Consider the following 288358-nt stretch of genomic DNA (forward strand, 5'->3'; position numbering starts at 1 on the left):
GCCTAATCATTATAAAAAAAAGTTTATATGGTGATCATAATTATAGATAAGACTTTCCTAACACTTTTCATGGACCAGGTACTATTCTAAGTCATTTATTTACATTAACACGTTAAAATTCCCACAAGATCTTGTGTTATTGGCACAATTATCTTCAAACACATTATATGGATGAGGAAACAGGTTCAATAACTTGTCCAAGATTACATACCTTGAAGTTGATATACCCAAAATTCAAAAAAATTGGCACTCTAATGTCAGAGTCTAGGCTCTTAACTACTATACTTCTTTTTGAAAAATGATTTAATAGCAAAAGATGGAGGAGAAAGCCAACTGCCCATCAGTAAACTAGTTGCTGTTGAGCTGATTCTGAGTCACAGCGTCCCCATGCATGTGAGAGTAGAGCTCTGCTCCATGCTAGTCACAAGTAGATCATCAGGACTTTCTTCTGCGGTGCTCTGGGTGGACTTGAACCTCTAGCCAAGCACGTTCACCGTATGTACCGCCCAGAGACTCTTGACCCATCAGTAGGGGACTGGCTAAAGAAATTTCGATCTCTCAAACTATGAAATGCAGCTGTGAAAAAGAATGAAGACGCTCCCACTGAACTGAAAGGCAAGGTGTAGAATGTGTATAAGATGTCGCCTTTATGATTTTTTAAAAATCTTTTTTTAATTGATTTTTAGAAAGTGTGTATTGGGAGTCTGTTTTGTTTTGTTTGTAATATAAGTTACAATTTTTTCCTAATTCATCATTTGGACTTTTTATGTGCTTATGGTATAATTTGCCATGCAAAAGCTATTATTTTGATGTTCTTGAATTAATCGTTTATTTTATGGTTTCTGGATTTTATGTCATCATCAGAAAGACCTTCCCTACTTCAAAGATACAAGGAATTCTTCCAGTTTTTTTTTTTTTTTTTTTTTGTGCTTTTAGGCTTTTTTTTTTTTAACGTGGAACTTTAAGTGTATTTGAAGCTTACTATGGTATACAGTGAGAGATATGAACAAGCTCACTGTTAGTCACAATACCCATTACTATATTTTTATCTTTATCCCGTTGATTTGAGATGCCCCCTCCCCTTTTCATGAAGTTTTCTCACAGATTTTGCATTATTTCTGGACTTTTTTCTGTAGGGATCATGTGTTTGATTTACAAGGCAGCCAGAGGCCTTTGCGCTTGTACTTAAATATTATTTCAGTCCTGGAACTACATATATGGCCTGTTGAACATACCATGTTACTGGCAGCACCCCCATAGACCTGGGGAAGTTACAGAAGTAACAAACAGGTTTTCCAGTGATGGCTTCAGAAGAGCACAGATCAGAGAAACCTTGTTCCTGTTGATAATGGTATTGTACCGCTCACCTGATAAGATTTTCAAATTCATACTCTCTGCGCCACCACAGAGGGGCCTCGTACCTTTCCCTTCAGAAAATGGAGGCAAAAATTATGTTCACATTGAGGTTCAAAAATTATACTACCACTATCAGTCGGAATTGACTCAACAGCAATGTGTTTGGTTTTTTTAGTTAGGTCAATGTGTATGTTGACTACTGGCTCCTGAGGTCTGCTCACAATTCCCAGAAACCACATCAAAATGGCAGCTTTAAACCTAAATGCTCATCAAGAGATGAATGGATAAACAAAATGGGGTACACAGACAATGGAATACTACTCAGCCAGCAGGAAAAATGAAGTCTTGATACATCTTGCAGTATGGATGGAGCCTGAAGACATTGTGCTGAGCTAAATAAGCCAATCACAAAAGGACAAATATTGTAAGACTTCACTTACATAAAAAGACAAGAAAAGACAAATATATAGAGGCCAAAGTTTATTAGTGGCTACCAGGGGTAGGAGAGGGGGGGAAGGGGGAGATAACAGTGACAGAAAAATCACACTGATTAAGGGTGGGGTTGCACAGTTGTACCCCTGTAAAAAGTTGAATTGGCAAAAGTTGTGTGATAGATATATTTATAACAACGGCAGGAAAAAAAAAAAAAGAGTAGCTGCTGAGGCTGCTTATGTACAAGCAAACACCTCATGGAATTTGGATCCTCTGTTTGGGGGTTCAGGGTTGTGGTTTCATGGGACATCCTAGTTAACTAGCCTAATAACATGTTTAGTGCTTCTGTTCTACCTCCTAGTTCATTGCGTAGTGCCTGGAGTCTTAAAAGCTTGCAAGCAGCCAACCAAGGCACAATTGGTCTCTATTCACCTGGAGCAGCAGAGGAAGAAGGAGAGTCAGGAATAGGAGGAGGATATGGAATGCATGCTAATTGCCTCCATGAACAACTGCCTCCTTTGCCATGAGACCAGAAGAACTGGATGGTGCCTGGCTACCATTACTGAACATTTTGATCGAAGATACCATAGCAGAATCCTTATCAAAAGGGGGAAAAACGCAGAAGAGAATTTCAAATTCTCATGGACTCCAGACTTTCTAGAGCCATGCAGGGCAGATGAACCCCTGAAACTACTGCCCTGAGATAATCTTTAAACCTTAAACCGAAAATATCCCCTGAAGTCTTCTTAAAATGAAACAGTTTAGCTAAACTATTAAAAAAGGTCTGCTTTGAGTATTACACTTTTTTAAGAACTATCTATATGGGATCGAATACACTACAGCAACTCAAAAGCTTAGATAGGAACTTTAGGGGCAGTGAGTTTATCTTAATGAGGGAGGAACACCTCAAAAAAGGAGAGTGAGAACTGCTGCACAACTCAAGAATGTAATTATCAGCGTCACTAAATTGTACGTGTAGAAACTAGATGAATTGGTGTATGTTTTGCTGTATATATTCTGAACAACAAATGAAATAAAATTTAGCGGAAAAAAATGGCAGCTTTACTTAGAAGCGTGGAGACAATGCCACAGGAGCTACGCCAGCCAGTCACTTTTCATAGTGCAAAGCTCCTATATGGACCCATCTGTGACCTAAACTCCCTTTAAGTCCCCAGACAACTCTGGATGGGGTAGACTTTCTGGCTGTGTTTGGAATTGAGACTCCATGTCACACTATCGGACTTAATTTACCACCCCATAGTGAGAGAAGGTAGCAGGAGCACTGGGCTCAAGGCCTATGTATGATTGGCCAGTGTCCTTGGCTCAATCCTAGCCACATGTTAAGTTCGTATAACCCCAGTTGGAATGTGTGTGCGCTCTAGGCCTTGACAACTGAGAGAAAAGGAGGCCAGTCACAAATTAAATTAGGAGGTGTAAAGTGCTGTGGGAAGACAAAGAAAGGGAGGTGGCAAAAACAGGTGCCAAAAGGCATTTATGCACAACTCCATCACAGATTCATTTCTTTGCGTATGATTAGCAGGTAAATTGAGTTAAGGTAAATTTCATGCTTCTTTGACCTTTTGGTATCCTGAAGAGAAAAAGGAATAGCACCTGTCCCAGAAAGATTTTCCAAGAGAGACGCAGGCCCTGTTCCCCAGGTCTCTCAAGTGCTCAGCTCCTCCACACCACGTACAGATTTAAGATCATATCTTTTGGAAACCAGCCTCTCAAGGACTAGCTAAATTGTACAAAGCTGTTCCTTTATAAGTCACTGGAGGGGACAAGAATTGATAAGACCAAGGAAATGATCTGCATCTGTGTTTGTCACATCACAGGGACAGGGCCACTAATAGATATGTAGTGTTAAAAATGTCTTACACATCCTATGCCCAGCCCAGTTTTCAAAGAGTCGCCCCCTTTGCAGTACTGTGTATTAAGGGCTCCCAGATCCGTGAATCAGTCAACAGCTTATGCTCATACCTCATTGGCCACAGGTCTTACTGTCTTCCTGGTCTTTTGTCACCACCGTGAGTCACAATCTAGTCTCTTTGTTTCCAAGCTTGGATTTCCAGCTGGTAGCATTTTCCTCACTATTTCGGAGGCAGGATTGCACAGTGATTGGGAGGAGATCTGAATTCTGGTTTCACTAAGCCTTGATGGCATGACGTTGTGCAGATGATGTACCCTGCCCCTGTGACTGAGCTTCTTCAGCTACAGTCTCTTCAACCATAGAATGGGGATAATAATAGTGATGATGATGATGATACTTAACCTCATGGTTAATCCTAACACTAAATGAGTGCTTGACATTTGAAGTGCTTTACTTGTTTTGTCTCCCGTAATCCTAAAAAAAAAAAAAAAAAAAAGGAGCCCTGGTGGCACAGTGGTTAAGTGCTTGGCTGCTAACGGAGATGTCAGCAGTTCAAACCCATCAGCTGCTCTGCAGAAGAAAAGACCTGGCAATCTGTTTCTGTAAAGATTACAGCCTTTGAAAGCCTATGGGGCAGTTCTACCTTGCCCTATAGGGTTGCTATAAACCAGAATTAACTCGATGGCAATGGGTTTGATTTTTTTTGTTGTTAATCTTAAAAAAACCCCATGAGATAAGTCATTAGCCATCAATAAAGAGCAGCTTCATGAATCAAGCTTTGAAGGCCCACTCTCAAGACAGTGTTAGAGAATGTAGTGTGAAAGTACCTGATTATTCTTCCCCTTAGAAGTTGTAAACAGACTCCCAGTAAACTTATCTCCATGACTACAGCTCAGTGGAAATAAATGACTCCAGAAGTTGCATCCCTCACAGCACCAAGACCAGAAGGTGGGCTCTAAGCACCAGCTGGCAGATAGACTGAGGGAACAGAATCTTTCATTTCTTTACTACTTGTAATTCAACGCTGTTTTATCCACATTAGCAAATCACCCAAATTCGTAATCTTAGCAATAATTCAAGAAATTGAAATAGCTCTGCAAAAGCATGTGTGGCTATCACTCAGAAAGCCTAACTCCTAGCTGGTAAAACATCTTACAACAAATATCCTAGTCTAGCAGGAAAGTAAGCCCGAAAAGGAATGAGCACAGGGAGAAGAGACAGAGCCGGGACCCTGCTTGGGCTCACGTCCACCTGAGCTGCACTTGCCCATGGTTCACAAGTGCCGAGGTGCACTTTACCTTCTGGAGCCCTAGGTGCACCAAAGCTGTTCTGCTCAAGCAGCAGAATTCATCTCGACCTCTTCTCTGGTCTACATCTTGCTTACACAGGTCCTAAGTAACTGCCCTGTGACTCCAAGGTTTTGCCAGGATTTTGGAAAAGCCCCTCTTTTTAGGCACTGCCATTTACATTATTCCTTTCTGATGACCAGGGCAATGCTATTTGGTGAGTTTCTATCCCAGACTCCCTCTCACTTCCTTTAGGACACATTCTCTTCCAGAGGCTCGGTAGGGTCTGTCTATATGTGCCCAAAGCATCTGAATTCCTGAACGAGCAAAGCTGAGGCTCAAGGTAGCCTCTGCCCCAGAATGATTTCATCAGTGACCAGAGTCACAAAGCCAGTGAATTATAGAGTTCTTCCTATTTTAGCCGTGAGAATCTTATTCCAAGGCCCCTTTTCTTTGCTTCCCCTCACTGCATGCTAGCTCACTCCCTGAAATAGCTTGAGTCAATTACAAGTAGGAGCGGTAATCAAGAAGGGACAGGATCTCACTACAGCTAATAAAGGATTATTTTTCTCCACAATTACCTTCAGCAGAGGGGATTAATTAGTAAATTCTTTAAAAGCTGTTTTCTATGTACCAAACTCAGACAAATGTAGTCAGTGGAACCCAGACCTGATATCTAATCTTAAGTATATCATTAACTGCACGATTGTAGTGATCATTTAAACTTCCCACTGCCTTCTCAGTGGTAACTGTCTCCTACTCTGCCTCATATCTATTCTGGGTAAAACGGAAGTAACTATCTCCTATGCCCTCATATAGATACCCGAAGGATTGATGATCTTCTGTGTTTTGGGGCAGGAGTATGAAAATTAGCTTGATTTCTCACTCCCAAAGGATAACATTTCTTTTCCTGCTTTGTCCTCGCTTGTAACCTGTATTGGCTAGAGGTCTGTCATACTTGGGGTGCTGGCCTTACCTATGACACCTCTGTGTCTGAAATCTGCATGTGAGATGCCCTGCTGAGAAAAGCAGCTGCAGGCATAACATAAAGCATTGCAAGAGCTGATTGGAAAAAGAATGGCTCCTGGCCAAAGGCTGACTTCTGAGGTGGGCAGTCCTGAAATCCCTACCCAACAGGAGTGCCCTAAACAGGATATTGACTGAATGAATCTATCAAATTCTCTCTCTGGGGAAGTCTAAACACATAGAGAATGTGTGTGTTTACCCTAAGCACAAGGCGACAGCAGCCCACCACTAGAAGAACACAAAGCCTGTGTGGGGTGAACTGAAAGCATCAAGAACAATAAAACCCAAACCCAACTCAGCTCTTGATCAGACTGACAGAAGAGGCATGTCCATTTTCAGGTATAAATACTATTTGCCCCAGTCCCTCCTGTTCTACATCCAGTGTCAGGATTCAATCAAAAATCAAAAGACACATGAACCAAAAAAACAAGGTAAAAAGACACCACTGAGAGAGGAAAGCAATAAATAGAATGAGACTCAGAAATGATCCAGATGTTAGAACCATTAGACAGGAACTTTTCCAGGATGTACTGGAAAAGGTAGAAAACATGCATGAACACGTGAGGAATTTCAGCAAAGAGAAACTGACTCAGATAGAAGAGCTAGAGAAAAGAAAAAAAAAATTATACCAGAGGGAAAGAATTCCCTTGATGAGCTCATTGGCAGACAGATGAGAAATGAATCAGTGAATCTGAAGATAGATCAATAGAATTACCCAAATTGAAAGCAAGGAGAATGGGGGGGGGAATCCCCCAAACGGGAACACATCAACTGAACTATTACATGTATAAGTAGAGTCTACAAATAAGAGAGAATAAGAAACAAGAAATACATGGATAATTTCCAAAAATAATGAAAGAAACTAAACTACATATCCAAAAAGCTCACAGAACCCCTAGCAAGATGAAAGCAAGTCACGTGGTGCAGGCATGCACATACACACAAACCTAGGCTCATCGTGGTCAAACAGCTACAAACCAAAGATAAAGAAAAATCTTGAATGCAGCTACCACAAAATAATAATACATACATACAAAGAAACAAGGAATTACAGCCAACTTCTCATCCAAAACTATGCAAGGCAGGCAATGGAGTGGCATATTAAAAAAAAAAAAATAGTTAATAGATTTTTTTAGTATAATTTAAGACTTACAGAATTGAGTAGATAGTGCATAGAGTTTCATATACCCACCTGTCTTCTTAGTCATCTAGTGCTGCTATAACAGAAATACCACATGTGGATGGTTTTTAACAAAGAGAAACTTATTTGTTCACAGTAAAATAGGCTAAAAGTCCAAATTCAGGGCGTCAGCTCCAGGAGAAGACTCTCTCTGTCGGTCTTCTCGTCAATCTTCCCCCAGACTACGAGCTTCTCAGGAACCCCAGGTCCAAAGGACGTGCTCTGCTCCTGGCACTGTTTTCTTGGTGGTATGAGGTCCCCCCATCTCTCTGCTTGCTTCTCTCTTTTTATCTCAAGAGACTGCCTCAAGACACAATCCAATCTTGTAGATTGAGTCCTGCCTCACTAACACAACTGCCTCCCAGCCCCCCTCGTTAACATCATAGAGGCAGGATTTACAACATACAGGAAAATCACACAATACTGGGAATCAAGGCCCAGCCAAACTGATGATAAACACATTTTTTGTGGGACGTAATTCAATCCATGACATCGCCCTACTACCACCTCCCCACCCCCTGTACTCAACTTCCCCTATTACCATCTTGAATTAAATGTGGTACATCTATTACAATTGATGCACCAATATTGATACAGTATTATTAACTGGAAACCCTGGTGATGTAGTGGCCAAGTGCTACGGCTGCTAACCAAAGGGTTGGCAGTTCAAGTCCGCCAGGCGCTCCTTGGAAACTCTATGGGGCAGTTCTACTCTGTCCTATAGGGTTGCTATGAGTCGGAATTGACTCGACAGCACTGGTTTTTTTAAATTTATTCATTTATTAACTATAATTCATAGCTTAGATTACGGTTCACTCTTTGTATTGTGCAGTTCTACGAGTTTCAGCAAATGCATATGACTTTTATTCACCATTACACTTTCATACAGAATAGTTTCATCATCCTAAAAATCTCCTATACTTCACCTGTTTATCCCTCCCCTTCCTCTTGCCAAGCACCTGGCAATCATTGATTTTTTTACCGTCATGGAATGGCATATTTAAGGTACTGAAATAGAAGCACTTTCAAACAAGAATTCTACGCACAGTGAAGATACAATTCAAAAGCGATGGTGAAACAAAAACTTTTGTGGACAACAAAAACAGAATTCAATGCCAGCAGATGTGTACCACAAGGCATGTTAAATTTTTTATGAAGGAGTGTATTACCAGATGGAAACTTGGATCTACACAAGGAAATGAACGCACTGGGAATGGCAAAAACGAAGGTAAATGTAAAAGCTATGTTGTTCTTATTTTTAATCACTTTTAAGAGGTAACTGACAATTCACCATAAAATAAATAACAGTTTACTGTAGGGCTGATAATACAGGTAACAATAAAATGTATGTAATGGGAAACACACTGCTGTAAGATTCTTACATAAAGTAATATTATTTTAAGTCAACTGTGATGCTAAAGTCGTATATTTCAAACCTTATGGAAACCCTGCTGGTGTAGTGGTTAAGAGCTACGGCTGCTAACCAAAACGTCACCAGTTTGTATCCACCGGTTGCTCCTTGGAAGCCCTATGGGGCAGTTCTGTCCTACAGGGTCGCTGTTGAGTTGGAATTGACTCGACAGCAACAAGTTTTTTTTTTTTAATGGCAACCACTAAGTTTTTTTTTTTTTTAATTAACTTTTATTAAGCTTCTAGTGAACATTTACAATTCCAATCAGTCTGTCACATGTAAGTTTACATACATCTTACTCCCTTCTCCCACTTGCTCTGCCCCTATTGAGTCAGCCCTTTCAGTCTCTCGTTTCGTGCCAATTTTGCCAGCTTCCCTCTCTCTCTATCTTCCCATCCCCCCTCCAGTCAAGAGTTGCCAACACACTCTCAAGTGTCCACCTGATTTAATTAGCTCACTCTTTATCAGCATCTCTCTCCCCCCCGCTGACCAGTTCCTTTCATGTCTGATGAGTTGTCTTCGGGGATGGTTCCTGTCCTGTGCCAACAGAAGGTCTGGGGAGCATTGCCGCCGGGATTCCTCAAGTCGCAGTCAGACCATTAAGTATGGTCTTTTTATGAGAATTTGGGGTCTGCATCCCACTGATCTCCTGCTCCCCTAGGAGTTCTCTGTTGTGCTCCCTGACAGGGCAGACATCGATTGTGGCCGGGCACCAACTAGTTCTTCTGGTCTCAGGATGATGCAGGTCTCTGGTTCATGTGGCCCTTTCTGTCTCTTGGGTTCTTAGTTGTTGTGCGACCTTGGTGTTCTTCATTTTCCTTTGCTCCAGGTGGGTTGAGACCAATTGATGCATCTTAGATGGCCGCTTGTTAGCATTTAGGACCCCAGACGCCACATTTCGAAGTGGGATGGAGAATGTTTTCATAATAGAATTATTTTGCCAATTGACTTAGAAGTCCCCTCGAACCATGTTCCCCAGATCCCAGCCCCTGCTCCGCTGACCTTTGAAGCATTCATTTTATCCCGGAAACCTCTTTGCTTTTAGTCCAGTCCAATTGGGCTGACCTTCCTTGTATTGAGTGTTGTCTTTCCCTTCACCCAAAGCAGTTCTTATCTACTGATTGATCAACAAAAAACCCTCTCCCTCCCTCCCTCCCTCCCCCCCTCGTAACCACAAAAGTATGTGTTCTTCTCAGTTTTTTCTATTTCTCAAGATCTTATAATAGTGGTCTTATACAATATTTGTCCTTTTGCCTCTGACTCATTTCGCTCAGCATAATGCCTTCCAGGTTCCTCCATGTTATGAAACGTTTCAGAGATTCGTCACTGTTCTTTATCGATGCGTAGTATTCCATTGTGTGAATATACCACAATTTATTTACCCATTCATCCGTTGATGGACACCTTGGTTGCTTCCAGCTTTTTGCTATTGTAAACAGAGCTGCAATAAACATAGGTGTGCATATATCTGTTTGTGTGAAGGCTCTTGTATCTCTAGGGTACATTCCGAGGATTGGGATTTCTGGGTTGTATGGTAGTTCTAACTGTTTAAGATAACGCCAGATGGATTTCCAAAGTGTATGTACCATTTTACATTCCCACCAGCAGTGTATGAGAGTTCCAATCTCTCCGCAGCCTCTCCAACATTTATTATTTTGTGTTTTTTGGATTAATGCCAGTCTAGTTGGTGTGAGATGGAATCTCATCGTAGTTTTAATTTGCATTTCTCTAATGGCTAATGATCGGGAGCATTTTCTCATGTATCTGTTGGCTGCCTGAATATCTTCTTTAGTGAAATGTGTGTTCATATCCTTTGCCCACTTCTTGATTGGGTTGTTTGTCTTTTTGTGGTTGAGTTTTGACAGAATCATGTAGATTTTAGAGATCAGGCGCTGGTCGGAGATGTCATAGCTGAATATTCTTTCCCAATTTTCTGTAGGTGGTCTTTTTACTCTTTTGGTGAAGTCTTTAGATGAGCATAGGTGTTTGATTTTTAGGAGCTCCCAGTTATCTGGTTTCTCTTCATCATTTTTGGTAATGTTTTGTATTCTGTTTATGCCCTGTATTAGGGCTCCTAGGGTTGTCCCAATTTTTTCTTCCATGATCTTTATCGTTTTAGTCTTTATGTTTAGGTCTTTGATCCACTTGGAGTTAGTTTTTGTGCATGGTGTGAGGTATGGGTCCTGTTTCATTCTTTTGCAAATGGATATCCAGTTATGCCAGCACCATTTGTTAAAAAGACTATCTTTTCCCCAATGAACTGACACTGGTCCTTTGTCAAATATCAGCTGCTCATATGTGGATGGATTTATATGTGGGTTCTCAATTCTGTTCCATTGGTCTATGTGCCTGTTGTTGTACCAGTACCAGGCTGTTTTGACTACTGTAGCTGTATAATAGCTTCTGAAATCAAGTAGAGTGAGGCCTCCCACTTTCTTCTTCTTTTTCAGTAATGCTTAGCTTATCCAGGGGTTCTTTCCCTTCCATATGAAATTGGTGATTTGTTTCTCTATCCCCTTAAAACATGACATTGGAGTTTGGATTGGAAGTGCGTTATATGTATAGATGGCTTTTGGTAGAATAGACATTTTTACTACGTTAAGTCTTCCTGTCCATGAGCAGGGTATGTTTTTCCACTTAAGTATGTCCTTTTGAATTTCTTGTAGTAGAGCTTTGTAGTTTTCTTTGTATAGGTCTTTTACATCCTTGGTAAGATTTATTCCTAAGTATTTTATCTTCTTGGGGGCTACTGTGAATGGTATTGATTTGGTTATTTCCTCTTCGGTATTCTTTTTGTTGATGTAGAGGAATCCAAGTGATTTTTGTATGTTTATTTTATAACCTGAGACTCTGCCAAACTCTTCTATTAGTTTCAGTAGTTTTCTGGAGGATTCCTTAGGGTTTTCCGTGTATACGATCATGTCATCTGCAAATAGTGATAGCTTTACTTCCTCCTTGCCAATCCGGATACCCTTTATTTCTTTGTCTAGCCTAATTGCCCTGGCTAGGACTTCAAGTACGATGTTGAACAAGAGCGGTGATAAAGGGCATCCTTGTCTGGCTCCCGTTCTCAAGGGAAATGCTTTCAGGTTCTCTCCATTTAGAGTGATATTGGCTGTTGGCTTTGCATAGATGCCCTTTATTATGTTGAGGAATTTTCCTTCAATTCCTATTTTGGTAAGAGTTTTTATCATAAATGGGTGTTGAACTTTGTCAAATGCCTTTTCTGCATCTATTGATAAGATCATGTGGTTTTTATCTTTTGTTTCATTTATGTGATGGATTACATTAATGGTTTTTCTGATATTAAACCAGCCTTGCATACCTGGTATAAATCCCACTTGATCAGGGTGAATTATTTTTTTGATGTGTTGTTGGATTCTATTGGCTAGAATTTTGTTGAGGATTTTTGCATCTATGTTCATGAGGGATATAGGTCTGTAATTTTCTTTTTTTGTAATGTCTTTACCTGGTTTTGGTATCAGGGAGATGGTAGCTTCATAGAATGAGTTGGGTAGTATTCCGTCTTTTTCTATGCTTTGAAATACCTTCAGTAGTAGTGGTGTTAACTCTTCTCTGAAGGTTTGGTAGAACTCTGCAGTGAAGCCGTCCGGGCCAGGACTTTTTTTTGTTGGAAGGTTTTTGATTACCGTTTCAATCTCTTTTTTTGTTATGGGTCTATTTAGTTGTTCTACTTCTGAATGTGTTAGTTTAGGTAGGTAGTGTTTTTCCAAGAATTTATCCATTTCTTCTAGGTTTTCAAATTTGTTAGAGTACAATTTTTCGTAGTAATCTGAAATGATTCTTTTAATTTCATTTGGTTCTGTTGTGATGTGGTCCTTCTCATTTCTTATTCGGGTTGTTTCCTTTCCTGTTTTTCTTTAGTCAGTCTAGCCAATGGTTTATCAATTTTGTTAATTTTTTCAAAGAACCAGCTTTTGGCTTTGTTAATTCTTTCAATTGTTTTTCTGTTCTCTAATTCATTTAGTTCAGCTCTAATTTTTATTATTTGTTTTCTTCTGGTGCCTGATGGGTTCTTTTGTTGCTCACTTTCTATTTGTTCAAGTTGTCGGGACAGTTCTCTGATTTTGGCTCTTTCTTCTTTTTGTATGTGTGCATTTATCGATATAAATTGGCCTCGGAGCACTGCTTTTGCTGTGTCCCAGAGGTTTTGATAGGAAGTATTTTCATTCTCGTTGCTTTCTAAGAATTTCCTTATTCCCTCCTTGATGTCTTCTATAACCCAGTCTTTTTTCAGGAGGGTATTGTTCATTTTCCAAGTATTTGATTTCTTTTCCCTAGTTTTTCTGTTATTGATCTCTAGTTTCATTGCCTTGTGGTCTGAGAAGATGCTTTGTAATATTTCGATGATTTGGACTCTGCAAAGATTTGTTTTATGACCTAATATGTGGTCTATTCTAGAGAATGTTCCATGTGCACTAGAAAAAAAAGTATATTTTGCAGCAGTTGGGTGGAGAGTTCTGTGTAAGTCAATGAGGTCAAGTTGGTTGATTGTTGTAAGTAGGTCTTCCGTGTCTCTATTGAGCTTCTTACTGGATGTCCTGTCCTTCTCCGAAAGTGGTGTGTTGAAGTCTCCTACTATAAATGTGGAGATGTCTATCTCACTTTTCAATTCTGTTAAAATTTGATTTATGTATCTTGCAGCCCTGTCATTGAGTGCATAAATATTTAATATGGTTATGTCTTCCTGATCAATTGTCCCTTTTATCATTATATAGTGTCCTTCTTTATCCTTTGTGGTGGATTTAAGTCTAAAGCCTATTTTGTCAGAAATTAATATTGCTACTCTTCTTCTTTTTTGCTTATTGTTTGCTTGATATATTTTTTTCCATCCTTTGAGTTTTAGTTTGTTTGTGTCTCTAAGTCTAAGGTGTGTCTCTTGTAGGCAGCATATAGATGGATCGTGTTTCTTTATCCAGTCTGTGACTCTCTGTCTCTTTATTGGTGCATTTAGTCCATTTACATTCAGCGTAATTATAGATAAATAAGTTTTTAGTGCTGTCATTTTGATGCCTTTTCATGTGTGTTGTTGGCCATTTCATTTTTCCACATACTTTTTTCTGCTGAGACATTTTTCTTAGTAGATTGTGAGATCCTCATTTTCATAATGTTTAACTTTATGTTAGTTGAGTCGTTAAGTTTTTCTTGGCTTTTTTCTTGAGTTATGGAGTTGATATTCCTTTTTGTGGTTACCTTATTATTTACCCCTATTTTTCTAAGTAAAAACCTAACTTGTATCATTCTATATCGCCTTGTATCACTCTCCATCTGGCAGTTCAATGCCTCCTATATTTAGTCCCTCTTTTTGATTATTGTGATCTTTTATCTATTGATTTCCATGATTCCCTGTTATGTGTATTATTTTGTTTATTTATTTATTTTTTAGAATTAATCTTAATTTGTTTGTTTTTGTGCTTTCCCTATTTGAGTTGATATCAGGACATTCTGTTTTGTGACCTTGTATTGTGCTGGTATCTGATATTATTGGTCATCTGACCAAACAATCTCTTTTAGCATTTCTTGTAGCCTTGGTTTCGTTTTTGCAAATTCTCTAAACTTGTGTTTATCTGTAAATATCTTAATTTCTTCTTCATATTTCAGAGAGTTTTGCTGGGTATATGATCCTTGGTTGGCAGTTTTTCTCGTTCAGTGCTCTGTATACGTTGTCCCATTCCCTTCTTGCCTGCATGGTTTCTGTTGAGTAGTCTGAACTTATTCTTATTGATTCTCCCTTGAAGGAAACCTTTCTTTTCTCCCTGGCTGCTTTTAAAATTTTCTGTTTATCTTTTGTTTTGGCAAGTTTGATGATAATATGTCTTGGTGTTTTTCTTTTTGGATCAATCTTAAATGGGGTTCGATGAGCATCTTGGATAGATATCCTCTCATCTTTCATGATGTCAGGGAAGTTTTGTGTCAGGAGTTCTTCAACTATTTTCTCTGTGTTTTCTGTCCCCTCTCCCTGTTCTGGGACTCCAATCACTCGCAAGTTATCCTTCTTGATAGAGTCCCACATGATTCTTAGGGTTTCTTCATTTTTTTTAATTCTTTTATCTGATTTTTTTTCAGCTATGTTGGTGTTGATTCCCTGGTCCTCCAGATGTCCTAGTCTACATTCTAATTGCTCGAGTCTGCTCCTCTGACTTCCTATTGAGTTGTCTAATTCTGTAATTTTATTGTTAATCTTTTGGATTTCTACATGCTGTCTCTCTACGGATTCTTGCAACTTATTAATTTTTCCAGTATGTTCTTGAATAATCTTTTTGAGTTCTTCAACAGTTTTATCGGTGTGTTCCTTGGCTTTTTCTGCAGTTAGCCTAATTTCATTTGTGATGTCTATAAGCATTCTGTAAATTAGTTTTTTATATTCTGTATCTGATAATTCCAGGATTGCATCTTCATTTGGGAAAGATTTTGATTCTTTTGTTTGGGGGGTTGGAGAAGCTGTCATGGTCTGCTTCTTTATGTGGTTTGATATGGACTGCTGTCTCCGAGCCATCACTGGGAAACTAGTTTTTCCAGAAAATCCGCTAAAAAAAAACTGCAGTCAGATCCCTATCAGAGTTCTCTCTCTGGCTCAGGCTATTCGGATGTTAATGGAGCCGCTTGGGGAGGGTGGGGGAGGGATCAGAGAGCTAGGAGTGTAGCACCTCAGAATATAGCCAGAGTTGTTTGTCTTACTTGGAATGACTCTTATATCTGAGATTTCTGTGGGGCGTGTCGCCTATATGTACTGGCTGTGTGGAGATTGCCCCCCGGGGGTTCTGGCCCGCTGGCGTCACGGTCAGATCCTCCACTGTCAGCCCCACCCCCAAGGTTAAGGCTCCCCTACTGGGACGGTGCACTCCCGTCTCCAAAATCAGTCGCTGCCTCCCAGGGACTCCCCGTCCTGCCAGCCACGTCGCGCGCCGCTCCCGCGAACCGGGTGGGCTCCCCCCCCCGGGATCAGCTCAGGAGAGCGGAGCAGGTCCCCGCGCCTGAGTCGCGACTGCGCGTCCCGGCTGGGGCACCGCTCTCCCTGCTCCAAGACCAGCCACTGCCTCCCGGGGACTTCTCCTACCGGCTGCGCCACCACTCCGCCCGCGCGAACCGGCTGGGTCCACGCGAACCGGTTGGGACCGCCCCGGGGTCAATTCAGGGGAATGTAGCTGATCCCCGCGCTTACGCCTCGCCCGTGCCCGCCAAAATCCCGGCGGGACGGCTCCCCGGCTGGGACGCTGCTCTCCCGGCTCCAAGACCAGTCGCTTCCTCCCGGGGACTTCTCCCTCCGATGCGCCGTGCCGCTGGCGCGAACTGGGTGGGCGCCGCCTGCACGAACAACTGGGCCCCCCCGGGGTCAATTCGGGGAAATGTAGCTGGTCCCTGCGGTCATGCCACGCCCGGTCCCCGCCAAACTCCCGGCGGGACGGTTCCCCAGCTGGGACGCTGCTCTCCCCGCTCCAAGACCAGTCACTGCCTCCCGGGGACTTCTCCTACCGGCTGCGCCGCCACTCCGCCCGTGCCAACCGGCTGGGCTCCCTCCCGGGATGAGTTCGGGGGCTAGGGCTGGGCCCCTTGTCTGTGCCGTCTGCCCCCCTGGGCTCTGCCCCAAATCAGGCTCCGAAGGTCACCTGCCTGGTACGCTGGCTCCTGGCTTTGAAAACAATCGCTGTCTCCCCGTATTTGTTCGTTCTCCGTCTCTAAATCTGTGTTTGTTGTTCAGAGTTCATAGATTGTTATGTATGTGATCGATTCACTTGTTTTTCCGAGTCTTTGTTGCAAGAGGGATCCGCGGTAGCGTCCACCTAGTCCGCCATCTTGGCCCCCCCAGTAAGTATTTTTTAAAGTTGTTAAAATGAGCCACTTTACAAGTTATTGTTGAGTCAAGTCTGACTCCTGGGGACACCACGTGTGTCAGAGTAGAATTGCGTCCCATAGGGCTTCCAATGGCTGATTTTTAAAAAGCATATCACCAGGCCTTTCTTCCTAGGCACCTCTGGGTGGACTCAAACCTTCAACCTTTCAGTTAGCACCACCCAGGAATTCCTAATAAGCCACTAGAGAAGATAAAATGGAATCACAGAAAAATTCAACCCAAAGAAGAGGAAAAACAGACCCAAGAGCAAATAGAAAGCAGCTGGCAAGATGGTAGATTTAAAATGAACCCTATAAATACTTAAATACAAAAGGTCTAAATATGCAAATTTAAAGGCAGAAAGTATCAGATTAGATTTAAAAATAAACAGCAAATTATCTTATCAGCAAAATTTTTTTTTATATTTTATTGTGTTTTTGATGAAAATTTACACAGCAAATTATGTTCTCATTTAACAATTTCTATACATATTGTTGTGACAATGGTTACATTTTCTACACTGTTCTCATTATTTCCATTCCGATTCTTCTGTCTCCACTAATTTAGCTTTCCTGCCTCCCCTCCCCCACACTTTCTCATCTTTGCTTTAGGGTAAATGTTGACCGTTTGGTGTCATATAGATGATATATATTTTTTTAAGGAGCACAGTACTCAGTGATATTGTTTATCTGATGAGTCAATTTGTTATTTAGGTGAAAAGCCAGCTCCAGGAGCAGTTTCGGTTCAAAACTCAGAATATCTCAGGGTGAGAATCTCAGGGGTTCTATTCTCTACCAGTCCAGTAAGCCTTTTTTTTTTTTTTTTTTTTTAATTAGAGTTTTGTTCTACAATTTTTTCCCATTCTATCTGGGACCATCTTCCGTGCCCCTGGTCAGAATGGTCAGTAGTGGTAGCTGGGCACCATCTCATTCTTCTGGTCTCAGGACAGATGAGGCCGTGATTCAATGCAACTGTTTTAAAATAGGCGTTGACACACTACAGCCCACAGGCTAAATCCAGCCTTCTGTTTTTTGGTAAAATCTTCACACTACGAATGGTTTTTACAATTTGAAAGTGTTTTAAAAAAAGAAAATAAGACTATGTGACAGAGATCATATTAGTCATCAGGGAAATGTATTTTAAGGCCACACTGAGAGACAACTACACACCCATTAGAACGACTAAACTTAAAAACAAAAACACAATTTGTAATACCAAGGGCTGGTGAGGATGCAGAGCAACGGAACCTCTCATTAATGTCTTGTGAGAATGCAAAATGCTACAGCCACTTTGGAAAATAGTTTGGCAGTTACTTATGAAGTTAAATGTATACTCACCGCATTCTTGTTAGGTGCCATCAAGTTGGCTCCAACTCACAGCAACCTACGTACAACACAGCAAAATGTTGCCCAGTCCTGTGTCATCCTCACAGTAGTAGGTATGTTTGAGTCCATTGCTGCAACCACTGTGTCAAGCCATCCCATTGGAGGGTCTTCCTCTTTTCCACTGACCCTCTACTTTAACAATCATGATGTCCTTCTCTAGGGATTGGTCCCTCATAATAACATATCCAAAGTAAGCAAGACAAAGTCTCACCATCCTTGCTTCTAAGAAGCATTCTGGCTATACTTCCTCCAAGACAGATTTGTTTGTTCTTCTGGCAGTCCATGGAATATTCAATATCCTTTGTCAACACCACAATTCAAATGTGTCAATTCCTCGGTCTTCCTTTTACATTTTCCAGCTTTCGCATGCATATGAGACAACTGAAAACCCCATGGCTTGGGTCAAGTGCATCATACGACCCAGCAATCTCACCCCTAAGAATTCACTCAAGAGAATGAAAACATATGCCCACACATACACTTGTATATGAATGTTTAGAGCAACTTTATTCATAATCGCCAAAACCTTCACATAACTCAAATATTTTTTCAGCTCCTGAATGTATAAAGCTATTGTGCTATAGCTATACAGTGGAATTTTATTCAACAATAAAAAGGAATGAGCTATTGATACATGCATCATAGGTGATACACAACATAGATACATAGACACTATAAATTATCTATATAGCATTTAATGATCTGTAATATCATAGTAATAATTCCTTCTTTATAAAGCCATAATAATTTAGTTCAGAGTTTCACAACTTTGGCACTATTGACACTTTGGGCCAGATAGTTCTTTGGGGTGCTGTCCTATGTATTATCGCATGTTTAGCAGCACTCCTGGCCTGTATCCATTAGCTGCCAGTAGCAGCCTCCCCAGTCATGACAATCAAAAACGTCTCCAGACATTGACAAATGCTCCCTGAGGGGTAGAATCACCCCAATGAGACAAGCATTGATACAGTTGAAAACATGATTTTTATATTTTCATAATTTTAAATGTCTGCGGAGACAAAGGTAACTTACTTGATATATAAAATTGCTGCAGAAAATTTATGACATTCAAATTAGGCTTTCCACAGAAAACATGCGAGTTTTCCATAAATGACAGACTTTAGAGAAATATTACTTTTCATACAAGATTGAAGAAATATAGTTGTTTTAAATCACAATTATTAAACCAGGCTATTAACTTTGGTTAGTATTGTCCAACTATTAACTTTGGTTAGTATTATTATCTAAACTTTTTATATATTCACATACCAATTATAATTTTTTCATATTTTATTTAAGAATACTGAACTTTTTGGCATATTTCTTCTTGTTACTTGATAACATAGGTATGATCTTGTTTCTTACCTTGTAACCTAGCAGTTGGAAACCGTGGTGGTGTAGTGGTTAAGTGCTACAGCTGCTAATCAAAGGGTTGGCAGTTCAAATTCGCCAGGAGCTCCTTGGAAACTCTATGGGGCAGTTCTACTCTGTCCTATAGGGTCGCTATGAGTCGGAATCGACTTGACGGCACCAGGTTTGGTTTTGGTTTTGTTCAACCTAGCAATCAAGGCCATTAATTTACATCATGGCCAACTTCTTCCACCCTTCTCCTTCACCAAGTATTTAAGTTTCCTTTAAGAGCCAGCAAACTTACCACTGCATTTTTTTTTTCCTTTCTGAAAATTCTTTGGTTCTCTAATTTTAAATTTATATACCAATCAGTTGCCATCAATTCCAACTCATAGAGCCCCTATAGGGCAGCGTAGAAGTGCTCCATAGGGTTTCCAAGGCTATAATCTTGGAAACCTTGGTGGTGTAGTGGTTAAGTTCTCTGGCTGCTAACCAAAAGGTCGGCAGTTCAAATCCACCAGGCACTCCTCAGAAACTCTATGGGGCAGTTTTACTCTGTCCTATAGGGTCACTATGAGGCCGAATTAACTTGACAGCAATGGATAATCTTTATGAGAGCAGAATGCAACGTCTTTCTCCCTTGAAGCAGCTGGTGGGTTTGAACTGCTATCTTCTGGTTAGCAGCCAAGTGCTGAACCAGGGCTCCTTTGAATTATGTAAGTCCTAATTATTTATGCCAATCAATGTAGGAGCTCCATTAGATTTGAGACTTTATAATCTAATTTATTAATTACATTCGGACATAAGCTAAGGGATACAAATCAACACACTTAGAAAATATTTCATATTCATGCAATATAAAATTCAACCAACTGTTGGGCAAGCTAGGGAATTTTGGAGTTTAATGGTAGATTTCTCCCTATTTCGGCGTATGTGTACATTTTGTTTAACACAAGGTTCTTTTTCACTCCTACACCTGGTTCAGCTTATTTCTTTAATGGGACTTTCTTGTGGATTAAATTGTGTCCCCCAAAATATGTGTCAACTTGGTTAGGCCATGATTGCCAGTATTGTGTTATTCTCCTACATTTTGTGATTGTAATTTTATGTTAAAGAGGACTAGGGTGGGATGTAACACCCTTACTAATGTAAGGGGAGCTTCCTTGGAGTGTGGCCTGAACCACCTTTTATCTTACAAGAGATAAAAGGAAAGGGAAGCAAGCAAAGAGTGGGGACCTCATGCCACCAAGAAAGCAGTGCCAGGAGCAGAGCATGTCCTTTGGACCTAGGCTGCCTGCATAGAGAAGTTCCTAGTCCAGGGGAAGACTGATGACAAGGACCTTCTTCCAGAGCCAACAAGGAGAGAAAAAGCCTTCCTCTGGAGCTGATGCCCTGAATTTGGACTTGTAGTCTACTAGACTGTAAAAAAACAAGTTTCTCTTTGTTAAAGCCATCCACTTAGCATGAGATGACTAAGACAGACTTCCTTTTTTTTTTTTTTGAGAGGAGAGAGAAAAACCAAAGTACTCAGCACCCTTCAGACTGCTTAGAAAGTCATGAAGCTACAGGTAAGCTAGAAGTTATCTTTCCCATTCAACCTACAGTCCCATTCCATCACACATACATACTCATTGATATAACTGTTATAAAAATCAAGAAAAATTCTAAGTCTCAATGCCTTACTCTAAAACCATAAGAAACTCATTTCAATTTTTTTCCCATTTGATGGTTAATTTTTTTTTTCTTTAAATCAGAAATCCCTATAAAAAACCCACCCATATAAATGACCATTTTACGGTCAATTAATTTCCAGAAGTCAAGAAACAGTGAGTGAATGCCAGGTGAAAATACAAAAAGGATTACAATTATAAACAAATTACTTATAAAAGGCTACTTTCTTTTCTTTTTACAAGGAAAAAAAAAAGCACTTCTCCCCCACAACCTTCCCCTCCTCGCCCCCACCCCCGCCATGCACACAGAAGAGAACTAGCAGCCTCACTTTTACTACTTCATTCATGAATCAAAAAAAAAAAACCAAAAACCAATTTGTTGTAAAAGCTTTAAAAGGAGAGCGTGAGAGACACAAAGGATCTCAGAAGGCTGTTTTCTTCAATAGGCATGAAAAGTTTTTTTTTTTTTTTTTTAGCTCATAACCAAAGCCAAAACCAAACCTGTTGCCATCGACTAGATTCTGACTCCTGGAGATTCTACAGGACAGAGTAGAACTGCCCCATAGGGTTTCCGAGAAGCGGCTGGTAGATTTGAGCTGCCAACCTTTTGGTTAGCAGCCTTAATACTTAACCACTGTGCCACCAGGGCTCCTTTTAGCTAATACTGTGTAAATGAGACAACTAATGTGGAGGAGTCTACCACTGGCAGAAGAGATACCATTTCCAATATAGTCTGTGACATGAACAACTTCTTAATCCCACAGGTGAGACCAGCTAGTGACCTGCCTAATCTATGTCTGAAATGCCAGCAGAATCCTGAAGACAGGCAGACAAAAAAGACAAATGGCTGCTTGACAGAGAACCAGAAGGTCAGACCACAAAAATCAGCTTCCCAACATTGCTTCCACCAACCGAGAAATAAAGCAGTTGTGTACTGATCCAAACCAGAACTAGACTGGACCAAAACCCAGAAAAAGAAATCAGGGGGAAAAAATAGAAAACAGAGGAAGCAAGGGTGAAAGCTTTAAGTGCTGAACGAGATTCATCTTGTAGGCAAGGGCCTGCAAACAGCCATGAGGCGCATCTCACAGGCAAAAGTCAGCTCAGTAGCTGAGTCATCTAGACACCCAGTGGAGCATCCGCCTGTCAAAGGAAGACTCAGAGACAAGAGCACTTAGAAAAACTTATTTGCAAAGAAGACTGCAAGGGGATTTTCAAGCTTTGGAAGAAATGGCTCACAAATAAAAAAAGAAAAGAGAACAGCTATTTTAAAGAAAAACATCCCACAAGTACCAAGGTTACTGAGTTTATAGTTAGCTTAGTCATGGGACTAAAACAGCAATTTTCTCATATCATCATGCCATCTCACATCTTTGACATTAACATTGAGAAAGTCATGGATAAAGTAATTTTTGTTAGGGAGTCAGCAAATTACAAGACAGATTCAAGATTTCATTAATTTTGTAGACTAGAACCAGACAAGGTAATTCTGTTTTTCTTGCTTATCTCAGGCTACAAAGTTACTCCAACCCCAAACTATGGGTTGCTTACTTAAATGAAAACAAAGTAAAATACTTGGTTTTGCTGTTCCTTCCCATAAGGCAGAGTTAGGCATCCCATTTCCATTCTCCCTACAAGACAAGCCACAGATCTGTCAGGCATTTGCTTATAGAAGAGACACTCCAATATCCAGAGTTGCAGTCTTCAGTCTCTACTGTCTTTGTGACTGAGAGCAGATGTTATTTGGCAATGTCTGGAGACACTTTTGGTTGTCACAACTAGGGAGGAGGGGAAGGATGTTAATGGCATCCACTAGTTAGAACCCAGGATGCTGCAGAACATCCTGCAGTGCACAGGACAGGCGTCACAACAAAGAAGTATGCAGCCCAAAACGTCAACAGCACCGCTGTTTGGAAACTCTAAAGCCAGACCACCTGGGTTGAGATACCATCTTGAACACTTACCGGCTGTGAAGTTTTGGACAACTGAGTCTTTAGTTTTCCATCTATTAAATGGAGAATAGTTCCTACACCTCATAGGTTGTTGTAAAGATTAAATCAGTTAAGTGCTGTGTAACTACTTGCTATGATAATCTTTATTGGAAATGTACGAACTATTTCTCCAACTTCTCAGATTATATATTCATATCAATATCTTTCATGCTTACTTTTTTTCCCTTTAATCTACATCTAAATTCTGCCATGTTTCTACCTCTAGGTGTGGAGGCTCCCTATTGATGCTCAGCGTGACTCCTTATCACTATTAGCCATGTCTTTGGATCAAGTAGTACAGAAAGAGTTAACATAGCAGGCCTGAGACTGTTCTCCCTTGAAAGGCATGATTACAAGGCCAGCCCTTGACTGGCATCTGGGAACTTATATTTCAGGGGAGTTCCCATCTTTCCCAAAAACCATTAAGAGTGGTTCACTATGCCTAGAGAAACCCTGGTGGCATAGTGGTTACATGCTACCCTGCTAACCAAAAGGTCATCAGTTCGACCAGGCGCTCCTTGGAAACCCTGTGGGGCAGTTCTACTCTGTCCTCTAGGGTCGCTATGAGTCAGAATGGACTCGACAACGACAGGTTTGGTTTTTCAGTTTTACTATGCGTAAACTGAACAAAATAAATGGTTTATGTTGAAAATCTGCTTTCCTTCTAAGAGTCTGGAATTCTGGTATGTGCCACGCAGAAGGTGCCTATTTGACCAGTCCACGATAAAAACCCTAGGCAATGCATTTCAAATAAGTTTCCTTGTTAACATTTCACACATGTCACAACTTGTTGCTGGAGGAATTAAGTGTGTCCCGTGTGAATTCGCCAGGAAAGGACCCTTGGGAGCTTGCGCCTGGTTTCCCCAGACTTTATCCCATGTGTCTTTTCTCTTTGATCTTGCTCTATATCTTCTTGCTGTAATAGATCTTTGCCGTGAGTTCTCCTAATTAATCATCAAACCTGGTGGTGATTTTGGGGGCCTCCAACATACAGTCTTATTGTTTTATTCTACTCTCAACAATATAAAATATTACATTTACCAATTTAAATTAAAAATATCACACTTAATGCATTTCTCATACATTGTGCATTGGTAGGTAGACAGGAGCTGATTAAGCATAGTTTTCATGCTGTTCTTTTTTTCTTGTGAAGTACTAGGTTCTTACCTACTGCAGTTTTTTCCTACACCAAGCATATCTGCCATTAATACAGTTCAATGCCTGGTACACCATGTTTTTAAAATTTTCCCCTCGATATTCTTTTTGATCATATTAGCAAGATGACCCTGGATAAATATCTTTCCCACTTTTCATGAAATGCATTTTATATCCTTCACTGAATTCATTATTCCTGTACCCAGAGCCAAGTTCAATTCTTTAACACCTGTGATTTAACCAACTAAATTAACTTTCCATATTCTTTTTCTTACAATGATTGAACTGTCCCTGGGAATGTTAGGTTAGAAAAATCTTTGTGCCCCAAATTCATTGGTTTTTCTGTTCAGAACACCGTATTTCCTAGCTAAAGCTACTTCTTTACCTTTTTTTTTTTTTTTTTGCCCCTCTTTTAAAGATTTTTCCAGAGTCCTTGTGTGGTGCCAACAGTTAACATGCTCGGCTGCTAACCAAAAGGTTGGAGGTCTGAGTACACCCAGACGCATCTCAGAAGAAAGGCCTGGCAATCTACTTCCAAAAAATCCAGCCATTGAAAACCCTATGGAGCATGGTTTTACTCTGACATACATGGGGTTACCTTGAGTGGGAATTCATTCAACAGCAACTGGTTGGTTAAAGATTTTCAAAACTATGTTCCTTGGGGACACTCTTCAGGCTGTTACTAATAGGTGCTTATGACAGAAGATTCAGTGGTTAACTAAGTTCGAGAAATTAAGTAAGCAAAGTTAAACAGGCTGCTTTATTACACAACTTTTCAGAGTCTTTAGGTGATTATTTGAATTGTGAAGAGACATTTTGGGCTTTGAATCGTATATAGTTTTGTATAAGTTACATAAAACCTTTTCCCCAAAACATCTTGAAGGGACCAGTATTTTACAGTAGATATTTTGAGAGATACTATGCCAATCCATGGTGGGATACCAACAATCAGATCGAATCTCTGAGAAGTCTTTGGATACAGTTCCAGGGAAGCTGCAAAATATGATGACCAACCATGCATAACTACATTGCTGAGTACTAAATCTATTGTGTTCTAGAACTGAAAACATCTAAAGTATTGAGTAAAATAGGAATTAAAAATGAGATCAAATAAAATTTTTTCATGATTATTAATTTTAGATCTTCCTCTCTATGGGAAAATTACTTTATAATTTTATATGATAGAAGAGTATGCAGTTTCTTTAACATTGTGGCAGTAAATTACTTGCCCATAAAAGGAAAATAAAAATTCAGTTCGTTATAAGTCAGTAATCACTCAATAATAGCTCATCTATCAACCTGAAACTTGAACTGCTTGATTTCTAAAATGAAAATACACAGATACTAAAAATAAGACTACTGGGCAAGAATTTCTTAAAAAAACAAATATACATTACTACTAACTCAACAAAAACGTTTGTTAATACTTTATTAGTAATGTCTAGTGGACAGAACATAACGCAAACCAAATAAAATGTTTAATCTTTGTCTTAGTCCAATAAAAATAACTGACATTCTGATTGTTGTTTCTTCTTTGTTAAAGAAGGAAAGTATTGATAGAACAATTAGGCACACAGTTGACACTTACTGTACAATGATATGCACAAGTTATTTTTTTTTTTAACAATTATAATCCTAAAATGTGCTCTTTATATTTTTCCCTTGTAATACAGGAGCCATGCTCCTATAAGCAAAATTTATTAATAACAAAAGAATTTTATACAAGGAGTGACAAAAAGACTTCTAAAACAAGTCCTTAAATAAAAGGATGCAGCAACAACGGAATGTAAGTTGTTGGGTTAAGAAGACAGTTTAAACTAGATCTCAAAACATTAAAAATTCATTTATTTTACAATTACTCAAATACACATGCATTAAATGAAAATATTGCACAAAATTAAAATTATAGATTGTGAAATTTATATTGTTCTTAATTTCTTAAAAATTGGTACAATTTATGATAGCACTTAACTGTTGGATTTTTTCCAAATACCAGCAGCACAAACTTAAAATGACTCAACTGAAATATTCAAGAAAGTTTTCTAAAAAAAATTAAGGCTAACCAAGTGCATCCATTGGTCAATGGCACAATTGTTTTCAGCAACTATTCAGAACACCCTAACTGTAGGAAATGCCCACCTAAGTGCTATATGTAATTATACAATCAATTTTTTAGGTGAATGAACTGTAAGTTAGTAGTAATGGTTTTTAAACAGTTTATATGCTACCTGAAAAATTAGAAAACCCAAAGAGTGATTAATTTTGAAGTTTTTTGCCTAAATGCACCACCGACTTAAAAACACATTCGAAAATCAAATATCATAAGACATAAAGCCTCTTTATGTATATATTCATATATGCAATAAATGCATTAAATGTAATAACTTTATTAAACATAGTACACTGTACTTGACTTACGGGTTAAATATTTTACACACAGCTCAACCAAGTCATTTTCAAATATATGTCTAACTTTAGCACAACCACGACTCTCTCTGATGTAGAAACATAGATGTGCACAGAGAAGATGCACTGCCATTTACATAGACTACCATTTGACATTTCTGCTTTTGAAATATAAACTCTTTTAAACAAAAAAAAATTTTTTTTTTAATCTCATTTAATCAAATAGTTTTTGGTATGATTGTGGTTATCTTGCAGGGTTCTGTTATGAAAATTTGGAATCTTGCATGACCTTCCTTTCCCTGGTTGATAGCCAGTGTTCCTCACATTACATGGAAACGGTTTTTCACATGTACACACTAGGCTCCTATGTGAATTCTTCTGTACAGACCTAGATTTATTCATGTCAAAAATATACTCGAAATGGGTAGGGGTACATATGAAAGTCATTGCACTTATGGCCATGCTGATGCTTTCCACAGACATGTTCCACGTATTCTCACTTTTTAAAGCCTGAGGCATGGGGAACGGGTGGGACGGGGAGACACACTGAGCAGAAGAAATACTTCTTCCACCGGAGCCACTAAAGATCTTTCTCACTTGCAAGCTGCAATGAAAGGGATTTCATGTATGTATTTCTGAATACATGCAACACATGTTGAATACGTGCATACTACAAGTACGCACAACAGCATTATTAATAAATATGATTACTATTATAAAGCTTTATAGGAAGGCTTTATGCTGTTAATAGGCTTTACTTTGTAAGTAGGATCTAACCAAAAACAAGAAGGTAATATCTTGTTCCAATCTTAAAGCTCCCAAATAACTGGGATACCAATACTCCATCCCTTTATCTTAAGCACCTAGACATTCTTTTAATACCAGGATCTTGGCTCAGTGGTCTGATAAGTAGCTTCACTATTTTAAGGTTTTAGTGTTAAATATTTTTAAAACTACAACAACAACAAAAAAGCTGACACAACCAAACCCTTAGTCAGTGGAAGTATTTAAAACTATACAGAAATCCTGCATACAAGGGATATGAAGATTTCTAAGAAGGGCAAAATGGAAATGAGCAAACTACAGGAAATGCAGAGGCTCCAAAATTTGAGAAGTATTTTTCCTTGTTGTTGTTGGCATAGAATTATTTTAGGGACTTAAATGGATACACTGAGAAATTTTGCCAACTTGCTTTATTTAGAATTTTACATTATGCAAAATATAAATAAAAGCATATTTTAAAAAATATTATAATTCTGTTTTCATTATTTTCATATATGTACAATTTAATAGAATTAGGTATTTGTATATTTCATATGACTAATAAGTTCACTTAATCCTTTGATCTGCTATTTTTTTAATTACCTAAGATATATCTAGATCACAAGTTAAAATTAGCATATGGTAACTTCAGTGGAGTACTGTTTTTATAATTTCCATATTTTTTAGAAGGACAGAATGAATTTGGCAGTTCTTTCAACAAATTATACTCTTCCCTGTATAATCAGTAATCTATTAAAGATAAAGAAAACTGTAATAACTTCAGAACTAAAATAAAGCCACCACAAACTTCTTTTTTGCACACAGAATGCAGAAAGAAAACGTATGATTGAGTACCATAAGGGCAAAACAGAGCCCTTAAAGCACATAAGACTCAATGAAAATTTGTTTTATATCACTGAATGACAAATCCAATCAAATTCTGGTTTTGATTGGTTTTGTTTTATATCATAGAACTTTAATTCGGTATAAGGGTACTTCATAGTTTAAGGACATTCTGTCACTTTTCCCAAATCTGAAACAGATGTTCCAAAGATCATTCGCCTGGCTATCATCCACAGTATATCAAAATGCTGACATAAACCTACAAAATCATTATGTGAGATCAATCCCCCAAAATCATACATTGCACAGTCTCCCACCGTTAAATCAATGTATCTGTGACCATTGTTTTGTGCTTTTCTCTGCTCTCATATCTACACTCTGGCACTTCGTCATTGCTGGAGAGAACGCTGATTAGTTTGAAATGGAAGAAACAAACATCATTCTTGCTCGAGATGGGAGCAGTATCCTCTCAATGTTGCAAAAATATGCACCAAATCATTTAAGACACGGAAACCTCTTGGTAGTGGCTGGATTACAGACGAGGATGAGAAGAACCACAGTCTTAGGGATGTATTAATAATCTATTTTGAGACGCTAAAAGACTGGTGCAGATACAACAGTATATGAGTTAAGCCCCAGAAGACCTGTCCATACCATTAGTCCTGGACAAAACGAACGCCAGCTTCATAGATTGGAGTGTCACCTTTTCTGTAAAGAAGGCGCTTGAGTAGTCTGAAGTTTCTGTTTATATTTCTGCATCTGCTTTGACCGTGAATGCAGTTTGTTGAAAAGGTCACGGAATTTATATTGTGGAAATAAGGTTTCCAAAAAGCCTTCCAAGAAAACATAAACCATTCTCCTATTTAACTGGTTGTGCTGAAACATTTCAAAAACACGAAGTATACCTTTCCGTGTTGTCTCAGCCCCAATAATGTGCTTCAGTTCATCTAAATGAGGAGGGAAAAAAAAATACCACAACTCAGCATTCAAATTAAGGAAACATAAGGCCTAAATTATACTCTTAAATAAATCAGAGGAACTGATAAAGAGTACATATTCAATTAGTATGTTCAGTTATCCAGTATAACTGAGAGCTTAAAATTTATGCATGTCTGCATGCATGCATCCACTTATGGTCCTGGAGACAATGAGGCACAGGAGAAAGAGGTGGAATCCAAACTCAGCAATCCCACATTAGAGCTACAATCCTGTTCCTTAATACTCACGTGATACTAAACCACCCTGAGTAGGTGTCCACAATGAGATAATGTAAACTCCAAAGCACTATATAAATATTCTTACTCTGTCTAGCACACAGTGAGAAATGGGATAAGGAAAGAAGATGTGTGAAAGCTGATCCATAATCTCAAAAAGTGTGTGGTAGAGTAACACACTGAAAGCATAACTATGTTTGCTGAGATAATAAGGAAACATTTCCTTCAAGACAGCAAAGTCTACTTCAGTGACAAGTAGACTTTGCTATCTGGGCAGGACTGTGATAGCTGAAAACAGATGAAGGATTTGCCTTGGTGAAGAGAACATCGATGAGCAAAGGAGAAAAACTAAACCCAGTGCCGTCGAGTCGATTCCGACTCACAGCAACCCTATAGGACAGAGTAGAACTGCCCTATAGAGTTTCCAAGGAGCACCTGGCGGATTCCAACTGCTGACCCTTTGGTTAGCAGCCATAGCACATAACCACTACACCACCAGGGTTTCCGAGCAAAGGAGCTGTGGGAAAATAACAAGGAATGTTCAAAAACTGGGAGTGGTTCAGTTTGGTAGAATTTTATGATTTCTAAGAAAAAGTAGAGAAAAGATGAGAAAACTGACAATCTGTGAATGTCAGAGTGAGCAAGTTTGGAGTTTACTCATAGGCAACATGAAGTTACTAGAGATATTTGAGTATAGAAATAATGTATGATTATTCTTAATAATTCATAATCAGGACTCCAATAGCAGTAAATACTATTTGTTGCTTTAGAAAGAAACATGCAACATCCAAAAGGTAACTAGGGTTACAGTGTAGTTTGAAACAAACTGTTGTTTTTGTGCGCTGTCTATAGTCAATTCCTACTCATAGTGACCCTATAGGACATAGTAAAACTGCTCAATAGGGTTTCCTAGGCTTAAGAAGCAGATTACCAGGTCTTTTCCCCCGTGGAGCTGCTAGCCTTTGGTTAGCAACCAAGGGCTTTTACCATTGTGCCACCAGGGTTCCTTTTTTTCAAACAGTTTGTAAATTTTTTAAAAATCAGGCATGGGATTATGCATACATAAAAACATATTTTCTCTCACTTCCTTCAGGTCTTCACACAAGTATTATCAGCGAGGCCTTCCTTGATCACCCTATCTAAAAGTACAGGTCACCTAACAGTTCCTATTTCCTTTGCTTGCATTATTTTTCTCCTTAACACTTATCACTCTCTAACATGCTCTGTGTTGTATTTATTTGTTTTGTTTTCTGTCTCCCCCAGTAGAATGTAAGTTCCAAGAAAGCAAAGATTTGTGCAAAGAACAGTGTCTGGCACGTTATAAGTGCTCAGTAAATACTGACTGAATGAATAAGGTTTCTTCCAGCTGCAGAAGTAACTCTGTCTTTATAGCACAACCTGGTTTATTTTAATAGTATATTAAATATTATTCTAAGTTACTGTTTTCTTTGTTTTTCTAAAATGTAAAAATAATATTTTTATAATTTTCTTTTTACCACCAAATGCAATAGGATATGGACCAGAATTAATAGCCATGTTGTAAATTTCCAATTTAATTATATGTCTGACAGAAGAGAAGGGTGATCATTAAAATTTTATGAAAAAAAAAATTAAGTCATAAGAAAAACAGGTACTGTGTGATTTTAAAGAATGTAAAAATATTTCTTTTTTATTCTCTATATCTATAATTAAAATGTACAGAAGTATTTCTAGATATTTTCAAAGATAATAACAAGAAAGGGACCAAACCATCACCATTACCACCCAGCCACATAAAACCTCTTTCCATATTATATAGCTTCTCTCAGTGAGAGAAGACAAATGGAGGCAAAGTGAATCTAAATCAGTGATACAGGTGTATCCTAATGAAATAACTCAAATTAGTCCAACAAAATGCTGCTATATATACTTTCTCTGGGATATTTTAATAAAGATTAATAATGGATCAATCAGTTGGTTCTATATAAAGCATTCTTGGAAAGAATTTATTTGTCCTCTTAAGTAGAACAACTGTTCTTCCTGAGAACATCATACATCATACTCTTTTTATTAGCCCTTTCATTTATCATATATTTTATTTATTTTATAATCTTATTCCTAAAGGAATCAGAGCTGCAGAGTGAAATGGCTAAAACCACAGGCTTTTAAGTCATTCAGAGCTGAGTCAGAATCCCAAACTTGCTAGCTTGGATAGGTTACTTAAGTTCTTCAAGCTTCTCTTTCCTCACATGTAAAGCTTGACATTAACAGTGCCTAGTTTTTTTTTTTTTTTAGTTTCATAGGAGAAACCCTGGTGGCATGGTGGTTAAGAGTTATAGCTGCGAACCAAAAGGTTGGCACTTCAAAACCACCAGGCACTCCTTGGAAACTCTATAGGGCAGTTTTACTCTGTCCTATAGGGTCGCTATGAGTCAGAATCGACTTGACAGCAACGGGTAGTTTCACAGGACTGTTCTGAGAATTACCTAAGAATATATGAGAAATGCTTAACATTGCCTGGTATATAGTCAACAAACAAATGGTAATTATTATAATAAAAAGACAGCTAAACTATCATGTTCAATGCCAAAAATTCAGGAGAACTACAAATTAATGAGATTTTTACCAAAGGTGCTCACTCACCTGGCATAATTGCAAATAATTTTGTTTTTCCAGCAATTCTTGTTCTCATTCGAATAGCTTTATCTCTGCATGGAACAGTCTCTGCTAAAATGCCATTGGGCCAAAGTGCATCTCTATTTAAGAAGATCAAATAAACTTTGTAAGCATTTTCATTTTCTAAACACAAGTTCGTAAAATTATGCTGGTTTTCTACAGAAAACAAACACGAACAGAAAGAGGGAAAGCTTCTGACATTTATATAGGTAGAATGATATTCAATACACAGTGACTAAGTGTAGGGGGTTCAGTTTTTTGGTGTAAAGGAATATACACAAAAAAATTAACAGATGAATTCTGCCCTGCAGTAATGTATAAAAAAAGTATAAACACTAACAAATAATAAAGATAACAAAATGGAATACAAAGATGACTATATCACAGCCATTTAAACTCAAAGCAAGCCTCTGCTGGTTAAATATCTTCTCCAAAATACAACCCTGCGGTATCTTGAATTCAGATACCTTAGTGCTCAACAGCCAATTTTTCTCAGTTATGCCGCTCCACACCCTCTTAGAACTAAGCCAACATAAAACCAAATTCAGTGCCCAGGCCTCCCATAGCTGGATTAATTACAATGTTCCTTTCATAAATAATAACAACCCATTCTCCTTCACTTTCACGATGAGCTTGATTACTGCTCCCTAGTTCTTGGGCAAAAGGCAGGAACTGTACACAATGATGAAACTTCCATCTGGGAATTTGGTCTGAAGAAGAGATTCCCCAGAGCCATGGTTTTCAACTCTGCACATCAGAATCACCTGGAAACGTTAAGAAAATCTTAATGTCCACGCCATATCCCAGATTAATTAACTCAGAATCTCTGGGGACGGGACCCAGGCATCTGTACTTTTTAAAGCTCTCCAAGTGATTCCAATACACAGCCAAGGTTGAGAACCACCGCTCCAAAGGAACATCGTTCACCTACACTGACACTGAACAAACATGCCAGGGCAGGTAGTTCCCCTTTAGAAGCAGCATGGTTTAGTGAGGAGAAACTTAGCTTCCACATTAGAGAAACCTGGTTTCTCCATTTTTTGGCATATGAGCACCAGCATGTGAGCATTTTCTCATAATGGAGATTAAAAACACCTATACCTCATAAAACAGGATAAAATCAGAAAGCTTACACAAAGTATGTGGCAGTGCCAAGTACACAGTTAGTGTTCAATACTGATAGTTCCCTTTTGCTTGCTTTCCTTTTCTTCAAAGTATATGATGACATGAAATTTTTATTCCTTGCTTATCTTTTACATTTATAAAGAAAAAAAGGTTTATTTCTCTAGCATGCTATTATTTCTTCAAAGGGACTGCATCTCATTTTTCACTCCTCAGAGACTGGCAGTGTTAGGCACAGAAGAAGGGTTCAGTATATTTTTGCAGAATGAACATATTAATTGCAATATTAATGCTGTTTGATTTGCATTCTTTTTGAAGGTCAAATATTTAATAGACAATTAGGCCATATTCAAATCAAGGTCAGCAAACACAATAGAAAAACTAATCCCCAAAACTAGGCATTTGATTATATAACCCATGCCATTTCTACACTAATATCTAAATTATCTTAAAGCCACAGTAATATGAGAAAAAAAAGTACCCTATAATTGTAAAGATTTTTCTTTCACCCTTTTCCTATTCTGGTTTTAAAGCAACAATGATCAATATGTTCATGGAACAAATGTTTACTCATTTTTATAAATCTTTTTGTATGTTTGCCAGTGACTGACTAAAACAAACTTTATGGACAGGAAGGAAATAAAAGCAATGGAAGTTAATTAGTGATAACAATGCTAAACTCTGTACTACCTGAAAGAAGTGACTTGTGTCTTAAGATATACCTGAAACGTTTCACTGAGTCAGCTACTTGCTCTGGTGAGGTCATCCAATCAACATAGTCAACTATTTTTCTGAAAGTAAAGTAATTTAAATGAGTCAGCTCAAATTTTTAGAAGATGAATAAAATTAAAAACACTACTTTCATGAAGCAAGCAGCTTAATTTGGAAGTATTTTATCTCTAAGACCACAGACTAATGATCTTCTTAAAAGGTTCAGACAAGGAAATTCTCCTATAAAGGTCGAGCACTCCCAAAAGCAAAGGTTTAAAAGTTAAGTATGATTAGAGTCTATGTTTAAAAAAACAAAAATGTGGTACCTATTAATAGTGTCACCATATGTGGCTCTTATAAGCTGCTGAAGTAGGTTTTTGATATTCCTTCGCAACCACTGATTTCTCTCTTTTAAGTCGAATACTTCATCCATGAGAAGCAGCATTACCCTAAGTGGAATATTGTCATCCACCTACCAAAATATGGGGAGAAATAAGGATAAATTTATTTGAGGTAGTGATCTACTATGAATGGCCATTTTTGGTGCTCCTCCAAAAACGATTGGTTCTATTTCTCAAGTACGAGAACCATTTATACTAGAGCCCTCGCAACTTGAAATTTCATTCTAATTAGAGAAAAATCTTTTAAAGCCATCTTGACAAAATAGAGAACTTTCCATCCATACAATGGTGAGTAAATTCTAAGGCTGTCATAAAAACATTTCTCCAAACGGATTCACGATAATCTTAGGAAAAGATTTGTCTCTCTTACATTCAGTAGGGGCTGTATCTGTTTGGGAAATCCCAGTGATGTAGTGGTTAAGAGCTACAGCTGCTAACCAAAAGGTCAGCAGTTTGAATCTACCAGGACCTCCTTCGAAACTCTACGGGGAAGTTCTACTCTGTCCTATAGGGTTCCTATGAGTCAGAATCAACTCAATGGCAATGGGTTTGGTTTGGTTTTTGGTATTTGTTTGATAAGTCAAATGCTAGCTCCACTGTCTATGTTCTGGTGCATCTCTTTTATAAGAATAAAATATTCTCAATATGTCTCTGTATTTAACAGAATAAAATACAATCTACACAGAATGAGTTTTGCTTGGTTAGTGAGTTGTATGTAATTAGGTATTTTTAAGAAAAAGAATGTGAAATTCAACACAGCATGTAGCTAAGTTAACAGTACAAAAGGCATATTAGAGTCTTCTTTTAACAACTAAAACTTGGTATAGTTTTATTATGGAAATATTCAATGAATGATATAGAAAGTAAAGAAGCTTAAGATTTCAAAATACTTGTCATGATTATTTCAGAGAATCCTAATTACTTATAGTAAGACAATCTGGAATGCTTCAACGTGACAAAAATATATAAAGCAAAAAAGAAGTAGAGATTTCAGACTTTAACAAAACTGCATATAATTACCAGTAACTTATAATTCACCACTAAGATACACTCTAATTATTACCTCATAAATGTTAAAATTTAAATGTTGACAAAATAGCATGAGCTGTAAACATTTTCTTAGTCACCCTCCATTTCACATATTGAACCTTAACCAAATTGGGGGGGAGAGGAAGACCTGTTTTATTACTAAAAATACTAAGGCAGAGTAAATACTGGTCTAATATCTGATCAAGTATATTCATGGGTTTACTGCCACATGACAATTCTAATAAACGGACTGTAAAAACCACATAACAACAGAAGGAATAATGTTATGGGTATTATACCAGCAAAACGCATAATAAAACATTCTAAAATAATCTTGAAAAAGCAAATTAAAAAATCTCTTTAAGATAGCTTAGTATATATTCAGTTGGAAACAGAATGGAAATAATTCTAATTTTAAAATAAACCTGTCTAACAGAACAGAATACAGAGACCAGAGAGAGACCCAAACATATACAATAACCTGATTTATAACAACGGGGAAACTGAGTACACTGGGGAGAAAATGACCTTTTCAATAAATGTTGCCTGGGTGAACTGGACCCCTGCTTCGTTCCATACAGAAGAATCAAATTCAGATAGATTACAAATCAAAATGTTGGAATGATAAAATACTAAAGGTTTTTAAAGAAAAACATAAAAGAACATCTTTATGACCTTGCAGTAAGCACAATCACATATGTAGCACACACAGCAATACGGACGGTAAAAGATATTCATAACACATAAATATCTGACAAAGAGCTCAGATTGTATAAAGCATGCCTATTAATAAGACAAAGCCAATCAAGTCAATAGAAAAGCAGATAAAAGATCTACACAGATACATAAGACACCCAAATGGTCAATAAACAGAGGAAAAAAGGTTTAGCATTTCAACAGTCATCAGAGAAATGCCAATCCACACAATATACAACAATCATAATGGCCAAAAATCAAAAAGACACAAAATCTTGAGTACTGGCAGGCCGTGGAAGGAGCCTCGGTGGCACAGTGGTAAAGCACCTGGCTGCTAACGGAAAGGTTGGTAGTTTGAACCCACCAGCGGCTCTATGGAAGAGAGATATGGCAATCTGCTTCCATAAAGAAGCAGATTAGAAACCCTATGGGGTAATCTACTCTGTCCTATAGGGTCTCTATGAGTCAGAATCAGTGTGATGCTAACGGATATGGGGCAGGATGTAGAGCATCTGAACGCCCATGCCCTGCCAATGAGAGGTATAAGTGGAACACTTTGGAAACTTTGGCAGTTATCTACTAAAGCTGAACTTATGTATGCCCTCTCACCCCGCAATTCATTTCTAGGTATAGACCCTTCAGAAACACATGCTTTTTTTTTTTTTTTTTAAATCAAAAGACATGTACTAGAATGTTCACAGGAGAACTATTCACAATACAAAAAATAAATTTTGCTATATTTACAAAATAGAATAGTACACAGCCACAAGACTGAACAAACTACAATCACACAAAACAACACGAAGAAAACCACAATGTTGAGCAAAAAAAGCCAGACTTAAAGGAGTACACATTGTATAGCTTCATTTATATAACATATAAAAGCAGAGAAGAAGCAGCCAGGATGGTGATTAGCCTCAATAGGGGAAGGGCAGTGACAGGAAGGAAGCATGAATAGGTTTCTGGCGTGCTGGTCGGAAAGCTTACTATATGGGGGCATGTTCAGTTTGTTGTGAGAATTCATCAAGCTTCAAAATATAATGTCAGCATTATACATGTGTGTGTGTGTGTATATATACCTATACATACATTACAAAACACTTCACTAAAAAGTTAAAAAGATCATCCAACTATAATTTAAATTACAATTGAATATTACGAAGAATAAAATTAACTCACATTATCATCAAGCTGAGCTGAGACTCGACAATGTTCAGGATCTGAATCAGTCTTCGGAAGTAAAGGAGGCACCTAACAGTAAAACAAAAAGCAAAAAATACATAATAAAATAAACACAGTAAAGCAGAGAAAGAAAAAAAACATAATACAATAACAAACCAAAATGAGCATCGAACATAATAAATAGCTTTGATTTGATTTTTGGTGCAATATATAAGCAAAGTTTAACAATCTAAAACAAGAAACCAAATATAAAGAGGTGATTATTATCCTTTGGTAATTACCAAAGGATTTTTTTCCTTTAAAAAAGGATTGACTTTTGAGTTGGAAGGAGAGGTTACTTAGTCAAACTCCTATATTTTTTAGAAGAATTTAAAACTAAGAAAGGTCAAGCGACTTGAAGATTAAATAGTAGCACAGCCAGGAAAGAGAACTCCAATCTTCTTTCGCCTTAAAGGGCTTGACAGTATGTTAATAGGTTTAAGGAATTAATTAACCCATTGTTAAATAATAAATAAAGAGGCTATGGGGAGATAAGGACAGAAAGACCAGTGTTAGCTGACAATCCTTTGTCTACACTGGAAGTACTACCAAGATGAGCTACCATAATAACCCCTTCGTGTTACTGGTGAGGAAAAAGAAGCCAAGAGAAGTTCAGTGGCTTTTGTAGGAAGTCACATAGGTAGAGCGGCAGAAGCGCTACTGGGCAAAAGTTATTTCAGTGTTAGTGTACTTCTCCACAATTAGAAATAAAGATGAAACATTAGAAGAAGTATGAGAACAGAAAAGTATGATTAATACACACTATTTTAGGAGCCATCTGTCTTAAAGAAAATTTATCTGTGTTTATGTGTATTTCCCCTTCATTCAAACGTAATCTAACAAATAGAAAATTCTAACAGCTATTTGCTTTCTTTTATAGTCTTGATTACAATCTTAAATAACCACACTAAAATTCTAAAAAATGTAAAATCAGGAATGTAGCAAAGTCCTTGGTCCCCTGTCTTTATCTGTCAATGTAATGTAAACAGCTTCTGAGGAAACTCCTCCATGCAACTCTCCGGTACGTAATGTAAGGACCCAGAGCCTGATGGCAATAAAAGACGTTTCCTCCTTTTGATCTAGGGTTCGCTTAACCACGGGAATCAGGAGGAATAAGACTTCATGCTTCCCAAGTAAATACTCGTATAACACATTTGCACGATAGCACCTACTTGTTATTGAATTTAATATCATTGTATGACAAAAATGGCATAAAGGAATAAAACAGTACAAGGAATGTTAACTTTGCTAATTTTAAATATTCTTTTAAAATGCATTTTAAAATCCTACCATAGAAGAGAATGAGACATGAACAGATGATAATATCCATTCTGGTAAGAGTTAATTCTCTTTGGTTTTTCATTGTTTATGAGACTAGGTGTCAAGACAACCTTGGACTTTTGAAAAGAAATAAGGTAAATCTAGGCAAGAGCTCAATAAATCTCAGGTGACTTAAATCTGTTTTAGATATTACTGAAAATGTCTTCTTACCTTGAAAAATGATTGCTTTATGTCTTGACCTAATCTTTCTGACATTCTGCCCATGTTGTCTGACATTTTAGTCATTCCCTCTGCCAAGCTATCAGGAAGGGATTTAACTGCATTTGAAACATTCCTCATGGAATTGCGAAGTGGATTAACAAAAGTGTCCATCTAAAGGGGAAAAGATATTATACCATGATTTCATTGTATCAGATTTGCTATTCAGTTGAGAAGCCTGGGAAAGTACAGAGTGCAACACATGAAAGATATAATAGTTTTCCAGTTACAATATCTCATTTCATTTTTAAAGAATAGAACTGTTGCCTTCAGTGTTTTAAATATTTATACTCACACACACTTACTTATAAAATTAAAAAATTGGAGTGATGAGGTTATTGTCATAAAATGAATATAAGCTTTGGTTACCTTATTATTAAAAGATATTTGGAAAAAAATTGAAAAGTTTCACAAAACAGAAATTGATGCAAGTGGAATTAACCAATATATACTTCTGCCACAATTCAAGGCAACAACTGATAGAGATATTGAAAAGTAAACAAGCAGATAAAATAAAAAGGAAGCTCAAATTAATTAACGTGTAAATCTTTAAGATTTATTTTTTTTAAATAATTTTTAGATATATTACTTGCTGAATTAGAATCTATGGAGGGAATCTGGAGTCTAATACAAAGGAGGAAAAGGGAAGCTGAAAATGAGACATGTAAACTGTATTTTAGTAATGGAGAATATAGAAACTATAGAAGAAAATATGACCAGAGATATTTAAAGAAATGAAAATCTCTAGATTTAAAATTGATATTCTGACTGTAGAGATGTCAAACAGTTCAATTAAGAAATGAGGGACATCTAAAGAAATCAAAGTTAACTGTACATGGAATTCTCTGAAAGGATTTTTAACAGACAAGAACAAAAACATGAGAAAAGGAATACAACACCAAAGTCATACAAGACTGTAAGAATATTCTCCACAAAATGCTGAGTCTCACAAAAACTCTCAAAGAAAAATTACGAACCATCCAAGAAACAAAAACACAATTGCAACAAAAAAGAACCCCACTCTTGGGGAACATAGCACAATGTTACCAACACGACACAACTCCTTCACTCTGATATGTTTTCATGGTTTTCACCAAAAGAAATTAGAAAAAGTGAAATAAGTATTGTAATAAACACACAAAAAGTGAATTTCAAGATAATGTAAAAAGGTTGGGAGCTTTAGTTACTCCCTGGCTTAAGCTGAGCCAACAGATCAGTAGAAATGCTTGATGATAAGCAACCTTTAGAAGGGACACTGTCAGAGTAAAACAACTCACAGTAGAACCAAAACACAGAAACCAGAATGAAGAAGGATCTGAAAAACACTACCATTGATGAAGGATAACATGTGGATAAAAAAGATGAAGCTAACTATTGTGCTCTTGTGTGTGTACATTCACATATAAACCAAAACCAAACCCGTTGCCATCGAGTTGATTCTAATTTTATATACTGTAGTTTCTGGTTAACCAGAAAAGTGTTCAAATCTACCGGGACATTATCTCCAACACTGTGTTTTTTTTTTTTTTTAACTGAAATAACATGAATAAGCTAAGTCATGAGAACACTAGTAAAGAATAGAGATAAACATGAGAATAAACACATTTAAAAGGTACAGCTTAAGAGAAAATTGTTGTTATTAATTGCCATCCAGTCAGCTCCCAGTCATGGTAACATTATGTATAACAGAATGAAATGTTGCTGGGTCCTGTGCCATCTTCATGATCTTTGACATATGCTTGAGTTCACTGTTACGATCACTGTGTAAATCCATCCCATTGAAAGTTGCCCTCGTTTTCACTAACTCTCTACTCCACCAAACATGATATCCTTTTCTAGGGACTGGTCTTTCCTGATGACATGTACAAAGTAAACAAGCCAAAGTTTCATCAACCTCGCTTCTAAAGAGCGTTCCCATTTTATTTTTTCTGAAACAGATCTGTTCACTCTCCTGGCAGTCTATGATATATTCAATATTTCTTGCCAACACCACAACTGAAATACGTCAATTCTTTTTCTATTTCTTTCTTTCTTTCTTTTTTTTTCAATTTTTGCATGCATTTGAGGTGAACGAAAAGGCCACTGCTTGGGTCAGGTGCACCTTAGTCATCAAAGTGACATTTTTGATTTCTAAAACTAGAGAGAAGGGCGGAGCCAACATGGCTCTAAGTAACATAGAAACAAATGTCAATCCTGGAACCCTACGTGTCAAATGAAGAGAGAAAGAGCTCAATCAAGCACCAAACGGAGTAAGAAACTGAGAGAGAAAAGAGAGCGAGGAGAGATGCGAGCAGAGGTCTCCTGTAAGTTAATGCAGCGCAAATTCACCATCTTGGACCCCTGTCAGAAATTGGTGGGCAGGGAGTGCAGGAAAGCAGCTTCATGGAGCTCCCAGCAGGAGAGAGAGCACCTGGTAACCAGCAATACATGCTTTCCCACCCCCCACTATTCATCCCCTTGCTTGGCCTCCAGTGCTTTTCAGTAGGCTCAGATTGCTAGACCGGCCAGGTGGCAACAGCCACATGCCACCTGAATTCATCCTGCCCACGCTGGCCCGCTCCTTCAGTGCCATTTCTTTGTTACTGGGGTTGCTTTTTTCAGCTTCTTTTGGTTTCTTCCCTACCTCTCACCTCCTCCCTCTCCTTTCTTTAGAACACCTGGCTTCATGTGCCATCTTTGCTTCTTCTTGACAGGTGTGAAGTGCTGCTCACGTGGGGAACTGCTTCCCCACTCTGCACTACCACGCTGGTGGGACCCCCGGGGCCTTTTTTTTGTTTGTTTTTCTTTTTCTTTTTCCTTTTGCAGCTTGGGAGCCCCATCTAGCCAGGCTGTACTGCACAGCTTGGGAGCCACATCCCCAGTCTGCACAGCCAGGCCGCTGGGATCCCTGGGGGCATTTTTTTTTTTCCTTTTTATCTTTCTTCATTTTCTCAGTTTCTCGTCTCTCTCTACTTACCATCTTTTCCTGTCTCCTGAATACCTGGCACTGTGTGCTGTCTCTGTCCCCTTCTAGCCAGGCTGTACTGCATGGCTTAGGAGCAACTTCCCTGGTCTGCACAGCCATGCCAGTGGATCCCGGGGGCCTTTCTTTTTTCCTTTTGGTCTCTCTTCATTTCTCAGTTTCTTGTCTCTCTCTACTTACTCTCTTTTCCTGTCTCCTAAATACCTGGCGCCTTGTGCCACCTCTGCCCTTTCGAGATGGGCTATGCCCTGAAGCCTGAGAGCCACTTCTCTGGTTGTGAGTAGAATCCCTGGGGTCATTTTTTTTTTTCTAATTTTTATTTATTTATTTCCTCTTTTTCATTTTTGTTTTCCTTCATGAATTGGTTTCTCGTCAGTTCTCTCAGCACTTTTCTATTTGTCTTTTTGGCTCCCGTTTCACTCTCCTATTTCCCATATCCATCTTACCTCCACATATCACAACCTCCCCCCTTCCTTCCTGCTTACTTGCAGCATTCACTAAACACCATTCCTCTGAACAGCACAGGCATGACCTACCAGAACCAACCCTGCACTGACCCCTGGCCTGCCCTGTCGGCCCTAGTACATGCCACCAACAGCTCATCCCAACCCCTCCCCTTTACCTGGACAAGCTCTGCTGCACCACAGCTGAGTGACTGGGCCTACTTATTGGACAAGGAGGTGAAAAGTATCATGCCCACAGACAAGCAAACAACAAAAAACGCAAATCCCACCTGCTCAGACATAACCAAATAAAACAGGAAGACACATAAATCTACAATCAATAAGCAAAGACAATAACTACTGAATGTCCTGAAGACAGTAGACAATATAAAGACAAAAAAAAAAAAGAACAGGATGGTTTCAGTAGGCATCCAAAATAAAATATGAGGTGAGTTTCCAGTAGAAGAACAGGCACTAGACCTACCTGATAGGGAATTCAAATCTCTAATATTCAGAACTATCCAAGAGATGCAAAAACAAAAATGAGGAAAAAATAGACAAATTCATGGATATACAGACAAAAAAAAAAAAAAACAGAAGAATTCAGGAAAGTAATACAGGAACTGTAAAAATAAATTCACAACTAGAAATTGTACAAAAAGAAAAATATAAACACAAAAGATAAACAAGATTTCAGAAACGGACAGTGTCAAAGAAGGTCTGAGGAGCAGATCTGAAATAATGGAAGACAGGATTGGCAAAACTGAAGACAAATTGTTGGATACAACTTTGAGGAAAAATCAGAAAAAAAGAACAAAGAAAAATGAAGAAACCCTGAGAATTATATAGGATAAAATAAAAAGCAAAAATGTGCAAGTGATCAGAGTTCCAGAAACAGGGGGAGAAAACAGAAAACACACAGAGGATCACTGAAGAACTGCTGACAGAAAACTTCCCAAACATCACAAAAGATGAAAAGCTGACCATCCAAGAAGCTCAACGAACCCTATATAGGATAGACCCCAAAAGAATATCACCAAGGCATATCATAATCACACTCATTGAAACCAAAGACAAAGAAAGAATCCTGAGAGCAGTTAAGAAAAACAAAAAGTCACATATAGTGGGGAAACAATAAGACTAAACTCTGATTACTCAGCAGAAACCATGCAGGCAAGAAGGCAATGGGATGGCATATACACAACCCTGAAAGAAAAAAGTTGCTAAAGAAGAATAATTTATTCTGCAAAACTCCCGTTCAAATATGATGGTGAAATTAGGACATTTCTAGATAAAGAGACTTCAAGGGAATATGTAAAAACCAAATCAAACTTACATGAATTACTAGAGAAATCCCTTCGGCTTGAAAACAAACAACATCAGACCACAGCCTAAATCTAAGACACAAAATTGCACCAGCCAGATACCAATCTAGGAAATAAACTCTCAAGGACTATTCAAAACTAGAAGACTTACAACAGCGAACCAAAGAGGTTAAATTAATCTGTAAATAACAATGATGGCAAAACAATAAAAGAGAATGAACAGTATAGATACATAACTTTCTAATGGAGAGGAACCCAAGGTGATACCAAGTAATGATAGACTGGTTCAAACCTAGGAAGATAAGCGTAAATTTCAAGTTAACCACAAAAAAAGTTAACAAACCTACTCATCAAAATGAAGAAAAACATAAAGTCTCAGTAAAAACAAAAGAAATGAAAAAAAGAATCCACAAACAAAAGGAATTCAGCACAGGAGAGTAAGAGGAACAAACAAAACATCTGCACCACAAAAAAAGCACTAAATGACAGCAATAAACACATACCTATCATAATTACACTGAATGTAAATGGCCTAATTGCACCCATAAAGAGGCAGAGTAACAGAATGGATTAAAAAACAGGATCCATCAATACGCTGTCTATAAGAGACTCACCTTAGAAACAAAGACATAAATTTATTTAAAATCAAAAGATAGAAAAAAATTATATCAAGTAACACCTACCAAAAAAAGAGCAAGAATGACAATACTAATTTCAGATAAAAGAGACTTTAAAACAAAACCCACCATAAAAGACAAAGAACGGCATTATGTAACAATTAAAGGGATGATCCATCGTGAAGACATAACCATAATAAATAAATACACATCCAATGACAGGGCTCCAAAATACATAAAACAAACTCTAACAGCACTGAAAAGAGAAAATGACAGTTCAACAATAATAGTAGGAGACTTCAACATACCACTCTCAGTAAAGGACAGAACATCTAGAATGGAACTGAACAAAGATACAGAAGATCTAAAGGACACAATCAGCCATCTTGACCTCACAGACATATACAGAACACTCCACCCAACGGCTATAAAGCAGACATTCTTTTCCAACACACATGGAACGTTCTCCAGAACAGACCACATCTTAAGCCACAGAGCAACTCTCAACAAAATCCAAAGCACTAAGACAATACAAAGTATCTTCTCTAACCAAAAAGCCACCAAAGTAGAAATGAACAATAGGAAGAGCAAGGGAAAAAAATCAATTACATGGAAATGGAATAACAAACTACTTAAAAGACACTGGGTAATAAAGAAATCAGAGGTGGAATCAAAAAACTCCTAGAAACAAACAAGAATGAAAACACATCATACCAAAACCTTTGGGACACAGCAAATGCAGTCTTCAGAGGTCAATTGACAGCAATAGATGCACGCATCAAAAAAGGGGCAAAGTCAAAACATTAGCTATACAACTTGAACAAACAGAAAGAGAACAGCAAAAGAAGCCCACAGCCACCAGCAGAAAGGAAATAATAAAGATTACAGCAGAAATAAATGAAATAGAGAATAAAAAACAATGGAAAAGAATCAACAAAACCAGAAGTTTGTTCTCTGAAAGAATCAACAAAATTGACAAATCACTGGTCAAACTGACAAAAGAAAAACAGGAAAAACAGGAGAGGACACAATGAACCAAAATAAGAAATGAAATGGGGGACATTACAACAGACCTAACTGAAAGAAAAAGGATCATAACAGAGTATTATGAAAACTGTACTCCAAGAAATTTGACAACTTAGAGGAAATTGACAAATTTCTAGAAACACACTACCTTCCCAGACTAACACAAAATGATGTGGAAAATCTGAACAGATCCATAACAAGAGTTTGAAAAGGTAATAATTAAAAAAAAAACTCCCCCCCCCCAAAAAATCTCCCAAAAAAAAAAAAACCCTGGCCCAGATGGCTTCACTGGTAAAGTCTATCAAACATTCAGAGAAGAGCTTACACCAGTACTACTCAAGCTATTTCAGAACAAAGAAAAGGAAGTGATACTTCCAAATTCATTCTATGAAGCCAGCATAACCCTGATACCAAAACCAAAAATACCAGACGAAAAAAAAGACTAATATCTCTCATGAATATAGATGCAAAAGTTCTCAACAAAATTTAAGCCAATATAATTCAACATTCTATCAAAAAAATAATACACCATGACCAAGTAGGATTCATACCGGTTATGCAAGGATGGTTCAACATGAGAAAATCAATCATCTTCATCTACCACATCATCTCAAGCAATGCAGAAAAGGCATTCGACAAAGTCCAACACCTATTTCTGACAAAAACTCTCAATAAAATAGGTATAGAAGGCAAATTTCCCAATAAAAAAAATTTTTTTTTTTATGCAAAACCAACAGCCAACATCATTCTTAATGGAGAGAGGCTGAAAGCATTCCCCTTGAGAACAGGAACAAGACAAGGATGCCCTTTATCACTACTCCTATTTAACAGTGTGCTGGAAGTACTAGCTAGAGTGATAAGGCAAGAAAAAGAAATAAAGGGTATCCAAATTGGTAATGAACAAGTAGAACTGTCCTTATCTGTAGATGATATGATACTATACACAGAAAACCCAAAACACTCCACGAGACAACTACTGGAACTAATAGAAAGATTCAGCAGACTAGCAGGATACAAGATAAACATACAAAAATCAGCTGGATTCCTCTACATCAACAAAGAGAACGACAAAAAGGAAAACAATGTCATTTATAATAGCCCCTAAAAAACAGAATACTTAAAAATAAATCTAAGAAGGGATGTAAAAGACCAATACAAAGAAAACTACAAAACACTACCGCAAGAAACCAGAAGAGATCTACCTAAATGGAAAAACATACCATGCTCATGGATAGGTAGACTCAACATTGTGAAAGTGACAATTCTAGCCAAAACAATTTACAAATACAATGCAATCGCAATCCAAATACCAACAACATTTTTTAAAGAGATGGAAAAACTTATCATTAACTTTATACAGAAAGTGAAGAAGCCCCAGATAAGTAAAGCACTACTGAAGAAGAATAAAGTAGGAGAACTAGCACTACCTAACCTCAGAACCTACTACACAGCTACAGTAGTTAAAAATGCCTGGTACTGGTACAACAACAGATACACTGACCAACGGAACAGAATTGAGAACCAGATGGAAATCCATCCACCTACGGTCACCTGATCTTCAACAAGGGCACAAAGTCCATCAAGTGGGAAAAAGACAGTCTTTTTACAAACGGTGCTGGCAAAACTGGATGTCCATCTGCAAAAAAAATTAAACAGGACCCATACCTCACACCATACACAAAAACTAGTTCAAAATGGATTAAAGACCTAAATATAAAGCCAAAAACTATAAAGATCACAGAAGGAAAAATAGGATCAATGCTACAGGCCCTAATACATGGCATTAATAGAATACAATCCACAAATAACAACACACAAACTCTAGAAGATATACTAGATAACTGGGATCTTCTAAAAATTAAACACTTAGGCTTATCAAAAGACTTCACCAAAAGAATAAAAAGAGAACCTACAAACTGGGAAAAAAATTTTGTCTATTACAAATCTGACAAATATCTAATCTCTAAAATCTACAGGAAAATCCAAGACCTCTACAACAACAAAAAAAATCCAATTAAAAAATGGGCAAAGGAAATGAATAGACACTTCACTAAAGACGACATTCAAGTAGTTAACAGACATGAGGAAATGCTTGTGATCACTAGCCATTAGAGAAATGTAAATCAAAACCACAATGGCACGAATCAAAAAACCAGAAAATAAATGTTCAAGAGGCTGTGGGGAGATTGGCACTCTTATGCATTGCTGGTGGGAATGCAAAATGATATTAACTATTTTGGAAAATGATACAGCGCTTCCTTAGAAAGCTAGAAATAGAAGTACCATATGATCCAGCAATCCCACTCCTAGGAATACATCCTAGAGAAATAACAGTCATTACACAAATAGACATATGCACACCCACGTTCACTGCAGCACTGTTCACAAGAGCAAAAGGATGGAAACAACCTAGATGCCCATCAACAGATGAATGGATAAACTGTGGCACATATGCAGAATGGAGTATTACGCAACAATAAAGAACAACGATAAATCTGTGAAGCATCTCACAACATGGATGAATCTGGAGGGCATCATGCTGAGTGAAGTAAGTCAATTACAAAAGAACAAATGTTGTATGAGACCACTACTATAAAAATTCATAAGGTTTATACACAAAAAGAGACAATCTTTGATGGTTACAAGGGAGGGGAAGGGTAGGGATGGAAAAACACTAAATAGACAATAAAAAAAAATAGACAATAGGTAAGTGGTAACTCTGGTGAAGGGTAAGACAGTACACAACACTGGGGAAGCCAGCATAACTTGTACAAGGCAAGGTCATGGAAGCTCCACAGATATATCCAAACTCCCTGAGGGATCGAATTGCTGGGCTGAGGGCTTTGGGGACCATGGTCTCGGGGAACATCTAGCTCATTTGGCATAACATAGTTTATAAAGAAGATGTTCTACATTCTACTTTGGTGAGTAGCACCTGGGGTCTTAAAAGCCTATTAGCCGCCATCTAAGATAGACCACTGGTCTCACCCCTTCGGGAACAAGGGAGAATGAAGAAAACTAAAGATATAAGGGAAAGAATAGTTCAAAGGACTAATGGACCACAACTACCAAGGCCTCCACCAGAATGAGTCCAGTACAACTAGATGGTGCCTGCCTACCACCAACTGCTCTAACAGGGATCACAATAGAGGGTCTTGGAAAGAGCTGGAGAAAAACGTAGATAAAAAATTATAACTCACAAAATAAGACCAGACTTACTCCTGACAGAGAGTCGAGAAACCCCAAGAGTACTGCCCCCGGAAACCCTGTTAGCTCAGTAATGAAGTCACTCCTGAGGTTTATGCTTCACTCAAAGATTGGACAGGCCCGTAAAACAAAACGAGACTAAAGGGGCACAACAGCCCAAGGGCAGGGACTATAAAGCAGGAGGGGACAGGAAAGCTGGTAATAAAGAACCAAAGGTCAAGAACGGAGAGTGTTGTCACGTCATGGGGTTGTTAACCAATGTCATAAAACGATATGTGTTTAATGTGAAGCTAGTTTGTCTGTAAACCTTCATCTAAAGTACAATTAAAAAAAAACTTTAAAGAAATCTTTTGCAGCAGATTGCTCAATGCAGTATGTCATTTGGTTTCCTGACTTCTGCTTTCACAGGTGTTGATTACTAATCCAAGTAAATGAAATTCTTGACAACTTCAATTTCTTCTTTATTATGATGTTGCTCACTGGTCTAGTTGTGAAGATTTTCGTTTTCTTCATGTTCAGGTGTAATCTATACTGAAGACTGTAGTCTTTTACCTCCATCAGTAAGTGCTTCAAGTTGTCTTCATTTTCAGCAAGCAATTACCATCTGGATATTCCATGTTTTTAATGAGTCTTCCGCCAATTCCAATGCCATTTTCTTTTTCATGTAGTCACATATATATATACACACACACACATATATACATATATATGCACACAGTTTTTTATATATATGATTGTATAGTCATATGTACAGACATATATGCAACCTTGTTGTTTGAACGACTGCCTCCTGATCCATATTCAGAGTCTGCATAAGCACAATTAAGTGTTCTAGAATTTCCATTCTTCATAATGTTATCCATAATTTGTTATGATGAGGAGAAATCCCCACCCTTCTAATAGTTATGTTTGCAGAAGAATTTCAGAATCATAAAAGGCATGAATTCACCTTAATCTACAACCTAAGAAGTGACTGAACATCCTCAAAATTATTACAATTTTACACGTCAAAGCAAAAACTTGGGTTCAGCTAATATAACCTTTAGAGTTGGTTAGATGACTATAACCTCACAGGTTATCCAGGGATAGAGCTAATACTGATACTCTTTCAAAGTAAAAGAACCTAAATCTATATCATAAATTAGATAATTAAAAATAGTTGCCTGTGCACCATGCCAGACCTACAGAATCAATTTCTGAGGGTAAAGCTCAAGCACCTGTATTTGGGGTGAGGGGAGACCAAAAACCATATATGATTTTGATGTCTGCCTTTGAAGGAAGTAGAATTTCAGAAGCAGAAAAGTAGAGATCATCACTATAAGACAGCATTTCCAAAATCAGAATTTGTTTTAAAACAGATGTAGGAAAAAAAAGAGAAAGAAATTTGCAAATCATCAGGCAGAGGAGTAAATTATGGATTGCCAGCACAAGTATACACTTAGCCTGACTTATATGAATGTTACCTATTCATTCAAATATCACCGTAGTTGAGCTATTTGTATTGATGACAACACACACAATGAAATTTTAACTTAAACTGCGCCCTAGGTATAGCTTAGGAGCCCTGGCGCTACAGTGGTTAAGCTCTCGGCTGCTAACCAAAAAGTTAGCAAGCTCCAACCCACCAGCCTCTCTAAGGGAGAAAGATGTGGCAGTTTGCTTCCATAAAGATTTACAGCCTTGGAAATTCTGTGGGGCAGTTCTACTCTATCCTAAAGGGTCACTCTAAGTCAGAATCTACTTGACAGCACACAACAATAACACAACTGTAGCTTAAAATGTTACAACTATAGCTTCACAGCATGATACAAAACTGAATAGAAAGATACTGTGCCCATAGAGAAAGACTCTTTGCCAACTACCTTTTCTAGGAATTGGTCCACAGATTTTTTAAAGTTAGAACAAATTTTGTGCAAATTAACACGTTATAAAGAATTACTGGGAGACCCTGGGTGGCACAAACGGTTAAGTGCTCAACTACTAGCCAAAAGGTTGGCAAATCAAACCCACTCAGAGGCACCTTGGAAGATGGGCCTGGCAAACTGCTTCTGAAAACCCTATGGAGTAGTTCTACTTACGTGGTCGCCATGAGTCTGGGCCAACTCTATAGCAATTAAGAACAAAAACAAAGGATTTTTTTCTCAAGCTTTCTATACCTGCCAACAAAGGGCTTGTAGATGATTGCCTCTAATAGCCACTTAATTTCTAGTGAAATATAATTAAGGAAAACAATATTAACTACAATTTAGTCAAAAAGGAAATGTAGCTGAAAACCCTGAATTCTTGATATCCATAAAAATTATTCTGACAATACAAAAAAGGTCAAGGTGATCTTGATCACTATCAATATGATTTATGAAAAACATGTTAATATGGAGTGCCGGAAATGATTCAAAAGGATCCTTAGACTCCACTGGCAATTAAAAAAGCGGGGAGGGGAAGGGTATGGAGCTTATGGTTGGTTAAAAATATCCATATACATTTAAAAATCTCAAAAAGTTACCAATTTATTCATTTATCTTAAAATCAGTGCAATCTTAAGACAGAAAAAATAAGGTAAATAAACATAAAAAAGATGTAAGACTGCGCTGTATCTCTATTGACAATAAAACGATTTTAAGTTCAAATTTCAATTACATCAGTTCAATCATGAAATACAGAGATAAGATCACCACTTTTTTTTTTTGTTTGTTTGTTACCATTTTAAGGTTTATACTCTAGAACTCAGAAACCCTGGAGGCGTAGTGGTTAAGTGCTATGGCTGCTAACCAAAGGGTCGGCAGTTCGAATCCACCAGGTGCTCCTTGGAAACTCTACGGGGCAGTTCTACTCTGTCCTATAGGGTCGCTATGAGTCGGAATCGACTTGGCAGCATTGGGTTTGGTTTTTTTGGTACTCTAGAACTTGTTACTAAAACATTCCACTTAAAATCTGAAAATCCAACACCTAGAGTAACCATATGCATTTCTTACGCTTACAGTTTTAATTTCTTACTTATTTCATACCAATTCCCTAATTTTTTTAAAAGGATAGTCTTTTTTAGGGAGGAGGAGGAATAGCAGGGGGACTATTTTTTTTGTTTTTGTTTTTTCATTTTGAAATAATTCCAGACTGATAAAAAGTTGCAAAATAATAAAAGTTCCTACATACCCTTCACCCAGTTCCTTCAAATGTTAATACCTTATAGTAGAATTAAAATCTACAGTACAATTATCAAAAATTGGTAAATTAACATTAATACATCATTAATCTATAAATCTCAACCTAATTTTGCCAAACGTGTCACTAATGTCCATTTTCTGTTCCAGAATCCAATCCAGGATCCCAAAGTGCATGTAGTTGTCATGTATCCTCCATCTCCTCTCCAAGCCCGTCTGGGGCAGTTCCTCAGTCTTTTATGACCTTAACACTGGCCAGTTACTTTATAGAATGTCTTTCAATTTGGGTTTGTCTGATACTTCCTCATGACTAACTTCAGGTTATATATTTTAGGCAAAATACCGAAGGAAGCAATGATGTACTTTTTTCAGTGCGTTGTATCAAGAAGTACATGGTATCAATATGTCTCAATACCGAAGCTGTTAAACTTTACTTAGTTCATGTGGTATCTGCCAGGTTTCTCCACTGTAAAATTATTGTTTTCCTTTTGTAATTGTGTCTCGCAGAGAGGTACTCTGAAATTATGCAAATATCCTATCATATTTTTGTCCACAAATTTTAGCACCCTGAAATAATCGCTGTGTTTGCCATATGAAGATTTTTATTTCCATATGAAGATTTTACTCCTACATTGAGATTGTGCTGTAAGGAAGAACTGTTCCTTCTCTCCATTTATATATTTATTCAATTATTTATTTATTTCAGAGTGAATTCATGGGCATTTATTTTATCCTATGGATTATAATCAATTATTACCATTATTTATTTTATTGTTCAAATTGTAAAATTTCTAGTTAATACCTTACATGAAATCATTAACCTAGTCTTATTTCTCCCTTAAGCATATATACCCAGCCCTTACCTTTAAATTCTTACTCTACACCCTTTTCTCAGATTTTTACTGTAAGAACGTCTTAACTATTCTTCTAGCCTCCAATCTTCCTGCCTTTAAATTAATTCTGTAAACTTTTACTGGAATAACTTCCATCTACAGTTTAATCACAACTCCTTGCTCAAAACACTCTTCTCTAATGGCTTTCTTCTATAAACAGGATAAAAGGCAAGAATCCTCTCCTTGGTTTTCAAGATCTTCCACAGGCTAGCACAGCAGTGCTGACTTCAGTTCATTTATATCAGCAAACAATCTGAGGCAGTTTATTCTGTAACTACCTTGTAGAAAAGTTGTTTCTCATTATAGAAGCTAAGTACAACACACTAATCACACAGCCTTCTAACACATTTTGTCTATACTAGCCCTCAACACTGCTTCTACTGCCCCTGCTACTACAGCCTCTGCTACTACTAAGAGTAAACATTTATTCAGAGCTTAATTATGTGCTAGGCACTGTAATACACAGGTATCTCATTTGATTTATACAATGCTTTAAAATCAGGATAAACATCTTCATTTCTTGAGGGAAATGAGGCCAAGATTTAAGTGTTTGCTCAAGACCACAACTAATAAATGGCTGAGCAGGGATTTAAACCTAAGGCTGATTCCAAAGCTGTGTTTTTACTCATTAAGCCATCTCGATCTGCTAATTATTTGTCTCAACCTATCATCTTATCTCAAGTATAGGCCTTAAATGCTCAACAGGATTTTAAATAATAACGGGCTTACTCAAGAGGCATAAATACTTTCAGGGACATAGCCTATTTAATGCTTTCCTTATTTTTATTTCAAGTAAGAGACATTTCCTTCCAATAAGAGACATTTCCTTCTCAAGCTAGTAAAAAACTTGTCAACTGTCTTAGACAAAATTTCCTTAATGTACCACTTCAAAAGTTATTTTTGCTTTTAGCTGGATTGTCATCTACATGTAAAGGCAAGAATTTATACATATTAGATACAGACATCAAAGTATAGAAGGTAAATATGCCAAGGAGCACTTAATAAAATTTCCTAGTTTTAAAACACACACACACAAATCTATTTATTTTTATTAAAAACAAAGTACAAAACAGGCATTTAAAAAACAAAACCCCATGAAATGGTATGCTTACCTTACGAGCAAAATCACCTTTCCCTTTGCTGTAGGCTTTGTTCTCAAGGAAATCATACACATAGTGAGCCAAAGCTGGGGATGCTTTCATCATTTCAGGAGTTAATAATAACTAACAGGAAAAATAAAGATATTTTAAATTGACAGGATACACTAGAAGTTAACTATTGTTCAGAATTTCATTTAGGAAAATGTTAAGAATGTGTACTAAGAATTTTAATTTTATATTAAAAAATTATATACTTCAAATAAAACTATCAATAATTTTACAACCATTAACAATTTGGTGTATTGTATATTAGTCCCATTCTGATTTTTGATTTTCATTGCATCTAATGTCACAGTTCTCCAAATATATTTACTTTTTATTTTCAGATTCTATAGAGCAATGGTTAAGCGTTTGGCTGGTAACCAAAAGGTTGCCATCTGCTCCTTGGAAACCCTATGGGGCAGTTCTACTCTGTCCTATACGGTAGCTATGAGTCAGAATTGACTCAATGGCAATGTTGTTTTTTTTTTTTTAAATAGCTATTGTATACTAAGAAGCTCCACATTAGAAAATTGCTGTGTTACTCACATAATTCTTAAGTTAACATTAATAGAAAGCACATGCAAACAAAATATTTCTGATACAATGTCTCAAAACAAAATACCCTTGCTTTCACAACTGCTAATGATATAACTTAACATTCTAGCTTAGTTGCTTCCATGCAACATGTTTTGGCATATTGAGTTCCATTAGCTAAGAAGTATATGGTACAGCCACATTTAAAAGATATATCATACACCATATTGTAGAGGTGGTCACTTTCTAAATCTTATAAAACACTGATACGGATTTTGATGGAACTGAAGTTCACATATTAAAAAATATCAAAACGCTTGACAAGAATAGTACCGATGATATCAGACTTACCTTTAAAACAAGAGAAAGTGAAAGTGAATAATAATATCAGAGATTTATATGTGTTTCGGTATCCTTTAAATACATAATAATGTGAAAAATTACAATTAGTTATAAACAACCCAATCAGTAGAGAGAGAGAGAGAGAGAAAGTCTCCAGATGAAATATCCAGTATGGTATTAGCTAAATTTCACTAAATTCTAAGGCAGGGATTGACATAATTTGCCGTAAAGGGCCAGATAGTAATTATTTTAGGCTTTGCAATCCAGAGTCTGACGTAACTACTCAACACTGCTGTTGTAGTGCAAAAAGCAGTCAAAACCAACAGTAAATGAATGAGTGTGGCTGTGCTCCAAAAAAACTGTTAATAAAAGAGGTAGGAGACTACATCAGCAGGCTGTAGTTCGCTGATGCCTATTCTAAAGGCTGGAAACCAAAAATCCATTACCGTCGAGTCGATTCTGACTCATAGTGACCCTATAGGATAGGGTAGAACTGCCCCACAGGGTTTCCAAGAAGCAGCTGGTGGATCTGAATGGCTGATCTTTTGGTTAGCAGCTTAGCTCTTAATTACTGCGCTACCAGGGCTCCAAAGAGTGGAGTGGGGCTAACTAATAGAACACTATATACTTGGACTCATGCCTTGTTTCATACATGAGAAAATTTTATAAACCAATAATTAAAAAACAATAAAGTGATATTATTATTATGTCTATTATCTGGGTACTCAGGTCTAAAACAGAGTTATTTCTGGAATTCCTAACAGCTTATGCAACCAGTAACCTGTGAGACATGTTATGTTATTCCACAAAAGAAATCTCATGTCCAGGACAGTACACACTGGAAACAGTCCCTCAGATCTATCCGTTTTTAGAACTGGCTTATAAATTTAGAAGCATTAGAATCATTCTGAGTCATGGGAAATAGCTACAAACATTTCTGGGAATTAAAATCTGCTAGCTTTGGATACGGAGCCTCTGGGGCGCACAAAGAGTTATGTGCTCATCTACTTGCTGAGAGGTTGGCAGTTCAAATCCACCCACAGGCACGTCTGAAGAAAGGCCTGATGATCTACTTCTGAATGATCACAGCCACTGAAAGCCCTATGAAGCACAGGTCTACTCTGAAATATACGGGGTCATCATGAGTCGGAATCCACTCAATGGCAACTAGCTGTTTTCTTTTTAAAGCTTCAGATACACCATGAAGAGCTTCTATCTACTGAATTGGAAACATTTAACTGTTTAGTCTAACATAAAATACCTAGACTTTACAGTAACCTGGAATGGTTATGAATGTATGTGTATGTGTTCATCTAAACATGAAGGAACCAATATTCCTAACACTGAAGTCCAGAAAATTTCTAAGTTAATTAATAAATACAGAAATAATGTTTATAAAATACTAAGCAGACTACATGTGACATCTGACATGCTGCTCAAAATCAGTTGCTATTCCATTATTCCAACAAACACATCGGTTGTTAATGAAATCTGCTGTACCTGTGCACTACCATTTAAAGGAAAATCTAAAGATAATAATAAACACAGACTTACCTGCAAATATGCATTTAGGTCTTTTTTTCTCTTTTCTAAAAAATCTCTATCCATATTATTAAAAGTCTTTTTACCAGGAAGCTTCAATATGCTTGAGAGATTTTCAAACTAGAAGACAAAATTCATTCAATAGTCTTCTTTAGTTTTTCATAAAACGAGAAAAGAATCTTTCAAGTACCAATTTCTCAATATACCAAAAACATCCTGAACAGATAATTTTGCTTTATTACGTTAAGAAAACTCCAAAAATAGAAAAATATTGTCCAATATGTCCAAAACACAGTTTTAATGTTATTCATTATAAAGAAGTATTTCAACCAAGAATGAAAATGGAGATAACTGATGAAGCTGGGTGACAAGCATATGGGGTTTCATTACATTATTCTCTCTTAATTTTGAGATAGCTCAAATTTTTCATAAGAAAAGATTTAAAAAATATTTTCATTAACAACCCTTTGGCTTGTGAATAAAGTCTTGGAAAATAAAAATTTTCATGTTCAAAGTTATGAGTTTCTGGCTTTTTATAAAATTTAATTTAAAAAACCAAACCCAATGCTTTTGAGTCGATTCCGACTCATAGAAACCCTATAGGACAAAGTAGAATTGCCCCACAGAGTTTCCAAGGAGTGGCTGGTAGATTTGAACTGCTGACCTTTTGGTTAACAGCCAAGCTCTTTACCACTGCACCATAAGGGCTCCTAAAAAAAAAAAATCTAATAGAGAAATATTTTTTAATATCAATGACTTTAATCATTATGATAGTTAACTATTAAGAGACAAATATTAAATAATAAATAGCAGTTATATTACAACTCTATATGTAATACAACTGATACTTCTCTCACACCAACCTCATAAAGAAACTCATAGATTATACTAAGAAAAAAAGAGACATTAGCATGTATCTTCATATAAAACTATAAAGTGTATACACAGGTAAGTCTAGCATTTACAGATTTAATATTTGAGTGCACCTTTGAAAGTTCATATTTAGTCATCTGTGCTGCCTTACTGAAGCACAAATGTTAACCATGCTGGCTGCTAAAAATAGTATAAAAGTAGAGTCATTTAGTTAGTGACGGTGGCTGGCCAACAACCTAGTACCTGGAACTTAAAAGACTCATTGCTCTTCCCATATGATATATATCCTGAAGAATACTAATGTTTCTTAAAGAAAGCTAACTCTTGGTACAGAGATTAAAAAGAAGAGGAAATGCCATGGCTTAGGATAATTTCCAGCCAAAAACTGGAGGATTCTGATAAGTTATTAAATTATAAATCTGATGTCTGCTTAGAGCTAAAATGTGAACAAATTTATTATATATTATATGCAAAACGTAAAGCAGCTCTTTCAGCAACTGCTCCAATCATGGCAAGAAAAACAAAAAAGTGTGGGCAATTTACAGGGAAAATGTTATGCTGTAGTGATATTCACAAATTTGGTGACCAACAAAAGTGCTAGAATGGGTCCTCCTTGAACATCAACTGTCCAGCGGAGAGTATGTGGTTCTACGAATTAATTTTTTTTTTTTAAATCACACTTTAAAGAGGTAAATTTACTCTTTCAGTTTCCTAAGAACATTTAATTTCCTGGAATATTGCTTATCTATATCACCTTATATATTTATATCACCTTAAACTACTGACTCAGTTTTACAGAATGTAAAGTTTATTCTTCCATTACCAAGGTAATATGACCAAAGAAAAACCAAACCCACTGCTCTCAAGTCGATTCCAACTCAGAGTGACCCCACTGGACAAAGTAGAACGGTGCCATAGGTTTCCTAGGCTATAATCTTTACGGAAGCAGACTTTCACATCTTCCTCCCTCAGAATGGCTGGTGGACTACAACCACCAACCTTCTGGTTAGCAGCCAAGTGCTTAACCACTGCGTCATCAGGGCTCCTTGGTAATGGGACAAAAAAAATGTTCCCAGAAACTTTAAAATATTGAATCTTATTAATAAAAGAAAAAAATACATATTAAAATCACAATAATACCAGTTATTTTCTTAAAGTCTAAACTCTCAAAGCAAATTCCTTTTTAAATTATCTATCTGAAATAGAAATATAAACAACTAACAGTTTCTCAAATATTGTTATTACAATAGTAAGGAAAATTTTATTCTCTATAGAAACTTATTACATACTTGATATCTGAAAGATTATTTATAATTTCAAGTAAAAGGTGGCCCCTTCCCTGAAAAGTAATATAATTCCTTCTGCCAAAAATTCATGGAAGTATTTTTAAAGGAATGGAAAAGAAGACATTTAACTAAAAGAATTCACATAGATCAAAACCTTAGTTTTAATTATTATTAAAACCTTAGCTTTACGTATTTCAGTGTTTACAAGACTTAAATATTATAAATAAATCATAGATATTCCAAAATCAAAGATTTTCTTTTTCTACCTTAAACCAAAATAAAAAAACCAAACCCACTGCCACCGAGTCAATTCTGACTCATAGCAACCCTATAGGACAGAGTAGAATGGCCCCATAGGGTTTCCAAGGACTACCTGATGGATTCAAACTGCTGACCTTTATGGTTAGCAGCCAAACTCTTAACTACTACACCACCAGGGTTTCCCTTTCCACATTAAACATATGAAATTTAGAGTCATAACATACTACTGAAAGTTAAAAGAGCTTGAAATTTTATATTAGGATTCAAAATTTCTTCTTATCTGGCATATTACCTTATATAAATACTTTTATTCGGTTATCTTAATGAGTATTCAATATTATCATTTAAATAAATGATAATAAGTATAGTATTTCATCTATACTTATACACAATTGGAACCCTGGTTGCTCAATGGTTAAGAGCTCAGTTGCTAACCAAAAGGTCGGCAGTTCAAATCCATCAGCCACTCTTTGGAAACTCTACAGAGCAATTCTACTCTGTCCTATGGTTAGCTATGAGTTGGAATAGACTCGATGGCAACAGGTTTGGTTTTGGTATATCCAACTGATCCAAAAAAACATAAATGTACAATATCTACTGGTATGCAAGCTCCTGGAGAGCAACAACTTGGTCTGTCTTATTCACTGTTACATCTCCAGCACTGAGAACAGTGCCCCCCTTCCCCCGTCCAAACGAAACCACAGGGAGTGTTCAATAAATATTTGTTGAATGAAAGAAGAGCAGCTCAGGCCATTACTAAAGTAATATCACATTTACCACTAAAATATTTTAATATAAATCTTTTTCATAAGATATAAACTGAGACTATTAAAAATAAATAAACAAATAAAACCTGTTTTAAAATAATTTTACTCCTTTAAAAGTTGGAGCCCTGGTGGCACAGTGGTTAAGTGATATGGCTGCTAACCAAAAGGTCAACAGTTCAAATCCACGAGCCACTCCCTGGAAATCCTAAGGGGCAGTTCTACTCTGTCCTCTCGGGTTGCCATGGGTCAGAATTGACTTGACGGCAACAGGTTTGGTTTCTGGTTTGGCTATGGAGTTAACATTTATTTATGCCAACAGAGTGTACTGTTTACCAACTGGTGATTTACGAATTACTGCATTTTTCTTCTGATATTTTGTAGGGTATCTGAGTTTAGAAAATAAAGACAAGGCAGTGTTAAGAGGCAAACACCCCTAGCCTTATATACAAATGCTTACTGTTTTGCTTAAACTTAAATTTTCATTTATAATTTTAGCTTTTAATCTCTTAGGCTCTGTGAGCAATCTGAGCACTTAAGTTTAAGTAATCACATACTACTGTAATTTTATAGGAAATACAGAGTCAAAACATGTCTACTTTACCTGTACTGTCATTTAAAAAATGAACTGTATTATATCAATTCCATTTAATTTTTGGTGCTTTATGGAATAGGGAAATTTCTGTATGATCTGTTTTAGTAATAAAGTTTTAAAGTATGTTCTTCACTTTTATTTGTCAGTATGACAATATAACATTTATAGCCCTAGCCTAGAACATTTAAATTAGGCATCTTAGCAAAAGCAGCCCTCGTGGCACAATGGTTAAGTACTCAACTGCTAACCGAAAGGTCAGAGGTTCAAACCCCCCAGCTACTCCAAGCAAGAAAAGATCTGGCAATCTGCTTCCGTAAAGATTACAGCCTATGAAACCCTATAGAGCAGTTGTATTCTGTCCTCTAAGGTCACTAGGAGTAGGAATTGACTTGATGGCAAAAAGTAATGACAACAATAGTAGAAAAAATTACAATTATTCACACAAAGAAATTTTCATATTAAATCAAATTCCCACTGATTTGCAAGCAAATAAAATAAATTCAAATTATTTTAAAATTATCATGTTTGGTTAACCTGTGGGGAAGGAGAGAAAGATATATGAGCTATGTGCTTTTAAAACAATATCAAACAGGTGATATTTGAAAAGTAAAGCAATTATTTTTTCATGTGGGACAGAAAATTCTTTTTATCTCTGCAAATAAATCAAGTTAAACATGAAGGAAAACATCTATTCAACAAGAATAGAAGCACAGACATATCCAAAACCACTAATTTCCTTATAAATATAATTCAAAATGGTCCTTTAAATACAGGCTTCAGTGATCAATACTAATTTTCTGGTTTTCAGCTATTAGAGGTTTATCTCCCTTTATCCACAAAATATTTTAAAGAGATTATCATGGTGTCAACCATACTTCTTCCCCTCTCTTAAATGAAAAAGCTATTTTCTGATTTATAAAGTTGTGTAATGTTATTTCAAAGCTTTAGCACACCCAATCAGGTGTTGCTTTTAATTATTATTATTTTTATTGGTTTAATACCAGTTGTATACCTAAAAAGCTTGAATGAATCAAAGACAGGAGTTAAAAATAAATTTCACAGATCTTCTGTTTCAATTCCTCTGGTGACAGTTTTTTTTTTTTTAAGAAAATAAAATATTTAATTAAAAATAGGACAGGGAAATAATTTCTTTACATTTTGTTAAGAATGTGAAGGATTTTTAAACAAATTTAATAAGAGTTCTTACAATTGCTTCTATAAAACAAGAGGGCTGTATTTATTAAGAACTAAAGATATTTGGTTAATGTTAAAGTTTTTTTTAGGTTGTGTTTCAAAATAACAGATCAGGGACTTAATGTTAAACTGTTGGATGAGGCTGCCATTTAAAATAACCATAGCTCTGAATATGTCCCCAAAAAGAAAACCATAAAATGTCCTACAGTGATCCCCATCTCAACTTCAAACCCAAATACCTCTGAAAGCACAACACATGCATACGTGAATCTTAAAATTAGAAACGTACACTCATTTTAATCTTCCAACGTATACCATTGATATACTTGACCACAATGGTTTAGACAGGTTAGAGTTCTCAACATTTGATTTACTGTAAGTGCTTAAAATCATTCTAAAATTTATGATTATATTGAAAAAAAAATTATTTTCTTTCATTAGCTTCAGGCAACATTCCAGCATCCTCAACACTATTTAGAACCAAAGGTTGAATCAAGAAACAATGTAAAGTACATAAGATTTAAAAAACTCATTACCTGTTCAGTGATTCTCATGTGGAAGTCATGGAAGTCACTGTAACGACGATAGGTTTTCCACATCTCCTCACTGTTTAGATTGCGCCGGTGGACGGTGATGGCGTACAATGCATAGGTCTTGCCATGATCATTACAAACGCCTGCCACAGCATATGGGTCATAGTCAGCATATACTAGTCATTTAAAACAAAATGAAGAGGAACAAAAAATACAAAAAGGAGGAAAACGAAGAACAAAAACAAACAAACAAAAAGACAACATGAAATGAAGAATCCGAAATGACAGAGACAAAAGGAGGTCAAAGGATAAAACAAATTCCCATCCTCTATACTCACTTGGGAAACCCTGGTGGCGTGGTGGTTAAGTACTACGGCTACTAACCAAAAGGTTGGCAGTTTGAATCCGCCAGGTGCTCCTTGGAAACGCTACGGGGCAGTTCTACTCTGTCCTATAGGATCACTATGAGTCGGAATCAACTTGATGGCACTGGGTTTGGTTTTTTTCTTTTATACTCACTGGGAAACACTAGTGGCGTAGTGGTTAAGCACTATTGCTGCTAACCAAAAGGTCAGCAGTTCGAATCCACCAGGAGCTCCTTGGAAACCCCATGGAGCAGTTCTACTCTGTCCTATAGGGTCGCTATGAGTCAAAATTGACTTGGCAGCAATAAGTTTGTGTTTGGTATACTCAGTTGGGATGGCTAGGAGTCAGAATTGACTTGATGGCAGCTAAGAACAACAACAGGCCCACATCCATCAGGTGTTATATATAATAGCTCTACTACAACATAAACTAAAAGTTTATGACAGTACCAACCACAGAGTGATGCCTATTTTAGACTCTCTTTCCGAAAAGCTTTTAACTATTATTAGTTATGTTACCACAGTACCAACTGATGGTATAGCATTAGAGTCTCTTAAATTTAATGAACCAAACAAAACAATCATCTTTTGCATGAACCTCCATCCAGCTATATTTCAATAAAAATCTTTTCAACTACATAGACGCAAAAGTCACAAGATGACATTTATCTGTTCTGGCAATTCTCTTTCTTTTTTATGTAATATTCCACAACTTGCAAGTGGAGTTTATTCTAGGGGTTTTAAAAAAAAAAAGGTATTTTCTTAGTGATTAGTCACATACCATCCAAGTCAGGTGGTCTTTAAAATCAAAACCAATTGCCAGTTCGCACTAATTTTAAGTAAGGAGATACACTTTGATTCTTATTCCTTTAACTTGTCTATCCTTCCCATTTCTCTCTCTGTCTGTGCTGTATTCTACTCTAGGTCATTTCCTCAAGTCTCTGAGAGTTTACCAAGTCTTCCGTTATCTATATTTGGTCTATTTCCTAATCCATCTATTGACCTTAATATTGATCACTGTAGGAGGCGGGGTCAAGATGGCTGACTAGGTAGAAGCTACCACAGATTCCTCTTGCAAATGAAGACTCGGAAAAACAAGTGAATCAATCATATACATGACAATCTACGAACTCAGACCATCAAACACAGAACTAAAGAGTTGACCTGAGTGACAAGGGAGTGAAAAGCCACGCCCTGAAGCAGTGACCGCTTCTGGAACCGGCATCCTGCGCCACAGCCTCAAGCCTTCGTGGTTCCCTGGTGCCACAGTGGTGGGGCTGATTGCGGCTTACTAAGATGGGCAAGCACGGGACACAGCCCTAACCCCTAACCCACTGGAGTAACCTTGGTAGAGACTCGGCCAGCGCAAGCAGGCTGCACACTGATGCGACTGACAAGAGAGCAAGCAACCACGGGGAAGCAGCAACTGCTTTCGGAGCCTGGAGCCAGCGTCCCAGTCAGAAAACCTTGGCGCCACACTTTGGACAAAGCGCAGAGGAGCTGAGCGCGACTTTCTCAGACGGCACAAGCACGGGACACAGTCCTAGCCTAGCCCCCTGAAGTAACCTCGGGGGAAATCCAGGCTGCACGCAGGCTGCACAATGACGCAGCTGACAGGAGGAGAAATCACCGGGAAGCAGTGACTGGTTGTGGAGCATAGAGTGCAGCATCCCAGATAGAAAACCTTGGCGCTGGACTTTGGACTAGGACCAGAGGAGCTGATCACGGCTTCCTGACAGCACAAACACTCAGGCCTGACCCTTGGGGGCAATCTCAGCCCAGCCAGTGTACACAGGCTACACACCCCTCTGGAATCTCGGATAAAACAGTCATCACCAAGCAAGATAAGTAACTTTGTCTATATTGCCATGCACTACTCTCTCCTATCTATCTGATCTCTCCCCTCCCTGCCCCAGGCGGCTTCATTAACATTGGAATTTTCTGGGCCAGGGAGTGAAGTGTGGGGGGTGGAGGGGGCGGGGGGGGAGGGGGAGGTGGGTTTTTTTTTTCCTAACCCATTCTCCTGGCCAGCAACTAACAACCGAGGGGGCGAAAAATCCTTCCCTGACTTCCCTAAACTGGAATAAAACCAGCTCCAGCCAAGCATAAGAGATCCAAAGTCTTTGGCTTTCATTTCTACAGGGAACAAGGTAGCTATTATAATGCAAAGGCAATTCTGATAGAGATCTGATTGCAATTGTTTTAACAGAGCAGTGGAAAAAGTTTTCCAGGTCTGATACCTCTCTACCCATTAAACAGAGCCCTCACTGATCCACAGCTGGGAATTGAGGGCTGAAGCTCCACCCAAACCACCTAGCCACCTGCTAAAGGGGTCTGAGGATGGTGACGCCTACCAGTCTTTAGAGGTACAAGCATTGGGTGCTTAAGGTACAGCTGCAGAGCCCACCTACCAAAGTGCTCTAGGAATAGAGACACACCTACCTCACTGGCACGTGGGGGTAGGCTGTCAGCATCCTGCCCTCCTTGGAGTGTGACCTCCTGTCACTACTAGAATCTGGTGCACACAATTAGCACCACTACTCCTCTAAGTTAATAGGTGACAGTCTACACCACACACTTGGTGACCCAAAATCAGAACACCTAAGCTGATTCTTTTCAAGAATAGTGAATGGACTCTTAGGCTTATATATATGGTAACAGCTCAAACCAGCTGGTAATAGGACATAAGCGATTCAAAGGCTACAATAATCAAGACAGTGCAATCTAGTAGCCCATCTGGATATATTGAAACAAAACAAAACAAGAAGATAAGACTCAGTGAGCAAATATAAAATAAATCATTACAATATCTTACAGATGGCTTGGAGACAGCAGTCTATATCAAATCACATAAAGAAGCAGACCATGATTGCTTCTACAAATCCCCAAATTAAAGAATCAAAATCTTTCCCAAATGAAGACACGATCCTGGAACTGCCAGGTGCAGAATATAAAAAACTAATATACAGAATGCCTCAAGACATCAGGGATGACATCAGAAATGAAATAAGGCAATCTACACAAAAAATCAAGGAACAAACTGATAAAGGAGCTGAAGAAGTCAAAAAGATTACTCAAGAACATAGTGTAAAAATTAATAAGCTGCAAGGATCCACAGAGAGACAGCATTCAGATATCCAAAAGATTAACAGTAAAACTGCAGAATTAGACAACTCAATAAGAAGTCAGAGGAGGAGAATCAAGGAATTGGAATGCAGACTGGGGGAGCTGGAGGGTGAGCCAATTGATACCAATAGAGTTGAAGAAAAATCAGATAAAAGAATTTTAAAAAATGAAGAAACCCTAAGAATCATGTGGGACTCTATCAAGAAAAATAACTTGCGTGCGATTGGAGTTCCAGAACAGAGAGGGTAACAGAAAATACAGAGGGAATAGTTAAAGATCTGGAGGCAGAAAATGTCCCTGGCATCGTGAAAGACGAAAGGATATCTATCCAAGATGCTCATCGAACCCCATACAAGATTGATCCAAAAAGAAACTCACAAAGGCATATTATCATCAAACTTGCCAAAACCAAAGATAAATAGAAAATTTTAAAAGCAGCCAGGGATAAAACAAAAGTTACCTACAAAGGAGGATCAATAAGAAAAAGTTCAGACTACTCGGCAGAAACCATGAAGGCAAAAAGGCAATGGGATGACTTATATAGAGCACTGAAGGAGAAAAACTGCAAGCCAAAAATCATATATCCAGCAAAACTTTCTCTCAAACATGAAGGTGAAATTAAAACATTTACAGATAAACAGAAGCTTAGAGAATTTGCAAAAAGCAAACCAAAGCTACATGAATTACTAAAGGAAATTCTTCTTTCAGAAAATCAATAACATCAGATGCCAACACAACACAAGGTCACAGAAGAGAACATCCTGGTATCAATTCAAATAGGGAAATCACAAACACAAAATACGATTAATTTAAACAAGAAAAAAATGCTCAAAACAGGGAACCATTGAAGTCATTATGTAGAAGATTATAATAATCAAAAAAGAGGGACTAAATACAGGAGGCGAAGATCTTCCATATGGAGAGGAAAACAAGGCAATATAGCACAATACAAGTTAGGTTTTTACTTAGAAAAATAGGGGTAAATATTAAGGTAACCACAAAGGGGTCTAACAATTCCATACTTCAAAATAAAACGACTCAGCAAAAATTAATTCAACTACTATGAAAATGAGGAACACACAAATTTACAAAGAAAAACTTCTCAGCACAAAAAAGTGGAAAAATGAAATTGTGAACAACACACACAAAAAAGCATCAAAATAACAGCACTAAACTCATACTTATCTATAATTATACTGAATGTAAACGGACTAAATGCACCAATAAAGGGACAGAGAGTCTCAGACTAGATAAAAAAAAAACACAGTCTGTCTCTATACTGCCTACAAGAGACACACCTTAGACTTAGAGACACAAACAAACTAAAACTCAAGGGAAGGAAAAAAAATATATCAAGCAAAAAAACAATCAAAAAAGAGCAGGAGTGGCAGTATTAATTTCTGACAAAATAGACTTTTAAGTTAAATCCACCACAAAGGATAAAGAAGGACACTACATAATGATTAAAGGGACAATTTACCAGGAAGATATATCCATATTAAATACTTATGCACTCAATGACAGGGCTGCAAGATACATAAAACAAACTTTAACGGAATTGAAAAGTGAGATAGACACCGCCACAATTATAGTAGGAGACTTCAACACACCACTTTCGGAGAAGGTCAGGACTTCCAGTAAGAAGCTCAACAGAGACACGGAAGGTCTAATTGTTACAATCAACCAACTTGACCTCACAGACTTATACAGAACACTCCACCCAACAGCTGCAAAGTATACTTTTTTTTCTAGTGCACATGTAACATTTTCTAGACTAGATCACATATTAGGTCATAAAACAAACCTTTGCAGAATCCAAAACATCGAAATATTACAAAGCATCTTCTCAGGCCATAAGGCCATAAAAGTAGAAATCAGTAACAGAAAAATCAGGGAAAAGAGATCAAATACTTGGAAACTGAACAATACCCTGCTCAAAAAAGACTGGGTTATAGAAGACATTAAGGAGGGAATAAAGAAATTCATAGAATGAAACAAGAATGAAAACACTTCCTATCAAAACCTCTGGGACACAGCAAAAGCAGTGCTCAGAGGTCAATTTATATCGATAAATGCACACATGCATAAAGAAGAAAGAGCCAAAATAAGAGAACTGTCCCTACAACTTGAACAAATAGAAAGCGAGAAACGAAAGAATCCGTCAGGCACCAGAAGAAAACAAATAATAAAAATTAGAGCAGAATTAAATGAATTAGAGAATGGAAAAACAACTGAAAGAATTAACAAAGCCAAAAGCTGGTTCCTTGAAAAAATTAACAAAATTGATAAACCATTGGCCAGACTGACTAATACAGGAAACAAATAAACCGAATAAGAAATGACATGGGCCATATCACAACAGACCCAACTGAAATTAAAAGAATCGTATCACGTTACTACAAAAAATTGTACTCTAACAAATTTGAAAACCTAGAAGACATGGATGAATTCCTAGAAACACACTACCTACCTAAACTAACACATTCAGAAGTAGAACAACTAAATAGACCCATAACAAAAAAAGAGATTGAAAAGGTAATCAAAAAACTCCCAACAAAAAAAAAAGCCCTGGTCTGGACAGCTTCAATGCAGAGCTCTACCAAACGTTCAGAGAAGAGCTAACACCACTACTACTAAAGGTATTTCAAAGCATAGAAAATGACGGAATACTACCTAACTCGTTCTATGATGCCAGCATATCCCTGATACCAAAATCAGGTAAAGACAGCACCAAAAAAAAAAAAAATTACAGACCTATATCCCTCATGAACATAGATGCAAAAATACTCAACAAAATTCTAGCCAAGAGAATTCAACAACATATCAAAAAAATAATCCACCACAACCAAGTGGGATTTATACTAGCTATGCAAGGTTGGTTCAATATTAGGAAAACAATTAATGTCATCCACTGTATAAATAAAACAAAAACAAAAACCACATGATCTTATTAATAGATGCAGAAAAGGCATTTGACAAAGCCCAACACCCATTCATGATAAAAACTCTCTGCAAAATAGTAATAGAAGGAAAATTCCTCAACATAATAAAGGGCATTTATACAAAGCCAACAGCCAACATCATCCTAAATGGAGAGAGCCTGAAAGCATTTATTTCCCTTGAGAACGGGAATCAGACAAGGATGCCCTTTATCACCGCTCTTATTCAACATTGTGCTGGAGGTCCTAGCCAGAGCAATTCTGCTAGACAAAGAAATAAAGGGCATCCGGATTGGCAATGAAGAAGTAAAATTATCTCTATTTGCAGATGACATGATCTTATACACAGAAAACCCTAGGGAATCCTCAAGAACACTACTGAAACTAATAGAAGAGTTTGGCAGAGTTTCAGGTTACAAGATAAACATACAAAAATCACTTGGATTCCTCTACATCAACAAAAAGAACATCGAAGAGGAAACCGCCAAATCAATGCCATTTACAGTAGTCCCCAAGAAGATAAAATACTTAGGAATAATTCTTACCAAAGATGTAAAAGACCTATACAAAGAAAACTACAAAGTACTACTGCAAGAAACTAAAAGGGACCTACATAAGTGGAAAAACATACCTTGCTCATGGATAGGAAGACTTAACATAGTAAAAATGTCTATTCTACCAAAAGCCATCTATACATACAATGCACTTCCAATCCAAATTCCAATGGCAGTTTTTAATGTGATGGAGAAACAAATCACCAACTTCATATGGAAGGAAAAGAAGCCCCAGATAAGTAAAGCATTACTGAAAAAGAAGAACAAAGTCGGAGGCCTCACTCTACCTCATTTTAGAACACATCATACAGCCACAGTAGTCAAAACAGCCTGATACTGGTACAACAACAGGCACATAGACCAATGGGACAGAATTGAGAACCCAGATAAACCCATCCACATATGAGCAGTTGATATTTGACAAAGACCCAGTGTCAGTTAACTGGGGAAAAGATAGTCTTTTTAATAAATGGTGTTGGCATAACTGGATATCCACCTGCAAAAAAATGAAACAGGACCCATATCTCACACCATGCACAAAAACTAACTCCATATGGATCAAAACCTAAAGACTAAAACGATAAAGATCATAGAAAAAAAAACAGGGACGTTAGGAGCCCTAATACAAGGCATAAACAGAATACAAAACGTTACTAAAAATGACGAAGAGAAACCAGATAACTGGGAGCTCCTAAAAATCAAACACCTATGCTCATCCAAAGACTTCACCAAAAGAGTAAAAAGACCACCTAGAGACTGGGCAAAAATTTTCAGCTAAGGCATCTCTGACCAGCGCCAGATCTCTAAAATCTATACAATTCTGTTAAAACTCAACCACAAAAAGATAAAGAACCCAATTAAAAATTGGGCAAAGGATATGAACACACACTTCACTAAAGAAGATATTCAGGCGGCTAACAGATACATGAGGAAATGCTCTCGATCATTAGCCATTAGAGAAATGCAAATAAAAACTATGATGAGATTCCATCTCACTCCAACAAGGTTGGCATTAATCCAAAAAACACAAAACAATAAATGTTGGAGAGGCTGTAGAGAGACTGGAACACTTATACACTGCTGGTGGGAATGTAAAATGGTACAACCATTTTGGAAATCGATCTGGTGTTTCCTCAAAAAGCTAGAAATAGAACTACCATACGAGCCAGAAATCCCACTCCTTGGAATATATCCTAGAGAAATAAAAGCCTTTACATGAACAGATATATGCACGCCCATATTTATTGCAGCACTGTTTACAATAGCAAAAAGCTGGAAGCAACCATAGTGTCCATCAACGGAAGAATGGATAAATAAATTATAGTATATTCACACAGTGGAATAGTATGCATCGATAAAGAACAATGATGAATCTGTGAAACATTTCATAACATGGAGGAACCTGGAAGGCATTATGCTAAGTGAAATTAGTCAGAAGCAAAAGGGCATATATTGTATAAGACCACTATTATAAAATCTTGAGAAAGAGTTTAAACTGAGAAGAACACATTCTTTTGTGGTTACAAGAGGAGGGAGGGAGGAATGGTGGGAGAGGGTTATTTACTGATTAGATAGTAGATAAGAACTACTTTAGGTGAAGGGAAGGACAACACTCAATACAGGGGAGGTCAGCACAACTGGACTGGACCAAAAACAAAGAAGTTTCCAGAATAAACTGAATGCTTCGAAGGTCAGCAGAGCAAGGGCGGGGGTTTGGGGACTATGGCTTCAGGGGACATCTAAGTCATTTGGCAAAATAAATTCTATTAAGAAAACATTCCGCATCCCACTTTGAAGTGTGGAGTCTGGGTTCTTAAACGCTAACAAACGACCATCTAAGATGCATCAGTTGGTCTCAACCCACCTGGATCAAAGGAGAATGAAGAACACCAAGGTCACAAGGTAATTATGAGCCCAAGAGACAGAAAGGGCCACATGAACTAGAAACTACATCATCCTGAGACCAGAAGAACTAGATGGTGCCTGGCCACAACCGATGACTGCCCTGACAGGGAACACAACAGAGAATCCCTGAGGGAGCAGAACAGTGGGATGCAGACCCCAAATTCTCATTAAAAAAAAACAGACTTAATGGTCTGACTGAGACTAGAAGAATCCCGGCGGTCAAGGTCCCCAAACCTTCTGTTGGCCCAGGACAGGAACCATTCCCGAAGCCAACTCATCAGACATGGACTGGTCTGGACAATGGGTTGGAGAGAGATGCTGATGAGGAGTAAGCTACTTGCATCAGGTGGACACTTGAGACTACGTTGGCATCTCCTGTCCGGAGGGGAGATGGGAGGGTAAAGGGGGTTAGAAACTGGCAAAATGGTCACAAAACGAGAGACTGGAAGGAGGGAGCGGGCTTACTCATTAGGGGGAGAGTAAGTGGGAGTATGTAGTAAGGTGCATGTAAGTTTATATGTGAGAGACTGACTTGATTTGTAAACTTTCACTTAAAGCACAATAAAAATTATAAAAAAAAATATTGATCACTGTATTTTTTCACTTCTAAAATTCCTATTTGGTTCCTTTTTCATGCTGTTGTATTCTGGCCTTTGCACCATATTCCTTAACTTTATATTTTTAACACACTTATTTTAAAATCTACTGTATTTTACACAAATAACACGCACCTTCTGTTTGTTTGCCAGCTGTGCCCTCACCCCATGAAGTATTTTCGTAGGTGTGCTACACTAATTTTTTCTACATCAACATGTAAAAAAGATCTGGCATAGAAGCGCTTAAGAAAATACCTCATGGGGGAAGGCGCAACTGGCAAACGAATGCAGGAAGCACAAATTACTTGTGTAAAAATACGTTATTTAAGTTCTTAGGGTGCAAATTATTCCATTTGCTGGATCTGCTGACTCCTTTATTGTGGTTCATATTTTCTCTGTGGCTTATAACGCTTCCTATAAGCTCATTTTCAACAGGTTTTGCTTCTCCCCTAGAGTTCTGAGTGCCCAAGACTGTGGAAGCATTCACATTGAGCAGTGTTGCCACTGTAACTACTGGTTTCAGCAGTTCAGAACCAATTTTTAATACTCTGTGGCTTAGAGACCCTGTGGTACACACTCACTTGAGGCCATCTGAATCCTGACACACTCATATTGAGCTATAAGCTAGACTTTAATTTCTTGTGGGCGAGTGGCACCTTTGCCAGCCATGACCTTGATAGTTCTCCTGTTCTTGTCCTTGAAGGTAGGCTAAATTTTCCCAGTTCTCCTCTCACATCCTACTGCCCTTTGAGACTCTGGGCTTTGTGAAAAGGACTTGGTTCCAGCTTCCTATGGCCCTGGCCATCCTGCCTCTTCTCCTCTTGAGGGAATTAAAATGCTATCAAAATCAAGGTAGCAGTTTTTATGTTCCTATGAGCCTCTTGCTTGAACTCATCACTTCCTTTGTTCTTTTTTATGTTCGAGGACACCTGTAGATTTCCCTCTTTGGCTATTTTTATTATAGTGCTTTTAGCCTTTCCATGGGAAGTACAGGACTTTCCAAAGCAGTTCAGACTACCATATTGACCAAAAGTCTAAACTGTTCTCCTAATAATGGAAAGACACATAATAATGGCCATGGTTTGGGAGTGAATTGAAAGTTTTACTATTCTGTATAAAATTAGGCAAAGAAGGATCTGTGCAGCTTCTTAGCAAATTATTTTTATCACATAAAAGCTAGAAATCTACACTGGCAAATAAAGTTGAATAGAAACCTCTCTCGGGTTTTCACCAAAGTTTTTTTTTTCCCTAACATTTATACTTTTTACTCAAAATTGTCATTTATTCTCTTTCTGTCTAGTATCAGTGTTCCTGACTTGACAAAATATAAGAGTAGGAATAGGCTCTGGTCACCTTGCTCTACACAGAGGTTTTAACTGTAGGTGGCACTATTATTCACTGCTCATCTTTTCCAGTCATCATTCACAGACCTATGCAGATCAAACAGCACACTTCTTCACCAAGTTAGAGCACAAACATTTCTTGATAGAGGTAGCGTGACAACAGGGGAATGGCTTTACCTGCTGTGCCTAAGATAAGTTTTGGAGAAGAAAAAGCATTGGCCAATTAGGCATCTAACCATAATCAATTAGGAGTTAACAAAAACAAGGGGAATAACAAGGAACAGAAAAGGAGAGGAGGGAGAGGAATGTATGAAAGCTTTCTAAAAAAGAATAATCAAGATTTGGTGATAAAATGTGTAATTATGCAGACATTTATCAACTGGACTCAAACATAAAGAGGAAAAGATTGGTTTCAGAGTTCATAAGAAATGAAAAATGCTTAAAATTTCAGCATTTTCAAACACTAATAGTGACAAGCTTACACAGTAGATATCTAAATACACAAACAAATGAACACCACAGAATTCAATGAAGAACATGCTGCAGAAAAAAACAGTAACTTAAAAATATAGCTACAGAATGAAAATAAATGGTTTTTAAAAACAAATACAGAAAATCACTTTGGGATAATAATAATTTTTCAGTATTTATACTATAAAGTCTCTTACCAGTATCTGAAATGTAGGCATGGAGTTGTACTGAGTCATCAGAAGATACATTTGAAAGATCATCTAAAGACTGATGGTGAGCAGGGACAACCAGGAAACAAAAATTAAAAATTTTATAGAAAAAAAAAAAAGGTAAAGAATTTTACATCACATATGCATTACTAATCATCATGTAAGCCTTATATTATTTGTTTTTCCCCAATAATCCTTTTCATTTATACTAACAGGAGAGAGAAAAGCCAAGATTAAGAAACAACCAAAGTAATTTAGTAATCAATTTAATACATCAGATTATTTCTTCCCTTCATTGCTTGTCCATATAACTCCCTTCTTCTCAATTGTACTCAATACATGGGAAAAAATTAAAACTGTAGTTAAAAAACACTTCAGACTAAAAACATTCAGAAAACTGCATAATACAACAAATGTTACCTCTTATTATCATGATTTATTAAATGAAGTCAATTCACTGACTAAGACAGTTTTTTTTTTAATAATTCTATAATGGTAAAATACATATAACTAAAATCTACCATTTTCAACATTTTTAAGTGTACATTCAGTGACATTACATCCACCAAGTTGTCAACCATCACCACTATCTACTTCCAAAATTTTTCATCATCTCAAAGAGAAACTCAGTACCCCTTAAGTAATAACTCCCATTTTTCTTTCCCGCAACCCGATAACCACTAATAAACTTCTGTCTCTGCATTTGCCTAATCTAGATATATAAGTGGGCTCATACAATACTTGGCCTCTTGTGTCTGACTTATTTCATTTAGCATAACATCTTTAAGGTTCATCCATGTTATAGGATGTATTAAGAATTTCATTTTACTTTATGACTAAATAATATTCCATTGTATGTATATAACAGTTTATTTATCTATTCATCTCTTGAACACTTGAGTTGTTTCCACTTCTGGGGTATCATGAGTATAGCTGCAATGAACACTGATGTACATGTACCTTTTTGAGTCCCTGCTTTCAAGTCTTTTGAGTATATACCTAGGAGTGGAATTGCTAGGGTACATGGTAATCTGATGTTTAATAAAACAGATTTTAAAAATCATTCATTTTCAAAAAATTCCACAAATAAAAATTATTACTGATGAACCCAGAACAAATCTTTTATAACTATGGCCTTTAGTAAAGCATTTTTTTCCACATATACATACACCCACACATACCTAGAAAGGAATACGATCATATAATGTAAACGGACTATACAGAAAAGAAATAACAGCATGACTGAGACTGGTCCCCTTCAAAAGGCCTGCTTTCAAGGTTAGCCCTTGGTTGGCATCTGAGAACTCAAATTTAGGGAGGACTCCCATCACACTCTAACTGGTAAGAGTGGCTCATTGTGCCTAAACTGTACAAACAATGTAGCTAACGTTGAATCTACTCCCCTTCTGAGAGTCTGGAGTTTTGGTATATGCTAAGCAAAAAAGTGCCTGCATGACCTGTCCCCAATAAAAACTCTGGGCACTGTGTCTCAAATGAGCTTCCTTATTTAGCTACATTTCACAGGTGCTGTTACAACTTGTTCTCAGGGAAATGAAATGCATTCTATGTGAGTTCCCTGGAACACATCCTTTGGAAGCTTGTGGGGTGGTTGCCTCTAGACTCTGCCCCATGCACCTTTCCCTTTACTGATTTTACTTCATAACCTTTTACTGTAGTAAATCACAGTCATAAGTATGACTATACGCTACATCCTGTGAGTACGACTAGCAAATCGACAAAATTGGGGGTGGTCTTGGGGACCCCCAACACACAGATATTGTATGTTGATTCAGACATATGTCACTTTAAAAGCTATATAATCCAAATAAGCTCTGGAGTCCTAACATGGTATCACCAATTATTACTAGAAGAGTCCTCTATATGACTAAAATGTAACCATGCATATGACACAGAGCCATTTAAATTGAGGCAATGGCATTCTAAGAAGAGGGCCAAAAGTTCACCTACTAAAGATTAGTCATTAAGAGAAACAAAACGTGGTAATTTTACACAGATGATCCCCAAGACACTTCTGGTTAAGTGGAGTGAGAGAATCATTAAATTCAATTAGGTCTAGTCCAGGCTCTACCTTAAAAGACTGCAGCTATATCAACTGTCTTTCTTGTCTCTTAGTAGTCCCAGTGATCTAATAATGGTGTCAATCCCTAGTCTACATCTCCATCAGGATATAATGTGAAAGAAAATATTTTGAAAAGAATGTTTTTGTTGTGTGCCACAGAGTCGATTCCAACTCATAGTGACCCTGTAGGACAGACTGGAACTGCACTATAGGGTTTTTAGGCTGTAATCTTTGGGGGAGCAGATTGCCAGGTCTTGTCTCCTGCAGAGGGGCTAGCGGGTTCAAATCACCAACTTTCAGTTAGCAGCTAAGTGCTTTAATCACTGTGCCACCCAGGCTCCTTCTGAAAAGAAACAGGATGCACTTATTTTCAAGTGGCCTATAATAAAACACTTTAAGAGAAACAACTCAACTTTTGCCTTAATATTCTTATGTGAAAGACAGAGACCTCACAAAAAACAGAATTCTCTACCAAATGTAACTATTCTTTACCATGACTTCTTCCAAATAAAAGCTAGCATGGGTAACAAAACAGTAAGCTTTCTAAAAAATATATTATTACTATAATAATCATTAGTACTGGTAACTGCAGTGTGATTGATTACTTTTGTCCAGCCTTTCTGGCCATGGTCTTGTAACTCCCACCCAGGTGGCTGGACGAGACTATGTGATAGGGTTATTGTGGCCCATCAAGGGGACTGGTCAGTTTTGCCTAATAGAAAGCCAATTCCACAGCAGAGAGAGGATCCTACCATCACCACTGAAGAACAGCAGGAGCAGAGAGTGCATCCTTTGGACCTGGGGTCCCTGCACTGGGAGGCCCCTGGGATCAGGAGACAGAGAGAGAGACAGCTGTAACCCCGAAGATGGTGAGATGCAGTGGCAGGAGAGGCCCAGCACGGTGGGCCAGCCCAAGGAGAGAGAAAGCTGAGTGTCTTTGGGCAGAGGCCTAGGACCAGAGAAAGAGGCGTGCCTGCAAGCACAGCTGGGCAGAGGCTGTCCTGATGAAAAACCTGTATCCTTGAGTGTTCCTGAGCCTGAACTGTAACCTGTTACTTCTCTAATAAACCCCATAATCCTGAGTATTGTTCGTTGAGTTCTGTCTGGCCTCTGCAATGAATTATTGAACCCAGCAGAAAAGTAGAGAATGCTGTGAGAGGGACAGTTGGTGTTAGAATTGGTAAAGACGGCAGAAAGAAGAGGCATGTCTGACACCCACCCCCCCAAAACCAAAAGGTCAGCAGTTCAAATCCACCAGCTGCTCCTTGGAAACCCTATGGGGCAGTTCTACTCTGTCCTACAGGGTCGCTATGAGTCAGAATTGACTTGATGGCAACGGGTTTGGTTTTTTTGGTTTTATTACATGTAAATACCAAGCAGACTATAAAATTATAATTGGTAAAATAATAGTAATTACAGAACTACATCTGACTTAGAAATGTAAGTATTGACCAGTAAAAGAAAACTGTGATTTCAAAACAAGTACATTAATGTTCTACTGAAATAAAACACAACTTGCAAAGTAAATGTTAGGTTAATATTCCTGAGCTCCTTGCAAGAAAAAGTGATTTTTTAACATTACACTAAGACAAAATCTGAAAATTCAAATTTAACTATGATAATTTATCCCGTAAGCACAACTACGTTAGAAATGCTTGGAATTTATCTGCCAATTTCAATTGCAAAATGAATAAAGCACCAAGTGCATTAAATATTTTCTTTGCTGGGTATACTGGAATAAACTATTATGATCTAGTTTATAAAATTTTATACCATCTCAAAAATACAGCTATGTACTAAGATTTCTCAATGTATTTTTAAAAAGAATCCAAAAGACTTCAGCTATTTAACAGCTTGAATTTAATAGACTGATGTGAGTTATAAAACACTGCAAGTCACTGCCCTCAAATGTGACCTTTTTTCTATCCAGAGACAGTTCTGGCTTATATCACTATGTGGCAAAGGGATCTCTTTTATTTAAAAAAGCATTTATTCAAGACATATAACAAAGCCAGGAAAAAAAAAAAAAAAACTTACTAGTGTTTAAACACTTGTACAAGCACTGCAAAGGTGAATACTAGAAAATTTCAAACTAAGGAAAAGTTTCTTCATGTTTGCAAGCTTTTCCTATATAATGAACATTATTGCTAACATTGCTTTAATGCTGTAAGAGCTAATCCCTTTTGGGATAAGGCTCTGGAATATAACAACTTAATAGTAAGGATACCAAATGATTTAGAAAAACAATACTTTAAAAGTTACAAAGTATTTGATGTACACTATGGCTGATTTGCTCTAGTGCTCAGTTTTGTACTTTGTAAAGTAACAGTACATTTACTCAATAAGGTTACTTTAGAAATTAGTAATATAAAAAGACCAGTTGCCGTCACGTAGACTCCAACTCGTGGCAGCCCTATTTGCATCAAAGCAGAACTATGCTTCACAGGGTTTTCAATGGCTGATTTTTTGGAATTAGAGGGCCAGACCTTTCTTCCAAAGAGCCTCTGAGTAGACTCAAACCTCCAACCTTACAACCCAAGAACCTTAACTATACCCCACCCAAGGACTCCAGAAGACAAAATAAGATAATGGATCTATAAACCATTCAGCTATTTAAAAAAACAAAATCTACATACAATGGAATACTACTCAGTCAATAGGAGAAATGAGGTCTTGACACATGCTATACAGTATGGATGGAGCCAGAAGACACTACGCTGAGTGAAATAAGCCAATCACAAAAGGAAAAATATTATATGACCTGACTCATTTAAAATGACAAGAAAAGGCAAATGTATAGAGACCAAAGTTTATTAGTGGTTACCAGGGGCGGGAGGAAGGTGAAAATGGGGGGTTAATGGTGGTAATCGGGGGGGGGAAAAACGGTCTAATAGATAAAGTTATGCAAGTGGAAGGAAAAACAAACAAACGCCCCCACAAACTCTGGACCCAAACTTTTAGAGCACACTAATATTTCTTCCTAACAGCATTTTAGGAAATAAGTTATTCATTGGCAATGCTGGATATACACTAAAAGAGTACTAAAATGTTCATTATTTCACACTTCACCTGAATATATGACAGGCCAATGATAGCTTATATGCTAATAACATGTCATTCTTAAACCACTGAATCATTACAGAGGTAGTCAGTTGCTTAATTCACTATAAAAGGCTCTAAGCCAAAAAAAAAAAAAAAATTTTTCATATCAATCTGAATTTTTTTTTAGTGAACTTTAAGAACTATCTACACGTTTTTCCGTTATCCCAACTGGTTTTACAAATCTTTTCTAAATGTAAGGGAAGACAAAATAAATTCCAATGTGAACACTGTCACTGACAGATTTACAATCACAGAACTGTAATGAAAGAATCATTTAAAAATACTGAAGTTATTTTAATATTTAAAGTACCCGTAACAGTACTTACCAAATTTATGCTTCCTGTAGGAGACCCATTAAAAGATTCTGTGGGGGAAAAATTCAACTTAGAATGCAGTAAAAAACTTTTGAAACAGTTTTTTCTTAAGGTTTAAACAACAAGAATCAAAATCAGATAAGTTAAGACAGAACAGAACAGTAAGGAAAACTGTGGCATACGCCTGAACATCTCAGTCCCTAAAGTCCCATGGCTTTCCAAACCAAATATTTTGGTGAAAAATTTACATATGTAGCTATAGCTGCACCCTCCCCCCCCCCAAAAAAGGTCATTATGCACAAGAAGCTAATACTAAATGACTTTTTTATTCTCACAGTATCATATGAAGTCTAATACAGGGTAGGCATGAGGAAACACTCATGTGAAGTCCATTAGGAAAACTCAGTGCTATTTCAGTTTTACCTCTTTGGATTAAGAAATATTACAAATAAAATTCTTCTTTAGTGTGAACGATAAATAGATTGATTTTTAATATATCTAATAGATCCACTTATTCTTGGTAGTAGATTTGGCTCAAGAACATTGGAATCTAGATTCCTAAATCAATACAACTAATATATGTGATAGCATCATTATATATAACATATGTAACTAACAGATCGAAAGATATTTAAAAGTCTACATGCAATGCCATTTAATTAAAAAGCAACTAGGAAAAATAAATGGTAAAAATTAATGTTAGAGTAAGTTACTAAAATTAATACCAAGCAATAATCTTTTCTCTCAGGGTTTTATTGTATATCTGAACAAATTAAGTTACAATTAAGGTATCCCTCTGTTAAAACACAAATGAATATATGGTTAAAGCAATATTCATATACAATTTAAAGTTAATATAAGGTTTCTAGCACTTATGAGGTTATTTATGAATCTGGATCTTTAAGTGGGTCACCAAAGCAATTTCCCATTACTTCTAAAAAGAGGCAGTTAGTATTTGGCTCCTTACTTCAACAGCTCTAAATACCCAAGATTCCTCAGAACTGTGGTCACAAAAACTAACCAGGAAATGTCATCCTAGGAGTACCCCTTGGTCAACAACCAAAAAAAAGAAAAACAAAACCCATTGCCCTCGAGTCAATTCCAACTCACAGGGAGCCCATAGGACAGAGCAGAACCACCCCATAGGGTTTCTAAGAAGCGGTTGGTGAATTCGAACCGCTCACCTTTGGGTAGCAGCCTGAGGCCTTAACCCACTGTACCACCAGGGTTCCCCCAGGGTTAACAGCAAGGTGATAACTAAAATGAGTAAACAAATAACTACTCTTTTTATTCATTTATATACTCCAACAGATGGCAACTGGTATTTTTTTTTTTTTTTTTTTTGGCACATTGTTCTAAGGTCCATTCACCTCTTAAATTTTCTCACCAAAGACAAGTTATGTTAAAACAAACACAAAAAAATCCACTGAAAGGGGGGGGAAAAAATTAAAGCCTCTATAGTTACAGTCTAGTCTGTTGCTACATTTTCAATATTTTATTTTAATATACTAACTACGGAAACCCTGGCGGCAGAGTGGTTAAGTGCTACAGCTGCTAACCAAGAGGTCAGCAGTTCGAATCTGCCAGGCGCTCCTTGGAAACTCTCTCTCTATGGGGCAGTTCTACTCTGTCCTATAGGGTCGCTATGAGTTGGAATCCACTCGACGGCACTGGGTTTGGGTTGGTTTGGTTTTATACTAACTACATGTTGTCATTCACGTATAGATTTTAGATATATAACAGTTTATATTTGGGGTTCAAGAACATTTTGTACCTTGTTTAAAAGGTCACTTTTTTAGTAAGTAGAATATATACAGGAATACACACACATACATGTAAAATGTGCATCGCCTCACCTCCATCACCGTCATCCGATCCTCTGAAACTAGGATCTTTTAACATATCCAGCTCAGCTAGCATGCGCACATAAAGTGCATTCTGCCTGAAGGAAGGGTAAAATCTTTCATCTCGCAGCATCAATTCATATACCTTATTGAAACAAATCAAGATACTTAGTTATCAATACAGGTTAACGTGCTTATTTTCACTAAATAAACATTAACCGAAAGTTATACTGAGGTCTTGCCATAATGCATCACAGGCCCCACAGTTAAGATGTCAGCAGTAAGACTACCATATTTTTCACAAATAACATGCCCACGTAAATAATGTGTACACACATATACCGCATGGAAATGGAGATATTGAGTAAAGCAGTTCTGCCACAGTGCAGTTGGGAAAAAAACGTGTAACAGGCATGTCATATGTGTAAAAACATGGTATGTCACAACTAATAGTTTCCTCTGGTACCTCCAGTAACTAAGTGCTGACAGAGTTCTGCTATAACACACATGACATGACAGCAGGCTATTTATAACGTTCTGAGAAGTAATGTTCTCCAAAAAGTCCACATAAAGAAAGGCTCCAGGTGCATATTATAACGAATTTGACAGACCCTTTATTTATGCATTCATCAATTTATGAAGATCTAAGACTACAATATCAGGTTCTTTAGTCAGATTCGAATAAACAACCTAATATAAATATTTCCCTCCTCTGTTAATTAAATAAATAACAAAAAATTGGTTCTTTTTTTTTTTTGTAATTAAGAGGTATTATTACCATAACTGGAGCCCTGGTAGCATAGTGGTTAGGATCAGCAGTTCAAATTCACCAAATGCTCCTTGGAAACCCTATGGGGACAGTTCTACTCTGTCCTTTAGAGGCGCTATAACTCGTAATCAACTCGATGGCAACGGGTTTTTTGGGTTTTATTATCATAAGTTATCTTTTTAGTTACCACTCCACTTCTTAAATGTTTCAATAACCGTTTTAAAAACTAAATATGTACACATAAAAATGTATTTTTTCAAGAAAGAGAAAATGGTAAATATCATATTTAATACCTTCCTTTGAATGTCATCAAAGATTTCGGGGGTTGGATCTTCATGATTCAAAGTATCTGCTAATTTTGCTACCAAATAGTCATCAACAGTAACCCTTGGAGATGCCTAGCAAACAGAGAAAAAATAACTGTAGCAATGACCTTTGGAATTTCCAAACACAAATTAATCCTTGTTAGTAGAATAAAGTAACAGAATCATATTATTAAAAGTAACTGGCAAATAAGAATCCTGGATTTGTAAAGGAAGCCTTGATGTTTAAGAGGACTGAAATAAGAGCTAGAACCTGCTCTTCATAGTGTACTACGCAGTACACTGGCAGGCAGACAAGCATGGTTTAAACCTTGACTCTTGCCAAGCCCCCACGTGTCTGTCAGAATGTCCAGCTGTGCGGACTTGCATGTTGCTATGATGCTGGAAGCTATGCCACCGGTATTCAATACCAGCAGGATCACCCATGGAGAACAGGTTTCACCTGAGCTTCCAGGCTAAGACAGACTAGGAAAAAGGATGCTGCAGTCTACTTCTGAAAAGCATTAGCCAGTGAAAACCTTATGAATAATAGTGGGACACTGTCTGATATAGCTCTGGAAGATGAGCCCCCCAGGTTGGAAGCCACTCAGTAGATGACTGGGGAAGAGCTTCCTCCTCAAAGTAGAGTCGACCTTAATAACGTGGATGGAGTAAAGCTTTCGGGACCTTCATTTGCTGATGTGGCACGACTCAAAATGAGAAGAAACAGCTGCAAACATCCATTAATAATTGGAACCCAGAATGTATGAAGTGTAAATCTAGGAAAATTGGAAATCATCAAAAATGAAATGGAACACATAAACATCAATATCCTAGGCACTGGTAAGCTGAAATGGACTGGTATTGGCCATTTTGAATTGGACAACCATATAGTCTACTATGCTGAGAATGACAATTTCAAGAGGAATGGTGTTGCGTTCATTGCCAAAAAGAACATTTTAAGATCTATCCTGAAATACAACACTGTCAGTGATAGGACAAGAGCCATACAGCCATACGCCTACGAGGAAGACCAGTTAATACGACTCTTATTCAAATTTATGCACCAAACACTAAGGCCAAAGATGAACAGAAGATTTTTATCAGCTGCAGCACGCTGAAACTGATCGAACATGAAATCAGGATGCATTGATAGTTGCTGGTGATTGGAATATGGAAGTTGGAAACAAAGAAGAACAATCGGTAGCTAGAAAATATGGCCTTGGTGATAGAAACAGTGCTGGAGATCGAATGACAGAATTTTGCAAGACCAAAGACTTCTTCATTGCAAATACCTTCTTTCACCAACATAAACAGTGACTAAAAAAAAAAAAAAAAAAAAACTGGGTTTTTTTTTTTTTTTGGTATACACATGGACCTCGCCAGGTGGAACACACAGGAATCAAACTGACTATATCTGTGGAAAGAGACGATGGAAAAGCTCAATATCACCAGTCAGAACAAGGCCAGGGGCTGACTGTGGAACAGGCCATCAATTGCTCATATGCAAGCTCAAGCTGAAACTTAAGAAAATCAGAGCAAGTCCACGAGAGCCAAAATATGGCGTTGAGTATATCCCACCTGAATTTAGAGACCATCTCAAGAACTGATTTGAGGCACTGAACACTAATGACCGAAGACCAGACAAGTTGCGGAATGACATCAAGGACATCATACATGAAGAAAGCAAGAGGTCATTGAAAAGACAGGAAAGAAAGATCAAGATGGATGTAACAGAAGGCTCCCAAACTTGCTCATAAACATCAAGCAGCTAAAGCAAAAGGAAGAAATGATGAAGCAAAAGAACTGAACAGAAGATTTCAAAGAGCAGCTTGAGAAGACAAAGTATTATAACGACACATGCAAAGAGCTGGAGATGGAAAACCAAAAGGGAAGAACACACTTGGCATTTCTCAAGCTGAAAGAACTGAAGAAAAAATTCAAGTCTCGAGTTGCAATAGTGAAGGATTCTATGGGGAAGATATTAGACAACGCAGGAAGCATCAAAAGATGATGGAAGGAATACAGAGTCATTATACCAAAAAGAATTAGTCGATGTTCAACCATTTCAAGAGGTGGCATATGATCAGGAACCAATGGTACTGAAGGAAGAAGTCCAAGCTGCTCTGAAAGCATTGGCCAAAAATAAGGCTCCAGGAATTGACGGAATATCAAATCAGATGTGTTCAACGAACAGATGCAGTGCTGGAGGTGCTCACACGTCTATGCCAAGAAATATGGAAGACAGCTTCCTGACCAACTGACTGGAAAAGATCCATATTTATGCTTATCCCCAAGAAAGGTGATCCAACCAAATGTGGAAATTATGGAACAATATCATTAATATCACACAGGAGCAAAATTTTGCTGAAGGTCATTCAAAAATGGCTATAGCAATACATTGACAGGGAACTGCCAGAAATTCAGGCTGGTTTCGGAAGAGATGTGGAACCAGGGATATCATTGCTGAAATCAAATCGATCCTGGCTGAAAGCAGAGAACACCAGAAAGATGTTTATCTGTGTTCTATTGACTATGCAAAGGCATTCGACTATGTGGATCATAACAAATTATGGATAACACCGTGCACAACGGGAATTCCAGAACAGTTAAGTGTGCTCATGAGGAACCTTTACATAGATCAAGAGGCAGTTGTTCAGACAAAAGAAGGGGATACTAATTGGTTTAAAGTCAGGAAAGGTGTGCATCAAGGTTGTATCCTTTCACCATACCTATTCAATCTGTATGGTGAGCAAATAATCTGAGAAGCCGGACTATGTGAAGAAGATCAGGGCATCAGGATTGGAGGAAGACTCATTAACAACCTGCATTATGCAGATAACACAACCTTGCTTGCTGAAAGTGAAGAGAACTCGAAGCACTTACTAATGAAGATCAAAGACCACAGCCTTCAGTATGGATTGCACCTCAACTATAAAGAAAACAAAAATCCTCACAACTGGACCAATAAGAAATATCATCATAAACAGAGAAAAGATTGAAGTTGTCAAGGATTTCATTTTACTTGGATCCACAATCAACAGCTATGGAAGCAGCAGTCAAGAAATCAAATGAAGCATTGCACTGAGTAAATCTGCTGCAAAGGACCTCTTTAAAGTGTTGAAAAGCAAAGACGTCACCTTGAAGACTAAGGTGCACCTGACCCAAGCCATGGTATTTTCAATTGCATCATATGCGTGTGAATAAGGAAGACCAAAGAAGAACTGATGCCTTCGAATTATGGTGCTGGCGAAGAATATTGAGTATGCCATGAACTGCCAAAAGAACGAACAAGTCTGTCTTGGAAGAAGTACAACCAGAACACTCCTTAGAAGCAGGATGGCAAGACTGCATATTACATACTTTGGACATGCTGTCAGAGGGATCAGTCCCTGGAGAAGGACATCCTGCTTGGCAAAGTACGGGGTCAGAGGAAAAGAGAAAGACCCTCAATAAGGTAGATTGACACAGTGGCTACAACAATGAGCACAGCAACAATTTTAAGGATGGAGCAGGATAGGACAGTGTTTCTTTCTGTTGTGCATAGGGTCACTATGAATCAGAGCCGAGTCGTCGGCACCTAACAACTACTTGCCAGGCAAATTACTTTACCTCTCAATAAGCTACATTTTCGCAGTCTGTAAAATGAACGAGAGATTATTTATAAGTATTAAAAGATATATATGTAAGATATATACCACAGGGTCTGGCACTTAGGGAACAGTTATTAGGAATTAATTAGTATGAGTAGCCAATACTACTGAATGTGTATTTAAAAAACTGCCAAAAGAATAAGCCATTTGTGACTATCATTTGACACTACAGCAAAAATCCTTCTGAACAGCCTTGAAAACATACTGTCCTATCCTAAAATTTGGAGACCTGGTGGCGCAAGGGTTAAGAGCTACAGCTGCTAAATAAAAGGTTGGCATTCTGAATCCGCCAGCCACTCCTTGGAAACTGAATGAGGCAGTTCTACTGTGTCCTGTTACGGAGCTATGGGTCCGAATCAACCCAACATCAACAGGGGTTTTTATCCTAAATTTGGTTTTATGACCAAAGCTGCAACAAAGTTTCAGTGTGATGTGGGAGGAAGAGGATGTGCAAATTTAACTTGTTCTAAGAATTTCTATTTGAAGATGCATAATATGATAGATACTACACAGAAATATGAAATATGACTTTTCAGTGTGAAAAATTACTTTATAGCCCAGGGAGGGGCTTCCCAGGACATGGAATGTCACTCAGTGCTAAACCCAGGGCAGTTCTGAGTAACCCAGGACAGCTGATCAACCTAAAACATGACACACATCAATAGTTCATCTATAGCCCTCTTTTGGAAACCCTGGTAGCAGAGTGGTTAAGAGCTACGGCTGCTAACCAAAAGGTGGGCAGTTTGAATCTACCAGGCACTCCTTGGAAACCGTATGGGGCAGTTCTACCCTGTCCTATAGGGTCGCTATGAGTTGGAATCAACTCGATGGCAACAGGTTTTTTTTTTTTTTTTATAGCCCTCTTTTATTTATTTATTCTCTTTTATTTATAATTCCATTATTTTTAAGGATGTAAAAAACCAATAAACTCACCATCCATAGCCAATTTAAAAACCTTAACAATATCCTACATCTAACTATACTTTCTCTCCCGCTTCCAACATCTCATATCTTGCCTCTTCCTATTCAAGGGAATCATCAAATCATCAAATTTAGTTGTTTTTACCTTGTAAAAAAAGGAGTATTACACAGTATGAAATCTTTTGGGGCTTACTTAATTCATATGATATCACATCACTAAAATTAATCCAGATTGTGTGTGCCACTATATAAAATTACACTGTATGAATATAGTTATATTTAGCATTTACATTATATTCAGGAGTATATTTCTTTATTTTTAAAACCTAAAATAGTTGAAGCATTATTTATAATGTTTTTAAATCTTAAAATCTTAAACTTGTCATCCTCTACAATGAAGAACAACTGCCTTTTCTGGCAGCTCTCAAAAAAAGTAACTGTCCACAGAAGATAATCTTTTACACAGAGAATGCACTTCTGCTCTGCGCTAAGATGCAACCCACATAAGTTGGCAATGTAATTCAGCATCTATCATATGAATTGCTTAGTAAGCACTGTATCTCAAATTACTACTAACCTCTTTCCTAGTCTCACCTCATGTACTTAACCTTTTGTTTTTTTCAGATATTCACAATCTCATTTCCACTACACATGTTCATTAACCTCCGAAGATTCTAGTTCTTTGCCCCCACCATTTTCTTCCAGTTTGCCAGACCCTCCTAGCCTCACTTTTTTCCCTACCTAGTCCAAGTCACATGGCTAATCTTCTGAAATAGTCTTACTAATACCATAAAAGCTCTTGTTACCCAGTATTTCTTCTGTACGCATTGGGCAAAACACTAACACTAGTTCCAACCTCTGCTCTGAAACACAGAAATCTAAATGATGGATAAATGCAGGAAAGCCATACAACTACACAGACCAGATCCACTAAAACTAACCGTCTCTGGCCTTTGCTGGGCTTTCTAGAAGGCCAGCCAGCTTGCTCTCCCTTCCCCTTCAATGCCTACATCTAGCCTTCGTCATTTTAGGATTACACAAATTTTAAGTTCTCTTATGTCAACAGAAAACCCACCACTTTTGATTTCATAGAGAAAATTAAAGACAAAAAAACAAAAGTCCCACTTCAAGATTTTTTAATTTACATTTGCCCTTACTGGAATTCTCTTCTGACAAATTATTTTATGACTACACTTCTTTAACTTTATGCAATTTTTACTTAAAATATGATCTGCTAAAAAGCAGCTTTCTTTCTCTAAAATCACTGCTTTATCTAAAATTGACACCCCACTCCCTCTCTTTAACATTACCTTACGTATTTTCCACTACTCCTTCACATTCTTAAAAACAGCACCCATGTATATCAAAAATTAGTTTATATTATTGTTTCTACTCCCTCATCTCATATGTGCATCTTAAATACGCTTGTTTTTTTTATTATTTTTTAACTTTCTAGAGAAAATCCCCTTGGTAAGTCTAATGGATAATTTTCAGTAATCATTTTACTACATTTTCCTACTACTTGGCACAGTTAATCATTACCTTTGCCTTTCTATAAAGTCAACATCCCTAGTTTTCCTCCTACTTCTCTGATCATTAATCCTCTCAATCTCCTTATACTTTAATCTTACATGTGATTGTTCCCCAGGACTCAAATTCAGCACACTGTTATTTTTTATTCAATGCTTTATCTACCTTATTAAGTTTCAACTACCAAACATCTGAATTATCATTATCAGGTCATCCTAGTATCTCACTCTTTGGAGGTGACACCCAACTATCAGTTATGTTTTTAAAGGTACCACAGACATATCAAGTTCCAAAATAAACAAAGCTGAATTCACCTTATAATATCACCTTCCTCCATCATCACCCACCCAGTCATCCAAACGGCATATAGAGCTGTATTGTCAAATACAGTAACCTTTAGCCACGTGCATTTATTTAAATCAAGAATTCAGTTCCTTAATCACATTTCAAGCATTCAGAAGTCCTATGGGGTTAATGGCTACAATCATCACAGAAAGGTCTATCAGACGTCACCGACACAGCACATAACCACAATGAAAAACACACGTGGAAACAGTGGAATTCAAAAAATATGAACAGTGGTTACTTCAGGGAAATAGTGAACAGGTGATTTCTGCTGCATTTTCCAAATGTTTGCAATGAGCCTGTATCATTTTAACAATTAGAACAAAATCCATTTTGGATTTTTTTGGAATCACGTCTTAGTAATCACTTTTCCTTAATCCTCAAAGAGTTATAACCACCGAAGTCCTGCTGATTTTATCTCAAATATTTTAGACTATATTCTTCTCTTCCTGTCCTTTACACCATAGCCACTAGAGCACTCTATCCAAAATGCCAACCTTACCATGATCTTCCTCTGCTTAAAACTCTGTGGTGTGGTACAGTGGAGATTCTAATTTTTCTGGGATATAAGACCCCAAATGAGAATTTGTGAAAGTTAAGGATGTAATTCCAAAAATAAAATAAAAAATCCTTATAAGCTCACAAAATTTCAGAGAGTAGATTCCCTACTTTCAAGACAGATTCATTAATCCATCCATTAAAGTTCATTACTAGACTTATTGGTCTATTAACTTTAAAGATAGGTTCATACTGCTTGTGAAATAAAATCCAGGTTTTTATTTGACATCCTTGATTTGGCTTGTCTACCGCTCTGTAGACATCTTTTGACATTCCTTACCTTATACCTTAAAGGTCCAGCAACACCAAAAAGTATATTAAATTCTCTTTACTTTCTGCTTCCAGTATTGAAGTATAAATAAATCAAAATAACCACTCTGTTGAGAATAACCAGAAAAGCTGGACAAAACACGTGTTTTAAAAATCTGTTTGAAAATACTGGAGAGGGTTTCCAGAGAGCTAACTAGGCATTGCAAAATTACAGAACCAAAATCTGAGAAAGGATTTAGCATTTAGACCCATTTTTCCCATGAAGGTATCTGGTAATTCAGGTGGGTGTCTGAAAGGAGAGGCAAAGTGTTTCATGTACTCGAGGGCGAAGGAAAGAAAAGCTAAATTCTTGGACTAGGTGATGAAAAATTAGATCAGTCCTCAAAGGTACTGAAGCCAAGTTTACAATCTACTCAATTTTTAAATGAGATTAAGGTGATCTGGGTTGCTAATAACACCAACCACATGGCAAAAGCAAACGTAAATCCTCTCCGGAGGAAGGTAGTATCATCTCTATAATCATCTCTATGATTTTTCCTGTTCTGCATTTTACATTGAATCACAACTAACCATGCACATGAGGAGACAAGATAAAAATAAAAAAAGCTAGCAAACATGGACATTAAAATAACTATGATTAAAATGCTCAAGGAAATAAAAGATTGAAGATTTAATAATAAAGTAAAAAACACTATAAAAATAATCAAATAGATATTACAAAAACTGAAACAACTGAATAAATAGGTTTAATAGATTAGACACAGGAAAATTTCTGAACAGAAAATATTCAGAATAATGCACAGAAAGGTAAAGGAAAGCATTAGAAACAGAAAATGTGGTGAAAGGTCTAAAATAAGAATAACTGAAACACAAGAGAATAAGAAAAAAAAATTAGGAGCAGAAGCAATATTTGAAGAATTTTGTAATGTCAAGCATTTTCCAAATCTAAGACACAAAGCCATAGATTAGGCAATAAAAACCTCAAGGAGGATACATAAAAGAGAACCACAATTAGGCACATTATATTAAAACAGCTAAAAACCAAAAACAAAATCTTATAAGCAACCAGATTAAAAGAAGATATACCTTAAAAAAAAACCTGACAGATAATTTCTACTTCTCCTTTAAATTCTGTCAGTTTTTATTTCATGTATTTAGGGACTTTGTTGTTAGGTACATATATATTTATAATTATTTTATCATTCTAATGAATTGACCCTTTTCTCCTTATAAAATGTTCCTCTTTCTCACTAATAACAATTTTTGTCTTAAGTCTGTTTTATTTAGTATTAGTAGAGCCACTGCAGTTCTGGTTGGTTACTGTTTGCGTGCATTATCTTTTTCCATCCTTTTACTTCTAACCAATTTGTGTCATTGAATCTAAAGTACAAGTGACAGTGCATCTTGACTCTGTCATTTGTATTTGTATGACCCTTGTCAAGCTAGTTCTGTTTTCTAAAAATCAGTTTCTTCATTTGTAAAATGAGAATACACAGTAAGACTGTCGTCAGGGCTAAAAGGTATGATGTTTGTGAGGTAGTTATAAAAAATAAATAAATAAAGAGGTAGTTATACTCAGCATAAATATGGACATTTGCAAGTTTCACAATTAGTAGTATTAATCATTCTGCCAAAGAGAAGGAAACATTAATCAAAATGTATCCTCACCTTTTCTGATAAATACTGCTCATAAATTCCAACAGCAGCTGCTCTTAAGAGACCTTTGGTTTGGTTGCTTTGATGTTTCCCATCTTTCTGACGACTTAATAAAACCTCTAGCTGCTGTTGGGCTGTAACCCGGTATCCTTCCACTGTCATCCAGAAGAAAAGATGTGCTTGACCTCCAGTTTGCTGCATGTAATCTGCCAAACAAAATCCATAACAGCATAGATATTAAAATCACATTTTGGGTGCATGCAGTTAGAAGCAGGTAGGAAAAATTGCAGTTTGAAGTACTTACAATGCTACATTTTGCAAAAACTGGTTAAGAACAGTTGCATAGGAAACACAAACTGATTAAGAACAGTTGCATAAAATAGGAAACACAAATCAAAGCACATACTAACAACAACAACAACAAGTCATTTTTTACGATACAAACTCTGTTGTTTTAAGAAACTGGCAAGTCGATTCCAACTCATACTTTTGTTCAAAAGAACAAAACATTGCCCAGTCCTGTGCCATCCTCACAATCATTGCTATGTTTGAGCCCACTGTTGCAGCCACTGCGTCAATGCATCTCGTTGGGGATCTTTCTCTTTTCCACTGATCCTCTTCTTAGCCAAGCATGATGCTCTCCTCCAGGGGCTGGTTCCTCCTGATAATATGTCCAAAGTCAGACTAAATCTCGCCATCCTCTGCTTCTAAGGAGCCTTTTAGATTTATTTGCTCTTCTGGCAATTCATGGTGTATTCAGTATTCTGTGACAACACCATAATTCAAAGTCATCAATTCTTTGGCCTTCCTTATTCATTGCCCAGTTTTTGCATGCATATGAGGCCACTGAAAATACCATGGCTTGAGTCAGGTGCACCGTAGTCCTGAAAATGACATCGTAGCTTTTTAACATTTTAAAGAGGTCTCTTGCAGCAGATTTGCCCAATGCAATGTGCCTTTTGATTTCCTGACTGCTGCTTCCATAAGTGTTGACTGTCGATTCAAGTAAAATGAAATCCTTGACAACTTCAATATTTTCTCCATTTATCATCATGTTGTTTATTTGTCCAGTTTTTTCTTTGTTTTCTTTATGTTGAGGTATAATCCATACTGAAGGCTGTAGTCTTTGATCTATATCAGTAAGTACTTCAAATCTCCTTTTTGAGCAAACAAGGTTGTGTCATCTGCCTATCACAGGTTGTTAATGAATCCTCTAATCCCAATGCCACTTTCTTTACATAATCCAGCTTCTCAGATCATTTGCTCCAAACAGATTGAGTAAATAGGGTGAAAGGATACTATCCTGACGCACACGTTTTCTGATATTAAACCATTCACTATCCCCTTGTTCTACTCAAATGACTGCCTCCTGGTCTACAAACAGGATCCACATGAGCACAGTTAAGTGTTCTGGAATTCATATCTGTAATGCATGAGCCGCTCAGTTAAATGCCTTTGCATGGTCAATCAATAAGCCACAGGTTAACATCGTTCTGGAATTCTTTGCTTTCAGGCAAGATCCACCTGACATCAGCAATGAAATCCCTCATTCCACATCGTCTTCTGACCCAGCTTGAATTTCTGACAGTTTCTTGTCGATGTACTATTGCAATCGTTTTTGGATCATCTTTAACAAAGTTTTACTTGGATGGGATATTAATGATATTGTCAGATAATTTCTGCATTCTGTTGAATCACTTTTCTTTGGAATGGGCAGACATATAGATCTCTTCTTGTCGGTTGGCCAGGTAGCTGTCTTCCAAATTTCTCGGCATGGATGAGTGAGTGATTCCAGAGCTGCATCCATTTGTTGACACATCTCAACTGGTATTCTGTCAGTTTCTGGAAACTTGTTTTTCACCATTGTCTTCAGTGCAGCTTGGACTTCCTTCAATATTACCAGTTCTTAATCATATGCTACCTATTGAAATGGCTAAACATCCACCAATTCTTTTTATATAGTGACTCTGTGTATTCCTTCCATCTTCTTTTATGCGTCTTTAATATTTTCCCCATAGAATCCTTCACTATTTCAACTCCAGGCTTGAATTTTTTCTTCAGTTCTTTCAGCTTGAGAAATGCTGAGCATGTTATTTCTTTTTGGTTTTCTAACTCCAGGTCTTTGCACATTTCATTATACTTTACTTTGTCTTCTCGAGTTGCCCTTTGAAATCTTCTGTTCAGCTCTTTTACTTCATCATTTCTTCCGTTTGCTTTAGCTACTACTCTACATTCAAAAGTAAGCTTCAGAGTCTCTTCTAACATCCATTTTGGTCTTTTCTTTCCTCCCTGACTTTTTAATGATCTTCTGCTTTCTTCATGTATGAAGTCTTTGATGTCATCCCACAGCTCGTTGGGTCTTTGGTCATTAGTGTTGAACACATCACATCTATTCTTGAGATAGTCTCTAAATTCAGATGGGATATACTCAAGGTCATACTCTGACCTTCACGGACTTGTTTTAATTTTTTCAGCTTCAACTTCAACTTGCATATGAACAATTGCAGGTCTGCTCCACTATCGTCCCCTGGCCTTGTTCTGACTGATGATAGTGAGGTTGTCTCATTCCACAGAAGAAACTGATTTGATCCCTGTGTATTTCATCTGGCAAGGACCCATGTATAGTTACTCGTTAAGTTGTTGAAGAAAGGTGTTTCCAATAAATAGGTGGTTGGTCTTATAAAATTCTATCATGCAATCTTCGAGGTCATTTCTATCACCAAGGCCATATTCTCCAACTACCAATCCTTCATTTCCAACTTTTGCATTGCAATCACCAGTAATTATCAATGCTTCTGATTAGATGTTTGATCGATTTCAGACTACAGAAGTTGACAAAAATTTTAATTTCTTCATCTTTGGCATTAGTGTTTGGTGCATAAATTTAAATAATAGTCTGTTAGCCAATCTTCCTTGTAGGTGTATGAACATTGTCCTATCACTCACAGCGTTGTATTTCAGAACAGATCTTAAAATGTTCTTTTTGACAATAAATGTGACACTTTTCCTCTTCAATGTGTCATTACAGGCACAGTAAACCATTTGATTATCCCATTCAAAATGGCCAATATCAGTCCATTTCAGCTCATTAATGCCCAGGATATCAATCTTCAAGCATTAAATTGCATTTTTGACAACTTCCAGTTTTTGTATGTCATACATTCCATGTTTGCAGTTGTTTCTTCTCATTCTGTCTGAGTCATGCCACATCAGCAAATGAAGGTCCCGAAAACTCTACTCCATACACGACATTAAGGTCAACTCCAGTCTGAGGAGGCAGCTCTTCCCCAGTGGTATTCTGAGTGCCTTCCAACCTGAGGAACTCATCTTCCAGCACTACATCAACCTTCTGCTGCTATTCATAAGGTTTTCACTGGTCAACTTTTTAAGAAGTAGATCACCAGGTCCTTCTTCCTAGTCTATCTTAGTCTGAAAGTTCCACTGACACCTGTCTACCATGGGTGACCCTGCTGGTATTTGAAATACCAATGACATAGCTTCCAGCATTACAGCAACACACAAGCCACCACAATACAACAAACTGAAAGATGAGTGGTGCATAAAATCTCTAGGGAATATATTTGTTGTACAATAAAAACTCCACCAAGATACAGCTTCTTTTCTCAATAAAGGTTATTAATCATAATGTATTTCCAGAGATACTTAAAACATGGAATGGGCTCTGGAAACCACACATCTTTATTTTTGATCACAAAAAAGAATACTGAAAATGTAATATTAATAAAATGTATATTCAATATATATGAATATATACATGTATAAATATATTTATATGTATGTATGCATATATATGTATAAAAGCAAATTCCTTACCCCACTCACAAAAATGAAATAAACAGGTTACGTACACAGTGTGCTCCCAATACTCTTTCTCAATGAATTTTAATTTATAGTAGAATCTCCTACAGCTTATTTTAAAAGAAGTTTAGGAAATGTACATTAGAGTTATGATAAGCATTTATTTCCTGCAAAGAAAAATAAATATTTACCTCTATGGTTTCCATAGAAAACTGAACTTTTCAGAGAATAATATGAGAGGAGTGCACTGGCGTGCTTAAAACTGCTGCTGCTGTTGTCAGATGCTATCAGGTAGGCCCCTGATTCGTGGTGATGCCTTGTACAAGGGAACAAAATGCTGCCCAGTCCTGCACCATCCCCCTGATTGGGAGCAGATCAGTCCATTGTTACCCAAAGGGCTTTAACTGGCTCATTTCCAGGCCTTTCTTCCCAGTCTATCTTGGTCTGGAAGCTCAGGTGAAATCTGATCAGCATCAGAGCAACACATAAGCCCCCACTGACAGATGGGTGGGCTATGCATGAGCTGCGCTGACTAGGAACTGAACGCAGGTCACCAGCATGAAAGGCTAGAATTCTACCACTGGACCACCAATGCCATATGCTTAACACTAAGTATTTAAAATTTACAATAAGTAAAATTATTAAAAATTTCAAGTACTATATCATTTTCATAAAATGGATTTACCTACCCATAAAAAATTGTAGTGCAACATTGTCTACAAGAATGCTGTCCAGGGGGACTGTACAAAGTTTCCCAAAGTTTGCTGCCAGTTTCACAGTATTTATTTCCTGTAGATAAAAGTTTACATAGGTTAATATTGTATCTGTTCACTCAATTTTTTTTTTTTTTGTTCACTCAATTAGGTCAAGATCTTTACATAAATGTAAAAAAAACCAAACCCATTGCCGCTGAGTTGATTCCAATTCACAGCGACCCTATAGGACAGAGCAGAACTGTTTCATAGGATTTCCAGGAAGCAGCTGATGGATTCGAACTGCTGACCTTTTGGTTAGCAGCCAAGTTTTCAACCACTGTGCCACCAGGGTTCCACATATAAAATAATCCCCAATAAATTAAAATGGAATATACTATCCCCTTCTCATGCATATAGGTTTCCCAATAAAATATTCTCAGTGAATTTAAATTCATAGTAGAATTTCCTAGAGTTATTTTAAGACTTGCTTAGTAAATATGTTAAAGATATGATAAATCACTGTACTTTCAAGTATTCTTTACCTCTACATTTTTAAATAAAAATGAGTATTTCAGTGGCTAAAGGGGGATGGGGATATTCAGAATGTTTAACATTTCCAAGAATAAACAAATGTCATCATTTCCAAGTATAGACTGAAGTCTACCTACTCTGAAAACAAAGTATTACCAAAGAGCAATTTTGCAGCTAACAGTAAATACTCTTACAATCTTCACTGGTATTTCTTTTCAGACTATCTAAACACTGAATTACATACACCTCTCAAAATCACAAAGCAAGGTAACTATGAAAAAAAGGGAAAACTTGAGTCCAAACTTTACTGAGCATGTATGTGTCAGCCCGTGTGCTATGAACATTACACACATTATTTCATTTAATCTCCGCAGCAATCCTATTAGTTAAGTATCATCAATTCCATTTAATAGATGAGAAAACTGAAGATCAGAAAGGTTCCCTAGGATCACAAAGCTGTTAATATAAGTCTGTGTTTTCAAAGCCCATTGTCTTTTTCACTAAAACCTATGATGTTTTTGTGAACTATTTTCAAACTATATTCCCAAATTCATATCTGTTTGCCAAATCCAAATCACAACCTCTATTTTGGAAAAATAAATACAAGCAATTTTTCTGTAAATCAGACAAACGATCTTATTCAGAGGCAGGTAACAAATAAGGCACAGGTGGTACAGAAAGAAGAAGAAGAATTTGAAAAGAATAAGTTTTCTTTGTAATTAGTATCTCCCTTCATGTAAGTACTAAATGATAACAGATAACAGACTTAAAATGCCTGGCATAGATCAATCTAGTACCAGCACATGACTTCTGCTGTCCATGTCTTTCTTCTTAAATTTTATCACCATCCTCTGGCCCAGCATATGTGGAATGGGAAGAGTATTCATTATTTTGTAAGATTCACTTCATTTGTAAGATGAAAGGAGAAAGGGTCTTCTAAGATTTCAAGATGAGTGGCCTGGTTATAAAACTGTATCTCCATGGGGTTTCTGTAAATTTTCTCCAAAAGGAAAACATTATATGGCTTGAGCTATTAAAAAGGTAAAGTTTGGTATTAAAATGGAAATAAAAGAATACCTAACACAATATCTAAATTTTAAAAGGATGCAATATCAAGAAGTGTATGGACAAACAGATTTTATATAATGATACTGAAGGACCACTAATTCTAAGACCCAGATAAGGTAGCCAGTTAAAAAAAACAACATACACAAATGAAACCGTATCATTCTTCTATTCTAAATTTGCATGGGTATATGTTGTTATTTAGGTGCCGTCAAATTGGTTCGGACTCATAGCGACCCTACATGCAACAGAATGAAATACTGCCCAGACCTGCACCTTCTTCACAATTGTTGCTATGCTTGAACCTACCACTGCAGCCACTGTGTCAATTCATCTCTTTGCGGGTCGTCTTGTTTTGTGCTGACCCTCTACTTTACAAACCATGATGTCCTTCTCCAGGGACTGGTCCCTTTTGGCAACATGTTCAAAGTACAAGAGACGAAGTTTCACCATCCTCACTTCTAAGGAGCATTCTGGCTGTACTTCTTCCAAGGGAGATTTGTTTGTTCTTCTGGAAGTCCATGGTATAGTCAGTATTCTCCACCAACACCATAATTCAAAGGCATTAATTCTTTGGTCTTCTTTATTCCCCGTCCAGCTTTCACATGCATATGAGGTGACTGAAAATACCATGACCTCATACATAATTTGGCGGCTATGTAATGATGTAGTTATCCTCCATTCTGTGATATAATGTAGTCACCTCCATGATGTGATTTGATGTGATCAGCCAATCAGTTGTAAGGGGAGTTTCCTTGGGAGTGTGGCCTGAGGATGTTCTGGCAAAGCTCACTGGATTTTGCTAGCTGTGGGTCCTGCATCCAGCTCATCATCATCTGATCTCCAGTTCTTGGAACTTGAGACAGCAGTCTGCCATTCTGCCTGCTGATCTTGGGATTTGTCAGCCTCCACAGCCTGCTACCCAGCAGCCTACTGTCTGATCTGCTGATCTTCTGTTCATCAGACCCTGCAGCTACATGAGTCAGAAGAAGCCACCAGCTTGAAGCCCGATGCCTGATCCACAGACTTGGGACTTGCCAGTCTCTACAACTGCATGAGCCATTTTCTTGAAATTAGTATCTCTCTCTCTCTCTCTGGTTTTGCTTCTCTAGATAACCCAGCGTAAGACCTTTGTTTATATGCCCATGGGATGGGCATATAAACTAGTTTTAAAATACCATTAACGGAACACACATAGGCACAAAAACAGGCAGGCACGGACAAATAGGGGCCTCAAGTAACTTTCAGTTAAGTGATAATAGATCTAGCAAGCTACACTGTAGATTTTTAAAAACAGGTTTTATATTCCTTAAGTAACTTAGGTTGCAAAATTACAAGACTCGAGAGTCAAATATTTTCAAAATAGAAACCAGCAGAAACAATGTGATTACATGAAAAACCAAAGGTAGTAAAAAAAATCTTTTTCCCATTTTAAAGCACCAAATCTCTGCTCCCTTGTATAGTAATAGTACTTCTAAGAGCTATCTGTAATTACTATCTCTAATTTATCTCTTCTCATTCTCTCCTGGAACTGACTTCAACCCAGAGTTCTCTCTGCCACTCCACTGAAGCTGCTCTCATCTCATCAGATCACCAATAATATCCACAGTGGCAAAACCAATGGTCAATTGTCTTCATCTCACTCAACTTCTCAGTAGCGTTTGACATACCTGTCCTCTTGCACTTTCTTTAAACACTTTTTAGTCTTGGCTTCCATTAGGATATCCTACTCCCAGGTTTTCCTTCAATCTCTCTAGCCACTTACTCTCTTTATGTCTTTGGTTGGATCCTCTACCTTGCCCTAAACTCTAGCCACTGAAGTGCCTCAGGACTAAGTCCTTGGTATATTCTCCACCTACGTTCTCTCTTTTAGATAACCTCATTCGGTCTCCTCGTTCGGTCTCTTAACTTTAAATAAATATCTGATAGTCCTGAAGATTCTCAAAGTTTATCTCTAGCCCTAACCTTTCCTTTGAACTCAAGATTACCAATTAGCATTTTTACTTGATGTCTAAGAAAGGTCTCAAACTAAAATATCCAAACCTTGATTCTCTCTTCCAAACCTCCTCCTCCCTCAGTTTTACTCATCATAGTAAATGACATACCTATTTATGCACTTGGTCAAGCCAATAACCTTGGAATTATCCTTGACTCCTTTTTTTCTTTCTCACCTTACAGCCAATAAATCAGCAATTCTTATTAGCACTACGTATTTCAGGTCTCCAGGCACGTCTTACAACATCCATGGTCATATCTTACCTAAACTAGAGCAGTAGTCTTGTAAGTGGTCTCCCAGTTTCCATTCTCACCCTCATCACCCCACCACAGTCTATTCTTCACAAACAGCCAACATGATCATATGTCAGATTATGTCACTTGCTGGGTTAAATCTCTAACAGATTCCCATCACACTTAGGATAAAATAAAAACCTTACCATGGCCAGTGAGACCATACACGATTTAACTCCTAAGTTCCTCTTAAATGTCATTCCCACCACAATCCCTATCATTTATCCCATACCAGCCACAATGAACTCAATACTATTCTCTAAGTCACTAAGCATGGTTCCTACTCTGGGGCCTTTGCATTTGCTCTCACCTCTGCCTGAAAAATTGTTCCAAGAACATCACAGAACTAGCTCCTTCACGGTCTTCAGCTCTCACTATGCTCAAATGTCATCAAATCTCTCAGCGCCTACCTAAAATACTTCTTGATTTCCCTTACCTTACTTTTTTTTCATAGCAGATATTACTACTTGACATTATACATAAATTTTCTTATTAGTTTATTTTCTGGCTCTGCAACTAAAATATAAACTCCGTGAGAGATTTTGCATATTTCGTCTACCTAAAGCAATGCCTTCATCACAAAATTCAACTAATGTTGAATGACTGATAGAATAAATAAATAAAGGGATAAGATCTTAAATTATTTTAGCATTTTCAGGCAGTGTTTTTAATCTTTTTAGTTTGGTTTAACGTACATTTATTATATTGTGTAAGAGAAAACTTTCTGATAGGCTTTTTGTAGAGTATGACATTGATTAAGGTCCTACTTCTTGGAATTTACTAAGCATTTTAATTAATTGAAAGTATTTACAACTAAATATTAATTCAAAAGTACTTTTACTTACTTTGCCTGACTGCAACCGCTGTATTCTTGAGTCACATACTTTCTTTACAAATAACAGGCTATTTATTTGATTTTTGATAGTGTTGATATCTAAACACAAATTGATTACGAATTAGAAGGTGGTAATGTTATTTGTGAAATACTTTAAACATGTATTTACTCTAATTTAACATAATAATCGATGAACAGAGCAATAAAAGAAGTGATGTGAAATTACACAGTTAAATTACTTAATTAAACCATGTCAATTATTTTTACTGTACGGATCACTGCAACACTAGTAGTCTCATATTCAGAACACAATAATGCTTTATTCTTAGCATATGTTAACATAATAAGGAATATTTAGTTAAGGTGAAAACAATAGCATCAAATGATATTTTAGTCAATCAAAATTTCATTTGAAGATATAGTTATCATTTAAGAAAGAAAACAGCCTCGTACTTATATAAAATACTTACCATCTCCAGCTGTATCTAGAGATCTAAGATACTGTAATTCTTCTGATGCCTTATCTCTGACTGCTTCTAGTTCTCCAATATTGTCACTTAATTTAATAATGTTCATAAAGGCCTCATAGTTGCAGTTAGAATCACGGATCTGAAAATAAAATTTTTAAAAAGGTGGAACTCATTCATTAAGAGGAAAATAGAATCATGAGTGCCTATTACGTGTCAGGCAGTATTCACTATATCCCCGGTGCCTGTACCAAAACAAATGATAATCCCTATATTTACGGGCTTATATTCTAGTAGACTGCAGACTATAAGCAAGACAAAATAAATATATAGCATGCTAGCGTACAGAAGCATACTCAGAATCTTTGGTGATAGCAAGGGAAGTCATGATGGCTAGAGATGATATATATATGTACTGCTTATTCAAACATAAGCAACAAATGCATTTAAGGTTCCACTTCTAGTGACTTAAAAGAGGACTAAAAATGAAGGGAAAAAAAGGAACTGAATTTCAGTGACACATGGGACAGTACTAACATCCAACTTACATGTATAACTGGAGTCCTAAAAGAGGGGACAGAGATGTCTTAACTTTAACTTGAAGATCAAAAAAGCTCGGAGAACATTAAATGGGATAAATAAAAAGAAAATAACACCTAGTCATATCATAATCAAAGCAAACATGAAGAGAAAATCTTGAAAGTGGCCAGAGGAAAAAAAGACACATTACATGCAGGGATCAAAGAAACAAATGCAGTTGACTTATTAGAAACAGGGGAGACAGGAAAAAAATAAAGTACTTTTCAAAGTGCTAAAACTATCAACCCAGAAGTACAGCCAATAAAAATATCCTTCAAAATGTACAGTGGAACGTATTTTCAGATCATCAGAAGCTGAGAGAATTTATCACCAGCACACCTACAATACAGAGAACGCTGAAGGAAGTTCTTCAGAACGAAGGGAAATGACAAGGGGAAACTTGTATCTACAAGAAGGATTGAAAATGCTAAATACGTTGGTAAGTGTAAAATACTATTTTTCTCCTATTCTTAGTTTCTCCAACGGACAACTGTTTAATGCAAAAAAAGCAATGGTGCATTGTGGGATATATTATGTATGAAGATATAAGATATATGATGATAAAAGCACAAAAGAGAGGAGTTTAACTAAAATAATCCTGTGGCAAGGTTCTTTATATTTTATATAAAGTGGTAAAGTACTGCCTCTAAGCAGACGATGACAAATTAAGGAGGGACACTGTAATCCCTAGAGGAACCACTAAACTAGTAATAATAACAACAATAACAATGATGATGATGATGTATAGCTCAAAGCCATTTGAGTAATTAAAAAAGAATACTAAAAACTATTCAATTAATTTTACAGAAAGCAGGAAAGGAGACCAAAGAACTACACAAAAATGTTAAAAGAAAGCAAGTACCAAAATGGTATACCTAAATCGTACCAATATATATATATTAAACGTAAATGGACTAAATACTCCCATTGAAAAACAGCTTATTAGGCTAAAAAAAAAAAAAAAAGCAAGACCCAATTATATGCTGTTTACAAGGAAACCCACAAGGCTTTAAAATTAAAGATGCCAGTTAAGAAAGGAAAACGGAAAAAAGATAAATCATGGAAATAGTAAGCATAAAAATGCTAGTGTGGCTCTATCAAAACAAAGCAGGCCTCAAGGTAAGTAGTATGTCCAGAGATGAAGTGGGTCATTTCATAATGATAGAAAAGTCAAATCACCAAAAAGACCTAATTATCATAAATGTGTATGAGCCTACTAATAAAGCTTCAAAACACAAACCTAAAGGAAGCAATAGACAAACCTACAATCATACAGATTTTAACTACCAGAAACTGTCAGAACTAATACATACACTCATAGAGGTTGCAAAAATACAAGATCGATAAATAAAAAATCTATTCTCATGGGAGAAAGTCCTGGTGAATTGCTTCTATAAAGATTGCAGCCAAGAAAAATTTATGGGGCAGTTCTACTCTGTCACATGGGTTTGCTATGAGTTGAAATCGACTCGATGGCACACAGCAACATCCTAGATATGCCAGAATGAGGGATGTGGGGTCAAGTGTCCAAGCTTCCTTGCTGCTATTCAAGGGGGGTCAGGTGAAATGGGAGTGGTTTTTGGTAAGTCCATTCCAGTACCCACCATGGAAGTTCAAAAGGTTAAATCCTGCTTGAAAACTTATAGGGAACACCAGTAGGTCACTGCCCATGCTGCTCCATCCAGAGGCAACTCTTTTTCAATGCTTCAAGCTGTTTTTTCCAATATTTCCCTTCAATTTTCTCAAGAATATACTTCTATTGTCATTTCTTGATTACTCTTAATTGAGGATTTACCTCCACTACACCAGTGTCCCTGGCTGTGCAGTGGTTGAAAACTGCTAACCCAAAGGTCAGAAGTTCAAATCCACCACTGCTCCTTCAAAAACATATGGGGCAGTTCTACTCTGTCCTATAGGGTCACTGTGAGCTGGAATGAACTCGACGGCAAGGGGTTTTTTGGCTTTTTAACACCAGTATCTCCTGCTCTGCCTACTTCCCCTTCCCCTCATAAGCAGTTTAACAATTTGGCTAAATCAATAATGATTTCATTATTGTGAATATATAAAAATTGCTTACTGCTGAACTAAGTTGTATACTATAACTTTTTTCCCTCTCTGGCATAAGTTATTTTGTTTTAACTAGAGTTAATTGTCTCTTTTTTCATTTGTTTAGTTTTCTACATATTAGCTCTTCCCCTAAATAGCCCAGCTGGTCTAACTAGTACCTTTCTGTTGTCTGGACATTGGGTGTTTGCCTCTACAGTCCCTCAAGTCTGGCCTCATCCAGGCAGGATGAGCTCCCCTTGACCCCTCTCCTGTCAGTGTCCTATGCTTTGCACTCCAGGGCTTCCTCTCTTGGACTCCCACCTCATTTTGCCAAAGGACATCTTTCCTAAGAAAGAGTGTGGGGGACTACGTTTGAGTCCTTACATACATAAAGATGTCTTAATTCTACTCTGAAACTTGATTTTTGGCTGGGTGTGAAACTTGAAGCTGAGTCATCTTTCTTCTTGAGCAACCAATAAGTTGGACTATATGAGAAGAATGCAGCATCAGAATTGGAGGAAGGCTAATTAACCATCTCTGATATTGAGATGACACAACCTTGCTTGCTGAAAGTGAAGAGGACATGAAGCACTTACCAATGAAGATTAAAGACTACAGCTTTCAGTATGGATTACATCTTATCATGAAGAAAACAAAAATCCTCACAAACAGACCAATAAGCAACATCATGACAAATGGAGAAAATACTGAAGTTACCAAGTATCCTTTTACTTAGATCCACAATCAAAACCCATGAATACAGCAGTCAAGAAATCAAATGACATAATGCATTGGACAAATCTGTGCCAAAAGATCTCTTTTTAACACAAAAGCAAAGATGTCACTTTAAGGACTAAGATGCAACTGACCCAAGCCACAGTGTTTTCAATCACCTCATATGCATGAAAACTGGACAATGAATAAGGACAACTGAAGAAGAACGGATGCCTTTGAATTATGATGTTGGCAAAGAATACAGAAGATACTATGGACTGCCCGAAGGATGAAAATATCTGTCTTGGAAGAAGTATAGCCAGAACGTTCCTTATAATCAAGGATGGCAAGACAGTCACACATACTTTGGACATGTTATCAGAAGGGACAAGCCACTGGAAACGGACATGATGCTGTCCAGGAAGAGGGTAAACAAAAAAGAGGAAGACCTTCAATGAGATGGACTGACACAGTGGCTTCAATAACGGGCTCAAATATAGAACCGATTGTGAGGATGGCACAGGACTGGGCAGTGTTTCATTCTGTTCTATATAGGTCACTGTGAGTATGAATCAACTTGACAGCACCTAACAATAACATTTTTCCTCTAAACTTTAAATACAATTCTACCAGTCTTCTAAGCATCCCAGGTTGTTAGTGAAAGGTCTGATGCCATTCTGACTCTTCATTCTTTGTATGTGACTTATTTTCTCTCTTGGACACCATTGGGACCTCCTCATCCCTGGTCTTCTCAGACATCACAGGAACTAAGAGTTGGGTACCTGCCAGCCCACTGTATTCTGAAATCTCAAGTCATTGAGTTTTGACAAACATTATTACTTCCTGGATCATTTTCTTTCTTTTGCTTTCTTTATTCACTCTTTTTGGAGTAGAATTAGGACCTTCTGATTTCCCTAATTAAAAAAATATATTTTCTCTCCAGAAAAAAAAAAAAAAATTCTATTCTACATCTACATACTAGCACCAAACCCATAACCAAACCTGCTGCCATTGAGTCAATTATGACTTATAGCGAGAACAGAGCACAAATGCCCCACGGTATTTCCAAGTCTATAATCTTTACAGAAGCAGATTGCCACGTCTTGTTCCCGCAGAGGAGCTGGTGGGTTCAAACTATCTTTCAGTTAGCAGCCAAGTGCTTAACTTAGCCACTGTGCCACCAGGCCTCCTTATACACTAGCACATAAATTAGCAAAGTGAAAAAATTTAATCACATTTATAATGGCATCAAAAAACACAAAATACTTAGAAAAAAATTTGACAACAGATTTGCAAGACCTGTACACTAGAACTACAAAACACTGCTGAGAGAAAAGAAAGAAAACATAAGTAAATGGAGAGAATTATCATGTTCCTGGATCAAAAGACTCAATATTGTTAGGCTGTCTATAAAGTCAATGCAATCATAATCAAAGTTCTCACAGGTTTTTAGTAGATATCAAAACTTAATGATAGATAAGGCGGAGCCAAGATGGCGGACTAGGCAGACGCTACCTCGGATCCCTCTTACAACAAAGACGCGGAAAAACAAGTGAATCGATCACATACATAACAATCTACGAACCCTGAACAACAAACACAGATTTAGAGACGGAGAACGAAGTAATACGGGGAAGCAGCGATTGTTTCCAGAGCCTGGAGCCAGCATACCAGTCAGGTACGGCACAAGCACAGAGACCTGCTCCACCCCCCTGAACTAACCCCGGGAGGGGGACTAGCCGGTTCCACGGGCGGCGTGGGACGCAGCCGTTAGGAGAAGTCCCCGGGAGGCAGTGACTGATCTTGGAGCAGAAAGAGCAGCACCCGAGCCGGGGAACCGTCCCACAGGGATTTGGACTGCACGCAGGTATGCCATAAACACGGAGAGTTGCTCCAACCCCTGAACTAACCCCGGGAAGGTGACCATCCGGGTCGCGCGGGCGGCGTGGGACGCAGCCGGTAGGAGAAGTCCCCGGGAGGCAGCAACTGGTATTGGAGCGGGGAGAACAGCGTTCCAGCCGGGACACTCGGTCGTGGCACAAGCACGGGGAGCTACTCCACCCATCTGAACTAACCCCGGGAGGGGGCCCACCTGGTTCACGGGGGCGGCACGGCCACGCGGCTGGAGGGACGAGAAGTCCCCGGGAGGCAGCGACTGATTTTGGAGTCGAGAGTGCACAGTCCCAGTAGGGGAGCCTTGACGCTGGGCGTGGGGCTGGAAGCGGAGGATCTGACCGTGACTCCAGCGGGCCAGACCCCCCGGGGGCAATCTCCACACAGACAGCACACATAGGCGACGCGCCCGCGGGAATCTCAGATATAATAGTCTTTCCAAGCAAGACAAGCAACTCTGGCTATATTCTGAGGTGCTACTCTCCTATCTCTCTGTTCCCTCCCCCACCCTCCCCAGGCGGCTTCATTAACATCTGAATAGCCTGAGCCAGAGGGAGAACTCTGATAGGGATCTGACTGCAGTTTTTTTTTAGCGGATTTCCTGGAAAAACTAGTTTCCCAGTGATGGCTCGGAGACAACAATCCATATCAAACCACTTAAAGAAGCAGACCGTGACAGCTTCTCCAACTCCCCAAACAAAAGAATCAAAATCTTTCCCAAATGAAGATACAATTTTGGAATTATCAGATACAGAATATAAAAAACTAATTTACAGAATGCTTAATGATATCACAAATGAAATTAGGATAACTGCAGAAAAAGCCAAGGAACACACTGATAAAACTGTTGAAGAACTCAAAAAGATTATTCAAGAACATACTGGAAAAATTAATAAGTTGCAAGAATCCATAGAGAGACAACATGTAGAAATCCAAAAGATTAACAATAAAATAACAGAATTAGACAACACACTAGGAAGTCAGAGGAGCAGACTCGAGCAATTAGAATGCAGACTGGGACATCTGGAGGACCAGGGAATCAACACCAACATAGCTGAAAAAAAATCAGATAAAAGAATTAAAAAAAATGAAGAAACCCTAAGAATTATGTGGGACTCTATCAAGAAGGATAACCTGCGGGTGATTGGAGTCCCAGAACAGGGAGGGGGGACAGAAAACACAGAGAAAATAGTTGAAGAACTTCTGACAGAAAACTTCCCTGACATCATGAAAGACGAAAGGATATCTATCCAAGATGCTCATCGAACCCCATTTAAGATCGATCCAAAAAGAAAAACACCAAGACATATTATCATCAAACTCACCAAAACCAAAGATAAACAGAAAATTTTAAAAGCAGCCAGGGAGAAAAGAAAGGTTTCCTTCAAGGGAGAATCAATAAGAATATGTTCTGACTACTCAGCAGAAACCATGCAGGCAAGAAGGGAATGGGACGACATATACAGAACACTGAAGGAGAAGAACTGCCAACCAAGGATCATATATCCAGCAAAACTCTCTCTGAAATATGAAGGCGAAATTAAGATATTTACAGACAAACACAAGTTTAGAGAATTTGCAAAAACCAAACCAAAGCTACAAGAAATACTAAAGGATATTGTTTGGTCAGAGAACCAATAATATCAGATATCAGCACAACACAAGGTCACAAAACAGAACGTCCTGATATCAACTCAAATAGGGAAAGCACAAAAACAAACAAATTAAGATTAATTAAAAAAAATACACATAACAGGGAATCATGGAAGTCAATAGGTAAAAGATCACAATAATCAAAAAGAGGGACTAAATACAGGAGGCATTGAACTGCCATATGGAGAGTGATACAAGGCGATATAGAACAATACAAGTTAGGTTTTTACTTAGAAAAATAGGGGTATATAATGAGGTAACCACAAAAAGGTATAACAACTCTATAACTCAAGACAAAAACCAAGAAAAACGTAACGACTCAACTAACATAAAGTCAAACACTATGAAAGTGAGGATCTCACAATTTACTAAGAAAAAAGCCTCAGTACAAAAAAGTATGTGGAAAAATGAAATTGTCAACAACACACATAAAAAGGCATCAAAATGACAGCACTAAAAACTTATTTATCTATAATTACCCTGAATGTAAATGGACTAAATGCACCAATAAAGAGACAGAGAGTCACAGACTGGATAAAGAAACACGATCCATCTATATGCTGCCTACAAGAGACACACCTTAGACTTAGAGACACAAACAAACTAAAACTCAAAGGATGGAAAAAAGTATATCAAGCAAACAATAAGCAAAAAAGAAGAGGAGTAGCAATATTAATTTCTGACAAAATAGACTTTAGACTTAAATCCACCACAAAGGATAAAGAAGGACACTATATAATGATAAAAGGGACAATTGACCAGGAAGACATAACCATATTAAATATTTACGCACCCAATGACAGGGCTGCAAGATATATAAATCAAATTTTAACAGAACTGAAAAGCGAGATAGATACCTCCACAATTATAGTAGGAGACTTCAACACACCCCTTTCAGAGAAGGACAGGACATCCAGTAAGAAGCTCAACAGAGACACGGAAGATCTAATTACAACAATCAACCAACTTGACCTCATTGACTTATACAGAACTCTCCACCCAACTGCTGCAAAATATACTTTTTTTTCTAGCGCACATGGAACATTCTCTAGAATAGACCACATATTAGGTCATAAAACAAACCTTTGCAGAGTCCAAAACATCGAAATATTACAAAGCATCTTCTCAGACCACAAGGCAATAAAACTAGAGATCAATAACAGAAGAACGAGGGAAAAGAAATCAAATACTTGGAAAATGAACAATACCCTCCTGAAAAAAGACTGGGTTATAGAAGACATCAAGGAGGGAATAAGGAAATTCATAGACAGCAACGAGAATGAAAATACTTCCTATCAAAACCTCTGGGACACAGCAAAAGCAGTGCTCAGAGGTCAATTTATATCAATAAATGCACACATACAAAAAGAAGAAAGAGCCAAAATCAGAGAACTGTCCCTACAACTTGAACAAATAGAAAGTGAGCAACAAAAGAATCCATCAGGCACCAGAAGAAAACAAATAATAAAAATTAGAGCTGAACTAAATGAATTAGAGAACAGAAAAACAATTGAAAGAATTAACAAAGCCAAAAGCTGGTTCTTTGAAAAAATTAACAAAATTGATAAACCATTGGCTAGACTGACTAAAGAAATACAGGAAAGGAAACAAATAACCCGAATAAGAAATGAGAAGGACCACATCACAACAGAACCAAATGAAATTAAAAGAATCATTTCAGATTATTATGAAAAATTGTACTCTAACAAATTTGAAAACCTAGAAGAAATGGATGAATTCCTTGAAAAACACTACCTACCTAAACTAACACATTCAGAAGCAGAACAACTAAATAGACCCATAACAAAAAAAGAGATTGAAACGGTAATCAAAAAACTCCCAACAAAAAAAAGTCCTGGCCCGGACGGCTTCACTGCAGAGTTCTACCAAATTTTCAGAGAAGAGTTAACACCACTACTACTAAAGGTATTCCAAAGCATAGAAAATGACGGAATACTACCCAACTCATTCTATGAAGCCACCATCTCCCTGATACCAAAACCAGGTAAAGACATTACAAAAAAAGAAAATTATAGACCTATATCCCTCATGAACATTGATGCAAAAATCCTCAACAAAATTCTAGCCAATAGAATCCAACAACACATCAAAAAAATAATTCACCATGATCAAGTGGGATTTATACCAGGTATGCAAGGCTGGTTTAATATCAGAAAAACCATTAATGTAATCCATCACATAAATAAAACAAAAGACAAAAACCACATGATCTTATCAATTGATGCAGAAAAGGCATTTGACAAAGTCCAACACCCATTTATGATAAAAACTCTTACCAAAATAGGAATTGAAGGAAAATTCCTCAACATAATAAAGGGCATCTATGCAAAGCCAACAGCCAATATCACTCTAAATGGAGAGAACCTGAAAGCATTTCCCTTGAGAGCGGGAACCAGACAAGGATGCCCTTTATCACCGCTCTTATTCAACATCGTGTTGGAAGTCTTAGCCAGGGCAATCAGGCTAGACAAAGAAATAAAAGGTATCCGGATTGGCAAGGAAGAAGTAAAGTTATCACTATTTGCAGATGACATGATTATATACACAGAAAACCCTAAGGAATCCTCCAGAAAACTACTGAAACTAATAGAAGAGTTTGGCAGAGTCTCAGGTTATAAAATAAACATACAAAAATCACTTGGATTCCTCTACATCAACAAAAAGAACACCGAAGAGGAAATAACCAAATCAATACCATTCACGGTAGCCCCCAAGAAGATAAGATACTTAGGAATAAATCTTACCAAGGATGTAAAAGACCTATACAAAGAAAACTACAAAGCTCTACTACAAGAAATTCAAAAGGACATACTTAAGTGGAAAAACATACCTTGCTCATGGATAGGAAGACTTAACATAGTAAAAATGTCTATTCTACCAAAAGCCATCTATACATTTAACGCACTTCCGATCCAAATTCCAATGTCATATTTTAAGGGGATAGAGAAACAAATCACCAATTTCATATGGAAGGGAAAAAAGCCCCGGATAAGCAAAGCACTACTGAAAAAGAAGAAGAAAGTGGGAGGCCTCACCTTACCTGACTTCAGAACCTATTATACAGCCACAGTAGTCAAAACAGCCTGGTATTGGTACAACAACAGTCACATAGACCAATGGAACAGAATTGAGAACCCAGACATAGATCCATCCACGTATGAGCAGCTGATATTTGACAAAGGACCAGTGTCAATTAACTGGGGAAAAGACAGCCTCTTTAACAAATGGTGCTGGCATAACTGGATATCCATTTGCAAAAAAATGAAACAGGACCCATACCTCACACCATGCACAAAAACTAACTCCAAGTGGATCAAAGACCTAAACATAAAGACTAAAACGATAAAGATCATGGAAGAAAAAATTGGGACAACCCTAGGAGCCCTAATACAAGGTATAAACAGAATACAAAACATTACCAAAAATGATGAAGAGAAACCCGATAACTGGGAGCTCCTAAAAATCAAACACCTATGCTCATCTAAAGACTTCACCAAAAGAGTAAAAAGACCACCTACAGATTGGGAAAGAATTTTCAGCTATGACATCTCCGACCAGCGCCTGATCTCTAAAATCTACATGATTCTGTCAAAACTCAACCACAAAAAGACAAACAACCCAATCAAGAAGTGGGCAAAGGATATGAACACACATTTCTCTAAAGAAGATATTCAGGCAGCCAACAGATACATGAGAAAATGCTCTCGATCATTAGCCATTAGAGAAATGCAAATTAAAACTACGATGAGATTCCATCTCACACCAGCAAGGCTGGCATTAATCCAAAAAACACAAAATAATAAATGTTGGAGAGGCTGCGGAGAGATTGGAACTCTCATACACTGCTGGTGGGAATGTAAAATGGTACAACCACTTTGGAAATCTATCTGGCGTTATCTTAAACAGTTAGAAATAGAACTACCATACAACCCAGAAATCCCACTCCTCGGAATATACCCTAGAGATACAAGAGCCTTCATACAAACAGATATATGCACACCCATGTTTATTGCAGCTCTGTTTACAATAGCAAAAAGTTGGAAGCAACCAAGGTGTCCATCAACGGATGAATGGGTAAATAAATTGTGGTATATTCACACAATGGAATACTACGCATCGATAAAGAACAGTGACGAATCTCTGAAACATTTCATAACATGGAGGAACCTGGAAGGCATTATGCTGAGCGAAATGAGTCAGAGGCAAAAGGACAAATACTGTATAAGACCACTATTATAAGATCTTGAGAAATAGTAAACCTGAGAAGAACACATACTTTTGTGGTTACGAGGCGGGGAGGGAGGGAGGGTGGGAGAGGGTTTTTTTATTGATTAATCAGTAGATAAGAACTGCTTTAGGTGAAGGGAAAGACAACACTCAATACATGGAAGGTCAGCTCAATTGGACTGGACCAAAAGCAAAGAAGTTTCCGGGATAAAATGAATGCTTCAAAGCTCAGCGGAGCAAGCGCGGGGGTCTGGGGAACATGGTTTGCGGGGACTTCTAAGTCAATTGGCAAAATAATTCTATTATGAAATCATTCTGCATCCCACTTTGAAATGTGGCGTCTGGGGTCTTAAATGCTAACAAGCAGCCATCTAAGATGCAGCAATAGGTCTCAACCCACCTGGAGCAAAGGAAAATGAAGAACACCAAGCCCACATGACAACTAAGAGCCCAAGAGACAGAAAGGGCCACATGAACCAGAGACCTACATCATCCTGAGACCAGAAGAACTAGTTGGTGCCCGGCCACAATCGATGACTGCCCTGACAGGGAGCTCAGCAGAGGACCCCTGAGGGAGCAGGAGAGCAGTGGGATGCAGACCCCAAATTCTCATAAGAAGACCAAACTTAATGGTCTGACTGAGACTGGAGGAATCCCGGCGGTCATGCTCTCCAGACCTTCTGTTGACACAGGACAGGAACCATCCCTGAAGACAACTCATCAGACATGAAAGGGACTGGTCAGCGGGTGGGAGAGAGACGCTGATGAAGAGTGAGCTAATTATATCAGGTGTACACTTGAGATTGTGTTGGCAACTCTTGTCTGGAGGGGGGATGGGAGGATAGAGAGAGAGGGAAGCCGGCAAAATTGTCAAGAAAGGAGAGACTGAAAGGGCTGACTCAAGACGGGGAGAGTAAGTGGGAGTAGGGAGTGAGATGTATGTAAACTTATATGTGACAGACTGATTGGATTTGTAAACGTTCACTTGAAGCTTAATAAAAGTTATTATAAAAAAAAAAACTTAATGATAAAATTTATATGGAAAAGTAAAGGACCCTGAAAAGTCAAAACAATATTGAAGAAAAAGAACAAATGCGGAGGACTCACACTATTTGATTTCAAGATTTACTATATAGCTATAGCAATCAAAAAAGTGTAGTCTTTTCTTAAGGATACACAAATAGATCAGTGGAAACAAACACAGGCCAAAATTAGACCCAAACATGTAGTGGTAAACTTTTTTCTTTTTACCTAAGGTGCCAAGACAATCAATTCTATGGAGAACCAAAAACCAAAACCAAACCCGTTGCCGTCGAGTAAATTCCGACTCATAGCGACCCTATAGGACAGAGTAGAACTGCCCCACAGTTTCCAAGGAGCGCCTGGTGGATTGGAACTGCCAACCTTTTGGTTAGCAGCCATAGCACTTCACCACTACGCCACCAGGGTTTCCTCTACGGAGAAAGGTGAGTCTTTTCAACAAATAATGTTAGAAAAACTAGATGTCCATACAGGGGGGAAAAAAAAGAACCTCGATGTATACCTCGACCCACATGCAAAAATTAGAGATTATGATTTATAGACCTAAATGTAAAAGTCAAAACTATAAAACTTCTAAAAGCAAGGATAGGCAAATAATTACGTAACCTTGGGTACACAGATTTCTTCTAGAAGACACAAGAAACAATAGGTATAAAAGAGAAATTTGACAAATTAGACTTCATTAAAATCTAAAATTTAAAAGCTCTGCTCATCAAAGGGCCCCATTTTAAAAGGAAAAAAACAAGCCACGGGCTAGGGATAAATATTCACAATACATATATATGACAAAGGACTTGTATGAAGAATATACAGAGCACTCCTACAGATCAATAACAAAAAGATAAACAACGAGATGGGGGGAAAATGGACACTCTAAAAGTCACTTACAAAAATACATACAATTGGCCAAAAGCACATGAAAAGATACTCGATATCATTAGTCATCAGGGAAATACAAGTTAACCACAATAAAATATCATTTCACATCTACAAGAGAAGCTAAAATGTAAAAGATTGACAATATTAAATGTTGATGAGAATATGAAGTGACCAAACTCTCAAACACTACTTGTCAAAGTGCAAAATGATACAACTTTGGAAAACTACTTGTCAGTTTCTTATAAAGTTAAACATACATTTACGCTATGACCCAGTATTTTCACTCCTAATTATTAACCCAAAAGAAATGTGAAAATACGTATCTATGGAAAGATAGATACATGTTCCCTTTAGCAAAGGAAAACTGAAATATAAAAATATGTAAATAGTAATAAAAATCATTCTTAATCCATCCTGATAAACATGCTTTTAATGTGCCTGATGGATGAGAAAACTATTTTTGAGTTATCTGCTTATAGACATACGAAGCAACATAGAGAAACGGGCCTAGAACACAGGATCTTCTGATTCTCAGTCCAGTGTCCCCTCCTCCATATGCCCCCACCCCTGCCATTTTATACCACTAAATGTGAAGTACATTCTACTGAAGTAGTTTAGATCACAAAAAAAAAAAAAAAAGATACAAGTTGTATTTAAAACCAAACAGTAGCTTTTAAAATCATCATCTACATGTGCAGGCAGTGAAATATCCTTTTTCAAAATAAGCAGTAGCAGTGCTATAATTTTAAGGAAGATTAACTTATTAACAGACACCTTGAATAGAATCTGGCTAGCACATTAGTAGGCAGAAATATTAGAAATATAAGGGCTATCTTCAGAAACACTTTTTCTTAATTTCTTTAATAAATTATTGCTTAATCACCTTGATCTCCAAATTGTATTTTTACCTTTGAAATATCTTTAAAAAGAGTTGTAATTTTACAAAGTACTTACCATCCATATGACATACTGATTAATATAATCAGGATCACTGAGTTGATTTATTAATGGAAGAAGAATTCCTCGTGCAAGGATTTCCTGGAAAAAAAGTAAAAATAAAAAAATTCACCTAATACATTTGTCAAATCTATAGCATAACACAAATTTACTAATACAGTGCAGTTAAGAAAGGTATGGTACATGTGAAAGTCAAACTTGATAACCAACATTAAAATAAATGAACTAATGCTACCCATATCAACTTGGATACGTCACAATGACAACTAGAGTTAAATGAAAAAAAGCCAAAGGATATTTCTTGTATGTTAGTATTTATGTGAATTTAGGACTATAGGTGTGGTGTTCGAGGATTCATATACATCTATAATAAAAGTATAAAAACAGAAGAAAAGGCAAGGCTACACACCAATTTCAGGATAGTGGTTACTTTAAGGGAGAAGAGCAACCACAGTAAAATATTAACACTGGTTAAATCGGAACGGTTCGTGCATAACTGTCTAGTGTTTTATTCTCTATACTCTTCTGTGTTTCAGATTTTTCCTAATAGAAAATAATAAAAATAAAATAATAAATATGTTAATACAATCTACTCACCATTCTCTAGAATACAGAACACACGTTCCCATCCTTTGCCGCTGTTTATGCTCCTACCTATTAAAATTCTGCCCTTCCTTCAAGGACTGACTGTAGAGTCAATTCTCCTATTAAATAAATTGTCATCATTCCAGATGAACACTTTTTCACTTATATGCTTAAAATATACTCATGCCCTGTATTTATGGCATTTATCACTTACCATTGTCTATGTAATTATGTATACTTCTCTAATAAACTACAACTTATCTAGAATTCTCTGTATGTGAGAGAGATTGCTCAATTAATCTACTGATTTATCTATCTTCAAAAATACTTACTCTCCCCATCTTCTCAAGCTCATTGTCTTAAACACAGTAGGTATCTGATAAATATCAAATGAACAGAAATAAGGAAACTAAGAATTTAGCACTGATTTCATTATACAATGTTTTTCATTCCTTGGTGCCTGTGTTATCTAAATTTATGAAACATCATTGCTTAACAATTCTGGAGAGGCTAAGAAGTTAACAGGAAATTTTACTTTTAAGTAAAGAAGCAGTTTAATTTATCTGGGCCATGTGCTGGTACAGGTTCATGGAAGGTGACCCTTTGTTTTTCTTCACAGGGATATTTTATATAAATCCGACTTTTGTGAGCTCTAGATATCTCTAACAAATATTATAGCATAATAAATTAATATTTCAAAAAAGGACTAATGGAGGCTCCAGGAACTTTTCGAAATGTCTTTTGAGACACTTTACATTTCCAAATTATAAGGAACTGCTTGATTTTTCAAGATGAGAACCTTCTGCCTCTTAAGTTTTTGAAACTTGTATTTACTTATACAATTTCTTACTTCAAATCATGCCTCTGGGTCCATATGCTCAAATTTTTTTAATGTACTTTGTAAGGAGAAAATTCACAAAATATTTTTCCAAAGTTTTTTTTTTTTTTTTTTCAAAATGAGAAAAAAATACCAGGGGAAATTTTTTGAGTTAAAGCAACTAGTTGATGTGTCTTAGAAAACTACACTGATTTCCTAATCTGTCTCATAAAGGGGCTTGGTAAACTAAAGGCTAATCACATGACTCAAAAATTCCTGTATGAGTCCTAGTGAGAGCTCTAAATATTCTAAAATAAGTAGATATTTACATGTAATTCCTACTTGACGACCCCAAAATTTATTATATAGCACCAGCTACCAAATATGAGGGCCTAAACGATACAAAGTGTTTGAGGTCGTAAATCTTTAAATGAAAAAAAGGTAGTTATGGAAAGAAACAGTCAAATAGTCTGATTTGTGTATAATCCATACAAAAAATTGGAAAGAAGAACTCCAAAAATGTCATCCTTTAGGGTAACTTGGATGTAACTGATTACTCACAACAAAAGAAAACTGACAAAGAACTTCTATCAAGTTGAAAGGAAAACAAAACGGATTTGCTGAATGTAGTGCTTTATAATTAAAAAAAAACCAAAACTAAACCCAGTGCCATTGAGTCGATTCCGACTCATACCTTTACAATTATTCTCACTCAATTAGAGTCAAACAAAAAGAAATAAAATACTGGTCTAAAAGAGCAATTTATAGCAAACATACTTCCAAAAATTCTCATGGCGACCCCATACGTTACAGAGTAGAACTGCTCCATAGGGTTTTCTTGGCTGCAATTTTTATGGAAGCAGGCTGCCAGGCCTTTCTTCCACAGGACCACTGGGTGGGTTCAAACCGCCAACTTTTAAGTTAGCAATCGAGCATAAACTGCCTCATCTGATCAGGTGTTCAGGGGAGGCATCTCTGAGGAAGTAACATTAAATGAGATGTGAGGAATGAATATAATTTAGCCAAGAGAATAAGGGGAATATCAATCTGGGCAATGGAAAAAAGAGTATGAGACAACCCTACGGTGGGGGAAAAGAATGGCGTTTTTAAAGAAGAAAACCAGTGTGACTGCAGTGTACTGAGTTAAGCGGAATGTAAGCTAGAAAGAGTTTTGCACAAGGCATTGACATGATTTGAAATGTATTTTTTAAAACCATTTCAACTATAAAATGGAGGTTATGTTAAAGGGGGGCAATAGAAATATAAGGATGCCAATAAAGAGGCTTGAATGATGATGTTGGTTTGGGTAGAAATGGAACTTTAAAGACAGAAAAAAGAGTGAATAGATTAAAGACAGTATTTTAAAGACAGAATCAAGAGATTTGGTGATGGACTAGATACGTAGTGTGACAGAAATGCTGGGGATCAACAATGGCTTCCAAGATCAGCGTGAAAAATTTGCTAGGCGGTCACTCCATCCACTAAGGTAGAGAGAACATTAAAAGGCAAGCAGGACATGGAGGCAAGAAGACTTCAGTTTGGACATGTTAAGTTCGAAAGGCCTATGAGTGTCACTCAGGTGGTGATTTCAAGTGAGCAGCTGGTCTGAGTAGCCTGGAGCTCAGAAGGAAAGTCTGGACTAAAGATATAAACTTAGAAGTCATCAGCAGTTGGATGGTATTTAACACCACAGGAATGAATGACCTCACTCAAAGAGGAAGTGAAGTTAGGAGGAGGAAGGCGCAGGACTGAAGAACTTGCATACTTAGCAGTTATGTAGAAACGGAGTTAAAGGGTACAAAGGTAACTTAAAAATGTGCCCAGAGGAAGAGAGAAATCAAAAAGACAGCAGTGACATGAAAGCCAAGAAAAGAGAGAGTTTCAAGCAGGAAAACATGTAGAGCCATGTTAAATGCTGCTGAGAATACCTAACAGTGGCTGTCTGCAGTACCACGTACACAGCTTCTGACACCAATGGGTACTCATCAGGAGTGAGTGCTATAACCTATGATTACCAATATCTTCCTTTCATTATAGATGTGAATGTAGTGATAGGCATACCAGGTTTTTATCACCCTTGATAATGACTTCCCATCAAAACTAAGCATTTCCTTTTCACTTAAGGGGTAAGTATCATCAATATACCTGAAAAGTCCTCTGAACTCAAGTTAGGTGGGTATTAGGAAATTGTGTGATATTCCTTAAGCAATAACATACAAGCATAAAAGAACACCTCAGAAATTGGTATCTGTTTTTACATACATAAAGATGTCTTAATTCTACTCTGAAACTTGATTTTTGGCTGGGTATGAAATCTGAAGCTGAGTCATCTTTCTTCTTGAACAACCAGTAAGTTGGACTATATGAGAAGAATGCAGCATCAGAATTGGAGGAAGACTAATTAACCATCTCTGATATTGAGCGGACACAAACTTCCTTGCTGAAAGCGAAGAGGACATGAAGCACTTAACAATGAAAATTAAAGACTACAGCTTTCAGTATGGATTATATCTTATCATGAAGAAAACAAAAATCCTCACAAACAGACCAATAAGCAACATCATGATAAATGGAGAAAATACTGAAGTTGTCAAGTATCCTTTTACTTAGATCCACTTTACCCTTCAATCAGGGCAAGATCTTATAATACAGCTAGCATTTCTCAATCATAACCAGCAGGCAAAACCAAATGTTATTCCTTTGCATTCCCACATTTTTAAAAGTGAGGCAGGTCCTAGACCAAAAGTTTTCAGAATCACTGCTTTAAGTTTCTTTACAACCATTATTTGGGATGAGTTTAAGCTTACCCTGACAAAGTATCGCATGATCTTGTTCTGGAAATCTCCAGGAGGTAGCAATAAATATAATAAGACCTCACACAAATCCCTGAGGAATCCTAGGAATAGAAATGGTAGATACAGTAACATTAGGAAACATAAAATCACCACCACCTTTAATATAAAACATGTAAATGAAGGGAGAAACAAGCAGTTTCCTGATTATGCCAGCTTGTTATTTTAGTGATTAGTACATATCGGTATTCATAAAAAATTCGTCTCATTATTCTTTGCAAATAGTGACTGTTCATTCATCAAATTAGTGTTTTTACCTTCTGCTCAGTTTTGACTAGTTTTCTGAATCATGAGAAATGTCAAATACAAAAGTTTCTTTCCCCCCAAAAAATCATTTTAGTTGTAGCATGTCTTGTGAGCTTCTATCACGTTATCTTTTCACACTTAACAGTTATTTTGCACTTTTGAAAATATACCTATAATTCTTTCAAGAAAGAACCTCCATTATCTTGACAAGTATTAACAAAGGAAAAAGTGTATGCTCATCTACAGATCTAAGAGTTCAATTTACATAAATGTACTGCACAGCATTACTTACATTTCTTACATTCAGTCATTATTTCATATCGGCGCTAATAAAATGGCAATTAAAAACTGGATTGTAAGATAAACATAAAAAGAAGAAAGGAAAAGTAGAGGAAAGAAAAAAGTTGACTATATTTTCAAAATCTAAGATAAAAACCTATATAACTAGAAATGCTTGTCCATAGCTGTTCTCATGCTAACACTTCCTGGAAATACTATGATACAGATGATCTTGTTAATCAAAACTGTGCCAAGCAGCAAGGAACTCTTAGTAATTGGAAAACTGGGAAAAAGCAAACATCCTCAGTCAGAAATGGCCTGGTATAGCCGCCCAGAGAGAAAAGACAAGTTCATGCAGATCGATCAATTTTATTTAAAATCACTGTAATCATTCTCTTGGAAAATATTTTAGGATAACAGACATGTTCTTAAAGTAAAAATAATAAATTCAAGGGGAAAATAAATTAGTGTAGATGAAAAAATACAAGTTTTCAATTATAAAATGTGTGTTTGCTATATTTTGAAAGCAAACACATTTATTTAGAAACAAGTTACTTTTTAAAGGTCAACTTTTAAAAAAGAATCTCCAAACTACCTTTAAGAGTAAAAAATTAAATGGAATAAAATGAAGAGTAACAGTCTCTTTACTACGTAAGAATAATTTCACCTTTAGATTTTACCCTTTGATTTTACCCTCTAATCAACCGGAACAGTTACTTTCTCAAAAGAGTTAAATTGAAGAGCAACCTTCTTCATCTTTGGGAGACGTGCAGACGAGATCACGGCAAATTTTCTTCTCCATTTCAACTTCAACTTCAAAGAAGGTATCTACGAGATCTTCTGCTGTACCTTGAGACAAAGAAAGGTACAATTCAAAACATACAAATGATAAAAACAGATTTTAAAGTCCTCATTTTCACATGGAATAAAAACATTACCTTTTACTTGATCATCTTTCTCTGTTACTTTCTGTTGAGCTTTTCTGAATACTCGTAGATGTGTGCCAAAATCATCTACAATACGTGTAGTAAAATAAGGTTGCCAGTCTATTTCTTTTGACCTTACAGAAAACACATTACATGAACGCGTTATAAAAAGTGCTCTATATGTAAAAATATAAATCCACTTTAATGACTAACTAACAGAAAACATTACTATCACCGAGACTGTGAATCTATTTATACAGAGGTTTTGTTCATTAACTACTACATCTTAGCACTCAGTTTCATAAGACCCAAGACTCAAATCTACTCCACTAAGTCTTCCAATAATATAATTTGAAATATGTTATGTGTCAAAGCTTAAAAGTACTATCTAAATACTTAAAATAACAGGAAAATAAACTTTTTTTTTTCCCAATTAAATGTGAAATAAGTCCGGTAACAGGTATATTATGTAATTTCTCAGCCCAGACATGAGAATACACAAGCGATTCAGAATATTTCTGCTTGCTTTTCAAAGTGTTTGAGATTATTCCTTGGTTCCTGAATATTTTCTCAATTCTCCACGTTCTTCATTTTAGTTACATAGCCCAAGTCCTTAACTAAATACCACTGGTATGAACCGGCATAATTTTTGTTTGAATATAGTAGCACTTAAAAACTTGGCCATCAGAAATAACTATTGTTGCTGTTGTTGGGTGTTCAGTCCAATTCATGGTGACCCCATGTGACAGGGCAGAACCGGGTTTCCTAGGCTGTGATGTTTATGGAAGCAGATTGCCAAGTCTTTCTCCACAGAGCTCCTGTGTGGGCTCGATCCACCAACCTTATGGTTAGTGGCCGAGTACTTACTCGTTGCACCAGCAGGGCTCCTAACAGAAATAATGATAGTCCCACATAATCTAAATGTGTAAAAAAAAAAAAATACAAAAGCCTCTAAAATATCCATGAAAAAGGTGATTATTGCTTTTATAAAGCTACCTACTAAACCAAAACCAAACCCATTGCCATGGAGTGGATTCCGCCTCATAGCAACCCTCTCAAATGCAACAGACCTCAAGATATGATAAAGAATTTAACACTTTATGCTAATTCATCACACCAATAAAATAGCTAAACAGATAATCCAAAAACAATCTATATTTGTACTTAAATTGATATTTTTAAATACATTTTTTTTCAATGCTGCTTTTCTTAAAATAGCACTAAAAATAATCCAGCCTTTTAAGAACATACCACACAGAAGACAAAGACTCTTCATAATGATGCTGGGCAATGGGGGAGCCAAAACAGAACACCACAATTCATTATGGTAATTACCCACACGTGTATAACAACGAAGCTACTGAAGAAGTTGACTGTCACTTTTTGAGAGAAAAATTTTAAGGGTAGAGACAGCATTGAGGAATATAAGAGATGGCAGTTTTCAAAGAAAAATACAAGTTGTATATAGTAATGTTTTAAAAAATGCACAACTATGGCTTTGTTATATACCTGAAAAGAAAGTACATGAAGACAAAAACAAATTAACATAAAAAGGTAACCTGAACTCAGAAGTTTGAGGAAGGATTAACATTTTTTAGAATATGAGTCATACATGTAAACATATACTAAACTGGGTAATAATATTCAGCCTCAACATAAAAACTAAAATAAAAACTTAAACCTTAGTCTCCAGAATCTTTCTTATTAAAAAAAAAAATCTGTTGACACTTCTTTCAAAAATCTTTACGTATTTGTTCAAAATCATCCATCCATACTTGGAAATTTTATAAAAACAGAATTTACTTAGCATAGCTCATTGAAAGAAGAAATCTATATTTAAATTTTAAAATACTTTTTATATATTTGCATTGCTTGTTAATTTTCACTCATTGTAAATGTCATCACATTTCCTATAGCAAATTAAGATGGATTAAAAATGCCTTCTAAAATTGGTAAATTATATTTTGTTTGAAAATTTCCCTTCTCTCTCCCACATTTATTTGGCAATTCCCACTTACAGTTTTAGAGTTCAAGTGTCAATTCCACATGAAAGCCTTCATTGATTCCCACCCTCTCCCTTTTTGCATCAGACTAGTCTGGTTACAGCACTGGGTTACTGGGTTAGTCTGGTTCTGAGGTTATATATTCTTATGGCACAAGTACTTTACTCCATAAAAGGTTTATTCTAACAAATTTAGAAGAAAACAATAATTATTTGAGTTACATTTGTTCTGTTTCAAGGTACAATGCTATTATTTAATTCACTGAAATTTTCAAACAAAAAATTTACCAATTTTAGAAGGCATATTAAATTAATCTCAACTCATTACAGAGAATGTAATGACATTTAAAAATAAGTGAAAATTAACAAGAAATGCAAATATATAAAAAATATTTTAAAACTTAAATACTGATTTCTTTTTTCAGTAAAGAATATGGTGAAGGTGGGGAAAACAGGAAACCCAGTGTTCTGTACCTCTACTGAAGGTCACTATTTAATCTTTATTTGAATCATTTCCCAGTGAGTACATGCAAAACTAGTGCAAATCTCAAAAGCATTTGTCTAGATTAGGAAGAAAAAAACAATACTACATGGCTTCCCATCTATAAACCAGGAGAGTACCTACAATTTCTAATAGTACTTGTCTTAACAAAATTAGAAAATATTTTGGTGACAATGAAGTACTTTCTAAAATTATGGTGTATGATGTATAATAAACAGAATGTGAATATGAATTAATTACAAATAATTCAAATTATGTAACAGCCAGACTTTCTTCTATTGCACTCACAATGTAGCTTCTTAAGAGTTATTTTAAATTATGCCTACTGTCAAAGCTCTTTTTCATTTTCTTTAAAACATTCCCACACGATTCTTGATCTAGTTAAAAACACATGGGTAATTATACAAAAAAAAAAAAAATAGATCTTAATACCTACATTTTCACTGAATTATTGCTTAAGCTTTCATTCTTGAATTTAAGAGAACATATTTCCTATGTGATAAAGAGAAAAAGTGACCACATTCAACTCCACTATGAAAAAGTAAAATTTATAGTAGCCCCCTAAAGCTTATATATTTTGGCAAAATGGTGGCAAGAATTAAGATTAACTGGGAATGCAAGCAAGCAATGAAGTTTTAATTGAAGCACCAAAGCAAAAGCAAAATTATAAAGCATACCTCTCTGAACATATATTTTGCACCCCCTTATTTCCATCTCTAATGTCACCATCTTAGTCCTGGCCTTCTAATAGGTCTCCCCACATCCACTCTTGTCTCCCCTTCATTCCATTTTCCACAGAGCTGCCAGGGTAACCTCTTTGAAAATACAAATATGATAGCACAAGATGAGAGCTTCAAAACTCTTTCCATAATGTTCCATTGATCTAACGCATTCTCAAAGATACTGCATACCGGGGCACTTGCTTACCTCCTCAGCATCATCTGTTCTACCCTCTCCCTTCAACTTTGTTTTGCAGACTCACAAGCTTTCTTTCCATTTCTCAAACTAAAATATGCCCTTTTACCTCAGTGACTCAGAAGAGACTATTCCATCTGCCAGGTTTGCCCACCCAGCCCACTCTCCACAAATTTCCCTTCTCTCCCCCATATTCACCTGACAATTCCCACTTACACTTTAGAGTTCATCTCAAGTGTCAATCCACATGGAAGCCTTTGTTGACCCTTATCCTCTCCACTATTGCCTCAGACTAGGTGTGGCTCCCAGGTTATATATCCCTATAGCACCATTTCTTTTTTAAACTTTCTATTGCCTTACAACCTGCAGTTAAACAATTCAACTCCTAGAACAAAAATCTCAGGAAGGCATGGACTGTGTTCTGTTCAACTGCGTCTATTTTATTCACAGTTGTACCTCAGTGGCCAAATGTGTGCATAGAAGACACTCGATATTTATTTATTCCTCTTTCAAGGTCCAAGCATTATTAATAACAAGTGCTTGGAGAACAGCCATTTGAGGTACACACAACAGGTGCTTTATTCCTTAAAATTCTGAAAGAAAACAAATACTCAGAAGCTTTTCTCGCCTCTTTAAACCCCACAGCTACTTAATGTCAATGCCTAAAAAAGGTAAAGAATGACCCCCAAATGTGTGGGCTGAGACTTCTAGTACATAAATTGCTTCACTTGTCCCATCTATTCTAAATGACGTACGCTTGTCACGGATTGAGTTATGTCTCCCTAAAAAATGTGTGTATCAGTTTGGCTGGGCCATGACTCCCAGTATTGCGTGGTTGTCCTCCATTTTGTGCTTGTAATTTTATGTTAAAGAGGATTAGTGTGGGACTCCAACACCCTTACTAAGGTCACATCCCTAATCCAATGTAAAGGGAGTTTCCCAGAGGTGTGGCCTACACCACCTTTTATCTCACAAGAGACAAAAGGGAAGCAAGCAGAGAGTGGGGGACCTCATACCACAAAGAAAGAAGCACGGAGAGCAGAGGGTGTCCTTTGGCCCTGAAGTTCCTGTGCAGAGAAGCTCCTAGCCCAGGGAAAGATTGATGACAAGGACCTTCCTTCAAAGCCGACAGACAGAGGAAGCATTCCTCTGGAGCTGACACTTAGAATTTGGACTTCTAGCCTACTAGACTGTGAGAAAATAAATTTCTCTTTGTTAAAGCCATCCACTTGTGGTATTTCTGTAACAGCAGCACTAAATGACTAAGACAACACTCATCATCAGTATCACAAAAAACACACCAAAACCAGTTAAGTATTTCTGGAAAGAGCACTAGACTGGCATAGATGTCCTTCATTCAAGTAAAAGACCGATCATTTCATTAGTTATGATCATCAAGAAGTCATATCACTTCCCAGGATTTGTTTTCTCTAAGAACACTTCCAGCATTAAGAGCCTATGATTCCAGTATCTTCAATAATGTCCCACTGCTCTTAGGGCTAAGACCTAATGCATTCTCTAAGATACTGTATACCAGGGCACTCGCTCACCTCCTCAGCATCATCTGTTCTACCCTCTTCCTCCCTCTCTATTCTGCAGACTCACAAGCTTTCTTCTCGTTTCTCAAACTAAAATATGCCCTTTTACCTCAGTGACTCAGAACAGACTATTCCCTCTGCCAGGTTTGCCCACCCAGCCCATTTTCCACAAACTTCCCTTCTTTTCCCTACATTCACCTGACAATTCCCACTTATACTTTAGAGTACATCTCAAGTGTCAGTTCTACCTGGAAGCCTTCATTGACCACCATCCTTTCCCCTATTGCCTCAGACTAGGTCTGGTTCCCAGGTTACATATGCTATATTTAGTCAACAGAATATATCCTACACACAACACACACACCCCTACACGCATACACATACAAAGATCGAGTACACAAGAAATTCGTAGTTGGTCAGTAAGTAAATGAAAATATCTAATCAGAAAGAGTCATCAGTGCATTTCATTTTAACTTAAATTGTATAAACCTTTCAGTGTAGGCTAAGCCTTTTGGGGTAGGAGTTATGACTGAACACAAATCAAGACTAATACCAAACTGACTAGGTAATCTTAGTATTTTAGAACTGGAAGGGATCTCAAAGAATTACAATAAGCCCCTAATATTAGAGAGCCAGAACTTAAATTACTTATTCTAGATTACATAGTGACACCTAGGTTTTATTAAATCAACCCAGTGTTGTCTCAGCTATACCATACTTAACAACAAAACAAAACCTTCTGACTAATAAAAGTTACAAACCAATTGGCAGAAATGGAGAAAGGCTTAGGCCTGCAGTTTTATACAACCATATTAAAGGAAGTGGTAGTTAGTGAAATGTAACACTGCATAAAAAGTACAGTTCTACATTCTGTGTTTCAATGCTTCAAGGAGGCCCAAGATCCAGATGTTCTAAAGGATTTAAATCTCAGAATATAATGAACTTATACAGATGAACACACATGAAGCATACCTGCCTATTCTAGGGTTTGAGTGTAAAGGACACAGAGCTGGCAGCCATTTTAAGTAAGGAGCAGGAAAGAAAAAAATCAGCCTAGGGCTAAGTGTCCATACTCTTAAGTAAAATGTTATATAAATTATTTGAAAATTTAAGTTCATGCTGTTAATTAACTATTTTAAAAAACAAGAGTTTGGTAAAATTGACCTGATACATGAAACATACATAGAAGCATGTTAAAATTGGGGGGATGAGGAGGTAACATGAAGTTTCAAATAAAAACTCAATTAACAAGAATTTATTGAGTATTCACGATTCTCTCATATACAAGGCACTACAATAAACATAAAAAGGTCATAGCCGCCTATATGAAACATATCATCTATAGTTGGAAAAGAAAAACTCTTATATTTACGTTCATAAGAACAAAGAATACGAAAAAAAAAAACAGGCAAATGAATTTAGGAAAAAAAAAAAATTCCTAGGTATCTTTATTGCTGATCACCAAATGTTTCTATTTATAACCAGCTATAAAAGTAATACATGCCCATTTTGCAAAAGGTAATTTCCTTCTTTAGATTTTCTGATTCAGCTATAATCAACCATAAACCCACAATCCAAAGATGACTGTTAGTGTATTTCCTCTTAGCTTCTTTGCTATTTACATTCTTTTACAGCTGAAATCCTATAATGTATGTTACTCTGTATAGCTTTTTTAAAATATATTTCCTATATATTTAATGTTGTTCACTGCCATCAAGTCAGCCCCCAAGGCATGGCAACTCTATACACAATAGAACAAATACGCTGTCCTGTCCTGTGCCATTCCCATGATCAGCTGCAGATCATGCCGCTCATTAGAGTTTTCATTGGCTAATTTTTGGAAGAAGGTCACGGGGCCTTCATTCCTAGCCCACCCATCTGAGTCTGGAAGCTCTGCTAAAACCTGAGCATCATAGCAACATGCAAGCCTCCACTGGGACAGGTAGTAGCTGCACTTGAGGTACACTGGCCAGAAATCAAACTCCAGTCTCCTGCATGGAAGACAAGAGTTTTACTACTGAATCACCAATGCCTCATATATATTTAATAAAAATCTGTGGCCGTCAAGTCGATTCCAACTCACAGTGACCCTACAGAACACAGAGCTGTTCCATAAGGTTTCCAAGGAGCAGCTGGTGGATTCGAACTGCCAACATTTTGGTTAGCAGCCAAGCTCTTAACCACTCCGCCACCAGGGTTCCACATATTTAATAAGCTTTATTAAATATTTTAATGATTGCACAATTGTGTGTTACAGGGATCAACAAACTTTTCTCTGAAGAGCCAGGTAGTAACTATCTTAGGCTTTGTAAGCCACACAGTCTCTGTAACAACTGCTCGACCCTGCCACCGAACACAAAACAGCCATAGAAATATGTGAATGAATGAGGGTGACTGTTCAATAGACCTGCATGTACAAAAACAGGCAGCAGTACAACACAATAATAAAATGACAAATAATCCAATTAAAAAATGAGAAAAGGATCTGAATAGACATTTCACAAAGAAAATACACAAACGGCCAATTACTGTTGTTAGCTGTCACCCAGTTGGCCCCCAACTCATGGCAACCACATGGGCTGCAGGGTAGAACTGCTCCGTAGAGTTCTCTCGGCTGTAATCATTACAGAAGCAGTTCGCCAGGCATTTCTTCTGCAGAGCCACTGGGTGGTTTTGATCTGTCAACCTTTAGTTAACAGCAAATCACAGGCTCCTTAAATGGCCAATAAGAACATGAAAAGATGCTCAATATGATTAGCCATCAGGGAAATGCAAATCAAAATCATACTAAGATACCACTTCATACACACTCAGACGACTATAATCAAAAACACAGACAATAACAAGTGTCCGTGAGGATGTGGAAAAGTTGGAACCCTCATATACTGCTCATGGAAATGTAAAACCGTGAAACCACTTTGGAAAACAGCTCACATTTCCTCAAAAGGTTAAACAGAATTAGCAACGACTCAGCAGTTCTACTCCTTGGTATATACCTAAGAGAAATGAAGACATATGTATACACAGGAACTTAAACATTAATGTTCATAGAACATTTTTCGTAATAGCTAACAGGTGGAAACAATCATATGTCCACCAACTGATGACTGGACAAACAAAATGTGGTATTATCCACAAAATGGAGTATTATTCATAATAAAAAGATACAAAGCATTGATACATACTACAACATGGATCAATCTTGGAAACATTACTGCTAAGTGAAAGATGACAGTCACAAAGGACCACGTATTGTATTATTCCATTAATATAAAATATCCAGAATAGGCAAATCCACAGAAACAGAAAGTAGATAAGTGGTTGCCTAGGGCTGGAAGCTCTGGGGAGATATGGAGAATGACTGCTAATGGATACAGGGTTTCTCTGTGGGTTCATTAAAATGTTCTAAAATTGACTGTGGTAGACTACACAATCCTGTGAACACACTAAAAGCCACTGAATTGTACACTTTAAGTGGGTAAACTATGTGGTATGTGAATTATATCTCTATGACATTATTAAAAAAACAGGCAGTGGGCTAGTTTTGGCCCATGGGCTGTAGTTTGCCAACTCCTGGGTCTACTGTGTAGATATAAAAACAACTTATTTTCCTTTCTTTCAAATATTTAGAAGGTTTTGCTCTACTGTAATAAATATGACAAGAATCATTTTTCTGATTGTCATATGAGCTAAATTTTCAAATGGCAACGAATATATAATGATGAAAATATAATAACGCAAAACTTCACACACTGCGAATGTTGCCAGTTGCACTTGTCTTTTAGCCAAGTCTAGGAATACACCATTTGTTTTCGCTATTTCTATGGCAAAAGGTAGGAGAAAAATGGCAAAATTTGCGGAACTTGCTCTCTGTCACCCTAAAAATAGTGTTATCATTGGTATCATAACAATTACATCTTGAAACCTACATATCTGTGCCCCTCTGGGAAAATCCTTCAGGAAGAAACACAGTTGCATTAAAATATAGCTTTTTTTCTGCTAATCTTAGGGTTAAGGGGAACAGGGATGGAGAGATTTAGAAACTCCATTTCATCTTCAAGAGCAACAAGTTTCCTTTTTCCTTTGTATCTCCTTATGATTTCTACCACATTATCATTATCCCCTTTTCTAACACTTTGTTCATAAAGTTTTTGTTTTTATTCCTCTTTTCTAACATGTGTTTTCATCCTTCTCTATCTTGCCACAATACAATATAATCATTCTTGAAGACCAGTTTCTAGCCTTACCTCACATGAGGTCTTAACCAGTTACTGTGTCTGGCCCATTCCATCTCTACATGGCAATTGCTATCAGTACCACACAAATGACTACTTTATTTCTCTGCATTTCATGTGCCTTAATTTTATCTCCTCAAACCAAAAAACAAAAATCAAGGTAAGTTTAAAGAGGAGCCCTGGTGGCACAGTAGTTAAGAACAATGGCTGCTAACCAAAAGGTTAGCAGTTCAAATCCACCTTGGAAACCCTTTGGGGCAGTTCTACTCTGTCTTACAGGGCAGCTATGAGTCAGAATTTACTGGATAGCAATGGATGAAAGTTAAAGAATCTGTGTATATTTTCTAGGAACAAAAAAGTAAAACAAAAATAACAACAAAGCTAACATTTATTGAACACTTGCTATGTGCCAGATCCCGTAATTTTTTTTTTGTACATATATGTATTTTTCTCCCATATGATTATTACAACAACCCTATGGGATAATTTGAGGAGCCCTGGTGTCACGGTGGTTAAAGCACTCAGGTGCTAACCAAAAGGTCAGCAGTTCAAACCCACCAGCCACCCCATGGGAGAAAGATGTGGCAGTCTGCTTCTGTAAAGATTTACAGCCTTGGAAATCCTACAGGGCAATTCTACCTTGTCCTATAGGGTTGCTATGAGCTGGAATCAACTCAACAGCAGTGGGTCTGGTCTGAGATTTTTGCTATGGGATAATTACACCATTTTAATGATGCAGAGATTGAGGCACAGTAGGTCAAGTAATTCACCCAAAATGTCATTAATTGGTTGATGAATACTGTACAAAGTATTTCATGCACGTCATCTCATCTGCCCCTCACAACACTGAATTAGGTACAAGTATTATTTTTTTTTGTATTACTGTTTTAGCGATGTTAAGAAATTTTCTTTCAAATACACTGTAACTTACTGGTAGAGACAGAATTATAACAAAGATCTTCTAACACCTATCCTAGAGCTTTCTGTTCTACATCCTAATACTTCATTTAAAGGGGGAAGAAATTACAAGGATTATCATGGATTATTCCATAGAGCTCCAGCCTAATTCAGGCCCAGGTTCCACAGACAAGGAGAACTCAAGGGTGCCCTGAGAGGCTGTCTTCCTCAAACTGCTACTGTAATAACAAACAGGTACTAAAGCTGACATAAGGTGTTACCATTACCATGTGCTCTCTCACATGTGGTGTCATTTAACCTTACAACAATCTGATAAGGAGATATGGGTTATTATCCCCACACTCAAAGCATTTGTCTTAACTATTCAAGGCCACTGAGTTTAATAAGTAATAGAGCTAAAGCTCATATCCAGGACTTCAGACTCTAAGTATGTTTTCTTTCAACTATGCCTCAAAATTTAGTACTTTGTTTTACGCTGACATTCCTTTATTGTTTCTCCAAGTTGATGAATAAATACAAGCACTAGAATTTGGTGATACTAAAGCTTTTCTTGGTTCATAGGCCCATTTTAAAAATGAAATCCATGGAACTGCTCAATAGAAAAAATAAAAACAGTTTGCACACATTTTCAGGGTTCTGTGGATTCCTGGTTAAGAACAGCATACGAGGTTGCAAATTGAAGGGTAGGGATGATAACTTATGCTCCTTTCATATGCTTCACAGTGTACAGCAGTCAGCACATAACAAGGAATGAGTTCAGCACGAAACAAGGATTAAAGAAGTGTGTGAATGACCATAAACAGACCTAATTTCCTGGATAATGTCACTGGAAATAGTCGTGGAGAGGCTATTAAGATGCATGTTTTAGTAGTAATAGAAAAAGCCAAGGTACGACAAAAATTAAAAAGTCATTCATAGAGAAGGCACAAAGAAACAATTATTGAGCCTTCCTATATGCTAGCAGCTTTACTTGATGCCATTTTTTAAATCTCGAAGCAGCCTCTAAACTATTTTACAGGCTTTTACAGATGAGGAAACTAAGACAAAGAGAAGCTGATTAAATTGCCCAAAATTTTATGGTCAATAGTAAAGCAAAGATTTGAACTCTGGTCAGCCCAAGGTAGAAGAAACTTGGGTTTTCTTGTAATCACCTAAATATTTAGCTTGATAGATCAAAATGTTAGAACGGGAAAAAGAAAAAAAAACATGTAGCGAAAAGAAAAGGTAGTTAGGGGCCCAAAAATAGGGAAAGCATTGCAATAAAGGGAAAGAAGGGTGGGGATACTAACATAAACAGTCTAATCATAATGTATCTGAGGGGGAATGGGAAACGGGCACCAGATTGTAAGAACAATTTGATTATAATTCCAACTCTGCCCCTAACTCACTGGATAATCTTGGACTAATCACTTAACTTTTCTGAACCTTAGCTTCCTCATCTGTGAAATCACGGGTGTTGGGTGGCATAAAAACTTAAATTTCTAAATTCCTTCACAACTTTGAAAACACCGTCACCAGTATTTTCATTTTACTCTACTGCGCGGAGACTTTATTTGTTGCTCTTTCCCTAGCACCGAGCTGGCACAAAGTAGGTACAGGATAGATGAATTGATTCTGACAATAACTCTGTGAGGAACACTGAGAATGGCAGGTATCATCAACCCTATTTTACATATGAGAAAAAACAAGGTTCAAGGCCCCACAGCTAAGTTGTGGAGCCAGGATGGAAACTCTAGTCTTCCATTTACTAGTCGTAAGTTCTTTCCAGTTTTAAAATTTGTTATTTTATACTTTAATATACTCTTAGCAGTCAGACATGAGAGTATTGAACTCTTCTTAATCCCACCCTTTTAAAAGAAAAAATTAGTATTGCTATAGAAAGCTGTGAGTGACCGAATGTTGAGAAGAGTTATCTAAAAGAATAGCTAACGCTCAATAATGTTGCATATGTAATAAAAGAGATACAATCCAATTTCTGACTTTCTTTGATTATAACCAATTATATTTTCTGTGTTCCACAGTGAGTCTGTATCAGTAATCCTAGCTGGCTACCTTGCAAATGGAAGCCCTAGTGGTGCAGTGGTTAAGTGCTACGGCTGCTAACCAAAAGGTCAGCAGTTCAGATCCACCAGGCACTCCTTGGAAACTCTATGGGGCAGTTCTACTCTGTCCTATCAGGTCGCTATGAGTTGGAATCGACTCGATGGCAGTGGGTTTGTTGTTTTTCTTTACTTTGCAAATACTTGCTGTTAATCATAAGAAAGAGGAGCTCAAATTTATCTCCAAAACTAAGGTTACTGTTCAAGACTTTTTGCAGGGCTCCCCAGTGACCTGAGGTTGAGGAACTATTAATCCCCCTCTAATCTAAGATTTAGGATTAACTGAGTTGCAGAGAAAGGGTACTGACAAGGTAGCATGAGGTTCAAAATATCTATGTTCACAGAACAAAAAACATGGCATCGGCCCTAGGGCAGATCTCTGTTCTCTAAGACACTAAGAAATATAAGACTTGGTTTTCAAGAACCTAAGTGGAGAAGGGGAGGAGTTGGCTAAAGACCAACACCTTCAGGTGTGACATGGTCCTCATGGCCTTGTCAGCCAACTTCCTGCCTTAATGTTATAGGCTAGTATGAAAATCTTTGTGTGTGTTGGGTAGCATATTCTTTTAACTCCCCTCACCACAAAAAAAAAAAAAAAAAAAAGTTTACAAGCTCATCAAACTTAAAATCTTTTCTTTAAAAAAGTAATTACTGGAGAACAACTTTTTTCTTTCATATAATATTGCTAATGAATAAAACAGAAGGCTTTCAAAAATAAAAATGCAAGTCAACCTAAGTTAAATAAATAAAAAGTTAAATAGACACTAAAAAAAAAAAATTGCTGTCCAGTTGATTTCAACATAAGATGGCCAAAAATATATATATATATAAAATCAACTAATTTAAGTACAAAGATATATGCCAAAATATTTTATCATATGGAAAGCAGTACACAGTAGATTTTGTGATATGAAAATATTATTGTATCTCAAAAGAGAAAAAAATTCTTAAAACAAACTCATCAAAATAGACTTATCTTCTGAAACAAAAAATAAACAAACTGAATATTCTCCATTGAACTTTCATTAGCCATGTGCCAAAGGTGAGAGAGCAATCAGTATTCTGAAACTACAGTGGGGAAAAACAGTTATACTAAAACTAATTTGCACAGCACATGAATAAAATAGAGTATCCGAGGAAAAGGGGAAAAAAAAAGTATTACCAATAAGTGGGGAAAGATACTTTGAAAAGTCAAGTAATTCGACCCAGAGGGGCAAACTGGCATGCAGACTGAGACAGCAGGGCTTAATCAAGATAAACATTCTGTAAAAATCTGAAAGATTTTAAGAGCTCTGGTTCTGTAAGCTGGGGATTATCCCACAATAATAATCTACTATTCTACTCACCTTTTAGTAAACAATTCCCCCCTCCCATTTAAAAGTTATTTTCCCTGTTGGTACGAACCACATATCTAAATTTTTCTGCATAAGTACAATGCAGTAACCTTACCTAGTAGCAAACTGAATGAGTGCATTTTGAAGAGTCTGCCTAATTTCAAGAAGAAAAGATTCATCATCGCTTAATGTATAATACCAATACTGGACATAATCCCTCAAGGAAAACTGGATAACCTAAAACAAAAATATTGGAGAAAAAAATACAACTTTTTAGGATTTAAAAAGTAACAGTGGCAAACTAAAAACTAAGTGGATTATCTGTCAATTTATATCATTCTCTACGTACTAAATTGTGGTGGTAAATAACTGCCTTAAGCGCAAAAGCAACAACATGCTAAAAGCCATTTCAAAATTTTTAAATTAATTTGGTACCCCAATTTATCCATGCTCAAATTTTTTTAAAAAATTAAGGTGTTATCTATTGCCAAGATCCACCCAAATTCAGGTAAAGACAGAGCCTATAGAAAAAATAAATTTTCAATGCTACAATACAGTAAAAAGTCCTACTCGATATGATGGAATGAGATGCAAAATAATGCTAAAGGACTCAAATTCTAAAAAAGAAACAGTTTTTCCAAGATTATGTCATCAGATCCATTACACTCTAATTGTAAAAATGTCTGTGGAGTTCACTAAATTCTACTGATACCTTTGACACTGCCAAAAGTATTCGGTAGTGAATAAACAGTAAATAATACAACCCAATGATAAGATTTTTGCAAATCAGATAAACACCTATACATGCAGAATCATCTATAAAATAAATGTCAGAACTTAAATATTATTTATAGTGAATCATATAATAAAACAGCAATGAAAATTATTTGGGGAGGGGTTATCATTTTCTTACCTAATTTTAGCTTCTAAATATTTTAGATGAAACCAGGTACTTCCAAATTAAAAAAAGTAATAAAACTAGTAGGAAAAAACAAGTCTGATTTACCAAACCACTAAGCCTGTTCATTAGGTAAAGACTAAAGCTTTAACTATAAATTGACTAGAAACATTAAATACCAGTAAATAAAAAACTATGTTTTGCTAAATATAAATTCAATCAAAAGATTTAATATTATATAAATCACCTCATTATAAATGAGTTCATAAATAAGGCATCATCTTTAAACACAGAATCCAAAGATAACATTATAATGAAATTCCGGCATACTCCAGAAATAGCAAAAAAAGTGTTTCTTAGTATTTTTGAAAGAAATACATCTAGCACATACGGAATTCAAATACCACATACTGAAACTCACTTGCTGGAGAGGTTCATCAATTATGTTGGCACCTGTCAATCTTCTATCAATCTTAATAGTCCTGGCTTCCCGTTTCATTTCTTCTAAGCACTTAAAGGAAACCATAACATTTTACAGTGTAATTTCTTCATTTAAAATCTCTCTACTACTAATCGAATGCTCATTGTAACATCCCCGTTATTATTCTCAAGTCAATAATAAGTCTTATTTCTTGAGACTCTAGTACAACCAAACACTATTTCTCAGTCAGCAAAGCTAGATACCCCGCAGATAAAAAAAAAAACTACTCTTACTCTTGAAAATCGAATAAAATCAGCAAACATTATTTAGAATGTAAGAAAACTGAAAATGTACAAACGTATCATTGCTCTGTCTCAATGAAACTTTACAACCTTAAGTTGGTGTTTAAGTGAGTCAAATTAATAATACTTGTCTTTACTAAACATTCCTCTTCTCCTCCCACACACTCCAGAGCCCAAAAGGGTACTACTAACTGCCAAGTGAATACATTTTAATTGATTTTATTTAGGGATGATTTTTGGCAACTAAAAATTTATTTTTCCTTAGTCTTTATAAAAATCAGAGGCCTGGGACTAGGTGAAAGGTAGTGGGAGACTCTTCAATTCAAAATACAATCAAAGCACATATGGATATATATAAATAATATATAGTTAAAGTTATAACATTACAACCAGTAATTTTTTCATAAAATATTCTTATAAATCATATTTAAGAAATACCCAAACCAACAAAACCCACTGCCGTAGGACAGATAAATTAGGATATATATAAATTAGGACAGATAAATTTAAGATATATTAGGACAAATAAATTAGCACAGATTTAGTTTCTTAAATTTAGATTCTTAAATTTAAGAAACTTAAATTTAAGAAATTTAAGAAATACCAAATCTAAATCACTGTTTTTTGTACCATCTACTAAAAAACAGATTATAAAGACTTAAATAGTCTTAACTATGATTCATTATTGTTTAGTATCTTAATTCTTAAAATGTTTCCCATCCTTTGTATGTACCACTCAAATAAATGAAAACTATGGGCTGCTAAGAAATGGTTCAAAAAAAGAAAAGGCTTGTTTTCTCAAAAACACTTGTGAACAAAGGAAAAAATACATATTAATTGGAGTTCTAAAGAGAGAAAATTTTTTCAGAGATTGTAAAAAAGTTATAATATTAGAAAAACAACAGCATACTTATGAAAGTCAGCAGAATAGCGTGAAATTCTTTTATTTCAGTAATGTAAAATAATACCGTGTATTACTTTTCTATGGATCTCTTATATCTTAGCCCATAATGGACAAGACAATAATTGTAAAGTTATGGTATCAACTGTAGGCCAGCTGTCTCTTGTCATACAAGATGAATCCACCCCACCTCCATAACAAGAACTGAAGGCATATAAAATCTGAAGTCTACCTATAATCCTCAACTCTAATTTTATTTACAGAGTAATGATATTGAAAAAAATAGAAAAACAGCACCACTTGAGATGATAAAAATTGTGCCTGAACTATTCAATTTATAGATGTTGCATAACTTAATTACAAGCTATACTTTTCAAAGTAGTTAAAGGAAAAGGGCCAATTATATATTAACTGACATTCCTACAAATAAAATACATGCTGATTGGAATTTCCATGTTAAGGCAGCAAGAAAAGTTCCCAAATTGAACTAATCAGTTTCTATCTTTTCCCCAAATTTGCACTCTTACTTTCTGTATCTAACACACAGAATTTTCAGGTTACCTTTTCTAATGCATTTTGTAAGAGTGATCAGATAGTCTACCACAAATTTACAGTATTAGTGAATTATAAAAAAATCTGCCAAGCCATATATAAATGATCATATTACTATCATTGCAAAGAACTGGACTGTGAGGTTTCACATTCTCACACACTCTTTACCTTAGGAACCCCAGTTGATGTTGGAGGAAGAAATGAGTGTTCACACTGCTCTAGGTACTTCTCTGAATTTGTTTTTCCAAACAGGAGAATAACCACAAAACCTCTAGAAAAAAATTAATTATAGATTTAAAAGAAAAATTACTATAATTTAACACATCTATCACCAAGTATATTTTTCAGATTTAATAGATGGTTTTATCATTTACTGAAGAGTCAGCATATGATATATGGCAAAGAACTGACAGGTTTTGTTCTGAAGTTTAACACAACTATAAACATTTTGTGAATTTATACAATAATGTGTTTCAAAGTTTTGATCAAATATATATCATAATGAATCTCAGGCAACATTTTCAAACTTCAGGAAAATCAGCCTTCATTAAATAAGCAGACTAAATAATAACCAAGGATAAAGACAAGTGGGATCTAAATTACAGCTAAATGATAGGCTTCTATAGCTCTGTTAACTATTTAAGACATTAATAAATATAACTTGCCACTATTAATATAGAATAAGCAAAGGCCATACAGAAAAAAAAAAGATCAAATTTATTCTTTCTTTAAATAAGGCTGAAATAAGAAATGTACATATACCCCAAAACGGTTATTTTTTTAAAACAATTATAGGACCAAGGTAAGATAAACACCAGTTTAGAACTACTTTACTGAAAAGTATTGACTAAATGTTATCAATATTTTCTATATTCAAAATTTACCAATAAACCTAAAGCACTAGAAGTGCATACAAGAAGAAAATTAAATTTTAATCGTACAGTAATCTTACAAATTCAAAGGCTAGGGACAAGGAAAAAATAGGGAAAAATTAAATATGGGCACTCTTAACTACTGAAAAGAAGATTCTCAATGTCCTCTGCTTTTTTCTGGCTGCCTGCTATTTCGCTGTTCTTCAATATAGGTACCACAATAGTAGAAGTGGGGTGGGGAACACAGATAAAGTCAAATCAGTTCATATGGATTCTGGTTTTTCTTTTTTTTTTTTGTAAAGGTGGCTTCAATTTCACCCATTTATGTTATATTTGATATCATTACTAAGAATCAAATTGGCCTATATTTTAGCTTGACTTGACATTTATATGTACACACAGAAAATGCTTACATTAAGTTAACATTGTATTTGTAAGGACATCATCATGGAACTGACTGATAAAAACATTAACCTTTACTGACAGTACTCTAAGGAACAGTCTAATATTACAAAGAACCTAATTAATAGTTTCAGCCTTCAGGTTTAAATAGAAATAGATGCTACAAATAGCTACATGATACAACATATATTAGAATGTCATGAAATAACCCATAATATGGCACTGATGATATCCCAAAATAACAACCAAAGAAAACCCAATGCAAAACAAAAATCTCTTAAGAGTGGTTTTCTTTCCAAAAGTTTTTCTTTATATTATAAAATAAGATATTAACTTTGACTATACACAAAATATAAACATTATCAGCATGGTATACGGGTAAACTGCAGAACTTGACAGTTTTATGAGGGGAAAAAAAGTTGGTTTCCACAGGAAAATGCATTAATTCCTCTCACACTTGCATTTTAAGAAAAGGACAAAGTGCATTTTCAAAAACTTATACACTGAAACTAAAAATGATTCTTTTAAAAAAATTATGAGTTAAACTTATTTTATTTAAAGTTGATACTTAAAATCTATTTTTCTTCTTTAAATTCACAACGCACTAAACTATATTAAAAGAGGGGACAATCATTCTCTGTAATTATAACTAAAATAAGAAAGATCTGGCTCAGGAAATTACAGCACCCCTTGAGCATAACTGAATAACGTGAGAATGCTAAGTAACTAATTCGCATGAGAAGATAATGGGGGGATGCTAGTATGTAAGCAGAAGACCCCTTATTGAGGCAGTGGGTTTCACTGAGATCAACACAGCATGGAACAGAACATCAGATCAATTTATGATTTATCATGACCTTGGAATTTCAAATCCTACTATGTGATTCTTAAGATTACCTGAAGAGGTATTTGGTGCCCTTTTCCACACCCGCCAATATCCCACTGTACCTAAAATTTTTTACAGAACTTTACAAGTCTCCAAAAGATTTTTTACAATTGTTCTATGATAAATTAGCAGATTCAAAAAAGGGAGCACAAAGGTTCCTGTGACCTTGAAATGAATAATGGACTGATCAGCCTTCTTTTCTCCCTTTCCCAAATTTTACAAGGAATAGTTTAGTAGAAATGATCCTTCACTGAGGGATCCTAGGGCTTTTACCTTGGCCCATAAAGCTGGAATTTCCTCCTTTTGAAGTATTGGGAAATATTCTGAAATTCTTCCTTCACTCTTGCCAAGGACTCGTTTAATTTGTGAAATTAGAAGAAAACTCTCCCTTTCAGAAAAGCATCTCTTTGGGACAAATAATCTCGTTTACAGTCCCTTTAAAAAGCCTTGACTCTGTGGGGGAGAGGTGCTGCAATGCAGCTCTGGGCTGTTTGGCCTTAAAATCTGCAACTGAGGATTATAGTTAGAGAGCCATTATGTTGCAGATCTATGATAAGGTCTTCGGTCATCTTTACCATCATTAAAGATATTCCGAACTCCATGCATCTGACTCCTACAGTTTATTTCTTAACTGTTTTAGTATGCAGTATCATATGTGAGTAACTGTAACAAAAATACAAAGTGTAACATAAAGTACAGTTTTATGAAGAGTCTTGGAGGTCACTGCCCAATTTAAGTAACTCTCACTTGTCCAGCAATCAACGAGTGTGCTCCCCATAAAATGGCTACACATACACCCGTGCCCTGAAAGAGATGATAGGTGGCAGATATCTTCAGAAGCCACCCTTTTATTGTCTTACCCAGTTTTTCAGGGCAGTATAAATATGCTATTCAATTCAGCTAAGTCCTCTAAACCTATAAGTTCATTAACTCCTGCAAATATCTGAGGTCTCAAAAGGTTAAAAGAACAAAATTTCTTAAGTGTTCATCCCATAAATAAATAGATAAATGAATCACAGATACAAATACATCCTGACAACAAAATACTCATTTTGGCTAAGCTATCTTGGTTTTTTTTTTTATCTTGGTTAGACTTTAAATATAAGCACCTCTCTTGCCTACACATTTTCTTACATATTATTCATGTCTGATAGAAAATGCTCTGCAAAGGAAGTTAAACTAAACAAACTCCTTTGTGAAAAGGTTTATCAATGCAAGCAAAAGCATAACATTGTAAACCAAATAACCCCGAAGAGAAAACCACAAAACCTGGTGTTTATATGAATTTTCTAGACTAAAATCACAGTATTCATTCAGAGATATAATTAACATTACTGCCTGAAGTCTAATCAATGAAACAATACCTTCTTCTATGTAAAACTTGATGTGGCATCTCAATTTTAACTTATGTACTTTAAAAATCTTAAAAACTTTTTATACTATCACAAAAAAAATTTACATCTTCAGAAAACTAAAATTTTATTTTTCAAGATTATCATCAATATTTCTGGTATTAATAATAACCATCATTGTTTTTATTTCCATAGGTACCTTAATTTTACTTTTTTAATTTTGGTCAAACAATTTGTATAAAGTACCATTCACAAATAAATCATACTCCCATTTCTCATGGTCATTTGTTTCAATTTTGAACAAGAGAACATGACATATGAATTGTGAAATTATCATTGAGTATACTTACCCACCCACAAAGCAGAGGATATAAAATGCCAAATAAAATATTACAAAAGGTCCAAAGGTTACTAGGAAAAGGACAATGCCAAGGCTTCCCCATCCCCATATGGAAAGACTGGCCTGAAATAAAGCGAAAAAAAAAAAAAAAACATATATATAAATATGGACTAGAAAAGAATCAACAAAATTTTTAATTATATTTTAAAATTCCTCCTTTTGAACATTTATGGTATTATAATAACTATTAAAACATTTACTTTTGAAACCATTAAGTACACACTTGGGGATTTATCTCCATGAAATGATATACACAACCTAGCTGTATAAAGAGATTTATAGAATATCAGCAATGTTTAAAAAAAAAAAAAAAAGTGGCAATGTAAAGGTACAACAAGAGGGGAACAGTTACACAAACTGTTAAGTAATACGCTGGCATGAGAAATTATAACAAAGTGTGTATAAAAACATTTGCATATTTTATATATAAACAAAAGATTAAACTGTAAAGTAGTATTTATTTAGAATTAATATTTCCTTTTAAAACTAAGTTCCAACTAACTATAGTATGACAAGAGATCTGGAAAAATAAAATTTTCAAGGAAAGAAATCCACATCTCATTGAAATTGTGATACTTTTATTCAAATCCTGTACCAAAACCCAAACCAAACCCGTTGCCGGCAAGTCAATTTCAACTCATAGCAACCCTATAGGACAGAACAGAACTGCTCCATAGGGTTTTCAGGGCAGCTGGTGGATTTGAACTGCTGACCTTTTGGTTAGTAACTGGGCTCTTAACAACTGCACCACGAGGGATCCAAATCATATACAGAAACCCAAAATTATAATTGCAAATGTTTCAATGTCCAATTACCAAAATTTATCATGATGTCAACAAACAGATCCAAAAAGTTGCCACCCTATAAAATAAATAAATACCTATTTCATACAGAATTATACTGTTTTATTCAATAAAAGAATTCCTGCTGTTGAGGGCAAACTGGATTTTAGCAATTTAAGTCATTATGAATAGATAAATGTATTCAATTCAAGAAGTCCCTACATCCATTTGCCTTGCACTGAGAGGTATACAAAGGAAGTATTTATCCCACTTCTGCCATCAAGGAACACAGAGAAGAATGTCTTATAGGAATGAAACAATTAGACACTGAACCAAAAGAAAATAACAGAAAGTATTATAAGATGCTAAACTGAACAAATGACCAAAAAACTATAGAACAGACAATAAGTCCTGAGAATTTTGAGAGAATGGAGAGTTTTATTTATTCATTCACTCATTCACTAGTCATTGATTTCATTCTATGTGCTAAGCACAGTTCAAGGTACTGGGATACAGCAAGGAACAAAACATACCCTCATATACATACTGTCATAAATTTACATTCCAAAAGGGGAAGAAAGGTAAATAAGTAAATACATAGTTATATATAAAACATACATAAACAACAACAACAAAAAAAACCTGTTGCCATGAAGTTGAGTAGATTCAGACTCACAGCGACCCTACAGCACAGTAGAACTGCCCCATAGGGTTTCTAAGGAGCGCCTGGTAGATTCAAACTACTGACCTTTTGATTAGCAGCCACTACACCACCAGGGTTTCCATGGGGATAAGTACTCCGGAATAAATAAAGCAACTGTATAAGTTGGTTTAAGACGTTTCCAATGATTAGGCAACACGTGAGCAAAAATCCTGGACAAGATTTATTGAGGAACAATTTATTCATAATATTGTCTTCCTACTCCAGATGGACATTTTTCTATTTATTCATATCTTCATTTCTGTACCTTGGTGAAGTTTACATTTTCTTTTCCATATAGGCCTTGCACATTCTTGTTCATTTTTTTTTCCCCTCATCCAGGCCACTACCATCTTTTTAACCTGAAGAGAGAATACCTACTGATAAAAAGTTTCTGCTCTGTCCTCACGCTCTCCTGCCTGAATCAGCATAAGGTACTATTTCACAGCTACAGAGTGGTCTCCTTTGACTTACTTGTAAGAGCTGAAAGTAGGACACAGTGATTAGGAAGAACAAAGTACAGAGCAGCCCACGCCCTCTGACAATACTGCCTAAGCACCTAGTTAGTACCTGATCCACATTACACTACTGTCAGATGCTCGACTATGGGAAACAGATGCTTGTTTCCCAAAACTCACTCAAAACCTTATCCACTGACTTCCCCACAAACAGTTCTTGTGAACTCACAGAAAAGCTGAAACCACCTATATATAACCCACATACTTCATTCAACCTACCTTCTCCAGTGAGATTTGATCTAATATTCACAATATTACCCTTTGTTTACATGGTTAGATTTATGCTTGCTGGTCAGCTTTTCAAACTTGAACAATGTACTGTTTAATGATACATTCAGGGAATTTAAAATAAAACTAAATGCAAAGAAAGTGGCTATCTCTGTGGATAAAGAAGCATGCAATTCGAGGACAAACACACGGAGCGTTTCAAATGGTAGTGTTTTATTTCTTAACAAGGGTTATATGTGTTTGCTTTAAACTGTATAAACGTTTTATATATTCTTCTGTTTAAATGAAACCTTTAACAACTAAATTTTCAAACAGAATGACAATCAGTTACATAGGGAAGATTAATGCAGCAATTAATTAATATGAGGAGATGCTCAATTTGTCTATCAACTCAAGTTTTCAGATCTTTATAGGTCTCCTGGAAACCCTGGTAGCGTAAGTGGTTAAGAGCTACGACTGCTAACCAAAAGGTTGGCAGTTTGAATTCACCAGGTGCTGCTTGGAAACCAAATGGGGCAGTTCTACGCCATCCGATAGAGTTACTACAAGTCAGAATTGACTCGATGGCAACAGCTCTGGTTTGGTTTTGATAGGTCTCCTACTCATTTGAAAACGGTAGTAAAATCTCTAAAAACAAACTCATATTCACTCATTCAATAAGTATTTATGAATACCTACAATGTGCCAGGAGCCCTGGTGGTACAACGGTTAGGTGCTCGGCTGCTAATTGAAAGTTCGGAGGTTTGAAGCCACCAGTAGCTCTGAGGCAGAAAAGACCTGGCGATCTGCTCCCGTAAAGACTGCAGCCCAGGAAATCCTATGGGGCAGTTCTACTCTGACTTATGGGGTCGCTATGAATCAGAATCGACTCGATGGCACACAACAACAATGTGCCAGGTGCTGGTGATTTGACAGTGAACGATATGTTACCACCATATTAAAAAAAAAAAAAGTTCTATAAGAGGGCCTTTTCCTTAATTTTGAGAGAAACAAATTCCAGAGACAAATATAATTAAACATTTCCAATGAAGCAAGTCAAGTGCTCACACGCTCTGTAGTTACAGCAGTTAACTTCAAATGTTAAATTGTTCCCTGAAACATCAGAATAGTCAATTGTCCAAAAATAAGAAATCTTTGTTATTCTTAGTGTTTCCATATTTATAACTTGCTGATTTTATAATCGTCTATTATTTGGTGAGATTAATAAATCTACATTACAGTGATTTATATTAAAATAATGCTTGATATATTAGCATTTTTTCCCCTGCATATGATAATCGATGCTGAAAACAGCCATACTGCCTGGTCCTTAAATCACTGACCCACAAACTTGGAGATGGAAAAAACTTTCAAGATCATCTAGAGCAGTACTTCTGAAACTTTGAGGATCTTGTTAAAGCGCAGATTCTGATGTAGTAAGTCTGGAGTGCTGCCTGTAATTCTTTAATTTCTAACAAGCTACCAGAGCTGCTCAGAATTAAAGGCAGCTCTAAATACATTATTATTTTTTAAATATTTACTTAAAGAAACATCACAACTGAGTGCTCTATATCTTTAATAAGATAACAGATTAATACTTTCCTAACATTATACGAGGTGCCCTGGTGGCACAATGGTTAAGCTCTCAGCTGCTAACCCAAAGGTCTGCTGTTTGAACCCACTAGCTGCTCCTCGGGATAAAGATGTGGCAGTCTGACTACACAAAGATTATAGCCTTGGAAGCCCTATGGGGGCAGTTCTACCCTGTCCTATAGGGTCACTATGAGTCAGAAACAACTCGATGGCAGTGGGTTTTTTGGTTTTTTAACATTATATGAAATAAAAACCTAGATCTATTCTAAGTCAAAATCCAGAACATTAGATGAAACATAAAAATAATTCCAATTAAAATAAAGAATTAGACATTTTTCTCAACATTATTTAACACTGTTCTGGAAGTACTAGCCAGCAAATTAAAGGAGAATAAAAAAGACTTGAAAAAATGAGACAAAATTATGATTATTTGCAGTTAAGATGATTGGTAACCCACAAGGAAAACCAACTGGAAATTATTAAAAACACAGTGAAGCAGTAATAAGTCTTATTACAAAATTAAAATAAAGGAAAAAAAAGTCTTACTACATACAAAACAAGGAGAAAAAAATAATATAATAAAAGATCATTTAAAAATATAAATTAACAAGAAGCATGTTAGATCAAAGTTAGATAAAAGATGATCTTGGTAAATAGAAAGACTTTTTGTTTTTGAACAGTGAAACTCAATATTATGGGGAAAAAATTGTTGTTGTTGTTAGCTGCCATCCAGTCGGCCCCTAACTCATGATGATCCTGTGCACAACAGAATAAAACGCTGCCTGCTCCCGAACCATCTCCATGACCAGTTGTGGATCCAAATGTGATCCACAGGGTTTTCATTGGCTGATTTTCTAAGGTAGATCACCAGACTTTTCTTCCTAGTCAGTCTTGGTCTGGAAGCTCCAATGAAACCTATTCAGCATCACAGTAACATGCAACCCCCCATGACAGATGTAGTGGCTACACACGAGGTGCACTGACCAGAAATTGAGCCTGGGTTTCTCACATAGAAAGCAAGAATTCTACCACTCAACCACCAATGCCTCATATTTTAAAAAAAAAAAAATTAATTCTCCCTAAATTAATCTCTAGGTCTGGCTTATAATGGCTTATTCACAACTCCAAATGCCAAAATGCTCTGAAAACCAAAAATGGACCAAGCCCTATACTTAGCATTCTACTATATTTCATTTACTCCTCAGAACAACTTATGTAATCAAGAAGGTAGTATAGCATAATGCTAAAAAAGGAGGTATTCTGGTATTAGACTATGTGTGTTCAAATTCACCTTTACTACTTACTTGCTGTGTAACCGCTATATGCCTTATTTCCTCGCCTATGTCTGTGGACAGTAAACGAGTTCAGGTCCAGTGGTCAATTTTAGCTTAACCACTATTATTATTCCTAGGAGCCCTGGTGACACAGTGATTAAGAGCTTGGCTGCTAACCAAAAGGTCAGCAGTTCGAATCCACCAGCTGCTCCTTGGAAACCCTATGAAGCATTTCTACTCTGTCCTACAGGTTGATATGAGTCAGAATCGACTCAAAGGCAATGAATTTTTGGTTTGGTTTAGTTTAACAATAAAAAAACTAAGGTATGAAGAGGTTTAAAAAATTGCCCAAGGTCATACAGCTAGTAAGTAAAAGACTGAGATTTGATCCTAGGCAAATCCAGACTCCTTAACAAACTTTTAAACTTGCCAGCTGACAACTGCCTGAAGTTATAAAAATAACTAGTTACAGCAAATAAAAAATGCTAAAATCAAAAATGAGTGCTTTCTTGAATCTTCATATTTATCAGCTTAACATGCTAAGAAATAGAAAACTACTTGTAATAAATGAACATAATAAATCCCTGATCTGAACATAAAGTACATAATCTTATTATTAGAAAATCAGTTTATTTGTATACATATTAAATAAATAATGGAAAGAATCTCAGTTTCAAAGGGTGTCAATTTATTAGCATGCCCGGATAGCTACATACATCAGTTTGTCCCTTAGCTCAGGGACGCACACACACACACACCCTTTTTTTTTTTAATAACCTCTGCTTCTAAGATTTTTAGAAACCAGAAGTGACAATGGAAAGAATCATATGTCTCCTAACAATAGGAAGCAAATGAAAATAATTTACCTTATGATAATTCATACTTAAATCATACTGACATTTATCTCATTTTATCATCACCACCGGCATTTATGATAGGAAAGGCAGTGTAATAGAGTACTAAGAACACAAAGTCAGAAACTACAGATTCCAGTTTGCCACTAACTTTCTAACTTAGGCAAAATCACAAAACATCTCCTTGAACCTGAATTCCAATTAGCAAAATTGTTGTTATGAGATCATCTCAAGTCAATTCTAGCTGTCACAGACTGGTTAAGTGACTTTCCTTATAATTGCATAACTAATTAGATACAGAGCCAGGCCTCAACCATCCTGACTGCATGTGGAAAGTAGAGGCTAAATGGAAACAGCTGTATCAGATCAGAGGAAGATGACTGTCAAAGGATGCACAGCAAGGACCTTGGACTTTGATATGAGTCACTAGAGTAGGCCAACCACTCTCAGAGTTATATTCACCTGCTATAGTTAGATACATTATATGATATATATAGGGCAGCCAAGCAGACAGGGCTGAGCATCTTAAACCTGATACTACTTCAGCGCTAATTTGGATTATAGATACTATACATATAGGAGTTCAATAACACAAATAACTAGCCATAAGAAGAGTGGCCTGTTTTCCTCTCATCTACCTACAAGAACTGAAAAGTCTTCTCCATGTAATTAAAATAGATGGTGTACTCATGGCATGGGACTTTGTCTCGTTCAACATTACATAATAATCTATTTAGCCAGGGTCTGGTGCACAGAAGCTGCTCATTAAATACGGAACTAAATAATTAACTTACTAAACAAAGAAGTGAAATGAAGAGGGAAAGGAAAGTAAAAAAGAAGATGACGTGAATTAAGGTGCCTCTCCTTAACTCCAACTTATATTACGGCTTTAGGTAAGGCGACACACTCCTACCAGCAAAACCTACGCCTTCCTCCCTCGAATCACTCAAGGGCTTGGTCTTGTTCTCCAATTGGACTGATGTAGTCAGTTGACTTACCCTAACACTAATCCACATCATTACTTCATTTTCAGGGAGGCAGCTACAGAAAGGCAGCTATACAAGGATCATCCATGCATTTGCTAGGTCAACTGACGGCCCTAAATTGTCTCTTCCCAGGCTCCAGTGACAGGAAGATCCTCTTCCACTCACCCCTATTTAAGGGACCTCGTGTATCGTTGTGAGGATGATTAAAGACTGGTGATACTGTGCAAGTTTCCAATCCAGCTGTGGAGCCAGGAGGGATAGAGGGTCTGTGAAAATGGTGGATACCTTAACCAACTACTCTAGTCCCCAACCTGGCTAATTGGTCGGTAAACAAAGACGGTGGCCACTGGACACTCGTGGAGTTGCTCCTTCCTCACTTGGGTGCCTCTAATAACTAGGTTATACACACAAATACTTGTAGAGCAGTGGTTATAAAATGTCATGGACTACCACATGCTAACAGTAGGACTCCTAACATCCAAAGAATGAGAAAACGCAAAATAACAAAAAAGCTACTATAATTTCAGCGTTTAATTAAATTCTGTGAATTACAAAACACATACACAGTTAAAAATAACAGCAAATACATACATGATATGTATTATTTGTTCAGGATACAAACTAAGTTTGTATCCTGAACAAATAATATGTTCTGGTCCCTTTGTTACTGAACCTTTTACAGTAACTTTGCAGACAACCCCAACCCCTGCCAAACAGTCCATACCATTGGGAATCAGTGAATTAGGGACTCAAAACAAGTACAGTATTGACCAAAAAAAAAAAAAAAAGATTTGTATTTAATGCATGCTTTACTTGATACAAGAAACATAGTATTTAAAATGTCAAAAGTGTGGTATAGTAGAGAACAATCCTCAACTACAAGCTTTGTATTTAACAGGCTTGCAGCAAATATTCAAGATCTCAAATAGCAAAATGACTAAGGTTTCCTGAATTTCTGATAAAAGGCCTAGTAAGTAGGCAAGGCCGAAACAAATTAACCAAGGGATCTTTCTAGAAACTATATTTTTCTAGCTATACATGCTGGGTTTTCGCCTTAATAATAACAAGCTTTCTGTCTTTATCAAAATGAAAGAAACTATTAGGTTCTTTCATAACAAGCCTTTCAACATTTGGAAAGCAAAATAGATTCTGTTTCTCTATAAATGTTTCCATTTAAAAGATGTAGGTTAAATTTGTTTAGGGATGGGACGTAGTAAGTCTATGTGTAGAAATAAATATATAGGCATAGTGAGCATACAAAAAGAAATAGTCCCTTAAAAGTAACTGAAAGCAAAAATCTTAAAGTTAGCAAATAATGAGTTAAATTTCATTTGCATAAGCTAACAGAATCATCAAGATATCTAAGAAAATAACTGTAATTCTACTTATTTTGAACAAATTATCTTTCTTTGCAACAGCATATTTACCCTGATTATTTGTCTTAAATTCACTTACAAACCAGTAAAGAGATGTATAGTTATCATTTATCTAAGAAAGGGAGAAAGCTTATAAATACACGTTATTTACTTTTTTTTTTTTTAATGGAAGGATAAGAAAAAAAATTTTAAATGATGATCTATGGAGAAAGGAGGGAATGGGGTAGAGGAGAACAGAGTAAGAGACATCTTTGAAAACACCTTGTTTTGTAGATTTGATTTTGGAACAGTATAAGTATTTTATTTAATTATAAAAAGTAAAAATTTAAAAAGCAATCTGTAAAAGTATAAATCAAAGTGAAACAAACAAATCTAACTGCATAATGAACAAGGTAGAATAACCACACAGAGAGAAATTATTTCAAGCGATTTTACTACACAGTAACTGGACTATGAATCCTTAGTGGAATACACCTTAAAAACAAAAAGAGCTATTTAAAAAAAATCTTAAACTGTTTCAGTAAACACTGTTGACAGTCCCACTAGCATGAATCAGGACTACTTAGGGGAAAGGTTTTGGAAGAAAGGTCTGATTCCAAGCCTGGGACAGGACATACATTTAAGACGAGCCTGGAGCACCTTGTTATACTAGAAAGCTATCAAAAGCTACTGGGAATATGTCAACAGGCCTCAGGAGCCAACCTGAAGAGGTGAACTGGCTAAAGATGGGATCAGTGAGAATAGCAGTTGCAATGGATTGGAATGCTTCAAATATTTGATTTAACAAGACCATAAAGATACTTTTAAAAAATTCTTCTGATCACCTTTGAAGGATACTAAATAACCAACTCACTATTTTGAAAAGTGGTAGAGAATTAAGCTCTTATTAGGGTAATCAGTGAAAATTTAGTTCCTCTTTAAAGAAACATCCTATAATATAAAGAAAAAATAACAGAATTAGACTAGGTCATACTGAAAAGCCTTAATGAATTAAGGATCTAGGCGATGGTAATGAACAGCTGTTACCATCACAAAAAAAAGAGCTGGAAATAACCAGACACTACGTGCCTCCCCCAAAGAAATATGTACCACCACCTATGAACGAGTTTTGCTGGGCGGTGGGGGAGGGGGTCAAACCTAAATCTGATTAAGGAAACACAGAACACTGAGGAAATGCTACATTACACCACAGAGATAAAACAAGTAAAATTTTGGACTGTGGGAAACACTAAAGGACAAAAGACCTAGTTTCTTCAACAAAAGAAATGCAAGGGAAAAAAAGGTGGGGGGCGCCTTGGATTTAAATGGGAACGTGTAGCCTATGCATGCGTGTTGTGTTTACCCTTACCGTTTCTATAAATTGTACCAAAACATCCTCTTAAATTCTTTCATGTATACCATTTCTTCAAATAATCTGGTGCCCACCACCCCCCACGCCAAAAAAAAATTGAAATGTGTACACCTTGATTCTGATTTTAACAAAAATACAGTGGAAGAAGAGAAAAAGGAGAAGGAAGAAGACAAGAAGGGAAAGAAGAGAAACTGGCCAATTTAAACAACATCTGGATATTTGATGATGTTAACAAATTGCTATTTATTTTTAGCTGGTATAAAGGTGTTATGGTTATATTTTAGAGATTCATGATGAAATGTTTACAGATGAGATCATATATCTGGAATTCACTTTAAAATAATTCTAGATGTGAGGAGTATGGGAAAAGTGTAAAAAATACATATACATAAAATAGGGTTGGCCATGAGTTGATAAATGTCTATGAGCAGAGGGAGTTTATTATGCTATTATTTCTACTTTTAATATTTTAAATTTTCAGAATTTAAAAATACACGACAGCCACAAAATCCACTTGCATTCCTTAAGTAACCACCTCCAGGAAATAAACAGCCCATAAACATGCTATATAAACCAGAAAACTAACCTGAGATTTAAAGTTTTTTTTTTTATAATTAGGGTTTGGGTTTTTTCTTTTTTATAATTAGTTGATAGTGAAACAATATACACATGGCTATTTAATTAAGAAAAAACTACTTTTAAATATGGAACTACAAAGTTTTAATATCCTATTTTGTGTGTGGATATGCCTGTGTTTTATATAAGAAATACTGTCTTTCAAAATAATTATTTTGGGGGATTTCATATTCATTCTATAATGGCTAGCCAAATGTGTTAGGCCTTAATGATACAAAGATGAATCAGACAGTTCCTGCTCTCAGTGTGTTTACAAACTAAAAAACACACGTGCAACGATAATATAAATGTGATAACTGCCATAATAAGGAGAACTGGTTTCAGAATTCCTTTTGAATTATCCTCAATAGGCAGTTTTGCAGTTAAGAAATATCAGTCTCTTTTCTTTACAGCTACCTACTTCTTTCCACCAAAATGGTATTACCCAAAATTCATGACTAACTTTACATATAAAGCTCCGAAAAATCCCAAAATAAAAACTCCAGAGAAACAAAGACTGGCAAATGCTGAGGATATTCAACTGCATTTTCACAGGTTATCTGGGGTCTTAAATGCTAGCAAGCGGCCATCTAAGATCCATCAACTGGTCTCAACCCACCTGGGGCAAAGGAGAATGAAGAACACCAAAGACATAAGGTAATTATGAGCCCAGGAGAAAGAAAGGGCCACATAAATCAGCCTGAGACCAGAACTGGATAGTGCCCAGCTACCACCAATGATTGCCCTGACAGGGAACACAACCGAGAATCCCTGATGGAGCAGGAAAACAAAAGAATGCAGACCTCACATTCTTGTAAAAAGTCCAGAATTAAATAGATACATAAGACTATGTGGGCAGCTCCTGTCTGGAGGTAAGATGAGAAGGCAGAGGGGCACAGGGGATGGTTGAACAGTCACCGGGAATACAGGATAGAGAGGAGGACTATGCTGTCTCATTAGGGGGAAAGAAGCTAGGAGTGGACAGTAAGGTGTGTGTAAGTTTTTGTATGATAGACTGACTTGATTTGTAAAAACTTTCGCTTAAGACATGATAAATAAAAAAAAGACAGAAAAATAAACAAAAAGCAATTTATCTAGGAAAAGAAAAAAGAATGTGCCATAGGAAACGGACTCTGAAATTCACTGATTCAAAAGTAGGGCAGAGAATAACTTCTGTTTACTGCACTTAAGCCCAATGCTCACGGCTATTTACACTTTTATGTCTGAATATATTTAAGATTTAATTTATAAATGGCAACAAAGTAAAAATACGATCCTCACTCTACATGCACTAGTTATGAGGGATAAACGCACTATTCAAGAGTTTCCAAAAAGTAATTTGCTAAAACTACATATAAATAAATACAAGTACAAGATGCTTTTAAAAAGGAGGGGAGGAGAACATCCAGATGGCACTAGCCATGAATTATAATAAACTGATACATGGTCAGCCTCATCAATGCCTAAAAAAAAACAAATGCTGAGAAGTCAAACTGCTCAGAAACAACCAAAATGCCCATGAACAGATGAATGAACATAAAGAGAGATGAAGCACTGATGCACGCCACAACACAGATGAACCTTGAAAACATCATGCTGAGCAGAAATAAGTCAGTCAGTCACAAAAGGACAAATACTAGATGATCTCACGTACATGAACTAAGCAAACACATATAAACCAAAGATTATTGGTGGTTACCAGGGTGACAGGGAAAGAGGGAGTTTTTGCTTAGGGGACATTTGTTAGTGGTGATGGAATGATTTGGAAAAGGACTGAAAAAATGTTTGCACAACTTGAAGAGTATAATCAATGTCACTGAACCATATATGTAGAAATTGTTGAGTTTGCATATGTTTCATTATGTATATTTTCACAATAAGAAAGACGTCAAACTGCCCAAAATTCATTCAACTTTCAATAAAATGTACAAAAATTATTTTCACATGATGTTAAAATTAACTAGTTATATTCATTTCACAGATTTCATAATCAATCATCTCAGTGCAGCAAACAATAGAGAACAACTCTGATACAGTAAACCTTATGAGAAAGTCCAAGCCTATATAAAATACATAATTATCACAAAATTAACAAAAATTGTCAGACTATCAAAATTTTAGTTAACATGACAAATTTGCACATACTTCAACTTGTTCCACCTAAGAGATTCCCCCCTACCAAAAGAAAAATCACACCTCCTTTATTTAGGAATCCTACAGTAAACTTCCTCTCCTAAGCTAATCTGATGTGGTCAAAAACTGGTGAGATTAAGAAGCAACAATCAAATTCTAATATTTTGTGGCAATTTTTAAAAATTTAATGATAAGCTCTAATTTTTTATATAAAAGGAATTTATTTACAAAGGAAATCTGGTCCCAAATGTGAATACGTGCAATCAAAAGTATGAAAGTTTCACCTGCAAGAATCACTACTCTTTCCTCCCACAGAGTCAACAAAGTCAAAGGTCGGCTCCAATGTATCTCCTTGATTTTCCAGTGGAATGAGCAGACTTCCTTTTAAAACTCTGTACTTTGATTCAACAGAACTAAATAAATCAAGACAATACAATCAGACTTAATGAATTACACTGCAGGAGTTCATCTGGTGAGTCAGCTCTCCAGAAATTGAACCCCACTGATTGACAGAAATATTATTCACATTGGTTATGTGATGGCGGCAAACACAAAAGTACTTTTGCGTGTGTGTGTGTGCGTGTGTGTCTGTATTTAAATATTTAGGGTAGAATAACAGAAAAATATTCTCCCTAACTATCCAATTTTGTCACTGATCACAGCACCCTGGATCAAGAATTCAGTATACAAGGAGATGAAGATGGCTAGAATTCACTGATGACTCAACAGCAAATGGCGACAATTAATTGCTCCACAGGTGTGCGTCAGCCTTTCCACGACACTTTTCTGTGACTTCCAGTAAAATTTCCTCTTACCCTAGTACATAATCTCTAAACACATCTCAAATATCTCTGTAAGTGATACAGGTAAGTCACTGTTACAAATAATTTAAGATTTGAAAAAAGGATCAGGAACTAGGAATCAGGATTTTATTTGGTCAGCATAGATAATATAAAAAAGAAATCTGAATAAACATTTGAAAGTCACATAAAAACCAGGATTAGCTTCAAAGGAATCACTCTCCTGAAAGGCAATAACTGAATAAAGCTAAGTGGTAACAATCTGAGGAAAATGAGCCATGAATTCTTCAACATTCCACAGTCTGAATACTTTCTATAAGGTTTACCTGCTGCTGAGTCCAAGATGTGGTTTACCACCATAATTTTACTGCTGTTTTGATTAAAGAAGGAAAATATTTATCTGTACTTATGTGTCTTAGTTATCTAGTGCTGCTATAACAGAAATACCATAAGTGGGTGGCTTTAACAAACAGAAATTTATTTTCTCACAATTTAGAAGTCCTTTGAAATCAGGGCGCCAGCCTAGGAGGAAAGCTTTCTCTCTCTGCTGGCTCTGGGGTAAGGTTCTTGTCTCTTCAGCTTCTGTTCCTTGGCTCCTTGGCGACCTTCATGTGGCATGGAACCTATCTTCTCTCATCTCTGCTTGCTTGAGGCTTGCTTAATCTCCTCTTTTATATATCAAAAGAGATTGACTTGAGATATAACTTACACTAAAACTACCTCATTAACATAACAAAGGAGAAAACCATTCCAAAATGGCGTTATAACTACGGGTATAACCAAAAACCCAAACTCATCTCCATCAAGTCAATTCTGACTCACAGCAACCCTCTAGGACAGAGTAGAACTACCCCATAGGGTTTCCAAGGCATGGCGGGTGGATTCGAACTGCCAACTTTTTGGTTAGCAGCCATGCTCTTAACCACTATACCACCAGGGCTCAAATCAGAGGTACAGGGGTTAGCATTTACAACACATATTTTTGGGAGACAGAATTCAATCCGTAAGACTGTTACTATCAAAAAATGGAAAAACAAAAGATAAGGCAAGAGAGCAATATGTTTTTAAAATGGTACAGAGACTATTTCTTAGTAGAATTGAAGATATAAATAAAAAACCAAACCAAACCCAGTTGCCATCGAGTCAATTCTGACTCATAGCAACCCTATAGGACATAGTAGAACTGCCCCATAGGACTCCTAGGTTGTAATCTTTACGGAAGCAGAATGCCACACCTTGCTCCCATGGAGCAGCTGGTGGGTTCAAAACTCCGACCTTTCAGTTAGCAGCTGAGTGCTTAACCACTGTGCCACCAGCGCTTCTCAAAAAAAAAAAAAAAAAAAGATACAAATAAAAAAAAATTTTTTTTTTTTTTTTTTTACAAATACATACACCCATTTCATGTAGGGACTTAAGTTCACATATCTGATTTAAGCATTTACTTACATGCTTAAAAATCTCAAAGAGGAATAAACTAATAGACTCAGGAAGAATCCAGTGGAGTGAAAAGGAAAGAAGAAAATTAGGAAATCACAAATAGGGACTACAAAGGGGAAATTTTTAGAATGTCTGTTAAATTGGAAAAGGATAAGAGCAATCAAGGAAAATTAATGTCACTTTCCCAAAAGAACTGAAAACAGGAATTCAAACAATATTTGTACCAATGTTCACAGCAGCATTATTCACAATAGCCAAAAAGTAGAAACCACCCAAGCATCCAGCAACAGATGAATGGATAAACAAAATGGAATATTATTCAGCCATAAGGAGAAATGAAGTCCTGATACACACTATAACATGGATGAACCTTGAAAACAATAGGCAAAGTGAAATAAGTCAGACACAAAAGGAAAAATATTGTATAACCCCACTTATATGAAATACCCAGAACAGGCAAATGCATAGAGACAAAAGTATATTAGTGGTCACACGGTCTTGGGTAGTGGGGAATGGAGAGTTACTGCTTAATGGGTACAAAGCTTCCGTTTGGGATGATGAAAAAGTCTGGGAAACAGATTGTGGTGAATGCCACTGAATTGTAGCAATAAATATGGTTAAACTCGCAAGTTTATGTTATACATATTTAACCACAATAAAAAAAATTTAATTAATATTACTTTCAAATACACCCTTGATTTTTAAGCAGAAGCCTGCGATTCCCAGGCTTTTGTTTCATCTTTTTTTTTTTTTACTATATATGCAACTCCTGAGTAATCTTGTTTTCTCATGCACCACTTTTAACCACCCTGTATATCCTATGACTTCCGAAATTGTGCCTCCAGTCCTGATATACCTCCTGAGTTTCAGAAACTTATATTCAAGTGCATACTAAGCATACACTACCTGAATATCTCAAACTCATTATGTCCAAAATTAAATTCATTACATACCCCAAATATCTTCTATATGTTGTTGTTAGCTGCCAACAAGTCAGCCCAACTCAGCGATTGCAACACAACAGGATCAGGTCAGTGATCCACAGAGTTTTCAGTTGCTGATTTTCTGAAGTAGATAGCCAGGCCTTTCTTCTATTATGCTTAGTCTGGAAGCTCTGCTGAAATCTGTCAGCATCAGAGCAACACAAGAGCTTCCACTGACATATGAGTGGTAGCTGCGCTGGCCGGTAATCAAACCTGGGTCACCTGCATGGAAGACAAGAATTCTACCGCTGAACTACCACTGCCTTCGTCTCCTATAAACCCTTATTTCAAAAGAAACAAAATTTCTCAGAAACACCTTAGACTGGTCTCTTGGAACTAGTTATCAGGGCCTGCCCATTTTACACCCTAAATATCTCTTTGGCCCCTCCCCTCCTGACTGTCAAACCCTTAGATAAAGCCTTCATCACAGCCTGCGTGACTACAATGCCTGCCCTCTCTTCCATCTCCTTACTGCCAAAATGACCTTTGAAAAGATTCTAAAGTGTGTGGCTCTTCCATGGTTAGGACCTATTCTCTTGTTTCTATTCTCTATCAGGGACTACAGAGATTTGCAATTGGCTGCTAACTGAAAAGTTGCACTTGGAACTCACCCAGCAGCTCTGTTAAATAAAGGTCTGATAATCTGCTTCCATAAAGCAGTTCTACTGCGGAGCAGTTCTACTCTGTAACACATGGGGACACCATGAGTCAGAATCAACTCAACAGCAAGGGTTTTCGGTTTGGGTTCTCTAGCAAGAACCTCTGGCAAGTTTTCTTCAAGAATCAGCTCAAACACACATCTTACATGAAACAAGCCTACCCTCATAAGCATCTCACCCTCTTCCCAGGGAGAAAGTTCATTTCTTGCGTTCTTTGCCTCCACTGCACTGTTTAAAATTCTGCAGTAGTTACTTATGTACATCTGTTTCATCTAGACTGAAAGCTTCCTTCATTCATTCATCAAACATTTACTGAGGTCTACCATGTGCCTGAGGACAGCGGTGGTTCAGTGGTAGATTTCCTGCGTTCCACACAGGAGACCCAGGTTTGATTCGCAGCTAGTGCACCATGGGCAGCCACCATCTGTGGAGGTTTGCATGTTGCTATGATACTGAAAAGGTTTCAGCAGAGCTTCCAGACTAAGACAGATAGGAGGAAAGACCTGGTGATGTACTTCAAAAAATCAGCCAATGATGCACAACTCAAAGAATGTAATCAGTGTCACCGTATGACACATGTAGGAACCATTGAGCTGGTGTACGTTTTGCTTTGTATATTAAGAACAACAACAAAATAAATAAAATTTTAAAAGAGATCAACCAACAAGAGCCCTGTGGATCACAACGGTCTAATCTGCAACTAATCATGGGAACGATGCAAGACTGGGCAGCATTTCGTTCTGTTGTGCATGAGGTTGCCATGACTCTGGTGCCGACTCAAGGGCAGCTAACACCAACATCATATGCCTACTACAGGTAGGCTCTGCAATTTCGAAGTTAAGTAAAGTATATTTCCTGGCCTCAGACAGCTCAGTCTTGAGCAAGAAACACAAACATATCATTATAAAAGAATACAGTAAGTAAAATGATGGACATGCATATATCAAGGCATTAAGAAAGAGCATGTTATCTAACCCAGCCTACAGAGAGGGGTGAGAAAAATCCTCTTGGAAAAGGCGATACCAAAGATTAACCTCAAAGGATCATAGCCAGGTGAAGAGCAGGGCATTTGGTAAAGAGAAGATAGCATGAGTAGGTCCTGAAGCAAGAAACAATGTTATATGAGGCACCCAATGAAGGGTTTTTATAAGGTAGATTGAGAGAAGCATATGGGGCATCTCAAGTTTAAACCACTCTATCAACTATCTGTAAGATCTGAAATAGGCAGGAATATCTATGAGACAGCAGTTAACAGTCAGCCTCTAAGGGCCAGAGATAGGGCAAAGGTAGTGGAAATGGAGAGGAGGTGGCAGACTGGAGAAACATTTAGATGACCCAACCAATAGAGCTTTGTGATCAACTGCACTGATCATAAGAAACCTGGTATCATCACAGCTTTTCAAGCTTGAGTAATAACTTAAACTCACCCCAAAGGAGATATGGGGGAAAAGGCTTAGATACTTCTCAGGAAAAAGTATTTTATCAAACCCCAACTTATATATGTAATTCTTTTTTTTTTTTTTTTTTTCCAGTTACAGGTAAAACATGGTAATCCTAAAAGGGAAAAGTACAGATAATAAAAACCACTCACAGCCCACATCATACATAAATACCAAAAAGCAAAAACCTCTTGCCATCTAGTAGATTCTGAATCATAGCAATCCTACAGGACAGGGCAGAACTGCCCCATAGGGTTTCCAAGGAGAGCCTGGCGGATTCAAACTGCTGACCTTTTGGTTAGCAGCCATAGCGCTTAACCACTACACCACCAGGGTTTCCTTGTACATAAATAAGTCATTGTCAACATATATAGTCTTCTCTTTATTTCTATAGAACACACCTTTTTCAATTAACTGAATCATAGAGCGCATTCTAATTATGTGACCCTGGGTCATCTATTTATTTCTAGGTCCCTCTTTCTTCTAAAAGAATTGAGGGACTATGATTCCTATACAGTCTCAAATGCTCAAACACTGAAGTTATATGATTCTTTCCTTAAAGCTGTCTATCATTTGGCAGGTAGAAAACCATAGTCAATAAACCAGGTCGTTAACAGGAAATATGTTAATGTCAACTGTCGAAGACCTGATTTTTCATGTACTTCATAAGGACTTTTCTCTCTCTCTCTCTCTCTCTCGGCAAACAGAGATAATTTAGTGAAACTCATGATTAAAACCAAATAAAATACGAAATACTGAAGAAGATGCGCCGACTTCAGTAATGCCAGAAGGTGCCCAAACTAAGTCAAAATCAACCTCACCTCAAAACGTAGAAGATCTGAACTACTATTCAATCTATCTCAAACCATTTGCTTTAAATGTTCTAAAACATCCATTTATCAAGTGTAATACAAAGCACCCCCACATGTCTGTCAGTTTGTCATATTGTCGGGGGCTTGTGTGTTGCTGTGATGCTGGAAGCTATGCCACCGGTATTCAGATACCAGCAGGGTCACCCATGGAGGACAGGTTTCAGCTGAGCTTCCAGACTAAGACAGACTAGGAAGAAGGACCCGGCAGTCTACTTCTGAAAAGCATGAGCCAGTGAAAACCTTATGGATAGGAGTGGAACATTGTCTGATGTGGTGTTGGAAGATGAGCTCCCCAGGTTGCAAGGCACTCAAGAGACGACTGGGGAAGAGCTGCCTTCTCAAAGTAGATTCGACCTTAATGACATGGATGGAGTCAACCTTTCCGGACCTTCATTTGCTGATGTGGCACCACTGAAAATGAGAAGAAACAGCTGCAAACATCCATTAATAATCGGAACCTGGAATGTATGAAGTATGAATCTAGGAAAACTGGAAAGCATCAAGAATGAAATGGAATGCATAAATACCAATATTCTAGGCATTAGTGAGCTGAAATGGACTGGTACTGGCCATTATGAATGAGACAATCATATAGTCTACTATGCTGGGAATGACAACTTGAAGAGGAATGGTGTTGCATTCATTGTCCAAAAGAACGTTTCAAGATCTATCCTGAAGTACAAAGCTGTCAGTGATAGGATAATATCCATATGCCTACGAGGAAGACCAGTTAATATGACTATTATTCAAATTTACGCACTAACCACTAGGGCCAAAGGTGAAGAAATAGAAGATTTTTATCAGCTGCTGCAGTCTGAAATTGATAGAACATGCAATCAAAATGCACTGATAATTACTGGTAATTGGAATGTGAAAGTTGGAAACAAAGAAGAAGAATCAGTAGTTGGAAAATATGGCCTTGGTGACAGAAACAATGCCGGAGATCAAATGATAAAATTTTGCAAGACCAACGACTTCTTCATTGCAAATACCTTCCTTCATCAACATAAACGGTGACTATGCACATGGACCTCGACGGATGGAATGCACAGAAATCAAATTGACTACATCTGTGGAAAGAGATGATGGAAAACTCAATATCGTCAGTCATAACAAGGCCAGGGGCCGACTGTGGAACAGACCATCAATTGCTCATATGCAAGTTCAAGCTGAAACTGAAGAAAATCAGAGCAAGTCCACGAGAACCAAGATATGACCTTGAGTATATCCCACCTGAATTTAGAGACCACCTCAAGAATAGATTTGACGCTTGAACACCAGTGACCAAAGACGAGTTGTGGAGTGATATCAAGGACAGCATCCATGAAGAAAGCAAGAGGTCACTGAAGAGACAGGAAAGAAAGGAAAGACCAAAATGGATGTCAGAGGAGACTCTGAATCTTGCTTTTGAGCGTCGAGCAGCTAAAGCAAAAGGAAGAATTGATGAAGTAAAAGAACTGAAGATTTCAAAGGGCGTCTCAAGAAGACAAAGTATTAAAGACATGTGCAAAGAGCTGGAGATGGAAAACCAAAAGGGAAGAACACACTCGGCATTTCTCAAGCTGAAAGAACTGAAGAAAAAATTCAAGCCTCTAGTTGCAATAGTGAAGGATTCCATGCGGAAAATATTAAACGGCACAGGAAGCATCAAAAGAAGATGGAAGAAATACACAGACTCATTATACCAAAAAGAATTAGTTGATATTCAACCATTTCAAGAGGTGGCATATGATCAGGAACCGATGGTACTGAAGAAACAAGTCCAAGCTGCTCTGAAGGCAGTGGCGAAAAACAAGGCTCCAGGAATTGATGGAATATCAGTTGAGATGTTTCAACAAACAGATGCAGCACTGGAGGTGCTCACTCATCTATGCCAAGAAATACGGAAGAGAGCTTCCTGGCCAACTGACTGGAAGAGATCCATATTTATGCTTATTCCCAAGAAAGGTGATCCAACCGAATGTGGAAATTATAGAACAATATCATTAATATCACATGCAAGCAAAATTTTGCTGAAGGTCATTCAAAAACGGCTGCAGCAGTGTATCAACAGGGAACTGCCAGAAATACAGGCTGGTTTCAGAAGAGGACGTGGAATCAGGGATATCATTGATGATGTCAGATGGATCCTGGCTGAAAGCAGGGAATACCAGAAGGATGTTTACCTGTGTTTTATTGACTATGCAAAGGCATTCGATTGTGTGGATCATAACAAACTATGGATGACACTGTGAAGAATGGGAATTCCAGAACACTTAATTGTGCTTATGAGGAATCTTTACATAGATCAAGAGGCAGTTGTTTGGACAGAACAAAGGGATACTGATTGGTTTAAAGTCAGGAAAGGTGTGCATCAGGGTTGTATTCTTTCACCATACCTATTTAATCTGTATGCTGAACAAATAATACGAGAAGCTGGACTATATGAATAAGAATGGGGCATCAGGATTGGAGAGAGACTCATTAACAACCTGCGTTATGCAGATGCCACAACCTTGCTTGCTGAAAGTGAAGAGGACTTGAAGCACTTACTAATGAAGATCAAAGACCACAGCCTTCAGTATGGATTACACCTCAACATAAAGAAAACAAAAATCCTCACAACTGGACTGATAAGCAAGATCATGATAAATGGAGAAAAGATTGAAGTTGTCGAGGATTTCATTTTACTTGGATCCACAATCAACAGCCATGGAAGCAGCAGTCAAGAAATCGAAAGACACGTTGCACTGGGCAAATCTGCTGCAAAGGACCTCTTCAAAGTGTTGAAGAGCAAAGATGTCACCTTGAAGACTAAGGTACGCCTGACCCAAGCCATGGTATTTTTAATCACATCATATGCATATGAAAGCTGGACGATGAATAAGGAAGACCAAAGAAAAGTTGATGCCTTTGAATTGCAGTGTTGGCGAAGAATATTGAATACACCACAGACTGCCAAAAGAACGAACAAATCTGTCTTGGAAGAAGTGCAGCCAGAATGTTCCTTAGAGGCATGGATGGTGAGACTGTGTCTTACGCGCTGTGGACATGTTGTCAGGAGGGATCAGTCCCTGGAGAGAAGGACATCATGCTTGGCAGAGTACAGGGTCAGCGGAAAAGAGGAAGACCCTCAATGAGGTGGACTGACACAGTGGCTGCAACAATGAGCTTAAGCACGACAACGATTGTAAGGATGGCGCAGGACCGGACAGTGTTTCGTTCTGTTGTGTATAGGGTCGCTATGAGTCGGAACTGACTCGACGGCACTTAACAACAACAAATAAGAAAAATACAAAGCACTGTTTTAATAAACATGGCATAGTAACATCATAGCCTCAGATTTAAGGAGATTCAAAAAATAATTGCCAAGCTTCACCAATTGACTTTTGTGGCAAAGGTCAAAGACAAAGAAATTTGACTTCCCCTTAAATCAATTAAAACCTATAAATAACTCCTTAAAAATACCCAAGACTATTTCAACATTTCTGCTGTTTTTTTCTTTTTGACTAGTTGCCTTTTATTTTGTATAATAAATACACCACTGGTATTTACCTAGACCTCTAAAACCGTTCTCCTCAGCTCTGAGAACATAAATATGACGAGTGAAAATAAATGAAGGAATGTAACTTCACCTCAGTTTGAATAAAAAAAAAAAAAACAGATAAAATTAGTCTGAAAAATCTATTGCAAATGATGCATCAAATAAGCATTCACAACTTTAAAAAAAACTGCACAACTTGTCCAAGGCAAGGTCAGGGAAGCTCCACAGATACATCCAAACTCCTTGAGGGGCTGAATTACTGGGCTGAGGGCTGTGAGGACCATGGTCTTGGGGAGTATTTAGCTCAACTAGCATTATAAAGAAAATGTTATACATTCTACTTTGGTGAGTAGAGTCTGGAGTCTTAAAAGCTTGTGAGTGGCCATCTCAGATACTCCACTGGTCTCACCCTGATGGGAACAAGGGACAATGAAGAAAATTAAGGACACAAGGGAATGGTCCAAAGGACTAATGGACCACAACTACCACAGCCTCCACCAGACTGAGTCCAGCACAACTAGATGGTATCTGGCTACCTCCACTGACTACTCTGACAGGGATCACAATAGAGGGTCCCAGACAGAGCTGGAGAAAAATGAAGAATAAGATTCTAACTCACAAAAAATGACTAGACTTACTGGCCTGACCGTCTGGGGAAACCCCAAGAGTATGGCCCCTGGACAGCCTCTTAGCTCAGTAATGAAGTCACTCCTGAGGTTCACCCTTCAGCCAAAGATTAAACTGGTCCATAAAACAAAAAACAAAAAAAATATATATATATATATTTTTTTTTATAAAACAAAACAAGACTAACGGGGCACACCACCCCAGGGGCAAGGACTAGAACACAGGAGGGGACAGCAAAGCTGGTAATAGGGAACCTAAGGTTGAGAAGGGAGAGTGTTGACATGTCATGGGGTTGGTAACCAATATCACAAAACAATACGTGCACTAATTGTTTAATGAGAAGCCGGTTTAACTGTAAACCTTCATCTAAAGTACGGTAATAAAAAATTTAAAAAAACTGAGCTTTGGCTCAATTTTCTTTTTCAAGTCAGCATGCTGTCACCATGATGGAGCAGTGGGGCAATAAACAGTTCCAGTTATTAGAAGACACAATTTCCAGACCCAGGTTCTAAGGTCAGGTATTAAAAACTGAGTTTTGGCTCAATTTTTTTTTCCAAGTCAGCATGATCTCACCATGATAGAGCAGAGGGGAAACAAAAACAAACAGGGCCAGTTGTTAGAAGACACAATTTCTCGACCCAGGTTCTAAGGCAGGTATTCATAGCCAACCCCTCTGAGCCTCGATTTCATCATCTATAAAACAGGTTGGGAACAGATGATACCCAAAGTCCCTTTTCATTAACCGATGCTGCATATTCACAAGACTGCATTTTGAAGAATCGTTATCATACAGAAATTTATCTGAAGGACAACGCATGAAGTACTAATGTTCTCAGCAAGTTCACAAGTGGAGTCATTACACAATTTCAGATAACTGCTTCTCATGATTTTAAATACAAGTGGACATACACATTAAATGACAGTTCAATGAAGGCAATTCTTCAAAGGGTAAAACTAATGTGTTGTAAGAATACAGTCCTTTAGTAGTCAAACTATATCTAAGAATAAAAACTGGAAAATCTAGAACAAAGTCTGGATTAAGTAACTCTTGGGCAATTTTTCCCAGTATCAATTCTGGGCTCTGTGAGGTACTGAGTATCATATAGTCTGAGGTGTGAATTAGAGTTAATCCATATACACCTAAAAATCAGATAAACTAATAAAAACTAAAAAGCCTAACTGGTGTTCTCGCCAGCCTACTTTTTATAAGGTGGCAGACTATAAGAGTACCTATAAACAAAGCCAAAATGTTCCTTAGGAAGTAGTTTTGGATATGTTCCAACATAGCAAACGTTGACCTAAATTACCAGAATTTCACATCATACAGTATAATTTTGACCTAGAAAATTTAAGGCAAATGATGTCACCTGCTACAGTAAACAAAAAAGTTAATAACTTTCCCATGAATAGTCTGAATCTGTATCTACACAACTAAACTGCAAACTGTATTCCCAGAAAACTGAGACAACTGCCTTGCTGTGCAGTTCTTTAACAAAGATCAATTGAGTTTTAGAGAAATGTATAGTATTCAGGTCTACCTAAAAATCAGGTAAGTCAACAAATGCAATCCAAAAAGAGGAGAGAAAAACAATCACAAATTAATATAACTGCTCCTGTTTTCATCTTGCAAAATTAAAAAAAAAAACAAAAAACCCCATTGCCATCGAGTAGATTCTGACTCATAGCGACCCTATCGGACAGAGTAGAACCGCCCCATAGAGTTTCCAAGGACCGCCTGGTGGATGTGAACTGCCAACCTTTTCGTTAGCAGCCGTAGCACTTAACCACTACACCACCAGGGTTGCTAAATAAAGCACATCTAAAAACTGTGAAAATAAAAGATACAAACAAAATGTATGTCACAACACAGCCATTGAAAGCATCTTTCTGATCTCACCTAAATCCCATGACACATCATGGGCTTCATCTCCTTGGTGTCAGAGCTTCAAAAAGTTACCCATAATTTCATAACTCAAACAAAGTGACTATACGCAAAATTATCTAATTTAAAAATTATAAAAGCTTTAATCAGTATATTTTGCCCAGTAAAAACATATGGGTTTAATTACTAGTTAACATGATATACAATAATTATGCAAAAGTTGCACTTTCCACTTAGCATACAATTTTCTTATTTCTACAACAAGCTGTTACCAAATTTACGGCTTTACTACTTACCTTAGTCTGACCAAAAATATATTTAAACTTTCTCAAAATGCAATTAATGAACACTTCGTTAAAAAGCAATATATTCACTTGTGTAACCAGAGTAGCTCTTAAAGTCTATAACTATATTATACTTTTAAAAGCTTTCTTCGGTTTTACAAGAAAAATATATTTGAGACAATCCGCTGATAGTGGTGTCTGATGTTCTCCGAGTTTCAAGTTTAACAGCGCAAAAAAATCAAGTTGTGTGTCAAATTAATAAAAATGGGTTGTAGTTAACCTATTTATTCTTAAAATGAATTTGAATCAGTGTAGCAATTATAAATATACAGTCACTGCCCTGGTGGCGTAGTGGTTAAGAGCTTGGCTGCTAACCAAAAGGTCGCAGCTTGAATCCACCAGTCACTCCTTAGAAACCCTATGGTGCAGTTCTACTCTGCCCTATAGGGTCGTTCTGAGTCAGAATCAACTCAACAGCCATGGGTTTTGTTTTCGTTAATCCAGGCTAAGTGATATCTTTGTGAAACTCACTTCACAAAACTCAAATATAAATAAGGGGAGCTTGCCTAATAACTTCTAAGGTCCCTTTTTTCACTCTAAGTGTTTCTAAGTCTACACCATTTCTTGTACATTGAAAAAATAAAACTTGTAATAACCAAACCAAAACCAAACCCGTTGCCATCAAGTCGATTCCAACTCATAGTGACCCTATAGTTGCTCCCCAATCTGGGACTGAGCTAAACTGCTCCCGAAAAGCATCAAGTGTAAAAAAGTAAGGAAATAGTAAAGGCTCTGCCTCCGGTAGGTAGAGCAGGTTGTCAAAGCACATCTGAGTGAGCAGAGCTATGCTACAGAGAACTAAGGGAGCCTTGAGGCTCTCAAGGCTTCCTCTGCTGCTGTCAGAACAAACAGACCAGGCCTCTAACTACTGCCCTGAGAGAGCCTGTGGGACAACAGCTCTGAATCCCGGGCCTCTCCATGGATCCTGCACCATCAGTCCAAGCTCCTTATCAAAGAGAATAATAAAAGCATAGGACTTCCTATGAAGTCAATCCATCAAGGTTAAGACTGACTCCTGAAAATCATTCACCTAATTCCCAGCTGCCACCACCACGGAACTGCTGGACCTATTCTCCAGGCTAACTCTGAACCCACTATGCCTTACAGGCCTGTTATCCTTGATCACCACACCAAGTGATAAAATTATTCACTTATCAATTCTCTCCTCTTCTCTAACCACCATACTGTTCTTGCTTTTTCTTCCTTTATCCATCTTTCCACTGCTTCCCTCCCTCCCAAAGATTCCCCTCTACTCACTCTGTTAACTTGGTATAAACAAATACTTCTATATCCTCAACAGCTCCACTGTCTTGCTTTAAGTAAAAGCTGATTCTCCTATAGAGGAAAACATTCCCCTTGCAGCCCTCTGAAACAGAGGCTGCTTATTCTTTCATTTATCATGTACCCCAATTTCAGGATGCAAGGTCAACATCCCAACCATAACTCCCTGCCAGTTTCCTGCTATTAAAAAAAAAAAAAAAAAAACTCGATTCTTGTGCAATTCCTGCATATTAGAATTACCTAGCGGGCATTTTGCAGCCCTGGTGGCACAGTGGTTAAACGCTCACTTACGAACCAAAGGGTCAGTGGTTCAAACCCACCAGCTGCTCTGTAGGAGAAAAATGTGGCAGGTCTGCTTCCATAAAGATTACAGCTTTGGAAACCTTTTGAGGCAGTTCTACTCTACCCTATAGGGTTGCTATGAGTCAGAATGGATTCAAAGGCAATGAGTTTTTTTTGTTTTTGTTTTAGAGGGCATTTTAAAATATCAAAGCCCAGGTTACATCCAATACAAATTAAATCAGAATAGTTGAGGGTGGAAGCCAGCATCAGAACTTCACATTGCACAGCAAAAGTTGGGAAAAGGGCATTAGTCCTTTGTAAAGTTCCTCAGGTGATTCCAATATGCAGCAGTCAAGGGTGAGAACCCCTGATCTCCAAGGCTCCCCATGTCATTCACTGAAAACTCTGGCATGCTGCACATGACATTCCTATCTCTAGTACTGCTAAACTTGAGTTATTTCAACATATATATGGATAATCCAACCAACAATCTTAGTGTCATAAGCACTTCATCTCCACTAACTTTCACTGCAACTCCACTTTAGCCACTGTAAGACAACGCTTAGACCTCATCATCACCTTCTCTACTCTGACACTGACATGTGAAAATTAACTTTCTTAATCTCTAACCACAATCTTCCAGTTCTAAATTAGTTATACCAACTGCATCTATTTTTCATTGGCATTCAGAGTTACAAGACACTTGATTCCTCTACTTTCTTCTTACTTAGCCTATTTCTATATTCACTTTCCTTATCTAGGTTAGACTCTGTGGTTCACTGCTTCAACCATTCTCTTGCCAATATCCTCATTTATCACATTATGCTGGAATTGCCTGTTTATGTTCCTGTAAATATCACATGCTATATATTTCATGAGAACATAAACTGTGTATATTTTGTTCACTGTTGTATGGCTATTGCCAAGTATAACATCTGGCATGCAATAGGCACCTAGTAATTTGCTGAACAAATAAAATGAAAACGCAGTATTATCTTTTGATTAATCACTTAAATCAATGTTTTATAAATCAAGTTTTTTTCCGGTGACACATCTTCACCAGTTTTTCCTTTTTGATCTTTCACTGACTTATCAACACTTAGGTTGCCCTTGCTCTAAGTTTGTCAAAATCAATTCATTGAGCAACTACTACAGGGCAGAAGGAAGGAGAGAAGATTAGAGTACAAGGTTTAACAACAAACAAAAACTACTAGAACCAAAAATGAAGAAATAAAATTATGAAAGCAGGAAAAGATAATTCACATTACTATTTTGATGAGTAATTTTTTAAGTTAATGAAAATTCTTTCTCGTGTGTTTACGCACAGAGAATGGTACGGAAGTAGGTATTCAAACTGTTTTTAAAACAGAAAAAGTAAACATTTCTTCACCAGTTGACTTTTTAAGAAGCACAAGAAGCATGTAAACAAAAAATATATCACAAAGAGCACTTCATTATTTTTAGACTACACATATCACTTTTCTTACAAAGGGCACGCCATACCCTTAACTTGTCTTATTCACATTCAATTAACACTCACTTAAAATACTTAAATAAGTGCATTACTCCTAACTTTTATTTCTACCAAACAATGATCATAAAGGCTGCTATGAAACCATAAAACTCCACCACGTGACAAAACATGAAACATCCTGATTTAGAAAGCAAGACAAACTAGCTAGTCAAATTAAGATAAATACCAAGAAATAGCTTAACTCACACTGGATCTTTAAAATATACTTGCACGGGGAGGATTTTTAAAAGAAAGAATAGTTACGTATATGTTTAATTATTTAAGCAACAAATCAAAGTTTTAAAACATTTCAAATAAGCAGTATGACACTAAGAGAAAGGGTTCGTAGGCAGCACAGATGGTTTAACACTCAGCTACTAGCCAGAACGTGGGCAGTCTGAACCCACCCAGAGGTGCCTCGAAAGACAGGCCTGGTGATCTGCTTCGGAAAGGTCACAGCCTTAAAAACCTGTGGAGTATTCTAGTCTGCACGCGTGGGGTCGTCATGAGTAGGAATCGACTGCATGGCAACCAACAAAACAGATGATAATAGGCAATTACTGATAATCTTATTAGATGTCACAGCAGTGCTATGGTTATACAGAAAGCATACTTATTCTTAGAAGATTCATGAGAGTATTTTGAGAAGTGACATTAATATCTGCAATTTACTTTAAAATGGTTCAACCACAGTAACAACAAAAATGACACACAGACTCAGAGATAAAGCAAATATGACAAATGTTCACAAATTAGGTAACTTATATGAGTGCTACTGGTAATTTTTTCAACATTTCTGTATGTTTGAAAATTTACATTCTAAAAAATTATCACTTGTATCCTTTTCCCCCACAAAAAAAAACACGTGCACCATATACAATGAAAGGTTAAAATCCATGGGTAATGAGATGTTACAAATCCTTAATACTCCAAACGAAAAACAGGACAGGAAGAAGCAATTCAAACAGGACATACAAACGGCCAATAAGCATATGAAAAAATATCAACCCCACCAGCAATTAAAGAAATCCAAAATTTTAAATCAAGAATATAATTGTTCGCCTACGGGACAGGCAAAGATGCAAAACTGTAAGTTAATTTGTTTGTTAAAATAAAAAAAAACTAAACATAAAAGATGTAAATTCTGCTGTTGAAATTTGGACATAATTTTTAATACAGTATCCAATCTCTATTAAATATATTTAATCAGGAATAGCAGCTGAATTTCATCAAATGCCTCCTTGGCATCTACCGTAACACTTAGAAGTTTTTTTTTTTTTTTTCCCCTCTCTGCTAAACAATTAATAAGGTTATGATATTAAAATATTTCTAAATAATAAGCCATCTCTGCATATCTGCAATGAACACCATTTAAATGGAAAACAGTTTTCCTTTAATGTACTGATGCCTCTGACAATTTTATTCAAAATTGTTGATTAATATTGATAAGTAAAATTGTTCTGTATATTTACGATCAGCATTAAGTAAAGCCATGGTATTTTCAATCACCTCATATGCATGCAAAAGCTGGACAATGAATAAGGAAGACTGAAGAACTGATGCCTTTGAATTACTGGTATTGATGAAGAATATTGAATATACTATGGAACACGAATATTATATATATACATACATATATGAACATACTATGGACTGCTAAAAGAATGAACAAATCTGTCTTGGAAGAATATACCCAGAACACTCCTTAGAAGCGAGGATGGCAAGATTTCATCTCACATACTTTGGACATGTTATCAGGAGGGGGCAGTACCTGGAGGAGAAAATCATGCTTGCTAAAAGGAGAGGGTCAGCGAAAAAGAGGAAGATCCTCAACAAGATGGATTGGCACATGCTGCAACAATGGGCTCAAACATGGCAAGGATTGTGAGGATGGCACAAGACAGGGTAGTACTTCATTCTATTGTACACAGGGTAGCAATGGGTCAGAACCAACTCAATGGCACCTAACAACAACATGAAGTAAAGGCAGATATAACAAGCGTTTACATACGATTCCACTTTTTCTAAACAGTGTCCAAATATGATACAATATTGAAGATAAAAATGTTAATCGTAGTTATTTCAGGTGATAAAATTACTAGTGATTAATATTTTCTCTTACAATTATCTTTGTTTAAATTTTTCATAAGCATGTATTATTTTTAAAATCATCCCCCATAAAAACTGTCTTTATTTGAAAAAGAATCAGTCATGAATGTCTACAGAACTTACTCAAGGGTCAAATACACAATAGAAACAAGTCTTTGAATTAAAATATGATTTCTAATAGTTTATGCTATGCCCCTACCTAGAAGGTCAATGCATGTGAAGAAAAAAAAAGCTGGATTTCATCAACATTATGTGAGATTCAAAAAAAGGCTGAAAATTATGTAATTTTAATCGTGTTCTCTGAAACGGTTATGCATATTAAAAAATTTAGTGTTTCCTATAAAACATCTACCACAAAAAAAAAAAAGGGACTTTCAAAATTGCGTTTAAATCATTTATTTTAAAAGGCTCTCTCTGAATAAAGAAGAGAGTTTTAATTCATTACATTTCTTGAAATAACTACGGAAATGTTTTAATAGGGAAGGAGGGGCTGTTCCACTGTATTTTTCAAGGCCAGAAGGAAAACACCAAAATGAAATCCTCTTTATTGTTCATGTTTTTTAGCAGCTCTCCTCCTATTCCATGAATACCCTGTTCTCTTTAGTTCCCTTATCACTATGACACTAAACTAAAATAAAATGCATTACTTTGACAATAATATAGTGTTTACACTTGACATTTCTAACCCAACAATCTATCTACTGCCTACCCACTGCATTTGGGCCACTTACAGTACATAAAGGCCCTCAAACATCTAGATTATTTTCTATCAGTACCTCATTCTGAAAAATAAGCTCAGTTACAGGGCAATTCATCTTACGCTCCTTTAACATAACTGAGTTAGGAAAAAATGAATTTAGTTTGTATATCAGAAGACTTCCATTCAAAACAGTTTTTTCCTTTAAGGTACACACAAATTTTACCACAGCAGTTCAGTGGTGCAAAAGCATGATAAAATAGGCCTATTCATAAATGTTATCTTTCTCCTTCACTCATATAAAACTATATCAGTGTAATAAAAGTCCCATTATTCACAACTCTTAACTTCTGCTTTTCCCCCTAGTATGTAATCTAAGGAGAAACTAAAACATCACAAATTTATCCCCGTAGAGGGTTAACACTGAACTGTCATTAATCTGCAGCACTTCCTTATGAAAAGGGGCACCCTCTAAAACAACAATATATACGAGCGCTATCATTTATTAAGTGCTTGCTATTTACTAGGACCTATGCTAAACACATCAGAAACCCTGGTGGCGAAGAGGTTCAGTGCTACGGCTGCTAACCAAAAGGTTAGCAGTTCGAATCCACCAGGTGCTCCTTGGAAACTCTATGGAGGGCAGCTCTACTCTGTCCTATAGGGTCGCTATGAGTTTCAACTCGACAGCAGTGGGTTATGCTAAACACTATTAAAAGTATTTAATCCCCACAACTCTATGACAGGCTATATTACTAACTCTACAGGTGAGGAAACAAGCTAGGAAAGTAGCTAAGTCATAAAACTGCAGTATGAAAGGAAGTTGGTTTACAATCCAAGCATGTTCTTAACGATTTATTCTGACTCTCAAGTACGTTTTAAAAATAGGGAGGTGGGGTGTAAAATTCAGCACATGACATCAGAATAATCAAAGTGGTTTACTAAGATTCAAAAAACTGAACTTAACAGAAAAACCTCAACTAACTAATCTGATACTAAGACATTAGAGTCCTTGATACCTTTTAAGAATCTGATGAAGATTTTGAAGGTGTTTTACTTAGTATTAAGATAACTTTCTGTATGTTCTATACTTAATATAGATTTAGATAATTTACCTCACATTCCTGAGGCCTGTACAGTAACAACTCAACTTCAGAACAATGACCCTGAAAGTACTATACAAAAAAACCAAACCCATTGCCGTCGAGTCGATTCCAACTCATAGCGACCCCACAGGACAGAGCAGAACTGCCTCATAGAGTTTCCAAGGCGCCTGGTGGATTTGAACTGCCAACCTTTCGGTTAGCATCTGTAGCTCTTAACCACTACGCCACCAGGGTTTCGAAACTACTATAAGATCCTTTTAATTAACTATAAAAAACAAAGTTCAGCAGTGTTCACTTAATTCAGAGAAGATGAGTCTTTTCAATCAAGATAAATTCAGACAAGAGTCATACAATCACAAAAGGAAATTATACTGGGCTATACTGTTGAAAGAAAAAAATACATAAGCTATTCTAATTATAGAAAAATACATAAGCTATTCTAATTATCTTTTAAATTAACAATGGAAAATATTTTTAAACCCTTAAATAGAGCAAAACAGAAAAAATAAAAGTTCAGTTCTCTATTGTGATGTGTAACTTATTTGAGAGAGGAAGAAAGAAGGGGAGGGTGGCGGTGGAGAGAAATCTTGAAAGAACAAGCTGCAGGCCTACAGACACGGGAAAATAATACAGACAGAGGCAGAGAAAAAAAAATCAACACACACAAAGCAACAGCGACAAAAAAGAAAGAAAAAGGAAAGGAAAAAACAAAGGACTTTCATGGCATAATCTCAAACTAAGTAAAATGTTAGTGTAACATAATACCTCACTCCTTGAATATATAATGGACTGTGATATTACTGGAAACCCTGGTGGTGTAGTGGTTAAGTGCTATGGCTGCTAACCAAAGAGTTGGCAGTTCAAATCTGCCAGGCACTCCTTGGAAACTCTACGGGGCAGTTCCACTCTGTCCTTTAGGGTCGCTATGAGTGAGAATCAACTCGATGGCACTGGGTTTGGTTTGGTTTTGGTGATATTACTTGAACTCAGATAAGCAGCTGCTGTATAACATCAATCTAAAATTATTTATATGCTTAATACCCATCATTTATACTTATAAAGTAAAATTTTTATTTATAATAACTTAGCCCGAAGTCCTTTTCTTAACATATTGCATAGTACTGTTAATATCAAGCCAACTACATATTTTTAAAAAAGGCTTTTAAAATTCTTTACCTTTCTATTCCCTATATGACAAACAATTCAGCAGAAGAGCTTATATAAATTTAGAGCTACTTTACACAAACTTTAAGGAGCTCTTGTGATGCAATGGTTAAAGCATTCGGCTGCTAACTGGAAGATCGGTGGTTATAATCCACCAGCTGCTCTGTGGAAGAAAGACGTGGCGGTCTGCTTCCATAAAGATTTACAGCCTTGGAAATCCTACGGGACAGTTCTGCTCTGTCCTACAGGGTCGCTATCAGTCAGAATGGAAGGTAGTAGGTTTGGTTTGGTTTTGGTTTAGCAGCCATAAAAAATATATCGGTTAGCCAAAACTTCTGATTTTGATCAATTCATATCATACAGGTGTGATCTCCCTTGATTTCCTCCTACAATTCAGTCTAAACCTAGCTCTTAGTATTCACTTTGGAAATGCAATACAGAAGTTAGAAAGTAAAAACTGAGATAGAAAGTAATCGGGAGCTTAGACCATCTGGATCAAAGATTACTTTGTTTAATTTGACATTTTTTAAACTTCCTCAGTGAAACAAAGAGAGAATATAGAAAACAACCTCAAACATTAAATTCTAAGCTATTTATTTACTTCATGGTGCTTTAGGTGAAAGTTTACAGCTCAAGTTAGTTTCTCATTCAAAAATTTATACACATATTGTTTTGTGACATTGGCTGCAACCCCCACAATGTGAAAGCACTCTCCCCCTTTCTACCCCGGGTTCCCCATGTCTATTTGTCCAGTTTTCCTGTCCCTTCCTGCCTTCTCAACTTGCTTTTGGACAGGAGTTGCCCATTTGGTCTCGTATATTTGACTGAAGTAACAGGTACATTCCTCACATGTGTTATTGTTTGTTTTATAAGCCTGTCTAATCTTTGTCTGAAAAGTGGGCTTTAGGAGTAGTTTCAGTTCTGAGTTGGCAGAGTGTCAGGGGCTGTAGTCTAAGAGACTTCTCCAGTCTCTGTCAGAGCAGTAAGTCTGGTCCTTTTTTTGTGAATTTGAATTTTGTTCTGTATTTTTCTCCCACTCTGTCCAGGACTCCCTGTTGTGATCTGGGTTAGAGCAGCTGTTGCTGTTAGGCAGGCACCATTTAGTTTTTCGGTGCTCAGGCTGGTGGAAGCTCTGGTTCATGTGGTCCTTTAGTCCTCTGGGTTAATATTTTCTTTGTTGTTTGGTTTTCTTCATTCTCCTTTGTTCCGGATGGGATGGGATCAGTAGATGTATCTTAGATCGCCACTCACAAGCTTTTAAGACCCCAGAAGCTACTTACCAAAATAGGATATAGGGCATTTTCTTTATGAACTTTGTCATGCCAATTGACCTAGATGGCCCCCAAAACTAAATTTCAAAGCTTTTTAAATAAACCATTTGTTATTTATATCAGAGAAAATAATAATAAAACCTAGCATTTGTTGAGTGAACAGACAGCCCTATGGAGTATCAGCTGCCATCAAGCCGATTCCAACTTAACTACCATTAATTGACAAATTAAACAGATAAGAAAACTAATGATTAGAAAGTCAGTAATCTTTCCAAGTCAAAATACTCAGAAGTGACAAAACTTAGATTCAAAACCAAATAATCTGACACTACCATCATTGTTAACCAAAACCATACAATCTTTGTCAGAAATAAGGAATATTCAATTTCTGATTAGAAAATAGAGGATTGACAGATAGATGATTAACAGCCTGAGACCCAGTACAAAGATAATCTCACTAACTTTGGTAGTCCTGTATATTTCACATTAGTGTCTATTAATTGACTGAATATTCTAAGTTACCAGACACCATAACTTCTAAAGCTTTTTGGTTCATAAAATACGTTTTTAATAAATTATAAAATAACTTACACCTAATTTATTTTTCTAAAACCTTTATGTAGCCAACACACACTACTTGTGGAGTATTTTAGTTTCTTTTTCTATACCTTTATTGTTTTCCACCCTTCAAGTTGTCCCCAACCTCCCTCTAGCCCATCTCCTATTATTCTCCCGATTTTCTACCAACAAAAAAAAAACCAAACCCACTGCCGTGGAGTTAATTCCAGCTCACGGCAACGCTATAAGACAGAGTAGAACTGCCCAATAATTTCCAAGGAATGCCTGAGTGGATTTGAACTGTTGACCTCTTGATTAGCAGCCGTAGCACTTAACCACTACGTCACCAGGGTTTCCGATTTTCTACCGGGATTAGACTATTGCAACCGCTTAAGTGTTGGTAGGTACTCCCAGTATCCCAGTGCCGTCGAGTCAATTCCGACTCATAGGTAGGTACTACTCAAGGGAAAGCATAAGATGTTAGCAATTAACATCAGATGTAAAAGTACCCAATCACATTAATGGTTGCAGACTGATTAAACACGAAGAGTGTTTTTCACCTGAGAAAAATTCTAAGAAAAAAGGCTATCTCAAATTCAGGAAGAAAAATCAAGAAAACGTTGCTAAGTACAATATTATGGCGTGAAGAAACACTGGACAATAAAAAAAAAAAAAAGTGTTTTTCACCTGAGAAAAATTCTAAGAAAAAAGGCTATCTCAAATTCAGGAAGAGAAATCAAGAAAAAGTTGCTAAGTACAATATCATGGCTTGAAGAGACACTGGATAATATATAATAGCATATCTCAAAGTCAGACCATTATTTCTCAAAATTTATGTAATAGCTGAAAGGAGGTGAGTTTTTATTTCATAGTAACTCTTCCACTAAAACTGTCCAACTTCAATCAGTTTTATAATTTCCAAGCCTCAAATGATGATGAAACCAAAAGCTATTCTCCACATGCATGTTGTCATACGAGTTCAGCCTGAAAATAAAAGAACTCACAACACAAAGAATCACACACTCTCTCTTGAGTTAAACCACAGCCAGGCTAAAAATAGCTCCAGGGTTTCAGAAGCAAAACCAACTCAGATTTAAACTGGGTAACATCCAAGGACTCTACAACGAAGCAGGGCTAAGGTCAAGGGCAAAGCTGGATTCACCTTAGAGGTTTCACTGATGAGTCAATAAAAAGGTACCTCAGGGAAACTGGAGGAAACAGCGAAATTGGAGGAAACAGTTTAATGAATCGACCTCTGAGTTACTCCAATTGATATATATGACAGTGTGATACTAATTCAAAAGTATATTACAAAGATCATTAAACCACAAAGTTCCCTGAAAAAAATTCTTAACAGTTTAACACAGGAGAATTAATGAACTTTTTTGATACATGTTTTTTAACTTCTGAATACACAATGGAATTATCAAACAGTGAGGTGATTTATCAGTACTCTGCCTCCAACAGTGAGTGACACTGAGGCATTTTAGTCAAGAGATTGTAGTAGTTAGTGGCCCTCCGTGAAAACGTACACTCCAAATTTCCAACTTTCTGAAATCCATCATCAAATTCTTACTCATACTTGCAAACTTTCAAGGTAGCATTAGAAGTCATATCAACTGTGAAACACAAAGTGTCGTGAAAATCAGCACTATTCTACTATCATAAAGGCTTCTTTATCTACTTCAGGAATACAAATTTCAAATGGTACTCATATGAAATTATACTAAAAATCAAGTAGAAAGAGATACCAAGGTAAAATCCAAATAGTTTTTTGCATATATAATTGGCTATGTCAAAACAACGTCAATCTAATCAGATTTTTCCCTGTGGGAAAAACTAAGACAGAATTACATTCTAAGTAACAGTCTTTGGTGTTCACTCTTTTTGTTTTTCCCTGAATTGATCCCAAACACAATATTCAATCACAGTGTCTTTATTATGATAGTTTAAATTCATCATAGACAATTTTATCTTAGCAATTTTTCACTTTTACCTGAATTTTACTGGAACATTCAACATGCATTCAACAGATATTTACTGAGGCCTGTTAAGTGTCAGGCTCTGTTCTAGGCACTGGGAATATAGCTATGAGCTCCATACTCAGGGATTTACATTCTGGTAAAAAAAAGAATGTATAAAAAGCATATAAATATATAATATGTGAGACTGCGGACGATTATTTTCATCAGAGTAATAGAATTCGGCTGGATCTTTTGTTAAAATTTGATAGGCCTCTCTAAGGAGACTTAAGAGCCTTTTCAGAAAAAAACAAATTCACAGACTTTTTTTTTTTGCTTCTCTATTTTCTCATTTTTTTTCACTTCTCACTGTGAATTATCTTAAGCAAATACACACCTCAAAGATGGGTTGGCCCCTCAGTTACAAGCAGCTCATTTTAAAGCTGCCATCTCATCCAAACTAGTAGTTTCACCTGAAGTTGTAAAGCTATCCAAGACACTTACGTTTTAATTACATTCTCCAAACTTCTCTTCCTCTTAATTTTTCATCCTTTAATCTCTCCCTGTTATTTGTTTTATTCTGACAAAAGGTCTCAAGGCTGAATGATGGCGCAGAGATAAATTTAGCCCTGCAAGTTGTATTTCTGAAGGCAGCTTTCTGATCTGACTCACCACACAGCACCGGAACTTAGCATGTGTCTAACACACAATACCACCATCTGTCAGCTTGTCACACTGTGCTGTAGTGGCCTGTGTGTTGCTCTGATGCTAGAAGCTATGCCACCAGTATTTCAAATACCAGCAGAGTCACCAATAGTGGACGGGTTTCAGCAAAGCTTACAAACTAAGACAGACTAGGAAGAAAGGCCTGGTGATCTACTTCTGAAAATGAGCCAACGAAAACCCTATGGGTCACAACAGAACATGGTCCAGTATAGTGATAGAAGATAAGCCCCTTCGGATGGAAGGCATTTAAAATACACAGCAGCCAGAGCAATGGACTTGAGCATACCAAAATCATGAAGATGGCACAGAACTGGGCAACGTTTCGTTCTGTTACAGATGGGGTCACCATGAGTAGGAGCTGACTCAGTAGCAACTAACAATACACCGTAGGCAGTATTCATATTTAGTGAACAAATTAATCCACAAAATCAATCTCCAGTATAAACTGTAACCACTGCCTTATAAATATTATCCTAAACAATAGCTTTTCCTTTTAAGAGTTGCTTTAAGAATTTACTAGGGTTGATTAAAAATAGGATTTCTTTTCCCACAAGTATTTCAGAATATGCACACACAAATTACTAACTCTCAAATCAGCCACCTTTTTCAAAACATTTTATGGAACTTTCCTTTCAGAAATTCCTAGGAATCAGTTAAGCAGCCACACAAGAAACTACCATCATTACTAATTTGCAAGACATGCCCTCAGCCTTTTTTTTCCTTCCTTCCTTCCTCCCTCCCTCCCTCCCTTCTTTCTTTCACTTCTTTTAGTCTATTCCCTGCCTCACTGCAACTGCGCCAATGGCCAGGGGACACCACCCCACCTGCTGAGATGTTACTGAGCAGTAGAGCCAGGTGGAGCCTAGGACTTGAATTTGTATTAAGGCAAACCATATTTAAAAAAAAAAAAAAACTGATGTTATTAACTACTTATATTTGCACAATGATCGACAGTTTAAAAAGAATTATACCCTCCATTACCTTATTTGATCTTCACAACAATGTGAGAGCAGCCAGAAGGTGCTATTATTAAGGCAATTTTACACGAAAGGAAACTAAAACTTGGCAAGTTCAAACAACTTCTCCAAGGTCACAGCATAAACAATTGGTTAAATTGGGACTCATCCATTATAATCAGCTTGGCATATAGGTTACTGTAATAAGGTATAATTTGTTGATAGATATAGTAGTATGCATCACCATAATGAAAGTCTATGTTCACTCGATTTCAATCACTTTTTAAATGTTAAAAGGAAGTTTAAGAGCTGTCAACTTCCTTTCATTCAAAGTTCCCTCTCTGGCAACTACTAAAGGCATTGTATTATCAAAATTAAGCTTGATTCTGAAATAGCTTCTAGATTCTAGATTACCCTCATTTGAACAGACATTTGGTGTTCTGTGAAACTACAAAATTCCAAAGCACAAATTAAAAAGCCATACCCTGAGAACCTCAGGAAAAGCTGTAAAGTCACTTGGCTTTGCCACCAAATGGCTAGTTCATGGCTAGCATCGGAAACTCTTCCCCATGATAGAATTTCTTTTCTTTCCCTTCCAGGAGCTCTCGTACCTCTTTTTCCATGATTGCTCAGCTAACAGCCTGGTTGATTTCACCTAAATTAATCTCTCTATTTCAAACATTCTCTCATACTCTTTTCTTCTCCCTTTATTCCACAGTTAAACCATTAAAAAAAAAAAAAAAAAAAATCCATTGCCATAGAGTAGATTCAACTCAGAGCAAACCTGTAGGACAGAGTAGAAGTGCCCCATGGGGTTTGCAAGGCTGTAAATCTTTACACAAGCCGGCTGCCACGTCTTTTTCCTGCTGAACGGCTCTTGGGTTCGAACTGCCAACCTTCTGATTAGCAGTGAGAGCTTAATCACTGTACCACCAGGGCTTCTAGTTAATTAAATTATAAATGGCACTAATTATAAGTAAGTGTAAGACTATGTCTAACAATATGATTAAACTATAAAAAGCACCCTTTATAATCTGCAAAAATCTATATACATGTTTGTAGTTACTACATTGAATGAAAAGTCATACATTCTGTAGTGGCCCTAGGATGCGCTAACTGACACCTTAAACCTCCAAATCTGTAAGTTTCTTACTTCCTTCTCCTACTCCCACTCCTAAAATTAATATAATCTTATTATTTTGTAGCAAATAATGTTGCAAACACTTTTCATTATAAATATATACCACATTAAGCTGGCTAGAAACTATCCTTTATCAATTTCAATGGAAAATTGGTCAACAAACTTTGGAACAATTCACCTGAAAGCTAGAGTCATATATATGTATTGGTATCTCCCTACCTAAGGCTCTAAAGGATAGTTGTCAAAGTCTAAAAACTATGTTTTAATATTTGAAAATGCCTAATGGAAGACATATATTTATCTGATATAAAGTTGTAGGGCTTAACTAAAATATCACATGTATTTGCTTTTGTTTGCAATTCTATCAACTAGATACAGTGACATTAGCTAGCTGGCTGCTGATCAGAAGGACAGAAGGACAGGTACACATGTGTGCTGGATTAGTAAAACACAGTGAAAATAATTACTTAATAAATATAATTTATGTATAAGCTCTCTGAAAAAAACTGGAATCAATGGAAATAAACAATACAAAGGCCATTTAAAATTTCTGAAAAAAGACTGGGAATATTCAGCTGGACTTGTGAAAAAATGCTAAACAATGCTATATGTAGAGTGGCATGCCAGACTCATTCTAGACAGTGGGATCCTTCTACTCCTTATAGGATTCCTCTTAACACCCTTTAAAAAGCAATGAATCTATGGTTCTTGATCTGATTAGTAGCCACTGCAATGTCAATAATTAATAATTAAAGAAATAGCTTATACAGTTTAAAGATAAAGCTTTCTCAAGCATATTTTCACTACACACTAATCAACAATATTATTAGTTTTTACTAAGCACTTACTACGTGCAAGACTGTGCAAGTCTTGCACGTAGTAAGTACTTAGTAAAAAATCTTTTTAAAAAGAACCCTGGAAGCCCTCAAGACTCTTCCCTGAAGCACAACTCAGACTCTTCCCTGAAGCACAACTCAGACTCTTCCCTGAAGCACAACTAGTCACTACATCTCAGGATTTCCCAAAGTACAGTGAAAGAAACTCTAGTCTTCTGAATACCAAAAAATAAATAAATAAGACTCCATGGTTAAGTAACTCTGCAATATGCAACAAATTCTATCACCCTCTTCAAGAAAGTCCACCAAAGAAATGTATCTAATTTCCTTTTCTTCCAAATTTATTTGACCAACAAAACCTTCTACTCTTTTAACAACTATTAACATACCAAAAACCAAACCAACCCCAGTGCCCTCGACTCATAGCGACCCTATAGATAGAGCAGAACTGCCCCACAGAGTTTCCAAGGAGCGCCTGGCAGATGTGAACTGCCGACCCTTTGGTTAGCAGCTGTAGCACTTAAGCACTATGCCACCAGGGTTTCCAACTATTAACAGAGCACTTCTAAAAGGGCTGCAGCTGATGCCTTTTGCTCCATCTGTATCTTATGTGTCAACCTCAAAATCAAGCATCAATGTTAATACATAAAATCACAGATGAGCTATTTTTATTTAAAATTTACTTAATGCCTCACATCTACACACAATCCAAATAAGTAACAAGCTCAAATAACTACAATTTTTATTCACTATTTTTAAAAGCACAAGACAAGTGACAACAGACTGATAATTAGTTTTTATTCAAAAAAAAAAAAACAACCTCCAGAGTATGCCACTGCACTGGAAGAAATTCAACACAGTTTCCTACATCTTCTATACTTTCAGTTCTCTGTAACAATAAATGCTCAAAATGACAATCCTTTTGAAACATCGAGAAAAGTTTAAAGTGTTTGGTGAAGATTTATTGATAAATATTTCCTTATATTCTAATGTGAAAATTCAGTCATTGAAATGAACTTTTATGTTAACAAACATCCCATCCCCCAACTAATTCTGCTATATGGAAGTTTACTGTTATTTTTAAAAGGGATGGGATGAATATTAAATAATTTTCAGGTATACTATGAAAAACTTTTTGCCAAATGTACTAGGAGTAATTTTAAGAGTAGTAAGTCCTAACGGGCAAAGACAGTAGAAGGGGGGAAAAAATTTAACTGGGTGTTAAAAAAAAAATCTCTCACCAATGATAGCCCGGACAGGAAATACAACAGAGAGTCCTGGACAGAGCAGGAGAAAAATGTAGGACAGGACTCAAATTCATATAAAAAGACCAGACTTAATGGTCTGACAGAGAATGGTGGAACCCTGGATGAACTGTTAAACCAATCCAGAATTGAAACCATCCCCAAAGCCCACACTTCAGACAAATATTAGGCAGGACTGTAAAACAAAAAATAATATACATGAGGAGTGTGCTTGTTAATTCAATCAGATATACGAGACCAAATGGGCAGCTCCTGTCCAAAAGCAGGATGAGACGGCAGGAAGGGACAGGGACTGATCAAAGGGACACAGCAAACCTGGGGTAGAAAGGGGGCGGGTGCTGTCACACTGTGGGGATTACAACTAAAAATAAAAACTCTCATTCCTCTATGGAAAATGCATAAGACACAATTTCATAGATATGGCTACCAACTCTTCTAAATAAGTCAGTTGTACTTAGAATAATGATACAAATCGAAGTCAAAAAGGTTGAGAACTATAAAACTCTTTATTTAAAAAAAAAAATGGAAAAACTAAATGGGTTGTACTTTTCGATTCACGCTAGTCTATCATATGTCACAGGTTTCAAAGTTCACTGTACATACTAGTTTGCTCAACTGAGTAATTTTCCCTTTTTGCTTAATAAAGCCCTTAATTGATCACTTGTGTGGCTTCTCATTTATGAAAAGGTTCCAATTAAAGGTCTATTCTGACAAAATGCAAAACTGAGAAGCTTTATATGTTTATCCTTACACTTATCATTATGCATCTATGTACTTAGTTTTAAAAAAAAGTAACTAAAAGTATCAATTACCAAAAAAATAATGATGCATTCAGACATTTAGTACTGAGCCACAAAAAGGATACATAATTTGGAATAAAAGAAGCTGGATATGATTCCTTGCCCCATAGCTTGTTATAGGATTTTTAGCAAGCTACTTTAACTCTCTCAGCCTCAGTCTTCTCATTGGGCTAATGGGAATAATATCACCTACCTCAGTGCTGAGATCTAAAGGAACCAATCACATAGTACAGATTCACCAAACACTTTCTGAGCAAAGCAAATGCTTACTAAACATAACTAATGTAAAGAACAGGAGAATCTTCACATCACAGCTCATTATTATACACTTTGAGACCTAAAAAAAATTAAGTCACATCCCCTAAAACCTGCTGTAAGTTAGCAGTGAAACAACAATAAAAACAAGTTCCACATACTAATTTTTTTCGGAACCAATATTGAGTAAATTTTACAACAAAGTATTTCAAAATAAAACTACTGCTGAGCCTGTTTAATAAAAAAAGCAAAGGAAGGCAAAAAGCCTTTCTCAAGTAATTATAATTTTCAGTTCACTACAAACTAGATAAGGAAGTAGGATGTTTTAAAATCTACCAAGAGAACTGAAAACTACCCATGCAGAAGCAACTGAGTAGCATGGTCAGAGGTATATACTCAGTGTCTGGAGATTTGATTCTTGTTTCAACTCTATCACTTTATTTGACCTTACACAAGTCTCTGGGCTTCAGTTTCCTAATCTATTAAATAACTACTAAAAATCATAGATGAGATCCAAGTAAATTTAATCTGGGTCTTACTTTGGAGATGCAATGCAGTATAGTGGTTAAAAGAATGGGATGAGTAGCAATGCCTGAGGTCAGAACCCTGGCTCTGCCACTTAAAAACAGTGCACTGTACACACAGGAGGGGAAGCCTTGGTGGTACAGTGGTCAAAGCGCTCAGTTGCTAACTGAAAGGTCAGCAGTTCGAGCTCACCAGCTGCACCGCAGAAGAAAGATGTGGCAGTCCTCTTCTGTAAAGATTTACAGCCTTGGAAACTTTATAGGGCAGTTCTATGCTGTCCTACACTGTCGCTATGAGTCGGAATCCACTCGATGGCGGGGGGTTTGAGTTTTTTGCTACAATAACCAAAAACCCATTGCCACAGAGTCAATTCCAACTCACAGTGACCCTACAGGACAGAGCAGGACTGCCCCATAGGGTTTCCAAGGAGCACCTGGTAGATTCGAACTGCTGACCTTTTGGTAACCAGCCGTAACTCTTAACCCCTGCGCCACCAGGATTTCCTTCATTATCAATACCCGTAACAAAATATAGGATTTTATTACAGATCTATAGATAGTAACAAGGTAATTAAATAATTCATGAACAACTTTAAGCCAATGAATTTGAAAGAAAAAGATGAAACGGAGAAATTCATAGAGAAACTTACTAAAACTGAAAGAGAGAATATAGAAATTTGAACAGTCCTATCAGCAAAGTGGTTAAAATGTTTGGCTGCTAAGCAAAAGGTCAGTGGTTAGAACCCACCAGCCGCTCCATGGGCGAAAGATGTGGCAGTCTGCTTTCGTAAAGATTTATAGACTTGAAAACCTATGGGGCAGTTCTACTGTCCCATAGGTTTGCCATGAGTCGGAATCGACTTCACAACAGTGGGTATGTCTATTAAATTAATGTGAAACCTTCCAAAAAGGAAGTCATCAGGCCCAGATGGCTACATAAGCGAAGTCTTCCAAAAATTTAAGGAAAAAATTACTGTACAGACCTGTTTAAAGAACAGAAAAGGAAGGAAGACTATCCAACTTCTTTTACGAAGCCAGCATAATAGTGAAACCAAAACTTGATATTACTGAAAAAAAATAATTACATGCCAATCTCTCCCAAGGACATGGACAAAAACAAAAACATTTCAACTACTAGAAGGCTGAATTTACTGACAGATGAAAAGGGTAATACATCACAGCCAAGATGAGTTTCCTCCAGGGGTATAAGGTTAACTCAACATTGAATGACCAATCAGTGTAATTCACCACATTAGGAGGAAAAAGGTGAAAAATCATATGATCATCTCAATAGGTTCAGAAACGGATTTGATAAAATTCAACATCCACTCACGTAAAAATGCTTAGCAAATCAGGAATAGAAAAGCAAAAAAATCCTTAATTTGATAAAAAGTATCTACCAAAATACAGTTTATTTTTGTTGTTATTAGATGCTTTTAGCTGATTTTCAACTCATAGCGACCCTATTTGACAGTAGAACAGCTCCACAGGTTTTTTTTGGCTGTAATCTTTACAGCAGCAGATCAACACGTCTTTTTCCTGCTGAAGGGCTAGTAGATTCGACCTGCCAACCTTTCAGTTAGCAGGTGATCGCTTAATTGTGCCACCACCCACTGCCGTAGGGTCGATTCCGACTCATAGCGACCCTATACCCAAAAAACCCAACCGTAGGCTCCGAAAATTATGAAATATTTAATGCTTTTTGCCCGAAATCCCCTGGAGTAGAAGTAGTGATAAAACACTGAGCTGTGCATTTGTGTTTTGTGTGCTTTTCTACATGTGTGGGACATTTGACAATAAAAAAAAAAAAAAAAGCTATGTGTTGGAATTGACTTGATGACAATCAATTTAGTTTTTGTTTGTTTAAGACAAATTTATTCAAAAGATCATCTCATAAAATATTACACATTAGAAACACCAAAGAAAACTTATTATAAGGCTAATTATTCCCACCAAAATATCACACTGAAGGTAAAAATAGAACTTCTGCTACCTTTTTTTTTTAATCTACTACTGCTAATGAGAACAGCTTACGATACATCATATATTTCCTATCAAGACAAATAATCTCCGGAAATGAAAAACGTGTAGAATTTAGAAATGTGCCGTGAATTTCGAACTACTAGAAATAAGTAGTTTGCTTAAGGAGTAGTTTGTTTCTGAAGCAGATGCTTCGGCAGTTAAAATCAACCAATAAATATTTACCAGACACACCACCTGTGCCCAAGCTCTGTGCATAGGTTGTGAGATACAAACACCAAAGTATGAAGTGCCTCAGCGTTCACTATCAAGTTGGGAAGGCAAGTCTTTCATCGTCACTTTTTCACACTACAAATATTGGTATTTCCTTATTGGTCCAAGTGGAATTTCTTCCAGTGCCCATAAATTCATTTCGGCTGTCGAAGACGGCCAAACCAGGCCAACAGCTGACATCAGAATCCTCACGATACTTCAGCTGAACAACTTCTAAGAAGAGATTTCATCAAATGCACAAGCTTTCAGAAGTTATCGTTAACGACGCCTTCACCTGTGTATACCACTACACGTAACTGTATTAACGAGGGTGAAGTACCTAGTTGCACCAATTTATTTCTTCCCCTTAAAGTATTGCTAAAACCCAGACTAGTAAAGACAAACTCTACTTCTTCAAAAAGTCTGCTTTTGCAATGGACCCTAGGTACCAGAAAAGGGAAACTGATTGGTTAGCCATAGCTGCCCTACTTCCATTTCAGGTCCAAAGAAAAAACTATTCCACGGAGTATAGCAAGGAGGCCATACGCCAATCAAGAGGGTGGATGCCATAGTGAACTTTTTGATCGCCACAATTTAGGCGAAAGGTGACCGGATGGGGGTGCGGGGGAGGGGCGATATAACTGGGTCATCCAAGCTGGCTTGAGGAAAAAGAAGGTGCACTTCACGAGCAGTGGAAGTCGAGGGTGGGAAGGAAACCAGTCTGGCCGCGCGACAAACCCAGGATGATAACCGAGCTCGGAGGCGGAGGGCCCTGGAGGCCGGGACCCGAGAGGGAATCCTCGGGCAAATTGTAAGGGAACAGTAACCAGCAGGAAGGACGACACACAAACGGTGCCATAAAGCAGCGTGTAAGAGGACACCAAGGAGGGAGCAAGGAGTTACGAGGTAGCAATAGCAGGAGAGACCACTGCCAGGGGCGACAGGCAAGTGCCAACTGCGAAAGGCGAGGCACAAGCAGCCGGAGGCGGTGGGACTCTGTTGAGTCAGCACAGCTCCTGCTTAGGGGGCACTTGTAGGATCCCCGTTGCTTCTCAGGCCCCAGGGCCGGCTGCGTAGGGTCAGACCCGCCGGAGGAAGAGGTGATGCTCTTTGATGGGCGGGCTGGCGCCAACCCCTTCCCCTCTCCCATTTCACAGGTAAACACTGGCCATCGTCACCGCTTACCTCTGTTAACATTATTACATCCCGGGGAAGTGAGCTCCTCCCTAGCCTCGCCTCATGGCAACAGCCGTAGCAGCAGCGAAAACTGCCCGGGCCGCCGCCAACGGCGGCAAATACTCCTTCAGTCCTTTCCCCGGCAGCGGCTTTACTGGGCTTCGCTGGCTTCCCCACGGCCCGACTGCTTGCGACGGACGCGCCGCCATCTTGGAAGAGCGACGCCCGCGTCCCCCCGCGACGTGCGCTCCCATTGGCGGGCGCAGGAGCCACCGGCGTCTCGTGACCGTCTCCATGGCGCCGGCGCGCGGAGAGGCAGAGGCGGGCTTGCTCTTTGGTCGCCGGGGCGAGGCCCACGGCCCTAGGCACCCAGGTGGTCCAGGGACCACTGAGAGCGGAGCAAGGGCTCTGCCCCAGGGCTGCACGTGGGGTCCGAGAGCCGGTGCGCGCGTCCGTTGGGGCCGCTCGTCCACTTCCTCACGCCGAGATCTGCCGGCCGTGGGACTGGGCGAGACCGACAGAGGCTGAGCCTTTGACCGATGGCGCTGCAGACCTCCCGTACCCCGAGGATAGGGCCACACATCTTCAGTAGAGAAACTTTCTCTTAGCGTTTTCCTGCCTCTCAGCGACCGAAAAGGACGTGAGGTGTCTGCCTTCCTCCACGGCCTGGGACTTAAGTGTGATCTGAAACTGCTCCCCGAAGTTCCTCTCTCCTTCTAAACTTTGCCCGAAACTTTCCTTTGTCCCTACCAATCCACACTGAGTTCTCTATTATGAGGTGCGATAGGTTTTAGATGCGGTACGGGCATATCGGCTTTGCCACGGTACTAGCAGAGTTAGGGCTGTCACTTTTCCTCGGTTAACCAGCACATACATAACAAGGAGGGCTTAGTTTTGCTTCTTGTAAGAGACCTTTAGAAACTTAAACTCGTTTTTTCTTTTGAAATGCTGTCTCTAGGACTTTACAAGCTTCCTTATCTTTATACAATGCGTCTGTGTTTCACAGTGATGAAATTTCAACAGCTATCATTGTGGCAATTTAAACGGAACTCAGCGTGCATGGAAGCCCGGGACTGATTCCCCTGCGTGGGTTACAATATGCGGAATTAGAGGCGGTCAGTTCTTCCCCATAAATTGTAATGGAAGTGGTTTACCTTAACCTAACCCACCCACTGCCGTTGAGTTGATTCCGACTCATAGCAACCCTATAGGACAGAGTACAACTGCCCCATAGAGTTTCCAGGGAGCGCGTGGCGGATTGGAACTGCAGACCTCTTGGTTAGCAGCCGTAGCACTTAACCACAACACCACTAGGGTTTCCAGTTTACATGAAGGTGCTGTCAAAATGGGTTATCCTGTTTTACGTTAAAATCTGCAATTGCGAAGGAAATTGAAGAGTAAATTTTCAGATTGTACTTAGCAAAACCCTTCCATTACGTTTTTACAAGGGTTACAGAGGCATTTGGGGAAACTGAAGACAGAAATAGTTCTTACATCTTTACTAGAGTGCCTCCCCGCCACTTTACTTCACCGGTGGGCGGGGGGGATGGTTCGCTTAAGCGGTCACACAGAAATTCAAGAAAAACCCTGATTTTGCTTGATTCAGCTAATTGAGGCAAAATTATTTTTGTTGCTGTTGTTTTAATCTACATCTTGTACGTAATTCCCACAAGTTTCCACTTTGCTAGGCCAGCGAAATTCTGACCTTTGTGTAACGTAATAAAATGTGTTGCTGGTATTGACAGACTAAGCCATGAATAGGTAATAAGATTGGAAAATACTATCTAGACCAAGACATTAAGGGAAACTTTTTAAGACATTAGAGACAATGAAGAACCTGGAAGAGGATACTGTTCCAACCTGTAAATAAACAGGAGTTTCATTAATATTTAAGATATCAGCTAGTGAATTAAAACTGTACTTTAGGTGTCTGGACTCTGTATTCAATTTTCTTTTTCTCGTATTTTTCTCTTTGCAGAAGCAAGGCATTTTCACTTCACTTTAAAGGTGGTTAAATTAGGTGTCTACTACCCGTTTGTCAGTTTTTGGTACTGTGGTGTCTTCAGTGTTGCTGTGAAGCTGACAGCTATGCTGCTGGTATTTCAAATGCCAGCAGGGTTACCCATGGTGGACAAGTTTCAGCAAAGTTTCCAGACTAAGATTAGGAAGAAATGTCTGGCAATTTACTTCCAAATATAAGCCAACAAGAACTCTCTGGATCACAATAGAGTATTGTCTCCTATAGTGCTGGAAGATGAGCCCTGTAGGTTAAAAGACACTTGAAATACACAGTTGCAACAACAGACTCGAACGTACCAGTGATCGTGAAGATGGCATGGCGCAGGACTAGACATTTCTTTCTGTTTTACATGGGGTCACAATGAGTAAGAGCTGACTCAACAGGAACTAACAAGTTAAGCATAGGCACAATTTGAGGTTTGTACCAACCTGATAAGACAGGGATATGCCTTTAACATTCATAAGTTTAAAGACTTAGAAGCAAGTCACACTCATTAGCTGCTCCAATGGTTTCTCAGTTCCTTCAGCCAGAGCCTTGCTGTGACCTAAAATTACTGTATTAATTGGCCTCCTGAGTCCCATCCCACCCTCCCACTCTCTGACCTCGTTTATATCAAACACTCTGTTCTGCCTACGCTGGCCTCCTCTCTGATCCTGTGACACCAAGGCATGCTCTAACCCTGGGGCCTTTGCACTGACTGCTCTATCTACCTGCATGGCTAGATCTTTCACTTCTGTGCCATCTTTGCTCAAACGTCACCTTTTTCAATAAAGCCTACTCAGACCATCCCATTTAAAATGTTGCCCTTCTCCCAGCATCCTACCTTTCCTTGCTTTGGTTTCTTCATAGCACTTAACGTCTTCTATCATAACTACTTCTTATTTTTCTTCCTTATTATCTGCCTGTCCTCCACTAGAATGTAAGCCCCACAAGGTCAGGGTTTTTTCTGTTTTGTTTTAAGATGTTTCCTCAGTATCTAGAAAACCAGAATGGTGCTTGGCATAGGTTGTTCTGTTGTGTGTCCTGGAGTCAGTTCTGACTCATCGCAACTGTATGGAACAGAGTAGGACTGCCCATAGGATTTCCTAGGCTGTAAGTCTTTAAGCGAGCAGATCACCAGGTCTTTTCTCCCACAAAGTCGCTGACGGGTTCGAACTGCTGACTTTTCAGTTAACAACCGAATGCTTAACCATTGGGCCACCAGGGCTCCTTGCATGGCACATAGTAGACACTTAATAAAAAGTTTTTGGATGAATTAGTGAATTAATAAATGTATCATTTCTGCCAAAAAGACCCCAAGAAGAAAAGGCTCATTTTAAACTGTTTAAAAACAAAATCCTTTGTGTTAGAACATTGTTTTAAAAAGTTGTGTCTCTCATTTTGCCATTATGGGGACACTACTGCCACTAAAATGCTAGATAATTTACGGCAGAATTATGAGCTATGCCTTCCCCTTCACATTATAGCACTGCTGTTATTTTCAAAGGAAGTAATAGGATGGGAGGGGGAAGTAAGGATAAAATACGTTGAAAACAAAATTTCTCAGACAAATCTTGAGCATGAGTCGAAGTCAGTTTGCTAGCAAAGGAAGCAGCGAAGTTAAAAAGGTGTGCCATTTCAGAGTGTTACGCAAATTGAAGCGTTGTATAGTTGGGAAAGAAAATGCTTACAGAGGCAGCTAGCTAAAAAAAAAAAGGAAAGCACCTACTTTGGTACAGATTACGGGTGTGACTCCATGTGGTCTTAAAAACAGCATATTCATATTACTCGTTATAGAGGAAACCTGAACAGGATGATCTGAGATGCTGGGTTCTTTGACTGTCATTGAGAAATTCAAAACAAAACAATCTATCTTAAGAAGCGCATGATAAGAATACATCTGTGACTGTTATTGGAAAAAGTTTGGTTCCCCAAGAGCATTGTCTACGCTCTGATTCGCACAGGAAAGGATGACATAGAGGTCAGAGGCAGAAATAAATGTATGGTGCTTTTTAATAGGCCACTGCCAGTGACTTCTAAACTTCTACATGAAGATTCACAATGTCCTGTTTGCTCATTTTTTAATTTTGAAATCAGATAAATATGAGTTGTCACAAATTAGCTATAATTCCGTTTGAGATTCTGGAAAAGTATGGTATCAACCTCCCAAGCAAACTGCCCATCTATCAAACAGTTGTCAAATTTAATCTTTTGGTTTCTTAAACCATTTTATTAACTCCAGTTTCATAATAATGCAGTCGGAATTGACTCAACAGCAATGGTTTTGTTTTGTTTGGATCAGTGTCACCTACTGAACACTAAACAGTACTGTATGTTCGTTAATAAGTCTTGTGTCAAAGACAGCAAATCTGTATTGAAATAATGCAGTGCCAAAAGACACATTCTAAGAACAAACAGCAGCAGGATATCCCAGTTATTTGTTAGGGCTTTAGTAGGACAGCAGTAAGCAGAAATCTCAGGGTATTTAAGAATGCTCTGAAGTCTAGCTTCAAATAGCCCAGCATGCGCTTTGTTCTTGCATGCACTTTTTTTTTTCTCCTCTCCACCCCTTGCAAGGCATTTTTGAGGAAATATTGAGCCAACTCAAGTCTAAGAGACAGAAGCAGAAATAATATTCAGGCTTTGCTATGCACGTGCAACCATAGCAAAATAATGTTCACAAGTCTCTTCAATAATAATAACGCCACAGAAATGTTAAGAGATAAATATAAAGGACCACCTTATGTAAATGTGTAGAGGTATTATTAGGTCAATGGCGCCCCAGTCAATTTAAAAAAAAAAAACCTATTTTCACACCACAAAAATTAGATTAAGAGCACTTTTCAAATGTTAAATTCTCGGTTGTGGATATTGGTTTTCAGCACCTATTATGGGCCAGGCACTATGAAAGGCATTATGCATATATTGTATTTAACATTTGAAATAGGCCATCATGTTGTTGTTAGTTGCCATTGAGTCAATTCCTACTCATGGCAACCTCATGTGTGCAGAGTAGAACTGTTCGATAGGGTTTTCAAGGCTGTGACTTTTCAGAAGCAGATCCCCAGGCCTATCTTCCAAGGCATCTCTGGATGGGTTCAAATCGCCAACTTTTCAAGCTCTTGTGGTGAAGAGTTTAACTGTTTGCGCAACCTGGAGACTCCTAGGCCATTATAATAGATCTTATTAACCCCAGAAGTCCTGGAAAGTTGAGTAACTTACCCAGGTCACCATCTGATTGCCAGGCCCATGTTCTGTCCCACTGTCCTCTATTAATCTGCTAGAGGCTTGGCATAGTCTCTCTATTATTAATCTGTTATTCCTCAGAAATAATGTTAACCCTTTGGTGATCCAATTATTTTCTGCCTTGAATTTTGTTGACACTATGTGTTTTCATTAATGGAAGCATGCTGAATCATTGAATATGCCTGAGTTTTTGGTAAGTAATATGGATTTTTCTTTTGCCACCTCTCACAAGCCTACCCTAAGTATTTAGTGGTACAAATGAAGTATCACTTATTATACCCCAGAGTCCAGACAGGGGTCTATTGGTACATATGTGTAACAAAATTTTTCAAACTTTCTATTTTTCTTGTCAAAAATACAGACAATTCATACCATATGCTGTATAAATAGTTATTTGTGGCACATGCCTGTTTCTTTGGTTTCAAACAATCATAAAGGCCCCTGCCTGGTGGCAGCATGCACTATCAATAGTATAGCAGCTTCCTAACAAATCCCAGAAGCTGAAAATTTCATGATTGCTGTATGTACTGCCAGGCACAAAAGGGATAAACCACAAGTCCCTAGATTTTCACATCCTTTCACCATTATTTATTCAATCTGTATGCTGAGCAAATAATCTGAGAAGCTGGAGTATATGAAGAATGGGGCATCGGGACTGGAGGAAGACTCATTAACAACCTTCCTTATTCAGATAACACAACCTTGCTTGCTGAAAGTGAAGAGGACTTGAAGCACTTACTGATGAAGATCAAAGACCACAGTCGTTCGTATGGATTACAACTCAACATAAAACAAAAACCCTCACAACTGGACGAATAAGCAATGCTATGATGAACGGAGAAAAGATTGAAGTTGTCAAGGATTTCATTTTACTTGGATCCACAATCAATGCTCATGGAAGCAGCAGTCAAGAAATGAAATGACATATTGCATTGGGCAGATCTGCTGCAAAAGACCTCTTTATTAAAAAGCAAAGGTGTCACTTTAAAGACTAAGGTGCTTCTGACCCAAGCCATAATGTTTTCAATTGCCTCATATGCATGCAAAAGCTGGACAATGAATAAGGAAGACCAAAGAAGAATTGATGCCTTTGAATTATGGTGTTGGCAAAGAATATTGAATTTACCATGGACTGCCAAAAGAATGAACAAATCTGTCTTGGAAAAAGTACAACCAGAATACTCCTTAGAAGCAAGGATGGCAAGACTACATCTCACATACTTTGGACATGTTATCAGTAGGGATCAGTCCCTGGAAAAGGACATCATGCTTGGCAGAGTACAGGGTCAGTGAAAAAGAGGAAGACCCTCAATGAGATGGATTGACACAGTGGCCACAACAATGGACTCAAGCATAACAATGATCGTGAGGATGGCGCTGGACCAGGCAGTGTTTTGTTCTGTTGTTCGTCGGGTCACTGTGAGTTGGAACCGACTCCACAGCACCTAACAACAGCAAAGTTGCTAGGTGCCAGGAGTTGGTTTCCACTCATAGTGACCTTATTGGGTAGAGTAGAACTGACCCATATCATTTCCAAGGAGCGGCTGGTGGATTCGAACCACCAACCTTTTGGTTGGCAGCCTTAGCTCTTAACTGCTGTGTCACCAGGGTTCCACAACAACATAAGTGATTTTAAAACTTTTGTAAAACTGAGCTTTATAAAACATGTTGTTTTGGTAAAAATGAGTTCATATGTCACACTTTAAGTGTAGTTTTTTTTTTTTTTTCCTTCAGCAGAATATGACAATGATTGACCTTTATACTTTTAAAACAAATGCATAAATTAAATTTGGTTCTTGCTTGTACTGGGAATTTAATCCTGAAAAGAAGATTTCAGCTATTGTTTTTTTAAACAGTCTTTATTTTTTAGATTTGCTGAAAAATTGAGATGATAATTCAGAGAGCTCCTATATACCTCCTACATTAGTATGATCATTTGTTACAATTAATGGGTTTTAGTTTTTTTTTAGTATAATTAATTAATATGGACACATTATTATTATTCACCTAATGTCCTTTTCTGTTCCAGAATCTCATCCATGACACCACATTACATTTAGTTGTCATGCCTCCTTATGTTCTTCTTGGCTGTGACAGTTTCTCAAAACTTCTGTTTTTGATGACCTTGACAGCTTTGAGGTATATTGGTCATGAATATTGTAATATGCCCCTCTGTTGGGATTTATCTGGTATTTTTCTCATTATTACAAGTTATAACTAGAGTTATGGGTTTTTGGAAGGAAGACCTCAGAGGCAAAGTATGATTTTCATTACATCCTGTAAGCATGATTTATCACTGTTGATGTTGATTTTCACCACCTGGCTAAGGTAGTGTTTATTATGTTTCTGCACTGTAAAGTTACTCTTTATTTTTCTCCTTTCCATACTCTACTCTTTGGAAGGAAGTTACTAGGTACAGCCCATACTTCAGCAGTGGAGAGTTATGTTCTCCGTCCTTGAAGGTAAGAGTTTCTACATAAATTATTTGGAATTTTTCTGCATGGGACATACGTCTCTTCTCTTCCATTTTTTTTATTCAGTTATTTATATCAGTGTGGACTCATGCATATTTATTTTATTCTTATAATCTAATATTACTGTATTTATTTTGTTGCTAAAATTGTCCTGGTTTTGACCATTGGGAGCCCTTTCAGTTGGCTCCTATATCCCTTTGACATAACCCCAGAAATGTGGATTAGTTTTTTGTTTGTTTTTATTTTTTAGCACTTTCTTACTTTCTGCAGCTACAAGATTCTCCAGGATCATCTTATACGTTTCCTGCCCCAGTTCCAGAATCAGTCCTTTCCTAGGGAGCCTTGGTTTCTTTTACTAGAGAATGGTTCTATAGTACAATGCTTATGTGCATTTCCTTTAATCTTACAGGTCCCACCCATTTTCAAAGTTATTTAGGTCAGCACTTTCACCCCACCTCATTCAGTGAGGTTGTTTCATGCATTTGTAATACATTCGGATTCTCTTGTCACAGTCTGCATTCTTTCCTGGGAATCCCCAACCTTCTGAATGATTTGATTTTTAAAGTTTTGCATGCATTAAGTTTTACTCTCTATGTGTAAAGTTTTAGGGGTTTTGACAAAAGCACAATATCACATACCTAGCATTATAGTACCATACATAATAGTTTCACTGCCCTAACAAAGTAAAAGAAAAGGGAAGTGCATGATTTCATAGAAGAAATTTCAGTTGAATGTAGAATAGGGATATAAATATGGAGAGATAGAGATTTAAAATACCCAATTCTCTATAACAACTAATGTTTATTAAGTGCTTATTATGTCAGGCTTTGTTTTAAGCACTTCACAACAATTCTGTATGATAGGAGCTGTTATTATTCCCATTTTACAATGATAAAACTGAGGTGAGAAAAGCTAACTTGTTTCCCCACATTTACACTGCTGGTAGTAGACCCAAGATTCAAAAAAAAAAAAAATCAGATATACACATGTGTGTATACACCATGTATGTGTATATATACCATGTATATCTATATAACTCAGAATTATGTTCGTATATACAGTGTCTTGAAATATGCCAATTAAACTAAAATATTTAGGCTATCTTTGTCTCCAGTTTCTTACATGAATAATCACAGTTGTGATAGACCTTTGACCTCCTGTTTTTGCTTTCAGTCCAAGGAGGAAGTGAGAAAAGGAATCAGTGCTCATAGATACGACTTCATACGTCCTCATGCTTCAGGCTGACCTCAGCTAATTCCATTTCTACAGAATAAGGGTGGAATCAAAGACTGCCATTATATGGCTTCCTACTTCTCTAACTTAACAACCAAGGTAAAAAATGTAAAATTATTCTGAAAATTACTACTGTTTTTGAGTGGTAAGGTATTATGTCAATTAAAAAAAAAAATTTTTTTTTAATTGGCACCGGTTAATTGGACATGCCTTCACCTTTTCATATATTATGATCTTTTTCTTTTCAATTTTCAATTGGTAACTATTTGTAATGAATAAACACACAAATAAATGGAGGAGGTAGTAGACATATGATCCATAATCTTGGCTGTGGAATAAAAGGAACACAAGCCTGGGTTGTAACGTGAGAAGAGCTGCATGTGGCCCTGTCTCTGCTAGTGAGAATTGAGCCTTTGAAGTGAAAATTTGTCATTTGCTGAGCTTCAATTTTCTTCTCTTTAAAGTTAGGAGGTTGAAACTTATGATTAGATTAACAGTAGTATATTATAAACGATTACATACAGTAGATTGCTATATTAAACATTGGACAATGTCCTGTGACTCAAGATAAACTTTAAGGTTTCCTTCAGTTCTAAAATTGTGACACTTATGATTGCAAATAAGTTGCAGTTCATTTTCAGATCACTTTCCTCCAACATGCATATTCATCATCATCTTTCTCAGAAAACTTGCTACAGAGCAATGGCACAGCCTGCTGTGAACTCTTTTGCTTATGGTGATGAACTCCTTGAATTACCACCTTTCCACTTGAAATGAGACACCTCCTACCTTATAACCGCCGTATGTGCAAATAGCTACAAACAGAGAAATCAGCAGAAATGTCAAGTAAAGGTCTAGTGCTTAAAACAAAAGGGAAGAAAACAAAAAATAAATAAAAAGGAAGTTGAAATCAGGCTATTTATTCTTGAAATCTATAGGACGTGCACCTAACTTGGACAGATAATACATATACTCCCTGTTGCTCACTAAATCAGCAAAATGCTGAGGGCTTCACATTTTATCTTTAAAAATAGATGTCCTTTTTGGGTTTTCCTGTTGCTGGGGAAGTGTTCTTTCTGTTGCTTACAGAGAGCTAAATGTTCTGCTTCAGATGGGAAGTGTTTGTTTTTATTGATGGGAGTGGCAGAGGAGTGAGTAAAAAGATCCATTTCTTAGGCTGTGTTTCTATAAGTGAGATGTCTCCCTTCTGGATGGAGGTATACGATTGGCTATTTACCAGAGATTCTTTTAATAACCAAAAAAAAAAAAGAAACAAACCTGTTGCCATAGAGTCAATTCTGATTCATAGCAACCCTACAGGACAGAGTAGAACTGCCACATAGGGCTTCCAGGGTGTGCCTGGTGGATTCGAACTGCTGACCTTTTGGTTAGCAGCCATGAGCTCTTAACCCCTACGCCACCAGGGTTTCCAAACCTTTTAGTAGAGTGATGGAATTCTTTCGTTGGTTTACACATTATTTTATTTGCTAAACCTTTAATGGGCTAACCATTCAAATGTAAAGACGTAGTATTATGGAATCCATATCAAGAACATTTATTATCACTCAGCCATGAGCAGTTGGGAAATACAAAGAAGATATTGATCTCTTTAAATTTTTGCCTGATATAATCCACTCTCAAAAAAGGAAAGGGAAATAGGTGAGATTTCGATTTCCCTTGAAATCTTAGGATCATATAATTAAAATACAAGCCATCTTGCTCTTCATCCTTACATATTTTTGTTTGCTCTGTTTAGGACAGAAATCTGGGGAAAATGCCACAGTCAAGCAAATCAGTTCAAATTACTACTTTGATATATACTGTGCTTAAAATTGCGTGAGAAAAAAAAAAAAAAAAAGGCCATTCTGGGTATTATCTTGTCATTAAGCTTAAAATAGGAAGTACAGAGTTACTTTTTTCAAATACAGTTTTGTTAATTTGAAATTAAGTTCTGTATTCTTGCTATTTAATTATTGTGTTGTGGTACTCTGTAAAGGACCATTGATTTCTTACACAGGAACTTTTACTTTGAAGCTGTATCCACTCCTCTGGACGATTCATCAAATTACTAGAATTCATCAAACTTACACTTTACGGTTAAGCTGGAAATTTTGGTTACAATGAAACTTTACACTGTGAAAAGATAACTGAGTTTCTGTCTTGCAAATTTCATTTTTGTCATCAGAATCAAGTTATTGTTATCTATGAGCCTTTGGCTTTGGGGGATAACGGATAATTTATATCTCTCTAAATCACCCCCATGGCATGACAATGCCATGTGTTCACTTAATCATTTCATTTTCCTCCTGAGCATGGGGAAGGAGATTACATATCCTGTCTATCTAGTTGGGGTCCTGTAGCTGGCTCAGATCAATGGAATGTAGCAATCTACTTCTCTCTCTACCTTCCAAGGTAACTTTGGGTGCTACAGGTTGAGACAATAGTGGCTCAATTGGAAGGAACCGTGTAGGAGAACCAGTCCACCAGATCAAGAGGAATACTTTTGAACTTTGCCTAAGTGACAAATTATTTTGAGTTGTTAGAGCAGCTAGCAATACATACTCCTGGTAAAACACTCTCGAACTCTACTTACTGAATTGGAAGTGTCTAACTTGAGGAATCCTCAACCTCTTTTTTTCCCCCAGCTTGAGGGTACTATTTTAAGTGATATTACTTCAGGAGGTCCTCAAAGAGATACACAGTTATCCAAAGAGAGCTACTTTAAAAAGTCATGGCCTAGATGCTACAGATAAAACACACATACATAGAGCACCTAAAGATTTGGGAGTGAGGGAGATGCTTAAGACCCTGATCCATCCAGACTAATCAGACAAAAAAAAAAAAAAAGCCAGGAAAGTAATGGAATAGGGATCAGGGGTATGTACAAGGAATATGTGTGGACCAGAATCAGGGATCAGTTGATCTGAACATCCTGAGAGCCTTTGCAGAGAGTTCCAATGGCCATTGCCCAAGGATGTGACTAAACTGGGAACTATGGTAGGGAGAAGTAGCTCTGGTGGTGCAGTGGTTAAAGCGCTCAGCTGCTAATTAAAAATTCGGAGGCTGTAATCCACCAGCTGCTCCTGCGGGAGGAAGATGTGGCAGCCTGCTTCCGTAAAGATTTACAGCCTTGGAAACCCTACGGGACTGTTCTGCTTTGTCCTACAGGCTTGCTGTGGCATTGGGACACTTCTCTGCCCTGCAGGCTTGCTATGAATCCAAATCAGCAATGGGTTTTAAGGTAGAATACATTCAGGTGTTTGGCTCAGGAATCTGTGCATCAAAGAATGACTTCCTGGACTGAGGGGCAGGTTTTGCCCTGGGCATATCTTACAGGTTCTGACAAATAGCATCTCCCACACTGAACATTTTGCTCAGAAAAACAAGGGAACCAAACATTTATTGAATTATTCCTCTATGCCAGCCGTGTTACATACCCTGTTACCTTTAAACCTCATGGGGTAAGTGCTGTTGGCCCTATTTTAAAATGAGGAAATTAAGGCCCAGAAGGTTATTTAATTTGCCTAAGAGTTCTATGCTAACAAATGTCAAATCATTTTGCATCTAGGCTTTTCTGACTCAAAACTTGCTCTTTCTTGCCTCTCTCTCTCACAAGGCTCAGTCTCAGTTCTAAAGGTTAATACACCCGTTGGATGGCCAGTAAAATCTTTCTCCATTTTCTCAAGTGTTTTCTGCTTTTTTTTTTTTAAATAATTTTTATTGTGCTTTAAGTGAAAGTTTACAAATCAAGTCAGTCTGTCACATATAAGCTTATATACACCTTACTCCATGCTCCCGCTTACTCTCCCCCTAATGAGTCAGCCCGCTCCCTCCTTCCAGTCTCTTCTTTCGTGACCATTTTGCCAGTTTCTAACCCTCTCTACCCTCCCATCTCCCCTCAGACAGGAGATGCCAATACAGTTGTTTTCTGCTTTTTATAGTTCAGATCTCATGAGGATCTCCTGAAATAAACTGTCATTTATCTAGTGATGGCTTGTTTTTCCAGTTAACCCAGTTTTTTTCCTTCTCACTTAAGAAGAGACAAGGGTAAGTGCTCCATGAGAGTTTTATCTGATTTCTTCTGTTATTCTGTGGAAATCTACTCTATGTAAACAATCTTTACCTCTCCTATTGTAAAATGCTAATCTCACTTTTTTTTTTTTAATTTTTCTCCTTAATTGACATGACATTATACATTTTGTTAATGACACAGAGCCTCTTGGAGGCCCCTATCACTGACATCAATATGACTTTTATGTCTGCTTCATTCCTATTTGGCTTCTGCTTACGTCATGCCAACAGCGTAACCTTAGGGTATCATGTCCATTGTTTTCTGCTTCTGCTTCCAGGTAATGTGCCTGCCTTGAGTTGCTTTACTTCTATTTTCCCTCACTTTTCTCCCTCAGGGACCTATTGCTTTTCTGTATTTCTAAACCATTCCTTTATCCCTCTCCTTATCTGCTTTTTTCTGACACTGATAAGGCTCTCATTGATATCAGCTTCCACTGCCTTCTTAGGCTAGTCTCTAGTCCCTAAGGCATACTTGGATACATAGTCCTAGGCTGCCTCTAAACCCTATTCAAGCGGAAAGAGATGACCCTGTAATCTGTAACCACTAGAAAGAAGAAACTACAAAGTACAAATATATAATAACTTCACTAGTAGCCTTTATTTGCTACAGTGCGTGGACATTTATGAGATGTCCAGGGTTGATTTGCAAAATCTTCTGTTTTTTTTTTTTTTTTTTATTGTGGTTAAAAATAATAATAATACTTATATATATATAAGTATATATATATAAACAAAAAAACCAAACCCATTGCCATCAAGTCAATTCCAGCTCATAGCGACTCTATAGGACAGAGTAGAACTGCCCCATAGGGTTTCTGAGGAGCGCCTGGTGGATTCAAACTGCTGACCTTTTAATTAGCAGCTGTAGCTCTTAATCACTATGCCACCAGGGTTTCAAGTGACCTAATCAAAAATAGGCAAAGGACTTGAATAAACATTTCACCAAAGAGGATATTCAAATGGCTGCCAGACACATGAAAAGATGTTATTAGCCATCAGAGAGATGCAAATCAAAACCACAATGAAATACAATTTCACTTTCACTAGGATGACTAATAATAATTAAATTAAAAAAATAGAAAATAACAAATGTTAGCAAGGATATGGGGAAATTGGAACAGTTATCTATTGCTGATGGGAATGCAAAATGGTACAGCCATTGTGGAAACCGGTATGGCAATTCCTCAAAAAACTAGAAATAGAAATACCAACCATAAAAATGACCCAGCAATTCCACTCCTAGGTATATAGCCAAAAGACTTGGTATACCAATGTTCATTGCAGCATTATTCACTATAGCCAAAAGGCCGAAGCAACATAAATGCCCATCAGTGGATGAATGGATAAACAAAATGTACATACATACAATGGAATACTATTCAGTCACTAAGGGAAATGCAATCTTGATAAATGCTTAAATATGAGTGGAGCTTGGAGATGTTATGCTGAGTAGAATAAGCCAATCACAAACGGACAAATATTGTAGGGCCTTACTATATACAAAGATAAGAATAGGCAAATATGTATTAGTGGTTACCAGGGGGAAAGGGGAGGGGGGTTATTTCTTATAGAGTACTGAGTTTTGATTTACAGTGATGGAAAAAATTGCATTCATTAAGCATAACTGCTGTCTACAAGTTGCACACCTGTAAAAAATTTAATTGCCAAAAATTGATAGACATGTTGGCAAAAAACCAAAAAGAGCAGCTGCTGAGGTGCTTATATACAGTCAAACACCTCATTGGATTTCCTTCTTTGATTTGGAGGTTTTGGGTCATGGTTTCTTGGGACACCCCATTTAATTGGCCTAATAACATATTTAATGCTTCTGTTCTACCTTCTAGTTAGTTGCATAGTACCTGGAGTCTAAAAGCTTGCGAGTTCAAGGTACAATAATTGGTCTGTATCTGCCTGAAGCAAAAAAGAAAGAAAGAGAGTCAAGAATAGGAGGAAGAAATGGAACATGTGGCTAATTGCCTCCATGAACAATTGCCTCCTTTGCCATGAGACCAGAAGAGCTGGATGGTGCCCAGCTACCATTACTGAACATTTTGATCAAAGATTCTACAGAAGAATCCTAATCAAAAGAGGGAAAAATGCAGCATAGAATTTATAATTCTCATGGACTACAGTCTTTCTAGAACTATGTAGGCTGGTTAAACCCCTGAAATTATTGCCCTGAGGTAATCATTAAACCTTAAACCAAAAATATTCCCTGAAGTAATCTTAAAATAAAACAATAATTTAACTGAACTAGTAAAGACTGTCTGCCTTGAGCATTGTGCTCCTTCCAGAGCTATCTATATGGGATCAAACTGACAACACCAGCTCAAAAAATTAGATAGGAAACTTAGGGGGCAGTGAGTTTATGTTAATGGAGGAGGAACAACTCAGAAAAGGAGGGTGAAAATGATTGCACAACTCAAAGAACGTAATCAATGTCTCTAAATTATACACGTAGAAATTGTTGGATCGGTTTATGTTCTGCTGTGTATATTCTCAATAACAACAAAAATAAAATACATATATATAAAATTATATAAATTTATAATCATATGCCACATAATGTCCGTTTGGGAAACATCTGACCACATTTGTTGTTGTTGTTAGGTGCCATCGAGTTGGTTCTGACTCATAGCAACCCTATGCACAACAGAACGAAACACTGCCCGGTCCTGAGCCATCCTTACAATCGGTCCTATGCTTGAGCTCATTGTTGCAGCCACTGTGTCAATCCACCTCATTGAGGGTCTTCCTCTTTTCTGCTGACCCTGTACTTTGCCAAGCATGATATCCTTCTCCAGGGACTGAGCTCTCCTGACACCATGTCCAAAGTATGTAACACACAGTTTTGCCATCCTTGCCTCTAAGGAGAATTCTGGATGTACTTCTTCTAAGACAGAGTTGTTCATTGTTTTGGCAGTCCATGGTATATTCAATATTCTTCGCCAACACCACAATTCAAAGGCGTCAATTCTTCTTTGGTCTTCCTTATTCATTGTCCAGCTTTCGCGTGCATATGATGTGCTTGCAAATACCATGGCTTGGGTCAGGTGTACCTTAGTCTTCAAGGTGACATCTTTGCTCTTCAACACTTTGAAGAGGTCCTTTGCAGCAGATTTACCCAATGCAATGCATCTTTTGATTTCTTGACTGCTGCTTCCATGGATGTTGATTGTGGATCAAAGTAAAATGAAATCCTTGACAAGTTCAATCTTTTCTCCATTTATCATGATGTTGCTCACTGGTCCAGTTGTGAGGATTTTTGTTTTCTTTATGTTGAGGTGTAATCCATGCTGAAGGCTGTGGTCTTTGATCTTCATTAGTAAGTGCTTCAAGTCCTCTTCACTTTCAGCAAGCAAGGTTGTGGCATCTGCATAACGCAGGTTGTTTACAAGTCTTCCTCCAATCCTGATGCCCCGTTCTTTTTCATATAGTCTAGCTTCTCGTATTATTGGTTCAGCATACAGATTAAATAGGTATGGTGAAAGAATACAACCCTGACGCACACCTTTCCTGACTTTAAACCCATCAATATCCCCTTGTTCTGTCGGAACAACCAGCTCTTGATCTATGTAAAGGTTCCTCATGAGCACAATTAAGGGTACTGGAATTCCCATATGTACATTTGCATATATACATATACATCTAGTAAAGTTCTGAAATTCCAGTGAGAGAATGAGATGCAGTAAATGTAACTGGACATAGCAAACACAACAGCTTCCAGCACACAACAAGCTTATGTGTCTTGTATGCAAAGTGATTGTGCTGCCAGGCATACAAGGGTACAGTACATATATAACCTATAATAAATATGTCTTGATGTCATAATAAATGCCTGTGTTACTGGGTTATATATGTACTGTACTATCATTACTTGGATGTGCACTTTCTCTACTTACAAATAAAAAATTTACTGTATAACAGTGAAAACATTTTACTTATAGGTAGCAGCATTCAATCTCGTGTTCGCACAACATCCAAGTCACATAATGTCCTATTTCACAGAATGTGTCATGGAAGTTAAGCAACACGTGACTACATATATACATACTTATATGTATATGTATAAATATATAATATATATAATACACGCATGTATATATAGTCGCTTAACGTTGTTTTTTTTAATGTTGCTTAACGTCTACTATATATATATATCTCAAAACATTTGCCAATTCAAGTCTTCTGTATTTGACATCCAGACTAATGTGAATTTATTTTTAGTCATTTCTGATGATTTTTCTCTTAAGCTCCAGATATATTTCTTTTATTAGTCTCATTATCCTTTTTCTTTTTAACCAGTTCCTTGGAAACATTCTTGGTTCACTCTATCTCACTTAATTGTATGTTTTTCTTTGCTTATTCAAGAAATAAAGACATTAAAATTTAAAACATACCCTGAGAAAACAAATAGGTTTATACAGCTGTATAATGTTTAAAAGCAGTATAAGTCCATACTCAATAAAACATCAAAGACAAAGTAATTACTAAATGAGACAATTGCTATCCCGTTTCCCACCTAATGTACTCAGGAATTCTTTTCATTTATCCATGTCTTTTATTGCTTAATAAGAGTTTTAGTTGCCAGAAAGCCACCAAGCAGATACTTCTATATTCAATGTTAAATATATATAAGTAAAGGAAAAGATCAAAAATGTTTCTCAATGTTATTTTTTTTATTCCTACTAGTTTCTTAGCAAAATTATATTCACTAAAAGACAAGTATATCCGACATAAACAGCATATTCTCAGTGCTCATTGTCCTACTTTGGTCTAGTGCAGTTTTTTTTAGAAGATTATTAAAGTATGAAAAAGATTCTGATAGAGTTCGTGCTGTAAAGAAATAGAGGTCAGATTTTAATCACACACATCAAGGAAGGAGCAGAAAAGGCTTACAGAGATTCTGCTTTTCCTTCCATTCTGTCTGTAATGTGAAGCTTGTGAGACTTGCACTCTTTGAAAATGTGATACAATGACCTCTCAATCATTTGCACTAATAAAAGAAAATGGATTCAAAAAATTTTCAATGGTGAATAATCTAAAAGTTCTCAAGTTACGAAGAAAAGCCATTCAAACTTCAGTTTATCTAACACTGGATGTTGTTAGGTGCCGTCGAGTCAGTTCTAACAGCGGCCCTATGTACAACAGAACAAAACACTACCGGGTCCTGCACCATCCTCGCAATAGTTATTGTTTGAGCCCATTTTTGCAGCCCATTGTTGCACACCTTGTCAAAGGCCTTCCTCTTTTTTGCTGACCCTCTACTTTACCAAGCATGGTACTCTTCTCCAGGGACTGACTCCTCCTGATAATAAGTCCAAAGTATGGGAGATGAAGTCTTGGCATCTTCGCTTCCGAGGAACACTCTGGTTGTATTTCTTCCAAGATAGACTTGTTCATTCTTCTTGCAATCTATGGTATGTTCAATATTCTTCACTAACACCTTAATTCAAAGGCATCAATTCCTCTTCCATCTTCTTATCCATTGTCCAGCTGACGCTGAATAGTCATCTAAAAGTATTTGCATATGTTTTAGATAGATCATAGTGACACACGCTATGTTAGAACCTCAGTATTACATGTCAGCTCTCTATATTACAATGACTTGAATTTATGTTTTCTTAACTAATCTTTTCTTCATAGGAATCCTGCAAACCATGTCTAGTGGTGTGCTGAGCTGGCTTAGACCAGCTCACGAGAGGCAATTGTTGACATTTTTGGAATTTTGTTAGCTGATTGCTAAATGCAGCTGCTATTAAAAATTATTTAAACTTACAATCAAATAAATATATGCAAAACAAGATTAAAAAAACTAAAAAATTTTTGCTTCCAATTTTTTAAAATTATTTTACTACCATTTCCTATTATCTATGCACTTTAGGTTATTTGTATCTATCGTACAGTGAAAATACTACAGAATGATGTGATAGTTCGCATCTCTTCCCAACTCTGTGTTCAGTGATGTCATGTTGGTAGCTTAAAATTGGCTGTGTTGGAAGTATTTACACCAGAGAAATTGGCAAATGCTGCACATCAAGACTTGAATTGTTTTGCTGATTACCTACAGTTAAGAAAATGATCAAGAAAATGTTGATAAAGTGAATTAAACTTAAAAGTTTGTCATGACTAGCCATTACATTGTGGCTAGATTTTTTCTTCTCAGAAAATTGAGAACTTGTCTTCACAGTGTTTAGAAACTGTTATCTGAGCAAAGAAGTTGCTTTGACATCTAATTTATTAACGATAAAGAAAATGTCAGTCAAAATTCATGCTGGAACTACATCTGTTCATCAATTACAACCATGGGTTGGCTAGGATAAAAAAGTTCAGCAAATATCAACAAAAGCATTCTGAGAGAATCAACTGGCTAAAAGAAATTAATAAAAAGTATTGAACATTGTATCACTTTTAATAAAAAGTGTGCAACACATCCTTTATATCAGTAACATTTCTAACAAACTTATGCTGCTGTTGCGTGCCGTCGAGTCAATTCCTACTCATAGTGACCCTATGTGGCAGAGTAGAACTGTTTTATAGGTTTCCTAGGCTGTAATCTCTACGGGAGCAGATCACCAAGTCTTTTTTCCTGCAAAGCAGCTGGTAGGTTCCAACCGTAGACCCTCTTGTTAGCAGGTAAGAGCTTAACTATTGCACCACTGGGGGTTCCTAATAAACTTAAAATAAACTTACGTGCACATATATGAATATATGCTATGCATACAATTTTTTTCCAGAGTGCCAATTTACCAGCATACCACTGTCTAGCACTGATGCTCTCTGACCCCTTTCACATAGCCTCAGTTTAGCCATTGATTGCCAGTTTATTCCCCTCTCCTCCCCTCTCCCATTTAATTGGTTATGACCTGAAATAATTCCCAGATAAAGGTGGGGAAAAGTAATTCCTTGGCTGTTATTTCTATTGTCTCTGATTCCTGGTGCAGGAATGATGTGTGGATGTTGGTTATTAGTGTTTAAGGTGCTCAGTTGTCTTTCTTCTAGTTACAGACCCTGCCTTCCTTACCTTCTTGCCACAGAGGTGGCCATGGGACTAAAACTTGATGAATCTGAGCAACAGTGATTGGTGGATTAGCAAGTGGCCTAAGCAAACAGAATCCTTCCCTGGGTTTGATACGTAGATGCCCAGGGAAGCTGTTTCTCCGGGGATTGTTAATCTGGATCTGCTGGCAGGTATGTTCTCTAACATGTGAAGAAGGCCTACCTGTAGCAGAAGAAATAAGATTAATATGCCAAGAGATGTAGAGACGAGATAAGAAGCAGACAGAGAATATGTCCTGGTGATATTGTTGATCCAGCCCTTCCCGTAGGTATTGCTTCCTAAAACAATTGGGTCATTTCTGTGAGTAATCTCAATATCTTCCCAGACACATGGGCCAATACATTTTTCTTTGCTTTAAAATGTTATAAGTTGAATTTCTCTTACTTGCAGCATTAAGAGCCCTAATACAAATCCCTATGCAGTTAATGGACAGGCTTCAGCAAGCCTGCAAACCACTTGAAATTTTATGCAAGATCATGTGTGTTTGTGTTCAAGTGCATTTCCCCCCGGGAATAGGATTCAAGGCTTTCCTTAGATTCCAAAAACGTCCATGAACCCACAACAGCTGGTTCAAGTTAATGTGAATCAAAATAAACTAAACATAGCTTTCTGTGTCGGATTTTGCTCAGTGTATTTTTTTTATCACACCAACCTAGTGGAGGCTACAGTCACCTGAGTATTAGTTTGAGTCTCTTTGCCTGATATTTTTAACCTATGCTTAAAGGCTTCCTAAGAATTCTAAATCCCAAAGGTACTTACTTCTCACTTAATTTCCTTCCCTGTTGTTACTTTCTTCACATACTAGCCTATTTGTGTATGTGTGATATTGTTAGCATGTTTCTCAAGAGTGACTAAAATGGGAGATACTTGTTATTCATTTGACTTAGGAAATACCAAGCAAGTTCAACATCTACTAAAAAGCCAGTCTCTATATGCTATCCAAGTTTTAAAAAATAAATTTTATATTTTATATCTTCAAAAATAAGTTTTGAGGGAAATGATATCAGGCATAAAATTGGAATTTCATAGATATTTCTGAGATGTTTCAAGATTACTTGCAAAGAAATTCCTGGGTTAAGAGGCCTATGAAATCATTTTAGACGGTGGAAGAAATCTTTATTGGGAGGCAATTAAAATTGGACTCAATATGAATGAGAAACAGTAAAATATAAGAAACCTATCTGGTTCTCCTGTAATATTAGCTATCAAGTGGAAAATAATTGTATTTGATGAAAAGCAAAATAAAGTGTTCCCAACACTATGCGTTTAATACATTTATTTCAGAAAAAGCTAAAGCAATTTCAAGGGATGATTTTTGTCTAGAAAGGTAATTTATTGGTTGGATAAGCATGATACGGAAGGCTGTGCAGGTTCTGTGCACCTAACTGAAGCAATATTTTGTCAGCCTTTGTAAAAGTTGTGGTTGATTGTACCTACTGCACCAAAAAAGGAAATTATTTAAATCTTCTTCAAAATATAATTGAAACAATAAAACGTAATATAGTGACAGATTTCTTTAAAAATAATTTTGAGTTAAAAATTAAAACATGGTATATTTAAGATTTGAAAAAGTAAAAACAGTTTCTCATCGGAGTCAATAGAAAGCATTAGAAATATTGTATCAAAGCCAAAGTGAATAGACAATGCTTAACATTTATGCATGAATACAACTAGGACCAAAATATCAGGTTAATGGCTAAGTTCTATAATGAGATCTTAGGAGCTAAAGCTGTAAAATTGACTAGACTATTCTAAGGAGAAATTTACTACATTTAAATTTGTACTTTTAGTTGAAACTTAGTGCTGCTTCTCTAAATCATACCAACCATAATCAATGCACAGAAAGAAATTCTATTCTTAGTCCTACGCCTGCAGTAGGTCATAGCTATTTGATAGGTGATTGGACTAGTCTGAACTTTAAGGCTGACTCAGATTCTTGCAATCTTTAATTGTCTTCACAAATACCTCTTATGCTATTGACTATTACATTAATTTAAACATGTACCAATCTAGATAGAACGGTAGATAAACTAGATAAACATGACACAGAAAACTGTGAAAGTCCTGTTCCCCACACTGAAGCAATATTTTGTCATCCTTTACATAAGGATACACACACACACACGCCCTGGTGGTGCAGTGGCTAAAGTACTTGACTGCTAACTGAAAAGTCGGCAGTTTGAAATCACCAGCGGCTCTGCGGGAGAAAGATGTGGCAGTCTGCTTCTGTAAAGGTTCACGGCCTTGGAAACCCTATGGGGTTGCTATGAATTGGAACCAATGAGATGGCAGTGGGACTGAATTTTGGTATATAAAACAAAAGATGTGGGTGCAATAAGATTAAAGAACCAGTCCCTGTATATTTCTGACCACAGGACTCAGATCTCATGACAGTCTATTGTAACAGAAGTTCAAAATAATATGGCTCTATATGTTCAACTCCAAGAAGAAAATATTAAATCCAAAGAACCCTGGTTTGAGACAAGGAATATGTGACTCATTATTCTTTATTATCTACATATTGAAATTATTAACTTCTTCTAAAAGATGCCTTACCCTAACATCAAAAGAAGTAACTTTTCCCGGAGTAAATACTATACTGTTAAAACTGATCTTGTCACCTATTTAGGTCATTATTATATGTGACATGCAGATGGAGACCAAAATGCAAAATAAATAACCAACAGATCCACGTAGTGCCTCCTCACACCAAAGACTTTTTAAATCTTGTTCTTATTGTTAACTGCCCTCGAGGTGGCCTCTGACTCATGGTGATCCCATGCACAACAGAACAAAATGCTTCCTGGGCAGCTTGGACTATTGTGATCCATAGAGTTTTCACTGACTGATTTTTGGATGTAAATTGCCAAGCCTTTCTTGATAGTCTGGAAGCTCTCCTGAAACCCACACACTCACCCACATTTAGCACTGATAAAGAGGATGTTTTACCTGTCAGTGAAAAAATTACAAGCAGATGACACCCATAGTTTATTGTTGTGCTTAATGCACTTAACCCCATAAAGTGTGTGAAAACTTGTCAAAAAAAGAAATTATGAATAGGGTCCGAAAACCCACTGCCCTCGAGTCGATTCGGACTCATAGTGACCCTATAGGACAGAGTAGAACTGCCCCATAGTGTTTCCAAGGAGCGCCTGGTGGATTCGAACTGCCGACCTTTTGGTTAGCAGCTGTAGCACTTAACCACTACGCCACCAGGGCTTCCTGGGTTCCAAGTGTTTAGGAAATTAATGTTACATTTCAGAAGAATAATGATCAAGTACCACTTTCTATTTCATACATGTGTCTTGGATAGCTGCATAAGCTATCCCCCTACATATAAATAGCTGAAAATAAACGGCGAAGCCCAATAAGGATACCACGAATATTGCCATGTCCTTAAGAAGGGCAAATAATATTCATCACAGTGCTTTCCATGGCTGACAGGATTTGTGCTAGAGGCCTGGTGGATTGTCCTCTGCTGGGTTTCCGCTTCCACCTATTTCTCATTTGCAAGTTTATGTTCCTGCAAGATAACAGCCTAGCCAAATTCAAAGCTTTTATTTTTGGAAAGAGCCTCTGTCCTGGATCTCCCACTCCTAGTCTATTTTAATGAATTAAAAAACCCCAAACCCACTGCCATCCAGCCGATTCCAGGTCATAGCGACCCTGTAGGACAGAGTAGAACTGCTCCCATAGGGTTTCCAAGGAGTAGCTGGTGGATTCGAACTGCCGACTCTTTGGTTAGCAGCCTGAACTGTTAACCGCTGCACCACCAAGACTCCAAATAAAGCAAAAACCAAACCCGTTGCCGTGGAGTCGATTCCGACTCCTAGCAATTCTATAGGACAGAGTAGAACTGCCCCATAGAGTTTCCAAGGATCAGCTGGTAGGTGCGAACTGCTGACCTTTAGGGTAGCTATGAGTCAGAATCAACTTGACAGCAATGAGTTAATGCTTCAAATAGGGTTTAGTAATCTAGAAGAAAATCTTAAAATTCTTATTACTAGTCTTTCCTGAAACAGCATCTAGAGTTACTCCTAAGGAGCCACCTTCAAGCTTTCTCTTCCGCAAACTATCCTGACCCCTCTATTTTTTCTGATTCACAGGTGTTATGGAAGAATTGTGCTTCCACCTCACCCACCAAAAAATATGTTGTAAATCCTACATGTGGACATAATCCTATTTGGGAATAGGACTTTCTTTGTTGTGTTAACGAGACTATGTGAGTGTAGGGTGTGTCTTAAAGCAATCACTTCTGAGATTTAAAACGAGCAGATTAGGCACAGAAACAAGGAACTGAAAATGGGGGAAGACCCACACCACATAAAGATCTGTGAGGAACTGAGGAAACAGAACCTGGAACGAGACAAGGACCTTCCCTAGGGCCAACAGAGAGAGAAAACCGTCCCCTAGAGCCAGTTCTCTGAACTTCTGTACCTTAATGTCACCCACTTGCGGTATTTCTGTTAAAGCTGTACTAGATAGTTAAGACAACAGGTAACTCCAAAACAGCAGGAACCTCCAACCTAAGATAGTGAGCCTACAGGGAGAGAGAAAGACATCCAAATGTTAGCCACTTCAAGCTGAAGTACAAAGAAGGCCAAAATTTACCCCAACATGTCTAATTAAAAAAAAATTCTATACCCTATTTCAGGTTTAAAATCCTCTCTCTTTTCCCAAAAGTTCCAGCACCTTCCCCAACCCCAAGCATTGTTGTTGTTGGGTGCCATCAAGTCAACTCTACCTTAGAGAGACCCATGTGACAAAGTAAAACTGCTGCATAGGGTTTTCTTGGCTGTAGACTACCAGGTCTTTCTCCAGCAGAGCAGCTGGGTAAGTTCCAACAGACAACTTCTGTTAAATAGCCAAGAGCTTAACTGTTGTGCCATCAGGACCCCAAGCATTACCACCAGCTCTTCTACTCTCTATTCGAAAGTCGCTGAGAAAGAAGAGAAGCCAGTGAGCACTGAGAGGAAAAATAGAGGCCTCGGAGCTGATTAGTGGAAGGAACAAAACATTTAAAATATTAGTGTGAACACTTAACAATGGTAAGAAAATTCCTTTGATTTCAAAATGTTTATTTGTATAACTTTATTTAACAGACAACTGATTGGTCTTTGATCACAAAATAATTATGAAAACACTAGGAAATGACAAATGAGTTAGATTGCTTGCCATTATTCATACAGCTACAATTGAAAATCAGATTGGCAAAGTTTCAAATGGCTGTGGGAAAACAAACACTGGTACTTTTGATTTCTTTGTCTAGCCTTAAATGCAGATTTTCTCTTATTTTTTCCCTAAGTTTTATAGTTTTGCGTTTTATATGTAAGCATATGATCTATTTTGGGTTAAATTTTGTATAAGGTAGGAAGTTTAGGTAGAAATTCATTTTTGCCTATAGATGTCTGATCATTCTAGCATCATTCGTTGAAAAGGCCATCCTTCCTCCACTGAATAATTCCTCCCACTTTATTCATTTTTGTTAAGATTTTTTTAGCTCTTCCAGGTTCTGTGCATTTTCTATGTACATTTTCAGATAAGCTTGTATATGTCTACAAAAAAAAAACTTTCTGGGATTTCAATAGGAATTACATTAAGCCTATATATCAATTTAGGAAGAATTAACATCTTTAACATCCTGAATCTTCCAATCCATGAATACTATATGTCTGTTTATTTGGGTCTTTTTTAAATTTCTTCCATCAAAATTTTATAAATTACACCATACAGGTCCTGTACATCCTTTTTTAAGTGTGTAGTTAAATATTATATTGACTGTAAAGGATTGAGTTGTGTCCCCCAAAAATATGTGTCAACTTGGTTAGGCCATGTGTGGTTGTCCCCTATTTTGTGATTGTAATTTTATGTTAAAGAGGATTAGGGTGGGATTGTAATACCCTTACTAAAAGTATCCCTGGGGTGTGGCCTGCACCTCCTTTTATCTTAGAAGAGATAATAAAGGAAAGGGAAGCAAGCAGAGAGTGGGGGAGCTCATACCACCAAGAAAGTAGTGCGAGAGCAGAGCATGTCCTTTGGACCCAGGGTCCGTGCGTGAAGAAGATCCTAGTCCTGGGGAAGATTGATGGGAAGGCTGACAAAGAGAGAAAGCCTTCCCCTGGAGCTGACACCCTGAATTTGGACTTTTAGCCTACTTTACTGTGAAGAAAGAAATTTCTCTTCATTAAAAGCCATCTGCTTGAGGTATTTCTGTTATAGCAGCATGGATGACTAAGACATTGAGTTTTAAGCTGTGTAAATGTTTTAAATAATAAAAAATTAAATTCAATCAAAAGGAATAGTACAAGCAAATTGTATTGAATAGAGTATAGACAGAAACATAGGAACCCAACTACATATCAAATTGTTAACATATCATAGAAAAGAATTCAAGTAACATTTGAACATTGTACTCTGAATATGCACCCCTTATTATATATATTCTAAGGTTAAAATGAACTACAAAGAAATCTTGACTTAGCAGGCTTATTACTGGCAGTGTATTGATCGATGGGGTAACTTAACGTTATTTTGAGTGGGTTGTATAGAGAAAACAAGTAAAGATACTGTTTTCTAGGGAATCAGAGTTTTAACTGTGGGAGAAGGAAGATACTCAAAATAAAGAAATAAAGAATATATTTCTCAGCTCTTAATTCACCAAGCAGATTTGGAAGCAATGACATCCCTGTAGCAATGAGTACACTTCACATTCAGATTGTGGTTTTAAATGCCATTTACCATTTAAAAGACATGCAACTCTCTGGAGAAATGGCTGATTCCAGGCCTCAAAACTGTGAAGTGCTCAAAAATGCAAAAAATGACACAGGTGCTCTCTCGACGAGGGCTCTCGCTGGCCGAATTTCAGATAGTGCAAACGTCAAAAAGAATAATGACCATATGGATAACGAGGATATGTATATAATTTTTCCCCCAAACCAGGACATTTTTGAGAATAAATGATGCTGCTATTGATAATTACTCTGGAATGACAGGCATAAACCATATTGGTCATTCAATTAAAAAAAAAATCTGTGAGAGAAAGAAAATTCCAAAGGTGAGGGATGGAGAAAAGAGAAGAGTTTCTCTTTATTAAAAAAATATCAGCTGATACATGCAGACAAAATGATAAAATTTTGCAATCTCAAATGTATAAAATTGGTGTATGCAAATGAATGCTAAAATCATTGGTTGGGAAATTGTTGGGGAGGGATACATATAGGGTCTCACCTCTCAATTACTTGGTAATTACAAAGAGGAAGATGTACGTTTATAACGGAGAGTGGCAATAATCACCTTTTCTGAGTTACCAAATGTTATTATCAATAGTGGGACAGCTTAAAATGAAACAACTAAAAAGAAGTTTAACCTGAATCTAATCATAAAGAAACTATCAAATAAATCTAGAATGTGTAACGGTCTACAAGACAGCTGGCCTGGTCTCTTCATTAGTAACAGGAGAAGGTGAAGAGACTACTCTGTATCAAGACGTTGAACAGACAGACACCACAACCAATTGTAATTCATGAAGCTTGATTAGATCCTGGAAAGAAAAAGTGGCTATAAAAGATGATTGAAGGACAATTGAGGAAATTTGAACACATATTATAAATAATTTTGAATTATTGTTGTTTTTTTTTTTTTTTGGTGTGATAATAGCTGTACAAAAGAATGCCCTTTTTCTTATGAGATTCTTTTGATGTATTGACAGTCAAAGTATCATGATGTCTCAAATTTACTTTTAAATGGTACAGCAGAGAGAGAAAAAGAGAGAGGGAGACAGAAAACAAGAAGAGAGGAGAGGAGGGAAGGGGGGAGCAGAGGAGGAGAAGAAACAAATTTAGGAAACATTGGTAACAATTGCTGAATCTAGTTAAAGGGTATATGGGTGCTCAGGGTACTCTACTTTCAACTTTTCTATGGGTTTGCATATTTTACAAATATGGGTATTCCCTGACTTACAATGGGGTTCCATTCTGAGGACTCCATCCTAAATCTGTCCTGACTTAAACTGAATATTCAGAACAGAGCTCAGAAGCCAAATTTGCCTTTGTTTTGGAAGTCACAGATGGAGCCCAGAGAGGCTGAGCCTCCTCTGGAGTTAGGGTTAAAAATGTGTGTGAGTGACGTGGACATTCTATAGAAAATAGCAGGGTATTTAGGTTTTTTTTTTAGTCTTCATAGCCTGTTTATGGAAGTGTTTTGAACAGTAAATCATAACATTTAACATCTGAGTGTGCATCTGAGAATGATAACATCAGCAAATTACACACTGCAACATTGTAGTACATCGTAGTACATATTAATAACAATAAGACTAAAAAAATGAACTACAATTATGATTATAAGTGTATTGTTGTTGTTAGGTGCCGTCGAGCTGGTTCCGACTCGTGGGGACACTATGCACGACAGAAAGAAACAGTGCCCTGGTCCTGCGCCATCTTTACAATTGTTGTTATGCTTGAGTTCACTGTTGCAACCACTATGTCAATCCACCTTGTTGAGGGCCTTCCTCTTTTCCGCTGACCCTGTGCTTTCCCAAGCATGATGTCCTTCTCCAGGGACTGATCCCTCCTGACAACATGTCCAAAGTATGTAAGATGCAGCCTTGGCATCCTTGCTTCTACGGAGCATTGTGGTTGTACTTCTCCCAAGACAGATCGGTTCGTTCTTTTGGCAGTCCATGGTATATTCAATATTCTTTGCCAACACCACAATTTAAAGGCATCAATTCTTCTTCGGTCTTCCTTATTCATTGTCCAGCTTTCACATGCATATGATGCGATTGAAAATACCATGGCTTAGGTCAGGCTCACATTGTCTTCAAGGTGACATCTTTGCTCTTCAACACTTTAAAGAGGTCCTCTGCAGCAGATTTACCCAATGCAATACATCTTTTGATTTCTTGACTGCTGCTTCCATGGCTGTTGATTGTGGATCCAAGTAAAATGAAATTCTTCACAACTTCAATCTTTTCTCTCTTTATCATGATGTTGCTTATTAGTCTAGTTGAGGATTTTTCTTTTCTTTATGTTGAGGTGCAATCCATGCTGAAGGCTGTGGTCTTTGATCTTCATTAGTAAGTGCTTCAAGTCTTTTTCAGTTTTAGCAAGCAAGGTTGTGTCATCTGCATAACGCAGGTTGTTAATGAGTCTTCCTCCAATCCCGATGCCCTGTTCTTCTTCATATAGTCTAGCTTCTCGTATTATTTGCTCAGCATACAGATTGAGTAGGTACGGTGAAAGTATACAACCCTGATGCACAACTTTCCTGACTTTAAACCAATCAGTATCCCTTTGTTCTGTCTGAACAGCTGCCTCCTGATCTATGTAAAGTTTCCTCATGAGCACAATTAAGTGTTCTGGAATTCCCATTCTTTGCAATGTTATCCATAATTTGTTATGGTCTACACAGTCGAATGCCTTTGCCTGGTCAATAAAACACAGGTAAACATCCTTCTGGTATTCTCTACTTTCAGCCAGTATCCATCTGACGTCAGCAATGATATCCCTGGTTCCACATCCTCTTCTGAAACCAGCCTGAATTTCTGGCAGTTCCCTGTTGATATACTGCTGCAGCCGTTTTTGAATGATCTTCAGCAAAATTTTGCTTGCGTGTGATATTAACGATGCTATTCAATAATTTAATTTCCACATTCGGCTGGATCACCTTTCTTGGGAATAGGCATAAATATGGATCTCTTCCAGCCAGTTGGTCAGGAAGCTGTCTTCCATATTTCTTGGCATAGACAAGCTGCCTCCTTTTGTTGAAACATCTCAGTTGACATTCCGTCAATTCCTGGAGCCTTGTTTTTCGCCAATGCCTTCAGAGCAGCTTGGACTTCTTCCTTCAGTACCATCGGTTCCTGATCACATGCTGCCTCTTGAAATGGTTGAACATTGACTAATTCTTTTTGGTATAATGACTCTGTATTCCTTCCATTTTCTTTTGATGGTTCCTGTGTCATTTAATATTTTCCCCATAGAATCCTTCACTATTGCAACTTGAGGCTTGAATTTTTTCTTCAGTTCTTTCAGCTTAAGAAATGCCAAGTGTATTCTTCCCTTTTGGTTTTCTCTTTTCAGCTCTTTGCACAATGTCATTATAATACTTTACTTTGTCTTCTCAAGCCACCCTTTGAAATCTTCTGTTCAGTTCTTTCACTTCATCATTTCTTCCTTGTGCTTTAGCTGTGCGACATTCGAGAGCAAGTTTCAGAGTCTCCTCTGACATCCACCTTGGTCTTTTCTTTCTTTCCTGTCTTTTCAATGGCCTCCTGCTTTCTTCGTGTGTGATGCCTTTGATGTCATTCCACAACTCATCTGGTCATTGGTCACTAGTGTTCAGCGTGTCAAACCCATTCTTCAGATGGTCTCTAAATTCATGTGGGATGTACTCAAGGTCATATTTTGGCTCTTGTGGACTTGCTCTGATTTTCTTCAGTTTCAGATTGAACTTGCGTACGAGCAATTGACGGTCTGTTCCACAGCAGATGCCTGGCCTTGTTCTGACTGATGTTATTGAGCTTTTCCATTGTCTTTTTCCACAGATATAATCAATTTGATTCCTGTGTGTTCCATCAGGTGAGGTCCATGTGTATAGTCACCGTGTATGTTGGTGAAAGAAGGTATTTGCAATGAAGAAGTCATTGGTCTTGCAAAATTTTATCATTCGATCCCCGGCATTGTTTCTATCACCAAGGCCATATTTTCCAACTACGGATCCTTCTTCTTTGTGTCCAACTTTTGCATTCCAATCACCAGTAATTATCAATGTGTCTTGATTGCATGTTCTATCAATTTCAGACTTCAGCAGCTGATAAAAATTTTCTATTGCTTCATCTCTGGCCTTAGCGGTTGGTGCGTAAATTTGAATAATAATCATATTAACTGGTCTTCCTCGTAGGTGTGTAGATATTATCCGATCACTGACAGTGTTGTACTTCAGGATAGATTTTGAAATGTTCTTTTAGACGATGAATGCAACACCATTCCTCTTCAAGTTGTCATTCCCAGCATAGCAGACTATATGATTGTCCGATTCAAAATGGCCAATACCAGTCCATTTCAGCTCACTGATGCCTAGGATATCGATGTTTATGCATTCCATTTCATTTTTGATGCTTTCCAATTTTCCTAGATTCTTACTTCGTACATTCCAGGTTCCGATTAGTAATGGATGTTTGTAGCTGTTTCTTCTCATTTTGAGTCGTGCCACATTACCAATGAAGGTCCTGAAATCTTTACTCCATCCACGTCATTAGGGTCAACTCTACTTTGAGGAGGCAGCTCTTCCCCAGTCATCTTTTGAGTGCCTTCCAATCTGGGAGGCTCATCTTCCAGCACTATATCAGACAGTGTTCCACTGCAATTTATAAGGCTTTCACTGGCTAATGCTTTTCAGAAGTAGACTGCCGGGTCCTTCTTCCTAGTCTGTCTTGGTCTGGAAGCTCAGCTGAAACCTGTCCTCCATGGGTGACCCTGCTAGTATCTGAATACCGGTGGCATAGCTTCTAGCATCACAGCAACATGCAAGCCGCCACAGTACAACAAACTGACAGACATGTGGAGGATTGTAAGTGTAGTTTACTATAACTCAAATACATGGTAAGATGGGACTACCTGTAAAAAAGTTAAAGAAAAAAAAAAGAACTAATGAAAGAAAAAAAAATTTTAAACCTCTACTGATAGTTGACATACCTGTCTGGTTATGTATCTCTGGGAGTATTACTCTACAGTATTATATTAATACCCTAGATGCAGACAAGGGATAATTCTTATCTTCATTTCATAGGTGAAGAGTCTAAAGTCTGGGCAGTTAAGGCACAGTAGCAGCCTCTGCCTTTCCCAGCCGTTATTGCTGAAAGAATCTCTGTCCAGTGGAAGGCTGCGCCTGTCCTCGCCAGGGCGGGGAGACTTGGCCAGAAAGGTCTGGGGTGCTGCAGTTGCAGGAGCAGCACCCTCAACCCTTTACAGTGAGCCCTGTCTGCTCTTCCAGTGCACCTGCCCCTCATTCACAAAACTGTAATTTCACCTTTGTTTCTCTACCTGATACTCCACTGAGACTGGAACATCTAGGCTGCCCTACTAATGCCCTGCCTAGAATTTACTACCCTTTTCCCTGGTGGTGCAGTGGTTAAGAGCTCAGCTGCTAACCAAAGAGACCAGCAGTTCAAATCCACCAAGTGCTCCTTGGAAACTCTATGGGGCAGTTCTATTCTTTCCTATAGGGTTGCTATGAGTCGGAATCGACTCAACTGGCAATGGGCTTTTGATTTTCCCACCAAAGGCCATGTTCTATTCCCCAATTCCTGTTGTGAATTAAGAAACCAGAATCGGCGTGCCGTCGAAATGACTTATAGTATTTATACTTCTGTGTGAGTCAGAATTTACTCAAAGGCAGCAGGTTTGGGTTTTCATTTTTTGTTTTGGTATATACTATTTATTCCCTGATCTGACATGGGCTCTTTGTATTGTCTGCCATCCCTATTATTATTGCCTGTTTGGCTCTCCTCAAATAATGACTCCTGTTAGAACCAAGCCCAGAACTTCTTTCAACTTTATTCCTTGACTATGGTGCTGATCTGGCTTATCCAGCAGCAAAGGCACTCTTCTCAGTGACTCTTTCCCCACTTAATCCTGCCTTCCTTCTTCTCCATGTCCAGCCCTTCTTGCTAGAGTTAGATAACTACCCATGCCATCTAATCCTTAGTTCCATTACCAAATTGCTTTTCATTATGCTGTGTAGACATTACAGTGCTCACCTGTATCAGTTCTCCTCTCTTTCTGGAAACATGGTGCTTTACATTTCTCTGCCCACCTGGAAGTTAGGTGGGATGGTCTTAGGTTGAGTTTCCCTGATGCAGTCTTTCAGACTAGAATTGCCTGCAAGTGATTTATTAAGAAAATGCTCTCGATGGAGACTGGTAAGGAAGTGAGGGAAAAAGGACAGTGAAGGAGATAAAGCCAAGCAAGAGTATAAACTCAGGAAAAAGTCCCAAAGAGGGTAGGCTTTAGTATGACCCTATAGGAGAATTCTGGAAAGTAAGTGATGCCTCAGAGTTGTCCTAACCCCAGGCAAGGGAGTTGAGCTCATATTCCTGCACAGAGTAGTCATTAATTAATGGCCATTTGGGGGGGGGGGGTCTGTGTGTGAATACCCATGTGCTTCTGGCTCTCTGTGCAAAGGGCTCCAGTAACCCAAAGGCAGATCATTGAATCAAAGCCACAAGTCCTGAGATTCAAAGCATGCGACCTAGAGATCTACGGGGATTTGTGCCAGGGCTTCTAGCCAGTTCTAACAAGTTCCTGGGAAGTTATACATAAGATTCACCCGGGAATCTTGTTAAACTGTAGATTCTGATTCAGTGTATCTTGGGTGGAAATGCAAATTCTCAGCAGGGGTTTGAACCAGACTGAACTGGTTTGAAGTCCTGATTTGGGCCAATCACTGACATTGTTTGCTTCACATGTGATGTGATTAGTCCTGGCCAATAAGCTTGGACTGGAAATTACAAGTGTTACAGATGAATTTCATTTCCTATGAGAGATCATTCAGCACTTTCTTCTCTTGCCATGTCAACTTAGAAGTTCCCCTCCTTCAGACAGCGTAGCTAAAAAGCAGTAGAGACTTGTCAGTCTGTATCCTTGTGTTATTGGTGCAGAACTCCTTCTGTTTTGTGTTGGACATTTATATTAGGTGAGAAATAAACTTAGGTGTGCTAAATCACTAAGATTTTGGTGTCGTTTGCTACTATGGTATATTCTATTCCATCCTAATACATTTATTGTTTATTCATTCTTCATCTAAAAATAATTGTTAAAGTCTTTGTTGGTTACAACGGATGGAAGGGGTAGGGGAGAGAAGTCACTAACTAGATAGTAGACAAGTGTTAACTTTGGCGAAAGGAAAGACAACACACAATATAGGGGAAATCAGCACACCTTGACCAAGGCAAAGCCACAGAAGCTTCCTACACACATCCGAATACCTTGCGGGACCGAATTACTGGGACTGAGGACTGGGGATCATGGTTTCAGGGGATATCTAGGTCAATTGGCATTACACAGTTCATAAGAAAATGTTCTACATACTACTTTGGTGAGTAGTGTCTGGAGTTTTAAAGGCTTGCCAGTAGCCATCTAAAATACATCTTTTGGTCCCATTATGTTTGGAGCAAAGGAGAGTGAAGAAAACCAAAGACACAAGGAAAATGTCAGTCCAAAGGACTAACGGATCACATGAAACACAGCCTCCACCAGCCTGTGCCCAGAAGAACTGGTTGGTGCCCAGCTACCACCACCAACTGCCCCAACTGCTCTGACAGGGATCACAATAGAGGGTCCCAGGCAGAGTGGGAGAAAAATACAGAACAAAATTCAAATTCACAAAAAAAAGACTAGACTTACTGGTCTGACAGAGACTGGAGGAACCCCCAAGATTATAGCCCCCGGGGATCCTGCTAACTCAGAACCGAAGCCACTCCCAAAGTCTACTTTTCAGCTAAGATTAGACAGGTGTATAAAACAAATAATAACACACCTAAGGAATGTGCTTCTTAGTTCACTCAAGTATATGAGACCAAATGGGGATCACCTGCCCAAAAGCAAAGACAAGAAGGCAGGAAAGGACAGGAAACCTGGACAAATGGACATGGGGAACCCCGGGTGTAAAGGGAGAGGGGGAGAGTGCTGACACATTGAGGGGATTGCAGTCATTGCCACAAAACAATTTGTGTATAAATTTTTGAATGAGAAACTAATTTGTGCTGTAAATTTTCACCTAAAAAACAATAAAATTTAGAAATATATGTATTAAGCACTTACTATGTGCTAGGCCTTGTGCTAGAGAATATAAAGGCAAAGAAGAAATGTTTCTTTTTCTCAGTACCCCATTGCTGCCATAAACCAAACCCGTTGTAGTGGAGTGGATTCTGCTTCATAGTGACCCTATAAGGACCCTATAGGTCATGCCACTAGGGCTCCAGTAGAGTACACTAAATGCCACGATAGAGATATGCTGTGGCTTCCCAAGTGATCTGAGCACTGAATAAAAAAAAAAACAGTTGGCGTCAAGTCTATTCTGACTCATGGCAACCGCATGTGTGTTAGAATAGAACTGCTCCACAGGGTTTTCAATGACATTTTATGGAAGTAAATCTCCAGGCTTTTTTTCTGAGGCACCTCTGGGTGAACTTGAACTGCTAACCTTTCTGTTAGCAGCCGAGAACTTAACTGTTTGTGCCACCCAGAGACTCCAAATATTGAATACTCAGACCTAGTGACGTCTAGTCGATTCTGACTCAAAGGACAGAGTAGAACTGCCCCATAGGGTTTCCAGGGAGCGCCAGGTGGATTCGAACTGCTGACCTGTTGGTTAGCAGCCATAGCTTTTAACCACTACGCCACCAGGGTTTCCAAAAGTATCTCTAATTTAAATAGCAATGCTGGAAAAGGCTCCTTAGAGGAGGTTGCACATGAGTAAAGTTATAAAATACAAGTAGAAATTAGCTAGAAAATAAGGAGACTGGAAATAAAAAGTAAAACCCTGGTGGTGTAGTGGTTAAGAGTTTGGCTGCTAACCAAAAGTTCAGCAGTTCGAATCCACCAGGGGCTCCTTGGAAACCCTATGAGGCAGTTCTATTCTGTCCTATAGCGTCGCTATGAGTCAGAATCGACTGAAAAGCATTGGGTTTTTTGGGTTTGGGAGATGAAAAGTCATCTTGGGCAGTGATAATATGAGATGCAAAGCACAGATTCATGAAGCAAAAGATGCATCAATAACTCATTAACGTAGAACAATATGCAAATTAGTATTTTGCTGTTTTGTTTACTGTAGCTTGGCCTATCACATTAAACCACAGACTAGTCAACTGACAGGAAGTCAGCTCAAATGATGACTTAGTTCATGACCTACGGAAATTATTATTTTACTTCTCTGTGTCCCCTTTACCTACTCTGAAAGAAGAAAGTACTGACCTGCTTATAGGAATGTGGTTTAGTTAATAATTTGAAGCAGCTTTAAAAACACCATGCCCTTCTCAAGCATGAACTAATACAACTTCCTTGGAATCTGTGCTGACTAAAGACAATTTGAATTTTAAATCTTTAGGCTGGAATTAATTTAAAGAAGAAAATAATTATTGGTTCTGTTCCACCAATACTAGAGGACTTTTTACTGTTCTGTCTTTAATAATTTCAGGTTAAAGAAGATGGTAAAGGTATGATCATTCCATGTACGAGGTTGGACCACTTCACAACAGACCATCGCTGGAAGTAGCTTCCAGGGAATAAGTACTCAGATGGCCTATTTTACTCTTAAAAACACCAAAACCAAACCCTTTGTCATCAAGTTGATTCTGGCTCATAGTAACCCTATGGGACAAAGTAGAACTGCCCTGTAGGGTTATCAAAGAGTGGCCAGTGGATTCAAGCAAAAACACTGGTTTTGGTTAGCAGCCAAAAGCCTAGCCACGGTGCCACCAGGGTTCCTATTTTACTCTATTAAATTTAAAAGTAAACGATGATGGTGATGATAGCTAAATTTAATGAGCAAATACTAGGTTCTGGAACTATTCTAAGTGTTTTTACATGTATTATCTTTTAAAATACTCCAGGAAGCACTAAGCCATAGGTTTATTATTATCTCTCCCTAATAGATAAGGAAATGCAGGCATAAAGAGTTTTAATAATATGGCCAGGGTCACTTGGAAACCTTGGTGGCTCAAAGGACTAGCAGTACTCCCAAGTACCCTCAAATGGCTCTGATTTGTACTTCTCTACATCCTTTTAAGTCATCCACAGTTCCCCTGTAGCTCTCATGGGCAGAATAATGCCTTTAAGGTATTACCACACTTGGGGAAAAACTTCTGTATTTATATCTGAATCAATAAAAATTGTTATTTTAGAAGGCCAACTGCATAAGAAAATTTATCTGAATTCACATGTTTTCTGATCACTTTGTTGACAGCACTCAGTTGCCCCATCTATTTCCCACCTAGTTTGGCTTCCCTCAAGATCATGGAAGATTTCTGCTTTTTCTCAGCAACAATTGTGGATATGCTTTTTTTTTTTTTTAAATCACTGTAAAAGTATACATAACGCAATTTTGCCAATGTAACGTTTTTTCATGTGTATTCTTCAGTGACATCAATTACATTACTCATGTTGATCAACCATCACCAACACCTGTTGCCAGATATTCCATCATCATAAACAGGAAGTCAATGGATAACTTTTTTTTAATGTACTTTTTCCTGAAACTTCTGTCCACATTTGATCCATTTTCCAAAATTCAAACAAAACTAGAAACCCTGCCATGGGCCCATTTTACTAACCAGACTAGTCCCCAGGTGTCTTCTTTGCCCATGGTGGGATATGACATAAGGCAATAATACACACTAAAATAATCCCCAAGAAAAATATTTTGTATTTTCTAAACACCTATAACACGTGCTCTCCTGGAGCATATTTTCAGTGTTCTCAAATTTGGTCAATGTTACTAGCGTAGAGAAATGGTCTGATCTACATTTCGATGAAGCAATACTATTGTTGTTGTTGTTAGGTGCCATTCTGACAATCATTGTTATGCTGGAGCCCATTGTTGGATCATCCTCTTTTTTGCTGACCCTGTACTTTACCAAGCATGATGTCTGTCTCCAGGGACTGATCCCTCCTGATAACATGTCCAAAGTATGTGAGACATAGTCTCACTACTCTTGCTTTTAAGGAGCATTCTGGTTGTACTTCTTCCAAGACGAATTTGTTGTTTTGGCTGTCTATGGTATATTCAGTATTCTTCACCAACACCATAATTCAAAGGCATCAAGCAATACAAATACTACTTGAAGTTTCCTCATATAGAATGTATTCTAAGAGCCTCATTCAGACTAAAGCATAAAAAAAAGAATGCTAATACAGATTAAAACTCAAGTAAATTATACCTGGTGATATGAGAGCAGTATAGCCTATTACATCACTCTGAAAAGATATAATTATGAAAACTGAGTTGTGTCCTATTAATTTTGTTTACACTGAATATTAGTCAGGCTTTCAATTGTCGGTGATAGAGTCATTTGTATGACGGTAATAAAAACAGTAGCTAATACATATTGGGAACCCTGGTCATGCAGTGGTTGAGAGCTTGGCTGCTGGCCAAAAGGTTGGTGGTTTGAATCCACCTGCTGCTCCTTGGAAACCTTGTGGGGCAGTTCTATTCTGTCCTATTGGATCACTATGAGTTGGAATCGACTCAATCGCAACAGGTTAATATATATCGAGCACTTACTATGTACCCAGCACTTTGTTAAGCATTTGATTTGCATTATCTCATCTAATATTCCCTGAAATCTATGACCTATGTCGTATATACTACATATATTAATTGATACACTAACTGATATATATGGCAGAATGTATATGTATATATTTGTTTAACTTTTTACTATGTAGACTAAGCAGCTATCTCAAGGGTACGATTTGATGAGGATTATGAAAATTCTTCCAACCACCCTACAATGAATGCAAAGTTTCCCCATTTTTCGATTATTTTGTAGACAATATCCAGTATTCTCTAGGGGTTTACTTATTACTTTAGTGAGTTCTATTAGAATAATTAGCCTGTCATTTGGCAGGACAAAATGACAAGAGTGAACAATTAGGACAGATTAAAAAAAGAAAGAATAAGGTGTGGGGCTTGAGATCGTAATCAGCTCATATGTTAGGCAGCCAAAGGAAGTATTAAGTTGGGAGAAACATGATTGGGAGTAGAAAGGAAAAAAAGAAAAGAGACTTAACCTTGAATGAGAAGCATAACATCAGAGAAAAGCAGATACCCATTTCCTGATAGAGGCCAACCTCTGGATAATAGCACCTATGGCAATTAGTTTTAAATTGCTGAATGAACTCTCACAGCTGGTGATGGAAACTGCTATGGCCAGTAGAGACCTCTTGTTAGCCCCCCTCCTCAATCGGTGCCCAGGGCATGTGCCCTACTTGTCATGCCTTAGTTACACCTCTGCCACACAAGAGGAACTTGAGAGAAGTCAAATAACTACACAGAGTCACAAGGTTGTTGAGCCAGTAATCAAATCCCAGTTTGTCTGCTTCCACATCCTTCCTACCACCTTTCTATTACATGGCAGTGCTGCCGGGATCCACAATACTTTTATTACAATAGTCTGAGTTGAGTTGACCTTCCCAGTTCCTTCTCAAGGCAAACAAAATCTAGTTTCTTCTGATGTCTTCTGAGATTCATGGCTGATGTGCTGGGGAAGCAGTTAGGAAGAAAAGTAAAGTGCTGAGGCACGGCAGCAGCCTAGGTAGTGATTAGGTCTGTGGACTCTGGAGCCTAACCTCATGGGGGTCAAATTCCAGACCTCTTATAGCCTGTGTTACCTTGGGCAAGATACTTCAGCTCCTTGTATTTATGCTTCCTTATCTGCAAAACAGGGACAATGAGGATAATATTTTACAGAGATTTTTTTAATGAAATAATAAATGCCGCAAGCACAGAGAACAACGCCTTTCACACAGGAAGTGCTCAGTAGACGTTGCAGGATATTTCAACATAAATGGCAAGACGCTCAGTGTTATGATTAGACATGGAGCTGGAAACCAAGACGGCAATGAGGATTGAAATCTTCTAAAATAGACAAGAATGGTTTAGTGAAAGGGGGAGAAGAAAGAGAGAAGTTACACAGGAACTAGTAGGCAAGCTGACAGAAGGAATAAAGTGCAAAGATCAAATAATGAGAAGCAAAGTGAACACAGTTTCAAAACACAAACACTGCTAAGAGTGAGGAGGAAGTTTCCCTTGCCTCCTTTCTTGGCTGATTGCAGAAGCAGGGGGAAAGGCAGACCTTCCCGGAGGAAGCTGTACGAGGAGCTGCAGAGACACCAGGGGAGAGCTTGGAGTAAAGGAGGGAAGCTATGAGAAATAGGATTAAACATAAGTTTGCACACAGTTGACTGGTCATGGAGGCCACAAAGAGAATAATGGAAGTGAGGGGGAAACAAGTGTTCCAAGGGAATTTTATGGAAGAAAATGAGGATAATAAATTTGTGCTGGGAACATAGGTGGGCAGAATAAGAATGAGGAAGTATTGGAGTGGGAAAAAGAAGTAGGACATTATCAAAACCAGTTAAAGTCAACAACTTATTTTCCATGTACCAAAAGGCTTAAAGATAAACCAGGTCCACAGCCCGGGTTGAAAGATGACTGTAACCAAGGGAAAAACATACAATCACACAATCAGGCTAGTAAAGACCAGTTGCTATTAAGTAGATCTGACTCACAGGGACCCCATGTTTGTCAGAGTAGAACTATGTTCCACAGGGTTTTCAGTGGCTGATTTTTTGGAAGTAGATCACCAAGACTTTCTTCCGAGGCACCTCGGATTGGACTTAAGCTCCCTACCTTTTGGTTAGTAGTCAAGTGCCTAATGAGTTGCACAATCCAGCAAACGATTTTAAGTAATAGCTTAATTCCAAGCCCTCATCTCATAGGTGTTCTCTGCTTGTCCCAGAAAATCTAAACTCCTAGTATGATACATAGACCCAGAGTTAAGGCTTGATCCATGTTGCACATGGAGTCGTCAGGATAGAAATCCTTTTCAAACTTGTGGGTCTGTGCAAGTTTGGGGTAGGAATGAATTGTTCACGATTTATTACGCCAGCTAGGTTCTCTTACATCTGATCCAGTGATTTCACAGGTAACAAGGATATGATTTTAGAGCAACCTTGTTAAAGAAGTAAAAATATCAGCTTGCTAGAAACTTAGAACAACTAACTGTCATACTGAAATCTAAATAGTTCATCCAGATTTTTGACAGTGATCCCTGAGGGCAGTAAAAGCCACCCCCAGAGTGGCTGTAAGTGAAGCAGGGAGATGAATCAGTTATGAACGGAAGAATTGGGCTGACAATATTTTTGTTCCAGAAATTTGTAGCATAAGACTTTTTAAATAATTTCAATTTCTTGTTTTTGGAGTACTTACATATGTTAATATATTCAAAATGCTTTCCCAAATATTCATTTTTTAAATAAGTGCAGTTAATGAAGATTAGCATATTGTACTTTTCAAAGTCTTGTACTTTCCTCATAAAAAGATGCTCAGTTTTTGCAGAGCTTCTAAATCTACTGATACATAGATTTCTCAAAAGTAAAGGATTTCTGGTATATGTTAAATATGCAATACACTGAAAAATTTCTGACTGATACCATCATTTTTATACTTTGAATTGAATTCAAATCTCAACTCTAGGTGGCAGTTTACTCCATCACTTCCTTCTGTTCACTTAACAAGCAGTAGATTCATTCACAGTTTTTTCATGAATGTATAATTCTGTGTAAAAATTAGTCCCTGGCTTTCAGTATGTGTTAAAAATAGATTTGATTTTAGGAATAAAATCATCATTTCCCACTGATCCGAGTCTGGGATGCAGGGTTTCCATAAATCTTGTCGTCCTTAGTTTCATTAAGTTTATGGGATGAAGCAAAAAGGAATAGATAAATATGATTATTATAACCAATTTTTTGAGGAATGTGATTCTCTTAAATCATGGCAATAGCTCTATGTCAAGATTGCATTTCTATTATGCAGAGTAGAATTTAGAATAAATAATTTTTTCATGAAGGCATTAATTTTCAGAAATATCAAAGATGTCCAACAGTCTGAACTTTCTGGGATTTTTTCATGGTATCGGTTTTTTTCGGTTTAGTTGAAGGAAAAATGTCTTATAAAAAAGGAAAGTGACTTGTGTCTGTGTTTCTTTGCATCTCATTGATGGAAATAAACGAGGCTAGAATTTAATTAGATTGTCAGGGACAAAAATACCCACGCAGCCTGATTAAAAACAATCCCTCCTCTTGCCCACTCACTCCAAAGCAGGTCTGTACGAGGTGTTTGGTTTTAATTTGTAAGTACCCCAACAAGGGGATGTGCAGAACAACTTCCCGTCACTTATCACACAAATAGCTTGCTACACTAGACAGGTTTTGCATTGTTTATTCCTAACCAGAGAAAAATTGATAGAGAATTTAAACTTTGTAAAATTAGGTTTTCTGTAAAACGGAGATAATAATAGTGCCTACTTCTCCATGTTATTGTGAGCATGAAATAAGATTATGTTTGTGCATGATGACTGGCACCTGGCATCCCATGCATGTTACTCTCATTCTCACTGTTCTTTTTTTTGATAAAGGGTGTTAACTAGAATCTCAAAGAGACCGGTCAATGTGACAAACTCACGAAGACCTTTTATTTATGAAGTTGTGTGCATTCAGGTCCCCTAGGCCTGGCCCTGTCACCATACTCTATGTGTAAATGGAACACAGGAAAGAGCCATATGGCATGGGTGTAGGGGGTAAAGATATTAGTCACTGAAGTGTGAAAATTAACAGCTTCCAAACATGTCTGATTGTTTCTCTGGTGGCGCAATGGTTAAGTTCTTGGCTGCTAACCGAAAGGCCTGCAGTTCAAATCTTCGAATCCACCAGTGGCTCTGTGGGAGAAAAGACCTGGTGAACTGCTACAGTAAAGATTAAGCCAAAACCAAACCCATTGCCATAGAGTAGATTCTAACTCATAGTGAACCTATGGAACAGAGTAGAACTGCCCCACAGGGTTTCCAAGGGGGGCCTGGTGAATTCAAACTGCCAACCTTTTGGTTAGCAGCCGTAGCTCTTAACCAGTATGTCACCAGGGCTTCCCTGTACAGATTAGAGCCTTGGAAACCCTATGGGCAGTTCTACTTTGTCCTACAGGGTCACTATGAGTCGTAATAGACTCAACAGCACATGATAACACACACACACACATATGTACCTGCCAAAAGAATGAATAGTCCTGTCTTGGAAGAAGTATAACCAGAATGCTCCTTAGAAGCAAGGATGGTGAGACTAGCCTCACATACTTTGGACATGTTATCAGGAGGGATCAGTCCCTGGAGAAGGACATTGTGCTTAGTAAAGCAGCAGGTCAGCGAAAAAGAGGAAGACCCTGAATATGATAGACTGACAGGGTGGCTACAACAGTGGGCTCAAGCATAACAATGATCATGAGGATGGCACAGGACCCGGCAGTGTTTCGTTCTGTTGTACATAGTGTTGCTATGACTTGGAACCTACTTGATGGCACCTGACAACAACAATAATATGTATATACATGTACGTACACACACACACAGAGTAAAACCTGCAAAAGCCAGAACCTGTGTAAGGTGGAAGCCTGTCAGAGAAGTAAAACTCAAACTATTTTCAACTAGTAGAGAGTGATGGAAAAGTGTTAAGACTGGATCCTCTCAAAGGTGGAAAACTTTCAAGACAGGGAAAAACAAAGTGGTCCCATCAAGTTCTGGCTGTCACAGGTTTCACTGCATATATACACACATATGTGTGTGTGTGTGTGTGTGTGTGTGTGTGTGTGTATATGGAAACCCTGGTGGAGTAGTGGTTAAGAGTTTGACTGCTAACCAAGAGGTGGGCAGTTCAAATCCATCAGGCTCTCCTTGGCAATCCTATGGGACAGTTCTACCCAGTCCTATAGGGTCACTATGGGTTAGAATTGACTTGCTGGTACACAACAAGGTTGGAAAGAACTATTCCAGGGTCACCAGGTATTCTCATTATCAAAGGCTGAATATATTCCATAATCGTATTCCATAATTTTTCCAAAGAATAATGTTGATCATATACAAAAAGCTTTTGGCAACTCTTCATTTCCTACTGAGTGAAGCCCAAATGTCTCATGGTGGTAGTAAAATCCATCCCCTATCTGCCTCAAAGCTGACCTTTCAGGTCTACTTCCCAACCTTCCACACCACACAAGCCAGCCCAATGAACACCTCAGTGCTTACAAGTCCAAAATTATGCTGAGTCATTGCTCCTGATGTTTTATCTATTTGGAATGCATTTTCCCCACCTCATTTCCACATGCCCAAATTCCACCTGATTCAAATGCAGGTGTCTCTCTATAGCCTTCCTGATTCCTCCAACTGGAACGAACCTCTCTCTTTTATAAATGACCTCAAAATTGTATATGTCTCTCTGTATAGCCATTCCTATGTTCTATATGTATCTTATTTCCTGGTAATAAAATTAGGATTAAACCTAACTGCATGTAACTGAGGAAACCCTGGTGGTGTAGTGGTTAATTGCTATGGCTGCTAACCAAGAAGTCAGCAGTTCAAATCCACCAGGTGCTCCTTGGAAACTCTAAGGTGCAGTTCTACTCTTTCCTATAGGGTCACTATGAGTCAGAATTGACTTGACGGCAGTGGGTTTGTTTTTTGGTTTTGGCATGTAACTGAAAATTACCAAATTACCCAAAATAATAATAGCTTAAACAAGGTGGACTTTTTTTTTTTCTCTTTCACTGACATGAAGTCCAGAAGGAGGCAGCTGAGAGCTCTTTCAGCACTCCAAGTTATGACCCCCTTAGGTTCTTCTATCTTGTTGCTTTGCTTTTCTTGGTACTTTGTCTCCAACCTCATGATTCAAGATGGCTGCACAAGCTGGGGCCATTATATCAGCAATCTAACCAGCATGAAGGAAGAAGGGTGGAAGAAAAGTACCCCCTTTGCACTTTAAGAACCCTTTCTGAAAAGTTGTATACACCAATTACACTTACATCCCATTAGCCAGAATTGAATTGCATATCTAGAGGTCTGAGTAGCTAAAAACTGCAGCCTTTCTTCTACATGCCCATATGCCTCATTAATAAAAAAAAAAGGAAAGGGGGAGGTTATGTTACAAGGGGAGGAAGAGAGGATGATATAGGGAACAACGATTAATCTCTTTTCCACTCACTTATGAGAAGAGTAAATTCCTTGTAAGACAGATCCATATTTAAGTTTTTAGTCCTAGCATCAGGAAAAGTGATAGAGATATGGATATGGATAGAGATATAATGAATACATGAATAAGAGTAAAGCATGAGAATATTAATCCTCACCCTTTCGTAGACCTTATCGCTTTATCATTTCAAGTGATATTGAATATTGAGCTTGAGTATATCTGGAACAGATTATATTTTGTTGTGCATACTTGACTACAGAACACTGAGAATTGAGTGATATTTAAATATAGGGAAGTGAAATGAAGAGCTCATTCCAAATATTTTGAAGAATGGGATTCTGGAAATCATGTATATTAGACTTGTGTTAATGCCAACTTTAAATGTCATTATTGGCAAGCTTATTGTCATTGTTTCACTCCAACTCTCTGTATATCTCTCTTCTATGGGCACAGATTTGAAATTTATGAATCTAACCCTTGCTGATTATTAGAAGCATTAGAATTGCCAATTGCAAATCAAAATAAGAAGAAATGTGATCATTCTCTTCCTCCTTTGTCCTTGGGCCCAATGAAAGATGGTTTCACTTTGTCATTGATAGCCACTTGGCTTTAAAGAAGCTTTCTAAAATATACCCCTTGCCAATGGGAGATGTCCCCATACACAATATAATTTATAATTTAGTCTCTCTAGCTCCATCTTAGATTGTGATTTGGGTTGAAAACAGTCGAATTTCACTTGCTAGCTCTCTTTGACTTTTTAGCTCTCTTTTTATGGGCCATTGTTTATGCCTTCAGAACTTCCTATCACATTTCATATAAAAGTTTAAAGCATTTTCCTAACAACACAGAGATACACTATTGGGAGGGAGGAGCCTTTCATTTGGGTGAGAGCAGGAAGAAAAGGAGGACACTGGGAACTAGGAAACTGTAGGACATTAAGAACAAGTTATACTTCCATCTCTTACAATCTCTGGATAATGGCTGGGTTCTAATTTTCCTTGACTTCTTTTTATGTGCCTATCACCATACAGCAGACTTTATTGTTCTAATTTAGTAGTATTTATTTGGTTTTGATGAAGTTCAGAAGCTTAATCTCCTATAAACTAATAAGAAGATTTAAAGTCTAACCCACTCATTCATTCAACAAATATTTATTGAGTGACTATAATATGTAAGGCACTAATACCAACACCTAAAATGAATACAAAGATGAATCCCATAGCAAGTTGGCTGTCAGGAAGATGACGCGCTAACAATATCAAATAAATACCATACAAGAAGTACTGGTTAGCTTAGGTTCTTATGTGAGTAACAGGAGCACTCACAGTAGCAATGGTTTAATGAAGATAGTAAACACAGTGGCAGGGTTGTTCTGCCATGTTTGGCCTTGCAATTCCAAAGCTTCTTCATTGTTCCATGTTACTTTTGGAGTTCTAGCCTTCATGACCAGTTAGCAGGAAAGGGGAAGAAGAAAGAGAATGGCACATCCTTTGCATTAATTTCTTAGTGCTGCCGTAACAAATTATCACATACTTAGTGACTTGGAACAAAGGAAATTTATTCTCTCACAGTTCTGGAGGCCAGGAGCCTGAAATCAAGGTGTGTTGGTAGGTCTACACTACCTCCAAAGACTCCAGGGGAGAATTCTTCCTAGTTTCTTTCATTATCTGGTGACTCCAGGTGTTCCTTGGTTTCTGAATACATAACTCCAATCCCTGCCTCTGTCTTCACATTGCTTCTCCCTTGTGTGTCTGTGTTTTCCTCTCTTTCTCTTAGAAGGATACCTGCCACTGGATTTAAGGCCCACACTAAATCCAGGGTGATCTCTTCTTGAGATCCTTAACTTAACTACATTTGCAAAGACCCTTTTTCCAAACAAGATCATATTCACAGGTTCCACGTGGACGTATTTTTTGCACAGGGGAAAATAATTTAACCCACTACACCATCTAACTTTAGGAATACTTCCTAAAAGTTGTGCTCACCACTTCCGTTTTTATCCCATTGAATAGAACTTAGCGTCTATGCCTAGCTCTCAGTTCGAATCCACCAGGCAATCCTTGGAAACTGTATGGGGCAGTTCTACTCTGTCCTATAGGGTGGCAATGAGTCGGAATCGACTCGATGGTAACGGATTTGGTTTTGGTTTGGTATGCCTAGCTACAAAGGAGTCCCCTGGTGGTGCAATGGTTAAGCTATCAGCTGTTAAATGAATCTACCCAGCAGATCTGTGGGAGGAAGTCCTGGCGATGTGCTTTCATAAAGATTACAGCCAAGAAAACTCTGTGGGGCAGTTCCACTCTGTCACATGAGGTCACTATGAGTTGAAATCAACTCAACAGCACCTAACAGCAGCCTAGCTACATGGGGAGCTGAGAAAAGTATTCTTTATTCTGGGTGGCATGGATCCATTTAAAAGCCAGGAGTTCCACTAATCATCACAATTCAAAGTAATACCGTTTTACTAAAAATTTACTTAGAAAGTACCATGGATAATCACAACAACTTGTCCATTTGAGCCGATGCTATTATTATAATAAGCTACACTTGTATGCATCATAAAAACAAAAAAATAAAAACTCATGTGAAGTAGGAACTGCAAAGCCCCTGCTCGGACATTGGTAAACAACAAATTCCACAATGGTTACAATTTCCTAAGGGGTTTGTGAGGTTTAGTGAGGCTAATTTACAATGGCCTCTTTGTTGTTGTTAGGTACCACTGATTCAATTCCTGCTCATAGTGACCCTATGTGCAACAGAACCGAAATGCTGCCTGGTCCTGCGCCATCCTTACAATTGTTGTTACATTTGAGCCCATTGTTGCAGTCACTGTGTTAATCCATCTCACCAAGAGTCTTCCTCTTTTTCACTGACCCTCTACTTTACCGAGCATGATGTCCTTCTCCAGGTATTGGTCCCTTCTGATAACATGTCTAAAGTACATGAGATGAAGTCTCACCATCCTCGCTTACAAGGAGCACTCTGGTTGTGTTTCTTCCAAGACACACTTGTTCGTTCTTCTGGCAGTTCACAGTATATTTGATATTCTGTGTCAACACCAGATTTTCAACATCAAATTGTTCTGACTGATGATATTCAGCTTTTCCATCTTTTTCCATCTTCTCTTTCCACAGATGTAGTCGATTTGATTCTTGTGTTTTCCATCTGGTGCAGTCCATGCATAGAGTCTCTGTTTATGTTGTGGAAAAGATATGTGCAATGAAAATGTCGTTAGTCTTGCAAAATTTTATCATGCAATCTCCAGCGTCATTTCTATCACCAAGGCAATATTTTCCAACTACTGATCCCTCTTTGCTTCCAACTTTTGTATTCTAATCACCAGTAATTATCAATGCATCTTGATTGTATGTTTGATCAATTTCACACTGCAGAATTTGTTAAAAATCTTCAATTTCCTCATCTTTGGCATTAGTGGTTGGTCAATAAATTTGGACAATAGTTGTATTAACTTGTCTCTCCGTCTGAACCAAAAAAATAAATAAATAAATAAACTCTTTGCCATGGAGTTGATTCTGACTCATAGTGACCCTACAGGACAGAGTAGAACTGCCCCATAGGGTTTCCAAGAAGCAGCTGGTGGACTTGAACTCCAGACCTTGTGGTTAGCTGCCAAGCTCTTAACTACTATGTACTTCAGGATAGATCTTGAAGTGTTCTTTTCACAATCAATGTGATAAAAAAAAAAAAAAAGTCATTCCTGCTGTAGTAGACCATAGTAGTTTCATTTCATTTTCTTTTTTATATGCTTTAGGTGAAAGTTTACAGCTCAAGTTAACTTCTCATATAAAAAATTACATACCTCTTGTTATGTGACATTAGTTGCAATCCCCATAATGTGCCAGCACACTCTCCCTTTCCACCCTGGTTTCTTGTGTCCATTCAACCAGTTCCTGTCCCTTCCTGCCTTCTCATCTTGCCTCCAGACAGGAGCCACCCATTTGGTCTTGTGTATCAGCTTGAACTAAGAAGCATACTCTTGAGGAGTATTATTTTATGTTCTATAGTCCAGTCTAATCTTTGTCTGAAGAGTGGGCTTCTGAAATGATTTTAGTTCTAGGTTAACAGAGCATCTGGGGGCCATGGCCTCAGGGGTTCCTCCAGTCTCAGTCAAATCACTAAGTCTGGCCTTTTTACGTGAATTCGTGTTTTGCTCCATACTTTTCTCCCACTCCGTCTGTTGTATTCTATCAGGGCGGTCATTGGTGGTAGCCAGGCACCATCTAGTTCTTCTGGTCTCAGGCTGATGAAGTCTCTGGTTTATGTGGCCCTTTTGGATTAATATTTTGCTTGTGTCTTTGGTGTTCTTTCTCCTTTACTCCAAATGGGTTGGGACCAATTGATGCATCTTAGATGGCCACTTGCAAAATTTTAAGGCCCCAGACACCACTCACCAAAGTGGGATGCAGAGCATTTTCTTAATAAACTTTGTTATGACAACTGACCTAGTTACTTCTTAGCTTTTAGTTTAGTTCAGTTGTGCTGACTTCCTCTGTATTGTGTGTTGTCCTTCCCTTCACCTAAGATGATTTTTGTCTACTATAGTAAATTCCCCTCTCTCTCCCTCCCCATGCTTGAAACCATCAAAGAATGTTTTCTTCTGTGTTTAAGCCTTTTCTTGAGTTCTTATAATAGTGGTCTCATATAATATTTGTCCTTTTGCAACTGACTAATTTTGCTCAGAATAATGCCCTCCAGATTCATCCATGTTGTGAGATGTTTCGGGGATTCAACATTGTTCTTTATCATTTCATAGAATTCCATTGTGTCTAGGTACCATAATTTGTTTTATTTATTCATCTCTTGATGGTGGCCTAGGTTTTTTCTATGTTTTTGCTATTGTGAACAGTGTTGCAACAAACATGGGTATGCATGTATCTATTCATGTGATGGCTCGTATTCTCTAGGATATATTCCAAGGAGTGGGATTGCTGGATCGTATTGCTTCTATTTCTAGCTTTTTAAGGAAACATCAAATTGATTTCCAAAGTGGTTGTACCATTTTACATTCCCACCAGCAGTGCACAAGTGCTCCAGTCTCTCCATAACCTCTCCAACATTTATTATTTTGTGTTTTTTGGATTAGTGCCAGCCTTGTTGGGGTGAGATGGTATCTTATTGTAGTTCTGATTTCCATTTCACTAATGGTTAATAATCGTGAGCATTTCCTCATGTATCTGTTAGCCACCTGAATGTCTTCTTTGGTGAAGTGCCTGTTCACATCCTTTGCCAGTTTTTTAATTGGGTTATTGGACTTTTTGTTGTTGATGTGTTGCAGTATCTTGTAGATTTTTTAAATTAGACCCTTAACAGATATGTCGTAGCCAAAATTTTTTTCCCAGTCTGTAGGTTGTCTTTTTACTCTTTTGGTGGGCATAAATATTTGATTTTTAGGAGCTCCCAGTTATCTAGTTTCTCTTCTGGTGTTTGTGCATTGTTAGTTACGGTTTGTATTCTGTTTATGCTGTGTATTAGGGCTCCTAGCATTGTCCCTATTTTTTCTTCTATGATATTTATCATTTTAGATTTTATATTTATGTTTCTGGTCCATTTTGAGTTAGTTTTACCTTAGTGTGAGGCATGGGTCTTGTTTCATTTTTTTGCAGATGGATATCCAGTTTTGCCAGCACCATTTATTAAAGAGACTGCCTTTTCCCCATTTAAAGGGCTTTGGGCTTTTGTCAGATATCAGCTCCTCGTAGGTGGATGAATTTATTTCTGGGTTCTCAATTCTGTTTCATTGGTCTATGTATCTGTTGTACCAGTACCAGGCTGTTTTGACTACCCTGGCAATATAATAGGTTCTAAAATCAGGTAGCGTGAGGCCTCCCACTTTTTTCTTCTTCTTTAGTAATGTTTTATTTATCTGGGGCCTCTTCCCTTTCCATATGAAGTTGGCGATTTGTTTCTCCATCTCGTTAAAAAATGTCATTGGAATTTGGATCGGGATTGCATTTATCTGTAGATTGCTTTGGGTAGAATTGACGCTATCACAATGTTGAGTCTTCCTACCCATGAGCATGTTTTTTTTTTCACTAATGTAGGTCTCTTTTGGTTTCTTGCAGTAGTGTCTTGTAGTGTTCTTTGTATAAGTCTTTTATGTGTATAGTTAGGTTTATTCCTAAGTATTTTATCTTCTTGGGGGCTATTGCAAATTGTATTGATTTGGTGATTTCCTTTTCAAAGTTCTCTTTGTTGGTGTATAGGAATCCAACTGAATGTTGTATGTTTATCTTGTATCCTGTTACTTTGCTGAAATCTTCTATTAATTCCAGTCGTTTTCTTGTGGATTCTTTGAGGTTTTCTGTATATAGTTCCATTTTATTTTTGATGACTTCCAATTTTCCTAGATGCATACTTCATACATTTCATTTTCTGATTATTAATTTGTGTCCAGCTGTTTCTTCTCAATTTGAGTCAAGCCACATCAGCAAATGAAGACCCCAAATCCTTTACTTTATCTATGTCATTAAGGTCAACTCTACTTTGAGGAGGCAGCTCTTCCCCTGTTTTATTTTGAGTGCTTTCCAACTTGAGGGGTTCATCTTCTGACACTATATCAGACAATGTTCTTTTACTATTCATAAGGTTTTTACTCACCAATTTTTTCAGTAGACTGCCAGGTCTTTCTTCCTAGTCTGTCTTAGTCTGGAAGCTCTGCTCAAACCTGTCAACCATGGGTGAGCCTGCTGGTATTTGAAATACTAGTGGCATAGCTTCCAGCATCACATCAACACACAAGCCACCCCAGTGCAACAACCTGACAGACACATGGTGGAGAGCCTTTTTAGCTTGTCTGATAGTTGCTTCTCTCTGCCTCAACTCCAGCTCCTCATAAACTGTGACAATTACAGACTCGTTTTTTTTAAATCAAGAAACAAATCGGTTCAGATTTGAGAAGAAAAATCTCCTAAGCTTAAAAAAAAAGCTTACAGACCTATAATTTGGGAAAATAAAATGCTTCTTTTTGAAAAAAAGGAATTGACTATATAACCAACCAACCAGTTGTTATACAGACAATTCCAACTCACGGTGCTCTCTCGTGTGTCAGAGTATAACTATGCTACATAGGGTTTTTTTTTTTTTTTATGTATGTTTGTTTTAGTTTTTTAGGTTTAACCATTTTAAATAACAGCTTTGAGATATAATTCACATACCATAAAATTCACTCTTTTAAAATGTACAATGCAGTGTTTTTTAATATACTCACTGAGTTGTATAACTGCTCTATAGGGTTTTCAGTGGCTGATTCTTAAAAGTGGATCTCCAAGTCTTTCTTCCAAGGTGCTTCTGGGTGGAGTCCAACACCCAACCTTTTGGTTAGCAGCCTAGCATGTTAACTGTTTGCGCCACTCAGGGACTCCATTGACTGTATACTCAGTCTAATCAGATAGAACCATTACCTGAGAGCTGAGAAAGGTAAATAAATGAAGCCTTAGGGTTTTAAGTGAACTTTACTACATAAAGAAACATTTCTGGGACTTAGTCAGAAAGCAACCTGATATTCAAAATTCTGGGCAGTGGATCTTTATTTGTAAAGCTGAGAAAAGTAAGCCTCCAAGATACAAACAAGGATCTAAGCTTTCACAAACTTACTGACTAAATACATTCCTCTTATAATCTTAGAATTTTGTACGGACAGAATTTTCATTCAAATTCGGGTCCCCTTACAAATATAAGAGCCGTGGTGGCACAGTGGTTAAGAGATTGACTGCCAATCAAAAGGTCGGCATTTTGAATCCACCGGCCACTCATTGGAAACTATGGGGCAGTTCTACTTTGTCCTATATGGTTGCTATGAGTCAGAATCAATTTGACGGCAATGGGTTTGGTTTTGGTTTTGCAAATATTATTTGATTTTTTTTTTTGAGCCACCAACACATTTAGAGTAAGAGATCAATTCAAAATAATTTTGACTAATATAAAACTTTTCTATGGTTTCTTTTTACCACTCTGTTTTTAGTTACTATTAAGTTAACCCTGACTCATGCTGACCTGTTGCTTGGCCCTGTGTCATCTTCTAGCACTATATTGGACAATATTCTGTTGTGATCCACAGGGTTTTCATTGGCTAATTCTCAGAAGTAGATTGCCAGTCCTTTCTTCCTAGTCTGTCTTAGTCTGGAAGTTCTTCTGAAACTTATTTACCATAGGTGACCCTGTTGATACTTGAAATACCAGTGGCATAGCTCAAGTATCATAGTAACATGCAAGCTACCACAGCATGACAAACTGACGTATCGGTGGTGAATTATCACTCTACTGAGGTTCTTTTTTTTTGTACCCAAAAGGAGACACCTCACCTTAAAGAATCTTACACTTGTTCCATGTTACATAGTTAAAAGGGTTTTAAAAGATCAACAATGTCATATGAGGAAGTGATAGGAGAAACAGAAACCTCTTTCTCAAGGTATATTAAACAGAATTAAAAAAAAAATCCTTGATTGTCACAGAATTACCAGTCAAGTTTAGATCCTTTGGCCCATGTTACTATTCTCGACTCTAAATAACCTATTAGGGCTGACTCTGGGGTATAAAGGGGAAAAAAACACTGCTTTCTTTCTTGTCCAAAGTATCCAGTTCAAGGACATCAGCCATCAAAGAGACATTAACGCCAAGCTGTAATGCTACCTACCATCCCAAGTATACTATAGGCTTAGTTTTGTCCAGATTTGTCTCATATGCTACCATTTAGCAAATATGGGTGCTATTTATAGTTAAGTTTGGTAAGGAGTTTTCCGTTTAGCAGCCAGTGTTCTACATGGGCCTTTCTCAATTTTTAAAAGCCTATTTAACTTTCATATCACTGAACTTTACTACTGTAACATTAGTCAGACTTAAGGAGAACTGCAAAAAAGGAAGTCTAGTTTTCTCCTGTTTCCTTGGGAACAGGCAAATTTGTGACATAAAAAGTGGCATAGTGGTTACATGGCTGCTAATCAAAAGATCAATGGTTCAAATCCACCAGACACTTCTTGGAAACTCTTATGGGGGCAGTTCTGCTCTGTCCTGCAGAGTCACTGAGTTGGAATTGACTCAATGGCAACGGGTTGATTAGTTGGTAATTCTTTTTAGTGTATTTTTTTCTCACACCCTATCTCCTCCTGGCCCATCCAGATGCCCACGTCTTTGTCCAGTCTTAAATGTCCTTTGTAGTTATAAGTGTCCTCTGAGCCCCACCCTACCCTCCAGCAAACTGACTGTTCCTAATCATTTTACCTCCTCTCTCCCAGCCCAAATATTAATTTCCTCCTTACAGTCTTCCCTTAAGTGTTATAAGGAAAGCAATCTGATTGAATTAGTTTCAAATCCTGTGTCAGAGAATAATAGCTTCCTAGTTGATACTGTTCGTTGCTGTTGAGTAGATTCCAACTTATGACGACCCCATGTGTGCAGAGTAAAATTGCTCCATTTGATTTTCAAGTCTGTGATCTTTTAGAAGCAGATTGCCAGGCCTGTCTCTGAGACGCCTCTGGGTGGGTTCAAACCTCCAACTTTTCTCAGCTAGTAATTGAGTGATTAACCGTTTGAGCCACCCAGGGATGTAGCTTCCAGCATCTCACGTTATTTACATTATTAAAGGAGAATGCTTGTTACTTAAGAAACCAAACCCATTGGGGTTGAGCTGATTCGAACTCATAGTGACCCTATAGGACAGGGTAGAACTGCCCCATAGGGTTTCCAAGGTGCAGCTGGTGGATTCAAACCACCAACCTTTTGGTTAGCAGAGAGCCCTTAACTACTATGCTACCCGGGCTCCTGTTACCTAATAAGAATAGCTAATTGGTAAGAATTTCAGTCAGAACTACAAAGTGAAATGAAATGTTGTTCTTACTGCAAAATGAGGAAGTTAAGCTGGGTGACTTTTAATGTTCCCTTTAACCCAGATGTCCTTTAATTTTATGACTACAAAAGGATTGTATAGAGAAAAAAATATTTTCGCCCACATGCTACTGAGGCCTGGTTCTTAGTTTCTACTGCCTTCTTCTTCCCACAGATGGACTACCTACTCCTAGCCTTAGCTCAACTGCAGTCCTTAGGAACAGTCTGGATTTTAGGCTGGAAACATTTAAGAAGCTCTAGACCAGCATTGTCCAATAAAAATGTAATGTGAGGGACAGATGTAATTTTAAATTTTCTAGTAGACACATTTTAAAAAGTAAAAAGAGAAGTAAAATTAAGTCTAGTCATCTATTTTAACCCAATGTATCCAAGATAATAACATTTCAACTTGTAATTATATACTATTATTAATCAGTATTTTACTTTATTGGTTTCACAATAAGTCTTTGAAATCTGAGTGTATTTTATACCTACAGCCATCTCTGAATTGAGATTGCTAGAGACTATAGTATTGAGCAGTGTAGTTCTAGACCATGAACGTCTACCTTGGCCAAGTATTAGAATACTTTGGGGGGCTCTTAAAAGCCCTGATGTCCAAGCCACACCCCATACTCATTAAATTAGAATGTATTGGTGTGTACCCAAGCATGAGATTACTATGGGTAGCCAAGGTTGAGAACTACCACTCTAGACTATTATTTCTCAATTTTGGCTTAGGACATGTAGATAGTTTTTGTTTTAAATAGCAATGCCCAGTTTCCACCCAAGAGATTCTGATTTTAATTAGTCTCGGCTGGTTTCCAGGCTAAAGTATTTGTTTAAATTTCCCTAAGTGGTAGTGGAAACCCTGGTGGCCTAGTGGTTAGCTGCTACGGTTGCTAACCAAAGGGTTGGCAGTTTAAATCCTCCAGGTGCTCCTTGGAAACTCTATGGGGCAGTTGTTGTCTTATAGGGTCGCCATGAGTTGGAATCAACTCGACGGCACTGGGTTTGGTTTGGTTTTGGTAAGTGATAGTAAGGGACTAGCTGGGTGAAGAAACATTCACTGACACTCTTGAACTCAGGGTTTCAGCTCCTTTCTCCATCATCTTCAGCATCAGTTGTGGTAACTAATTGGCTTCTGTCTTGCTTCCAAGACCTACTTGTCAAACTGTACCTTGAATACTTGATTTTGTTTCCCTATCCGGATCCCTAACTTAATATTACATTTCCTGTAGGAGCCCTGGTAGAGCAGTGCTTAAGAGTTACGGCTGCTAACCAAAAGGTCAGCAGCTGAGAATCTACCAGCTGCTCCTTGGAACCCTATGGGGCAGTTCTACTTTGTCCTATAGGGTCCCTGTGAGTCAGAATCATCTTGATGGCAACAGGCTTAGTTTTCAATTTTTTGTAGGTCTGCAGCTTCTCCTTGCCTTGTTAGTTTTCCTCTCAGGTGCTGGAATTCTCTCCCACAGCCCTACCCAGTGAATGAGTCACCTGCTGACAGACTTTCTCAGTAATAGGTGTCTGCCTCACTAGATCCCCAGATAATACTTTTGCTTGGATTCTGTATCATTGTGCTTGATTGTCCATTGGATGCTTTCCTCAAACCACAATAGATTTCCCCCATTTTGGTTAAGAGTTCAGCTGCTAACCAAAAGGTCAACAGTTCAATCCCACTAGATACTCCTTGGAAACCCTATGGGGAAGTTCTATTCTGTCCTATAGGGTCGCTATGAGTTGGAATCGACTCGATGGCAACAAGAGAGTGGGGATGGTACTGTCACCTACGGCTTGTCTCTAGTACCACCTACAGCTTGTCTCTATGTGCTCCAGGTACCATGGACCTCCTCAGCACCTGTCCCATGCGAGTACTGTATCCAGGTTATATATTCTCCCACTCTGCCCATCCAGATTCAACCAGCCAGATCATGTCAAACACCATGAGTAGGAATGTCTTTTTAACAGGCATACATTTTATCAGACTGGCCCTCCTGGAAGTCCACATTAGAGTAAATTCCTTTACACTGTTGATAATTTTTATAGTCTCTTCCCCTCATCCTACTTTTATGCCAGACTATACTTGTTATCTCTCCCCACGCTTCTCCCATCTGCTCTTGATCTGCATCTCAGGTGCCACTGTCACTACCTACACATTTTCCTAAGCTAGGAACCTTTGGAATACTTTGGCTCTCTCATTCTCTGCCTTCAGTTGATTACCCTGCTCTTTTTTATTTTATCAACTGTTTATCCATGTTGTGACATTTCTGTACTGCACTTATCTTTTCAAAATGTGTTGAAATATTACACACATGCTTAAATTTTATGCTGGCTCTCCTCTGCTTACAAAAGTACGTGCAAATTCCTAACCATAGCACATAGCAATAAAATCAATGATATATACTATCTCTAGGACTGTGCTAAGGACCTTTCATGTTTCAATTTGCCCTCAATCTTGATTTTCAGCCTTACCTCATTACACTTCTGCCTTGACCTTCTGTCTAACCACCCCAAACATGCACTGTTACCATGATACCGTTCCTTCTGCCTGGAGAGCCCTTCCATCAGCTCTTTGCCTGGGAAACATCTACTTATCTTCAGAGTTCAGATGGAGCAGCCCCTCTAAAACTCTGCATCTTGACATTCTTCCTTTCAGGATCCTTAGTACTTTGCACTGAATTACATTACTAGCATTTACGGAATTATTATTTGCATCGGTCTATGCAGAAGAATGTGAGCAGAAATTTATTATTCATCTCTCTATTTCCATCCCTGGCACATATTAGATGTTCGATAAATGCTGATATAAAACCTCTTGCCGTCGAGTCGATTCCGACTCAGAGCAACTGTATAGGACAGAGTAGAACTGCCCCATAGGGTTTCCAAGGAACGGCTGGTGGATTTGAACTGCTGACCTTCTGGTTAGCAGCTGAGATCTTAATCACTGCATCACCAGGGCTCAGTGTTAATATAGTATGTAAAATGATCATAGTTTCATTTACTTGGAACTGTGTGAATGCTTTTATCTACACCCACTTGAGGAGTTAATTATTGGTATGCATTCTGAAACCATTTAATAGGAAAATTTATGAAGATTTTAGTCCCAGTTCTCCTTTTCCTACTTTTCTTCTTATCACAAGTATCTTTTCTCAGCCATCCAGTGCCACACATTGCCTCAGAAGAAGATCTGATAGAAAATGGAATAAAGATCTAATAGTGACTCCTGAAAATTTAAGGCAAAGACCAATAATCAGGAGGTCAAAGTGCTTTGATTTGCAAGAGCCGAGCAATTTGAAGGAAAAAAAATATTTTAGGTCCTAAAAGTCAGAACTTGGAGAACTGAGAAAAGTTTAAGCCAGGGTCTTTTAAACATTTTTTTGACAGTGGCTCACAGAAAGAAATATATTTTATGTCTTGATCCAGCATACACACACACACACACACACAAAAACTAAGGTGCACAAAATAATACTTGCCATTACTGCATGATAGAGTAATATTTTCTATTCTGTTCGATTCTATTTAATTTTAACAAAAATAAATTGATTTTATAACATACTAATGAGTCACAATTTACTATTTGAGGAACTCTGGTTTATACTACAAATCATAAAATGAAAAGAATTTTCTATATAATATCAGAGCATTTTTCTCACCCTTATAAAAGGAGATAAAGTTTCAGTTCAGCTGTCAAGGAGAAGATGAGAGAGGATATGACTAAGATTTAAATCCTGCCCTAGCTAAAAACCCCAAATAGATTGCAGGAGAATTCAAAAAAAGCAGCAAAGAAGACCATGGATCTCAGTAGCTTTGCAAGGAAACCTGGTGTTGAGAGGACTTTGATGCCAGGCTGAAGGAGGCATCTGGACAGCAGGGCTTGGGGCACACTCACAGCGGCCACACATTCCAGCATGAGGGAGGAACACAGCTCAGTGTTCTCCAGCTCTCAGGGGTGTATAAAAAAAACTGAAAGGCCTGGGCACTGGAAGTGCTTGAAACTAGGATCAGAAAACTTCAGAATGTATGGGATTGCGCAACAGCACTGCAGCAGGCACCATGCATATCAGCAGCAGATGCCTGTTCGTGATGCCCAAGGCTAAGGAAGGACACAGGTAAACCACAGCAGATGCCTGAACACCAGGCAGGACAAGAGACATCTGCCCAGAGGACAGTTTTTGGACCAGATATTCTCTAGCCTCACCCTCAACACACACATGCTCCACAACAACACGCACAACACTAGAATGATAACTAAGTCCCTAGGCAACTTAGTTCACTTATGGGGAGAAGAGAGAAGGCCAAGGAGTGGGAAAAGGAGGAGGATGAAGAGAAGGGTGAAAATCCTTTTTTTTCACTATTTGTCTGAAAGACATCACATTTTAAATCAGAAATGTCTAAGATATTGAAATGGCCTGCACATTTGAGCAATTACTACAAATTTTAAACCTACTAAACACAACAGCCAAAGTGATAAACTATCTAATGGCTCAGTGTCTCCCATCTTCTATACCTGTCATCAGCAGAGGTTTTCTGATGCATACATGCAGGATAAAAATTTTGGCATTTTTCAGAGGCAGGGATGGTGCACCAGCCACTAGCGGTACTCTTTCGAGGCAGATGGGGGCACTATAGCTGCCAGGCCAAGGCAGGGAGAGCAGTAAGATCCATTGGCAGTAGTTGCTATCAATCAAGAAACCAGCCTTGCTCCAGAGAAGGATCTGAAATGAAGACTTTTACCAGGCAGGGCAGTGGCTAGAGCAGGATCCCAAGAGAGGACACTTGCAAAACCCCATATGGTATGGGGACTGCTCAATAGGAAGAGAGTAGGGCCCAAAGCTTAGTGGCCAAAGAGAAGGCCCCTGAGCCGTCTGAGGAAATTGGTTGAATTCCAGCGGAATAGGAGAAAGGCAGTGTATAGGAACTAGTCTGAGCTCTGGTCAGGAGCAGCTGGGAAGTTGACCTCATGATGTGGGTTTTGCCGACCACATTTTGGGCTCTCGATCAGCTCTACTGATTTTTAAAGGCACACAGCTTCCATATAGACAAGTCTCTGCAGGGCCCTGTAACCCTCACGAGTCACTATTTTCCATTCTCACCAGCCAATTTCTTCCCTCAACTCTTAGTGGGCTCCATCTAACTTCCTCTCTGCCTCCCTTCAACCTCAAGTACACCACAATTCTCTTAATACTTTCACTTGTTTCTGACACCGGCCCACTACACCTGCTTCTCTACAGATCCTATACCCCATACAAAAAAAAAAAAAAACCCATTGCCATCGATTTGATTCCAATCATAGCGACCTCATAGGACAGAGTTTCCAAGGAGCGCCTGGTGGATATGAACTGCTGACTTTTTGGTTAGCAGCCGTACCACTTAACCACTACACCACCAGGGTTTCCCTATAAAAAAAAAAAAAAAATTTCCTATACCTAATAATAAATGACAAATCTCTCAGTGGTACCTTTAAAGCTTCTTTGGCCATCTCTGGCCTGCAAACTCTCAACTATATATATATATATATATTGTACTTTAGATGAAGGTTTACAGAGCAAACTAGCTTCCCATTAAACAATTAATACAAATATTGTTTTGTGACATTGGTTGCCAGCCCCACAATATGTCAACACCCTCCCCTTCTCGACCTTGGGTTCCCTGTTACCAGCTTTCCTGTCCCCTCCTGCCTTCTCGTCCTTACCCCTAGGCTGGTGTGCCCATTTAGTCTCGTTTTGTTTCATGGGCCTGTCTAATCTTTGGCTGAAGGGTGAACTTAAGGAGTGACTTTACTACAGAGTTAGAAAGGTGTCTGTCCGGGGACCATACTCTCGGAATTTTTCCCATCTCTGTCAGAGCAGTAAGTCTGACAGAGAATTAAGTCCAGTCTCCTTTCTTCTTTTAGGTCTTACGTTAACATTTATTCTCTCTCTTCTGTATTTTTAAATTCTCTCTATTGGCTCTTACCTCATAGACTACAAATGTGGTCAAACTTTTCTCATCTTAAGAAAAAGTAATTAACTTGGCCACTGCCTTTAGGTACCTCCGTATTTTATTTTCACAGTTGAGCTCCATGAAAGACTGTTCTACACATCTGGTCTCAAATCTTTTTTGCAGTTAGAATTTTGTTCTACAATTTTCTCCTGCTCTGTCTGGGACCCTCTATTGTGATTCCTGTCAGAGCAGTCAGTAGTGGTAGCTGAGCACCATCTAGTTGTGCTGGACTCAGTCTGGTGGATGCTGTGGTAGTTGTGGTCCACTAGTCCTTTGGACTAATCTTTGTGTCTTTGGTTTTCTTCTTAGATGGCTGCTTACAAGTTTTTAAGACCCCAGACGCTACTCACCAACGTAGGATGTAGAACATTTTCTTTATAAAGTATGTTATGCCAATTGATCTAGATGTCCCCCAAGTCTCAACTGCATTAATTACACAATTTGTCTTTTTTTTTCCTGTTAAATTTAGGCCACAAAACACTGCCGTCGAATATTGACTAACTGTACAGCATGGAGCCATTCCAAACATAGGCTATCCAATCTCAGTGGTCTTCTAATACTATATTAAAATCCTTTAAAATATGTCATGTGTTAATATAAATTCTCCCCAAAGCTCTAGTAATCTGCTAGCCCTTTTACTCATTGTATGTAAAGAAATAATGCTTAATATTTATTGAACGCTTTTTATAATAGTTATTTTTATAAGCATTATCTTATTTAGTCCTCATAACAACCCTATGACAGGTATTATTATTGACCCCTTTTTACAGGTGAAGAAAATTAGGATTAAAGACAAGTGATTTGCTCTAGGTCTATAATTGGAGGAGCTAGGGTTCAAATGGAGCCCTGGTGGTGTAGTCATTAAGAGCTCAGCTGCTAACCAAAAGGTTGGTAGGTTGAATCCACTAGCTGCCCCTTGGAAATCCTATGGGGCAGTTCTAGTCTGTCCTATAGGGTTGCTATGAGTTGAAATCGACTGGACGGCAACCGGGTTAGGGTTCAAATCAGTTTATGAGCTGACATCAGAACAACACATTTTAACCACTAGGAGGCTCTGCATACTTCTCAAGCAAAAAACTAAAAAAAAAAAAAAGATTGCCCTCGAGTCGATTCCTACTCATATCGACCTTATAAAGCAGAGTAGAACTGCTCCAATGGGCTGATATCTTTATGGAAGCGGATTGCCACATCTTTCTACTGTGGGTTCAAACTGCCGACCTTTCAGTTAGCAGTGAGTGCTTAACCACTGCTCTATCAAACTTTCACTGTCCTTTCTTAAAGTCCCCAGGGCCTCTGTCCTTTCATCCTTTTCAGTGGAAGTGCTTTTTTTCCCACATCAATGCAGGTGTGGAGATCATAAGATGAGAACAACTATGACTCCTTCCTCTGCCACTTCTACTGATTACAGCGTGAGAAATATTAAGTCCAGCCCCCTTCTTCTTTTAGGTCTTACTTTATCATTTATTCTCTCTCTTCTGTATTTTTAACCTCTCTCTATTGGCTCTTTCCTCATAGATTATAAATATGGTCAAATCCCTCTCATCTTAAAAAAAAAAAAAAAAGTAACTTGGCCACTGCCTTTATTTACCTCCATATGTTATTTTCATAGTTGAGCCTCATGAAAGGCTATCCTATGCATCTGGTCACAAATCTTAAGATTGTGAGGTCCTTGAGGACAGAGAAGTTGTCTGCCTTGTTTACTGCTCCACCCATTCTCTGCTCCATCCCCCATCCCCACCCCAGCCTGATGCTAAGCACAACTCCTAGCTTAATGGGCATTTGCTAAAGTTTTATTAAATTAAAGAATGGGTGAATGGAAGCATGGAAGAAATAAATGAGATTTCCATCCCCAAGTTGGAACTATATTAGTCTTGTTTCATCTGAAACCAAACTTCCCCATTGGTACCTTTCCTTTATACCAGATAAAACTATTATATCAAACAAGCATAGCTTATGCTGTTTCCCACTCTTCTTTTTAATATTTTCTGTGGGACTAATTTTCAACCTGCTTCTAAAGAGAATCTAGGGCCAAGGCTCATGATTTTTTGGTCACTTTTAGTGACCAGCTACATCACAGCCCCAAAAGCCCAGTCCCCCAGGGGCAGATCAAAAGCATTCATCCAACAAAAATAGTTCTTCCCATAAGGAGAATTTTCAGACCTATTGTTGAATGATAAGCAAACAAACAAATAAATCCATGTTGCTATATTCTAGTTTCCATGTTATACATCTGATTGCATTGTGCTGAATCTAACTTTTCCCTTTTAGCCTATCACACCTTTTATTGTGAATTTCTCCACAAGATAAAATTTCTCATTATTCTCCCTTTGCTCTATGCATCCAAGTCTATCTCTAAGTTTCAACCATTTCCAGTTTTAATCCTGATATTATTAGGCCCAGATCACCTTTGAAGGGGAGGGTATAATTTCCACTCACTCGGGAGTTTTTGGGAGCTGCTTTAGGGAAGGGATCATACCCCTCCATCCCCCGACCAGAAAACAATGCAACTACCTTCTTGGCATCCCAGTGCTGTTCCCATTTGTCTTAGTTATCTAGTGCAGCTGTCACAGAAATACCACAAGTGAATGGCTTTAACAAACAGAAATTAATTTTCTCACAATTTGAGGCTAGATTCAGGGTGCTGGCTACAGGAGAAGGCTTTCTCTCTCTGTTGGCTCTGGAGGAATGTCCTTATCTCTGAGCTTTGGCTCCTGGGCAATCTTCATGTGGCTTGGTATCTCTCTTCAACCATCTTTGCTTCTTTCACTTGCTTGTTTAATCTCTTTTATATCTCAAAAGAGACTGACTCAAAAGACGACACCGTACACTACTCCTGTCTCATTAACATAACAAAGACCACCCATTCCCAAATGGGATTATAACTACAGGCATAGAGGTTAGAAATTACAACACATATTTTTAGGCGACATAAGTCAATCCATAATATTCTACCCTTTGCCCCCCAAAATTCATGTCCATGCTACCTGCAAAACACATTTATCCCATTACATCATCCCAAAAGTCTAAACCCACTTCGAGTCCAAAGTCTCATCTTCTGAATCATGTAAATCAAATATGGGTGAGACTTTAGGAGTATTCCATCCTGGGGCAAAATTTCTCTTCATCTGTGAACCTATGAAATATAGACCACATGTTATCTCTAAAGCACAGTGATGGAACAGACAAAAGGCAGACTTTTCCGTTACAAATGAAAGAAATCAGAGGGAAAGAAGGGATAATGGGCATCAAGCAAGTCCAAAACCCAGCAGAAAAGTTTACATTAGCTCTTAAGGCTTGAGAATAATCCTCTGTTCTCTGAGACTGTCTAGACATTGGCACTGCCCTCTAGATTCTAGGTTTAGGCTACGCACTCTGGACTCTGGGTGAAGGATCCTCAGCCCTGGGCTTCAGCTCCACATTCTAGGCCCACTGGGATAGCAAATCTGCTCACTTGGCTGTAGGCGGCCTCATTCTCCTAGTCATCTGAATGGCAACACCAACCTCTTGGCCCTGGCACGCCCCATTCTTGTGCCTCCTGGGCATGGCAGCCCTGCTCCCTCAGCTTTGCTCAAGGGCCCCATCCCCTTGACTACACTGAATGGCAGCCCCATACTCTGAAACTGAATTGGTGAAGATCTAACTCTTTGAAACCTAGGGGCCATGGCTCTACCCTTTGACATACGGGAGACCATGGCCCTAGCCTTTGAGATGCCAGAGGCTGTCACCCCACCCTTTGAAACTGAGGCAGCTCTGCTTCCCGTGTTTCTTCCAACTGTTCTGCTGATCTCTGAACTGCTCCAGAGATTCTTCTGTTCTTTTCTTGGAGGACAACAGATTTTGTCCTTTGGCCTGTTTCTTGCTTATAGAATTCCAAGAGGCAAACAGCATTCTCGCCTTTCATTCTTTTTCTGTCCCCTTCAATCTAAGCTATTAGGTTTTCTGCTGTGGTAGTTGGTTAGATCCATCGGTCACAGGCTTCATCTCTTTAACATATGATTATGTGGCCACGTCCTTGTCACCATTTTAGGACACGTGTCCTTTGTTTGTACAACAGAATTTTCCAAATCCTCAAGTTTTGTTTTCATTTTCCACAGTTCATTTTTTTTTTTTTTTTTTATAATAACTTTTATTAAGCTTCAAGTGAACGTTTACAAATCCAATCAGTCTGTCACATATAAGTTTACATACATCTCACTCCCTACTCCCACTTACTCTCCCCGTCTTGAGTCAGCCCTTTCAGTCTCTCCTTTCTTGACAATTTTGCCGGCTTCCCTCTCTCTCTATCCTCCCATCCCCCCTCCAGACAAGAGTTGCCAACACAATCTCAAGTGTACACCTGATATAATTAGCTCACTCTTCATCAGCGTCTCTCTCCCACCCGCTGACCAGTCCCTTTCATGTCTGATGAGTTGTCTTCAGGGATGGTTCCTGTCCTGTGTCAACAGAAGGTCTGGAGAGCATGGCCGCCGGGATTCCTCCAGTCTCAGTCAGACCATTAAGTTTGGTCTTCTTATGAGAATTTGGGGTCTGCATCCCACTGATCTCCTGCTCCCTCAGGGGTCCTCTGCTGAGCTCCCTGTCAGGGCAGTCATCGATTGTGGCCGGGCACCAACTAGTTCTTCTGGTCTCAGGATGATGTAGGTCTCTGGTTCATGTGGCCCTTTCTGTCTCTTGGGCTCTTAGTTGTCATGTGGGGTTGGTGTTCTTCATTTTCCTTTGCTCCAGGTGGGTTGAGACCAATTGCTGCATCTTAGATGGCTGCTTGTTAGCATTTAAGACCCCGGACGCCACATTTCAAAGTGGGATGCAGAATGATTTCATAATAGAATTATTTTGCCAATTGAGTTAGAAGTCCCCGCAAACCATGTTCCCCAGACCCCCGCGCTTGCTCCGCTGAGCTTTGAAGCATTCATTTTATCCCGGAAACTTCTTTGCTTTTGGTCCAGTCCAATTGAGCTGACCTTCCATGTATTGAGTGTTGTCTTTCCCTTCACCTAAAGCAGTTCTTATCTACTGATTAATCAATAAAAAAACCCTCTCCCACCCTCCCTCCCTCCCCCCCTCGTAACCACAAAAGTATGTGTTCATCTCAGGTTTACTATTTCTCAAGATCTTATAATAGTGGTCTTATACAATATTTGTCCTTTTGCCTCTGACTCATTTCGCTCAGCATAATGCCTTCCAGGTTCCTCCATGTTATGAAATGTTTCAGAGATTCGTCACTGTTCTTTATCGATGCGTAGTATTCCATTGTGTGAATATACCACACTTTATTTACCCATTCATCCGTTGATGGACACCTTGGTTGCTTCCAACTTTTTGCTATTGTAAACAGAGCTGCAATAAACATGGGTGTGCATATATCTGATTGTATGAAGGCTCTTGTATCTCTAGGGTATATTCCGAGGAGTGGGATTTCTGGGTTGTATGGTAGTTCTATTTCTAACTGTTTAAGATAACGCCAGATAGATTTCCAAAGTGGTTGTACCATTTTACATTCCCACCAGCAGTGTATGAGAGTTCCAATCTCTCCGCAGCCTCTCCAACATTTATTATTTTGTGTTTTTTGGATTAATGCCAGCCTTGATGGTGTGAGATGGAATCTCATCGTAGTTTTAATTTGCATTTCTCTAATGGCTAATGATCGAGAGCATTTTCTCATGTATCTGTTGGCTGCCTGAATATCTTCTTTAGAGAAATGTGTGTTCATATCCTTTGCCCACTTCTTGATTGGGTTGTTTGTCTTTTTGTGGTTGAGTTTTGACAGAATCATGTAGATTTTAGAGATCAGGCGCTGGTCGGAGATGTCATAGCTGAAAATTCTTTCCCAATCTGTAGGTGGTCTTTTTACTCTTTTGGTGAAGTCTTTAGATGAGCATAGGTGTTTGATTTTTAGGAGCTCCCAGTTATCGGGTTTCTCTTCATCATTTTTGGTAATGTTTTGTATTCTGTTTATACCTTGTATTAGGGCTCCTAGGGTTGTCCCAATTTTTTCTTCCATGATCTTTATCGTTTTAGTCTTTATGTTTAGGTCTTTGATCCACTTGGAGTTAGTTTTTGTGCATGGTGTGAGGTATGGGTCCTGTTTCATTTTTTTGCAAATGGATATCCAGTTATGCCAGCACCATTTGTTAAAAAGGCTGTCTTTTCCCCAGTTAATTGACACTGGTCCTTTGTCAAATATCAGCTGCTCATACGTGGATGGATCTATGTCTGGGTTCTCAATTCTGTTCCATTGGTCTATGTGTCTGTTGTTGTACCAATACCAGGCTGTTTTGACTACTGTGGCTGTATAATAGGTTCTGAAGTCAGGTAAGGTGAGGCCTCCCACTTTCTTCTTCTTTTTCAGTAGTGCTTTGCTTATCCGGGGCTTCTTTCCCTTCCATATGAAATTGGTGATTTGTTTCTCTATCCCCTTAAAATATGACATTGGAATTTGGATCGGAAGTGCGTTAAATGTATAGATGGCTTTTGGTAGAATAGACATTTTTACTATGTTAAGTCTTCCTATCCATGAGCAAGGTATGTTTTTCCACTTAAGTATGTCCTTTTGAATTTCTTGTAGTAGAGCTTTGTAGTTTTCTTTGTATAGGTCTTTTACATCCTTGGTAAGATTTATTCCTAAGTATCTTATCTTCTTGGGGGCTACTGTGAATGGTATTGATTTGGTTATTTCCTCTTCGGTGTTCTTTTTGTTGATGTAGAGGAATCCAAGTGATTTTTGTATATTTATTTTATAACCTGAGACTCTGCCAAACTCTTCTATTAGTTTCAGTAGTTTTCTGGAGGATTCCTTAGGGTTTTCTGTGTATATAATCATGTCATCTGCAAATAGTGATAACTTTACTTCTTCCTTGCCAATCCAGATACCTTTTATTTCTTTGTCTAGCCTGATTGCCCTGGCTAAGACTTCCAACACGATGTTGAATAAGAGCGGTGATAAAGGGCATCCTTGTCTGGTTCCCGTTCTCAAGGGAAATGCTTTCAGGTTCTCTCCATTTAGAGTGATATTGGCTGTTGGCTTTGCATAGATGCCCTTTATTATGTTGAGGAATTTTCCTTCAATTCCTATTTTGGTAAGAGTTTTTATCATAAATGGGTGTTGGACTTTGTCAAATGCCTTTTCTGCATCAATTGATAAGATCATGTGGTTTTTGTCTTTTGTTTTATTTATGTGATGGATTACATTAATGGTTTTTCTGATATTAAACCAGCCTTGCATACCTGGTATAAATCCCACTTGATCAGGGTGAATTATTTTTTTGATGTGTTGTTGGATTCTATTGGCTAGAATTTTGTTGAGGATTTTTGCATCAATGTTCATGAGGGATATAGGTCTATAATTTTCTTTTTTTGTAATGTCTTTACCTGGTTTTGGTATCAGGGAGATGGTGGCTTCATAGAATGAGTTGGGTAGTATTCCGTCATTTTCTATGCTTTGGAATACCTTTAGTAGTAGTGGTGTTAACTCTTCTCTGAAAATTTGGTAGAACTCTGCAGTGAAGCCGTCCGGGCCAGGACTTTTTTTTGTTGGGAGTTTTTTGATTACCGTTTCAATCTCTTTTTTTGTTATGGGTCTATTTAGTTGTTCTGCTTCTGAATGTGTTAGTTTAGGTAGGTAGTGTTTTTCAAGGAATTCATCCATTTCTTCTAGGTTTTCAAATTTGTTAGAGTACAATTTTTCATAATAATCTGAAATGATTCTTTTAATTTCATTTGGTTCTGTTGTGATGTGGTCCTTCTCATTTCTTATTCGGGTTATTTGTTTCCTTTCCTGTATTTCTTTAGTCAGTCTAGCCAATGGTTTATCAATTTTGTTAATTTTTTCAAAGAACCAGCTTTTGGCTTTGTTAATTCTTTCAATTGTTTTTCTGTTCTCTAATTCATTTAGTTCAGCTCTAATTTTTATTATTTGTTTTCTTCTGGTGCCTGATGGATTCTTTTGTTGCTCACTTTCTATTTGTTCAAGTTGTAGGGACAGTTCTCTGATTTTGGCTCTTTCTTCTTTTTGTATGTGTGCATTTATTGATATAAATTGACCTCTGAGCACTGCTTTTGCTGTGTCCCAGAGGTTTTGATAGGAAGTATTTTCATTCTCGTTGCATTCTATGAATTTCCTTATTCCCTCCTTGATGTCTTCTATAACCCAGTCTTTTTTCAGGAGGGTATTGTTCATTTTCCAAGTATTTGATTTCTTTTCCCTCGTTCTTCTGTTATTGATCTCTAGTTTTATTGCCTTGTGGTCTGAGAAGATGCTTTGTAATATTTCGATGTTTTGGACTCTGCAAAGGTTTGTTTTATGACCTAATATGTGGTCTATTCTAGAGAATGTTCCATGTGCGCTAGAAAAAAAAGTATATTTTGCAGCAGTTGGGTGGAGAGTTCTGTATAAGTCAATGAGGTCAAGTTGGTTGATTGTTGTAATTAGATCTTCCGTGTCTCTGTTGAGCTTCTTACTGGATGTCCTGTCCTTCTCCGAAAGGGGTGTGTTGAAGTCTCCTACTATAATTGTGGAGGTATCTATCTCGCTTTTCAGTTCTGTTAAAATTTGATTTATATATCTTGCAGCCCTGTCATTAGGTGCGTAAATATTTAATATGGTTATGTCTTCCTGATCAATTGTCCCTTTTATCATTATATAGTGTCCTTCTTTATCCTTTGTGGTGGATTTAAGTCTAAAGTCTATTTTGTCAGAAATTAATATTGCTACTCCTCTTCTTTTTTGCTTATTGTTTGCTTGATATACTTTTTTCCATCCTTTGAGTTTTAGTTTGTTTGTGTCTCTAAGTCTAAGGTGTGTCTCTTGTAGGCAGCATATAGATGGATCGTGTTTCTTTATCGAGTCTGTGACTCTCTGTCTCTTTATTGGTGCATTTAGTCCATTTACATTCAGGGTAATTATAGATAAATAAGTTTTTAGTGCTGTCATTTTGATGCCTTTTTATGTGTGTTGTTGACAATTTCATTTTTCCACATACTTTTTTGTGCTGAGGCGTTTTTCTTAGTAAATTGTGAGATCCTCACTTTCATAGTGTTTGACTTTATGTTAGTTGAGTCGTTACGTTTTTCTTGGTTTTTGTCTTGAGTTATAGAGTTGTTATACCTTTTTGTGGTTACCTCATTATATACCCCTATTTTTCTAAGTAAAAACCTAACTTGTATTGTTCTATATCGCCTTGTATCACTCTCCATATGGCAGTTCAATGCCTCCTGTATTTAGTCCCTCTTTTTGATTATTGTGATCTTTTACCTATTGACTTCCATGATTCCCTGTTATGTGTATTTTTTTTTTAATTAATCTTAATTTGTTTGTTTTTGTGATTTCCCTATTTGAGTTGATATCAGGACGTTCTGTTTTGTGACCTTGTGTTGTGCTGATATCTGATATTATTGGTTCTCTGACCAAACAATATCCTTTAGTATTTCTTGTAGCTTTGGTTTGGTTTTTGCAAATTCTCTAAACTTGTGTTTGTCTGTAAATATCTTAATTTCGCCTTCATATTTCAGAGAGAGTTTTGCTGGATATATGATCCTTGGTTGGCAGTTTTTCTCCTTCAGTGTTCTGTATATGTCGTCCCATTCCCTTCTTGCCTGCATGGTTTCTGCTGAGTAGTCAGAACATATTCTTATTGATTCTCCCTTGAAGGAAACCTTTCTTTTCTCCCTGGCTGCTTTTAAAATTTTCTGTTTATCTTTGGTTTTGGTGAGTTTGATGATAATATGTCTTGGTGTTTTTCTTTTTGGATCAATCTTAAATGGGGTTCGATGAGCATCTTGGATAGATATCCTTTCGTCTTTCATGATGTCAGGGAAGTTTTCTGTCAGAAGTTCTTCAACTATTTTCTCTGTGTTTTCTGTCCCCCCTCCCTGTTCTGGGACTCCAATCACCCGCAGGTTATCCTTCTTGATAGAGTCCCACATAATTCTTAGGGTTTCTTCATTTTTTTTAATTCTTTTATCTGATTTTTTTTCAGCTATGTTGGTGTTGATTCCCTGGTCCTCCAGATGTCCCAGTCTGCATTCTAATTGCTCGAGTCTGCTCCTCTGACTTCCTAGTGTGTTGTCTAATTCTGTTATTTTATTGTTAATCTTTTGGATTTGTACATGTTGTCTCTCTATGGATTCTTGCAACTTATTAATTTTTCCAGTATGTTCTTGAATAATCTTTTTGAGTTCTTCAACAGTTTTATCAGTGTGTTCCTTGGCTTTTTCTGCAGATATCCTAATTTCATTTGTGATATCATTAAGCATTCTGTAAATTAGTTTTTTATATTCTGTATCTGATAATTCCAAAATTGTATCTTCATTTGGGAAAGATTTTGATTCTTTTGTTTGGGGAGTTGGAGAAGCTGTCACGGTCTGCTTCTTTAAGTGGTTTGATATGGATTGTTGTCTCCGAGCCATCACTGGGAAACTAGTTTTTCCAGAAAATCCGCTAAAAAAAAACTGCAGTCAGATCCCTATCAGAGTTCTCCCTCTGGCTCAGGCTATTCAGATGTTAATGAAGCCGCCTGGGGAGGGTGGGGGAGGGAACAGAGAGATAGGAGAGTAGCACCTCAGAATATAGCCAGAGTTGCTTGTCTTGCTTGGAATGACTATTATATCTGAGATTCCCGCGGGCGCGTCGCCTATGTGTGCTGTCTGTGTGGAGATTGCCCCCGGGCGGTCTGGCCCGCTGGAGTCACGGTCAGATCCTCCGCTTCCAGCCCCACGCCCAGCGTCAAGGCTCCCCTACTGGGACGATGCACTCTCGACTCCAAAATCAGTCGCTGCCTCCCGGGGACTTCTCGTCCCTCCAGCCGCGTGGCCGTGCCGCCCCCGTGAACCAGGTGGGCCCCCTCCCGGGGTTAGTTCAGATGGGTGGAGTAGCTCCCCGTGCTTGTGCCGCGACCGAGTGTCCCGGCTGGAACGCTGTTCTCCCCGCTCCAATACCAGTCGCTGCCTCCCGGGGACTTCTCCTACCGGCTGCGTCCCACGCCGCCCGCGCGACCCGGATGGTCACCTTCCCGGGGTTAGTTCAGGGGGTGGAGCAACTCTCCGTGTTTATGGCGTACCTGCGTGCAGTCCAAATCCCTGTGGGACGGTTCCCCGGCTCGGATGCTGCTCTTTCTGCTCCAAGATCAGTCACTGCCTCCTGGGGACTTCTCCTAACGGCTGCGTCCCACGCCGCCCGTGGAATCGGCTAGTCCCCCTCCCGGGGTTAGTTCAGGGGGGTGGAGCAGGTCTCTGTGCTTGTGCCGTACCTGACTGGTACGCTGGCTCCAGGCTCTGGAAACAATCGCTGCTTCCCCGTATTAGTTCGTTCTCCGTCTCTAAATCTGTGTTTGTTGTTCAGGGTTCGTAGATTGTTATGTATGTGATCGATTCACTTGTTTTTCCGTGTCTTTGTTGTAAGAGGGATCCGAGGTAGCGTCTGCCTAGTCCGCCATTTTGGCTCCGCCTCCTCCACAGTTCATTTTTAAGTCCATCTCTTTCCTCTTGCATTTTAGTATAAGCAGCAAGGAGAAATCATGTGGCTTCTTTGAGATCTTGCTTAGAAATCTCTTCAGCCAGATATCCAAGTTTATCACTTAGAAGTTCTATGTTCCACCAAACATTTGAACATAATTCAGACAAGTTCTTTGTCACTGTATAAAAAGCATCATACTTTCTCCATTGTCCAGTCACATGTTCATCATATTCTTTTTTTAATAATTTTTATTGTGCTTTAAGAGAAAGTTTACAAATCAAGTCAGTCTCTCACACAAAAACCCATATACGCCTTACTATACACTCCCAATTACTCTCCCCCTTAATGAGACAGCCCGCTCTCTCCCTCCACTCTCTCTTTTTGTGTCCATTTCACCAGCTTCTAACCCCCTCCACCCTCTCATCTCCCCTCCAGGCAGGAGGTGCCAACATAGTCTCAAGTGTCCACCTGATCCAAGAAGCTCACTCCTCACCAGCATCCCTCTCCAACCCATTGTCCAGTCCAATCCATGTCTGAAGTGTTGGCTTCTGGGAATGGTTCCTGTCCTGGGCCAACAGAAGGTCTGGGGGCCATGACCACCGGGGTCCTTCTAGTCTCAGTCAGACCATTAAGTCTGGTCTTTTTATGAGAATCTGGGGTCTGCATCCCACTGCTCTCCTGCTCCCTCAGGGGTTCTCTGTTGTGTTCCCTGTCAGGGCAGTCATCGGTTGTATCCAGGCACCATCTAGTTCTTCTGGTCTCAGGATGATGTAGTCACTGGTTCATGTGGCCCTTTCTGTCTCTTGGGCTTGTAATGGCTTTGTGTCCTTGGTGTTCTTCATTCTCCTTTGATCCAGGTGGGTTGAGACCAATTGATGCATCTTAAATGGCTGCTTGCTAGCGTTTAAGACCCCAGACACCACTCTTTGAAGTGGGATGCAGAATGTTTTCTTAATAGATTTTATTGTGCCAATTGACCTAGATGTCCCCTGAAACCATGGTCCCCAGACCCCTGCCCCTGTTACTCTGGCCTTCGAAGCATTCAGTTTATTCAGGAAACTTCTTTGTTTTTGGTTTAGTCCTATTGTGCTGACCTCTTCTGTACTGTGTGCTGTCTTTCCCTTCACCTAAATTAGTTCTTATCTACTATCTAATTAGTGAATACCCCTCTCCCACCCCCCCCATAACCACAAAAGAATGTTTTCTTCTCAGTTTAAACTATTTCTCAAGTTCTTATAATGGTGGTCTTATACAATATTTGTCCTTTGCGACTGACTAATTTCACTCAGCATAATGCGTTCCAGGTTCCTCCATGTTATGAAATGTTTCACAGATTCCTCACTGTTCTTTATCGATGCGTGGAATTCCATTGCGTGGATATACCGTAATTTATTTATCCATTCATCCATTGATGGGCACCTTGGTTGCTTCCATGTTTTTGCTATTGTAAACAGTGCTTCAATAAACATGGGTGTGCATACATGTTTGTGTAAAGGCTCTTATATCTCTAGGATATATTCCAAGGAGTGGGATAGCTGGATCGTATGGTAGTTCTATTTCTAGCTTTTTAAGAAAGTGCCAAATCGATTTCCAAAGTGGTTGTACCATTTGACATTCCCACCAGCAGTGTAGAAGTGTTCCAATCTCTCCACAGCCTCTCCAACATTTATTATTTCGTGTTTTTTGGATTAATGCCAGCCTTGTTGGAGTGAGATGAAATCTCATTGTAGTTTTCATCTGCATTTCTCTAATGGCTAATGATCGTGAACATTTCCTCATATATCTGTTAGCTACCTGAATGTCTTCTTTAGTGAAGTGTCTATTCATATCTTTTGCCCATTTTTTAATTGGGTTGTCTTTTTGCAGTTGAGTTTTTGCAATATTATGTAATTGTAGAGATCAGGCGCTGATCAGAAATGTCATAGCTAAAAACTTTTTCCCAGTCTGTAGGTAATCTTTTTACTCTTTTGGTGAAGTCTTCGGATGAGCATAAGTGTTTGATTTTTTGGAGCTCCTTTTTAGTTATCTAGTTTTTCTTCTACATTCTTTATAATGTTTTCTATACTGTTTATGCCATGTATTAGGGCTCCTAATGTTGTCCCTATTTTTTCTTCCATGATCTTTATCGTTTTAGATTTTATATTTAGGTCTTAGATCCATTTTGAGTTAGTTTTTGTGCATGGAGTGAGGTATGGGTCTTGTTTCGTTTTTTTGCAGATGGATATCCAGTTCTGCCAGCGCCATTTGTTAAAAAGACTGTCTTTTCCCCATTTAACTGTTTTGGAGCCTTTGTCAAATATCAGATGCTCACATGTGGATGGATTTATGTCTGGATTCTCAATTCTGTTCCATTGGTCCATGTATCTGTTGTTGTACCAGTACCAGGCTGTTTTGACTACTGTGGCGGTACAATAGGCTCTAAAATCAGGTAAAGTAAGGCCTCCTACTTTGTTCTCCTTTTTCAGTAATGCCTTGTTTATCCGGGGCCTGTTTCCCTTCCATATGAAGTTGTTGATTTGTTTCTCCATCTCATTAAAGAATGTCATTGGGATTTGGATCAGAATTGCATTAAATGTATAGATCGTTTTTGGTAGAATAGACATTTTTATAATGTTAAGTCTTCCTATCCATGAGCAAGGAAGGTATGTTCTTCCACTTATGTAAGTCTCTTTTGGTTTCTTGCAGAAGTGTACTGTAGTTTTCTTTGTATAAGTCTTTTACATCTCTGGTAAGATTTATTCCTAAGTATTTTATCTTCTTGGGGGATACTGCAAATGGCATTGATTTGGTGATTTCCTCTTCTATGTTCTTTTTGTTGGTGTAGAGGAATCCAACTGATTTTTGTATGTTTATCTTGTATCCCAATACTCTGCTGAACTCTTCTATTAGTTTCAGTAGTTTTCTGGAGGATTCCTTAGGGTTTTCTGTGTATAAGATCATGTCATCTGCAAATAGAGATACTTTGACTTCTTCCTTGCCAATCTGGATGCCCTTTATTTCTTTATCTAACCTAATTGCTCTGGCTAGGACTTCCAGCACAATGTTGAATAAGAGTGGTGATAAAGGGCATCCTTGTCTGGTTCCCGATCTCAATGGGAATGTTTTCAGGCTGTCTCCATTTAGGGTGATGTTGGCTGTTGGCTTTGTATAAATGCCCTTTATTATGTCGAGAAATTTTCCTTCTATTCCTATTTTGCTGAGAGTTTTTATCATGAATGGGTGTTGAACTTTATCAAATGCCTTTTCTGCATCAATTGATAAAATCATGTGATTCTTGTCTTTTGTTTTATTTATGTGATGGATTACATTTATTGTTTTTCTAATATTGAATCATCCCTGCATACCTGGTATGAATCCCACTTGCATGGTGAATTATTTTTTTGATATGTTGTTGAATTCTATTGGCTAGAATTTTGTTGAGGATTTTTGCATCTACATTCATGAGGGATATAGGTCTATAATGTTCTTTTCTTATGGTGTCTTTACCTGGTTTTGGTATCAGGGATATGGTGGCTTCATAGAATGAGTTTCGTAGTATTCCATCCTTCTCTGAAAGTTTGGTAGAACTCTGCAGTGAAGCCGTCCGGACCAGAGCTTTTTTTTGTTGGGAGTTTTTTGATTACTTTTTCGATCTCTTCTTTTGTTATGGGTCTATTTAGTTGTTCTACCTCTGTTTGTGTTAGTTTAGGTAGGTAGTATGTTTCTAGGAATTCATCCATTTCTTCTAGGTTTTCAAATTTGTTTGAGTATAGTTTTTCATAGTAATCTGATATGATTCTTTTAATTTCAGTTGGGTTTGTTGTAATATCGCTCATTTCATTTCTTATTCGAGTTATTTGCTTCCTCTCCTGTTTTTCTTTTGTTAGTTTGGCCAGTGGTTTGTCAATTTTGTTGAGTTTTTCAAAAAACCAGCTTTTGGTCTAGTTAATTCCTTCAATTGTTTTTCTGTTTTCTATTTCATTTAGTTCAGCTGTAATTTTTATTATTTTTTTTCTTCTGGTGCCTGTGTGTTTCTTTTGTTGCTCTCTTTCTATTTGTTCAAGTTGTAGGGATAGTTCTTTGATTTTGGCCCTTTCTTCTTTTTGGATGTGTGCATTTATTGATATAAATTGGCCTCTGAGCACCACTTTTGCTGGATCCCAAAGGTTCTGATAGGAAGCATTTTCATTCTCATTGGATTCTACGAATTTCTTTATTCCATCCTTAATGTCTTCTATAATCCAGTCTTTTTTGAGCAGGGTATTGTTCAGTTTCCAAGTGTTTGATTTCTTTTCCCTGCTTTTCCTGTTATTGATTTCCACTTTTATGGCCTTATGGTCAGAGAAGATGCTTTGGATTCTGCTAAGGCTTGTTTTATGACCTAATATGTGGTCTAATCTAGAGAATGTTCCACGTGCAGTAGAAAAGAAAGTATACTTGGTTGCTGTTGGGTGGAGTGTTCTGTATATGTCTACGAGGTCAAGTTGGTTGATTGTGGCATTTAGATCTTCCATGTCTTTATTGAGCTTCTTTCTGGATGTCCTGTCCTTCACCGAAAGCAGTGTGTTGATGTCTCCTACTATTATTGTGGAGCTGTCTATCTCACTTTTCAATGCTGATAGAGTTTTTTTTTATGTACCTTGCAGCCTTGTCATCGGGTGCATAAATATTTAATATGGTTATATCTTCTTGGTGTATTGTCCCTTTAATCATTATATAGTGTCCTTCCTTATCCTTTCTGATAGATTTAACTTTAAAGTCTATTTTGTCAGAAATTAGAATGGCCACTCCTGCTCTTTTTTGATTGTTTGCTTGATATATTTTTTTCCATCTTTTGAGTTTTAGTTTGTTTGTGTCTCTAAGTCTAGGGTGTGTCTCTTGGAGGCAGCGTATAGACGGATCTTGTTTTTTAATCCATTCTGCCACTCTCTGTCTCTTTATTGGTGTATTTAGGCCATTTACATTCAGGGTAATTTTAGATAGGTATGAATTTAGTGCTATCATTTTGATGTCTTTTTTTGTGTGTTGACAGCTTCTTTTTCCCACTTGATTTTATGTGCTGAGGAGATTTTCTTTATATATTGTCCTTTCCTCATATTTGTTGTTGTTGATTTTGTTTCTGCTGAGTCTGTATTTTCCCCTTGTATTTTATTTTGATAAGTGGGATAGTTTGTCTCCTTTGTGGTTACCTTATTATTTACCCTTATTTTTCTAAATTTATAACTAACTTTTATTTCTTTGTATCACCGTATCTTCCTCTCCACATGGAAGGTGTATGATTACATTTCTTAGTCCCTCTTTATTATTTTAATGTTGTCTTCTTTTACATAATAACACTGCCGTTACCCTGTGTTGGGCTTTTTTTTAAAATCTTGCTTCATTTTTGTTTGTTTGTTTTTTGTTTTTTTGGATTTCCCTGTCTGGTTTGACTTCTGGTTGCTCTGCCTAGTGTTCTAGTCTTGGATCTTTACCTGATATTATTGATTTTCTAACCAAAGAACTCCCTTTAGTATTTCTTGTGGTTTTGGTTTGGTTTTTACAAATTCCCTCAACTTGTGTTTATCTGGAAATGTCTTAATTTCACCTTCATATTTAAGAGACAGTTTTGATGGATGTATGATTCTTGGCAGGCAATTTTTTTCCTTCAATTTTTAAATATGTCATCCCATTGCCTTCTTGGAAACCCTGGTGGCATAGTGGTTAAGTGCTACGGCTGCTAACCAAGAGGTCGGCAGTTCAAATCTGCCAGGCGCTCCTTGGAAACTCTATGGGGCAGTTCTACTCTGTCCTATAGTGTCGCTATGCGTTGGAATCGACTTGACAGCGGTGGGTTTTTTTGGTTATTGCCTTCTTGCCTGCATGGTTTCTGCTGAGTAGTCGGAGCTTATTCTTATTGGCTCTCCCTTGTACGTGACTTTTCTTTTATTCCTTGCTGCTCTTATGATTGTCTCCTTATCTTTGGTTTTGGCAAGCTTGATTATCATATGTCTTGGTGACTTCCTTTTAACATCTACCTTATGTGGAGTTCAATGAGCATCTTGGATAGATATCTTCTCATCTTTCACAATATCAGGGAAGTTTTCTGCCAACAAGTCCTCAACAATTTTCTCTGTATTTTCTGTTATCCCTCCCTGTTCTGGTACTCTGATCACTTGTAGGTTATTTCTCTAGATAGAGTCCCACATAATTCTTAAGGTTTCTTCATTTTTTTTAATTCTTTTATCTGATTTTTCTTCAAATATATTAGTGCCAAGTGATTTACCTTCAAGTTCAGAAATTCTAGCTTCTTCTTGCTCAATTCTGCTCCTCTGACTTTCTATCGAGTTATCTAATTCTGTAATTTTATTGTTAATCTTCTGAACTTCTGATTGCTGTCTGTTTATGGATTTTCCCAGCTTATTAAACTTTTCATTATGCTCTTGAATAATCTTTCTGAGTTCGTCAGTTGCTTTACCTGTGTGTTCCTTGGCTTGTTCTGCGTATTGCCTCATTTCCTTCCTGATGTCTTGAAGGGTTCTGTATATTAAACTTTTGTACTCTGCATCTTGTAATTCCAGGAATGCAGTTTCATCTAAAAGGTCCCTGGATTCTTTGTTTTGAGAGCCTGTTGAGGTGATCATGGCCTGTTTCTTTATGTGTCTTGATATTGACTGTTTTCTCTGAGCCATCTATAAGTTATTGTATTAGTTTTTGCTTGCTTACTGTGTTGTAGCTGCTTGCTTTCTTTTGTTTTGGTATACCCCTATGGGTTGCTTGAGTGAGCTAGCTTGACTATTTTCGCCTTTGGAGCTCTGGTGTCCTTTCCCCAGCTGGCTAGCGCTGTTATCAGGTATATCAGTCTAGGAGGCCATTCAGTTTTCTTGTATGAATTCAGCTCAGGTTTTCAGGTAGCTGATATCAAGTGTGTGGTACAGGCTCTGTTCTACAGTCTTAGAGGGGCAGGGCTGATTGGTGTATATACCAGTATCTGATTGCAGCAGGGAGTCATGCTCTGAACAAGGCAGGGGGCTGAGAACCAACCCCCAAGTGTCTCCAAGGAAAACGCGTCTCTGTTCCCTAGAGCGTGCTGGTGGGTGGGCTCTGCAGAGGGACTGTGGGCACCCAAATATTTTGTTGTAAGGACTGGGAGGTACCAGTTATCCCTGGGCCCCTGTCACAGGTGGCTGCGTGACTCAAGTGTAGCCACCAGTCCTTAGGTCCCTGTTGTGGGTAGGTGAGGACCTTGTTTAATAGGCAAAGCAATGTCAAATGTTGAACACCCACTTCTCCATCGCACTGCTAAAATGGTTGGAGTTTTGCCAACAAGGGCCTATTCTCCTGAAATAGGTCCACACAGGTCCATGCAGAAGGGAAAGGTGCTCAAGGTCTACGGATGGTTTATACCTGGACAGGAGCCACTTCTGTCCTGAGCTCCCTCAGTTAATGGAGCTAGCAAATTATCTTTTCCCCCCAGTTGGAAATTTTTTCTTTCCCCAAGGCCGGGAGGACGGCTCCAGGTGCTCACCAGGGTCTATCTCAGGTCTAGGGATTCAGCCGCTGAAGCTGGGTTGGGGGGGGTGCTGTAAAATATACACAAGTACTTAGCTTTTGCCCAGAGTGCCCTTGTGCTCAGGTTCCAGAGGTATGAGTGGGCTGTGTGGCTGGCTGCTTCTTCCTGAGGAAACTACACCCGAACACTAGGACCAGCCCGCTTCCGCCCCAGCCACTCCAGGAAAGGTGCCTGAGGGCTCCCCGCGATTCAGGTCCACCAACTCCTCTCTGCTTCCGAACGGTCTCTTTTTCCCCTGCCTCTCAGTTCGTTGTCTAAGCTTGCCTTTGATGCTCAGGGCTCCTAGCTTGTGACAAATATACTCATTTCACTTGTTTTTTCAGGTCTTTGTTGTAAACAGGGCTCGATGGAAGCATCTGTCTATTCTGCCATCTTGGCTCCACCTCCAACAAAGCGGTTTTAAACATCAAACACCCACCTCTCCACTGTATAGCTAAAACAGTTGCAATCTGCCAATAAGGGCCTATTCTCCTGAAATAGACCCTCACAGGTCCATGCAGGGGAGAAAGGTACTCAAAGTCCATGAACCATTTATGCCTGGACAGGAGCTGCTTTTGTCCTGAGCTCCCCCAGTTAGGTGGAATTGGCAAATTATCTTTTCCCCCATTTGCAAATTTATTCCTTCTCCAAGGAAGGGAGGATAGCTCTATGTACTCAGCAGGGCTTATCTCAGGTCCAGGAAATCAACAGCCACACAAGCCAGCTTGGGGATGGGAGTGGGGCACAGTAAACTGTAAGCAAGTGCTCAGTTTTTCCCGAGAGCACTGTTCTTCTCTGGTTCTGGAGATGTGAGGAGGCTGTATGGCTGGCTGCTTCTCCCTGAGGAAACTGTGGCTGACCGCTACTACTAGCCCACAGTAGCCACTCCTGGGAATTGTGCCTGAGGGCTTCTGGCGATTCAGGTCTGGTAACTCCTCTCTGCTTCTAAACTGTCTCTCCCTCCCCCTGCTGCTCAGTTCATTTTCTAACTTTGCCTTTGATGTCCAGGGCTCCTAAAAAAAAAGAAAAAAAAAAAAAAACTAGCTTGATTTAAATATACTCATTTCAAGTTGTTTTTTTGTTTTTGGTCTTTGTTGTAAGAGGGATCGCAGGAAACGTCTGTCTATTCTGCCGTCTTGACCCCACCCCTAGAAGCACATTTAATGTCCACACTTGTAGCAACATTCTGTTACTGGCGCCATATATATTCTGTAAGATGATAGAGACTTTCTCTATAGCTCTCCTCACTTCCTTCTGAGCCCTCATCAGGATTGCCTTTGATGTCCATAATTCTACCAACAGTCTCTTCAAGTCAATCTAGGGTTTTTCTATTACCTGTACCTGTTGCCGTTGAGCCAATTCCAACTCAGAGATCCTATAGGGTAGAGTAGAACTGCTCCATGGTGTTGCTTGGGGTGTAATATTTATGGAAGCAGACTGCTACATCTTTTTCCCACAGAGCAGCTGGTGGGTTCGAACCACTGAACATTCCAGGGATCCTTGCTTTTATTATTAAAAACCCAGTGCTGTCAAGTCAACTCTGACTCATAGTAACCCTCTAGGACAGAGTAGAACTGCCCCATAGAGTTTCCAAGCGGTGCCTGGCGGATTCTAACTGATGACCCTTTGGTTAGCAGCCTTAGCCCTTAGCCATTATGCCACCAGACTTTTATTATTAGGTGGCTTAAAACCCTTCCAACCTGTACTCAATAACCAATTCTATATTTTAGGTATCTGTTTGGGCAGCATCGCACTGCACTAGTACCAAATTCTGTCTTATTTATCTAGTGCTGCTATAACAGAAATACCACAAATGGATGGCTTTAACAAACAAAAATTTATTTTCTCACAGTTTAGGATGCTAGAAGTCTGAATTCAGGGTACTGACTCTGGGGAAGGCTTTCTTTCTATGTCAGCTCTGGAGGAAGCTGTTTGTCGCTTTGAGCTTCTGTTCCTGGGCAATCTTCATGTGGCTTGGCATCTGTCTTCCTCTACCTCTGCTTTTTTAGCTCACTTGTTTAATCTCTTAATGTCTCAAGAGATTATTTTAAGACACACTCTCCACTACTCCTGTCTCCTTAACATAATAAAGGTAGCCCATTCATAAATGGGATTATAACCATAGGCATAGAAGTTAGGGTTTACAACACATACTTTTTGGGGACACAATTCAACCCATAACACCATTCTCCACATGTTCTTCAGGACCTAGTAGGACAGAGAATCCTAAATTGTCAAACCATGTATCTTGAGTCCAAAGTGTTAGATGTGTAAAACATTCAGTTGAAATCAGATTATAAAAACTCAAATTATACACACCATTGTCTGCCATGGGGGTGTCCCAAATTCAGTATCACAATTTCAGCATCAATAATCAAACTTTGAGTTTCAATATTAGAATTGTATGTGGCTTTTCCTACCCCTTCCCATAACACCCATTGCTGGGATTTCTTATTATTCTTTGACCATCACTGCCCCCATCTATAGGACCCTCCTGTCACTCAGTTTTTGGCATGAGTAATGCAGCCTCTGTTTGTGCTTGGGTTCATTATGTGGCAGCTGTTTTCATTACCATCTCATTAGTTCACTGAGGGGGAGATGTTTCCATGGTGATGCTGAACTGCATAAGTAGAGATTTTACTACACTGAACTTTTATCTACTTAGTGTACCAGTCAGAGACAATTAAGCTAGAACCTTTCCAGTAGGAAAGGGGTTGTATGTCTCCCATAAATCTCTTCTGTTTCCTATATCTGTCTGTACTTTTTTTCAGGAAAGTATATTGTAATTTAAAGTTCATAATAACAGATGGGGTTTGATGAAGAAAACCACTAGCTTTTTTTTTTTTTTTAAATTATAATTGACTTGCCCTTTTAATATATCCATGGAGTTTCAAGAGTAGCATTACATAGAACAATTGACTGGCACTAATAATTTTTTTAATAACCTCAACAGGAAAGGAGAATTTGAGGACTCTGGAAAAATTCTGGATAGGAGCTGGACACAATTTCTACTTGCCTAAGGGTTTTTTTAAGCTTTAATTGCTTCCAAAGTTTTCATTTCTGGCGAAACAAAGGTCACAACAGTGTTGAAATGATTATTTAGTACTTTCTTCACATGTTAAGGAGTGACACTCGATTTTCATTAGTAGCTTTGAAGTTAATCCCACATTTGCAGGAAGGCCTTATGAATACATTTTCCCTTGCAGCAAGTCTTCAATAATTTGATATTCACTGAAAGTAAATCTATCCATGACAGAAATTCTTTTTTTACCATTTACTTTTGGACTTTTAGTCAAATTAAACTCCATTTGTTTAATACTTAAGTTCTTATTTTAATATAAGAACACTATACCAACTGAAGTACAAAGGCATTTTAAAAATTTACACAGCATTGACATCGACAGAATTATTAAGGCTGCCCCTTAAATAAATGTGCCAAAAAAGATAAATACACTGACATGATCAAACCAATTATGGCATGGAATTCAATTTAATATAGATTTGTCCCAGATCCTATCAAATGGACTTTGATGATCAGAAGAACATTGTTTTCACGTAGTTACTATCATGGTATTATTACAGAGATTTTCCCACCATGATGTGTTATTTTCAATAAACATTAGTCAATAGGTTAGTGCATTAGGATTCAATAACAGAACGTTTATTGAGGAACTTTTATGTGGTAGACACTGTGTTATATTCTTTACTATGTTGTCTCATCAGCAACTGTAAGTGGATATTATTATTTCCATCTAATGATGATGAAACCAAGGTTTGGAGTGTTTAAGTAACTTGTCAAATGTCAAACATAGAGTCAGTATTACGACTGGGGTTCAAATTCTGGTGTTGAAGTCTGCTGTTCCTTCTACTTCACCAGAAATAATTTTGGAATTATGATAGTTAATCACTCTCAGTTCCTAATTAAACTAGGAAAGTTTTTTTAAGAAGGGCTGCCTGAACAATTATAGGGTGAGAACATGATGGAGAAGCATAGAGTAGATAGTAAAATTTAGCACAAAAACCTGCTTTTATGAAAAATTTTATGGTTTAATAAATAATATTCAGCAATATCTTAGACAAATAAATCATATATTAAAAAGTAAAGATTGGTTGGTAAGCAGTTCAAGCTTTAGCACATAATTTCCCCTTTCCATGAGCCCTCATTTCAAATCAAAGTGCATTAGAAATGTTCGTCAGTATTCATTCTAAACTGTTTCTATTTAAACCAAAATTCTACTTTTAGGAGAGTAATAACTCCTACCTCTACATGAGATGTAACTTAAATGTTCTCTTCCCTAGTGTTAGAATGTTCAAACATAACCCATAAAATTCCATCACCTGTACATTTGAAATAAGTGTAGACTCAGGACGTGATGGTCTTGCCTTAATATCTCATTTAGCATTCAATGTTCTATTTCATTAACCCACTGAGCTAGATTAAGCTCCATCTTTGCTTATGTGAAGGTTCTTATTCACAGCCCCTGGAAAAATTTGTTTTTCTAAATTTTAAATCAGGGAAAAATTTTGAGTCAATGGTTAAGATGAGGAAAGGATGGTATATTGATATTAGGTTATCAGGATATCCTCTGGCCAGGATATTTCCAAAATATGCAAGACGAAATTAGAGCAACCTACATGTTCAGTCAAATGTTTGTGGAATTAAGTCCTTTGAAAATTGTAATTATAGACAAAGCAGAGCTCCATTTGACTGCTAGCCAAGTATCACCTGGCACTATTTTTATACAGTCTATTATTATCAAGAAATGCCTTCACAGGGAGTGAAGGTATAATGACCTTTCAGTCCTCTAAATGTGGATAAGAGCTCAATGTCAAAATACATTGCTATGCCTCACCACATAGCTAGAAAGAAAATTAATCAAAATTTTATGTGTGCAGATGGAAATGCTTAAGCCAGTTTTACAAACCAATTACTATTCTGTTCCAAAAACCTGCAACTTGTTGGAGATTTAATATACACTGAGCAGCCTCAGAACTCCTTGAAGAATAATAATTCAAACTAAATGTAGAATGTAAGTTGCCTACTATTTCTGTGTTCTTTACTTTCTGTATTTTTCACTTAAGGTAAGTTATAATTCAGGGCCATGCAGGAAGTGCCTTTATAGAATATATGTTCTGTGGATTGGCCTTTTTACAAAGACTTACTAAGCATATTTTTAGTGATGTAGTACCATTGCTATTAGGTGGCCTGATTCTGCGCTCCTTGTTCAGAATAAATGCCCTAAGAATCTTGGATAAAGACAGTTGAATTTAGAATCAAGAAGCAAGATTTTATTTTAGTATTTGTCATGGCTAAAGCTCCAGAATTACAATCAACTAATCTAATTTTGCAGGATTTTGTCCTTGTTTGTGTGGTGCAGTTTGTTTTGTATTGCTTAGTAAAGCTGTTTACATCCATACTAAAGAATACGCCTCTGAAGAAACCAAACCCACTGCTATTGAGCCCATTCTGACTCTTCGTGACTGTGTGGGATACAGTAGAACTCCCCCACAGGGTTTTCAGGCTCTAAGTCTTCACGGAAGCAGAGTGCCACATCGCACCTCTGGAGGGATTTAACTACTGACTTTTCAGTTAGCAGCTAAGCACTACCAGTGGCGCTACCACTGAGCCACCAGGGCTCCTAAATACACCTTACTGTGTTATTTTATTTCATTTTTTTAATTTTTATTGTGCTTTAAGTGAAAGTTTACAAATCAAATCAGCCTGTCATGCAAAAATTTATATACACCTTGCCATATACTTCTAATTGCTCTCCCTGTAATAAAATAGCACACTTCTTCCCTCCACTCTCTCTTTTCCTGTCCATTCGACCAGGTTCTGACCCCCTCTGCCCTCTCATCTCCCCTCCAGATAGGAGATACCAACATAGTCTCATGTGTCTACTTGATCCAAAAAGCTCATTCTTCACCAGTATCATTTTCTATCCCACTGTCCAGCCCAATCCCTGTCTGAAGAGTTGGCTTTGGGAATGGTTCCTGTCTTGGACTAACAGAAGGTCTGGGGACCATGACCACCGGGTCTTTTTAGTCTCAGTCAGACCATTAAGTCTCGTCTTTTTACGATACTTTGGCATCTGCATCCCACTGCTCTCCTGCTGCTTCAGGGGTTCTCATTGTGTTCCCTGACAGGGCAGTCATCGGTTGTAGCTGGGCACCATCTAGTTCTTTTGGTCTCAAGCTGATGTAGTCTCTGGTTTATGTGGTCCTTTCTGTCTCTTGGGCTCATAATTACCTTGTGTCTTTGGTGTTCTTCATTCTCCTTTGATCCAGGTGGGTTGAGACCAATTGATGCATCTTAAATGGCTGCTTGCTAGCGTTAAAGACCCCAGACACCATTCTTTGAAGTGGGATGCAGAATGTTTTCTTAATAGATTTTATTATGCCAATTGACTTAGATGTCCCCTGAAACCATGGTCTCCAAACCCCTACCCCCATTACTGTGTTTAAATGATTTTTTCTTATAATGTAAGTAATATGTGCTCAGGGTAAAAAAATTAGCAAAAAGTTAAGTAGAAATAAAGATAAAAACCACTCATAATTCTACCACCCAGAGATCACCATTTTGTCAATATTTTAGTATTTAACATTACTATCGTAATCTTATATTTTAAATACTTAATGTGTTATGCTAGTATTAATGACAGTATTAAATTTTAGCATCTTTTCCACTTTCTAAATAAAATGTATCTTACTATAACTATCATCTAGTAAACAAATGTTTTTCCAAGTCTTCAATAAAACCGTTTATAGTGGGCAGACAAATATTAAATTCTAAATATAAAGTGTCCCATTTCATGTATCTTCAAAGTTTTTGTTTGATCACAGCCTAAACATGTTTTGAAAATTTTAGATACACCATGGCTATCTTTAAATCAACATCTAAAATTTTTGTCATAGGATTAATTGTTGCTAAGCATGCCATTTCTACTATTTTAAAATGTTAACATGTTTAATTAAAACGTTTACGGTTCTCGTGGATATAGCTAATGGAATCTAAGTATCATAGCAATTTGATGTCCATAACTGTTCCTTTGAAAATACACCAACAAGTTCTTTTTGTCAGAAAGTGTACATTGTTCCTTTGTCTTCGTATATTCATATTTCCTTTAGTCTCTTCCTACTGATTTTTATCCTTATGTAATATATTTTTATGCTTGAAAGTATTTATTGATCATACTTTTATACCTCTCTGCAACCAAATATGCACATAAAATGACAGTTGAAAATTCATCTGTACTCTGTAACCATAAAGCTCTAAAACATTTCTCTTTTGGATTGAATTATGACTACATTTAATATTAGAATAATCAGCTGATCAAGATAACCTAAATAAATTATGTTTAAAATAAATTATTAAATATTAACAGTAAGATTTTTATCAGAAATGCATTTCTTAGTAAGAAGGATGACGTTTGAATGCCAGATACAGAGAGCCCTAACACTAAATTTGGTAAGGGAGCACCTTTGTCAACAACTCCCCTGCTAGGAAATTAATCTATGTTTCCCAGATCCTGAATTCTAGCGGCTTCACCATATTAATTTGCTTTTCATGTTTTGTACCAATGTCTGCTTCCTTGACTTCTACCTTTAGTATTTTCCCTCTTGGTCTTTGGAGACTTGAGCTTCTGCTCATCCTAGAAAGTGGCCCAAGTCTCTCCTCAACACCCATACCACTTGCCTTGAAAATTCTCTTTGAAATTCTACTGGACGTCATGGAGGCTGGGCCCAGGTGTGTCCCTGAATCCATGGAAGATTCAGAACAATGTCCGTGGAGCTTCACTAATGCCACTGAGCTACTTTCTTGTTCTTTTCCTTAAATCACTTCTCCTACCAGCTGCTTCTTCACCAACCCTACCAGTTCACAGCTTTTGCTTACTCAAGCTTTATGTTTCCTCTTATAACTTTAATTTTCTCAATGTCCCTTCTCTGCCACGTATATATTTCTTTGTATATCCCTTCAGCTTCATTTGTACTGTCTAATTTCCTCAGTATTTCACAGTTCCAATTGCCTTAGGGCAAGGTTCTGGCTGATTGACCTAGCTTATTTCTGCTGGGTCAGAGATTTTTGGTGCCAATCTACCCTGATCTTTTGACCAGCTCAGAGACTGGCTGCCCATGAATCAAGTGCTCATTTTTGATCCAGGGTGAAGCAGGTTGCCTCCAAGTTTGGGACTGTCGCTTCAGTAAAAGTTGCAGACAGAACACAGTTTCTGTACAATACTTCCATGTCCTGAATATTGTTTCGTACCTTGATTTAAAACAAACGAACAAAGTAGTATATTGTGAACATCTTTTTATGACAAAAGCATTTTTTCTATATTACTTTAATACAATAGTTCCAAACAACTTTGCACATTACATCTGGGGAGCTTAAAGAATAATGATTTCTTTTTATTCTCAGAAATTGTGATTTAATTGGTGTGGAGTGTAACCTGGACTTTAGAATTTTTAAAAGATCTCTACGTCATTCTAAAGTGCAAGCAAGTTTGGGAACCAAGACTTTTATGGTTACAGAGTGTCACTGAATGAATGACCTATAATTTATTTAATGAGTATTTTTTTCAGTGGATGCATGTTAAGATTCTTGTTAGTTTTTCACTATTTGTACAATACTACCAAGAACAGCTTTTTAACAAAATCTTTGAGCACAAATCTGGTTACTTACTTAGGACAAATTACCATTACTGGAATTATTGGATTAAAAAGTTGGAACTTTCCCAATTTGCCCTTGAAAAGCAGTCATCAATTTATACTCCTGCAAGCAATACATGAGTATTGAGATAATATTGTGTTTTTAATTATTTTAATTATTATTTTTTTCTATTTGGTAAGTAAAAAATGGCATCTGTTTAATTTTAATTTTTTTTTGCGTTACTAGAGAGGTTGAATTCCATCTTCCACATGCAAGTTTATTTCTTCTTCTTCTGTGAATTATTCATAGTTGTTCATTGCTCATTTTTCTCTGAGGTAATCATCTTTTTTTATTTGTTTCCTTTATATACTAAAGCTATAATCTTTTGTCCTATATGTTGTACATATTTTCAAGATTGCCGCTTGTCTTTAATTATTACTTTGACATGCAATTTTTTTTTTAATGAAGTCAAATATTTCAATCTTTTTATTATTATTATTATCTCCAGTTTTTGGTGCCAGCTCTCCACTTTTTTTGTTTTTTTTGACTTTCATTACCAATTTTTCTAAACTTCAAAAAATATCCCTTTTTGAGATTAAATTTTTTGTTATTTTTAATGGGAAAAAAGGTAGAAATTGCCTGTCTGGTATGATCCTTGGTACAAATAAATGGGATTTAGGACAGCATAACAAATTTATGTTATTTAACCATTAGTTGCATATTATTTTCACCAGAAGCATAAATTTAAAAAACACAAAAGGCATTTAAAAAGTTTAACCCCTCCAAAAGTTTTTACTTTTTGCTACACCTCTCCAGTTAAAACACTGAAATTTTCTTACTGAAGCAAGAGGGAAGCAGCGACAATGATATAATAAAGCCAGGTGATGTTCAACCAAAGGCTTTCTTGCTAATTTTATTCAAAATCAAACCCCCAAACATAAAGCTTAAAAGGAAGTTGATTCCCAACTGTGGTATCATGTCATACTTTCTATAATGTAATCTTTAGATATAGATCTTGTGTCTTATAGAAAGTTAGCCTTAAATTACTGGATAATGCTGTTCTGGAAGAATTGTGTTCATCTCAGCAAGACTTTGAATCAACTTGAATATCTGTATAGTTGTCCTTCAGTTTATGATGCTGAACGTATGGCTCTCTAGCCCTCTAAGAAAACAGCAAAGATGAGATTGCCCGGTAGTCTCATTTAGGCAGTTAATTTTATCTTTGTTTTCTTAAGTCACATTTCATTGTGCTTCTCGGTGGTGCAAAACTAATTGGCTCTTATCACAGTTACATTACCTTCAAAAGGCAGATAAAATTAATGCAAAGTAAAAGATCACCACAATCAGAGATATCTGGTTAAAAGGGAGACGGGCTTGCATAAAGTGGCTGCACAATCCACAGAAGACTTTGGCAGAATAATAAATCATGACTTTCTTCAGGTTATCATCTTGTACTCAAGTTCATTATTTTGTATCATTTGTTTTAACCTTGGATTGTCCCTACTACATCTGCTCTGCTGTGATTAATTCTGCTGATGGAAATAAACTGTAGAAGGGCAACACTGTATTGCATGACTAATTAGCCTATTGAATTATGTCCATAAATTAACATTTTGTTTTTACTCATTTAAATATATCAAAGTTGTCCAAACTTATTTTGTGGAGATCACTCTAATATCCATTTATTTTTGTAATCTTTTAGTTGTATCGGTTTACTTACTTTTTGGCCAAGTAATTTTTAAATAGTTTCTTACTTTAACTTTTCTAAAACTACTATAGGTGGATTATCATCTGTTTGCCCAAGTGGAAGAAAGGAGATATTTTCAGTTGAACTGCGCTCTCCACTAGGCTCTCAGTAGCTTACCAATCCTCGCTCTCCCTCTGAGCCCCCCCATTCCTGGCCACAGCCCCTCATCTTCTGTTTCTGTTGGTTATATGGAAATGGTTACTACTGTGAGAAACTAAATTCTTTTCTCAAGAAACTTCCAGGGCCTGCAAAATTGGGTTGGTTGTCTCCAAAGACTGAAGAATATGACTGTCTTCCTGGAACCCTCTTTCATTGGTCTAATAAAAGCAGCTAGGCCTTTTTCCACAAGAGGTTCTTTCCTTGTCACCTCAGGACGGTGAATAGCATGAGAGAAGTTACAAACCCTCATTAACTTCAGAAAGTACTCATACTGGTATCTTCATCTGTGTGTGAGTCTCTCAGTCTCTCTGTGTCTGTGCTTCTTTTTATAAAATACACCCCAGAAGGATTAGGATTAGGGCCCACCTTACTCCAGTATGACCTCATTAACATAACAAAGGAAAACCCTACTTCCAAACAGGATCACATTCACAGGTATACCCGCTCCGTAGAGTTGATTCCGACTCATAGCGACCCTAGACCCTAGAGGTATAGGAGTTAACATTTCAACATATCTTTTTGTGGGACACAATTCAATCCATAATAGCTAGACTAAATTGGCAGTAAAGAAGAAATGATTCAATGATTAGCTAATCACAGCAAAGCAGTAGTTACCCACAGTGACTGGGTTTCCACATGTTTATACCAGATAGCAGATTTGAAGCTTTTTGTCTTGTTTTCTTTAGGACTGTCTTAGAAACCCTGGTGGTGTAGTGGTTAAAAGTTATATCTGCTAACCAAAAAGTCGGCAGTTTGGGTCCACGAAGGGCTGCTTGAAAACCCTAGGGGGCAATTCTACTCTGTCCTATGGGATCACTATGAGTTGGAATCGACTCGATGGCAATGGGTTTTTGGTTTTTCGGTCTTAGAAACAAGTAGACCCTTTGAGAGTAGATGGGGACGTAGGGGTGTGATACGTAACACAGGGGTTGAGTCTTAGAATTCAAGCAATAATATAGGTAGTAAGAGCCTGTAATTTAAGCCTTTCTGATATTTTAGGCTACTGATATATGTTTTGAAGATGTATACATCCCTGGGGCAGAGAAAAGAGAAGTTGGGGAAACATGAGAGATATTTATATTCAACTACAGTAAAATTTTGAATAACTATTATGATCAGGAATTGGACTATTCTGTTTCGTTTAGACTTCTGATTGAGAATTACTTAGAAAACTTTTTTTGTGGGGGGAGACTTTATATATATATGTATACTAGGTTAGCTTAACTATCCTGCCTTACTGTGGGTAAGGCGATGTTTGTATTTCTTCAATAAGTGAGGATTGCACATAACTCACAGTCATATTCTTTACTAAGAAGTAGAAAGCATAGTTTTTAGACAATTCTTTATTAACTCCAGGGTAAGTTGCTCTTTGTAAGTCAGGTACCAATCCGAGCTTAATTTCTAATCATATGTCTGCAGGATTTTAATAGATTATACTAAATGACTTTGGGGGTTCCATGAAGTTGAAGGGATTTCCTTACAAATGTAGGGCATATACCCATATACATTAAAAAAAAAAAAAGATTAATTGAAGATTTTGCTTGAGTAAAAACTTAGAATAAATAATATTTTAGAGTATTTCTTAAAATTTCCACACTCTGCTATCCAAATTCTGTCACCTAGTAGAAGACCACAGGAAAATGTCTTATAAGCAAGTCTATTAATAGAGGAGAATTTACATTTCAAGTAAAGAGAGGAGAATATCTAGGCTTTATTGAGCACACACCATGTGATCAAAACTGTTCTAGCTGCTTCACACATGTTCTTATTAAATCATAGCAATCCTGTGAGGTATTTTGTCTCCATTATGGAGATGAGGTATCGGAGGTTCAAAGGCATATATTAACTGCTTGGTAATATAGCTGATAAGTAACATAGTCAGGATTACCATTAAGGTCTACCTAATTCTAAAGCTCATTTTTGTTTTCACTGCACCACACTTCAAAAATATGTCTTTATACTGACAGTTCTGATAGAGATCACAATAGAGGGTCCCAGAGAGAGCTGGAGAAAAATGTAGAACAAAATTCTAACTCACTAAAACAGACCAGACTTACTGGCCTGGCAGAGACTGGAGGAACCCTGACAGTATGGCCCCCGGACACCCTTTCAGCTCAATAATAAAGTCACTCCTGACACTATGGCCCCCGGACACCCTTTCAGCTCAATAATAAAGTCACGCCAAAGATTACACAGGCCCATAAAACAAAACAAGACTAAATGGGCACACCAGCTCAGGGGTAAGGATTAGAAGGCAGGAGGGGACAGGAAAGCTGGTAATAGGAACCCAAGCTTGAGAAGGGGAGAGTGTTGACATGTTGTGGGGTTGTTAACCAATGTCATAAAACAATATGTGTACTGTTTCATGGGAAGCTAGTTTGTTCTGCAAACCTTCATCTAAAGCACAAGTAAAAAAAAAAAAATCTGATTTGCTTTATTTCCAACAAGACAAGAAATAAAATATAGTGGAAATGCACACATACACACAAAAAAAGTCTTTATACATCAATTTTTATAAAATAGTCAAAAAAATTTTTTTCAGACACTACAGTTTTGAAGTCTTTATCAATATACATGAATGAGTCAGTACAGAACCCTATGGATCAACCTCAAAATACATTTTTCTATGTAATATTTCAATATTAAAGGAGCCCTCGTGGCACAGTGGTTAAAGCACTTGACTGCAAATCAAAAGATCTACGTTTAGAACCCATCAGCTGCTCAGCAGGAGAAAGATATGGCAGTCTGCTTTCTTGAAGATTACAGCCTTGGAAACCCTATGGAGCAGTACTCTGTCTTATAAGGTCACTATGACTTGGAATCAACTCCATGGCAATGGTTTTTTTTTTTTAATTCAATATTGCTTAAAATAAAAATCACCTGAAAAGTTCTCCTGATTTGGGGATAGCCCTTAAAAACTTATAGTTCTCATCTCTTATGCCAGGTCTTATTAACTGTTAGTGGCCCTTTGGATTAGCAGGGAGTCCTGAGACTCACTAGTAATGAAGACCATGGTCACGGGAGAGAAAAGAGCCAGCTCATATGCTATGCATCAACCAGGACTGCCACAAATATTAGTAGCATGTGATTTGGAATGCTACAGCTCCAAACTGTCATCCTAACTCAAAATTGTCACCATTATCTTACTGTTAGGGATTAGTGTTCCCAAGCTTGCCTGATCATAAGAATCTTCTAAGCTAATTGTTTTAAAATACTGTTTCCTGGGCAGCTTATCTGAAGATTGGTTAGGTCAAGGTGAGAAAGCCAAGAACTTTATCATGTGGCAAATTTGGGAATATTTGAATCGCTATTGTATTCAGAAAGCCCCTGTGAAAGACAAACATTTTCTAATCAGTAATAATTGAAGACAATCTTCCTAGTAGAGACCTGAGAACTTAAAGGAAAGGGGCAAAGAACAAATCAATTTGACGATGACAGATTGATGATCAGAGAAGTTTGGAGCATGTGATAGCTTACCTACCATATCACCTCATCTGATTCTGCCTAACTCTCTGACTTACTCTCATGCTGCTTTTCATCTTCCTCACTCTACTCCAGCCACACTTGTCGTTTTGTTGTTGTTGTTGTTGTTGCGTTAACATGTGCATATCCTCATGTCAGAGCCTTTGCCTGTGCTGTACCCCTGCATGGCATGTTCTTCCCTGAGACCCTCACAGGGCTGATTCCTTCTTGGTAAGTCTCAGCTCAAATGACACTGCCTCAGAGAGGTCTTTCTGGACCATCCTAACTAAAGTCAGCATCTACAGTTGTTTTTTAACTCATCATCAGGCCTTTGTATTTTTATAGTGCTTACTATGATCTGAAATTATTGTACGTATTTGTTTATCTTTCCCCTATAGCTAGAATGTAAGTTCCAGATCTACTGTCTTGCTCAACACTGTATATTCATTTCTTACAGTAGTTCCTAGCACATGGTAAAAATCAGTCATTGTCAACTCATGGTGACCTCATGTGTGTGCTCTCTGGAGTTTTCACCGGTTGATTTTTTTTGGAAGTAGATCGCCAGGCCTGTCTTCTGAGGTGTCTCTGGGTGAACTCAGCCCGCCAGCCTTTTGGTTAGCAGCCAAGTGCATTCACTGTTTGCACCACCCAGGGACTCCTAGAATACGGTCAAAAAACCAAAAACCAAATCCAGTGCCATCGAGATGATTCCGACTCATAGTGACCCTATAGGACAGAGTAGAACTGCCCCATAGAGTTTCCAAGGAGTACCTGGCTGATTTGAACTGCTGACCCTTTGGTTAGCAGCTGTAGCACTTAACCACTCCGCCACCAGTGTTTCCTAGAACATGGTAGATGCTTAGTAAATATTTGTTGAGTGAATTCCTTTCAGGGCATACTTGAGAGGGATGTGGTTGAAGGGGGTCCAGAGAGCATGAACATTGCATTCCTGAGATCAAGAGGAGAATTAAGAGAGAGGTAGCAAGGAGAGGAAGATAAACAAAGGAAAAGAGTGAGTCTGCTCAAATAAATTCCAAGTCTTCGGTCATTTTTCTTTAGCCTGTTTTATACAAGTCAGTTCAGAGTATAGACCAAGTCTCTGATAAGAAGCACTTCCCAGACTAATGTTTCTCTTAGGGTTTTAGAAAAATGAACTATGGTGCTATATTGCTAAAACTTAACTTAATTTGCAGGGAAAAAATTAATTAAATGGAAAAAAAATCTTTCAGTTTTAAGCTTTTTCCTTTAATTTTTTAAAAAGCTTTATATCCACCACTGTTTGCTGTAAAAAACCAAAAACCAAACCTATTGCCATCGAGTTGATTCCGACTCCTAACAACCTTATAGGACAGAGTAAAGCTGCCCCCTAGAGTTTCCAAGGAGCAGCTGGTGTATTCGAACTGCTGACCTTTTGGTTAGCAGATGAACTCTTAACCACTGAGCTACCAGGGCTCCACTGTTTACTAGTGTCCAAAATAAGATGGTATTGACTTTACTACAAAATTATATATTTATTTTCAACTTAATATGTTAATACTTTCTGGTGTTCCTTGAAGTGAACTATGATTTTCAAGGTTTTCTCTGAATATAGCTAAAAACCACTCTCCCAGTATAGTATAGCAAAGAACTTTCTTGAAGATATTCTTCCAAGATTTTAAAGCTATCATCCCAAGGCTGCGTAGAGCTGGGAGATTTTAATTTTACTTTTTATCAAGTCCTTATTATAACCACCTTCTCCCATGCATCTGTCAATTTGTTGTACTGTGAGGGCTTGTGTGTTGCTGTGATGCTGGAAGCTGTGCCTCCAGTATTCAAATACCAGCAGGGTCACCCATGGCAGACAGGTTTCACCTAAGCTTCCAGACTAAGACAGACTAGGAAGAAGGACCTGGTGGCCTACTTCTGAAAAGAATTAGCCAGTGAAAACCTTATGAATAGCAGCAGAACATTGTCTGATATAGTCCCAGAAGATGAGCCCCTCAGGTAGGAAGGGCCTCAAAATATGACTGGAGAAAAGCTGCCACCTCAAAGTGGGGTTGATCTTAATGACACGGATGGAGTCAAGCTTCTGGGACCTTCATTTGCTGATGCACGTTCCAGGTTCTGATTATTTACAGATGTTAATACCTTAATACCATGTTAATATTTATACCTAAATGTCATGCACTATTTCCATATTAATAGCTCTTAGCTTTACCGTATCTAACAAAGTATATCTGTACAATAATTTAGATTTAGATTCCTAGTAAGTACATTGGGTTAGAAGTGGTTTGAGGGTACACAGACTTACAAAATCATAGGATACTCAAGCTGGGAAAGGACTGTTAGAAACAACCAGAGAGGTTAAATGGGTTTATCAAAGTAAAACAGCTAGTTTGAGAAAGAGAGATAATTAGAACCCAGGTTCTCCTTGATGATATTTTAAAGGCTCTTGCAGAAAGGGTTAGTCATAACATACCTTTTCATTGAAAGAACTGTTTGGAAAGGTAAACGCAAGGTTTATAAAAATTCTATCCAATTGTGTGGTTTCAAGGCTAGGTTATTCATCTTGTACGCTGTATTTGTTAGGGTAGTATTTGACTGCCAGTAACAGAAAGTTTGTCTAACAGAGGCTTAAATAAATGGGTTTGTGTGTGAGTTTTCTCATGTACTGAACAATGTGGTGGTAGGGCTTGTGGGTTCAGCTGCTCGCCAGTGCTGCTAGTGGATAATCTCTTCTTGTATTTCTGTGCTATCGTCTTCAGCATATTAGCTTTTCTTCCTTATATTTGTCACCTCATTGTTGCAAGATGACTCCACAGCTCTAGCTCCAGATGACTCCCTCTAACCAAAAAAGAGGGAAGGGACAACTGTATCTGAATCTTTGATAAGAAAAGCAAAAGCCTGTCCAGAAGCCACATGACAGTCTTCATCTTAGGTATCTTTGACCAGCACTGACTCATACGTCCAACCAAGGCCAATGACTGGCAAAGTTATTGCAAATGTTATGCAATGACTGGCAATCTCATTGCTTAGAGCTAGGGAAGGAAGCCTCCCTTTCACAACATTCAGTGGTCTCTGGTTGTTGGATAGACAGTGAGTAGTGTCTGCCTCACAGACTTAAAAATGTGCTTTTCTTCTTCCTCCTTGCTTACTATTTGTCTTCTTTGGTTAAGAGCTTTACCACTCAAGGAAGGATTAGGGAAATGAGATGAAAGTCATTTCTGCTGCTAGCCAAAACAAAGGAAACCAGGATTAAAAAAAAAAGTTTTTTTTTTTTTTTTTTTTTTAGAAAAGAAACAGGATGAAGAGTATAAAAACAGAGAAAAAACAGTCAGTCACTAGTTGCATAAAAGCAGCCCTGATAGCCCAGTGGTTAAAGCACTCGGCTACTAACCAGAAAGCCGGTGGTTCAAACCCACCAGCCCACCAGCCACTCCTTGGGAGAAAGATGTGGCAGTCTGCTTCTGAAAAGATTTATAGCCCTGGAAACCCTATGGGGCAATTCTACTTTGTCCAATAAGGTCACTATGAGTCAGAATCAACTCAACAATAGTGGGTTTTGGTTTTTAGTCACATAATAATTACATCTGCTCAAAATGTATTATTTAAAACCATTCACTCACTGCCTTATCTTTTCTGACTCTTGCAGGGTGCTCATAAGTATAATCATCTGCCTGTATCTTTGAAACAGCATTAGGATTTGGGAAGCATCTTAATAAACACTAACTGAAGCTACTCTGAAGAAAACATCATTAATCATGTCATCTGATAAGAGATACTGTCAGTGTTACATTTGGAAATTCATACAGACTGAATTCCGGTAAACATCCCTTGTGTGCATTAGGGATTGGGAAAATGTAGGCTTCTTTGTTTACTATAAATCTTTAAAAAATATATATTGTTTAGACCTAATTTCTCAAAATGGAACTCACCTAGACACATTTGATCTCTCAGTGGCAGGCTCTTTCCACTCTAGTTCATTGTGCACAATGCTACTGCACTCTCCCCTGAAAGTACTCCTTTTATTGCATCAGTCATGTATCGAAAATCAACTGAAAAACTACACGGGCTTCTCACTGCATTTTTAAAATAAAGGAAAAATTTTTAGATTGGTATTTAAGACATCTACTTATCTAATGCTAGGTTACCCATCATTGTTGTTTTCAGTTGCCTTCAATCAGACTCATGGCAATTAAGTAAGGCTTATATCAATTAAAAAAAAAAAAGGATAATGACTGACAGCTTAGTATATATTGAACATTGTATAAGATATCTTGAAGACACAAAGAATATATGAAATAGCCCCAGTCCTTAGGACTATGCGAACAAATCTCACAATAGAAGGCAATGTTGCAAAGAATGATGCAGATAATAGAAGTACAGGTGAGAGAGAGCTCAGGTATTGAGATGTTTGTAAAATAAATGGGCCTCAAAGAAAAGTAAGATTCTGTTAAATGGAGGATGTCAAAGAGGGTATTGGAGGTTAGGTGAATGTGTGTAAAGAAATGAAGGCAGGATTTTTAAGTGTGCTCAGGTCAGAGCACTGAATACATCAGTAAGAACAGAGTGAAAAGTTTATACTTGAAGTAGCTGGTCATATTTTGATGGCCATGCAGCAAAATGAATAGTAGATTTTTTTGTAAAGAACTAAAAAACATGGATAATTTTGATTATGGGATTCAGAGCATGAATGTAATATTTTAGGAAAATATGACGGGCAGAAGCATAAACAGAATTCTTATAGGAGGATATTAGAGTAAGCAAGAGCTAATGTGATAAGAAGAGCAGAGACCTTAAATCTTAGGATTTGCTCACAGTGGTTGAGGATGGGCTGTATCAATGGGATGGTGGGTAGGAGGTTTGAGAAGAGCCAAGAGTTGGGATGAAAGCCTCTGTATTATGTTGTTGTGTTGTTAGGTGCCTTCGAGTTGGCTCCAACTCATAGTGACCTTATAGGACAGAGTAGAGCTGCCCCATAGGCATTCCAAGGAGCAGCTGGTAGATATGAATTGCTAACCTTTTGGTTAGCAGCTGAGCTCTTAACTGCTATGCCACCAGGGCTCGTCTGTGCTACAGTGCCATAGAAAATCAAGTGGAGAGGTCACTTTGAAAGGAACATGGTTATCAATTTTGTAATAGTCTTTAGAAGATTGTTATGGAGTGACTTGTGTTCCCCCAAAATATGTGTTATGGATCCTAACCTCTGTGCTTGTGGTTATAATCCCATTTGAGAATAGGTTTTCTTTGTTATGTTAATGAGACAGAATTAGAGTAGAGTGCATCTGAGATATAAAAGAGATTAAACACAAGCTACAAAGAAGATGCCAAGCTACATGGAGATCTCCAAGGAACCAGGAAACAGAAGCTTGAAGAGACCAGAACCTTCCCCCAGAGCTGACAGAGATAGAAAGTATTTCCCTAGAAGTGACACCCTGAGTTAGTACTTCTAGCCTACTAGGCTCTGAGAGAATAAACTTCTGTTTGTTAAAGTCATCCACTTGTGGTACCAGCAGAGTGGAGTGCTGCTTTAAGGTACCTAAAATGTGGAAACAGCTTTGGAATTGGGTACTGGGTATAGGTTGGAAGAGTTTTAAGTTGTCTAATAGTAAAAGCTTAGATTGCCTTGAAGAGTCTGTTGGTAGACTTATGGACAAAAACAAACAATCAAACAAGCCTTTTGCCTTCGAGTCGATTCTGACTCATAAATCATGGACAATCAAAGGCAATTCTGGTGAGAGCTCAGAAGGAAGTAAGGAGAGCTATAGAGAAAGTCCTGAACATCTTAGTGAGTACATATGGTGCCAGCAAAAGAAAGTTGCTAGAAATGTGGATGTTAAATGTGATTCTGGTGAGGGTTTAAAAGAAAATAATGAACACGTGTTTGGACAATGGAGGAAGGGCAATGCTTTTCATGCAGTGACAAAGAACTTGTCTGAATTATGTTCAAATGCTTGGTGGAACGTAGAACCTGTTAGCAATGAACTTGGATATCTGGCTGAGGAGATTTCTAAGCAAGATCTTAAAGGTCAGTGGTTTGAACTCATCAACCGCTCCACTGGAGAAAGATGTAGAAAGATTTAGTGCTTTGGGAACCCTATGGGGCAGTTCTACTCTGTCCTATAGGGTTGCTTTGAGTTGGAATGGACTCGATGGCAATGAGTTTATGGCCAATATGTTCTGTGTCATATGTTGTTTGCTATGCTGTGAATTCTCTCTCATTTTTTTGGAATTATGGAGAATAATTTTGTCCCATTAAAACTGATTAAATGTGTGAAAATAATAATGTCGTATATGCTTTGTATAAACAAAGAAAGAGTATTCTAATAAGTCTTAAAGTAGAAGCTTTGAAGAAGTTCAAGATACTTTCTAGGATATAATCAAGAAAGCAGAAGGTTAAGATCATCAGGAAGCTAGATATTAATAAGTGAAAACTGACATTAAAAAGTATGTCATAAGTATCACCATTACCTGGAAGAATTGGCTAACAAGTTGAAAACAGCAAAGTATACAATTTTGTACTAAATTTAGTACCTTATTTTAGTTACTAATTTATATGTGGTCATTTACTAAACTCTCTTATGAATTATAATAATGTTTATTTTGATTGTTGGATTTTTTTGATTGACAATCATAGTGTCTCCAAATAATGATAATTTTGCCTTTTTCTTTCCAGTACTGATACCTCGTCTTTTTTTTTTTCTTGTCCTATTCCACTGGCTTAGAAATTTTTCTGATTTTTAAAGTATGTCTTTTCAGGTTTCTAGTAGATTTCCTTTACCAGATTAAGAAAGTTTTGTTCTAGTCTTATTTTACTGAGTTTTATTTTTTCACAGTATTGTCAAAATGACTGCAGTAAAGCTACTACTACATTGGTGCATATGAATTCCTTTTTAAAAAATTATCATGAGTTTTTATAATCTGTGATACTGTCACTATGTTTCATGCATGCTTGAAAAAATGTGATTTGTCTGATTAATTTTTAAATGTAGTTAAGTACGATAATGAAGTTATTTTATCTAGTAATACTACTTTTCCTGATCATTCGATTTGTGAGAGAATGTTAACAGTTCCCCCATTTCTTCTGATAATCTCATATGCATACCTGTTGCCATCGAGTTGATTCCAACTCATATAGTTTTGGATTTTCTTTTTATATTTCAATGCCAAATTGTTAGGTGCATGAAAATTCATAATGATTATAACTTATTGGTGGGTTTAATCAGCAAAGTATATTTTTACTTTGACTGAAAGTATCACTCTTAGTTTGTCGCTATTAGTATTTACCTGTTATATTTTCCTCCATCCCTTTATATTCAAATGTTTGCTACCTCCTCTGATAATCTAACTTAATCTAATTTAACATATTGACTTTGTGATAACATATATTTGGTACTTTCTGTTTGCTATGGTTTCTTTCTTATTTATATTCTATTTATAGTTGACTTTGTTTACTTTTGATTATGCCCTTCTTTTCTGTCTAGAAGTATGGAATTTATATAATTCTTTTCTTATCTTGGTTGCCCTTTAGTTTTAGAAAACATGTTTAAACTCAGGTTCTACTATAGTGTGAATAATTAATTGGTATCAATAATCTCCCTCCCAAACTAGACAAGATCCTTAGTATACATATACTACCCTCTGCCCAACCCTGTCAACATTCCATGTTCTGTGGACCTCATTTGGAATTTTATTTTCAGATTTTTTAAAAAAAAAATTGTTTTATTTTGTGGCTCAATTTTTACGTGAGTTATACATGAAAATTTGCCAAAATCTTTATAATCACTTCATGAAACATTATATTTCTAACTCAGTTCCATTTATTTCTTTGCTCACCATTATGT

The 288358-nt window shown here is 37.6% G+C and overlaps 1 protein-coding gene across 3 annotated transcripts; it reads right to left on the minus strand.

Annotated features, from left to right (window-relative positions):
• Nucleotides 1-25394: 25394 nt before the first annotated feature.
• On the minus strand, nt 25395-187086 carry SNX13 (sorting nexin 13). 3 transcript variants are annotated; one of them, XM_049893267.1, is made up of 26 exons: nt 186875-187086; nt 140008-140120; nt 136314-136416; nt 134391-134480; nt 133187-133308; nt 119541-119662; nt 119350-119451; nt 118033-118121; nt 113821-113904; nt 99817-99955; nt 99357-99445; nt 94621-94720; nt 90125-90318; nt 81171-81275; nt 80121-80253; nt 78277-78314; nt 72757-72826; nt 61264-61403; nt 55767-55874; nt 53307-53417; nt 38516-38677; nt 36983-37054; nt 34004-34149; nt 33689-33757; nt 31812-31924; nt 25397-28922 (listed from the first exon to the last, which is right to left on the minus strand). In XM_049893267.1, the coding sequence occupies exons 1-26, from the start codon at nt 186884-186886 to the stop codon at nt 28675-28677; spliced, it is 2874 nt and encodes a 957-aa protein (XP_049749224.1). In that variant the 5' UTR covers nt 186887-187086; the 3' UTR covers nt 25397-28674. The 3 variants fall into 3 exon arrangements, with proteins under 3 accessions (XP_049749226.1, XP_049749224.1, XP_049749225.1); XM_049893268.1 differs by lacking the exon at nt 33689-33757; XM_049893269.1 differs by lacking the exons at nt 134391-134480; nt 136314-136416; nt 140008-140120; nt 186875-187086 and adding an exon at nt 120366-120390 and having other exon boundaries at nt 25395-28922; nt 119541-119702; nt 133182-133253.
• Nucleotides 187087-288358: the final 101272 nt, after the last annotated feature.

This window comes from Elephas maximus, chromosome 8 (assembly GCF_024166365.1).
Source record: "Elephas maximus indicus isolate mEleMax1 chromosome 8, mEleMax1 primary haplotype, whole genome shotgun sequence".
Classification (NCBI taxonomy): domain Eukaryota; kingdom Metazoa; phylum Chordata; class Mammalia; order Proboscidea; family Elephantidae; genus Elephas; species Elephas maximus.

Excerpts from the sequence above, each read along its gene's own strand:
- SNX13 (XM_049893267.1), bottom strand. Across the intron at positions 136,417-140,007 it reads ATCCTCTGCTTTGTGGGTGG|AGGTTTTGTGGTTATTCTCC; the intron begins GTAAGTATACTC and ends ATTTTTTTCTAG. Across the intron at positions 119,452-119,540 it reads GAAAGATGATCAAGTAAAAG|GTACAGCAGAAGATCTCGTA; the intron begins GTAATGTTTTTA and ends CTTTGTCTCAAG.